General features: G+C 39.8%; 3 protein-coding genes across 7 annotated transcripts; 1 reads left to right on the top strand and 2 right to left on the bottom strand.

Moving 5' to 3' along the window:
- Positions 1–548: 548 nt before the first annotated feature.
- On the top strand, positions 549–13746 carry gipc3 (GIPC PDZ domain containing family, member 3). 2 transcript variants are annotated; one of them, XM_063891752.1, is made up of 6 exons: positions 549–960; positions 3810–3995; positions 4109–4289; positions 9524–9633; positions 10225–10303; positions 11384–13746. In XM_063891752.1, the coding sequence occupies exons 1-6, from the start codon at positions 667–669 to the stop codon at positions 11533–11535; spliced, it is 1002 nt and encodes a 333-aa protein (XP_063747822.1). In that variant the 5' UTR covers positions 549–666; the 3' UTR covers positions 11536–13746. The 2 variants fall into 2 exon arrangements, with proteins under 2 accessions (XP_063747822.1, XP_063747821.1); XM_063891751.1 differs by having other exon boundaries at positions 10222–10303.
- tbxa2r (thromboxane A2 receptor) lies at positions 12973–22190 on the bottom strand. The gene is given in 4 exon segments (XM_063891749.1): positions 12973–14690; positions 17604–17801; positions 17803–18489; positions 21959–22190. Coding segments are annotated over 3 exon segments (1101 nt in total). The 5' UTR covers positions 18400–18489; positions 21959–22190; the 3' UTR covers positions 12973–14384.
- A 13527-nt stretch (positions 22191–35717) lies between these two features.
- Positions 35718–243886, bottom strand: ptprsa (protein tyrosine phosphatase receptor type Sa). Of its 4 annotated transcripts, XM_063890864.1 has the most exons (35): positions 243644–243886; positions 204764–204856; positions 155654–155875; positions 142752–142897; positions 140643–140784; positions 123111–123299; positions 108506–108616; positions 98662–98931; positions 97431–98012; positions 96517–96653; positions 96260–96404; positions 89257–89577; positions 87063–87256; positions 85725–85751; positions 84473–84590; positions 77023–77616; positions 75903–75997; positions 75437–75687; positions 75073–75160; positions 73991–74203; positions 73623–73786; positions 71550–71665; positions 66854–66901; positions 62891–62988; positions 59928–60051; positions 57698–57873; positions 55625–55744; positions 53112–53266; positions 51910–52195; positions 48352–48530; positions 47852–47978; positions 47560–47685; positions 43108–43262; positions 40253–40388; positions 35718–40155 (listed from the first exon to the last, which is right to left on the bottom strand). In XM_063890864.1, the coding sequence occupies exons 3-35, from the start codon at positions 155748–155750 to the stop codon at positions 40087–40089; spliced, it is 5799 nt and encodes a 1932-aa protein (XP_063746934.1). In that variant the 5' UTR covers positions 155751–155875; positions 204764–204856; positions 243644–243886; the 3' UTR covers positions 35718–40086. The 4 variants fall into 4 exon arrangements, with proteins under 4 accessions (XP_063746934.1, XP_063746935.1, XP_063746936.1 ...); XM_063890865.1 differs by lacking the exons at positions 85725–85751; positions 204764–204856; positions 243644–243886 and adding an exon at positions 194422–194837; XM_063890866.1 differs by lacking the exons at positions 77023–77616; positions 84473–84590; positions 85725–85751; ... (2 more) ...; positions 204764–204856; positions 243644–243886 and adding an exon at positions 194422–194836.
- Between the last annotated feature and the right edge of the window lie 34814 nt (positions 243887–278700).

Raw genomic sequence — 278700 nt, 5'->3', positions numbered from 1 at the left:
ACCCACATGAATTAAACATGTGTTTAGCAGCTGTAACTGTCATCCTCTGTATCTGTGGGCTGTTAGTGGGGTCAAAAAGGTCAGAGCACCACCAAGGATTCACCCCAGCGACAGCCAATTTCATTTAAGAGGCCAGCGAAGGGGGGAGGACCTTACTCCAAACCCAATGATATCATCTTACCTGTTACACTGGGACTCTGTCTGATGCCATCTCCAAGCTGCCCACTTTCAAAATTGCTGTGCATATGCTTGGCATTTTCACACTGCAAAGCGATGTTCACATATTCAAGGTCATATAGTCTTGCTTCCAGACAGATATGGGGGATGAGAGTTTTAACTGTGTTGTGTGTATGAAGAAACCTTTACCTAATGTGTTTTGTTTCTGTTCTCTATTTGTGAGCTGCCAGAGGCTCAGGTGTAACACAGGCAGTACTCAACTCAAAGGGAGTCGGGTTTCTGCCCAGCAGGGCTGGCTGTTCTCTTCCAGCTATTGTTACCAGGCTACACTTATCACTTATTCATCTGCGCTCTGCACCCCAAAGCACTGAGTGGCTATTTGGTTAGGTGGTTGGTCTGCTCAGCAGGGGGAAAGGCCAGAGTCTCTCTTTCCCAGAGCAGTGTACCACTGGGGCTCCCAGAGGAGGACCCTACCTGAGCTGTAGCCCGATGCAGAACGGGGAGGCTATGAGCCCTCAGGACTCCAAGGCAGAATTTGCAGAGGCCATGGAGGAGCAGAAGGCCCAGAACCAGAGCCAAAATCAGGGGAGTGTGGAGCCCACAGCCCCTCCACTTCCGCCGCCTTCACCCCCACCACCAGGGCCACCAGAATACCCGAGACCTAGGCTGATTTTCCACACCCAGCTGGCTCATGGGAGTCCCACAGGCCGCATCCATGGATTCACCAACGTAAAAGAGCTCTACGCCAAGATCGCTGAAGTATTCAACATCTCCCCCTCAGAGGTACAAAACCAATTCTGCCGTGTATGTTGTGATTAGGCTAATAAGTGACATTTCCAGTGTTGGAAATCATCAAGATAAAAGTAATGGTGTGTTTGAGGTTGTTATTTCTCTTTATATAACTGGTCTGGTAGGCCATCAGCAAGTAGTTTTAGGTTTCCATTCTAGGGTATTTTCCGTGATGCACTATTGAAGACCTATTGAACTCACTTTTGTTCTGCCAGACTTTGTACTTGACTGCGCATTGACCAAGATCAATAATGGAAACAAATAACAACCCAATAATGTTATGTACAAGATACCACACATACAACATAACAAGTCAATCATATTTCCAAAATGTTATATGACTAAACAGTTATGTCGTAGCAGGATAGGGGATCAAATGTGTGGTTTGCAGTCAGGTTACAGAAGGCAGCTGCTCACAAGGCCAGAACCCTTGAGGAGAGGTCTACTCACTAAACTGTTTGGATGTCAGGGCTGTCGACTAGCCCAAGGCCTTCACAGGAAAATGTCACAGAATAACTTATTAATGGCTTAATTTGTTCGTATTTACTACAGGCATTTTTCCAGACCAAAGGGAAAATATTCTATAGCAAAGTGATCAAAGTGTGCGTAAGAGGAAATTATTAGTTGAAGAAAGACTGTCAAAGCACTTAAAGTGTAGGAAACTGATTGTCTGTCTTGTGCCTTTATATGTGAACTTTATATAATTTTGAAATTGGTTTACTGAACTCAACTGTGGTTGTTTGTGCAGTTCAATTCCAAACTACAAGGATTACATTTGAAGAATGTTACTTTTTTATTAAGGATAATGGTGGCCTGCATGGTTTCCAGTATGTTGTGGTAACAGAACAATAAATACTCAGCATTGGCCTTATCTAATACTTATCAGCAGCGTGTTTGAAGGCCACCATGAAGGTTTAACCTTTCAATGTATCCTTGTCTGTTGGACTTAAATGACTGGAGATAAAGGGAAGTAGACGATGTACATTTCATAGGAGCTAACGTTAAAGATCTTATCAGGCAGCTACCAGCTGTGATCATGTCTTGTGAAGGCTGTTTTCTTTGTGTAACACAAGGTTAATCCCTCCACACTACACGTTAAACCACATCAAACCACATCAAATAATCACACCTACAAAACATAGCTATCACTTTTACTCCTCTTCTGATATTACATGTTCAGTTTAAACACTTTTAACACCAGTTTAGATCATTTTTTGATAGATTATTGTTAGAGCATAACACTGTAACAAATACATAATGATGATGATGATGATGATGATGATGATGATGATGATAATAACAATAATAATAATAATAATAATAATAATAATAATAATAATAAACAGTAACAATAAATCTTGAAACTTGGACATTTTTGTCTGAAAATGTCATTTAAAAAAAAGTTTACACATAAATCAGACATCTAAATGATTAATGTACCCAACTGTTCTGGTCTTGCATGTTTTGTTTTACAATCAACATTGGTTATTTTTAAACCAATGGTGTTTCCGGGCATTATTTAAATATTTGTTGATTTAGCGGCCTGTGTATCTACAAGACCTTGAACTACATACAGAATTCAAGATACAAGACTTTCTATGGGAAATAACAGGCAATTAGTTGGTGATAGTGAGAAGCATAGCAGTTCCCTTGAACTCCGGCACTGAATTGCATACAGCATGAAGTTACAGCACAGTTTGATGGCAAAGGAGACCTTGGACTGCAGTCAGATTGCTCTACCTTGGTAAATACTATTAGCAATACGCTATCTAACATGAACTTAGATAACAGTTCACATAGGTTATCTTGAATTTCCGGGTTGAATTAGAAAGCCAAACTTAAACTCTAACCTCAGGTCTTTGCAAGTTCCTCCAAAGGCAATTATAGTTCTAAACTATAAATTAACTGTAAGAAAATGTTATTTCAAGAGTTTGAAGATGTCATTAGAAAGTTACATGTTCAATTAAGCAATACAAATGTAAAAAGCTGTATTTTAAACCACATTTACTCTCATACATGTTTGGTATTTGATGTTGTGATCTTGAGATTTATTCAGTCATATTTTACAAGAACATTCCTAAGTTTTAATTCCTTTGCTATCATAATGTTGTTGTGAGACACTTAATTTAAGAACAAAACATTTGATTACAACAATGATTTGAGAAAGTTATCTATAGGACTAACATAAATATGTGTGTGTGTGTGTGTGTGTGTGTGTGTGTGTGTGTGTGTGTGTGTGTGTGTGTGTGTGTGTGTGTGTGTGTGTGTGTGTGTGTGTGTGTGTGTGTGTGCTTTGACTGATTTAAACATTAATCTTAAAGCATATGAAAGCTCTTTTTTTTCCACACAGCTCCTAACAAAATGGCCACAATGGCAAATTGTTGTCTGTACTGCCCTCTGCAGCATAATTCTGATACCGCATATTTAAAGAAATTCTGGTGGGCACCATTAACAGGAGGAAGAAAATGAAACCGCAGTGAATGTGACAAGAACACCACAGAAACTATAACCACCACTTGCATTGTAAAATTAAGCACATTTCCCTCACCATTCATTTATAAAAAGTGACTTGCTTGGGAGGATCAATCCATATTTATATCTAAGTTTTCACCAAAAGAAAAAAAGTTGATTCTTTGGGAAATGTCACTGATTTAAAAGGAAAAAAAGTTAAATAGCTTTTATTTATTTATTATTTTGAAGTCATTCATGATTAAGTGGGGCACTTGTGGTTAAAGCTATGTTTTAATGTTATTCATATTTATAAATATTATAAAAACTTGAATGAAAATAATTGTTATAGTTGTACTGGATCAACATATTTTTGTTCTACTTCCTCCCCCTAGATCCTTTTCTGCACCCTCAACTCCCATAAAGTGGACATGCAGAAACTACTGGGAGGCCAGATTGGATTGGAAGACTTCATCTTCGCTCACGTCAGAGGGGAGACCAAGGAGGTGGAGGTGACAAAGACAGAAGACGCTTTGGGTCTCACTATCACAGACAATGGAGCTGGATATGCCTTCATCAAGGTGAACAAGTGGCAGAGCTAAACTGGCTGAGCCGTGCCACAAATGTGTAAAAGGCTTCAAACTGAAAATCTAATGTAAGCCACATGGTAAACGTTTCAATATGTTTCTTTCAGAGGATAAAGGAAGGCAGCACCATAGACCAGCTGAAGACAGTCTGTGTAGGTGACCACATCGAGGCCATCAATGACCAGAGCATTGTAGGCTGTCGACACTACGAGGTGGCTAAGATGCTTAAAGAGCAACCGAGAGGCATACCCTTTACTCTCCGCCTGGTGGGGCCCAAGAAGGCCTTTGGTGAGTGTACCATATTTCCCTTTAGCCAGGCTTTACTGTCATGTGTAGATGAAGATTAGGGTTTATAAACACACCAACATAAATTAGTGGTTGAAAGCAAACCCTTTTATTATTTACAGTTGGGGTTTACATTGTAATACATTTCTGATTCGTTTGCCATGTTATTCTGATATGCAGTACATTTCAAATATAACTAGAGTAAGGCAGTGCTCAGCCGTCTAGCATGTCTGGGTATTGGTGGTACAACATTGGTTGACAAAAGGTCTTCACCGAATGAATACTCAGTAGAAGTGTTGGCACGCATGTATTCAATTTCCCCTGAATCCGGGACCGGGTAATCATTATCATTCCACAGCACGAATCAAGCAAGAAGTTTATGTTCTTCCTATTATTGCTAACCCTAACCCTAACCCTAACCCTAACCCTGCTACTAATCAGTAAGCCCGAGTGGTTTCTGGATTTCAGCCTTCTCCGGTACTTTCCCATATCACATCAGCCATAAAAGAGGAAACGGGAACTTTTTAGAGATTACTGGCTCTCTGCCAATAAGCCAGGACATGTCTTTGATTAATGGCTAAAACAAGTTGTCCAGTGTCATTATTGTTGAGCCTCAGCCTGAAGGGTCTGGTAGGCCTATGTCTGAAGTGTTTCTGCAGGGAAAACTATGGCTGGATAAGGTATAGGATTTTATTTTCAGAACCCTGACCAAAACACAGAAACATAATATATATTGTTTATTGGTCAATTCTGCTCCTATAAAGAGAATTTGAAATATTTTGGAAATAGTGACAAGAAATAATAATGCAGCGTGTCCAAATCAGGTTACTGAAATACGTTTTCACTATCAATCACATTTACACAGACACATTCAAAAAGGCTTGAAAGATTTTTCATCGCATCATTTATACATTATTAGTTATTATCTGTAAAGCGTAGAGTGAGCTAAATTGTATGCACTTTGGACCTGTGACCATTCTTCCTGCATAGTCTCTCTACAACAGGGGTCTCAAACTCGCGGCCCGCGGGCCCACTGCGGCCCTCAGGACGATAGTTTGCGGCCCCCACCTCAATATGAAAGTTTAATGTTAATGCGGCCCGCGAGTTTGATACGAATGGCACTTTTCAGTGTTGTGTGCAGAGCTGAACGAACCTACCAATCACGGTGGGGTATATTGCTCTCGGGGGCGGGACATCGGCCGCGGGCTCAGAAGCGGAGGCGGCCGCGGAAATTGCTGCTCAGTGGGACAGAAAAAGAAGCGGAAAAGACGTATCGGCTAAACACTGAAACTTCAACGCGACAGTGACACCAAGTGGAAATATATATTACACAGCCCCAAACATGTCTTTTTCAAAGCCTGCAGTGAAGAGAACGGTTGGTGATGAGCACAGACAATTTCAGGAAAAGTGGGAAGTGCAATATTTCTTTGTTGAACACAGGGGCATCCCGACGTGTCTTATTTGCACAGAGAAAGTTGCAGTGCACAAAGAATACAATTTGAAACGTCATTACACAACTAGACATGCTGAGGAGTATGCAAAATACCAGGGAGATGCGAGAGCCAACAGGGTTGCTAATCTTAAAACATATCTACTGAGGCAACAAGATTTCTTTAAGAAAGCAACCAGAGAGAATGATGCAGCAGTCGAAGCTAGCTACGTGGTTAGTGAGATGATTGCTAAAGCAGGAAAGCCATTCACAGAAGGTGAATTTGTCAAAAAGTGTATATTACAGGCTGCAAGTATTGTCTGTCCAGAAAATAAAGGTCAGTTTAGCAACATCAGCCTTTCTGCCAACACCGTGGCAGAGAGCATTTCTGACCTGTCAAGTGACATTTATGATCAACTGTGTGAGAAAGCAAAATGTTTCAGTGTATACTCAGTCGCTCTTGATGAGACCACAGACATCACGGACACTGCCCAGCTCGCAATCTATGTCCGTGGTGTTGATGACAATTTTGAAGTCATAGAGGAGTTGCTCACAGTGATTCCAATGCATGGCCAGACCACCACTCAGGAGATATTTCACCAGCTGTGTGATGCCATTGAGAATGCCGGTTTGCCGTGGAAGAGGTTTGTTGGAATAACAACCGATGGAGCGCCATCAATGACAGGGAGGAAAAATGGACTGGTGGAGGAGGCCATTGCTCTGCACTGCATTATCCATCAGCAGGCTCTTTGCAGCAAATGCCTGAAGTTTGACAATGTGATGTCTTTCGTTGTGAAATGCATCAACTAAATCAGATCCAGGGGCTTAAAGCACAGAAGGTTCCGTGCTTTTTTTTAGAGGAAATGGAGTCAGAATATGGGGATGTGCTCTACTTCACCGAGGTACATTGGCTCAGCAGGGGAAACATGTTGAAGAGATTTATTGAGTTGAGAGCGGAAGTGAAAGCCTTCATGGAGAAAGATGGGGTTGCTGTTCCTGTGCTAAGTGATCCCAAATGGCTCATGGACTTAGCTTTTTTTGTTGATATCACACATGAGCTTAATGTACTGAACAAGAAGTTACAAGGCCAGGGGCAACTTGTTAGTGCTGCCTATGACAACGTGAGAGCATTCTCTACAAAACTTATGTTATGGAAAGCTCAGCTTTTTCAGACAAACCTTTGCCATTTTTCAGCATGCAAGGCACTCATGGATGCAGGCACACCATTCAGTGGGGAGGAGTATGTGGATGTCATTTTGAAGCTACAGGAGGAATTTGATCACAGATTTGCAGACTTCAAGACGCACAGAGCCACATTTCAAATTTTTGCGGACTCCTTCTCCTTTGATGTGCAAGATGCCCCTCCTGTGCTTCAAATGGAGCTCATTGACCTGCAGTGCAACTCTGAACTCAAAGCCAAGTTCAGGGAGGTGAGTGGAAAAGCAGACAAGCTCGGGCAATTTTTGAGAGAATTGCCCCCCAGCTTCCCTGAGCTTTCACGAATGTTCAAGCGGACCATGTGTCTTTTTGGGAGCACATGCTTGTGCGAAAAGCTCTTCTCTATGTTGAACTTCAATAAGTCCAAGTACAGGTCCAGACTTACTGATGAGCATCTTCAAGCCCTACTGAGGGTCTCAACTGCTTCATCCCTGCTTAAGCCAAATGTGGCTCGGCTATGCGAGAGGAAGCGCTGCCAGATCTCTAGCAGCAAGAAGTAGGCAGAAGAAACCATGTTCAGAACAGTTTATGTTCAATGTTCCATTCATGTTCAGAAAGTGAAATGTTAAAGAACTGTTAATACAGATGTTTGAATCTGAATAATAATAATTACATTTCTCTAGTCAGCAACTATATGTGGTTTCTTCAGTCTTCTATATCTGCTGTATTATTATTATTATTATTATTATTTTATTTATTTATTACTGATTGATTGGTTTTTTTCTTATGAATTTGTTAATTAATTTTTTCATCTTATTTTGTGTTAAAAAATAAAAATAAAGACATTTGATAACATTGGAATGTTTTTTAGTACTTTTCTTGTGGGAAACCTGATGCGGCCCAGCCTCACCCAGATTCTACCTCTAACGGCCCCCGGGTAAATTGAGTTTGAGACCCCTGCTCTACAATGAGTGGAACCCCTTTCCCTTTACCTTTCCAACAAATGTTTCACCTGTCAAAAGTATAATAAGTTGTCTATTAATTACTAAGGAAGTCCCCTTTCCAGACTGGATGTAGCAGATTAGGTTGGAGTCAAGCTGTCATCAACTTCACTAATTATCCCGCCGGATACTAAATCATTGGACGTATTTCCTGTTAATTGTTATTGTTAATTGTTAAGTGAATTGTTACCATACAAACCATTGTTATAAGAACTGGCTTCAACGGTGGGACAACACCTTTTTTCACCCCAGCAGATTGAGTAGGCTCAATTGTGATAACATCTGGAATTGGGCGGTGGTGGCGAAGTCCATAGGGGCTTGGCCTGGGAACTGGAAGGTCACCAGTTCAAGTCCCCGAAAGACCAAGTGCCACCGTGGTGTCCCTGAGCAAGACACTGGTTACCTACACTGCTCCGCGGGCGCCGTACATAATGGCAGCCCACTGCTCCTAACACTAGGATGGGTCAAATGCAGAGACCGCATTTCGTTGTCCTAGTACTTGTACTCTGTGCAATGACAATAAAGTTGAATCTTAATCTTAATCTTAATCTTAATTGTATGCAAACTCAACCATTTTGACTGAAACGTTTTGTGAGCTCCAGTGTTTGAGTTAAAAAAAAAAGCTCAACACAAACCACGTGTGCCATTTGGTAAACATCTTTAAGTGTGTACTGATTATTATCAAACCACAACTGGTTTTGGGAAGCAACACAAGGGTAAACGGATGAGGAGCAGAGCAGAAACACATCCCCCATTTACCTGTATAAAACTGCCAGGCACAATTTCCATTCCATATACATTTCCTCATAATAGAAATACACACACACAATGTCTGGTTGCTAAATCTGCATACAATGGATTACATTTGATGTGTAAAGTTTATTACACTCCACAGAGCTGGTACTTTCCATCCATTGTCCTTTTATGTAACTTAAAATGCAATTTTCATTTCAATTTCTGATGTAACTATTTTACCCTATTGAGATAATCTGATTAAGGGAAGGTTATATATCATTCCATGTCTGTTTTTTAAGGAAAATCTACGTGCTGAGTATTATTCCCTAAAACTATGAGCGTGTGACATAGAGTAGTTGATGCTGACCCCTGAAATCCCTCAGGAAAGGTTTTTATTCCCTTTTGCCAACTGAAATAAGATGCTGAAAACAGATGTGCATTTTTACTTTCTTTTTTGAGAGAAAGCTAATCATTTAACGTCATAACAAGATTACAGTATAAGCTAGAGGTAGACTTGCGGCTGTTTGAGGGCCGGTGCTATGAACTTAATGCTTATAACTTGCAGTTTATATTGATGGGTATGTGATCAGTATTGCAGGTGTTTGGATACAATTATGACGATGAGGTAACATTTATTTGTAGATCTCAGAATCTGATTCATAGTCACATATGTCATTGTTAACACAGACAAAGTTAGAAATGGAAATAGATGGAAATCCATGATTCACATGTGTACTTCTCAGGAAAAAACAACTATGTTTAGGTTTCTGACAAAACATCAGTTTCTTTGGAAATTGTGGAAAAAGAACACTCAATATAGCAGTGAGAGACACCTGCAGAACCTCAAACTTCATAACAACTGTCATTTTAGTTTGATTGATTTGTTTGCATTCTGTTTTTGTGCGTTTGGTTAGACATGATTGGAATGAGGACAAGAGCTCCAAAATCTACTGAAGGCAAGATGGTGAACGGGAGGGAGACGCTGCGTCTTCGCTCAAAGGGTGCTGCTACAGTTCAGGAAGTAGTGAGTTTCGCACGCTCTGCTCAACCATAACTTTGTTACTTCCTGATGTACTCTGTTAGTGACATGTATATACATGTGACATGTATATACGTACATGTCACTAAGACGCACAGACTCAAAAACACACACAGAAGTATTATAGACCATTTAAAAATATTCCTTAAATTATTCTACAGCTGATCATTCTTTATCTTAAACATTATCTGATTGACATGTTTGGCTAAGCTTTCCATGGGACACTATAGAACTGGAAAGACCTGAGTTGACTGCCCCAGTTGATCCTGGCCACACACACAGTCACGCATTATTCCTAATTTCTCTTTCTTAGCTCGAGGGAAGTGACTTCTATACACACAATTGTTCTTACTTCCTAAACTGCAGGATGCTTCACATTACAATAAATTCTGATGGGAACCCACGAACTATAACACTGGGAGCGTTTTTTATGGGGAAAATGTTTTCAAAAAGAAAAAAATGAACATTTGACCGCAATGAACACTTAAAGGAAGATATGCTTGTCCATATTTGGAGTACGAGCGCTGCTCATTTTCCATTAACACCTCTGTATTTGCCTGTGCCATATGCCAGCAGAATGAGTTTGAAGAATGGGCCACCAAGAGAGTAGATGACCTGCTGGAGAGCTACATGGGCATCAGAGACCTGGAGCTGGGTAAGACCAACCACATAACGCTTGTCTCCTTTAAATAGACATCACCTTTAAATCCATGTTTAGATATAAGGATATGAGCCATTGGATGTCCTGTTTCTGTGGGCTGTCAAAAACTGGCAAACTGGCTAACACAATGTTTCTGAGATAAGATAGACCAGGACCAGAACAGTTCAGGCCAGGGCCATGTGAAAGCCACAACAACAATTAAACTATAATAATTAAGTCTAACACCAGGGAGATGTTGCATTACTATCCTTTTTTGAGTACTTTAGTTTCCCTTAACGTTTTGTACCTTTGATTCCCTGCATTTTACCAGCATTCAGAGTTTTGTGAAGGAGCATCCAATAAAGATAGTTATTTGAGAGTAATATCTGAACTCAGTCAGGTCGGTTTTCCTTGAGAGGTCATGCATATCGTTTCTTCATGATTTAGTTTATGATGAAGAAAAATTACAAAATGTATTTTTAAACTCAATAACAATAAAAAGCACTTTTTTTTTAGCTTCAGTTGTGAGCTATTTACTTTCATTTCTACTGAAAATCACAACAAAAGAAAGTTAATAATTATCTTGTCAGCACATCTCCTTGTGAAGGGTCTTGGAAAGAATCTGGAATTTAAGACGAACACATCTACATTGACATGATACAAGCTTGCCCTTTCTCAGATTTTCAAGGCCAATGGCCTGATTCCAAAATAGACTTTGGCTGACCTATTTTAGAATGGGCTCATCATTTCCTAATCTTCTCTTCTTCCTGTTTTCCTGATCCAATAATTGACCCAATAAAAGAACGTTTGGTTGAATATTTTCATCCAAATATTATGGACATTTCAAGGTTAACTTTAAAATAATGTTGAGAACATTTCTTGAAAAAAAGTGATATATGATCAGGATGTTTGTGAGAGCCAAGACAAAATTGTTTTCAAATGTCTGTTGTTGGTCTAATGCAACAACATTACATTTTATGCATCCATGGGGGATCCAAGCCATCCTTTCACTTGGATATTTCAGGCACAAAGAAACTGGCAATAATACATATCCTCAACTTGAATCAAATCTGTCCTGTCCCTTCTTTTCTGCAGCAACCACCATTGTGGAAGCGGGCAAAGACAAGAATAACCCTGACGATTTTGCGGAGGCCTTGGACTCAGTTCTGGGAGATTTTGCTTTCCCTGATGTGTTTTTGTTTGATGTATGGGGAGCTATCGGAGATGTCAAGAATGGCAAGATGTAGACATTTACTATATTCATTCATGATAGTGGGAGAGGGGCATTAGACCATTACAACCTAAATATGTATGCACAGATAGACAGGGTGAGATAGCGAGCTCTGTTCTGGTACATCCAACTGCCGAAATAATGAGTAGACTCTTTCATTTTTAATCCCTTTCTTTGAAACCGTGTCAGCGACTACAATTTATTCAACCATTTCCCCCTTTTAACAGTAAAATTACTATAATTTGCCCAAAAGCAGATCATCACTATTCATGTTTCTAGGTTTGGAAAGATCTTGCAGTATAGTTTAAATACATTTGTATAGAGTGACTCAATTATTGAAATAACTTTTATGTTGTTGGAATGTAGCTGATGATCTAGTTCAGAAAAGAAGTTGTAAAGTGTAGGTTTACAAAAATACAATCTTATTCTAATTTTGATTAAAGACCAACATTAAAAACATGTTTTGAGGGCTCTGTTTGTCATAGATATATAACACATTTGAAAGAGCAATTCAAGTTCACAACATGTCAGGAAACACAACTACATAACAGAGGCCAATCAGCCAGACATCTAGGAATCAAGGAAGTTGGATAGGGAAGATAGCTATACTAAGTCTTTTTCCTTTAATGAAACCCAATGGGGAAAACATGAGACTAACAAGGACACATTTTTGCGTCTTTAGAAAGTCAGAATGTATTACTACTACTACAATTATTAACAATCAAATCAGATGCATGTGCAGGATTGATCAGTGATAGTATCATTGCACCAGGTTATCATTATATTTATAAGGAATAGTTTCCTTAAAATTAAAATAACACTAAGGTTAAAAAACATATCAAAATTGTGATTTCCAAAAGGAACCGTGCCCATAATCCAAAACAACCCCAAATAAAGTGTACCTGTGCATGTGTCATGCATTTCCATGCATCATTTTTGTGCATAACATAATAAGTCATAATGCTCATGATAAAATAACATTGTATTAAATTGCTTCCCACTTTTGGCATTGGTTCCCAGGAAACTCTTCTGGTTTGTTTCAAGTACAGAATGTAAATATGCATGACAAGTTTGTGACACTTTATAATTTAGTATCACTGTGTTTCAATATGAAGACTTGCAGCACTGAGGCATCAAATTACATCTTAGAGTTTGACAATTATATGTTTTCTGACTCAACAAACAATGTGAAAGTATAATGTAATATATTTTAAATGCAGGTAATTAAGTCAACGCTGAAATGCAGTTGGACTCAACTTTACTTATTTCGGCTACACTATTTGAGCTAAATCTGTATTTGTCTGGTTTTGTTTCATCACTTTGTATATGATTGCATTTTTTTTATTGAGACGTTAAAATGCATGTAAAACTTCACATGTTTAAATTTTAAGAAGATTTAACATGAGTAATCAAGCCTGTGAGGGTTAAAAGAAAAGTTTAAAAAGATTTCAGGTGTTCTGCATCTTACTAATCCTTTATTTATATGTACAACCACATGCCATTTCTGTCAACCACATTCAACATTTACACTTCAATGCACCGGATCACACAAATAAGGAGTTAAAGCAAAACACATTTTAGCTGTTATTGGATATTGGTTTGGTGGGTAAGTGTCTTTTCTGGCCCACTCTGATTGATATAGAAAGTATAAACCAGATCAGTGTGACTAATGTGGTTAAATGAGTAATCACAAAGAAAGAATGTAATCAGTTTCATTATATTAAAATACAAGCATAATACTGTATAATGCATGTAAATATATTACAATACAGCTGCAATGTTTGCAATTTAACTGCCCAAATGATCCATCTGAATTTGGATTCATCCAACAAACTAAACTAAATAAAACCATTCCCTCCTCTGTTCCATGTTGTTGTAATCACACTTATACTGTACAGTTATATTTCACTTTTCTCAAGCAATAAAGATGTTTCTTGCGTTCACAACACATACTTTGCATTTGCTAGTCTTGCATAAATATGATTTTTTTGTTAGGATAATCACATTCTCATCGGCATTGCTTTACTCTGCAGTGTTTCTCTTCTGCAAAACATTAATCTGGCCATGAATGACATGCATGACTGAACCAGAGGATCATATGCAAATGTTTTGAAAAGAAAAAGTATAAAGGTTACAAGTGATCATTTCAAGATCTGTAAGTTCGGTTTAAAAAATGTGAACCATTAAAAGAAGTATCACACAATTATTTTGTAATGTGCTTGGAGGCCTCAGCTACATTTCATTGCAGTCACATTGTCACCTTTAGGCAGCTCGACTAGAATAAAATCAGTGTTAGAAGCTCTGGGGATTAACTGTTCCACCGTCAATGTTCCTTCAACATACCAAGTCTTATCCAAACATTTTGGGGTACACACTTTCAGAAAAGGAACAAAACATAAATATATTACTTAGCATGAACCTTAAATCATAGCTAAAAACCTATTCCTCAAATGAATGTGACACTCAAGAGCATCTGAGCAAAGTACAAACTTAAAATATATAATGTCTGACCTACAGGAACAACAACATAGTTTAAAAATCAAATAACACGATACACATTTGATCGGAAGTACACCTAGAATCAGCAGTGCATCTGGTTACAGAGACCAATTGTATCCATCTATTAAACCCTGAATGTGTTTCCAATCAGACATTGTTGAATTCTTTAAACTCTGGTCATTACTAGTGATAAAGCCTTCAGTGCTAAGCAAAAAACAACAACATGAATGGTTCATATTATTGATGCAATTCTGCTTCTTATTTTGCTCACAGTTAACATTAAAACTCATGAGTGTTTGAAAACACAGTCAAACACTTTCTGTTACCACAATGGTATCACTCACGCAAAAGCCCAAATCCAAACAATCACGGAGAAGGATGTGGGGTCTTTACGTTTGATTTTCGTCTGTCTCCTGCTTCATCGTGGCTCAGGGTGCTCCCTAGTGAGGAGCGTGTAAACCTTCGGACGGTTTCCCCGAATGATGGGTACAAGGACATGACGGAGCCACGAGACCAGTCAAGGCGGGGTGCGATTCTTTTAAAAACGGCTCTTCGGAACAGGATGTATACCCACGGATCCAGGATCTGGTTGAAGGTGGCGAAGCGTAGCCACAGCAGTAGGTATCTGATCTGGAGTGGATGTCCCGACAGAACAGTTTGTGCAATAAAGACCTGGTGGGGAAGGGTTTAAGGGGATATGGATGAAGGAAAAGAGAGGAAAGATATAATGTACAAATGGAGCGAGGAAGGAATGAGATGACATGATATGGTAGGTTTAAAGTGAGGAGGTAAAATAGTTGCAGGACAGAAAATATGTTAATTACAACAGACAGCAAATTATAGTTGAAAAGATTTTGAAGGAGAGATGAAGTAGAGAACAAGAAGCAAAAGATGAAATTGGTTAATATTGCAAATACCCACAGACACATGTGTTAGGTCTACTGAGGGAAACTATTTTTGCCATGGCAGTCCTCAGGCAATGGCTGTTACAAGACAATTATCCCCCTTGCTTCACTAAAACTACAGCATTTGTGAGGCATAGCCTTATTAGCATTAGCCCAAACAGTCTCTTGTGGGGGAAACCATGCTAACAAGCTCCTTAAAGAATGACAAATCACCCTGTTATTATCTCCTTTTCAAAGTCAGCCGATGCCAAAAAAAATGTTCAACTGTGGTTTAAACCCAAGCAGTGAGAGGAAACAGTTATATAAAACCACTTCATCGTACACATGTTGCATGCAAGTGTTGAGATGAAATGCAAACCAGTTTTAGTTAGGCAAAATGTTCTTAGAAGCAGAGTTCCTCCATAGACTGAAACAACCAAAGTCTCTTTACCAAGGTTGTCTTAGTGGCTAACTTTCACATAAGGTGGCTTTTACAGTCTTGCTTACTGGCAAGACACCTTTTTTGAGCTAGATTAGCTACTAAAGCAAGATTGCATTTTCCCGAAACATTACATTTACTGAGCCTGGAAAACATGCTTGATGTTTAATTCTACCAAAACACATCTGCAGCTCTGCTTCAAAGAAATGTTTGAGTAACTAAACAAAACCTGAGTCTTCTGATTTTTAAGCTATCAAGTTATAGATAATAAATCATAAATGTTAGTTTCAGGGAATAACAAGGGCAATAAACAAACTTGACAAAAGGCTGAAACTATTGAACTGTTTATTAACTGACTAGGAATGGAATGAAGTGTACATAGCAGCATCTAAGCCAAGATGAGACATTGGCCTCACTGTGAAGCATGCTCCCCATAAGGAGCTTTTGGGTAATGGTTTGGAAGCTGCATGTAAACTTTGTTGTTCAGTCCATCCGTGACTTTTATTGGCAGATGTTCATGACATGCTGATAGCCGGCCAACCACAGCACAACATTATGATGGGAGTAAGAAGTTACTTTGGGGAAGCTGTGTTATTATATCAACCTATTTTTATCAGGGTGTTTACTTTTTACTCGCCTTAGACGGGACACTTGACACAAGATGTATATCCAGGGGTCACAAATCTGATTGCAGGTGGCCATTCGTATGAAGAACAAAACATTTGAATCTCTTTCAGGATCTGCTGTCATCTCAGTAGTAACGCACCTCAGAATATATATCTGTGCAGGATGTCACACAACTGAAGTAAGAAAGGATTGCAGAACAATATGTGCTCCAGTCAGCTAGCTTTAGCATTTTTGTTGCTTTTTCAGATGTGCTATTTGTTATAAAAGTTGTGAATTGACAACTTCTAGGTGTGATAGATGGTTAAGCTTGTCGGAAAGCAACACATAGGCACATATTATTTTAACCACAGATTAATACCATATGATCTTTGTGGGTAGTAATCAAAGGGCACTCCATAACTCTCTGTCATTTTTTAAAATCAAAGCCCAATACAAGGTGTAACAAACACGAGGGTTTCATGAAAGGAGTTCAAGTAGGTTGGAGTATATTCCTCATGTTGCTTCTAGAGTTATGAACATTATACTTGTCATCCAACAATACAATATTGGACTTGTCTCAGGAAAACAGCAGTTTAAAAAAACTTGGGTTGTATTTTTTGTAGCTTGTGCTATTACTAATGATAACATTGTTTTCAGTATAGCAACATTTAAGATCTTAGATATACACAAATCCATTAACATCTAAACTTTTCTAGATAAGTTATCCCCATATTTTTCTTATAATCTAACTATGGAAATAGCAGTAGGTCAAAGATGAAAAGTCATTTGGGTTATACTTTTCCTACGCCTTTATTTTCCTTTATAATACATGTGTTTATGTGTATTGATGTTGCCATGTTATTAGCAAAGACAGTGTTGATTGCAATATTTTATCTGATAGAACAAATAGCTAGAGATTCAAAAGTAAAATCCAAGTTTTGATAAACTGGAATATTACCTTAAAAGGTATTGACTTCACCCATGATCTGAACCTGAAATGCATTTTCTCAACCAAGGCATTAAGGAGCTCTCAACTAGTTAGGGAGCTGCATAGCTTAGGAGAAGTGACGCATAAAGAGGGAATTTGAGTAAAGGAGCTTAGGACCATTTGATGCCTTATTGGTGTGCTTATATGGTTTCAACATTTAAAGGACAACACAGATAACACCAAGAATAATGGATGACCCCATTACTTAAAGTGATCTGCACAATTATTGCTGGCTACATTTTGATTGCATTCGTCATCTTATAAGTGATGTTATTTCATTGTTACTTTGGTCAAATGTGCAGATCAGAAATCTGTTTCACTTTAAAATCAAAATATGATGATGGTGTCTTGTGGCTTTCTGGTAGAAATGTAAGTACATTGATAGTGAATTTCTAAAAATGTGCAAAATGTAAAGATGCACATCTGTAAACCCAAGGTCTAAGGGAACAGAAATTCCTCTTTTGCCTACAGCCAAAAATGGCCAGTAATAACCAGTACTGTCAACAGGGAGGAGTGTGAAGTTTGTTTTTGGGCCATCTTTATCATTCGCCAAAATACCATTCCTAGCATATTACATGCACACATATAGGGCTAATTTTAAATATTGATTTAATATATATATATATACAGTATATATATTATTATAATAAAAAAATTGACAAACATACCAGAAGGGGGCACCAGCAGATAGAAGCGATGACCATGATGAGGATGAGCTGAACCATCATCTCTATTTCGTGATCTCTGCGCCGCTGGGTCTTATCCTGTCCACAGCACACCTTGATAAGTGTCACAACGCTCACCGTGTTTAGGAAAAATGACACAGCGATGCTCAACAACCCGACCAGGGAGAAGAGCAGGGAGAAAGGCAAAATCATTCCCCTTAGAGCTGATGTTCAAAAAACACCAGGAGCCAGGTATCTGCATGTGATAGCTCCCGATGCCTATTAGGGGCAGCAAAGCTATGCAGCCTGCGATCAACCACACCATCAGCACCATGGAAACTGTCCGGCTCTTGGGCATGCTGGTGGAGTGTGCAAATGGATGGTTGATGCCAATGAAGCGCTCTATGGCCATGGCAGCACCAAGCATCAGTGGGCAAAGTCCATAAAAGACCATGGACATACCCATGAAGTTGCAGAAGTGGCAGTTTGGATCTAAGATGCGCCAATTAAAGTGAGTGATGTGGTATGAAACCACGATGCACCCGGTGACCAGAAGACCCATGAAGTCAGTAACCACCAGGCCACCCAGGAAGATCATGAAAAAGGAGCGCGAGCGGCTGTGTGTCCGCCGGATGGACTTGAGTAGAACTATGAAGGCGATGAAATTGGATGTGAGACCCAAGACGCTGAAGATGGATGAGAAGTAGGCCGAGGCATTCGGTATGGGCTTGAATGGAGGGCTGTTGATGGAGTAGCAAAGTGGGGTATTGTTGGCAAATAATGGGGCTGAGGCATTCATGGTGATCAGCTGGTGTGGGTTCCTCGATTACAGATGACTCAGAGATGGAAGAACCATACCGATGTAAGGATTTTAATTTCCCTGTTCAACCTCAAAAGTTAAAAAAAAGGAGAAAAATGTTAACATTGAGACATTCAAAACACATGAAATAAGTAACTATAACAATGAAAATCTGCTGTGAGAGTTGGGCTTGTTTTGTTGCACTTCAAACTGACGTTTGTCAATGTAATGCCAAATGGTACTTTTCCAACGTTTTATACATGCATACTCCTAGCTTAAGTCATGTATGGCTGGTTTAGTAAGTTCTACTCATTTCTTGCCATCATTTACATTGGTTACTGGAATATTCCATGTACCAAGTATTTGCTAAGATCTGGGATCATGGTTGTTGTATTTTGCTTAAACAATGTCCAACAATGAAACAGGAGTGCAGCCAGATTATCTTAACCACTATTTGTTTGGAGGTAACCCTGAAAGCAAGCTCACTGATGTCGCAGATAAATACTACTTTAAATGCAATACAACAAAAGTTAAAAGAGGTATTTAGGCTGTTAACTATGATAGATGATTACATGGGGCCCTTTCTGTATTCACTATTTTCCTTAGTTTTTCTCTACACTACAAGTCTGTTTGAATCCATAACATTTTGAGAACACATTTTTAGGATGGACATGCAAACCATATAAAGACAGAGCAAAAACACAACACCCACACAAACACACACATACAGACACAGCATGGAGAGAGTGACATAGAGACTGATATAGACAGAGAGTAGGAGAGCTGTCATATCCTGGCAGGAAATGCAGTTATATGAACAGTGCTAATAGAGTTACTCGAAATAAACACATAGTGTCCCAATGGATCTGTAATGCTGTCTCTAGTGGTGTGTCGTCAATATCATATCCGTCATAGTCAGAATCTATGAGACTGGCTACAAGCTAAGTGGAGTTATGCATTAGGTCAGAAGGTGAGGTGAAATCATAAATGGGAAATAAATAATAATCTTTCGTAAGCAAAGTATTAATATAAATGTTAAATGTTTATGAAAGACCAACCATTTTTACCAATTATGTCTTTGCTCATCTTTCAAAGTGATCTCAGTATGTTCTGTATGATGCTTCATTTCCATTTAGTAGGTGGATCAAGATAACACTGAAAACAGCAAACTGTGGGTTTAACTTCCTGTGAGCATCCTAACACTTGTTTTATCAGCCAACAGAAGGTGTAAGGCCATTGTATGTACTGTTATTTAATACTCTTAAAAATGTGATACAAATGTATTGTAGAAGGAAACAGGCTGACCAAAAAAGAGAAAAAAATAAAGCAAACTAGAGGCCATACTTCAGTTAATGAGAAATAAACAAATGAATGGATAGTTTTCGATTAAAAAACCCCTGCAATTTTTGTTCCACGACATAAAATACATTGGCGATCCCCTACTCGTAATTTTTTTCTTTTTCTTTGTGTCTAAAAAAGAATAGTCACATATAAGTAGCCAAATGAGACTAATTACGTCCAACATAGGTCCTACATTGGTTTTGCTATGGTGACATTAATTCCTGCGACAAGGATTTGCATTTACATTTGTTTTACATCCGGCAAATGCATTTAAGCTTCAAAAATCCTAAAAGTAGGTTTTATATGTTAAGATTATCTAGAGTACTTAATAAAAAGTGTAGGTTTCATAAAATGTTGTTTACAAAGCCTATTTTTTCCCCAACAATAATCAAAAGTCGAATGAAAAACACCTACAGACATTTTGTCAAAGGAACCAATGCGATGCTAACTTGCCGGGAAGCTTATAACAAACACATCATCCCTGCAGCACTGTATAGCCCTGATAGCAGTGTAATTTGTCCGCCCAATTTAACATTTTCCTAAAAGGCGACATAAAATAAACATTAGGATCTAAATCTAAAAGTTAAATACACTGCGATCCTTCCATACCTTAGAGAATACTATAAGGAGGCAGACGGTGATTGGCGCCAGCTCTTGTATGACCCTAATAACCCCTTGAGACTGCAATTAGACTAAAAATCCTGTTAGCGTCTCAAATCAATATGTTGTATCCCAACATGCTTTCAGGAGGCAGTTCAGTGGTTTCCTATTCAAACTAATGGCTAACCACAGAAACATTATCATGAGGTGCATGTAATGTATGCAATGGAAAATACTGTGTTGGCAAAATGGGTTAAGTAAGATGTTCCTACACTGAGCATGGGATTTATTACCACAACTTAACAGACCAGCCTCCACAACACTATTCACATTTGTACATTTATATTACACAGTTACAATTTTTTACTACAGCGCACTCGCGGTTGCGAAATATTTTCGAGACATCTGTATGGTAAATGGTGAATGGACTGTACTTAAATAGCACTTTCAGGTCTTTAAGACCCCTCAAAGCTCTTTACATACCCACGCTTCACCCTTTCACACCTCATTCATACAGAGCAGCGTGCTTTTGTAAACTAACATTCGCACACCATGCATTGGCCAGGCCATCGGGAACAACTCAGTGTTAAGTATCTTGCCAAAGGATACAACAACTTGTAATAGTCTGCTGTACACCGAAGTCTGCCCTGTATAACCCATCTTTAAAAAGTTAGGGCTTTTTGTTTTATTTGTTTGTACTGCAAAACTTTAAATGGGATTTTATATAAAAATGTGCCTTTGTTAAAAAGTGTCTTACTCAATACGTTATCAAGACAACAGGGACAAATGCACATAGAAGTGATCAATTAGTATGGGAGATAATAAAAACAAATACCTGGAGCCTGACCAGAAGAGGAGCTGTGAGCCTGTTCTTAGACAAAAGGTGTTTTTTCATAAACTAGAGAGAACAAGGTTGGGTGAAAAAGACTGAAATGAACAAGAACTCTCCCACAGGATCCAAGCTTTGGTTGATTTCAACATCATAAGTGGGAGTTGATTGATCAGGCCTCCAGATGATGACGTCAAGCATCAGTAATTCACCTCTAGTAAATATTTAGTTGAAGAACATTTGAGGTTTGGTAGAGTTTGAATGATCACTCTTTAAAATGGTGAAACAATGTTAAATCAGAACATTATTTTAACTTAAAGGCTGTTTTGGTCTTTTAATCAGTACTGAACTGAGTTTGTGTAGCTCTGTCAATGTGCTAAAAAACTCACTGAAGTATGACTTCTTACATGCGATATTATAACAAATGAAAATCGTTGAATTGTTGAAACTATGCAAATAGATTGAATTTACCTTTGCAAATAGTTAACAACAAAACTAAAGAAGCACATTAAAGTTGACAAATGCAGCTTGTCCTTGTTGCCCTGAGTAATAAGAACCCTACTATAAGACTATTTATTCTGATTAAATGCAACAACATTAATTTTCAATACTGTACAAGGGGTGGGTTGATACAACTATCATAGAGTCCATGTGTAAAACAATTCCTACATTGGTGCTGCCTTTACTTACTTCCCTTATACTTTAGATAATACATTTGAAGTGTCATGCTTCATGCTTCATAGCTGTTCTTTCAAATGTTAGTTTATTAAGAGTTTAGAAGGGTCTTACCAGCACAGACGCACTTCCCAGTTGACTTTCACTTTGGAGGTTTGCTCTGCTCCCTTCAAACCATCTCTCTGCAATTGTAAGATAAATAACAAAAACAATAGTCACAGGAAGAGGAGGGAAACAGGTTGAATATATCAAGTCCCATCGGATGTAAATACTGTATATTAAGTACTACAGATGGCTGTTAGCAGGAACTCTAGATCATCTTCACCCTCTTCCCCCGCAGCTCAGATACTCATCTGTTCCCCCACATTAAGGCTTCCTTTTGCTCAGTTCTCTCCTCCCCGGAAGACAAAAGGGGAAGGGCTCCTGAAAGATACAACATGTTATTTTAGGCAGGAGAATGAGCAACAGAGAAAGAGTCCTCTGCCACAAACTGAATTTGTAGTGCACAATGCTACAGATGGTGAGGCATTTGCCTCAAGTTTGGTAAAATCTTAATTTAATTGTGTGCATATGAGTATTTTTACAAGCTATAAAAATGGGTCACTTAAGATTTCTTAACTTTTACACTGAGCATAGGTTCGAATAGCTGAAATGCTGAAATTTGACATTGAAATGTAAAGACCTAACATTATATAATCTATTGCTTTACTAAAAAAAAACAAAAAAAACACTTAAAACTGTACTTAGAAATGTGCAACAACATGTTTTATAATACATAATGATGTTGGAGAAGAAACTTAAGCAAATTAAGTAATCATTCTCTTTTAAGGACACTGACATAGGATCAAAGACTATTACGGAACATTTGGAAAAAGCTGGACATGCCATCAGCAGATGCTTTTATTTATCTGGTATCAGGATTTCATCTGAATCTGATTCAGAGTTTATATAACTTAACGACTTGTGGACATATGCGATGCAGATGTGGAGCGTAGCCGCCAAACACATTCAGCGAAAAGCGGACCTGTAAATCAGTTTCAAGGAGAATGTAGCAGGACTGAAGGTATAAACAAGTACACAAGTTACAGTCCTTACACTTATATTGAATTTTGGATGTTGGCAACATTTCCATGAGTAAATATCAAGTTAACAGTCTTAAAAGACTAGTTATTAAAACTTGAGAAATCAGCATATTGGCTTTCTCGCATAACTAGATGAGACTATTGACACTGCATCAAGTACAGAGCTACATATACTGGGGTGGTGATTCACTAAGCCTAAATTAGCATGAAGATTGGAAGCTAGCCAGAAGGGGAAAAAACAAAACATCCAATGATGACTTCTTAGCTACCTAGTGTGTTAAAACCAAGCCCAAAGCAACATATAAAAAAAACATTTGTGGTTTTGGGGGTGTTGCGATTGCGATGCATTGATGAAGATCAGCTGGGAAAAGTCACTTCTTGGACATTAAAGAGAGGTTTCCACGCAACTAGGACTATACTTGGAGATGCTCAGTGTAAAGGAGTATGTGGCGGATAAACTACTGTGCATATAATCTAATATCTACTCACAAAAGTCTAACATAAAGATTAAGTTATGGTTTTGTTTCCTTTGGCTGTACTGTACTGTACTCACGCACACACATACACACACTTACGAGAAGTGTTTGAAGCGATTTACCACAGTCTGTTTGGCCAGCCTCACAAGCTCTTAGAGAGAATAAGGCAGCCAAGGGATCAACACTGACCATAAAATCATAATCTGGCTCCTGTCCAATGAAGACACTTGAGAGACTTTACTAATAGAACAAATGTAAACAAGAGGAATGAAAGTGATGGATTATGGTATCATTATCAGTGAGACATTTTTGTATTTTCTCGACCCATTACCAGCACTTTCAGCAATCTCACTTGTTGTTTGGGCAGTTTTTCGCCAATTTGAGGAAACAGAGTCCTGTAATTGTGGTGTGATCTCTCACACAGGCCCATCATGTTATGCTCAAGGAGGAGGAAAAGTGGTGCTATCATTTCCAGGTTAGGCACAAAATGAAGATGAATAGGTTTTGTTTTAATGATAACCTGGAGATATGTTGTGCTTTTATTAATTCCAGAATTAATTACTATAGCTTCCTTTATTTAGGTCTTGGCTGCAGAAATAGAAATTAGCTAAATATTATGGTGCATCACACATGATGATACATGTTGCTGTCATGTTTCCTCTTTTGAGAGGTATGCCAGTACAATCTAATACACAATTAACAAATCTTTTATCATTAAAATGACAAAAATGCAATCAAATTACACTCAAAGCCAAAAACAGGACAACAGGAGAGCTCATTATTAAGATCTGAAGCATTGAAGTGGATCACAGTGGATCACGGACTTTAGCAAGCTTTGGCCTTGCTTTGGGCCCATGTGGATGTGTTTTCTCTTCCGAGAGCGCTACTGATATTCCCTCATCTATTCCCCATGTGGTAGATGAAAGGGTTTGAGATAAGAAACGAAATTGTGGGTGTCCGAATAACTACAATTTATTACACTTGAGCCATCCCTTGGGCTTTATACCGGGGTTATGTGAGGGATGACTTTTGGGAGTAAATAGATACCGTGCTGAGCAGAACCAAGATTAGAGACACATTGAAGCAACCAGCCAACCAAACAACATTTTTTCCCCCGATATCGTAAACATGGATCTGATGCAGCGGGTACCATTTCAAGCGTAGCGTGCTTAGATGACATTTGTTCTGCTGTGGATGTTTGTGTAAATATTATGACCTCTGAGAGCATGTTCACACTGCAGGCTAAATCTAAATGTCACTTCTTTGCTGCGTTTTTACATTCCTTCAACACTAAAGCTGTATTTCTCACACAAAAGGCAGTGTTTTGCAGAGTGGATACATCTGAAAGGAAACAGTTTTCCAAAACAGAATAGATGTAGAAACCGAAGCTCAAGAGAACACATGTGTATAGATAAAACACAAGGAAATTAAGAGTACTATGTCTGAAAACAACAACAAAAAAACAAAACATGTGCAACCCTTTGTGAAAAATACGGTACACATAGAAAACCCAATTACAGGAAACACAACCAAATAAAATACTTGCAGGAGGAAGGAGTCTAGGAAGCCTTTTCAGAGTAAATTAAAGGAAAGAACAATGAAAACAAGACTGAGAAGAATGCCACCATCACCAACAGGGCCATCTACAAATCACCCCTGTTTGTGGAAACCTAGCTATTCCCCCCTGCCTCTGAAATGAAGCATCCAGCTGCTGGGAACAAACTCCAAACTGGTCCATTTGGCAGCTAATTGCATTCAGGGTCAGAGTGCTAATGTCCTCAGGTTGCCACACTAATTCCTCAACTCAAGGCTAAGCAAAATCAATCACACAGTGGAGCTTAAAGGGCATTGATCCATTTTTGATGTGATCATTTCAAGATGGCTTTGTTTGAGACATACATACATACAATACATCACAAGGGCATTATGTATTTGCTGAAAGCTAACGGGCTGTATTAGTTGTTTTCACACAGACCATCAAAGCCTAAGACACAGTAAACAAAGCTACTCAATTATAGAAGACTTGTAGTTGAACCGAATCTACATTAGTCAAGAGAAACTGGCTTCATCTGGGATTTGGACATGAGGGGGAACACAGTTTTTATAGGCTGTGTTTATTCAACCAGTTATTTATTAAACTGATCCCTGTCCGCAGTGGGTTGTTTTAAGTCACATCCACAAATACATCATAGAAGTATTTTATTCTCGACCACACAAAAGAACTTCAAGAATGTTACTGATATTGCTCGAAAAACAAAATGCAAGATCATCAGGGGTTCAGCAGTTGTAAAAATGTATGATGTTGATCCAGAGCTTCTGCATCAACATCATACATTTACGAAGATACTGTATGTTGCAATTGAGAGGGTTGACATTACACAGAAAGAGGAGGACATATTCAAATGGGAGGACTTCTGCTTCATTTCCTTAACACCAAGCCTTATTGCATCAGTGTCATAGTCCATCTGAGACCACTCTTGTAGAATACCAGCTTAAAGGTCTTTTTAAACACAATATCCAACCAACCCAAAGCTACCACATAGCCGCCTTTACACCATTTTCTGGTTCACCATCTGATTAACTGACGGAACACATTTCCTGAATCACAGTGACCCAATAAAATCGTTCCTTGGACTTTCCAGTCATGATTCCCAAATAACTTTTTTCGATGTCTTTATAAAGAGCTTTGGTTTTTTAAAGACAGTCTCGATTTCAGCCCGGAACAGCTCACCAAACTCACTGAACGAAAAACTCAGTCAATTATTACAAAGGAAAACAAGCAGGGAGTGAGATCTGGGGATAGCGCAATCTTTCACAAGTGTTACTCCTTCCCAATGAGGTTCTTTGCTTTAGAGCCAAAAAAAAAATGCTTGGTGACATCATATCAGACAATAAATAACTGCCCAGACCATCTACAGGGACCACAGATGATACAAAGGCCTCTTGGCAAACTATGGCGCATATACAGAAATGTTTATCGATATGGACTTTCCCTGTTAAATATACAAATAAATTAACTTATAATATAATAATTGATATGGTTAGTTCTTCCAAAAAAAATGTCTTTCATCACCAATCACTGTAACTCAACACATTTTTAAGGAATAAAAGGTCCATTTGGGGGATACAGAGAACAGCCACAGACTCATCAGGCACACTTGAAAGCGCAGTGTTCTCTGCTTTTGTGTTTCAAACATTCAATCTCACCCCATACTGATCTCATCAAGTCTAATTCACCATTCTGCCTTTGTCATTGTTAACTGAATATTGGTTCCCTTGTTTGACTACAGACCAGCCTGAAACTCCTATTGACTTCACAATTTAGTCTGCATGCATCAGTTACTGTATCGTTCTGTTCACTGTATAGATTAGCTGCTCAGCTCCTTTGTTCTCTTACCTACTCTGCATGTCTGTAAGCTCAGTGTATCCTGCTAAATTATATTACACTACACTCCTTCTCACACCTTAAAAGGATTCTGAGTGATTTCCTCAACATCATGCACAATGAGAACCAACCATAATAGGACAATTGGCATCCATTTTCATCTTTCTCCAAACACGATGTGCGAACTCCCACACAGCAACAAACACACGTTCACTCTCTCTCAATCTATTATACTATTTGTACACACACACACACACACACACACACACACACACACACACACACACACACACACACACACACACACACACACACACACACACACACACACACACACACACACACACACACACACACACACACACACACACACACACACACACACACACACACAGAGTTAATGCAGTGAATGCTGAACTTTATGGGCCCACTGGTGAGTCTGGACCGTATACTGTAGTTGAAAGAACACAATGAAACACTGGCTTGCTTGTATCAAATCAATACATCCCATACACCATTGGAACGGGAATAATCTCAGCTACAACACTTAGTGTTTGCTTTTATTTTTTTGTATACCCCTTTTCATCCCCCCTCCCCTTTTTTTTCCTACGCTCTTATCTTTTTATGTTATATGTTCTTGTTTATATTTGCACTGTGGGACTGCCAGAAACGGTATTTCAATGTTCTGTATGTATAACAGCTGTGGAAACTTTGACAATAAAGTGGACTTTGACTTTGAAATCTTTTCCATCCCCAGTAAACACAGCCTACATGGCAAGCATTTTTATAACATATAGTAATGTACAGTAAAACACTATATTTGAACTTACTGCAAAATTATAACATGAAATTCACCCATGGTGTCATTCTGTCTGCCACCCCTTGATTCTACTTGCCACTGTGCAAAACACACCGGTATCAGCTGTTGGAGCAAAAAACAGTCCCAGACAAATGTGTGCTGCTCATTAAGTGCAGTGACAGATCTTAAGCTAAACTCAAAGAAGAACAAAGACACCCATATATAATTCAGAGCAACAAACAAACACATGTACATAAATACATACTGTACAAAGGACTGTTCCATCTATCATCAAATTATATATTCTTTATCATCTGCATGCTGCAAAGAGCCAACTCACAACTGGAGAAGCCGCACAGCTCACTAAGAATCCTATTCTTCGACTTCTCCAGAGCCTTCAACACCATCCAGCCACACCTGCTCGCTGAGAAGCTGTCACTGATGCACGTGGATCACAGCTTGGTCGCCTGGATTACTGACTACCTCACTAGCAGACCTCAGTATGTCAGACTGCAGGGCAGCGCGTCTGATGTGGTGGTGAGCAACACTGGTGCCCCTCAAGGAACTGTGCTGTCACCATTCCTGTTCACCCTCTACACCTCTGACTTCCGCTTCAATTCCGGTCCATGCCACCTACAGAAGTTGTCCGATAACTCCTCCATCGTCAGCTGCATCACAGATGACAACGAGGAGGAGTACAGGGCCCTGGTGGAGAACTTCGTAGGCTGGTGTGACAACAACAACCTCCAGCTCAACATCAGCAAGACTAAGGAGCTGGCGGTGGACTTCAGGCGGTGCACGAAGAGGTCTCTAACCCCCATCACCATCAGGAGGAGATGGTGATGCTGAACAGCTACAAGTTCCTGGGAGTGCACTTGAACAATAAACTGGACTGGAGTGATAACAATAATGCTCTCTTCAGGAAGGGACAGAGCAAGCTGTTCCTTCCTGAGGAGGATCAAGTCCTTCAACGTGTGCATGAGGCTGCTGCAGACGTTCTACTAGTCTGTGGTGGCCAGTGTGCTCTTCTTTACCGTGGTGTGCTGGGGGGGGAAACACCAACAAAAGGGATGCTGACAGGCTGTGAGGAAGGCTAGCTCTGTTGTTGGAGTTAAACTGGACAATCTGGAGGAGGTGGCTGAGGGGAAGACGAGGAGGAGACTGGGCAGTATCCTGGATAACCCCTCCCATCCCCTCCATGCAGAGCTAGTGAAAATGAGGAGTACGTTCAGCCACAAACACATCCCACCCCTAAGCGCCTGGGAAACTCCTTTGTGCCTGTAGCCATCAGGCTGCACAACAAGGGGTTAACCATGTAACTCACTGACAATAACCCGGACTGCACATAAAGCCTGCACTCTCCTTCTGCACAACATGTGTATATTTTTAACAATACTTTTGTTACTTATCTTTATGTATAATTTTTTTTGTTTTTAGAATTTCAGAATTTTTTCTTTTTTCTTTTAAATGTGTGTTTCATATCCCTGTGTGAACCGGTACTATTTCTCCTCTTCTCTGTTGATGCATAAACACTCAAATTTCCCAACGGGGATTAATAAAGGTACATCTTATCTTATTTTTTCTTATATGACACACCTTGATGTACCAATACCACTCCATGTATGCTTTTTCCTTTTTACCCTAATAAGGGTAAGAAACAGTGAATCAGAGAAACTAACTAGCTGAACTTCTCCTGAACTCAGCCCGAGGGTCCTACCTGTGGCAAATGTCTCCGTAGATGCAGCGCAGACAAAACAAAAGTTTTGTTTAAGAAAGGCACTAATAAGTTTGACAATGCACTCCTGAGGAATTGCAGAGAAAGTTTTAGATATCTTCTTGGAGAAATGAACACACCTTGATATACATGTGAAAAGAACATTTCCTTTCACTTGATTCTCAACCGCCTGTGCAGGTAAGTTGGAACAAGTTCTCGAAGACAGTTACTTCTTTGCAAGGCATGAGCATTGCATACTGCGGGTGTATGCTGGTTAGGTCCTGTCTCAATAGTTGTAAACTTATTTTCAGTACAATTATGATGAACAGATATTTAACATATAATACATTTCAGTGAGATGCTATTTTTCTGATGCAGGTAGACAGGTCACCTGGCTGAATACTCCGGGTGAATCAAGCCCTACTCCAATTAAGTGTCTTTTATCTCCTACCAGAAGGGAGTAATGTGAAGTGACGGTTCAGTGGCTCTTCAATTCATATCTGAAAAACTTGTTGTGAGAAGATGATTTTGTAGAAAGTGTTTGTGATGCTGGTGAGTTTGTTTGTTGAAGATGGTTATTAGGGTGAAAAAGGGGTTAAACAATACGATGGGTAGGATAATGCTGTTGTAAAGAAACAACAGGAGGTGGGAGGGAAAAGGCAGTGCTCTGAGTTTACGGATGACATGGAGTCATTCAATTATGGCTCCATGAAAACAAACCAAATAGAGTAACTAAACAGTACTTTTCCTTAAAAAAAACAAACTAATACCCAGTGTTAGTTAATATTTCATCCAATCTTTCCCCTCTCAGCTAAACTTGTCTTTAGACCTCTCAGCAAAACCTCTCCCAGAGAAAAAACAATGAGGTTCGTAATTTCTCTGAGGCATTATTGCAGACACGTTTATCCAACAGCTCCGCTTCTCAGCTTCCTAATTTGAATTAATATACACTGATAATGCTTCCTTCATTTAAAAATGACTTTAAAGGCCCACTGGAGAGCTGCTGCTGCTGCTTTCTTAACACCCGAATAATCCCACGCCCTCACAGTGCAGCAGTGACTCAAAGGCCACAATTAAGAAGCCCACATGGTCATTGTACTGTAGGACATTGTGTTCTTTTCTTATTCGTGACACTTGGCTAAGCTTTGCATTCCGTTTTTCAAAGTCTGTTAAAAGACACACTAGTTACTTCTAATTAAAGTGAATCCGCCAACAAAAACAACCAAACACAAAAGGCAGAGTGCAAAGGAGTCTGTGCAAAAAAAGAACAAATTCAATGAATACTCTGAAGGCAAACCTTACAACCCATGGTGTGTATTGTAAAACTCCCATTACAGTTTATATACTTCTTGGTTCAACTGACATACTGGACTGATTCTCATGTGGAAGGGGATATCATGAGTGTTAATGTTCATTTAAATTGTACTCACCAAAGTTATTGTGTTCTGAAATCTCAGCAATTACTGCGGTAAACACAACATCATCTTAAATAAAAGATCCAAAAGTCTGAGCAACAAAAAACATTATCATAGCATTTTTAGACAACAGATTTTCGAAGTATACAACAGCATTCTACAGCCTGTGCATGCACTGGATCAGCTGAGACACTAGGGGGAGAAAGATTTCTTCTCTTTGGATTTGATAATCGTCATGGCCCGGTGTTAGAGGTTAGGCTATGTCTGCAAACAATGTCTCATGCAGGTCTCTAAGTCAGCATGACATTCTGTATATTGAAAGACGAAGGACACATTTACCATTGGTCCTGCAGTTTGGTCTCATATCAATGGTCTATCCAATTCACTCCACTGTATGTTAACAGCACACAACCAGAGAGAGAGTGAAAGGATGCAGGACGGTAAGTCAATAGCATCTCAACATACATACTGACTTTGCCCCTAAACCCATGGTGGCGACATAAAGAACAGAGGGGAATGCCCAATTCATTATGTGGGACGTAGTGGTCAGTGAAAGCTCTTATTTTACTTTACAAGCCTGGATGGCTGACTATACGCAAACTTCAGTGTGTGTCTGCACTCGGATAAGGGGTTGAATATAGAAAACACCTGCTAAAATGATAAAACATTACCACCATTTTTCAGCCTAAATTCAATTTCTCAGCTCCTCTGTTTTCCAGAATGTGATTGTGCTCAAATGGACATGTTTACAGGGAGGCTTTAATGTTCCACTGCTGATGGTTTCATGTATCCTTAGTCATTACTGTAAAATTCACTTGAGAGCATCACAAAGCAGATAGCACTGTGGGGATTTATTCTCTGCCATCATTCTTACACTCTGTTTCCCATTACACAACCATTATCCCTACAGTACTGAACCTGTTTTGTGATGAACTGGGGGTTTTAGCTGACATTTGAGACCCAGGTCCAGATGGGTTCTTTTTTTTATTTTTTATTTTTAACTTCTTAATATACAACTTAAACTCTTTCACTGCTTTTAATGTTTGTGAGCCATGGATTGTAACTGTCTGTAAATCCAAGCCAAGAGAGAGAGTAATGTTTGCCAGATACATTCCTTATCCTTGTATGGACATATGTTGTTAAAACATTAAATAGAAGAAATGTGTTTTTTCTCAGTCAAAAATGACATCCCACTTAGTGGTCTCTGCATCTAAGAATGCAGTATATTGGCTCGTGTCCAATATTTATATATAGGCTGCGGTATTTGGCTTTGCAGCTTTTGCAGCACTTAAACAACTTTACACTCCTTAGGTCCTGAAAAATACACCTGCTGAGTTGTCTCACACACAAATCGCAGTTACTGAGAAATACCAGTGCATAGAAAACACAGACGAAACACACTTAACAGATGTATTCATTTTGACACATATCATTTGCTTTGACACAACCACCATAGGGCGGGAAATATAATAATAATAAGACAAGTAATGAATCAATCCTTCCTTAAAACTAAATAATCATTACAACTCGAAAGACAATATTCAGCTGACAATTAAAGCAGCTGATCATTCTCAAAGAAACACCAACAACAAAACACATGGTTACACTTCCATTCAAAATAATCCATGTGAGCACTTTGCAGATCAGGCAACTTTACCAAACTATGATTAAGGTGAAGATATTGGCCAAGCCATGCATCATTTGATTAGTGAATGTCAGGCAATTTAGTACTGAGCTTCCATAAAGTTATATGAAATGCGAGGGACACATTTTCAATAGTTTTGCGATACAGCCTTTGTAAAACAAATCTGTATTCTTTAAACCTAAACTGATATAACCGTGATAAAAAACCCTGAAAGTATTTCTCTTCTGAGGATCAGGTTCTATGGTCGCCCATCCAATATTTGTAGGCCTGTTTCTCTCTGGAGCAGCATTGGACCGATCAATCAGTAGAGCTGTGCCGAGAACAAGACCACTGGCATGGTTACATGTCGATTGTTAACAGAGGAGCGGGAGGACTAACAGTGCAGAGAGAAGAAGAAATAGAATTGGTGGATGAGGGAAAGACAAAGTGAGTGAAAAGAGCAAGAGCGTGAGGGAAAATGAGAAAGTGTAGCCCTTCTTCCCTCTCCAACAGGAACCTGTTTTAATAGCAGCAATCAGTCAGTGCTAGAGCTTTGTCTGGAAAAACAGAGACAGGAGGATGGAGGGGAACATAGGACAGATTATTGGAAATAACATCACGAGCTAGGGCATAAACACAGGAGTCATGTCACAGTTTACTGGCAGATGCTCAAACAGTGGAGATGGGGGTGGGGGGACGGGCAGGGGTTGGCGCTTAAAAGATACTTCTCAAAACTGTGTATGATGTATACATTGTAGCAAGTCACTTCATTTGTTGGGGTCGAATCCATAAGTATTTGTCCAAATGCAGGTTCGATGGGTTGGTGTACTGTATCAAAATATCACGTGTAAGTTGCTGATAGACAGCATTACTAAGCATATCTCACCCTGATGTAATTAGCACAGAGAAAGCCAAAGCCTCTGGAGAACACAATACATCATCTACATTAATCTCTAATTTAATGTAACGGAAATAGGGCCGCAGTATGTTTAACACCATGATGAAAAGGCATATAATATCCTGCAGAGGGCAGCAAAGACTTTTGAGAAAACAGGTCAGAGTTCTCTTCAGGCAGAGAAAGAATTTATAAAAAAATACTACATTTAGACATTTATGTTAGTTGCTGTATTTTTCTTCTCCTGCATTATCTATCTATCTATCTATCTATCTATCTATCTATCTATCTATCTATCTATCTATCTATCTATCTATCTATCTATCTATCTATCTATCTATCTATCTATCTATCTATCTATCTATCTATCTATCCATCCATCCATCCATCCATCCATCCATCCATCCATCCATCCATCCATCCATCCATCCATCCATCCAGACATTCATATCTATCTATTTATCTTTGTCGATATATGCCATATCATTGTATTTCACATTGCTTCAGTCATGATGGTGACATTCAATGATCATTACTTGACAAGCAGACAGAGTTAATCCATCCCATGTGCTTGGAATACCCTGCGGTGAAAGGAGAACCTGCTGTATCTGCATTTATTTATTTATCATCGTGCCTCGGCTTCTCATTTACATCATCAAGATCTCAATGCAGTGCTGCTCAGTAGGCATGTGGCGCGGTACCTTCACAATTCTGGCTGAAGTTCAAATGTCGGTAAATCTCTTATTATAAAAGGGGGTCATAAACACCTAATGGTCTGGCATGAATATTTTAGAGGCCTGAATATCATACAGAAATGACCTCTGCAAAAATCCCAACCTCAACAATGCACATCTCAGACTGATAACCTCAGGGGCCGGTGCAACTCGAGGCCCTTGTTTCTGGTTCTTTTGGCTTTTTTTGTGGTGTGATTGGATTGATTTGTCATTTGCAACAGAAAGAGCTTGGCCACGGGGCTGTGGATAATCCAATTTATCGCTTTGCCATTTATTACACATTTCTGTGGCTTTTGGGTCCACTGTCACATCGATTCGTTGATTGCTTGCTTAGCTGGGTCCTAATGAGCTGCTGTCTGAATCACTGCATAATCACCGCCCTAATTCACTTCTGCCCTCACACTCGGTCGGCTGGCTCGCCATTAGAAAAGAATGGACTGAAACACAGCTTTCTGAGCAGACAATTAGTGACATCATCCTCCAAACGGGTGTTATACTGCGTATATTAGCCTTTAATAACTGACAATCCTCATGCGACTTAATGTGTTTTCCCACTACTCACTTTTCACAGATTGTGGTTTCAGGTGACAATGAGCTCATTGGCACATCTTTTGCAGCTCGTACATGTGTCAATTTAAACACTCATGAACAGAGAGGAGTTGAAATACTGAGATGTTTTAACAGACTGTCGATTACTACATTTATTTGTCTAAATGTTAAGATCTGAAGCTAGAAAAAAACTTCAGATTACAACAATAATGTAACAGTTTAAAATGTAAAAACATGAATGAAATAATTAATGGGTGTTTACTAGAAGGCACAAGAGAAGACGTAGGTAACATACACAAACACGTGAGCTTAGTGAGTACCAGAAATAGGTTAGACTGTTTGTACTTTTTTCTAATTAAAACCTGCATACGAAGAAGCGTTAACTAAGAAGCTGCTTTATTTAACAGCCTCTATACCCGGGAAATTAATGTGTAAAAAGGGATGGCAAGTAAGCATGCAATCCATGTTACAGCCTGCATAACATCGACTTACACTGTATTATTTACATTTGATCAATGCATTCTCTTAATGTTTTTGTACTTCAATTAGAAAGTACCTCATGCATGCATTCAAAAAATGTGAACATGCAAAACCAAACATGACATAAGACATTTGAAAGTCGTAACCCCCTCACTCTTGATTTTCTTCGCTCCCTGTACTTACATCATATTGCAAGCTGTAATCAAAAGCTAGGCAAACTCAGATATGGAACCAATATCTTCATTTCATTTCAGACATTATACATTGATGTTATCAAACATCTGAAGATGGATGAGAGAGCAAATGCCACCAGGTAAAGGTTTACCTCTACACCAATACCAGCGTGTCTAGGTGACATTTATCAAGCTTAAAGAGGGGCTTAGGGACCCATCGGGACATGCTTGTGAAGAGGCTGGTGGACAAATATAGGAGGAAGATAATCAAGCCATCTATCAACAGAAGTGCGCCATCTGTGTGCTACACAACTTGTCCTGTGAGCTGTTGTAACACAGCTTTTTCAGTTCAGTTTCCAGTGTAATGATTCATGTACAAAGAAAATAAGGGAAACATTTAAATATTGTAGTCAAATAACTGTGACAGCTATTCTCATATTACACACTGATCAGGTAGTAGGTTGGCAAACAGAGATTTGGAGAGATATGTAGAAGAATGGCAACATCACATATCATGCTTGATCAGTCACAAACCACAGCCAAACGATTTTCAGACAACATTTCTTTAATACAAAGTCAACATATCTACATACACAGTGGCTTTAAACCAATTATTGTTTCAGTTAGAAGTAACAGTTTGAAAGTGATAGCTCTTGGCCCTCATAGAAAGGAAAAACTATTTTGCTGAATTTGGGTTCTTTTTCATTTCTCGGTATGTTCTTTATATGTTCTATTCTTTTTGAAGTCATTTTTTGTTAGTGTTGTTTTTTTTGTTAGTCTCCTCCCCCAAATATTCGGTGACATATTCTAGTAAATTTGGCGTCTGTTTTCAAAGGTCTAGCATTTTTACATGAAGTCAAAAGAGTAACACATTGCACAAGCTTCCAAAGATTTCCGGTCCACGGTTTCAGTTTTGGCATTTGGGGCCATTTTAACCAGTCCTTTTGGGTTCCAAAAAGACTTCACTTCAGGTTTTTAGTTCATTATGAAACATCTCAAGGTTCCCACTGTTCAGGAGTGACGTGCTGGAAATCAGAATTTGCAGCAAGTTTTTGGTTGTCTTGGTCTACCCTTAGTTGCATCGCACTGCTCTGTCTCATTGAGTCCTGATTTCTTTCTGCATCCCACAACAAAATATGGCAGAACAAAAACACACATTATGGTCCTATACAATGCTAAAAAATTATCTAGGGTGGAAAAAAAAAATCAACATGTCATGTCGCAACTGAACACAGCCGCATTTGTCCATCAGCCAATGAAATATTCATGGGTAACACCTTGGCATTTTAGGCAGCTGGGAAGTTTTTAGGCAGAAACACCTTTGGGTTCCATTGTTTTTCTTATTAGTGGAAGCTACATCTTTGCGTTCCCTTTTTGTTAGACTTTGAGTCTTTGGAGGTCTAATTACCTAAACAGAATCATTTAAAAACCTCTCCAGTTGCTGTAAGGAAAGAGAAAAAGTCCATCTTATCTCTATTAGACCCTTGCTAATGCCAGGGCAGGAAGAAGTTTATGTTCACATTGAGAATGAGAATGTAACAGGACCTTGAATTGATGGTCAATTAGGATTTGGAATGGCTAGTGAGTGGACTAACTTCCCATCCTCGGCTAAATGATACCAGCAGGTCACTGATGCTGATTGCTTGCCCTCATTGAGGCTATAGGTGTAAGAACTGGAGCTGGCTTGTTTCCTGGTTTAACTGCTTGAATGGAAAATAAAAGGCAGAAATAAAACGAGTGGTAATTAAAGACCAGGGAGCAGGGCTGGAGAAAGAACATATCAGGCTTTACAAACACCAGGGATTCGTATATGAGCAGAACCTCAATCTTTGTGATTCTTATTTCCACTCAAAGTTTGATATTTTGAGGGTCAAATGATACAAATACATATAATCTATATATTTGTTTATTTACAGGTATATTCTAGTTCATAGTGGATATCTAACAAAATGAATGACCCAGTATGTCAGAAAATAATGCAAGTAAAAACAGAAGAAGAACTTAAATAAATGGATTTACTTCAAATCTGTGAGGGTCGTAGTCTGTACACGATCATACAAGGTACAGTACGTCGAATCAGGCTGATATAGCTAACAACAAAAGTTGAATTATGAAACTTTTGATTGATTTGATATTTCGTAGAAGAGGGTATCGCTCAACAGTTAAAAAAAATAATAATAAAGCCTACAAGGTAATGATAATAAAGAATCTCAATAAGGTTTAAAAATGGCATATCCTCATCGGCACAGGATCTACCCGGGGGTAGAAGTTAAACATGGTGAGAGGAAGCAGAGGATTCAGGCAAACAACTGACATCCCCTCCGCTCTCCCTCATCAAACGCACAATGTTTCTGAGATTACAAAAAACTAACACACACACAAAAAGAAAATAATAAAATTCATATTTTGAGCACTAGTATAAAAAAGATGATGAGGAGTAAAATGTAATTAATACTGTAAAGTGTTTGGATATATCTTTATATTCTGCATTTAAATATATATGCATGTGTGAGTGTGCAGTATATATACATACATACATATATGCACACATTCACACAGACATGTTATACTTAACATTCCTACAGTGAAAAAATAGAATGTCTTTTAACGTAATATGAACAAATAAGCTTTTTTTTTCTTGCTAATTCAAACAAATGTGATACAACATCTCTGTTAAAAAACTAAATGAAAAAAAACAAAAAAGAAAATAAAGAGTCAACTATGTAATGTAAAGTAAGTCGTCATAATACAACAGTAATGTTTTCATAATGTTACAATAACAATAAGGCTTTTTGGAAATAAGAAAAGATTACACACAGTTCTGTCCATCGCTCTGGTTTTTGTGCACACCCATCAGAAACCGCCTCAGAATCCATACACCCCTCTGTACCAAAGCACTGATTTCAAAATGATAACCTGGTGATTTCAAAAGCTTGATTTTTTTTTATATCAGACACATATACATTAGTGCGTCATATCCAACAGGGAGTTGTTTTGGGGAGTTCATTTCAAGTTTCTTTTCTTTTCTTTAGGGATGTGCAAGTAACGTGTACCAAAGAATTTCATTATCACATCATGGCATCGAGATCCAACATGGCTACCTGGTCCACAGAGACATCGTCTACAGAGACATCGTCTATAAAACAGGGGACCAAAACCAAAGCGACTACTTTGTTTATCCACCTGTTGCCAAACACTCACACACACACTGGAACTAAAGGCCAATTTTTTTCAACCACATGAACGTACAGCTGTGTAATTGCAACAGGCCTCAGCCACTCTTGAGTGTCTTATACAATGAAATAGATGATTATAGAGGAGGCTGGGGGAAAGAAAAAAGGAGAGGTGGAAAAGACCAGTGGACGATGTTGTCTTGTGGATGCGCTTTCAGGCATGCCTGCCTCGGCGCTAGCAGTTAGCAGAGCTGGCATTGTTTGTTCGTCAGTTTACTCTCCCTTAAGAGTCACACTTACAGCATACACGAGATAAGCAGCATGTTTGGTTCTGACAGGACAATAAAACCAAAAAAGGTAATTCCTCATAAGACAAAAAAGTTTGAAATATTGATGATGAGCATTGGACACCGTACACAAAGAAAGACCCGAATCGGCGGCAATCCTTGTTTTGTTGTTCTGTTTGTTCCAAAGCTTGTCGGCCACCAGATTTATCTCTTGCTCAAAATGGTAGATTTGAACGATGAAGCCCCATGACCATGAATGGTTCCAAAGAGTGGAGTGATTGTAAAAAAACATGGGACACGTTCACCATTTCTCCCGCGGTGACCCAGCCACAGTCTCTAGCAACAGCCGAGTTTTGCCCCCCCTGAGTTCTCTGGAGACTGAGACACGAGCCTCCTGGGGGACTTTTAAATACACTGGAATTCTTTTTAACATCACTACGGTTACCTGGCTTGGGATACTGGTTGTACACAAGTTCACAATTCATGAAACTAAGTGATTTTAAGGTATGTGTTGCTGCTTACTTCCTCATAACCACTGACAGTGCCTACTCTTAGCTGTTAGCACTTGAGAACAGACATATTTGATGTATTCTTTAATAGTTTAGTGTTTTTTAACAGTGTTGATGCTAGATAGGAATGTTCTCATTGCTAGTTACATTTCCACTGTTTAGATTAGTTTGTCCTATTGGAGTTAGGGGAAAATCATTTGTGTTCACAAAGGCAGCCCCAATATGTATTTTCGCTGGATGTCACTCACAAAATGTGTGGATAGAAATACTAACGGGCTGGGGCACCTGCACTGTACGCCGGCAACCCGTGGTCCTTTTCGGATCCCACCCCGACTCTCTCCCATTTTCCTGTCATTCTCCACTGTCCTATCCGATTAAAGGCTAAAAGCCCCCAACAAAATATCTTAAAAAAAAGAGAAATATTATTTTTACACCCAGGTATGTATATATATATATAAAAAAAAAAACGAGAAAGTCACCCCATCTTGGCTACATCCATCTGCCTTTCATTGATTTTTGCTGTTGCCTTCTTCTTCATTAACTGATGCTTGGTACCGTTGAATATTTTTGAGAAAAGAATGTCCACCAATGTTTACAATATCCTCCACATTGAAACACTTGAGGTAAGGTAAGCAGTCTGACACTTTGATCAAATCCCTCCCCACAGCTTGAGCCACAGCACCTGGTTTTTCTCCTGATGTTTCTTTTCTTGATGATTGGCAATTTTTCGTTGATTCTTCACAAAAGGTCTCTCAGTCAAATTGGAATTATTCTCAACTGGTTGGTTGGGCAGCCTCTTCTAAAAATCTACAATAGGATATCAAGTGTATCTGATTTAGTTATCTTGTTATTGTCGTCTGCTGTCATCTTTTCAAATTTCAAAAGTTTCTATGGCTCAGGAGACTGTTGAGTGGGGGCGACAGGATTCTGGGGGGAAGAGATGGCTTTTACGTTGCATAGTGATCAAAGCTTCCTAAGTACTCCAGAGCTGCATGATAGCAGAATTGGTACTCATCCTGCAGGGAAAGAACACACACGTACAAGAAAAATGCATTAGAACAAAATAGTGGTTTAAAGAGTTTGCTATGATAATGAGAGATCAGCAACTCTTACCTCAGTCTGGACCATGGCTGGCCTCTGTGTCCGGAGCATCTTCACTGTCTGGAAGATATCAACCACGCCTTCATAGCGCATTCGCTCCAGGACGATGCTGAGGGTGATGAAGACTCCAGTCCTGCCCACGCCAGCACTAGAAACATAAAAGGCAAAGTGACTTAATAGGCATGTTGTATATGTAAATTGGCAGAATTTTAAACTTAATTACACTCAGGGTACGTTTGACTTTATGCTGCCTTTTTCAAACGTTGCTAGTCAAAAATCCTGCGGCAGGGTAACGCAACCGTGTCAATGGAAAGGAGGCAATCTGCTTGTGTGAATTCACTTTCATGTGCGACCAGATTCTCGCCGAGCACAGAATGAGCCTTCATGGACCCACGTACGCACTCCAAATCGGGTACACAAACAACCAAGCAAACATTTTGTCTCAATAAGCCCCTCCCATGTGTCGAGAAACTCAGCCTGCTGCTGCTCTACAGAAATACTGAGACTTAACTCAGATCCTGAAATACTTGAGAGCTGCCTCTCTAAGCTGCTTTTCTGTGAAATGACTTCCACTTCACCAATGGAACAATAATTGATATGACAACAGATTTATTTGGGCTTCTTCCAGCCTCCGATGCTATTTTGTTGTGTGAAGAATGAAAGTGATGGCTTGTAGCGTGCACTTTTGGTGTGTGTGTTTTTGTACGGTATGTCTGCAAGAGCGTGTCTGTTAGGATACAAGACGCAGGACAAAAGATTAATCATTATTTGAAAATAATCTAAATGATACTGAACACAGCAGTTATTCAGTCTAATCATGCAGAACACAAGACCACCCTTAATACACACACACCCACTTCCAACCCACACACCACAGGAACTCTCATCCCACCCAAAGCCTCTTCCTGGGAGTCGGTCACAGCTTGTCACATGGACTCTTAAACTCACTCAGAGCTCCTCTCTCTCTCTGTGTCTCTCCAGGAAGATCGACTCTCCAAATCTGAAGGCTCGCCGAGCCGCTGCAGACTGAGAGGATTTGGTGTCCCCATTCACAGGAAGTAATCAGGCAATTAATGACAAAAAGCATGTGGGTCTATTAGATAGTGGCTGAGGAGGGGAGAGGAGGAGGTAGAAGAAAAGAGGGTGGGAGCGCAAGAATGGAGTGCCGGGAGAAAGGATAGATGGTGGGGAGGAGAAGAGCCAGAGAGAGGATTAAAAAAAGAAAGAGGGATGACAGACGGGGAAGACCAGTGACAGAAGACGAAAGTAAGAGAAAAAGAAGACATAAGCTCCGAAGATGAAAAGCTTCAAGGAGGAGGGAGTGAGGAAGAGGAGGAGGATATTAGGGTGGAGCAGGAGGTGGCTATGGCAGTAACAGACAAAGAAACTAGAAACAACTAAAGCGTAGTTTTTTTTCCCATCACTCATCAAGAGAAACTTATTTTCAAAATTCAATGAGAAAGTGACACCTACTTAAAATACATGTAAAAAAGTACAAAATTACCACAAAGTATTTTAAATGACTGCAGGTGACTTAAGAACCTGATTAACACCATACCATTCGAATGATTTACTCCACTGTGGGCTGTGGACATTTTGTGTTAATCCTCTTATAGTGCTCCAAAAATTGAACAGAGTTCACCGAGATGTGTGAAGGATGCCATAACCGTGCATTCGGAAGATGAATAAAACCGAGTCATGTGACTCTTGCAGTCATTTTATTCCTCCAGTCCCGCAATTCCTCCTGCAATAACAGACCCTTTCTGCTTGGAAACAAGCTCTCTCCCCCCCCAGTAACTGTTAGGATTCACAGAAGGGAGGAATAACTCAGACTTATTGGAGCTTCCCTGTCACACCTCACAACTCCCAGGGGGCCTATTCATAGCTGGTGACATCAGTGCTTTTGAAAACAGGGGAGGTGAGGTTATACTTGATGATGTCATGGCATATTTGTGATACAATACTAAGAGACATAGTGACACCTGATCAGCCATCAAAGTACACCATGTTTATGAGCCAGCAAAGATATTGTTCAGTTTGTTAACACCTCTGTCAACACGATCACATAAAAAGAAACTGTTGTATCCTAAAAGCTTTTCTTGAATGCCAGACGATGAAAAACCACTGTATAATGGATCCAATACAGGTACCTGCTTTTGTTCAAGCAATTATAGACACTTTCTTTTTTTGGTAACATTCTTGCAAAGCATACAAAAACAAGTCTATCAAAGATTTCAAACTTTGGGGAACAAAATGTAAAAAAACATCTGCATGGATCCTACTAAAGGTCTAACGATGAATGAGAAAGCCTCGGTTTTGACCACTTCCAAATATGGGTTTGTACTTGAGTCAAGCATGGGAAGTTAATAATAAAGGTTACCTTGGAAGCCAATATGATAAACATGCATCACGGAGCTTTCGTAAAAATCAAACAGAATGGCTGTATCACTTCATGTGCCTTCTTTTTGCAAATGCCAAGCCGCATTCAGCCTTATCAATTATGGAGGAGTGGAGCCTGTGGAGCTGCAGAGATAGTGTACTGTGGTGGCAAAAAGGTGAGGAGGATGTGATGATGCTGTTAGAGCTGCACCCCAGGAGGTGCTACGTTGCTAAAACAATAACCATCTTAAGAATTGATTTAATCTCGTCTTGACACTTGAGCCCTTATATATCTTTCAAGAAGGAAAGTGTAGTGTAGTGTTTTGTTTGAAGCATACTTGTTGCAGTACCTGGAGAAATGGTATGTGATGCCCCTGTTTTTAAGAAGTCTAACTATGATGTTTTAAAAAAAGTGTTATTCTTTTTGTGTCTCATATCTTTAATAAAAAGCTGAGAAATAAAGTGCCACATGGCAGTTAGTTTGTTACCTGCAGTGAACAGAGATTGGTCCATCCTGTCCAAACTGCTCCTTGGTTTTATGCACCTGGCCAATAAAATCAATGAATCCCTCTCCGGATTTGGGCACGCCTTGTTCCGGCCAATCAGTAAACTGGAACTGCCTTACTGTCCTGGACTGACCATCCTGCAAAAATAAAGAAAACAATGTGAGAATAGAATACGTAGCTAGACGTGCATAGAAGCAAGAGGAAGCATAGAAGCGAGGACAATAGATGTAAAGAAAGCTGCTTGGGGTTAGAGAGGATCTTTGTTCATGTTTTTGTTACACTCTACAGTCTGACAGTAATGCAGATTGATAATTGAATCATTTAGGTGATACAGTCTTTACTCAATGTCCCCTTAAAAGTGTATATTGTAGATTATTTTCTCTATAACAGTAACAGCTCCAATGGATACATGTAAAGAAAAACTCCCTACAAGGGGACAGTGTGTCCTCTACTCTCCCACCCTGCTCCTCTACCTCCAACCCAATTGTCTCTATATTCTCCCCCTACCAATGTTTTAAGGTGTGTGTGTGTGTGTGTGAGTGTGCCTGTTTGTGTGCATGTGTGTGTGTGTGGCACAAGTAGGTCCTAGTTAAAGCTAATCAATAGTGTATCTGCCATGACAAGCGTCTTCTCCCAGACATCATGTTGAATAGGATAATCCTGCGATGCGATCGATGCAGCGACCTGATTGATGGAGGTAAGAAGAACGGAGGACTACCGGAGCAGGAGGTGGGATTGGATGTTCAAAATTGAAAATAAAAACCCTGACATGCTGACAAACCCGCTAGACAAAATGTCAATCTTAACAATTTAATCTAATATTGATTCTTATAATCTTGTGTTGGCAGTGCACTTGCATTTGCTTCAAATGCAAACAAACACCCAAAGATACATTTTTACAATGAGGTGGCATCACAATAGGACAAGTGAATTGATCTGCTTTATTTTGAGAGAGCTGATCTTTGAATTTGAGAATGCAAAGTCGATACTTGTGTCCTTGTGAAGAAAGTTGTTTTAGAAGTTGATTGGAGTGAATACATTTGCTACAAAAGTAAGCAAAGAGAAGCAATTTCAACATCCCGGTTGAAGCCACCAGCAATTAATACAACCAGGTGTTCATAGCTCCCTTTTCTCTCACTTCCCTGTGCAACAGCCTATGATTGTGTTTAGACAGGCTGTGTCATTCTCACACATTTGCTTCTCATGTGTTCACTTTGCGAAAGGCTTAATTTGATCAATACTCATTTGATGAATAAACAGCTATATGTATGTCGTTTATCAATTTGTTATCCTGCAAATAGAATTATACAATCTAAAAAATTAGCTTTAGTGGGAATTTGTTTGTGAATCAATGACCTATGCAAGAATGTGAACTGTGTGAAACAGGTATATCTTTGTTTGGGAAAACCAAAATATGTTTTCCCTAAAGCAAATTATCAGCACTTGTTTAAGTGGCGTGATAATGATTAACAAATTACATTTATTCACAGAGCCAGTGAATTGAGGAATGTACCAATCAATGTGTATCTAATTCGCTACAACCTTATAATAGCCGAAAGCTAAGCAGTGTGTAAGGGGCTAACATCTCCACACTACCTCTGATGCTGGACATAAAAACACCCAAGAAAGAACCCTTTAATATTTATAGTTATATTACAAGCTTCTGATTAAATGTAGATATAGGGTATACAGCAGTTTTTTTGTCTGCAAATAGACGTTTTGTCAGGTAAATAATTCAAAAACAGAGTGGTGTTCTTCTATTCAACTAAAGACCACTGACTGCCCACTGTCTGCTAGATGAAAATAGCTAGAAAACGAATTTTCTCAGGTTTCACAAGGTATCATTCCATCTAGCTGGCTCAATGGATAATAGAGGATACAGATAACCCCATGTCAGCATAGTATATGCAGAGAAGACTAACATTTGGCAGTAAAAGAAGGTTAAAACAATGATTCATTATTATAACCTTGTAAAACTAACAATGGCCTACCGAAAGAGTTTTCTTGATCTATATTTCTGTGTCAAAAATGATATATATCATGTTGGGTGAAAAGTAGGTGTTGATGTAAGTACGTTAAGTCATCATGCATGTTGTCATGGTGCCTGTGCTACGTTCAAATTCATTCATTTTTGCCATGGGCTAACGATCCCCCCTCTAATGTAAGCATACTCTCTGCAGATGTCTAACTAATCTGTCTTTTGAGTCTTTGTGCTTACAGTGGGAAGTCCTGCTGTCCCACGCTGCATGCTATTTAGGCTGTTGGTGTGCATTGATGCAGCCAAGATGATTTCTTGTACATTTATTGCACTCTATACAGCGATTTGGATTCTCATAAATTAATCTCCGCGTGCAGACTCTCTTTGTACTACGTCTCGTGTCTTTCCCTGTTTTATGACGCATCGCATGTTTCTTCTCTTTCGTTGCCTTTGTTTTTCATCTCATAAACATTTTGCCTCGGCAGGGGGATTAAAAGTGAAAAAGGGGAAAAGACAACAACACAATAAAGCAAGCATGCCCAAGAAAGAGAGAAGAGAAAAAAGAAGAGAGGAAAATTTAACACACAACCTGAGGGCCCACGCGGCGTGTCAAATTGTGTGATTAAATACGTGACTGGCTCGCAAGATGTGAGTGTTGAAGCGTGGAGTCTATGCTATTACTGCAAAGAGCATTGCACATACATGCAAAAACGCACACACACGGGGAAACACACTCTTAAACATATACAAACTCATGGCATGCACATTGCTGAGATCTTGTGGGGTTGAACCCAGTTTACTCATACATATATAATCAATAATATTGGGTTAATAACCTACAACACAAAGTTCCACAAACAGTGTTTCTTAACATTTTACATAGACCTAACGCCCCTTATACCATACCTCTGCTATCTTTGCTTTGTTTCCTTAACTCTGATGATAAGCTTTGACTGTCTGGTGGCTTCTTTGATAATTTATCTTCCTATAAGAATCCTCTGAAGACTTCAGCACTGGGCAGGGCATTAGGCCAAAGGTGTGCATTTGTCAGAGTTTTAAAACATACATGCTGTTAAAACCTCTGAGCTCAATGAATTTGTCCTTGAGGTGTTAACAAATCAAGCAAATATATAGAAAATACAAGGGTGTGTTTATATGTGTGAATGCATGATTGTGTGTATTTATTCTGAGAATAGCAAATCAGTATGGAAGTATGTGGTGAAAAGTAAGCCTGTGTAAGTGTCCAAATGTGTGTGTGTGTGTGTGTGTGTGTGTGTGTGTGTGTGTGTATCTGTGTGTGTGTTTGTGCATGAGCCTGTTAAGAGAGATACTTTGCACACTGCATGAAGTGTAAAGCAAAATGAGTGTGTGTGTTACTTTATATAGGGGTGACGGCATACCAGCTTATACAGTACTTCTGTCTGATTTTAAAAAGTGTGTGTTGTTTGTCTTCAAGTGTATGGTGTGTGTGTGTGTGTGTGTGTGTGTGTGTGTGTGTGTGTGTGTGTGTGTGTGTGTGTGTGTGTGTGTGTGTGTGTGTGTGTGTGTGTGTATGATATAATATATTTCACTTTTAATAACAACAGGATGACTGCTAACTAGCTGCCACAACGCACGGAAAATCATTGAATATGTCAGCCTGTTGGCACAAGGAGAGGAAGCAGGGTTTTTTCCCCCCGCTTCACTTCTGCTGCTGCTGCTGCTGCTTCAAACTGTCTGTCCTAATTGGACCGAAAAAAAAAAAAAATCCTGACGTAAAAAGATAACGGCAGTAGGTTATTAGCAGTTCAGATCAGGGAAAGTCAGGATGTTACGAACTCTCATTATTTTGTGAATGAAGTTACTTTCAACATTAAGTTATCGTGATATCTTGCTTTGTTTGGGAACCCATCTAACTACAGGGGGAAATCATAATATCTGAGCCATTTTAGGGAATTTTATGGAAATAAATATTATCTACTTGTGATATTTATGTGACCTACTTTCCCTCAACCTGCTTTGTCTCCTAAATTTCTCACACTTCAGTGAAGGGTGGGTCGCCAGTGCAATTGTGGAAATTATAGCATCATTTTGTGCTGCATTGCATTTTAAACTTTTGAGCCTGCTGATAAAGTTTGCCAGTGTTATTTTTAACCACACAGTGGTCCTGTATCAAATGTCAGCCTTAGATGGAGAATCCTAAAAAGTTCCTTGGTCTTTGAATCTGAGGGACTTATATCAGGAGCTTAACATTTACAAAGGATGATTATGTTTGCAGACAACAATTCAGTTAAGTGTGTTACTGTTTCTGTCTATAAAACCAAACAATAGACCTTTTCAAATGTTAAATACTGTAATTACTATGATTGTTATAATTGTCTTTAATTGTGGATTTTCATAATTTGTTGCTTGTTTCCAAATCGCAACCTACTGAATACACACTCTTTCAAAATCCAACACTGTAAGCTATGACTTACCCTTGCGTCTGTGACCTTGAACTCCCGGAGGATGTACTGGGGCATGTTGTACTCCGCCATGGGATCAACCACAAAGTACTGGTACCTGGCAGAGCGCTCTGCGGGCCAGTACTGGTGGCACTTTTCCTGTTTGAGCAATTGGTAAGAAAGACTCTTTGTTCATTTATATTTCAACAATTAATTGTTGCATTTGTAACATTTCCTTTTTGTTATGACTCCTTGAAACCTGCCTTGAAAAAATGTTGAGAAATAACATAAAGAATGTTTGAAATGATGTGTGTTTATGTCTTACCCGTCCCATCTCTCTCAGTTTGGTCAACATGACTACAATAGTAGAGTTGTTCTCCCAGAGCATTCTCCAGAAGTCTTCTGTAGTTTCTGCCAGAGGGCCCTGCGTGGCGATGTATGCCTTCTGTTGCCTGTATTCAGCAAACGCATATCAAAATCATTTATGTTTGGCTTGTATAATTACTTAGTACCAATTTCTGGGAACAAAACTGGTACTTTAATTTGTGAGTGATAGCTATTAACGGAGTAATACTTTATATTGGGGATCTTAAAGACAACTAAAGCAATGCATATACATTTGCAGTTTTAAATAGGTAACTTCCTTTCAAATCTTAATCATATCCCGATTTCCCTTATGTACAGTACCTTCTCTTCACAAATGTATCTTTAAGTTAAACCTGAGAGGAACATTTAAAATGTATGTCTTGCATTATTAAAGATGTTCCTGGCAATGGATAAAAAACATTGCGGGCATGTTTCCCGCCATCCCACCCCTTTTCCTACCTGTATCCATCGATGAAGCTGGAATTGATGTAGTCAGATCCTTCCAGGCCTCTGATAGGCTGAAGGCAGACGCGCGTGGTCTCATAGGGCATGATGTTCACCAGCCGATTCTTGAACTTGTTACAGGGAAGGTTAGCACTGATGAAGCGCGACGTGTGGGCTTTGGAGTTGGCCAAACGCTGGAGAGGAAAGATGGAGGAATAGATGAATAACTGGTGGAAAGGAATGCACAGAAATAAGTGAGGTACAAAAATACAGAAGGAAAAAAAGTGTTACATTGAAAGTGTGTTATAAAAGTTATGGAGTAGGAAGAAGATGAAAAGAAAGGTATGGAGGAGGTAGAAGATGAAAAGACGATGAAAAGAAAGTACAGTGGTGAGGGAATGCATTGGCAAAAGCCAGAGCAGTTACAAAGAGCGAAGAAGAGACATGAAAGGAGTTGAAAGAGTAAGGAAGAGTAGGAGAAGATGATAAAAAGTGGAGAGATAAGGGAGATATGGGAGGTCAGGTGCGAGACAGTATATCAATGACAGAAAGTAATGAAGCGAACCCAATCTAATCTGCTTGGCCTATAATGACACCGCTTCAAAGGAACATTGTTTATTAAGTATATATTTAAGCAATTCAAAAACGTTTGGTAACTTATGGGGTCCTGCAGGGTGAAATGCAACGATGAAATATATACCACATACCCAGACTAACAAGCCGCTGGATCAAGCCTGTATGAAACTCAAAACGCTTATAAAAGTGGGTCACCAGTGCCTTTGATAATGGCAGTGTGATATGTGTGCATAAAAAAAGGGATCTTCAGAAACACAAACTCTGCATAATGATCAAAAACAAGCCATGTGAAACTACATCGTCGTCGTCGCATGGACCTTAGCGGGTGTTGCTGTTCAGGGGGAATAAGATCTCCACCTTTTGGCTTCAATGTCTCAATGAAGCATGCATGTGTGTATGGGTGTGTGTTCTTGCTTGTTAGTATTCGCCTGAAAATGGAAGACCCTAATAAGATTGTCTAGAGGCCTTTTTAGACAGTGAAAAGCTTGGAGCATTGAAGGCACCAGCGGCATCAGATGGGAGAGGAAAGATGGGTAAATCTGACCCTAATAAAAAGGTAGGCAGAATGGAGATTTACTTTCTGGACTCCTTGTCTCTAAATTGTCGTCAAAAGTAAAAGAGTTTCTCCACAATTCTCAGTTTGAACACAGCCGAATTGACCAATTTGCTATTTCTCCCATTAGAACATTGTCCTCTCTTTCGCTCTAAATCCCATATAGCACCAGTATATCCGTGTCAGTGGCCACTTGGAGTCCGTCCAGTCCCTTTTACTCCCTGCTTCCCTTCATCCCTTGCTGCCGTCATCCCTTTGATCTGTGTTTCACAAAGGCACCTGGAAAGGCTCGAGGTGGCCTGGCAGCTCTAAAGAGGCTCTCGACTACACCACCAAACACCAGAGGGTGCAGGGAACAGAGCCAAACCTGGCAACCTGTCATCTAACAGGCCCGAGAAGCACCTACTGACTGGTACCTCTGGTCACGGTTGCCAGTTCCTCTTTTAAAGTACAATATATCTGCAATTACATGGTAAGGAAGCAAAAGCGAGATTTACTGTTTGGGTTTTACGTAACAACAAAGGGGCTTAGAAAGTTGTGTTTTCCCTAATCCCAACCTTCCCTAGCTGTAACCGTAACAAACAATTGAACAATCAATATTAATCATTCTTATGATGTAGTTACAATACCTAGGAAAAGATCTTTGAAAAATGTCGCTTCACAATATTAAAAAAACAACTGAACAGTTTCTCTTCTCTTGTCTTCTTGTTAGCATTTCCATCCCAATTAAACCTATGCTGCGGAATTTCAAATAATGCCTATGCTAGGATTTTTAATAGAATCCAGTAGCCCACTTATAGCTTTAACATTGGTGTCGTAATTAGTATGTTGCTGTATACTTTGCCTACATGTGGGTTATGTTCACTACATTCTCCTGTGCAAAAATCCTTCCCCGAAAAAGCCCGTTATTTACACACATATGCCACAAATCACCAGTCTGACAACTTTAAAGCAAGTCCCTCTCCCCGGTTTATTCCCGGTGCTGAACTCCTGTGAATCCCTCCAGTCGTAGCTTAACTCAGCGCGACACCGTTTCCCACCTGAGAATGACAATGCTCTGCCACCCATCCCCATAGAGCAGCATTTTGTTGTATCACTTCCTAGGTGCCAAGTTAGCATACACTCGTTCCTTTGTTCATTAGCCAAACGTTCCTCCCTCCACTTGCCCTGCCATCTCCCTCCATTTGTCATCATCAAGTATTAATTACAAAGCTTCTTCACCAGACCTATCTTCTGTATCCTGAATGTAGCATGGATGCTATTAATAACCAGTTGACTCTGAACGCCAGCTCAGCATTATCCTTGCTACAGATGGCAAAGAAGATTCCATCAGCGAATAAAAAGAAAGGTAGTAACCCACCAGTACTGTTATTGTTTCTTCGGGGGATGGTGTTGGTGAATGGCAATGGGAAGATGATGGATGATTTCAGAGTGAGCAGTGTGCAATTGAAGGTCAGCAGATACTGAATGAAACGCCCAAGCTGGTGTGAGTTTATATGCTGATAATGGAGATCTTTAATGGAGATCTATGTAAACACTGTACCTGGCTGTTTCTCCACACCTACGGCTCTGTCATGTATTTCTCGAAGGAAGCGCACATGCTTTCTTTCTCAAAACTAAACTCAAATCCATGTTGGTTCCAGCCAAATGCTTTGTCTTGTGTCTGATAGATTAAACCCAATTTCTTTGCTTAAGCATATTATTCAAAATCCTCTAAAATGAACATTGAGACCAAACATTGAAGGGCTTATATATAATAATTCAAATGGTGTGTATCCAAGTGATTAAGTCATTGAAGTGAGGCTCAAGAAAATAAAAGAGATTTGCTTTCCATACCATCTGAGATCCTATTACATTGGCAGCATGTACAGCATAAATTGACAAGTAACTGCCATATAAATAAGGCTGCTTAATCTATATTCTACACACCTGGTGCTGACAGGTATTACATCTTCAGGAGACGTGTCTTTATCTAATGTTGTTTTACTCTTTACGCTTTCTGTTTTGAACAAATTGTTCACTTGTGTTTTATTTGTCTTTGTAAGCAACAAGCGGAAAGAAACATCTAACCTGCCTCTTATGTTACTCATTACTAAGTTTATGCGAGATGAACACATTTGTTGTAAACTACATCTTCACTCATCTAAAAGGCTATATTTTGTATCTTTTCTTCACTCTCTCCCCCTTTTCAGATTCAGTTTCTTGCCAGAAAAAACCCAACCCCTATATTTTTTGTGGAAGTATACAAAATACAGACACTGATCCAACATGTCTGCTATTTCTGATCTGATTTGCTGTAATTTACATGTCAGACCCTAATAATAGTTCAAATAAATAAATACATTTAATACTGAAAAAGTAATAAAACCATGTTATTTCACTTATAGAAATGTGCTTAAAAAATAGGCATAATTTTATAAAGGAAGTTGCTACATTTCCTGTACCTTGAACTCAAGCTCCATGCCAGTGACGTGCTCGCCACTCTCCACCTGGGCCAGCTTCTGGATGTAGGAATAAAGGCTCCGGGCAGCAACTTCAGTGTTGCCGCAGGCCACTGCCTCCAGCAGAGCATCGTGAATGAAGCTGTACTGATCCTCCGTCTGCACCATGTAGTTTCGCTGCGAGCGCATCAGCGTCACATGGCCGTAAATGTCGACCGTTTTTTCATGCTTGATACGTTCAAGCATGGCATCGATAACAATAAAGCAACCTGTCCGGCCAACACCCGCACTACAAGAGGAGGGAAAGAACAGAGAAGAAAAATTAATTATTGATTTTTAGGGGTTTGTTTCATAGAACTTCACCCCTGCTCTTAGGTCCAGTCATCTGAGGTGCTGTGCCTGTATAGCTATTCTCAGTGCTTAGATATAAACAGGATTGAAACAATTAAAATAATATGTATGTCCATTAATGCTTGTAGAAAAATGACTGGGAGAAGATATAGTGAAAGCAAGAGCGGGAATACTGAAAAAACTAAAAATGACACACAGAACAACAAGAGGATAGGAAAGGAGACTGAGTATAGCAAGCTGTCATATTTCAGTTCTATTGGGTAGTGCTTTGGACTCACTGAAGTCTTCTTATCTTGACAAAGAGAAGGTTTCAATTTGAATAAGCCATTTGAGAAATATCACTTGTAAAGGGAGGCTGGGCTAAGGAACAAAAAAGGGAAAAGCACGAAAGATGGAAAGGGATTACTGTGAGGCTTTTCATAGAGAGGAAAAAAAAGAGGACAAAGATAGAGAGAATAAAAGCAGTGAAAAAAGGGAGGCCTTAAAAGGAAAGATGATGTGACCGAGAGGATGTGACCAATGGAGAGAAGAAAGGATGGGGGATCTGCTAAGAAAGAGAGCATGTGTTTGTATAATGTGTGTTATGTAATTTATAATAGCAGTCATGGAGGAGTTCTGCATTCTGTTTGCTCATGGACATACAAGCACGCATATCATGGGCAGGGCTAAACGGAAGAAAAAAAACCTTCCATGTGTAGGGTTAGACTTTATTTTTATTTTAGTGGCATTCAGCTCACCACAGGGGCACATTGAACTGTCCCAGTTAGCCACAAAAATTCCAGTTACATAAACATTTAAAAACATGTTGGATCCCAGAGCATAAAAACTGTATCCAATGAAACGTTGCTACTGACCTGCAGTGGGCGATGATGGGTCCTGCATCAGGCGGGTTGCAGGTCTTCACTCTACGGAGGAATGCAAGGAAGGGGGTCGGGTACTCTGGTACTCCGTGGTCGGGCCACGCCGTGAACTGGAACTGGCGAACCTCCCGCTTCTCACTCGAGCCATTCTGGAAAGAACAAAGCGAGGCGGGGTTGGATTTGGTGGTGGAGTTTTGTTCGGAGTCATTGACCGACTCATTTTCTTTTTGTCACAACAAAAACAAATTTAAATGAAGTGTTTATTTTGTAACATGGGCGTTATACTGTAGGCATGGATCACTTTTCAGGGCCTTTTAAGGGTTATTGTACAGTGGGAGCTGTAATTAACTTTATAGGTACAACCACTCGCCTTCAATCCAGCTCGTCTACCAGATGTCAGTATCGTCTGCCCCCACAGAGCCCATTTAACTATTCACTGCGGTAGTCAGACTCAAAACATGAATTCAGTCTGGTTCAGTAAAAACGCTGCCTTGAAAAAAAAATCTCTTCAAGCCTAATTATCGCCCACATGGAAAAAAGTGCTTTTATCATGTGAGACCAGACAGATGTCTTGGTTTGCACAAGCTTTTTTAGTATTGGGTTGTGCACCTGCCAACTGAGAAGCTTGACAGGTGTTGGGTAGGTCTGAAATGAAAATTGTGCACTAAGCAATACATTTCACAAAATCTTTTGTTTGGTTTAGAGAAAGAAACTGCTAAATCTCTAACCTATATAGAGGAACCATGTCTTATATGCTCTCTATACGTCTGCCTTTAAAAGGGATTACAGTTTCAAAATGTAAAAATATCTTTGGTGCACTTTCAGACATATGGAGCTGATCGGATGGAGCCATCATAGTATAATTAATACGATCAGTTATATACCTAACAGTACAGGTATAATACCTTCTTCCTCTCACATTGCTGCTCTGAACATCTACAGATACATGCAGCAACCCCCACATAACACAGCCGTCTGTCAGCTCCCGCCTCAAACTCAGTGCTCGATGCATCAAAGATACAAGCTTGGATCCACAGGAAGGTTTTTAAGAAGGATGAGAAGAGAGAAAAAATCTCCCTTGCATCTTTCTGTCCTCCTCTCCTCTCTTTCCTCTCAGAAGCTCCTCTAATGGAGGTACTGTTTGCATTTCAATGCGGTGTTTTCTGCTTCCCTGACAGAGGGAATTTTTTCCCTTGCTGAATAAATGAATAAATGAGAGTGGTAATTAAAAGCAAACTGGCCTAAATATTTTTTTCCATTATTTTCTTTTGGACATTCCCCGTTACTGGAGTTCAGACAGGATGCATGGATGTGCCTGGTGCTTGGCTGCTGATTTTATTTAAATGTAATTATTTTGTTAAGGATTTATCAGTGAACACAATTCGGAATCACTGCAGGAGACACATACATATGGATAGCTACCATGGTGACTGCTATGTAAATACAGTGTGAGTTTATTTGTGTGTGTACTGCCCATTTCTGCTACCTTATACTTATACACAGATTCAGCAGAGCCTTTTTTCTCAGACATATAAAGTGTAAACAGCTCAGTAAAAAATCACAGCAATTGCTACAGTTATAAGGAGGAGGGAGACACTGGATAGAAAAATAATCCTATCCTAAAGTTTGATAGAGGCTGAGAGCAGCAGAATGTAAATGGTCCTGAATGTCAACTAGCAAGCTTTACAGCACAGTGGCTACTGAAATGCTGCTATATTTATGTCACTGGTTTGTCGTGGTGTTTGTTCTGTTTGCACTCCTACGAGGTAAGAATCTCAGCTGTGACATTAGGCGGGCGCTATCTTCTGGAAATGTCTAATCTGTCCTATGGCAGGTTTTAAGCTTTGTGTCCTCTCACAGGTCTTTTTATAACACTTGTGTTTGAACATAAGGTGTGTGAATCTGTAAGAGTGAGTTTGCACGTAACTGGGCTGTTTTTTTTTTGTGTGTCTAAGTGTGAGTGTCTGTTTTTAAATTCCTGTGTGTTTAAGTGTTAAAACGTGTGTTTGTGTGAGTGCGTGTGGGCATAGGAGCATGAAAGCAGTCTGCCAATTATGTATATTGGGTTTATCTTCTGCTCACTTTACCTAAGTGCTTCAATTTGGCAGACACACATAAACAGATGATCTATTGTAGGGGAGAGAGAGCTGAACAAGGTAAAAGGAGTGGGTTGGAAGGGCAATGCGAAAAAAGTATGTACCTAGACATTCAATGTAAAAAAATTTACAATGCGTTTCCAATCAATAACCCCCTGTTTACTGGATAGTCACTGAATAAGGATATTGTTATTCATGGTCATTCATAAGAAACCGTTCACTGTAGAATTATCTGCATGTCCTTGCTAGTTTGTTACAGTTTGCTGAACAAGAGGTTGTGTATAGAATGTTGTACTGTATGTGGGAGAGAGAGGGAGAGAGAGAGAGAGAGAGAGAGAGAGAGAGAGAGAGAGAGAGAGAGAGAGAGAGAGAGAGAGAGAGAGAGAGAAAGAGAGAGAGAAATAATCTTACCTTGTGCAAGGAGAAAGTGCGGACACAGAAAGTTGCCAACTCTATGGTGTCCAACAGGGTGACTTGGGTCATACCATAGGTCTCTGTGCCACGACTAGGCCAGTACTGGTCACATTTAATCTGGAAGTGAGAGGGAAAGAAAGAGGTATGTTACATTCCAATAAATGGTGTTAAGAAGATCACACACACAAATGGAGAATTAAAGAAAAATTCTAAACATGCTCGCTCTTACATAATAGCATTCACACACGCACCACTCATTAAGACAGCCCTCCTGGGGATTTAAACTCAAGGCGGTGTTGACAGAAACATCACGGTAGCTCTCTTTTTCAAAGCTGAGAAATAACGCTTTGCAGACTGAACAGATGGAACCAGACTGTCACAGTAACTCAACTATAATAGCTTAAATTCACCCATCTTATACAAATCATGCATGCATCTTTCCCTACGTCTTAGAACTAAAATGTTCACCAGTAATGCAACACATTGGCTTACAGGCACTTATTTAACATTTAGGACACATTATACCTTAACAATTCCATTTGGATTTAGTATTTGTCGAAAAAAAAGAAAAGATAAAGGGTTATCATTTCAGAACTTGACGTAAAATAATTTATTCTTGTAAATGCTTTAGTAGGAGTTAAATATTTACTCAAATTCTGGATGGGGGTCTCAAATTTACTTTTGAGTTTTTCTGAGCCTTTATTCCCACTGGTTCTACAGTATAGCTTAAAACCCAGCACCTGCTTCTTCCATCCCTCCCCTGTCAGGTCACTTAATCAAGATTCGTTCAATATGGGGTGTGACGAGCCAGCGGACTTCAGATGAGATTTGACAGCTAGCGAGGGAGATGCACTTGCTGCTCTCCGTCTTTCTCTCCCATTTCCTGCTCAAGCTGACACTCAAGTTCTACCGCCCACTAATCCTGATCACGTTTGACAGGAGTGGAACGCGCATGTCAGGTTGGAGGATAGGTAAACAATTGAAAAGGGAAAGAGAGAGGTAAATTAGTGGAGACACTTGGGGTGAGTGAGCCCGATGTTGACACATGTTTGAATTGACAGAACGAATCATCACAGCTGGCTTTTTGACATTTAGACAAGTTCACTCCTTGATAGCAAATGTCAAATACGAAGGAGACTTCCTTAACAGTGCCATCTAGCTTTTTACTGATTCACTATGCCAGGCGACAATTTTCCTAAACAATTTCCAAGTGCTGTTGTTGCCCTCTTACTATATTTGTATTTGTTAGATACAGTTTTCTAAAAAAATAAATGTACAGTTTAGTCACAACTCAAACATTTGGACTAATGGTATCTTTGGAAAACGTCTTTGCAAGCTCAAGGATATCAGGCTACGTCTGGAATGTCTGTAGGTAGAGAGTTCCATATAGTTGGAGCCACGACTTGAAAGGCACGGTCACCTTTAGTTTTTAAGACACAGTACTCTTAATGCACTTTTTCTCTAGATTCCACTATCAACAGATGGTTTTGGGAAACAATGATTCAAGATTCAAGAAGCTTTATTTATCCCGAGGGAAATTGCTGTGCAACAGTTGCAGGACAAAGTGGTCATAGGTTCTGTAATAACTCTGTGGCACTCTTTTGCTTTAAATTTAAATTTTAGCATCCTGCTTTGTGCACTCAGTGCACAAAACTTGCTCAGCTCTGAGCACTGAAGGGAACATGTTACAGCTTATTGTTTTTCACTACAAATAAAGAGAGAAATGAGAGGCAAGATACTCCAGTGGATACGCAGCCTAGCTTATCAGATGTGAACAGGTAGTCCGTCTTTGAATTAACTCTATTTTAAACCCTCGCCAGCTGTTTTCACCACTTCAAATTTCTACATTTGTCTGAAAGAAATCCATCTCAAGAAACATAAATCTGTTTACCTACCAATGATGTTGTGTGTGAAACTGGGAAATCTCTGTAAAGCTGGGCCCTTCTCTGCAGCTGATTCATATCCTTGGCAAGTGATTTCAATTGGTGGTTTTATTTGATATATACAATTTTGGAGGCCAGTGCAGAAGAGATTTTAAAATAAAGCAGCCAAAATCCACCAGTTACTTACCCGTGACTTCTCCTCTAGTCTGGTCATCATGACCACAGTGGCGGCTCTCTGCTCCCACACCATCCTCCAGAAGTCCCCGAACGTCTCTGGCAATGGACCCTGGGTGGCGATGTAGGCGTTCTGCTTCCTGTAGCCATCAATGTAGTTGGCATTGATATAGTCGCTACCTGTGATACCTAGATAAAGACAACAGAAAAAAACGTATATATTAAGAGATAGAACAATCTGTTTTGTAGGCTTTTTCCCTTTTTATCCACACCTTGCTTTAATCTCACAGATTTTTTTTATTGTTTTACTTTCCTCGTTATTCGCACCCCTTTGTTTTGTGCCATCTGCCTTGATAATTCACAGTTATCACACACTAACCCTGTGTCCCAATCAATGAAGGTGTAAAGATTGCAGAAAGGAAAACAAAGGGAAGAAGTTAATTGCTTATATAATGAGTTCTAACACCTCTATTGTTAAATGAAGTGGATTTAAATGCAGCAACTGCCTCAACTTCCTGTACTGCTCTTTTCTTATTTTCTTATTCTACCCCTGTGGTTCTGCCTCAGTTTCTGTACAGCCTACATGTGATTTACTGCCACCACAGAGAGTATGCTTGTAGATGGAGGATAGCAAGGAGTAAATCAGACTCTCAGCCACCACAGCCAGGAGGTAGATCGAGCTACCATCCTTCTCATCCCGCCACCATGCTCTGTTGCACACCGGTCTACTAAATCTAGCCCTAAGGAGGAAACGCCTCCACGTTTTGGGGTAGACAGATGTGTACTGAAAACATAGTGACGAGGATGGTGTGTATAGCACTTTCGCTCTATCGTAAAAAGCCTGATTCCGTAATCTGCAATTAGAGTATGTCTAACACTGAGCATCTGACAGTGATAAAACAGAACATCACAACTTTTCACCAACACCTGAGAAGAGACTCTGGAGAAAAGACTCCGGTGTGGAGGCATCCGTGTTGGAGAGTCACGTCCTTTTTGACTGACGTCTCCTCACTCAAGCGACAAACAATGAAACACTTGACTGGGCTAATTTAAGAGAGAAGACGCTGTGTGGACAACAACCAGGGTGGAGAGGAAGAATGACATAGAGAGAGAGGGAAAGATAGAGAGAGAATATATATACATATACGGACAGCGAGAGACATTGAGGACAAAGAATACAGAAGGAAGAATGGAGATGAGGAAAAAAAGAAAGAAAGCTAAAGAAAGGCAAATGTCATTAAAACGGATACCACGTCTGTAGTGCCTTGGCTTTAGTCATAGCTAAATGAACAGAGAATGGCAGCGTGCATGAATTGTTCTACTGCTGCGACTAATGGCAAAATCACTGCAGTGTAAAATAGAAATTTCAGACTTGATTAATTTATGTATTTATGGACGAGGCATTTTTTCCCTGGGATAATTTTGTTATGCATGTTGTTGCACCCTCAAATTGGTCTGACTATTTTGAGATGTCGAAATGTAGTCCGAGCAGTCATCTTGCACAAAATGAAAGTACTGGAGTAGGGAGTTTGGCACTCCTCTGAGGAGTCTCTTTTGGTGATGCAATGCCAGAACAATGTCAGCGGTGAAGGGTGACTACCTCTGACAATGTCCCATGAGATTTAAGAGTCAGAGGAGGAGTTTTTCTGGCTCCCAGATACTCAGCACTGTGTCTGTGGGCAGTGAGAAGGAAGTCATGAGAGAGGGGCAGATCTAAAGAGACAAATGGGATTGGGAAAACACTGGTTGAATTCCTTGCTCACTCTGTTCTGACAGGATGCTGGGTCCATAGATGAGCTAAAACAAGTCCTTACCAACCCTTCAAAAAATAAAACCATTCGCTGAAAATACAGTTTTGTTCTGTAAATTCAATTGGTTTCCACGGAACTAAATCTAAACCTCACATACTATGAATGACTAAATCCTATTTGAAATGTCTTATTCTGTTTCGTTTCATGTTACTGCATTGACTTAAGAAAATATATGTGTAATACTGTCCAGTCAAGATTTTTTTTCTCCTATTTGAAGGACTTCATTGTATTTAATGTATTCTGTTCTGCACTGCTTCTGTATGCACTGTTCCAGTTTAGTCTTCTCTGTCTAGCCCCATCCGGTCTATCCAGTATAAATTCCTAATTACTCAAACTGACTCTGTAATTATGAGGATTTCCCAAAAGATCTGCAATGAGCTGAGCTCATCTTCAGTGGTGTAGATGCAGTGTGAGAGGATGGGTTTGCCTTACCATCGATGGGGGCCAGGATGACTCGGGAGTGGTCGTAGGCGATGACGTTGGCGTAACGATTTTTGGGCTTGTTCACCTCCAGGTTGGAATGTTCCCAGGTGAACTGCTGGCCTGGATCGATAGACTGACGGGCGGGAAGAGACAGGCAAAACAAGCACACACAAAGAAGAAAATCAGAGGGGCTATGGGAGGAGCTGAGTAATAACAATAAAACCTGAATGTTATCAAAGAAATAAGAGAGGGGGGGTGAGAAGGAGAGAGATTAAGAGTGTGATTTCCCCAAAGGAAAAAATTACTTGGTATCATGAAAATCTGCTCATTGCCAGCATCTGCACACGGTACTTTATCAAGATCATTAATGTAGCGTGTGCATAATGACAAACAACAATATTGATGAAGGCGGCGGATTTCCCCCTCGAGGCGAGGGCTTAAAACAAGGCCTGGCACTCGGGTAAAAGATATATTCAGCCGCCTCTTTAAAATACAAGAACTCCAGTTAAATATTCAGCTTCTTTGTCAGGATAATTAAGTATTCCATTACAATCTGATGTTTGCTCATTGGCGCCTGCTGCTCTGTTGGTGTGGGGACGGAGGCTTGAAGGTTATTTGCAGTTAGTACTTCCGCATGTAGGGTGGGGGGCTGTGGAGAGAGACTGAATTAAGTCCAACTGGAAACCTGATCTAACAATTTCCATGCAATCGTTACAGCAATCAGAGCTTCCCTCTGTTTTAGCCTCACTCCATCTGTTTCTGTCTTTATTTCTGCCCCCTCATCTCTATCTCTCTTTCTTTGTCCCTGTTTTCCTTATCTTCGTCTCTCAATCTTCAAAGTGTTCTCTCTTACTTTCTCTTTATCTCTTTTCTCCATCTCCTGTCTCCCCTCTGATGTTTAAACTTTTTCTATAGCAGCCCCCTCCAGCTATTTTTCCTTTCTGTACAGATTACCTTAAGGCAGGCTATGTGTGCATACGTGTGTTTATATAAAGATTGGGGTCACTTCCCTTAAACATCGATCAACTCAAACATTTTAAAACCACATCTGTGTCGACCAAACTTTAATCATAAATTCCATTTAGGACTTGTGTATTGCAAATGTCCAGAAAAAAATTGTGCAACAGCTAGAACTTCTCTTTCTTATGTTTGATGACCTTGGGTTTTTGTAGATGAGTGACGGCTCCTTGTTAAGAAGGCAAGCTTTGCAGGACATCGCTGCTTACTGCCTGACAGAAGATAGATAATACACTCCATGGCTTCAGTATCGTCAGTAAAACCGTGGCTGCCTTTTCATTGCCGTTTCTATGTCAGATTATCTCCTCTTCATCTCCATTCTCCAGCTGAGATGCCCTGCTCTCTCTCTCTCTCTCGCTCTCTCTCTCTCTCTCTTTTCCCTCACTGAATCCTCATCATTAACCAAGCCTCCCCACCTCATCTCTCTCCCCTCTTCCCTCCATTTTCCCTCCTCCCTCACATCCCGCCTGGCTAAAAACCAATCAGTCAAAGCCCAGTAGAGCTGCGCTTGGCAAGCCAGGGCGCCCGGACGAGCAGCCATTCATCAAGAAAATAACAAAATTAAAATTACACTTCTCTATTTAATTTGGTCATTTATTTTTCCTGGGGGGTGGTTTTGTAAAGGGAAAGCAGGACAGAGAGAGTGAAAAAGAGGGAGTGGGAGAAAAGAAGAACGGGCGGTTTAATGTTCCCTCAAAGCCAAGTAATTAGAAGTTGTAGTTGTAGCAAAGCGTCAACTTTGGCATCACGTCTCTCTTTCTGCGGAATGGAACAAGCTTGTCCACTTGGTACATAGCCCGGATGTGGATTAATGAATAATAGATACCTAAGAAATACTGGATTGCTATGAGAAGTCATTATCCACCAACATTCCCCAGCAGGCATGATGACAGCAATCTATGCCTGGGTACCTGCTCCCTACCTTAGCCTGGCGCGCAGCGAGGTGACAGGCACAGTGATTTAGGAATGGCGGAGAGGGGATATTGCTAGTATGCAAACGAGAGCTGATTCAGCACTCCTGATTTCTAATCAACTCTGGTGTCATTTATAACGACTGTGCTCTCAGAGCTAAGACAGCTCAGTTATCCCTCCACACACACACACACACACACACACACACACACACACACACACACACACACACACACACACACACACACACACACACACACACACACACACACACACACACACACACACACACACACACACACACACAAAAAAGTACTATGTTCAAGCCTGACAACCATATTGCTTTTCACCAAAAAACACATGGAGTTGTGCATACACCACACTCTACCCACATTTTAAAAGAAACAACATCTTTGCTTAGTCCCCTTATAGAGCCAATACATGATCACGTTTTCTTAAGTAACTGTTTAAAATATTTAAGATTTAATTCATCAAAAATATATTATGTTTTAAGCGCCGGATTTCTCAGTCGTTCTAATGCTCCTGAACGTAGTTTCAAAATGAGCTTGTAAGCACATACATTTTGAATGTCACAAGAAGACTTTTTCCTTTTGCAGCAGAAATATTTACCTTCTTTTTTTCCACCTGTTTCATAAGTGAATGCATGACATTATGATTTTTATTATTTGACAAATACATTTGTTTTAGTTTTAGTTTTGTACCTATCAAATAAAGTAATAGAAGAAACAGAACATAGCTTAAGGAGTTCAGGAATTGCAACAACGCACCAAAGGGAATTTAGTATAATTGAAAGTGACAAAATACATTGCTTTGCCATGTTGAGGCTGCAAATATATCTGAGGAAATAGGTGGCTGACAACAACTGATAGTTCATTATTACAGCATTGTCGACAAGCGGTAAAAAAACAACAAAACAGCCATTTCCCTGGAGGAAAGAAAGTACTATAGTGTCCCCTTCCAATCAAAACACAATCACGCAGAAATCAATACTCAGAAGAAACTTTGACCTTTGGTTCACTTACCTCATATTCCTGGGAGAGCTTGAGGTTGTCGTTGGCCTTGAGAAGCTCTGTGTGCTCAGCCAGCTCTGAGATAGGGATGGGAGGATGACTCATCATACCTGCTCGCCAAAAAATGGAGAGACAAATTGCACATTGGGTAAGAGAGGACAGAAGGTTCATTAGTAAAGCAGACAGGACACAAGTTCAAAATGTAAAAGTCACACAATACAGCATTTATGGGTGAGAAACTGTTGCTTACATAACAATGGAAGTTGTGTTATAGTGGTGAGGAAGCTTGTGCAAAACATGGTGAATGTCACACACACAAAGATGTATTGACTGGTGATGTTATAGGCACATGATCGGACCAGGCCAGAGCTCAGAAACAGCTAGGTTTGTGGAGCAGGGCTGACTGATTTACTATAGCAGCCTGTAGCATACACCCACACAAACTTTATGAATTATTGGTCATGATGCTGATAGGTAGACAGCCCAATAGGACCAATGCTGTTGAGTGAAGCCACAGAAAAAAAAACATTTTTAGGCATCAATTATTCTCAATAGCTAGTTAAATCAGTTGAAAGATGAAAGTACACATGTTTGATGATGAAAGACAGCACAAGAAACACAACTGCCTTTTTTAGTTTTGGAATCAACGAAATGCCTGAAATGTTGGAAAACTGCCTTTTACTCCTCATTGAAGATAATCAAAAGTAAATTTGCTTTCAGCTGTTACCAACCAGAAGAATTGGAGAATGTGATCCTGGATCATTCGTTGGTGGGAAAATAAATCTTTGAAAGGAAGTATTCCTTTGAGGAAAGTTATTTCTCATTACATACACATCATGACGATACATTCTTTTTAAAAACATTTTTATTGTTGATTTTTATTACCTTGATTAAAAATATTGATGAGAGAAAAGCTATGAAAATGTGTTTTGATCTTGATCAGATCTAAAATATTGCACACAAATACTGCACTACTGTATCCTTAATCTTAATTCTCCTGTTGTGCTGTGTCATTAGGTGAACATTTGGACTGATGCCGCTCTTAAAAAGGCAATTATACAAGAGCAGAGCCCTGACCTGGGGACTCTTGGAAAGGGAGGTGTGAGAGGGACAAGGGTGTTTAGGAGTGTGAGTGATGGGAAGTGACACAGTGAGCTGCTCCATTCCAGCCATTGCAAAGCAAGCAAGCTGCTGTTTCAACACTTCCCTTCATGTGCTGGTTCCCGCAACTTAGTGAATATTGGCTCTAGGATGAACACCCCTCACCTCCCAAATCCTTCTGCTATTTATCTCAAGGAATTCACAGAAATAAGTGACTTTTAGTTGGGTGGGGTAATTGTGAGACTTTTTGCGTTTTTGGTTCACTCCAATTTCCACTTCATATTGTGCCGCCGATGCTACAATATTATCAGCACTGCTGTGCACCCCAGTCGCTAATCCATTTAGGAGCATAATGCTGTGGCCATGTAATGGAATATGGAACAGCCATAGATTGTGACTCTTTCCTTGCATGGAGACTGGCACTACTTAACGCCGTTATATTTGGAGTAAGAGGTCTCTCTTCTTGCAGAGTGATGAGGTCAAAAGTCAAAATGCTAAAATCTCTTCACAAAAAAAGTAATTGGGCGTGCTAATCTGCATAATCACATTAACCCATCCTAATTTCCCCCTTTTCACAATGCTTACTATCACCCTCAATGTCAAGGGGGTCACTGATGCTTTGGCTGCCTTTGTTGCACTTAAGAAAGGGAGCCCAACTCCCTGCACTGAAGGTCTTCATTAGTAATGGTAATTCATTTTACACTGACAGAACAATGCAGCAGCATCAATTACATGAAGATTAACAAAGATTACAATGCATATGAGACAAATGGAGATGACACTGGAAGCCGTGACATCCCCCGGAAAATGAATGGACACACTGCATTAGCAGCCTACTTGACAAACAGCCGGGCCCATAATGATCACCATCATTTAAATAATGTTTACTGAATTTATAGTTTCCCTCTGTCGATTTTCATTTTCCCTTCAATATCTTAAAATAAACTTAAACAAAACCTTTGAAGGTAATCAAATTATATAAATGCATTTTGACAAAAGTGTGTGTTTGTTTATTACGTTTCTCAATGAGCTGACAAAGCACGTAGACTGGCACTCTTTGAAAGAAAGTTATTAATCAACTTCTGGTGTGGGTATTTATTAAAATGAGAATAAAGAAAAAGAGGGAATACTGCAAATTCAATTTAGTTGTCAGTTTACTTGCATCAAATTCAAAGGGAAAAGGTATCAAAAAATATGAGGGAAATAAGTAAGCGTGTATGCAAATGAGAGGCCCTCACTTCTCCTTGAAAGAACAAGACCGGGATGTTTGAGGGAAGATCAAAGAATATTTGTGTGTGAGTGTGTGGTTTAATCTGTGAGTCTCTATGTGTATTTGTAGATGTGTGTGAGTTACTGATATAGTCAAACTCAATCAATTCCTTTCAGTTTGTGTTTACTGCCCACATTACTGTCTGCTTGTGTAAGTGCCTGGTACAGTTGGAGAGATATATCAGGCTAAAGTGTATAAAAATGCATCCAAATAAAACATAATGCCTTGCCAGTGGGATATGCTAAAGATAACGACTGTTTGTTTATTCCATTCATTTTAAGGTAGAATAATTTAGGAAACTAGGCTTAAAAAAATAATTTTACCATATTCCACTTTGCCCTTTACTAGCATGATTTCTTGTAAGTAGCGACTTGTCATTAGGGGCAGGTGGGGCACAGCCCCAAATATGATCAGCACAAATGAATTAAAATAAAAATTCTCCAAATATGTTGTTCATGCCCCACCAGTTTTGTACGTACAAACGTTTTCATGTTTTCACAAATTAATCTCATCGCATCCTTTTCTCTCTTAGGGTAAACCAATACGTTTGGTTGGAAATGCATCAATAACGCCAGATTTTTTATCCGATTCATTTAATTTAACGCACTCCAGGTACATTGCGGTGTTTATCCAAGAGAATATTTTCATTGAAAACAGGGCTTTGATGTGACCCGTACTCGAGCAAAGTCACCCAAGGACAAATTGTTGTTTTTCCCTACCCCCACTCCAAAGCTCTCATCCTTTCCTTTAACACAACCCCCTTGTGCACGGCTTTTGACTATGTACGTACACACTCTTATTTCACTGCAATCAACAGCGTGATCAATGAACACAGAAAAACAAACTAGCGTCTAATTACACGTTTCCAATCTCCCGATCCGCAGTCGATGCGCCTGAGAAATATAATGATTCTTTTTGATAAGCCAAAGCAGTCCCTCTCGAAAAGCCTATTTATGATGTTGCATATTAACACATAAAAGGGAAGAAGTCTGTCTGTGGGTAATCACAGAACATAAAGGGGGAAAAGGGGGGAAGAAGAAAAAAACAGAAACTCTTTTTCTCCAGGATGATCATTTGGCAGCGCGCAGGGAGAGGGGGTGATCAAATGTCGAGCCATTGTTTGCCACCGCTTTAATTAATTCTGCTCGTTATCTCTGAGCACAGAAAAAGACCCCGTTACTTCAGAGTGGAAATGGAGCAGTGGTGGTGAAAGAGAAAAAGAAAGAAGGGAGAACAACAATAAGGAGGTGAGGAAGGGGAGGTAGAAAAAAAGGGATAACAGAGGTTGTACTCCTGGAAAAAAACAAAATCTCTTTTAAACCACTTTTACATAAGCGGGAGTGATCGTACAGGTTATTTATGCATGGTGGATTAATGCACAGCCAACAGCCCAAGTGAATATCGTGACTGACATCCAATTACAGAAAAGAAAAAGCCCGGTATACCAATAGAAACCAACATCAAATTAATTAGTGCTGATATTCTGCTGCATAATGTGAAAAAACAAACAAATGCAAATTATGTATTTGTAAATGGAGGCAAGCGTGCATAAAAACAAAGATAAAGAAAGCTGGTACGCAATTGCTAAAAGCATAGAGACTAACTTTCATAGTCAAAATCTGCTTCACTGTGAGGACTGCTTAGACCAGAATCTGTAGAGAACAGCAAACATAAGGGAACATGGGTTCAAAAGGCTGTAATGCAACAGAAAATGCTTTGTAAAAACATAAAAAAATGCAAAATGATTAAAGGCCAAGAAATAAATAAATAACACTTTTTTTTCTTTACCAGTACTTTACTATCAGTAAACTCATGCCCTTCTCGGGTGGCCGGAATGACCGACTTGGGGCCACTCTACCACGCGGAAATGGAAAAGTAGGGCAAACATTTTCAAATCACATTGGCAATAATCCTTTTGAGGAGCACACTGGTTAGCCATAGGCCTCCACCTCTGATTCCTGCTGAGGCGACCCTTCTGCCAAGCCCCATATCAACGGTCATAGAGATCAGGGATAAGAAAATTGATTTGCTATCTCTGAGCCTTCGTGAACACCAGCTGGAAAGGCCCATTGACAGCAATGAGAAAGAGACAGAGAGGGGAAAAACCAGCTTATGTTTCCTGGTGAAAACAAACTGTGAAAGGTCCTTTGTTAGCAGCTTGGTGCTGAGGCATTGAGAGTGAAAGGTGTGGAAATGTGTCCACATTCTTGGCTGACAGCTGTGGAGCCACAGCTGATAGGAGTCACAGCTTTAAAAGAAGCAGTGATGGTTCAAAGTCTCATTTGCTTTAGAGGAGAAGTCCTCTGAGGCCGCAGCCACGATGCTATGTTCGGGTATTCTCAGATCCTCTTGCTTGGAGGTGTAGATGATTGGATGATGCCAATCTGTCCATCAATTGAGGGAAATACATTGTGCCATGGCTAAAAACTGCAATCATATCACTGGGGGTGCACAGTGACAGGATCACATCACCCCAAGATGGCAACTTGATCCAAAGAAAACTGATCATTTGTTCCAGAGCATATACAGTATACAAATTGAAAAAAAGGAATATGGAAAAGAAATCTGGATTCTGAGCAAAATGAAAATGAAAGTTTGTTTTTCTAAAATAAACCCAGTTTTCCTGAAAAGTCTGTTCCCAAAAACACCTCACACCTCTTCAAACAAAAAGGCAGGAATACTATCATCATTCCTAGTCGTGAGCCAAAATCAATGACTATCAAGACTATGTGTGTAAGCCTCAAAACAATGTTCAATTCTCAAATCTTTTTTTGCTGAACTGAGTTTTGCTAGATTAACCATTCACTGATGTCTTAGCAAGAGGACGTCAGGCCAGTGGCACCAAATGAGAGATGAAGACATCGAACATCCCCCTCTCCCTAATTGATTTGTGACATTGACTAATTACACCTAGCAGGGGGTTCTCTGATCCACTGTCTCCGAATGCCATTCATCACAGCAGGAGGGAGGTAGAGGCGTGTCTGATTATGTTTTTGTGTGAGCAAGTGCTGTGTGTGTGTGTGTTTCAATAAAATTGTTTGTGAGGAGGAGGGCATGGTTGTTCCAGTCGTAGCTGTAATCTGGAGGAACAAATGGGTTGCTAACGCATGCCAGTGATTGGCTGCTATCCGTGGGTTCCGCAAGTTTCTGAGGCTGTCTGCAAGAAAATGTTTGATATTTACATGCTCGAAGGCACTGAATTATGGAGGCGTGAAGTGCCATATGCTATGTTTTATTTGAGGGGGGAGATATAGATACAGATGAAGACGGCGTAAATAGAATGCATATCAGAGATATGTTGAAGAGTAAACCCAGAGTTAAACTCAGTTCGCCTGTCTTGTATTTGTGCCTGCACAGGTATGATGTAAATTCATATTATACTATCACACCAATAATATGAAGGTAGGGTGTTGATATAACATACCGATATATGTCTAAAAAATGTATATAAAAAATGTTAGGCGATACAAGGAAAAGAAAGATAGAGGGATACAAAAGCACCCATGACTAAAGGGGGGGCTTGGTTGGAGACAGACGTACTCATGACTAAAGGGGGGCTTGGTTGGAGACAGACAGCAGATATCCAGTCCTGCTGCTTCATTACTTTGGCCCCATTTGACAATCAAACCCCAGGCACCAATGAAGATAATGACAAAACGAGCCACTCTGTACCCCAAGGGGTTATTGGATGGCACTGTGTGTCTGTCACACGACCTACAGGCTTTACAGCATAAGTGCACAAGGACACACACACCCTCTCTGAAACGCATCAGTGAAGCCTAGCTCACTGGAAGCCTAATCAAAAACATATTTTTTGTTTTCCAGCACTAGTGGTCAGTGAGCACACATTGCCGATGTGGCATATGCTCTGTTGGATAGGAGAAGCCTTGGATATGTGCAATGCGAGTATGCTCATTTGAACAATTGTCTCTATTAGCTGATGGGGATGTTCACAAATGCTCACCGGCCCACTTAATTGGGCTAAAATGTCCATTCAAATTAAATTCCCCGGGTGCGGAGATAACAACATTGCCCCAATTCTGCCGAACAATGACATTGCTGTCGAATGAGGATGCTTGTCATATATAAAGAGAACTCTCAGCATGTATTGAGGAATGTAATGTAAAAATGGCTGTAACAAGAGTTTCTATTATTTAAAGAACGGAGGAGGACAGTTGAGGGCACAGGGGAAAGTGCTGGAAGTCAAATAGACAAATGGCAGGAATAGCCATTATAACCGTGTCATTACAGAACCACTGATATGGCTCTGAATACAAGGCAAGAAAAAGACGAGGAGAGGTAAATTAACTTCCATATTTCTATGTATAAGCGGGTTTGTGCATCTCCTTTCATTCGCTCTTCTCTGATGTAAAGAAGTCCACTTTTTCTCCCAAGATAAAAATTCAGGCGGCATGACTGGTCTCCCAGAGAAGATGAAAAGAAAGTGCTACATTTTGAAATCTGAGCCTTTTGATGGAGCAGAGACTGGCAGGGGATGACAGATGGAGGGCTGAGAGACAACTAGGCCAGGAGACAGCAAGGCGGGAAGCAAAAAAAGAGGGAAAGAACATAAGGCAAAAAGGGTGTTAATTCCACCTCTGGATGATTTAATCCATTTCTGCCATTAGCCTGGGCAGGTGAGAACAATGTATTTCAAATAATGTAATTTCCTCAACATGCAGGCCTCATTTTTCTATCAAATAAACCACTTAAAAGAGCCAACAAAATGTAAACCATGTGGTGGAAAACTCACGACAATCCATGATGCTTAATTTAGCTAGAGGTGAATAATGTGAATGCACTCAGATTTAATGTAACAAAAAAGATCACTTCATTCAAACTAATGACAACAAAATGTAGATCGATCATAGCTTAAATGAACAAAACTAAGTAACAGAAAGAAAGGTGCTAGATAATGGGCCTGAAAGATGGAGAAGCCTTAGAGAAAGAGTTTGGGATCAAAAGTGCTCTGTTGTTAACACCAGGGTTTAGCTCTGATGAACACCAGACCCGAAGTGAGACAAAAAACAAGACAGGTAAAAACCCAGCAGAATTTCAGAACAGGATTTGTTTCCAACATAAACATATCAAGTCGAACAACAGGCATACTTTTCTAATGATTTGTTATTCATAAATGGCTAATTGTTAAATGGGGACAAACATATAAATATGGCTTGCACATAGTTATGGAGGCACATAATGTCAAACAGAATGATGTGGGAGCACTTCACGGACATCATCTATGTTGCAGCAGAAATGTAACTTTGAGTTGCATCATTTGTGAATCGTTAATCTCGTGTAGGCTGTCTGCAAGTGTTTGCCAATGTTTCAACCTGCTTTCACTTTTAAGTAAGTCAACCTGTCAGTTATGTATGAGTTAAAAAATACTACTGCATTTTCCTTTCACGGATAATAACGTTTTCACTGTAATTAATAGTTTGCTGTAAAGAAGGAAGGTCTTCTGCAAGTGTTATTTTGCACCAGTAATATAGTGTAGCAGTTGGCCAAGAGGAGCTTTTGACACCAATACGGGTATTTTGGATTAGAGCTGGTACTAATTAAAATGTTCTGCCAAATTTTAAAATTTGTTTTCCTTTTCAGTAGGTTTCAAAATGAGGATATGAAATTCCTGCAAAACTTGTTACTAACACTAATAGTTTAGAGCAAAAGCTTTTGCATTTAGTTTGTTCAAGCAACTGAACCTGTGGCATCCATACAATTGTATGTAGTTTCTTAAACTTCAGTTCTATTTCTACAGCTTTCGTCTCTTTCCAAATAAAAACAATGAATTGGAGAGATAACAGGCATGAGCACTCCACTAAAAAACAGTTTTAGAAAAGGAAATCCAATTAAGCCTAGGAAATCCAAGCCTTAGATGGCTATTTAACAGGCCCACTTTCATCTAACAATCAAAAGTAATGATTTGGATGTCTAAAAATAGAACATAAACTGAAGCTATCTCAGTTACCCATGAAGTATTTTGCAATCCAGTAACTTACGTTCTCTTTTTTTTGTTTTCAAAATTGACATTTCAAAATTTCTGGTAAGTTATTGATGAGCAAAATGTTTTATTAACCTGAGCGAGACCCCAGTGGGACATTACTCTGAAGTTTTAGATGTTGTCACAGCTGAAGCAGCATGACTAAACTTCCTTCTTCACATCTTTCATATTGTCAGTGAAAATGAAAATATGTCATTTACCGAAAGATCATTGTTGCATTCAGAATAAATCAGTTTTAGCAATCCCTATACTATATGTTGTCAAATCTTGAATGTACATGTTGTGTGTCTTTTCTGTACCTGGAGTTTGGAAGTTGATGCGTCTCATCTCCACAGGGTCTGTAGGGTGGTGGGGTGTAATGTCCGCGTTGTTAAGGAGACATTTTGTGCGTGGCTCCGACTCTTTTCTTTTGCGGCTGGAAAGTATGACAAACAAAGAGTAGAAAAGGGGGAAGATGTACAACAAAAACCACAGAAATTCTTTTAATGAGCACTTGATCCAGCAGTATAACAGTCACCACTCTCACTAATGATGTCACCTAAACAACTTAGCAACTCCTACTGACAGGTAACTCAGCGGGTCAAGAGCACTCGAGTGAAACCAAATCAACAAAAGAGGAGCTGAGAGCATTTGTCAAGTACGCAAAATTCGCTTTCACCTTCACTAATTAAAGGCATCTTTTTTTTTTTGCTGAGGCAGGCTATTTTGTCTTCCCCTGTACAATGCAATATAAAGTACAGCCAAACCTTACCTGTCAGGCTTGCTGTTTCCAGAGAAAGCAATAGGAGTCAAATAAATATATAAAGATGGTGAAAACACAACACACAAGGAGAAAGGGAGAGGGGGGAGGCAAGAAGAGAGATAAATCAATAGAGAGCAGTTTAAAATTCACAGGGGTCGCTGCTGGGCTCGCAAAATACGAGATAAAGCTCATCAGCATTTGAGGCATGCGTGTGCATGTGTGCTCATGTATCAGTGTGTGAGAACAAGTGAGTAGTCAATGAAATGTGCAGGTTAGTGCATACATTCTTGAGCTTGTGTATGTGTGTCTATGTATGTGTATGCACGGGGGTGCAGATACAGATGGGAAAGGGGAATGTCAGAGCCAAGGGCAGACCCGGGAAATACTATTCACCAGGGAGAGATTGAGGGGGAGATGGGAGAGTGAGGGGCACAGAAAGAGAAGAGAGAAAAAAGAGAGATCCAAGGAGAGATGTTACTCTCCCTAACCACAAAGACTGAGGTAAGGCAAGGTCAGACAGTCAAGGATCATCTGACAGTAGCAAGCTGTATGTTTGTGGCCTACACCAACCCCCTTCAAAATCATTCAGGGATCTTCCCTGGTACTGTATTTACCGTGTAGGGAGACCCTTACACTACTGATCATTTGGAACTTGCAGTCACTGAGACATAAGCTACAACTCACTGCAAAACAAGGGAGGGGGGGTGTTGACTATACACCTGTGTTCAAAAGCCCAAGCTGAGGAATAGTATTTATCTAGACTTGTGTGGATAACTTTCTCAAAATCTTTTAACAAAAATGTGGTACATCATTATAAGAATTTTCAGCACTCTTTAAGATTGTCAAAGGTATTGTGGACTTTTTTTTGTCTTATCGTTCATAACGTTTTTTGGAGCATTACATGCCTAATTAAAAGCATACATTTGAACAAAAGTAACAAAGGTTAAACAGACTATTAAGTTATTCTGACAACATTTGAATAACACCTTTACGGAGTATTCCAGAATTATAAGTTATTTTTTGTGAGAGTGTAACATTTTTTGAACACCATCTCAAGGAATCTTCTCCTGTCTCCTTTCTCCAACCCCCTCACTTCCCACAACCATCTTTTTCATAAGAAAAGCACCTTTGTATTTACATGCAAAAATGTTGTTGGGTTTTTTCAATATCCTGTTGCTATGAATATAAAATAGGACCTTCTTTCAACATGCTCCCTAACATGCAATTATTTCCCCACAGCCCAATTCTCTTGTTACACTGAAAATAACTGGTTCAACATCAAATGACAAGAAACTGCTCATTGTGTGTTGTGGGAAAAGCAGAATTTGAACCATGTGAAACATATTTCAGTACAACATGGATAACAGTTATACTGCTTGTGTAAAACCGTGGTTCGAGCTAGGCACTTAATATGCAAATTTAAATTGTTTAATTCCTTTGTATCTTCATGTTAAGAGGATGCTTATACTGTAAATGTTGTCGTAAAAAAACCCATTTAATATTAGCCTTGTATCGATGAGTGTTCTTTTCTATCATTAGATGTTGAACAACGTTATTTTTACACTATCATGCCAAAAATGTAGGTCCAACTGCAGTTGCCACAACAACTACAATTACCAGACCAACTCACTTTTTATACAGGAGAATGGCAATGACGATGCAGATGATGAAGACCACAGCGAGGACTGGGCCCACCACCCATATAAGTCCATCCCCAGTCTCTATCGTCAGGGGATCCACCACCAGCGCAGGAGTCATCACTGTGTCAGTATAAGGGCTGGTGGCAAACATTTTCTGAACAGAGAAATCCGGTAGAACTTTATAACACATGAAACTGTACTTAAACTAAGTAGCACAAATGAATTGTTAGTTTCAGATGTGCAACACTAAAGTGAGCCCCGATTAAAGGAAAATAGGTAAATTATTAAATCCACTCATGCAATTAATCAAAATTAAGTCTACTTAAGTGAGATGAACTAAGTTTAACTAGTTACTCACCCCAACGGTGGCATTGAGTTCTGCCAGCAGGAAGAAGACATACTCCTGGCCAGGTTCAAGAGGCTTGTTCTCACAGCTGCTGTGGCGGTAGTCAGATCCCACCGTGAAGCTGGGAGGCAGCTGCCTGAAGCAGGCTGTGATGTAGGGTTTCCTCTGGTCCAGCTGAGGCAGCTGACGCCGCGAGCGACGCTTTGGGGTCACCTCCCGCAACAGCTGATTGATGCGAAAGGGCATTAGTGTATGACTGCTTCTTTATAATTTCCGTTTAGTATCATCTTGTGTTTTTAGACATCAGTCCCATATTTATTGAAAAAAATGTCTTTGATATGTTCAGATTTTTCAAATGTTTGTTCATATCTCCATTAATTATAAACACAAAAATAACTTGGCAAGATTACAGGTCATGAAATGTTTTAAATGATTAAATTATCTCTTTTGATTCAGGTGTAAAATCACTGGATCCCTTTTAGTGTGCTGACTGAGACCAAAGAAAAACCACTGTAGGTGTAACTGTACCTTTAGATAAAAATAGCTGCAAACTCTTTGGCAATGATCCATGTAACCCCCCCCCCCCCCCAACATGCAGCTTCTCTCATTCATTTCAAACAGCAGACAGAGGCAGGCTGTAAGGAGAGGGAATGTGTCTAATCCCAAATCCAATACGGATGGTTGCTGTTGATGCAGCGCTCAAGGTGACCTCAAGCTATGGTAAGAGTGGGAGACGACTGTGTAATTCTCTCTGCTGCATGCTTGGGGGGGATGAATTAGCATAGCTGAGATGTACTCAAGTTTGTGTTGTGTGTGCCAATGTCTGGTACATAGTGTGTACTATACAATTTGTTCAGCACATGCAACTGTTATTTAACAAACGAGTGTCTCTGGAATCCCTCCCGTAAAACATACCATTTGGCCAGTGGAGAGAAAATATTACAGTCTCTTTTTTTAAAAAGTGTTACTGAAGTTGGAAGATGCCTCTTCCTTTTACATATGCTGCATTTTGCTTAAAACTATGCACCCAGTCAACCTTATCATTTATGTTGTTGCAGAATCACCTCACATTGTTTACTTAAAAAAAACTCTACCTCATCCATGTCCATCTCATCAGGGTTCTTCAGGTTTTTGACAGTTCCTGAGGTCCTCTTAAGTGGCACCACAACAACATAGAAGGTCCTGCAAATAAATTATTGATAATGTAAGGCAAACATTTGGTACAAGATTGACAGGAAATTGAAGCTACAATTCAATACTTGCAGGATTGAGCAAAATCCAGAAAGTCTCAGGTATCCATCCCCTAATCTCACATTTCAACATCTAAAGACACTTTAAGATCTCAATCTATACCATATCAGATTTCAAGCATCTCCAGACTTAAACCTCAAATCCCCAACCCTCAAAGATAATTTAAACAGTGCCTGCAGAACCCATCGTAAGTGAAGGTATACTCACTTGACATCCTTGGTTTCAACTGGTGGGAAGGACATGGTGAGCATGTTGTCAGGCTCAGCGTAGATGTCCAGCTTGGGTTTTTTGACCAGTATGAGTGGCGCAGTCTTGGCATACACACGGTGTTTTTGCCCACCATCCGCACTTTCTTGGCAGGTCACCCTGAACTCATAAGTGGTGTTGTGCTTTAGCCCAGTGACGAGAACCCTCATCTGCCTGGCATCAACATCCATCTTCTGTCGGTTGTACTCAATCTAAAGTTAAATAAATGATCCAGAAGTTTTATTTGGTCATTTGTAAGAGCGATAGTCTGATGTAGTGTATGATCATGTCGGTAGTAACTATGAAGGTAAGAAGGCATATTCATTGTTATAATAAACGGAACATTTAGGAAATGGGCATGATGCAAATTATCAAACGTATCTCAGCTGAGAGTTTAAATGATCTTTTGGCCCTATATTAAACTCACCGTGCATTTGTATGGAGACCTGCTTTCAGAAAACTTCCATGCAATGACCACTGTAGTCTTGGTGGCCCACTTTACAGTGAAATTCTGCGGAACGTCTGTTGAATGGACAAATGCAAAAAAAAAAACTTTAATAAAGGGAACAATTTGAGAAAGCAAGGAAAGAAAAACTAAAGAAGAACCTTTGGTTAAAAAAAAATGCAGTTGTTCCTCTGCAACGTTCTTCTGGGTTGGAGAGTGAGTGTAACGGTGAGCTGTGATTGGCTGTGAGAAGGGCAACGCCATTGGTTAAGACACACAGCACATAAGACTCATGGATGACAGACCCATGAAGCACAAAGGTGTGCCCGCTGGCTAGCCATCGTAAGCAGTGCCAACCCATCTCAACATTGTCTTTGAACCCATGACCTGAGGATTAACAACTGACCAATTTGGTCCCAACAGTACTTACGCCTCTTTTGAATCTGGGTTGGCACTGCCAACATGCTGCCAGCCGGGCATTGAGACAGACTCAAAACACAGCATGCCAACAGTCCTTAGCAGTGCATCAGGGGGATGCCATGCCACAAACTGTCCCAATGAGGGACAGGGGAAGGGGAGAGGAGGAATTAGATGAGGAAGGGGGTTAGGAAGGGGGGAATATCTTAAAACAAACCCAAAACCCAAAAATAAATAAATAAAGAACCAAAATCCGCTTTCTGACACCTTAGAATAGTCCAAACATACTCTTTAAGTGACTGGGTTTGACTGACGTCCTACCTTCTTTGCAAACTGGGGTTGTGAGATGGCATTAGCTGTGTGAGTGTGCTTGGCAAAGGGGCTGCAAGGATGACTGACAGGAGTGTCTGACCAAACAGCACTTACCTTGAAACTCTAGGCTGCTCTCCTCTTTCTCTACATGACTGACTTTAACTTACTGACTTACGTTTTACCTTTTTTGTGTTAGTGAAGTGAGTATCCAACGGCAAACAATTTTAATATCAATCTTTTCTCTTTCTTGAGGAGAAGTGGAGGTGGTTGAAGGAGGGGGTGGGGCAGTTTTCATTTTTGTGTTGTTGCAGATTGTTAGCCAATTTCCAACCCCCTGCCAACCGGGTTGGAAAAGATAACAGGCAAACCCTACCTGTTGCATCAAAGGCCACTGTCCGATACTGGATAGGCGGGCTGTAGGGCCCTGGGCCTACACTGGTGTGTGCACGTATTTTCACATCGTATGCTGAGTTCGGTTTGAGGCTGTTGAGAACATAGCTGGACTGGCTGGGGGGCAAGTGGAGCTCCTGTTGCGCTCCTCCGGTACCGGTTTCCTTAAAAGCCAAAGTGTACTCAGTGATAACCCCATTTCTTTCCGCCAGCACAGGGGGAGACCAGGACAGCTGCACTGAGCAGCATGTCACATTGGAGCTCTCTTCAATTTGAGGGTATCCCCCTGGCGTATTCTCAGGCACATTAAGTTCTACCAAGGCCTCGTCTCCGAAGCCCCCCCTGCTCTTAGCTGAGACTTTAAAGAGATAGATGGCCCCCCGGTGAATGTTGCCCACAGAGTACTGTCGTTCTTGGGGATCAAATTCCAGTGTGGCCAAAGGAGTGACATCTTTCCGACCAAACTGGAGGCGGTAACCCTGCAGGTCCATGCCATTAGTGAGATCTGGAGGGTCCCAGCGAACCACAGCTGATGTCTCGGAGTCCTGAGCCACTGACAGATAGGGCAGACCAGGCACTGCACAGATAAAGAAATACAAAAAATCTTAATTTCTGTGCCTTCAAGAACCATGAAGATGATTGTTTTTCAAGTGACAGGTTTTAATACTATACATGTAGAAGTTTATCACAAATTGAACATATACCAGGAATACTACGGTAGCTGTGTTAATGTTTTAAAGTATTAAGAACACTGATATTGTGAGATGAACACCCCTTTTGCTAGCTTATTCATATATAAAATCACAAATTCATTCATTACATTTCAAAAAACAAAACAATGATGAAATACAGTTTTTGTTACTTTTTATTAAGAAAGCAATATTCAACATTGCTATAGTGTATTTATTTTAAGCACATTATTTCTATGCTTTCAAGCTAAGTCATACAGCTTAAGAGCTCCATCACTGTCACTATTTGTACCTACAGAATACCACTGGAGCATTATTTAGCATGTCAAAATACTGCACCTGGCCTGTCCAATTATACTGTTTGACATAAAAGTATCTGCACTTTCAGTAATCATCTTACATTCACCCACTTACCACATAACATCCTACTAAATGGAGGCAGGTTGAGTTGGATAGGGACCTAGAAGATCCTAAGAGCCGCTAAACTCTTGAGTGAAAGCTGTACTTATTACCATTTCATGATACATGTAAGCTCTTGCCAGTGTGTACTGCCAAGCATCACTAAAACTTTAACACAGAACAGTGCCTCAGCTGTAATAGTCATCTCTTGTTGTAAAATGGATGATCTACACTTGGGGTCTAGGCACCATTCTTCAGAGTGGCCCAGTTCTGCTGCTCTTATGGATGACACACGTCTCATCTTAACTCTCTTTTTAAGGGCCCATCAGTGTGATAGAGGCAGCAGCAGTTGTGGGAAGCCTTCAGTTCTCAAGTTGCCATTGAAGCTTTGTGAAAGATAAGTGAGGCTGATCGCAATTGAGCCTTATCTCTCAGTAAATAGATTCCATCTTCACTTACACAACTATATCCCTCCTTTGTCAGAAATTCAAGGCAGTAGCAGGACAAATAACTGGCAAATATAAGTTAAGACATAACTGCAGACATACACCCTAAATCACAGAATATCACCAGAGCCAACTCTTTGGAGTATTTCCCTGATTTGGAGAAGGTTGTTCAAGTTTTTATCTAATTTCTCAAGAATTGCAACTTCCTGTAGACATTTCTCCCAAAAATTGTTCCTTTGCCTAAAACTCCAAAATGCTGCAGGTCGGCTCTTGACAAGTTATAACAGGAGTCCATGTAACAACAATTTAAGTTCCTTTACATTTGCTTGTCTTTTAGAATATATTTTCAAATATGTTTTATCACTTTTAAGGCCCTGTCTAATATTCAAGGTCTAATAATATTTAATGTATGGTTTTTCCACATTTCCCAAACTTTAATGCTGTATGTCTTTGAATCCCCAGCAACACACTCACCAAGTGTGAAGTAGATTGGATAAACAGTTCTCAAGACATGCAAACATACACACAGACAGACAGATTTGTATTGCCCTTAAAGATGCCTCTACATGAGATAACGAGACCAGTGATGAGAAGACCGGGTATCTCTATATATTTCTGATTCAGTAGCTGCCAACTGGGTCGGCAAACTGGGTCGGAAGCACATTTGTTGGTCCTGGCAGTGAGAGCTTTCTCAGCATAAATTTAAAAAACGCTGAATAAACTGAATTTAAATTTGAATAACTCTAGTTCAATGTGTTACATACATTTCATCATTATCTTAAGCAGCTACAATTACAGATACATTTGCCCCTTCATCACTTACATCCAGCGTTCGTTTTATTACGCTACATGAATTTATATTGTAGCGTCTATTTGAGCCTCTTTTCTCTGTGTTATTTACGTCATCTGCGCTTGTGTATCTTCATACATAATGGACAGTGTGCTGAACTGAGGTATTTGGCTTTTTGCCCAGTAAGGACTTAAAGTAATTTGGAGGAGCCAACATTAGTCTGAGGCAAATGTACTCCCTCTCAGTGGTATAGTGTCATTGTGCGTGCGTGTCTATGTGCCTACATATAGTATGTTCCTGCACCAAGTAAAAAACACACAAAGCAATCCAATCATCTACAAAGTCCACTTCCTCTGCTCGTATTATTCATTTCCGTTTGCTAATGGTCTTCTTTCTGAGGGCTGTTGGAAGAGGAAGACGGGAGTTGGTGGGTGGATGGTGGCTAGTCAGCTGAGCCTTTGCCAGTAATGGAAAGGCGGGGGCGCCGAATGTTGGGTGAGACGAATGCTCCTAATACTCACCGGAAACATTCCATAGCTCAGCATGGTGTCATTTAAAAGCCCACTCTGCCTCATACTCACCACCAATCAAGGAAATAAGATTCAGAAATAATGGTCCTGTAAATGTGTGTTTTGCATTTTATATGCAATTGCTTTGACTCTAGCCTCGACATGCTCCCAAATGTATCCGTTACAACCTTTGTAGCCCCACAACTATTTTAAAATAAGTGTTCATTTAAAACAGTGGCCTATTGCTCATCGGGGAGAAGAATCACGGGTAGTGAGCCAGCGGATTGGTTTGGGGAGGAGGTGTGGATGTGGTGTGTACTATGTATGTGTTTAAGAGTGTGGGGTGCTACAGGGTGATGAGAGAGAGAACAAGGGCAGGGAGAGGGGGTGAAAAATGAATGAATGAGGGATGATGAAGGTGACAGGGGACAAGGAGCAATCTGCTCCAAAGAGGGCCCAAAAGGGGTATTAGGGAGCAGAAGTGTGTTTGTGTGTGTGTGTGTGTGTGTGTGTGTGTGTGTGTGTGTGTGTGTGTGTGTGTGTGTGTGTGTGTGTGTGTGTGTGTGTGTGTGTGTGTGTGTGTGTGTGTGTGTGTACAAGTGATTCCAGGGTTAGGACACTTTGATTGTCCCTCTCCTCTGTGTTCATCTTTCTCCCCCCGAACACTCGCCCTTATTCTTTCCCCATCTCCCCACTTCTCCCCTTTCACACTGCCCAATCCCCCATTTCATTTTCTAACCTCTTCCCCCAACCCCCTATCCCTCTCTCTCTCCGTCCATTTCAGGGTCGACCCTGCTTGAATCCCTCCTTCTGGGCCTTCAAGCACGTTTCCCCATCAGGCAACTGTATTAACAGCCTGCTGTTGATGCACACTGAGGCTGATTGAGAAAGGGTCGATCAGGTTTCCTTCTCATTTCCACTCTTTCTTGAGCACACCAACATAAACAACAAACATATTATATATTGCCTTTGTGCAAATGACATGTTGCCCATCATGTAAGGTTGCTTTGATCTGCACTCCTTCGCAATAGAAAAACATATTGTGATGACAAATACATCACTCTCATGTCTTTGTTTCCCTCTGCTCCTATTTTATACTGCCTACTGAAGAAATGCATGTGTGTGTTTGTGGCAGGAGCTCATGGAGGGGAGTAATTGGTAGGGTAGAAAATGGAGTCGAATTTGCGACACATTTCCCATGGTCCATTTGGAGTGAAAGAGCTTTTAAGGAAGCAAGCGATAAAGAAAGAGAGAGAGAGAAGAGAACGAGACAGGCCAATTACATTGATTATTTCTCACTGGACCAAAATAACAATCAGGAAGTAAATAAACATGTAATGAGGTGCTCTGATTTTCAAGTAAGCTGTCTGCATTCAGCATTGGAATAACAATAAACACACTTTTTAACAGACATTTGCATCTGTAGGCATCCTTTCACAGGGTGCAACATTCAAAATGATGTAAGGTTGGAGGGTAGAGCATAGAGAGTTGTAAAATGACAAGAAACCACAAGGGCAGCAAACTCTACTTATACTGTATCTTCAGTGCCTTTGTAACAAAAGTTTGTCTGAGTCTACATCCACTCTGACCAGCAATATAATTAATAAATAATGGAAACCACTTCACATAATTACAAACACACAAATATAAATTCCTAAGTGGTAAAGAGTAAAATGTAAATGCTTCCTGTCTGCATTCATACAGTTCTGGTATCTGTACCACAATAACAACTATACAACTGAAATGATTTATCAGCCTATGACTTAGGGTTTTAATATCTTTAACATTCAGGAACATTTTGCTGCCATCAGGGGGCCACCTATACTGTGTGTAAAGTTTCTAAATGCAGCTTTGAATTGCTACAGATTACTAGAGACTAATGGCACTTTCCTTTTCATTTGTTTTTATTATAAGACTCTATTTATGTTTATAGTGCCAGTCCCTGACTTTGCATTCCCTCATGATTTCATTTGCGAAACATTTTCTAACCCTTTGCTTGTACTTTGGGCTCAGAGGTATTGTGGCTTAATGGTGCTAGGCAACCCAATTCATACATTTGGTTACTTTAAATGTTATGCTTTGTAACATGCAGTTTCATTTTGTTTTGAGTTTGTTGTTGCTAAGTTTGACATAGTTTATTTTTTTCCAATACTTTCCTCATATAGAGGACAATGTATATTTTCCATTTAAACCTGAGAAGAAGATGGTTATATTGATTGATGCTGCTTTCAACCCAGTGAAATACTCTAAAACGTGCAGATAGGATGCCAGAATAACATTTCCAGACACAAACATTTTAATCTTTTGTCAATAAAGTCTGATTCAGGCCCCCCTCTAAAACTTTGTCTCACATTGGTCATAGGAAGTTGTTTTTTAAAGTCCACGGAAAGTATGAATCATGAAAAGGCACTTTTCAAACCTGGCTCTCATTCTGAAAAACAAGGACAGCACTGCAGCAGCCACAGATTGAATGTTGTTTTTCTGTGTCCACAAATAGGTGCACAGTTATACTTGTTGTTCTGTCCTAAAAAGAAATCCTGGGGTTGATTCTTTTTTACCAGAGAGGTTTTTTGGAATGTTTTGAAGATGAAAAGACTTTGACATTGATTTGAATCAGGTTTGAAGGCTGTACTTTCGTCATAATGTTTTGTATTGATGTTGCTTTTTAGGCCTTTGTGAATAAAAGATGATGTCATGCTTGTCTTCAAATAGATAGTTTAACAGCTGTTGCATAAGTTCTTTGTGTTTGTGTGTTTTAAAAGTACAAACATGCAGAGAATTGATGTGATAGAATATTTCATTTATTTGCATCACACTTTTAAAGTGTGCCTGCTTAGTTGAACAACGGTAAACCACATGAAAGAGTAACTCTGCAAGGCGTTTAAATAATATATTTAAATGATAGTCCTAAGAACAGCTTGTTTGTCTACAATGACACTGGTCTTTGTAATCATCAAGCCTTCTTTATAATTCAATCATATTGTCATATTAGTTCCTTTTGTTTGTTCCAGCTGTTTTTAGATCATAAATAATCCAAAACTGTCCACTAAGTTTGAGGTCGTTTTTGAAAAAAGTTATCAGGTAAAGAGAAACTCTCTGCACACTCTGGCACAAACTGGACCTTTCCTACATTTGGAGCACTGTTAGAAAGTACCATTGGGTTATTCAAAGCAACACGCACTCAGAGAGGCTGAGCACACTCCTGGCACTGTCAGAGGAGATGGAGAAGCGTGAATGTGTGATGAACAGCCGAAAATGCAAAAAAGTAAGCAAGAAACACCACTTTACAACCGAGAAAAACGCTTCTCCTAACCTCTCACCCCTTCCCCTATTCCATTTATCTTGGCCCCCTGGCATAAACCTTGTCTTTACACTTCAATGATAAAAAGACAAGGCTTTCCCTCCGAGGGACAGACAGAGTGCACTAGACTGACATATCAGTCAGCTGGCCCTGACAGGAGGATGGAGAGTGACACCACTCACTTCAGCCCCTTTGGCAGCGTTGAATACCCTGACAACTGTAACACACACACACCTGCCAGGATCTGGGAAATGTGCCTTGTTTGTGTGTGTTGGTTTGGGAGGATGCTTTATGTCTGTGTATCTATTGCTGTGTTTGGTTTCATGATTGTGCAGTATGGGTCTGCACATAATGTACTGTATGTGTGATCAATGATGGACAAGTGCTCATGAGGATGTGTGAGTCAGTAGGTAAGTATGCAGTGTGTGTATGTTTATAAGTATGTATGCAGTTGTGCACATCTTTGATCTCTGAAGCCTTCCATAGACGATTGGCACAGACGCTTGCACAAAGGAAGCTCCTATCTTGGCACCTTAAATTCTGTGAAGCAAGGTTTTCACACTCTCAGGCAGCCAGCCTCACAGGTTTAGATCATGTTCATGGAATCTAAGCTGCTAGCTTCCAAACAGGCTCAAGCAGTCCAGTTAAACTGGTGTGCCTACCTGTGGTAACAAGGGGAAAAAGTGAAGAAGATAAGGCTTTGTAGTGTGCAGGCATTAGCCTCCAGTATTTCATCCTTAAAGCTCAAACCAAAGACCCTACAGGGGCTTTCAAGCTGTCATAATATGTCTGAAAAATCTACCACGTACCTCATACCAACTCCTTGATCTCTAAAAATCGTTTGATAGTCTTCTGAACATGATTCAAATAATAAATGCTAACCTGGTAGGAGCAAACAACTCAACTGACTGAAATGTTTGTGAATCCAGATATAGCTCAGGATGGTTCTTTGGGAAAAATTACTTAGATACATTTCGGAAATAGAAAATGAATGTTAATTTAAAATCATGTATTTCAAAAGCAATAATCTTGACTGAGACATGCCTTTGATATGGATGCCTAAGGCACTTAATTGCATATGAGAAACTCGTGCAACTGTCCATGTCTTCTTTTCCATGTTCAGATCAGTTAAACCACAATTTGGCTGTACATGTTGTTAATTAAATACAAAAGTGGTAGCCTAGCATTAACAGCTGGATGTGAACGATGACTAACCTCTGCACCCTGTAACTTTTATTGCTCTATGTTCAAAACTATTGTTGAAATGCCAACAAAAAAAGAGTATGTTCTAGTACTAACCGGCCCCTTTGGTCACCACCAGTTTTGGTTTGCTCCGGGCTCCATCCCCCTTGGTGGTGTAAGCTGCCACCGTGATGGAGTAAGTGGTGTCTGGCTTGAGTCCTCCAATGACCATTTCCTAAGGGAGACAGGAACAGGAACATGTAAAAATGCCACTTGACTGTGTTAATATTTGACCGCCTTCATGCAAATCAAACTGCCTTATGCAGATTGTTAATCTAAGTGTATGTGAAGTGTCTCCCAGTCCTCTTTATTCAATTCCACTGGGCATGCATTAAATGTAAGGTATTCCTTCTGTGTATAGAAGATCATGCCATTAAGTAAACCCTTAGAGTTTCCACTGGTGGTGTTGGGACATTAGGTATGTAAATGGAGAATATCCCTTCTCCTTCCTTTAGCAATATTCCAATCAACAACTTAACTTTGTGATAAATGCATGCTGAATACATCCTGCCCAATTGCTGGCAGTTTTTACCTCAGCCATTAAGTTTCCTTGAGTCCTCTTCAAAGAGAGGCTTCCGATCAATTCTAATGAATCTTTCAGTCGAGCAGGTTTGAACGCATGCAGAATGAGGTTTTTAACAGGCTGGTTGGCAGAGGGATGGGAGAGGTCAATAAAGGTAAATGAGCTATAAGTACTGTCTTGCACTTGAGATGGTGTTCACGTAATGCAGATGGACTGGGGGTTTCAAATGCAGGTTCAAAATGAGGGTAAATTTTTTTGAGAAACCTGCAGTTGTGAACAACCTTCAGAGATGCAATGGAGATTTCAAGTAGGTTTTAAGGAGCATACATACATGGCCTCAATGTACAAGGGTCTGAACAAAGAGACACAAAAACGTGTAATTCTACGGCACAACATAGACAAATAAAATCATATTGTTTTAACACACACAAAAGAAAAAAAAACATCACCAGAGCACAAGACCAAACACACTGTATCGACACACAGCATGACACTAGTAGTATTAGCATTCCAGGCACAGTGGGCAGTGGATATTGCATCAGTCAAAATTTCAAAAACTAGCTGGCAATAGAAGTAATTTTTTACCTCAAGCAGCATAAAGAGATATTGAGAAAGGATGGCAGGCCAGACAGCTGAGGTGAAACCTCTGAGCTACTTTACTATCTAAACTTGTTAAATAAAGATTTGAGTGGTTGTGTAAACCATGTATTCAACTGGGTAGATGCAATACCCACTGTTTATACCCTTTCAGCTACACAGAGCACTCAGGCGAAACTTCGTACTCACATATTCAGCTGTATCGTCCGTTTCCCACTAACCCCCCCGCCAAAGAGGAGAGCGCAGGAAAGAAAGTAATATTTTTTTTTAAAGAAAGACAGAGAAAAGAAAGGGAAGAAATAGGATTGTAAGAGATGGGGGCATTAGAGGTTTGGGAGCAGAGGGTTGGTATCAGAAATAGGTCACTGGCTTTGGGAAAGCAGGAGAGAGAGAAGCTGTTTGAAGGTTGTGTCACAAGAAGCAGCCGCAACAAGGCTGAGAGTTGTAAAGTTCTGCCTGTGAGGCCTGGAGTCGTGTGAAACTAAAAATAAAGAACCTCAGTGATACTGTTAATCATTGATAGCTACAGCCGCTAGTGGCAATAAGATGTTGCTTTAAAATGCCTAAATGATGAAGTCATTTTTTAATTTACTGACAAAAATATGCAACTTAGAAGATATGTTTTCCATGCATTCTTTGTTGACTGCTGGGTGTGTGCACCTCTTGGGTCTTATAATTAAAGTTATTTAAGCTCATTCTACTCTTGGATTCGTGGTCCATGCCAAAACTGGTGGCATTTGGCCTAAATAGAACATAGAAAAATAGATTTTGATTGATTCATTCCAAAAATATGTAGAATTGCATACAAGTTTCTTTTTCTGTGTTGTTTACCCTATTGCTTTAGGGCTATGATTTCCATTTGGATGATTGCTACTGTGCACAAAAGTATCATTTCGGCTGGATTCCTCATTCAAGTTTTGTAAAATGAAAAAAATGCCCATTATCGAGGTCTCCATCACAATTTTAGCTGTCAGTGCAGGCTGATTTTGGTTGAAATGTTTTCATGCCCCCCCCCTGAAGGCACAGAATACTATAATCAGCATTTTCTTTGAGTCTTTGCATTTGATACAAGCACATAATCAGACATTCATGGCAGATGTTGCCATAAAGCAGGGGTCTAGACATTGCTAATAAAAGCCATGGAGGCAAAAGAGGGAGGACAAGATGAGTGAAGCTTTGATTACAGTTCTTGTTGTTGGCTGAGGGGAGAAGAATATTACAGCAATATGAAATGAAATCCAAGAGGGAAGAGCACCCGTATTGCTTCCCATTCTCCAGCAATATTTGCAAAGCCACAACAATGAGTATAAAGTAAAGAATTTGGGAGAAAAAAAAGTCGGGAAAGTTTGTTGTCTTTTGTTTTGACCTGTTTTGTGTCTTTGTATCATTATTGATTGATTTAAAGGCAAACCACATTTCTTATTTCATTTGAGCAAATACTGCATGAATGCATGGTCTAGGATGCTTTGAAGTTTGATTCAAAATAGTTTGATGATTTGTAAAAAAGAATTTGAGAGATGGTCATACCTGGGCATCGGCCAGCATGACATCCTTGATGAGGGGCAGCCCCCGTGACTCGCCATTTTCCACACGGACATAGTGAACCTGGTAGCCACGGATCTGACCGTGCTGCTTGCCTGGCGTCAGGGAGCGCCACATCACCTTTAGTGCTGTGGAGTTGAGGACCTCAACCTCCACTCGCCTTGGAGGAGCCCCAGGAACTGTTTAAAACAAAACGTAAGATGAAATATTAATTGCTGCAAAATTGTAGCATGACAAACTCATTTAAGACATAATTAGAGCAGGAGATGTGATTATTATTCTTCATTAATCAAATGCAAATATACAGTGAGCTAGCTTCAAATCCTTTCACTATTTCTAAGAGCAATGCAGGATGAGGCTGGCAAATTCAACAATGTCAAGACATAAATAACCTCCTGACTTATACATGGACATACAATACCCATGAAACATACCATCAATGAGCTTGAATGATAATAAAAACAACAAAGACCAACACTCCAAGGTCAATCTTACGCAATAGGCACCACCACTTTATCCTCCAACTTTTCAATATGTGTCTGCTGTCTCAGTCATAATGACAGGCCTTTATGGAAGGCCTTGCTTCTAGGCCTTTCCATATGCCACATACTGACCCTTTGTGAGATGGATGTGCCATTAATAGAACTCTTCCACTCCAAACTGCATTCCATTTGATCCTCTTTTGCCCGTTAAATCACCACCCCATTTCCTGCATCTTCCCCAGGATCATGCACCGATCTTGTTTATTACCAAAATCTTCTCTACCTTCTAGCCCTGACACTTATTTTTTTTTTCCTGGAACCTCTCTGTAACACGTTATTATCTTAACTACACCAGCAAATGTGTTATAGCTATTGTCAGTGCGCTGTGGCTTTCAATGCTGCAAGTCCAGATGCTGGAGTCTTCAAAAAGCTACGGTTACAATTTGAGCTTGTCTCTGCTGTTGCGCTCATTGTACGTCAGTGTCAGAAAAGTGCTTAAAACGCTGTGGTAATGGATGTGAAATGGATCGTGGAGAATAGAAGGCAATGTCAGCCATCCATCAATGATTTAGATGTGCTGTGACATGCCCACATCTTTGCTTGTCAGTTAACGTGTTTCATTCCTCAACTGCTTTTCCCCTTTGTAATTTATTTCTGCTATTTCACTTAGCTGTATTATGTTAGTTTTGTATTTCTTTAGAGCTTGACATTTTTTTAACAGGTATCTTGGCTTTTGTGTATTTTTAAAGCAGTTGTTTGTCATGTTGAGGAAAGTGTATATTAAATGCATGTAGTTTTCCTTTTTATTTATCTATTGTTTGCATCCTGAAGTACATTTTCAAGTAAGTGGATCTGATTTGCAACCTTTGACACACACCTGCTGGTTTAACCTCCAACCTACTGTTGCTACTGTAAATGCAAAGTTCAATTTGGCCTTGCAGTGTACAGCCCTCATAAATGCTTATGACTCTCAGCTGAGCAATAGGATACAGTTAAAAGCCTACAGATAGAGGCAGGATATAGGATGTGGCAGCTATTATGAATTGTTTTTGGTTGGTTATGTTTTAATAGCAAGACACTTGATTTCCCAAGTGTGTTATCTCTTCAGTGTGTATTTTCCTTTTATACGGTTTGGTTTACACCGCTGTATGTGGTCCTTTTACTTGTAAACAAGTATTTGAGTATGCTTTTGTAACCATTCTACCAAAAAAAGGTTTACAAAAGCATGCAAAACAATCTTCTTATAGAACTGTATACTTATAGTTATAAGCACACCCATGTATTCATAATGCTATACAAATGAAAAAATGAATCAAAATGAATAATGAACTGATAAACACATTATTAAAGGGATAATTATTCATTATAAAAGGATTATTATGTAAAACACTAACATGGAAATTATGTCATGATCCTTGCAAAGAAATCTGATAATTATATTTATAATGAATTATAGACATGGGCATAAATGGTCGTAAATGGTCATAAATGATTGTCGCTTTCTAATGTACGCTTGTAAGTTGAACATGCACTGCATACATGTTGCAAAAATAAAAATTTAAACAAACCTTAAACAAATACATACACAAATAAACATCCACCTCCAAGGGCACACTCACTTTTTAACTAAAAAACAAACCTCCATTTCTACATTAGCCTTTAAATATCAGATATTATGTAATTAAATATTTATATACCATCTTCGTCAGTGCGGCAGATCAGGGGCTCGCTCTCAGGGCCTGGGCCAATCTCAGTGAAGGCAGACACAGTGATGCGGTATGGGGTCCACTTCTCCAATCGATTCAGCAGCACCACCTCTTTCATGGGAGGGATTCTGGGCTCCTCCAGGGGCTCCCCATCCTCACTGCCACCTTCTGACAAGCCCACCATCTGGTAGCGCACCCTATACCCCGCCAGGTCACCGTTCTGACTCTTCAAAGGCGGGGGGCGCCAACCTACCAGCAGGCTGGTGGAGCTGGTTCTGCTGCACTTAATTTCTTGAGGGGGGGCTGAGGGCTCTGGTGAGGTGGAAAGGACAGGAAGGAAGGGGGTCGAGGACGAGGAGGACGGGGAAAGGAGGAAGGAAGGGGTGAAAAACAAAAAAAATAAAAAGATGGGAGAGATAAAGAAAATGATAGAAGGATAAAAAAAAATAATAAGACTAATTCAAAGTAAAATATTGCAAAAACAAAGGCTGAGGCAAAATATGTTTAAATGAAAGAAAATCTTCAAGCAAATGTCAACAGAAGAGGCTTATATGGACAATGGCACATGATTTTGTAATAATGAATCAAGATGGCTACCCTTTTGAAATAACTAGGGACAAGTGCAGTAAACTGTCATAGTTGGTTCTGGTATTGGCATTAAGAAATATCAAAAGCTTCATGGTGTTTACTTTTTGCTCAAGCAGTGTTGTTTGACAACCACTGAGGAAATCAACCTAACAATGTGAGAATTATTAAAAAAAATAAGTTAAATAAACCGTAGAAATAGTTTATCCTTCTTCAACAATATTGTGATCTGAAGCCATACTTAGAACAGAATCATGTGTTTGTTCTCCTTTGTTTAACAATACATCACCTTTCCACCCTTGTTAAAGCCTTTACTATGCCTGGTGTTTCCCAGTTCAGTTCCAGATGAACTAGAGTGTATTTTATTCACTATTAGCTTAATCCTCTCTGAAACTAAAACATATTAACTCATTTTCTCCCTCAGGGTCTCTGTAATTATTGCAACCACTAAACCACTTGATTATCCACATGAGGATAAATAACATACTGTCATAAAAGGACACAAATAAGTGCATTGTTAGTCCAATTTATAAATGCCATTGTCTTGTCCATCTTTCTTTAAATTAGCATGATTGAGCAATCCATTTAAAATTGTTTTTTGTACCAGAAGTTAGAACAAATTGGCATTAACTAAAACAATATGTTCCTATAAGCTAGCAGGGAGGTAGTGTCCTTTATAATTTCTTACAGTTTAAAAGCTTTCCAACACTCAGGATTTTACTTGTGTCTGAAGTGCTCTTCCAAAACATATTAAAACCTGCACATCTGTGAACTTTCTAAATCAAATTCAATGCCTCTCACTTCTAATCTGTGCCAAGCTCTTACACAGCTTGTGCTCGACCACAGTGTGCTGTGCAGGGAGCGATAAACTGTTTCACTTCTCATCCAGAGTTTGGTATTATGCGGATAAAAGGACATGTATGAAAATATTTCTAACCAAGTCGGGTTTCCTTTATCCTTCTCATATTCCCTCCATCTTGGTGTGACAACCCCAGTTCATTATTACGTTTTTACTCTGTTATGCAAGGTTACAAATAGCAAAATAAACAACAACAAAATGAAGCACCATCAGAAAAAAAGCATTCCACACATATAAGAGAACGGAAACTCATATAAAACCCATGGAAACAAGCAGCATATTGTCATTCCAAAGCAAAAGCTACAAAAATAAATGATGAACTAAAGGAGGGTACTTGGAAATGAAATTCTCTGTAACCCAGGTGACTCAAAGGAAAGAACCACAACAACAGTTAAGGTTCAAAATGACAACTCATGAAAAAAACATGAAAAAACAAGATACTCAGCGTAAACTAAAAATAAAGACATTATACTTAAAAAACAACAGCCAACAAACAAAAATAAATTACAGAAATTGTTTGCATTATACGTACCTGACTCCCACAAATACTACATTTTTAAGACTTTCTTACCACCAGCACCTGACTACAGAGCGTGCTTACTCTATAGCCAGTGAACTGCAACACTCTCCCTCTCAGAAATCAAGCCAGAAATGTTGAAAATCATCCCGGGTTTAAGTCAGTCGATAAGACCTTTCATTTTGTCTAAGTAGTTTTGGACATATTTTGGGTTTATTGAGAGGGAGAGAGCTGGCTCTGTGCTGTAGCTTGGGCTGTTTAATACTCATGTCTCTTTGGGCCGGAGTGTCCACAAGACTGTGAGAGGGGAAGCCATACGAGAAAACTCACTCCCGAGATTTTTCTTTTCTTCTGCATTTTGTAACCTTCCATGTTAAAAATGTGTTTCAAATAAATCCCATTTCATAGCCCTGTGCCTATGTACCTTCATAAATCTTACGGCCATTGGAAGAATGCCAACACACAAGAATAGAGGAAGAAAGATGGTTAGCGTGTATTTCTGACTTCATAAAAGTTTAACTATAGTGCTTTGACTGCAGTGTAATTTTAGGTAGAACAGCTAAAAAATGAAAATAACAAACAAGGGATCTGACTATCATAAAGGACTCCTCCCAGTGAAGACTGAATGTTCCAGCACACAACAAATAGGGCAGGACCTCAGCCACAGTTCCCAAACCCTTCTCTGTGTCCAATGGGCTTATTTACTTACGGTCTTACTGGATTCTGAGCCTTTCAGCTTCTTTCCTCGCTCATATTGTATTTGCAAACTCTCCACGTCAAGAATGATTGCTCAGTTCTCAATCTTTGTGGTGCGAAAAAGGCTGGGAATCTTACAGGGACCAGGCTATCACAGTGCACAGGCATCCTCATGCCTGATAAGGGTTTAAGACTAGCTGAGGCAAAGCTTTAATAAAGTGCATATCCCATGAAGGCCAGTGTTGGGATTATGGAAGAACTATACAACCACAAAAGAAGAAACTCACTTGAGGTTCTTTTGAAGTTTCCCTGAAACAGTTTCCAAAATGCTATTTGACAAATAATAAGTCTTGTCTGCATTCATTTTCCTCACTTCGATGTTAGTCTGTTGTGATTTGACTAAGAGCTCTTGGTATAAAATCTGTAATGTCAAGTACTGGTGTCATACGTAATCATGATGACATCCTTAGAATAAAAAAAAATCAACATACTTAGTGGATGTGTATAACAAACATTGCTTATAGTTTAGCTATCAGGCCAATACTTAATGTCCGTTGTCAACTTTTAAATGACACAGCATGCTAATACTTTATGCTATCGTAGTATAAACACATTTGTGCATTAGAATTGTTTTTTCATTAGAAGCCTTGGATGACAGGATGTTCATAGATCATTATGGAATTAATCCCCCCGATGCCAAATGGCCGTGCTGTGGCTCACACAAATATTCCAATATTTCTAAAAACCTCCTGCAATTACAGTAAGTGGGCGGGCTAAACTGCTTGTTTGGCTAAATACAGAGGATTAAGAATCTGCCACTTTAATTTGAGAGATAGCTGACTGGTTACTGGCAGGTTCTAGGTATAACCTAAATGTGTAACAAAGCCTGAAAATCCAGGGGCCTGGTTCATAGCTCATCGCAAAGCATGAAATTAATTCTGACGCTATGAAATGGGATTCTTATCTGACACTCTAGGGCCATGCAGTCCCCTAACACCAACTCCCAGGGTCCATCCTACGTCCTATATGACTTGCAACTGGGTTACAGCGAGAAGAATGGTGGGAGCCCTCCCAGCTCTCGGATTGTGGACTCACTCCGGCCACGTCTGAACAGTTTCACCAATTTGTTTTCTCAACCTGGTCTTATTATGGCAGTATACCTTAAGAGGCCTTGCTTCTGAATGAGGGCTACTGTTGCCAGTAAAAAAACGTGTGAATTGGTTTCAGCCAGCTGGATTACCGATCGAAAAGCCTATAGAATAGTTGTGGAGATTTTCAATTTGAGAAGATACTTGGTGCACTCTCGTTGGAGCAAATAAGCATGAAAATGTTTTTTTTTGGCAGTAACCTTTTACGAGTTTATGACAGAGTAGTCCCCATGACAAATGCCCCTGGTAATGCTGCTTGGACTGAGCACGAACTTCAACCATCTGCCAACATTTTGTACCACAAATAATGGACAATAAAGCAAACATAAAGCAAATCATGTTGTCTGTCTTACTTTTTACTTTGTGGAAAAGGGTTGCAGTCTGCTTAATAAGCACTGGGTTCAAATCAGCTTGGGGCAGCGAGTAGAAAATGGCCCCAACAAAGCAAAAAGCTAAATAAACAATGTCAAAGTTGTGTTCAGTCATTTCTTTGTTGTGTGATTTGATTAAAATATTCCAACTGTCAATTTTATGTATGCCGTGTGTTTTACTTGCGTGTATTTTGTTGGCCTATGGTACCCCAGGCACTATAGTTTATTTACAGCCCTAAGGTCATTGGGTTTCTGTGCACTTGTGAGTCCATGTGGGGCCTACAGGCTCCTTTTTTATTAAAATGTGATATTTTTTTCTGGTGTCTTGCTAACAGGCTGACAGTTTAAAGTGCACTGTAGACACTCCATTTAAGATATATTTGTAACAACATTTTCATTGACTTGGATAAATAGACATTTTGCTATTCCTGACCTGTACGACAAGCCAAACAGCAGACACGTCAGTTTAATATTTAACCGTGTCATTAGGAATGCGTACTCAATGCATCCAATTATATATCAGTGTTTCAGAAAAAAAAAGAAGAAAAAAAACAACTGTTGGATGAATTAATACGTAAAGGTCTTTGAAGTTATGGCAGACTGAATCCCTTAACCACACAATCACTTACCTCAAAGGATCCAACAGATCAAGTAATTTTTTGTGTTGTGGGAAATATTTCACTTCGTCTTACTTTGTATGGGACTTTTCTGACCTCAGCAATGACAAACCAATGGATGTGTATCCCACTTGCAAAAGAAACTTGTGATATATTTTGAACAGAACAGACCCTTGTCTCGAGACTTGAAAAAAGCCACCAGCTATTTTGTGTTGAAAGAGCAAAAGTATTGTTGTGTCTGCTCTGCCTTCAGTGCAGTGGCCTGTGTCTGTTGTGGACTTGGGTTCATGCAAGAACCCAACTTGGGCATAAAAATAGCAGCAAGCTATAGTTTGGAATGATGTCAAACCGCTATTATTTTGAATAACCCAGAAAGTAATAGAAATTAAAAAAAAAGATCCAACCCAAAACTTGTCTTTGAAAAGAATCAACATAAAAGGAGGAGGACACAAAGTGAGCAAGGAGATGTCAAGCCATTCCAAGGAGAGCTTTTGTTCCATTGTACAGGGGAACAGGTGGTAAATAGAGAAAAACAGCTGGAATAGTGTGATGTGAAAGGAAGAGAGGAGTGTATCCAATCCAATCAGCCTGCGGTTTACCAGTCAAGAACAAATGCAGAAACAGAGGTAAGGAAATCACAAACACACATCGACAGGTGAAAATGGGCACACACACTCGAGAGACGCCAAGACAAAATGGTACTGAATGAACAGAAAATTATTCTCATGCTTGGAATGATCAAACATCAACAGTGCAGTGATAGTTTCTCAACAGGAGCAAATGTCACATGCAACTGGCGCTCTCCTCATTGACTCTGCACTGTCTGTGTAGCTCTGCTGCCCAGCAGTACCAAAAAGAACTGTGAAGTGGTTGTTCCAAAGCCCCCACAGCCGGATGTGGGGGTACATCCAACAAGTTGCACTGGTAGAAACAGAAAATGTGTTAAAAGAGGTCTACTCCCACCGCCATGGCTCTCCTATGTCCCAGTTGTCTTTGCCAATTTATCTACAATAAAGACAATGATGTATGCATTTATCTTTATCTGTGCCTTTATATATTTTGTATCTGCAGGGTCCACATTAACAAACTCAGTGCAGCAACTAATCCCCTAAACCTGGCTGCATGGTTCTGAACCATTAATGCATTAATTGTTAATACACAATGTCATTGTTAATCTTTGTTTGCTGTGTAAACCCAAAAGACATGAATTTCATACCTGGTCATCCCTACATTTCTTTGGCTACTATTGGATATTTGATTGGATAAGCTGTGTGTATTTTCTTTCCCAACAGCTTGTACTACTGCAAGTTATTATATCACTAATGTTATTTTTAGCAGGGTAGTTTTAAATAATTCAGTTGTGTTCCTGCCATCTGTAAAATTAACTAATCAGGGCAGAACTGATATACTGGAATAAATTCAGGCAGCTGGCCTGCGAGAATTTCGGTGACTTCTGATTTGGTTTTTTTCTTTTACTTTAATGACTAAACTCAACATTCTCTCAAATTCCCCATCTCCAATTTGAATACAGTTCATATGAGAGCCTTGGCGGTCACAGAGGAGAGCTGACATTTTTTGTGTCTCTGTCACACGGAAGAAAGTGCACTTGCTGTTGACAAAGGAAAAGCAAATATGAATAAATGTGAAAGGGGAAAAAATAAACTGCCACAATTTTAAGTGTACGTAGACTTGATTTACACACACATGCATTGTTGGCACCAGAGTCACCTTATTAAATAAGGTCATTCTAAAATCAAAAGGTTGTAAAACACTAAAAAAGTGAACTAATTTTAACCTTAAATCTCCACAAAACGTAAATGTTGGTCTACATAAGTTATAATTTATCATACTAATATTGTTACACTTAAGTTAACATAATCAAGATCAAATGCAAAAGCAACATGTTTTAGAATGAATTCAATGGCACACTGGTTAAGTCTGCTTGTTATGTAGTTTCTGAATCAGCTTTGAACCCAGATCATTTCCAAGATAACACAGTCATAGTTCAAAGGCGATGGTGCCGTTAACATCACAGGAAATGCAATTTACAATCTCTAGTAAAAGAACATGAGCACATAACCTCATTAGAATTCACTTCAATAAAAGGCATAAAATTATTTTACTGCTTCCCTGGAGAAAATGCTTTTGTTAGCCAACCCACAAAGAGAAGATGAGAGAAAACTAAATAAAGGGCTACATACTGGCTTGCAACGTCTTCTGTGATATGTCATTGGTGAAGGCTCCAATGCCTTTGTTAGAGATGGCTGCCATGGAGAAGTGGTACTCTGTGTTTGGGCGGAGATTTTCCACAACATATGATGATGCGGGCCCAAATGTTTTCTTCATCTATTGATCGAGAGCGATGTTATTGACAATGTTAGATCATTAAAGGTTGATTTACATCTGTCAGTGCAAAAGGTATTGAGAAAAAAAAATAAAAGGAAAAGGACATTCTTACCTGGGTCCCAAAGCGGCCTTCCCTGTAGCGAAGTTCATAATTTATAATTCCTTCTTTCTCATAGGCGGCTTCCCAGGTCAGTTCAATGCTGGTATCGGACACAGCACCAACCTGAAATTTTGATGGTTGACCTGGAACTGAAGAACATAGCAGGATGTTGAAGGATGTATTACTAGAAATTGATAAGGACATAGGAATGAATTATACACTTAAAACTACCATTAAAAAAGTGTTAGGAATGTGTAAATTAAGTACTTTTTCCTGTTCATTGATTTGTTAATAAATGAGCATATTTTCTAATTTCACACTAACACGATGAATATTATGAGAGTTGGCATGAAATGGCAGAAGATTAGATTGAGGAAAAAAGATTATAAATGAGTACAATAATGTGCTCACAGAGCGCTCTGCTTATGGTGGAGTCTCTGGAATGGACGTGCATCCTTGCCCTAGCATGGATGGAGTGATTTTGCTCAGCTCTTAAATGGTTCCTGGTGAGTTCTCAGATTTACTCATTGCTGAAATGCGGCTGTTTTTTTTCAGACTGCCATGATCAAACATACTTTTGTCATCATTTGCAGAGGCCGCAGATGTGTTGCAGCAGGGGAGAAAACTTGTCTCTTTGGCAGCAGGCACATTCTGTCTAAAGTTTCAGAAAATGTGCTGCTGATGCAAAAAAACAGCTGAAGATGTTCTTCATTGTCTGTTAAAGTCTTCTCCTCCAGCAGAAGGCTGGAGAACAGATGCAGCATTCACTAGGTTCTATTTAACTTATTTCAAACATACTTGACAACTATTTTTGTACATCTTACAGGTGACTATTTTATGCAATATTGCCGCATATGAAATTCACAGACAGAAATTAAAGTAAACCTTGCCAAGTTTAATCTCAAATTCAGTTTTCCTATTTTTACCTCCTTGTAGTACTTTGACATGGATGGGCTCTGAGAAGGGTCCGTCTCCTACCGAGGTGAACGCTAGGACTTTAATTGTGTATGTCTCTTGAGGAACAAGACTCTGGATGGTGGTGAGAACGCTGTCCTGGACATTATGGATCTGCCAGAGGCTCATGGGTTGGGAGTCGTCCATGGTGTAATAAACGCGATAGCCCTTGATCTGCCCATTGGGCTCCTCAGGCTCTTCCCAGCGAACCATCATTGTGTTTTGGGATATAATCTGTGCCTGTATGTTCCGTGGGGGACTTGCAGGGGCCTGTTCACCAGTTCTTGTTTCTACTGGCTCACTGGGAGGACCTTGGCCGATTGTGTTGACGGCTGAGACACGGATTTCATACTCTGTGTTGGGGTAGAGGCCCCCAATGCTGTAACGTGTAGTGGTGATGTCGTCCACAGTCTCAAACTTGCTCTCTGGGGACTTGGCTCTATACTGGATGATATAGTAAGTCACTGGGTCTGGGTTGCCTGAGTCCCAGGTGATGGTCACACTTGTGGCAGTGGTTTCAGTAACCACAGGGGTGCCTGGAGGCTTGGGAAGAGCTGTTATGGTGATAAAACAGGAAGGAAAGAGAAAACAGTTATTTATCAAGATATTAACTGGTCAAAGAACTTTATAGCAAAAACAGAAATACTGCCTACACAATGTACCAATGATGTAATACCAATAAATATTTCAACGTAGATACAGTCGGCTATTGTACTGCCACTATTTAGCCGCTAGGGGCAATAGCCAATCATTTTGGGTTGGGATTCCGATGATGCCAGCGCATAACCAGATCGAGATAACCACAACGTTAACAGTTCGAATTGTAACCTTAGATGCGGGATTGCACTTGGAGTAAAAAAAAGCTCTACGGCTAATCTCTATAAACACATATCTGAATATGTGTATAAATAAGGGAAAGAAATAAGTATGTTTTGCTCTTCACACATATTGTTTGAATGCAACAACCAAAGTCCACTCAAATGTGATGAGTCAATAATACTTGGATTACAAACAGGCTGCAGATTGAAACCAGAATACTTCAGATAAAACACATCATTTTTCTCCCCGTCTACAGATCCTGAATTCATATGCAAACGTTTCATTCTAGTGTTCACATTGTAACTGAACATTTGCCTACATTTTTAGACTTAACTGAAGATAATCTTTTTTTAAGCAACTCTTCATAGCACAGTTATCTCTTACATTTGACTGTGATCTGCGCCACAGCTTCAATGATGCCAAGGCTGCTCATAGCCACGCAGGTGTAGTTGGCTGACTCACGGACGCTGCTCAGTTCGAGAACATTCCTGCCTACTGGCATCTCATCCTCCGGTGTCAAATCCTCTGCGTTCAGCATCCACTTGACGTAAGGCATGGGCGACCCTACCGCCACACACGTTATGTTCACACTGCCACCTGGCATAATTTCCTGACTCGTCGGTGGAATGGAGAAGCGAGGAGGCACCCGCCGGACTGGGAGAAGGCATGAGGAAGGGGAGAGGATGACAAAAAAAGGGCAAGGGAGTCAAAAAAAAGAGAGAGGTAACAAGAGAGGCCGTTGAAAATGGACCCTTCTCAAGGAAATACTTAACACAAAAGGTTCAACATGATACATGTGAACTGAAACACAAATTAAAAGAAGTAGACTTTTCAAACATAAAAAATATACAAATGAGAAAGAACTAAACTAACAGAACTGCTTCAACAACAAAGTAGATTAACAGTTAAGCAACGATTCATAGCAACAAGGTTCCATTGACCAATATTTGACCCATCACAGCACAATTAAAGTCACAAAAATCTATTATGAGTTTCTCATCTTTGAAACTGAACTGCTAATATATACAACTACAGCATAACCTGATCACGAAGTATGAAGGTGTGTAGTTAAGGCCATGTGATAATGCTATCACATGAAGCCACCATGGCAACCTGGAACTTCCTGTCCTCTCAGGCACACATGCCAAACAGGATTAAGGCCATCACAGGCTTCTCCCGTAGCACAGGAAGTGTAGGGTTACTGGGCTATGACCATCTCTACAAGACCTCTAAAAACATTCCAGCATAAGTTTGCACTTGACACCTGTCTTTCTACCTAGATATCTTAAAGATGAGAAACTTTAATCAGATTTTTGTGGTTTAGGGTAGATCCACTGGACAAAGCCTTATTAAGATCTGACACGGTTCCATTGATAGATGCAGCTATCAGTTTCACAGACAGCATGCATAAATAGACCGAGGTAAATTAAGAAGTAAATGATAACAAAATCAGATATAAAAATTGAGGTAAAATGCATAGAGGAATATAACTGAAGGGTCGCTAGCATGCCCAGACAAAAGACGATTGGAGAGGAAAGAAGAAATACAAGACAGAGGATAAAGTTTCTGAGGAGAGGAGAGAAAGAAAGGGAAGAAAGGAGCAAAGAGTGTCAGAGGAAGAAAAAGAGAGGGGAAGGTTTGGAGGAGGGTGAAGGGTGGGTAACCCACTTCAATGTGTAAACTTTGTTTTTCTTCAGCAAATGTGACAAAATGTGATGGTGGCACATTGTCACATCGCAGTCCCAGTTAACACAAAATACGTATTGCGGAACAAGGTATGTGCCTAGAAATACATAGAAAAGAACTGGTAGTTGTAGCTAGAGAATCTACAATCACAGAGTGTTGAAGTCAAGAAACAGAACTGGATCCACACGATGTAGAAATCCAGAGGACAAGAAAGAGAGTTCGAGGGAAAGGGAAATAGAAAGGTAAATGTATAGGGGCAGAATGGCAGCTAAGAGAGGGACAGGGAGTACCTCAAAACTCATGATTAGGTGTTGAGTGGAGGAGGTTGAAAATGAGTCTGAGACACATTGGAAGGGCGTGAAAGGTACTGTGTCATTAAATGTGTGTATGTGTGTATATACATAGATGTATATATTTTCTGCGTTGGTATGAGTGCGTGTGTACAGTATGCAAGAGTTAGAAAGTGAAAGAGTATGAGTTAGCAAAAACACTGTGTTCATGAGAGGCATCCCAGCAAGCACTTGACAAATATATCATGCAAGAGTTGGCTATGTTCAACACTGACTGACTAAACATAGTGTTATATAATGAAGGATTTTCTGTGCCTATAAAGATTGTAGGTGAGCAATCTTATTGTTTGTTTTGCCTAAGCCACTATGTGTTGGATACTTGCCCCTTTTGATATTCAGTCTAATGCAAAAGACTTGACATGTATAATCAAAGGAAAATAAAACATGCATGTAAGTTAGGTAAAACTGTTTTAAGGGAAAATCTTTTTTGGTACAATACAAAATATATATATATATATAAATATAAAAGACGATCATGACTAAAAAGAAAACATTAATTAATATTTAAGTTATAAATTCAAGGAAAAAAGATACAGACAACAACTCTAGACTAACTAAATCTGAAACCAAAGTAACTACATCTATTTAATGTCAAAATGTTTGTTGGGATGCAAAGAAGATCAAAGAGAGAGAAGCAAAGTAGTGCCGATGTAGGAGTCAAAAATGATCAACTAAATGGAAGAGCTGACTAAGAGACAGACAGATAGACAAGACAGGAAAGACAGGACACGAGAGACAGGACACGAGGCTGAACAAAACAGACTCAAGCAGCAAGACAGCAGACAAGAAGACAGAGGGAGACGGGCAGACAGACAGTGACGGATGGGCACGCAGACATACTGTACAGTACGCAAAGGGGAAGGGGTTTGGGTTTGGTTGTCGTAGAAAGGGAAGGAGGAAGAGGGCATAAGTGAAGGATAGAATAGGGAGACTGTGATTTTAAAACAAATCAAAACAAAACAAAAGACCATGGCTCAAAGTGGGTTTTTGAGGTCTCACACACTGGGGCTTAAAACCAAGAATAAAGTACACCTCCCCTCCATCCCACCTTAAACATTGCAGCTCATTGCAAATGTATCCTGGGAAATATTTGGGTGGGGGATGTGAGGAGTGAGTGGGGATTAAGGGGGAGATTCGAGGGGAGACTGAGAGGTAGGATAGGTAGCATTCCAAAATACACCGTGTCGATCCAAATGGGATTCATATGATCGTTGCATGGGACTCTTTTAGTTTTTTCAACAAACTTAGGGGACACATATCACCAACAAACACTAAGGGGACTTTTACCAGAGAACTGCCATTTTCTGACCTGAGCACTGAGAAAATAATCAATCAAATGTATATACAGTATAGCATTGTCAAATAGGTTGGTAATCTAATGCAAGCTAACAATATTTGCAATATCCAAATGGACAAAATGTATCTACTGTTGCTGAATTTTAACAGCCATATCCATAGTATACATGAATAGTTATAGTTTTAGAGTGAATCATAAATGGATGGAGACCTTCTGCAGCCACTGTTAGGCTTTTGATTTGTCCTTCTCTCTACTACTTTACATTCATTATCTGAGTCCTGTAATTCACTGTTAATGTTAATTGTGTTTCTACCTTGGGCAAGACATGACCTAAACTACAGAGCAAAAACTTCATCGTTGACCTTTGAGAAAATGCTCTTTTGTGGCACACAAACTCCCACACTGAAAAATGTACCAAGAAAAAATGGTTGAATGATTGAGTATTCTGTCCTTAATGTCAAATTTCCAAATATCAGAATCAAACACAGCTACAAAACTTCCATATAGAAAGTAACTAACAATCTGACCTGTTCTTCCCTGATCTTACCATAAAAATAATGTAATTAAACAAAGGGTTGCATGACATTTTGGTTAATATATCATGCTTTGTGTCTTCATGACAACCATAATAACGTAAATAGGGGGTCTAAATTGGAGATATTCCAAAACATGTTGAAGTGGAAAAAAGGCCCAAAAAATTGCCTTACGAAACAACAAAGGTGAAAAGGCAGCCCATTCCTCACACAGACATGCATGGGCGTGGCTATGGCATGAGTGACATATACAGGTCCACTTAGGCAGAACCAATACAATCCAAAAAAAGTCACCCAAGCCCATCCAAGCATGCCATTCATTCCCAAGTGTAGCATTGTTCTAGACACACACGCATAAAATCAAATACAAAGGGAATAAATCAAATCGAACAAGTCGACGAAAAAATAACTAAGTTCGAAGCACAGACATTACAGCGTGCTGAGTGCAGCTGTGTTGGACAAAAAGTTATGCATCCATACTATTAGATGTTTTATGATTTGTCTCTGCTTGAAATTTGGTTCCAATTCAAAATAATGGCGAAAACTAAATAGGGAAGAAGAAATAGGGAATGCACTTCTCTCCCATGGGCTCAGGTCAGCCAGTGACCCGCAAGCTAAAGTAACTCAGTGAATGGGGTTTCCCCACAGGAAGCTCGTTTTGTTCACCTTTGTGTACCTACATTGTCAGGGCAAAGAGGGGACTAACACTAACCTCCTGAGCCAATACACAAAAAAAAACAAAAAACAAAACCCTTTCTTAAATGGTTCATGACACTGCGGCATTCGCCAATTATGGAGAATTGGGGGGAATCCACCTTTCAACAGCACGCAAAGCGTGTCTGACACAAATACATATGGTCTGATAACAACAGAAGATCAAGCGCTCAAGGTCAGTTGATGCTACAGTAAATTACACTCTTGGAAGAGACAACGATAGACGTTAAAACCCTGTAGGAACTGGGGGAACAACATAATCTGTGTTTAAATGTCAGTATCACATGCTATGAATAATTGCTCTCGAGTGGCACCACTGCTATCCTACCCTTAACATGGAGTGCAAGTGAAACAAAGACAATAAAGAATCCCAATTGCATAGACAGGCTCCTATTTCATAGAGACCAGGAGCCCAGTCGGACCATTTGGAATGGAGAGATACTAAAACAAACATATACCTTTCATTTGGACTACTTAAAATCTTGTTTCAAGCCCCAATGTGGAGAAAAAGACAAGAAGCCTTACATTGGACGAGGTGAAAAGCAGTCGAGAGAGAACGCCAGAGTACTGCACTAACTCTTATAGTGGGCGGTGTTGTGGAGGGATTTGTGCCAAAAAACAGAGGTCAGAAGGTGGACATTATCGGCCATTTTGGTGAGGCAGTTTTTGCTGCCCCAAAATGAAGGGGGAAGCCAAAATAATGTGCAGCCTTTAGTGTCACCTTGAAGCTGAGATTACACCCTCTTGCTGCCTGAGGATACAGGCGCAGTATGGAGATCCTTTAGTCACACTTGCTGGGTGAGGCCGGCAGCATTTACATATAAGCCGCAGGGGGTCGGCCCGCATTAACATACCTCGGCTGCGCCAATGTTAAAAAGTCACTATTGGTGGCTCATCAAAATGGAAATTATTACCTAAAGGAAACGGACGGGAATCTTTGCAGGGGTAGCTAATGATAGCAAGCAGTGGATTTAGGGGATTTTAGAGTATATAACATTTTCTATTGTCTTACATGTAGATGCCATGTCTACTCACTGTAGTGATCCCTTCAGTGATTATTATCAGTCAGATTGAGAAAGGGGGTGCATTCATATATTTGTATTATAATAACAGGGGAGGAAACCTTTGTTTTGTTTGAAAACTAAATACACTTCTGATAGCAACGAGAAACTTTTTGAAGGTGACTATTAAATTGAGGACTCCTTGAGACAAACATCTAATAGAGATAGCAGGATTTTGCTTTGGCCCGTGAGAACATAAGGTGTAATCTAGCTTTCTTTCCCAACGTTACACACAAATGCAGAGCAGGACATGCAAGCACATTCAAAATCAGGCAGATACCATTGAAGGAGGGCAAACATGCACATGCGTACATCACAGCACAGTCTTTCTGCATCAGTGTTATTCTTAGAACTTATAATTTAAATATAGACATTGTCAGGCTTTCAATTATTCTGTTTCCTAAAATGGGATTGTGCCGTTTTTTGTGGACATTATTATGTAGAGGGCTGCAATGACAGATATTGTTTAGCGTGTTTTTACAGACTCATCTGCTACAATTATTGATAGAAAATCTTTTGCTAACCATTTGGTGCTTACAGGGGTTGGAATTAAAACCCGCATTGGTGTCTGAGATAACTGCTATTTCAGAAGGGATGATTATATATATATATTTTCAATTACTTTCTTGATAGATGAGTGGTGTGGCTGGAGCAAGTGAAAGAAATCTATGATGGGATCTCATTTTGGTTAGTGTGACGGCTCAGGAACTATGGGTACTGTTTTTGTATTTTTGCCGTTGGAAAAGTAATCATTACCAATAAAGCTATTAGATATCAGATACGGAGATCGAAAGAGACTGATCAAACGATGCACTGATAAACACACTCCCACTATCAGAGGAGAATTATAGGGATAACAATGTCTAATCTCTATACCTAAATGTATGATATGCCTGATATGTGCAGAGTTGTTGACCCATGTGTGTAATAGCCAAAAACAATTTCTTTTTAAGATGCATTCATGAAAATACTAGAGCCATAATATTTACCAGCAAGCACTGCAGGTGGTGACATGATATTCAGTATAGATATGATTCAGTTGGATAGGCCTTACAAAACCTGGTGCACATATTTATGCTAACATTTAACGTAGGTAAAATGCCTTGAGATGGTCAAAGACAACTGCAATATAAATTGTAATATAATATATAATCTTGTTTACCTAACAATCAATTGTATTCAAAGTTTGTATGTTTAAGAGAAAGAGGGGTCTCAAATAATATTGGACTGAGTGTCATAACTGCAAGGAATCCCAAACAGCAGTCACTACACAAAATCATATCTAGCTACAGCTATTTAAAAATAAAAATATCTCTGAGCATCGGCTAAGCATCAACAAATGTGATGTCAAAGTGATTATATTGTTATTGATCCACACGACACTGTAAATAGCATCCCTTAATGGCTGCCTGAAATCACCATGGAACCCAATCAGGCCCAATCAGGTCAAATTTTTTCAGCAAGGATTGCTATAAACAAGATGACAGGAACACTTGCTGTATACACACTTATTATTTCATTCGGCATTTGCATTTGCACTCCGAGAATCAAGAAGCAGAGCAGCATCATTGTGAAAAAGAAACACAACTCACATACAAATTAACTACAAAAAGACAAACACTTTGTGACAGAAAAGTAAGATCAGGAAAAGAACTGAAACAAAGGAAAACTCACAAACACAACACTGTAATCACAACACAAAAAATACTAAATAAAGGAAAGCCAAAATATCAGGTTGTATCAGGGAAAACACTTGTTGAGAAACCAAGGGAAGAGAAGAAATCAATTGAACAAAACACAAGGAATGCAGAAAGAAAAAGACCAACACGGCCAAAGGGATTTTGTACAGGCATGCGAGCGCAGTTACATTCTCCCATCATGCAACAAGTTCTGTTATTTCAACGTGCTGGGTGTCCATGACAACACGTGCAAGAAAGCCTTTAGGTGCAGAAGCAATACCAAAGGATGCAAAACGAGAAAAGGCCCCACAATGCAAACATAAAGGTAATTTAACAAGACCCGAGCTAATCAGGTTTGCTTTCATCATTTCTTCCTTGGATATTAAGAAACATTTCTTTCATAATCATTTAGCAGTTTTGATAAACTGATTAGTATTTCTTCAAATTAGTAATAAATCGAGCTCTGCAATAGGCAAATACAGCTAAAATTTTTCAACATGTTGAATTTTTTTTCAAATGTGGGTTAAAAAAAGTAAAAAAGAAAAAACACACCAACCTTCTCGAAGCTCTGAGGGATGTAAAGGGGTTGATGCAGAACACAATGACATGAGGAGAAGAGAAAAATAGGGGAAACACAGAGAGAGTAAAAAAAGCCACCTCAAGGTGTTTAGCTGCAGCTACATTTCCCTCTTCTTTAACTCTTTTTTCCTCCCTTTCCCTTGACCCTGCTATCAGTGACACCCATCTAGAAAGTACACTTGCCTGACCCCCCCCCCCTCCCCCTTAAATAAACTTTGAACCAAAACAATCAGATACACTCCAGTGGCTGCACTGTCGCCTGGTTAGAAAAAAATTGTGAGGCGCCACTGGAGTCAAATCAAGCGTACCATACTCATAATTCAAAATTCACAAGCTCCTTATAGCCACAAGGAGAGAGTCCTGTGGTGGCTGTATTTGCTTTGTTAGAGAAGGAAATCAAATAAAGAAAAAATAAAGAAAAACTAATGAGAGATAGAAAAGAAAAAAGACACAGTTTGGGCTGAAATTAGCAGCTGCAGTTTAAGACAGTAACTGTGAATTTGGTTGGAAGCCAATCAGTAGCAATGGCATTATGATTTCGGTTTGAGAAGAAGGGTCAATTTTTCCCTGATGAAGCATGCCCCAGATACAATTCAGGATTGTTATGTTGTTTCTGAAAATTGATCCCTACCACAGCTGCTAATCTCAAGTGCATTTCGCTTTGTGAACAAAACATAGTCAACATCAAGTATCAGAATTGATTGACAAAAGTTAACTGAAAACAGACAAAGGTTGACACCATCAAGGCATAACAAGTGTGTTACATACTGTGGAAGTACCTGACTAATTATGACCATTGTGTAGTTTTTATAAAGCATGCTGATGGAGCCAGTGTTCATGGAGTTTGCATGAATTGTTGGATATGATATCAGGGAATAGCTGTGTGTTTTTGAAAAAAAAAGAACTACTAAATAACCCAATGCTGTGCCAACCAGTTCCCATTATTGCTTTTAAATGATTCCTGTGCTCTAATTTTCCATGAACCTTCTAACTTCTGCAATGCTGTACGTGAAAAAGTGTATAGCTACTTCATGTTAAGTGTCAATGCCTTTCAGTGGTGGCAGCATGAGCCTCAAGGATGAATGCTGGCAAGGAGAGACGCAAATTTTGATGAACCGTTTTTTAACTTCCACTGCTCAACGTTTTTTTTTTTTTTATGCTGCTACTTCACTGGGTATGATAATAGCAATAATAATGAAAAAGCAGCTCCCTGACCCATTTTATAATGTCAGGGTAGTGAATTATTTATCGGGAACAAAGTTATTTAGTACACAGCAGAGGGAACAAACTGAGTAGATACCGAGGCATCTTTATTTAATATGCACAATATAAATAAAACATGTCAAAAATGCATCTGCTTCAATTTATCAGAGCTCCCTCAACAGGGATTCATTGTCATTTAGCATTAGTGGTAGGGGATAGGCTTTTGTCTTCATTGCATGGTTCCAATGAAACTCAATGTTCCCTGTGACTGATTGTTGTTCATATCTTCACTTTGCTGGAACATGCCAGCAAAAATTACTTCTGACTGTAAAATGATTTAAACATAATACCCCAAAGCAGAAACAGGGGAATACTATGGATTTATGCTCCAGAACCACCATGAATAAAAAAAGAGGATGTGCACTATTTATAATCTATGCAATCGAGCATTTTTTTTGTAATACAGAGCAGCTGACTGTGTTAGGAGTCCGTTTCCATTAATTCAACACAAGAGAATCCTTTTTTCCTCTAAATCTTGAGGAGAAGGGGGTTGAGATTTTGATTGGTGGCCATTAATACCTTGCCACACAATCAAAATCAAGACTTACCGTTATGCTCCTGTACCTGAAAAAAGCTAATCAAAAAGAAGTCTTTTCCGACTCTTTTTGGATACCGTTACTTTGACGGAGGGGGAGACATTTGATCGAGCACACATTAAGAGGTAAAAGGCGTTGTCACAACGGATAGAGTAAAGACATACGGCTTGTTGTGCTACACATTTCCTTCCGAGCGAGTAGGGGAGGGCATTCAAAGACAAAATGGAGCATAACATCATAACAGAGAAGAACATTAGTTGGTCAATTATAGTCTTGCATTAGGAAGTTTCAGTGCATATGGAAATTACATTTGTGGGCAGGCAATACTAGCAATATTAAAAGATTTATATTACTCGGGTAATGCTATTTTGCAAAATACATTTTGTGCAAATACAGCTGGGCTAGAATGGAAGCAATTATCATTTGTTAAGCTCAACAGTAATGCCCCTTAAAGCTGAGCTGCACTGTTAGTAACAATGGGTGGATCTTTTTGTTTTTTGGCCTGTATTCGGGGCCGAGTTGCTCCCTACCTCGCACATAAAGGTTAGCAGGGGCCGAGTAGCGCACGCCTTCCATATTAGACGCCACGCACTCGTACTTTCCCTGGTCGGTCTCCTCGCTGTTCTCGATCTGCAAGGCACCTGTACAAAAAAACAAGCAAAACAAGAGGGGAGGGGGGAAAGATAGAACAAGAGAGAAAGAAAGAAAGAAAGAAAGCAGGAAAATTAGATTAGTCAATTTGTCAGTGACAGGGCATGAAGTTGCAGACAAATCTTCCTAATACAAGGTATTCTCAGGACCATTTTGTCGACAACTCTTTTCTCTCTGCAATGCTAATGCGGAGTGCCAGGACAAACAATGTTCCTCTCCAGCCTCAGCCATCCACACATAAAAATAAGGGGAATTAAATAAATAAAAATGTGGACCGCATCAGTCACACTAAATTCATAGCTCTGTTAGTGTATGTAACTCATGAGACATGAGCAAATGCTATAAAGACCAAGTAATGATGAAAGTGTGATGAAATGTAATAGGAAAGGGTGTTGAGATGGTTCTGTAAACTGAGCAATACTAACCAATTTCCCTTTGCATAGCACTCAACTAGGGAGAGTCTGTGTGTGTTGGAGAAAGAGGGGTCATGGGAAAAAATCCAGACATATAGTTCATGTTTCAATGAACACTAGCATGGTGCATAATGCAGCAGCTCATCTCTTTGGTAAACATGCTAACAGAAATTCAAACTGTGAGGAGGCATTAAATCTTACATTATATATAACAAACATATAGGGAGTGGTAAAATATTATTGGCATGAACTGATATACGAGCATTGTGATTGTGTTCTCTTTAATAATTGATAGTCTTTTTTAACTTTTGCCATGTTTTTTCAATTTTTATACTTTGTTAATTTATTTAATTTTATTGCTGCATAAAAGTATGTAAGGGTATACAGCTTTATATGAACCCCTCGGAGCTTAAGTGTTTAAAATTAACTGTATATATCATAAAGTTAGTTTTTGTATCTATAGTATGTGCAATAAACTCAACATAAAGGCTTGGCAACAACACTGGAGAGGGGCGTGGGGGACAAAGGAGGGAGGTGAAACAATGGGCGTCAGATCATTCCTCGTTAGAGCACTGTTGACGGCACTTCCTGATGATATCATTAGGGCTTCTGGCTGGCTCAGCAGACAGATTGCAGCCCAGGCCTCCCTGACAAACACAGCGCCATCGCTCGTTAGCGTTTAGCCAGGAAGCATCTATACGCCAGCCGCTGCCCAGGATGCTTTGTAATATACCATAACCTACTCCATCACATCAGCAAGCGGAGTTAAGACAATGTTGTACAAAGCAACTATTCTGGAACATTGGTCTAATAACGTCTTTCAGCTTGGCCACAAATGAGATCATCGATTGTGTTTAATTATAAAGATACAGTAAGTCAAGCTTCCTCCTTGGCCACAGTCGAATATGGTATTTTACACATTGGAGTCAGAACAAAGATATCTACTCATAGAAAAAAGTAAACCGACCTGAAGCTACAACAATCTATACTCCTCTATGTTTTGCCCTTCTCTTCATTTCCCTCTACAGCTCAGATCATCCTCAACCCCCAGAGGGAGCTGTTCTTGGCACATAGCTCATGAACAAAATAAAAATGTGTACCTGCAGAGTGCAGGTGGTGGAGTCCTTGCTCTGCGTTTGTGCAGGAATCTGACTTGGATGAGTTTGATGTGCGCTTGGAACAGCAAATGCCAGCCTGGTGGCAGGTGGCTTGGAATGTGCTCAGAAGCCTACTGCTCAACACAGCGGAGAGCACAAAGTAAGGACCGTGTGAAGTTCAACTCCAGGTGGACGGTTCCAGAAAGCTCTGCCAGAGGCTCGTATGCCTCAGTCCTTATACTAAGTAATAACATCTTTGGTAGGCGGAAGTTGTAGTTGCTATTTTTTTCATAGCTTCATGAATAATAACGTTAAAGGGCTTGTTGTGAGCCACAGCTTGTTTTTTTTGCCAAGCAGTTACCTAACAGCTAATCAGAGGACATTTCATATCTCATCTGTGTGTATGTCAACTGTTCAAGGTCTACAGTGCTAAACGCTTCCAACATGTATTTTACTTTAAACAATATTTAACAAATGTCAACTGAAGGTCATCATTACTCAACCACAGATATGCAGAGGGTGACAGATATTGAGCCAAGCAACATTAATTGAAAGCCAATTAAGACAAACAGTGGCTGCTGTGAAGTGTACCTCCTGGTTAAAGAAAGAGCGAGGAGAGAAATAAGAGAGTGTTTTAGGGGAATTTAGGGAGTTTCGTCTGCTCTTCTAATTCTTTGGTGGAGTTTTCTCATTAGGGGGTATTATTTATTGTCTCCAAGCCCCTACTGGCTTCATTACGTATTATTGCTATTATTTAGGAGGGTTGTGAGGAACACATAAGACTCTAAACTCTGCTAGCTGAATACAGGAGAAGCAAGAAGGAGAGAGTGAAAAGGAGTAATGGAGATGTATTCTTTTTCATTTATATTTCTTACTTTCTAAACTTAATTTGCTTTCTTTAATTCTGTCGCAAAAATGTAAAATAGAAAAGAGGGATAGGACATTTTTCGAACCCTCTTGTAAATCAAGGTGATATTGACAAATTTAATTGCACAGACTGAATACATTAAAACTGCGTGAACAAATGTTTGATGAAAGAAGGCCAGAAGGAGAGGGACATAAAAGGTAAGAGATTGAGAAAGAGGGGAGAGCAACAGAGAAATCACAACTTTATTCTATTTTAAGATGCTTTATGCTCCTCTCTCCGTCAGATTCACACATAGCAGCGATGCAATATCCCGCAGTTATTACATGTGTTGTGCCACACAGTGGGAGCATATCTCTTCTGCCCACTTCATCATTTCCATTCTCATATGTTTTCCTCCAGTACAAGCTTTGTCTTTTTAAAATCTTAAAGAGGTTAATTTATTGTATTTCCATTTATGTCATTTATGATCTCCTTACATAAACAACATTTCTTTCTATTTTGTGACCAGGCCAGGTCATTTGTAAAGTCCAAACATGTTTGAATTTAAAGACAAAAGACCTCTAGGATGTCCCAACTCAAGCAGCATCATGCACAACAAATGACCCCCTTTTCACAAGCATATGTTTTCTACCAATTTCTTGTGTCTTGTGAATATAACTGCACTCTCTGTTTCGCATAATTATGCTCAGACTACCCTGCCAGCCTGTGGCCCACCAGACTCTGAGTGGCCAATGCCATTTATTTTCATTTCATCAGGAAAGGAAAAAAAAACAACCAATTAAATGAATGTCAAAATTATCTTTCACAAGCGCCAAAAAACAAAAAAAAACAGGTACCACGTCTGTTTACACAATGGGTGTTTACTGATTAAGATTTGTTTTGTTATTCCTGTATGAGGCTTAATAGCATGTTTTCAGCTATGAAGTCTTTTTACAATCACAACCACCAAATACGTGTTTTGCCTGATTTCATATAAATCATTAATACAGCTTATGACACAGATACTGCTTTCCGAGAGAGATGGCATGGTCAACAAAAGCATGGCTCATTTAACTTTAAATAATAACTATTTTGACTTACTGTTTCATATACATATTTATATATATATATATATATATATATATATATATATATATATAAATATATGGTAATGTGCTGCAGTACTTGAGTTTTTATTTCTTTACATTGTAAGAATTCTTCTTAAATTGTGAGATTGACCTGCAATTACTGACTACTATGTCATCTTGCACAAGGACACCTAAAAAGGACATTATTTGAGCTGATGTTTATTTAGCCTGAGACCACCACTTCCAGGCCACACCAACCATCCATAAACCCCAACAAGTACTGCTCCTACTGAGTAATAATTCATGGTTTCTGGGTCAGAGGAGCAAAGATCAGTGGCATTTTTTTCTGGCTGTGTTATTCCATGATGTATGCTGTATCATTAAGATTTAAAAGAAGAAAAGAGAGAGCTGGGAAAATAAAGTCCCTGATAATAATGACCACACTTCCATGTGGACCAATTAGTCTCCATCTCAGTCAAAATGACCCTCCCAGCTCACCAACACACACAACCTTCCAATCTCCACCGCTACCCTGACTGTCTTGCAGCATGTTCGCTGCCTTCATCCATTCCATAAAGAAGGCAGTAATGGGCAGTGGGGTCTGGAACATTTGTCCCAGCTGTGGCAGCTGCCCTGGTTAACAGCGCTGCAGGCCTCAGGCTGATCTGATGGGGAGCACTGAGGTGCCAAGGTGTGATAACAAAGAGGACTACCTGGGCATAGTTCAACAAATACATGTATTTGAAGGCCAACTCAGATTCTGGAAAAGGCATTCATGTATTGAGGCATTTAAGAGCAGATCCTCTGTAAACAGGTCATGTTGACTTTAGTCAAAGTTAGCATTCCATGGTTCTTTTAGGAACATTGAGCTGTTTCACTACTTCCAATCCATAACAGTTCTTTGCAAAGTGTCAAAGCCCTTTCTGATGCAGTACATTAACAGGAAATATTTAAGAAAATGTATAATTTTCAACTAAAAATTAATATTAAAAATCACCATGTCAATCTTGTTTTTGAGAGAAAACAAGGGGTGGAAAGAGAGACTTATTTATAAGAGGGAGAGAGAAAGAACAAAACAATTTGAGAAGAGTGGAAAAAGGACTTGAAGAGACAGACAAGCACAGAGAAACAGAAGGACAGATGAGGGTTTAAAAGAAAGGCAAGGAGGGGCAATGATGGATGATTAATTTCAGAAAGTGCCTGAAGCAGTGGTCTACCCACCCCCGTTGTTGCTTTGTAGCAGCTTCACTATGTGTACCCCCCTCCGGTACCATTTGTGTAATTCAATTAGTGTGCTCCAGCGGGTCTTGATTGATTTGTTTAGGCGATCAACAAAATGGCTGGCCAAGTCTCACTCTTTCTTTCCCTCCGTTTTGCTTCTTTAGCAGCCCACTCAGGCTGCAGTGGAACACTGTTCTTCATCATTTTAACTCTCATTTTCGGTTTCACCTTTCTCATAACTCTCTTATCTCTTATCACCTCTCTTCCTTTGCGATCCTCACCATCCTCACATCCCTACACTGCTCACTAAAGCTCAACTGTGCAATTAAAACCCCAAATTAGCACCTTTCTGTATAACCGGTTACACAGTCAAAATGATAACCTTTCCAGCCCATAACTTTAACTCACAGACTTGCTCAGAAGTAAGTATGATACTATACTTTAACCTCACTCAATGATTAACGAACTGTTTCAAATATATTTCTACTAAAACATTGCAAAAATAAATAATCACTACCATACACTAATTATAATACAATTTTTAGGCAATTGAGAAATGTTTCAGGCAAAATCTGTCATGTTAAAACTTCAACAGAGGTTGAACATAGCAAGCAAACTATAATGACCAAGTTCAACACTGTATTTTCACAGCACCATTATCACATCATGTATAAACTTTAGGAACTAAGTATTTTTGTTGAGAATCTTCAGTTTTAACAACGACAATAAGAGATGACATCCACTTTGGATACACGACAGCAAAGTATGTAAATGCCCTTATCTCTCTGTCTCCCTTTCATACTGTCTGTATCCTGTCAGTCGGGCACGCTCTGCCACCACCCCAAGGTCATTACACTGTGATCGCACCAGCATGGGGCCCCACGTGTGACGCCATTGTTGTCAGTGCCCATCTGGTGGCTTGTAACGCTCCCATGAAATCAGTAATGAAGCAGGTAGGGAGTCCAGCAACCTTTCTACCTATCACTTACCTCTAGGCCAGCACCTGGGTGGCTTTGTAAGTAAGAAAAATAATGTATATTTCTTATGTTGGGAATAAGCTTTGATGCTGCTTTGCAAGATGCACTTTATGAATCCTTGAGATAAACAAGCGCCTTCTAATCTTTATTTCTCCTAAATTTTTATTTTATGTATCTTCTTCAAATGTTTAGGCATATTTTTGAAAACATGCTTGTGTTTTGAGATTTGTTACATGTGGCTTGTATGAAATGGTTGACGATGGGGAACCTTAACTGTACTGTAGGAGCTTTATCTTCAAATCAATAACCTCCTTTGCTGCACAAAACTGAAACATTAAACTAAGAGTATTTATCTTGTCCCCATGAAAACAGGGCAAACTGAGTTATTCACTTACCTGCTCAACCTGTAGAACAAAAGCATTTTACAACAAACACATAAATCCGCTATCACACTGAAGTGGGAGAGAGTGCTTCAGCAGCAAAGCCTGGTGGATGATTACAAGTGAAGTTAAACCGTCCGGGGAAATGTAAAAAAATAGAGGTGGAAAGGAAGAAGTATTGGACAAATCTATCATATGATTCATCGGAGCCACGCTCACGCTCTTTTATTGCATTTTCACCTTGACATCCTCCTGTTCATCCTTCATTAATTTAAGAAATAGTTTAAGTATGGTAAGAGGATGTTTTCTCTTTTGAAAATGCAACCACTGCACACAGCATCCTCCATAGTTTTGATTTTATACATTGTTGCTCCGCATAGTAAAAGGGAGAAAAAGGGCATATATGAGAGGCAGTTTTTTTCCGACACACAGTGAGGGCCTCATGGAAGTGATTGGAGAGCATTCACTTACACAATGTGGCTTTTGCTCTGGTAGTGAATGGAAGGATAAGGAGGATATCAAAGCAGAAAAGAAGACATATTGTTGCTATAGTTGCAAGTATTCAATAGCCAGGCCCTGTCAACAAAAACACCACCATTTCCCACCCAACAATTTCCTATTACCTTTCCCCTACCCATCAGCTCCATGTCCATGACCAAACTATTTAAATGTTTGAGGCATAAAGCAGACCATCCCTCCCTCCTGCTTCAACCTTCTAAATCCTTTATCCAAACAATCCGGCAACCCAATTTAAATTGCACATCAGTTTCGTGACACTGACGATGTGGAGGAGATAGATACATACACAGAATCCTCACAGGGGTGGAAAACTTACACATCAATGATGACATGTGGCATGAGAAAGTGAAACACATGTGATCACGCTCACAAAACAGTGTACAGAGAACACAGAACACAAACACAGACGACATATTAATGTTAGTGGACATAGAGAAGTATGTATTTTTTAAAGAGGAAAAGCCCATATGACACTGTTTAGTTAGTTAGGTGTAGTTAGGAGTGATTATGTCTGGTTTAATGCACTTTAAAGTTTATTTTTCCCTTTCTTTTTATTGTGTTAAACAGCTTACCTCGAATCGGGGTACCCTCTGGAGGAGACACAAAAACGAAGACACAACATCAGTTTAGTTCAGCGTTAATGTTAGTAGTGGTTAGGAGTTATTTGGGTTGGAAGGTGGATCTTTGGAATTAGATTATCAAACCATTAGGTAATCTCTTACAGGGTTTTGAGAGATTTTTATTTTTAAATGACCAACAACACCTCCAATTGCTGGTATCACAAAGGAATGAAAAGCTCGAGAATATGCTGGCACACTAAAGGGCCTTATAGTTTTTTTATTTTATTCTACAACTTGCCTTGGAGATATGAAGTCAGCGGCAAAGCTGAAGAAGCTCAAAGTCTTTGCGTGCATTTCAAAATGGCTCCAACTCCAGGTAAAATAATCAAGAGAGGTTTGACCTGAAGCTCCAGTGACTTTTACCAACTAACCATCAGTAAAACAAGTTAGGGTGCTTCTATTCTTTATCTGGTGTCTACATTACTATGAATCAAACTTGCTAAGGGAAGAAATCTCTGGTGATTTCAGGCTGTACCTTCAGGCAACCACAAGTCAAATCAAACAGAATTTAGTTCTTATTTATCCTACAGGTCGTAAACCTGCTAAACTGTGACAGAGAAACTCTTCAACCCAAGCTTCCTCCCTCCCCTAGTCATTCAATCCCATGGCCCTTTACATTTTTTCACTTCACTGAGAGTTGTATGTTTCCCTATTCTTTGTTTATTGTGAGCTGTGTTGTGTTACATGCCTGACTGCAAGCCAAATGTCCCATTAGGACAATAAAATATTGAGCTTGTCCAGAAAGTGGCTGGTGGGCTTTTAAAAGTAGCCTGAGTTGTTGCTGTGATTTAAAAAGCATCCCTTATAGGCAGTGCTTTGGGTGTAGGTAGGGAAGCCAGCTTAACTGCAACCCCCTCTCTGCCAAGAATTAAACTGTCCTTCCTCTCTTCGCTTTTTCTTTCCCTCATTGTTTTCTAAGTGTCTTTCCTAAATCTTCTTTTTCTTTTCTTAGTTTATCTTTGCCTCCATTCATGTCTCTTTATACCCATTTCTTTTTTTGCATGAGTTTTTGTATGTCTCCGTCTTTCCCACAGTTTCCTCCCTCTTGCCTTTCTCTTAGTCGCCCTCTCTAAGTCTAAGGATGACTCAATGGCTACAACGTGCCCATGGCCATCCCTTGAGAGTGCCAGCAGGGCACCACCAAGGCAAAGAGCTGAGGGTAAGGTTACGCACTGCCCGTTGAACCTGACATTTCATGCTTGGCCCTTGTGTGTACAGGCATTCATGCAAGTTGAATACAGCGAACTGGAATTATACCAACTAGCTGAACCAACAAATGGTTTAATTTGTAAAGTGGCGCCATCAATTGTCCTACACAGTACATTTAGGGGTGTGTGTGGCTGGGCAGTGGGATGTCGATTTCAATACCTTCTAATCGGATTATTGTTTCAGCTCTACATAGAGAGGAGTCTGTTGTGATACCAGCAAGTAGGAGGATATCACTCAAGCTCTGCCTGGTTTGCAATGTACCCAAGTGGATTTAATTTGTTTCTTTAAAGTTGCTTTACACTTTGTTACACAGTGTTTAAGTGCACTTTATTAAAAATGTCAATCATAGTATACCGTTATAATATTAAACAAATCAGTTCAGTGCTTTGTTATACTTTATGTTTATAAGGTGAGCATTTCCTGTGATTAGCCATACTGACTTTTCATTCAGAAATATAATCACATTTTACAATTTAATTATTAATCCCACATTGTGTGATATAAGTCAAAAATATATTTTGCATTGCTCTTTATTTAGTCTTAAATATTTATCACTTACAAAGTCTTGTTATTCTGTTTAGCCACACTAAAATATATTAAATGCATACATTTGCAACAGAGCTAGCTTAGCTTCATTGAAAAACCAGGCAAAACAACGTGACATTTGAATCATTTCTGCATGATTTTAGAGACCACATAATCATAGATAATCACAAGACAAAGGACAGGGCTCTGGGAAGGTTAAACTGTTATTGAGTTAGAGTTTCATTAAAGGCCGCATTAGCTGTTGGTATATTTTGCTTTAGCTGTGGTGAATTTTTAGTTTTGGGTTAAGGGGTTACTAGTTAAAGGTTAGGTGAGGTTAAGGTCAAAGTTAGGTTGAGGTTAGGATAAGGTTAATGTTAATAAGCGGGTTTGTAAAGGAAAAGGCCATCACATCTGGACCTTTGGAGGACTGCGCGACAAAAGAGGGACAGAAAAAAAGAGAGGAAAGTAATAAGGGAAGATGAGGGATAAAAGATGGAGATTTTTAATTTCAAAGGAATTGGTTCAACCCAAAAATATTTTAAAAAAAATACAAGGATATGAATGACACAGGACATTGGAACTTCTGATATTTGAATAGTAAAGCAGCATGAAAAGATATAATTGAAACTTAACCATGGATCTGACCAGGCAGGCTAGGTAGCCGGTATTCAATTATATTGGCAAATCCACCTGTACTACAGGCACATAACCTAATGGCCATAAGCTCCACTTCTAAGCTATGGACAACCAGGGGTTGATCTGCTTAGGGTGACAATGACCTAAATATATCTCAATGGGCTGTCGACCTCCTCGTGTTATCTAATGCGGCATTATTTGCTCCACCGTACACCCCAGCTGTTTTGTTAAACCACCCTCTGAATATATTAAAATATTATTGAGGCATGTAGTCTGTCCAGAGGCAATCTGGCCAGAGATGTTGCCCATCTGCATCTGAGTCGGATGGGGTTTGCGTGATTGGCCAAGTGTCAAAGTCTGACCACCCTCCAGAGGGCGTCTGGCTGACCTTCTCATCAACACAGACACCCGCCTGCAATCTTAGTGCAGTCACAGCAGGTCTCAACAAAAACCTGGCTGTTGTTAGCAAATCTGCAGAGCTGCTAGCCACTCCCTGCAGAGCAGCTTTGATGTCAACAAATGTGATCATTCTCTTGCAAATGTTAGATTAAGTACAATTGAACTGTGCAAGATACACAGTGGGATGTACATGAAGCTGTGTGTCTGTCAGGGGAGCCATCCAATGTCGGGTCAAGTTTTTAAACCTTTATATTAAAAAAGAGAACCTTAATCTTTATAATTATGCACTCCTCACAATCCTCTCACTGTCTCTCTGGTTAATCTGCTCTGGCTGACAAGGCCAGCGAGGGCCTGGGGTCTGCAGCCACAGGGACTTGGGGAGAAATGTCAAGCTCCCTCCACATCTCTAGAGGAGCTCCTCAGGGGTCCCTGATGCAAATATCACTGCCCCGCCAGCACAGCATGGTTTGACTCATAAAGAACGGGTCGGCCAACTAGGCAGCAATCTAAAAAACAAATATTGCTCTATCGTCCTGGACAACAAAACTATTATAATTGTTTTATTCATATATACATTTTTTTTAATGATTACGTTTGATACAACTATTTGATTGTTGATTTGGTTTTCAAAATAAGATGAGGTGAAAGTCACATGACACAGGTGGGGGATTTATTTGCAGTACCTGGAGTATGTTCTGATAACTCGTGTTTTCGAACCCACTTCCCATGTTCCCCTCATTTTTACTATACCATCTTTGGGAGAGCATATATCAGAGTCACCCATATTGACTTGAGAGTGTGCCTGAAGTAAAAGAGTAGAGAGGACTATTTTTTAACAACATTCTGATCAACAGAATAATCAGAAGACAGCCCTTCAAAGCCTGTCAAAAGTAATGTTCCTTTTCATTCTGTATTTGGATTTCTATGAGTGAGATCCAAAATGGCTACTCAAAGTGCTGAGGACATGAAAAGACGGCAGTCTACTGTATGGGGCTTGAGCACGCCGGCCTTTTTCTCATTAGCATAAATCCTGCATGGCTGCTGAATGAGCATTAAACCAAAAGGGCTGCAGAAAAAAGGAAACCTCCCAGAGATAACTTAAAGAGTCTTGGTATTGAAACAAAAGGAAAGTACTTTACTTTTAAGAAATTGTCAAATAATAAAAACATTAAGCACTAAGAAAAAACAAATACATTTGGCAAAACTATTGAATTAATAAAAACATAAAATATTCCTAAATTCATCTAACATAATTTTGCTGGATATAAAAAAGTGTTTTCTTCATAAAAGTACTTTCCTTTTCTGCCCTCCTACAAACACACATAGTTTGACCTGTAAGCAAAAAAACCCCAGCTTAAAGTGGCTGGGTATATTTTTACAAGTAGTTCAAGAAGTCAGAAGGAGTACAAAATGTCGCCAACTGTAACTATCACTTGAGCCCTCATCATTTAGCATTGGCAATAAAGCCTGAAGTTGAGATTTGTAGGCCAGTGCAGATGTGTGCCAATTTGGCAAGAAAAGAAAGTTCTCTCCTGGGAAAATATTTGGCCAAAACCAGAGTTTTGACCCAGCCCAACTGTGGGAATGGAGAGTTCAGCCATACAGCAATCCTGCAGAGACATTTACCTGGAATGAACTCAAGATTCTTTCAGACCCTCTCAGTTTTTGATTCACTTTTCAAGGGTATTTTTGTACAGCAAAACTGCTATTGCATTGTAAAGTTTGATTGTTCACCCTTGAATATAAACAACAGTGCATTTTCGGAGGATTGTGTTTGCTATATGTCCCAGCACGAAGCCCAAAAATATACTGTAGATTACGACTGCACGAAATAATTGTCTTGAATTCAAGCAGAGTTCAATTATTTCCCCAAAGCCTGCTGTCTTGCAACACAGCAGAGAGAAAGAGCGTAATGTTAAATTTGGAGAAAATGGTTGCGTAACCTTGCACAAGGTACTTATGACCACAGGTGGTCCAGTAAAGTTGCTAGAATATTGTAGAAAAGGTGGTTGGACCAGGCAGTACAGTTACTATGCAGATGAGCATTAATGTGAAGCAGGATGTTGTCTTAAAAGACATGCTCAGCAGGTTTTCCCCATATAAATAAAAACTGTGCTGCTTAAAGGTGGGATGTTATACCTAACCAGGGTCCACCCTTGTGCTGCTGCTTGTGCTTGATTTGCCTTTCTAAGTTCCAGTGTGGGGGTGAAAGAGGATAAAGTTGGCATAAGGATTGTGGGTGAAACAAAAGTAAAGGTTGAGCATAAATGGAAACAGAACATAGGGAACAAGTGGTAAAAGAGGACAAGGGTGAGGGGAGCGCAGAGGATGCATGCATTTTGGAAAGTAGTATGCCATCTGCTTCAAGGAGAGTGGGTGGGCTTTTTCTGCTTTGCAAGACACTTACCAAAGGATTCTGAAAATGACAATGCAAGAGGAAAGTAAATAGAAAAGGGGAAGAACAACATAGTTCATTTTAGGTTTAGGTTGAAATTGAATGTCATGCAAGAATTTAAGGGACCACAGTTTAGTTGGGTCTTTTTTCCCATCTCATTTTAGCAGTTTTATCATGAGTTACGATGAAAGGAGCATTGCATTTTCAAGTCATGTAACATGAATTATATTTGCAATTTATAAAGTTAATAAAAGGCAGATATTGTACCCATTTTGCTGTCAATTGTAATTAAAAAATCTTTAATCCTATTTTTTTGTTTATTTTATTGGCTGGTAAACTTTTGGGAAATGTTTTATTTTTATCGAGTAATGGCTCACAGCCAAATGAAACGTGTTGAAGACTATGCAATGTGAAACACATCTGAGTTTCATACACAAATACAGACAAAATACATATAGATAGAGACAACCAAACATCAGTGTGTTTCGGTTAGACAGGACATACAAAGACAATTGACAAAGTCATGAAACAGAAAAAGACAGATGATAGAGAGGTTAGAACACAGAAGATACATTCATTTGTCATATCATCCCCTGAGGCGTAACAAAGCACAACCTCATCTATAAATGGTTAACAGGTAACAAGCCGACCAAAGATGACTATTTAAAACCTAAAGAAAGTAACTTGATGTGCAGTCTCAAAATTAAACACCTATTTATCTACAATGAAATAATTCTCCAAAAATCTAAATGTAAAATATTCACTGCTATTCTTTTACATGGTATTCGACTAACACTTGGTCTTAGAATTTGTAGGGTAAAATTGTGTATTATTACAACCTAATTACGATTAACTTAACTTTGGTTAGTTTACAAGAAAACCCCTTTGCACCATCAATTCCGAAGACCTTAATTGTTTTAGAGAAGTATTGCAGTGCACAAAGAAAAGATTAAGGGGACAACATTTACATTAGAACTCTCTTCCAAAGAGTCCCTTGTGCAGGCTCTTTATCCTCAAGCTAAAGTATACAGCACTAGCTGATAGCATTCTCCAAAGTACCTTAGGGAAGAGCTTACATCCCCAGAGGAGATCATCAGGCCAATATGAACCGAGAAACAACGTTTTTAGAGACAGAAAATACCCTAAACCTTTGCACTAAATATAAAACACTTCTAAAATAAAAACATCTTAGGGAGCTCTAGACTGGGCAAGACATAAATAATGAGATGACAAAGTAATTATTGTGAGTGTACAGCTCATGGGGGCCACAACTGGGGCAGGGACTCATTGGCAATAGACTCTTTATTTAATGCTGTCTACACTGATTTACGTTTGCAGCAGCAAATCAAATAGGAGTCATTGGATTTTTCAAATGGTAACAAATCATCGACCTAAAATATCTACCCCTTATTGCCCACGGCTACTCCAGGGCTTGCATTTAATTAGCAATATAATTAGGCCTTGCTTTACTGGGCCTCTCAGCGGGGTTAAATCAATGGGAACCAGACAACATGTACACCACTGAGTTTCAGTGTCAGTAGAATGTTGGCTTTGCTCTCATTGTCTTCTATGACACAATTCTGGCTTATTGGGAAGTATTTGACCCAAATCAGTGATATTCTGTGATGATATTTTTAACCTCAATTGAAATTTTCAACAACATATTTTCTGCACTATGATTCATGGTGAGAGTATAATGGCTATAATCAATTAAATGTACACTGCTGCATGCTTCTCAGGTTGTCCTCTACAAAATATAGCTTGCCCCCATGAACTGCTTTGTAAATGCTTTAAATATAGTTGAACACCTTTTTTTTCAACTTGATCAGAGTTCTTCACTTTTGGTAAATTCAGGTTTTCATATGAGGATTCTCAGATGTACTGCAACCTTAAAGTTAAAATCAGGTCCACCTCAAAATTATATGGTTTCCAGTTGTGCAATAAATAAGTACTTGTGCCAAAAAATTCCAAGTACTTTCAGTGACACTTCTCTAATTATCCAATTAGGTTTGGTCAAAAACACTGGGCACTGGAGTCACATTAGCTGCAAGTACAAAACAACAACTACTGTTACAAAATGTCCTGTGTAATCAAAGAAAAGCTCAAATTTGTTAAAGGGAAAAACAACATTAACATAATGCTCCGGATTCCATACCTGATCGCAGCTGTTTGATTCGCCCATTACTCGCACTTGGGTCAATGGGTAGGAAGTCTTTATACCAGGTGATTTCTGGGTCAGGGTTGCCACTGGCAGCACAGAGCATGGTGGCTGTTCGAGTGCGCTCCACCACTTTGAGTTGAGGACCCATGTCAATGTTGGGGAAGCCTGGTGGGAGTAGGTCCTCTGTAAAAAGAACAATAAAAAGGAGAAGCATTAGTCATCTGACTTGCAAATCCAGGTTTTTACGATTAAAACGCAGTTCTCATTCAAAGTATTTGTAATTTTTGTACATACAGTACATTTTCATTACTCAAATAAGACCCAATAAATTATAAAACCACAATGAAACTCTTTTCACCTGTGGGAAGGAGATCTTTGGAATTGTATATTTTGACCAATGAGACAAATGCAACTCAGAAATGTAAGATTATAGCCAGCCATGTACAGTAGCCTGATATATTAATAAACCAATTGAGATAAGACTTAGATGAATATATTTTTGATTCATTATTTTCATTATGACTCTGGATATACCAGAGGGCTGCACTGGGGCATCGAAGAGGTTAAAGAACAAAGACCAGGATAAGGTTTGAGTTCTTTTTATATTCCTCTTTCTCAGAAATTTAATGAGCATTTTAATGGTTAGAGAAATCATGCTGTAGCCATTATCTACTAACCACTGCATTTCTAGTGGTCTTGTCTATCCTCTCAATTAATACCCATGTGTCTTGATCAAATGTCCTAGAGGACACTGACTTCCTGCACATATTCCCATTACAACAAGTAGTAAATACATGTCTTAAAATGCAACTCAGATCAGAGGAAGAGAAAAGAAATGAAAAGAAATACCAGAAGCAAAGCTTGGTAATCCGGCAATTTCTTCATCATGTTTCCCCATGTTCAGGGAAATACAGGACCGCCAGATCACCAAAAGCCTAGGACTGAGTACCAATCGGGTAAAATTCACTCTGCATTAAATGCGGAAGGCTTCGGCCTCTTTGAATTTAGTTATTGCTACACTCATTCAAGAACCATCACACTGGCAAATATACTGATATCACTGCAGCTAATACTCATGCATGATTGAGCAATTATTTCACTGTTAAGAGATGACAGTGTATTTTGCTTTGTGGTCATTGTTCTTCTAACGTAGACTCCCCACTTTCTTGGGGCAATTAGTCCCATGGGTCAGATCGCTTGACATATACTCTGAGTCGAGCCAGAACAGTGAATCATAGTTAGATGATGAGAGACAGGAGGGGGGGACACACCCAGAGCTGTATGCATCAGAGGCCCAAGGCCACATCACAACTTGGAGAAGATTGACTGACTATGATGCTGGCCAATGGCACAGCAGAGGTCACTGTTCATCGTGAGAGCCATTGAGCTCATGTCCACTCAGAAGACATCATGGTGGTGTCATCGACAGCTGGGGAAAGCCAAATAAAGGGACATTGGTACACACTAAATTTAGTCGCATAATCTTTAAAGCATGGTTATTCTGTCGGCCTTTCATGAACACAGAAAGCTATTCCTGTTTTCAGTTAGCACTTTATACAACAATGCAGTAAAGATGGACATCATGATGGTTATTTAATCCATCAATACTTGATGAACAATGTTTTATTTTGAATGATGGCAGCAATGCATTTCATATTCAAAGCATGGAAAAGGAAACTATGGTAAACAGTATATATATATATATATATATATATATACTGTTTACCATAGTTTCCTATGTATATATATATATATATATATACTGTATAATGACATTACATTATTATTGTGACGTTCAAATTAAAGGAATTGCCCATAAGGCTTTCATCTTTTATTTTTTTGTCACCATAACAAAAAGCTTTTTTTTAAAAGCAAATACATTGCACATTACGACAGTTGTTCGAAAGTGTAGAGAGAGAGGTGAGTTCATTCGAGTTTACATTTTGAAATGCTGAATCTTTTAAAATAATTTTCCTAGGGGACAACAGAAGGAGCCAGAGGGTCTCAAAACAAAGTCCAAACAGGTTACTAACTTAGGCTGACAACAGCAGAGCACAATGAATATTTCAAGGCTAAGTTCACAGAGGCACAGGCATTTACACTGTTTTAGGCTCAGTGCTATATCCTCTTCATAGATTATTAATAGTCATCCCTGTATCATCTCTATATACCAAGTTACCCTGAAGCCTAAAAAGCACTGGCATGCCACCACTTCCCTTAAGAAATTTCAGAACAAGAAAGAGCAATATGTACTCACAGATTCTTATTCATGTCATCAATGATCTATGTACAAGATGCCATAAAAGGTGCCGCACTCCTGTACCCCTTTAGCTAGATCTGTCTGTTAAAAGGGATTCTTGCCTGCTCTCTTGGCGTTAAATTTGATGTATTCTATGTCAGAGAGGCCTATCTGTAAATCGCATGACATATCTCTGCCTCTTTGGTATGAAAACGGTAGACAGAGGCCAACATAGACTACAGTAATGAAGCTGGAAAACCTTAACAGAGTAAGTGGATTTGAGACTAATGAAATGAGTCAATTGACAGAGGGAATCTGCCTGAAGGAATAAGGGAGGGCAGAAAAAAGGTGGGCGAACAAACAAACCAACCAAAACAGCAGTAAACAAGAAGCAGGGATGGTGGATTCATGGAGAGATGATGCTATCATTACAGCTGCTCTAACCTGATACAGCACCAGCAGCCATTCCTGAATAAATTGCATGTATGCTGGTTGCTTACATCCCCAGGAATAGAAATTGATACCATCTTTCCCCCTGAAGCTTACAGGCTATGTCGATAAAGGCGGCCATGCAAAAATAAATAGATCACTCATCGAGGGAGTGTTACTTCAGGGTTAGCCAGCCTGAATGTGAAGGGGAGAAGGCAACCAATGACATGGGCTGATAGTATCCTAGAATCCCCAAAGGGCCAGTCACCCATAAAGGCTTAGCAATTGCATTTCTATGATGTGTAATGGGGGTTCTCTGCATTGACAAATCTTCACAGGCCAAATATAATTGACACGTGTAAACTATTGGTCAATGACAACGTCGCTGTTTAATTTGCCTGAAGCAGCCTTTGTCACTTAGGCCAATAATCGTCCTAAGTACCACAACGACTTTGATGTACTTTGTTTAATCTTAGACATCCTGAATCACATTTAATTGTCTTTATCAAAGTATAAACGCAAAAGTGTTTATACAACAATAAAATAAAACTATTATTTTGATCACTTTCCTGATCGAAATTATCTGAAGATAAGACTCGCCAATTAGGTTACAATATACGAAAACGTTTGTTTTTGCCACAAAGCCTTTCTGATCCATCCTATTAATATGAAATCCGTCAGTTGTATCAATGTGTGTCAATCATTGCTCAGTTTGGAACTCTATCCTACTACCATGTACAACACTTATGCAGCAGTGACAAATGCCTTGTAAAGACAACAAAAAAAAAAATTGTGTAGTAAATCAGATGGAAGCTTATTTATCTGCACAGAACAATGTGCCAACATTAAAGAATGAATATTTTCTTACAATACATTTTCAATAGGATTTAAACAGGTTTTAAAGATCACAACTAATCAAATGCAGATCTTACTTATAGTCATTAAAGAGGAAAACAAACGTCACCCTAGTGATGGCAAAAGGTAGGATATGGTCTACTCCACGCAACAGCTGGCTTGCTCCAGGCTGTAGTTGATGTGATCTAGATTTTGACTTTTGTCATTCCCTTTGTATTTTTTTTGGTTGGCTTGAGTGCCATCATTATCCATAATTGTCTTTAATTTCGCCATTTAATACCATTACACAAGTGACAGGTGCAAAGCCTTTAATCAGCCTCTGGTTAGCTTAGCGACTGCCAGGCTGTTAATCTGCACACTCATGCCTGCTGTTGCATTCTGCTTTTTATCAGGCTAAGTGTGGCCCTAAAAGGTCTGTCCTAAAAACTCCTTTAACTCTGCTGACCAATCCCAGTTGATTCACTGCTACTTAACCAAAAATCACTTTTAAGTAAATCTATGTCAAGGACACTCATAACTGTCCAGAGTTGTACATCTCTATACAAAAGTGCATTGAGAATAATGTGTCATCTAGTGCCTTTCTCTAGCTCCTGATGAATTGGTAGTCCTGAGTGCTGGTATATATATTATACTGTATATGGATTTTTATATATTGCACTTGTCATCCATTTTCATCTAATGTCAAAATCTCTGACAGAATTACTTCAAATGTGATTGTTCTGAGCCATCAATTACCTCATGGTGAGAGCTATAGTAAGAGAAAGGGAGGGAGGGAGGGAGAGAGAGAGAGAGAGAGAGAGGTAAAACCCGACTGGCTGGGACTGAAGCAAATGCTGTGGGGTTCTCCACCATCCCCCGCACCCATTACTCATATTATTATTTTCACTTACTGAAATGATTTAATTTCATCAGCAGTGTAATCAGGTTAACTGATTATCCAGCGCAACAGCATAGAGACACAGGCTTTAAGCAGGCCTGTGCATTAATACCACAGAGGGACTGGGGGGTGGGATAAGGGAAAAGAGAAAGAGAGAGAGAGGAAGAGAAACAGTGGTCTACTGTAGAAAAGAATGACAAATATAGTGAAAGAGGTTGAAGAATACGAATGGCATGCTCTTTTTTTCACAAATCACTAGATGTTTAACTAATGGGCAGACCCAGCTGCTGGGATACCAGACAACACAGTTTCATTTGCTCTGTGCCTATAACACAGCCAGAACTGTTCCCATCAAACAGGCAGGGAAAAGAGAAGTATCTGTTTTTATTAGGGAGGCTCTGTACTACACCTGGGTTTCAACTGTATGGTGGGAAGACAACTTTCTAGAATGAATGTCTGCATGAATGATCAATGCTGTTTAAGGCCCCAATCCGCAGTCATCCTAGGGCACTATAGCCCCCACCATTTTCACCATTATAGTTTGAAGGTGGAGACCGGATTTTTTTTTGTGTAAATGGCTTGCGTTACAATGACTATACAGGCTTGACTTATAAGAAGTAAACATGACTTAATTCCGAGAAAGCTTAAGATGTGTCTATCAGTTGTGAACAAAATCAATCTATTTGTGTGCACTTGGTTGTGCTGTAAAGTAAAGTCGATAAAAGCCACCAGCTTTTGAACAGAATGTGTGAAATCAGGTGACGCATCCTGGTCTGTTATTCCATACAAATAGCTCTTGTCTGTGTTTAATACTTGGAAAATGGTATACAGCCAAATGTTTATCTTCCAACCGAAACATATTAAAGTTAAGAACACTCTGTATCTTCAATGCATTGCATTCCCCAAGCTCTATAACCAATGGGATACTGTTGAATTGTTTGAGAAATACACTGTATAAAGGGAGTCAGGGGAACAGTTATATAGAAAGATCCAGGGACAGAGAAGAATAGCAACACAGGGGAAATCTAATCACAGTGTCTCTGGCCCCAGCACCGATAGCCCTCTCTGGATAGCCATCTCAGCTGAATAATGGTTATTATACAGCAAGCACTCAACCTCTACCCCCCTGTTCTGTTCCCGGAAAGATGTCTGATGTCCCATTGGTATTCTCCACACCTAGCAAATCTAGCCACCAAGGGCAACATTTACATCCAAATCTCTGAAATACATCCTGCGGAAAATAGCCTGAAAGATGAGAGAAAGGAAGAGGGGCAGAGGAGTGACAAAGAAAGAGAAAGTGACACACAGATTGGATAAGGTGGAGGGGACCTCTGAAAGTAAACTAGAAGTTTGCCATATTGCTTATTTTAACTACAAGAAGTTTGTGGGGAAAATGTCTGACTATATGAGCGTTTATATAGACTACATCTTGGTTGAGTATGAAACCTGTAGGTCTAAGGCAGAGTATAAGGGACATCTGGCTATATGTGTCCTGTTTACATTTGTATGATGTATGTGTGCTGTATATGCAGAAGACACACGTCCAGTAAAGAGAGAGTCACAGGCTTGACTTCCACAGCAGCTTGGTGTTCTATTATATTTCTGTAGGTTTAACCCTACATTTGACATGGCTAAATGGCAAAAAAAATAGTGGAGTCAGAAGTTAGTCTGGCGTACAAACTGACAGCTATGGCTGTTGGCGGTTTGCAAACACTTTCCCCACCACCTCCAGTTTCTGTACAGAGTCCATATTAGGACACATCCATAAAGCTATCATTACCCCTGAGCAAAGCAGCAAGTAGACAGCTTGTTTGCCAAAGAAAGACAGTGATAGCAGCCAAGAGGGGAATATTTTGGAAAACAAATGGCAGCAACAACCACAGGTGGCAGCTAGCGCCACCGTTTTGTCAGATGTGAAAGCCAAAAGATGAAAGTAGAAAGAAACTGATGTCAAATACCAAGAAAAGCACATTTATAGATAGCACTAGGCACCTTTTACCCACAGGCTGAGCAAGGTTATAGTAGGGCATAGTTCCCTGTCCATTAAAGGTTAAAAACTCCTTGTTCATAAGAGGCTTCAATATTTTAATAACATAAGGCATTCTTTTTTATCTATAATCAATATCTAGGTTTTATTACAAACATTGTCACCCATGTAATGTAGAAACATGCAAGATCATTTTCATCATTATTTTGTTACAGGGATTTCTTTAACTGTATTTAAACACATACGTTTCAGTTGAGGAGTAGGCCTTTGACAAGTTTTTGACAAGTAAGTTTCATCCCGTCTTTGCACTATTATTTATTTAAAATTCTGAATGGCAGGGTCCAGTCTTCCATAGTGAAAACAAACAAAAAAACAGGCTGTTAACCGGGTGCGGTTAGCCACAATGATAGACTCATCACAGACAGGAGAGGGGAGTAATTGTCTAAGACAGCTCCAAATATCCCCTGTCTGCAAAAAGGGGGAAAAAAACTAAAAGGAAAGACGATTCAGTTTATCTATCTCCACCAGTGGAAGTTTATCAAGTGCCCTCCCTCTCTGTACTACTCTTTTTCTCCCTCTCTGCTGTCTTGTCAGGCTTCTTGGGCGTCTAGGGAAAGACAGGCAAACTGCAATGGGGACAAGGGATGAGGCCAGGGCCATTAAAGGAAATGCCTCACCGTAGACAAACGCCAACCAGTCAGGTCTGGTTTAGAAGTGGGTGGCTTTGTGTGTATGTGTGAGTGTGTGTTTTTGTACGTATTTGCTCGTATGTGTTTAGGAGGAAGGGCTGTGTGTAGACTTAATGGGCACCTTGAAACCTTACGTCACTTAACCACACAGAGTGGGTGGCAAAGTTGCCTTGGAAAATCCTCACAAGGAATTTCTATTGTTTATTTGTTGGATATATGAGCCTTCTGCAAAATGTAATGTATACAATATCATTCAATCATAAACTGCAGAGCTTTACTTTCCTTACCTCGACATTTCAACCAAGGTAGGTTGTAACATGCTGTAAGTGACATAGGGCCTTTTATGCATGTGCCACCCTTACAATTATATGACCAAGGGTAGTTTTTGTTATCAAAGTCTCTATGTCTTTTAAAGCAACCATATGAACAGATACAGCCTTGTTAATACTAAGGTGTGCTCAGACATATCTGAAAAAATGGTTTCATACAAACTATTCATATGGTATAGTAGTGGTATAATACATTTCCATTTAATTATGGCTTCCCATTCACAAGAAAATAAAAAGGGTTGATAATGAAACTGCTATGACTATGTCTTGTGCTAGACATGTTTTCTCAACTGATTTCAACCTGAAGTGTGTTACCTGAGGGCCTAAACCTAAAACTCACTTCTTTTTAAAAACTAAAGTGGCTTGAATCCTTTCAGACGATGTAACTAGGCAGCATAACTTTATGTCAAACCTAATCAACACTGACACTGATGAGAAAGCATACTGGGGAGTACTTTGACGGCTCAATGAGGCGCAGCTATAGCTTCACCAATGAAGTTGAAGTCTTAGCAGTCTTTCAGCTGCAAAATAAGTTTTAGAATTTGTCATTTAAACAGCCTCCGTAATAACTAATAGTGCTTCTCTTCCTTTTTGTAAATATTGTTCAACTCATCCCCTTGGCAGATCTATTAAGAACAGTGTTGTCATGTGTGAAATAATTGGACATGGACCATATGGAAGACATAATGCTAAAAATGACAGCTTTATGGGGGATAATAGGGCGTATATGTGTATAGGGATCAAGAATTGGTGAAACTCCTGACAAGTAGAGCCACAGCCTCTCTAAGCTTCCCAAACAACAATCAGCCAAAACAACAACGGTTTAAAGGACCTGAGTTGATTATATAATAATTAATATCTGACAAAAATGTAATAAGTTAACCCAAACACACACCAAAACCTGAAACCAAAGACTCCCAGTAAAGGGTTTGGACGGAGGTGGATGGTTGATAGAGGATGTGGGCCAACAACAGGTGGGTACAAATAGGGCTGTGGACAGCGGAGGATCTCTGCTGCAATTTCACCACAATTGTCTACTGTGATGCAGCATTTGACAGAGAAATTGTTAAATGGCCAAACTTTCTACTCTGTCAGTAAAAGTATCTACGAAAAAATACAAAAAGGGAAAAACACATAGTACATAGTGTACCAAAGCGAAAAACAATTTCCCCTTCATCTTAAACAACTCAACGATGCCCCCATTCACACTGAGATGTAATGTCTAAATGGACCTTGTTCATTTTAATGGAATGATTTGATAGAAAATGTTGGTGTGTGAGTTTGTAAGAAAAATGAAGAGACAAAAGCTACAGCAACACATATTGGAAGGGGCGTTGTACTTTACGGGCCAAGGAGCACTATGTTCTTTAAATTTAAACTGTTGTGAATCCAGTAGGATCTGGGCTGCACTCCAGAACATATGCTTTGTAATCAGGTAGAGTCCTGGCCTTTCTGTTATTTCCTTCACAAACATGTTCTCTATTTGTCACCCTAAATGAAACACCAATAATCACACGGTTAATGTTGCCATCAAACTTTATCCAGAGGAAGCCTAGTTATAGCGCTTGTGAAGCATGCAGAACTTTAAGTCTTATCAACTCTGCCAATCCTGCAGGGCCCAATGCCTGACCTCAGCGTTGTACGTCTTCAGCCACCTGGGCTGCTGGCTCATGTATATGCATAAAGCTGGTGGTCTAGGCCATTTCCCTTTGCTCTTCTTTATGCATGACTAGGGCCACTCCAAAAGTCGTCACTCACACGTTTCCACAGGAACCACTTCTTTTTGTGTGGAGTACTACACCTGTCATTTTAATGGATTGTTAAATGTGTTCTTGCACAACATTATTTCTTTGATTTGGATGTGTTATTAGACTCCACATGGTCATCTTATATGCCAAAATGATATTCTTATTATTAGTATTTTTCTTTTCTTTTTTTGTCTTTTCAGATAATTAGAAACAGTTCTGGGCAAGCAAGTCCCATGTCCAGCTGCACTGATCTTGCAATTGCGTAGTAATGTGAGTATATGTACACATATTCAGTATGCAGTTTTAGAGAACGGATTAACATTATTTCAGTCATCCAACAAAATCATATGGGACCAATATTGTAGCACACATTAATGAAAAATAAGAAAAATAGGATGGACAGTAGGAACCAAATTTAATTATATGTAGTTATTCATATATTTGGAAAACTATATTTGAAAACATTTTGATAACATTAAACTGATGCAAGTTTAATAAATACAATGTAAAGGTAACTTTATATATATATTTATATACTGTATGTATATACAACATTTTTTGTAGCCATCAGATGTGTACAGTATAAGAGCTTGGTTTAGTTTGGGGCTCTATACATGTTATTGTGGCTCTTTTGTAGAAAAAAAAAGACAAAACAAGTCTGCTGTTTTACTATCGGCTATTGAGAAGACAATAAGGATATACTGCAACAGGTTGAAACAGCAGGATAATAGCCAAGTAAGTGCTTATCATTGCAAAAAGTGTCCCGAAGACTGGGATCTTTCAATTGATTCTCTTCGACAACTTATAGCTGCTGCGAAGGATCCATTTATCTAAACTTTCTATCCAGAAGTTAACCAATCAGCCTGACCCTTACTGCCCTTCTGCTTGTCCGTCGCTCTTTCCCTCTCATTGCTTCTTCATCTTTTTCTCCTTTTCATTCTACCCCAGCATCTTATATTTGCTGTGACCAGATGTCTAGGGTGGCTAGGGTCGCTATACTTGAGCAGGAATTATATGAAATTGATGGCGAAGGTTCAGGAGCCAGCCAACCCTGGCTAGAGGCAAGCACCGTCCACTTATTCCTCTCCATCAGCACCCTGTCTTTACTCACTCCCTCTTTCACCTTTATCTTTTTGGCTACCACTCAGCTTGTGTCCCCCTTATTCATCCCTCAATCACAGATGATTACTGCCTTACAAGTTCCAAAGATCAAAGGATTCAGAGGCCATAAACTCTAATTTGAGTGAATTTCCTCTGTATGGATTTTTTTCTTAAAGAAAGAAAGATAGAGTCAGAGAGACAGAAGGCTGGCAATATTCCGTAAGACATACAAATGTCAATATGGAGGAATGAAGTGTGGCAGGGGAAGGAGAAAGTGGAAGGAGAAGAGGGAGAGTGGAAAGGAAGCACCTGGTGAAGGAAAGTAAAATAAATATTTTTTGAAGAAAAAACACAAAACCACTTCAATGAGAGATTGGGGGCTCGAGGGTCACCAAGGGTGTCTACATCCGACTATTGATTTCTTATTTTTGCCAAACCTGCCCTTTCCTATACAACGGAATCACCAACTTCACCCACAGAATCCAAACAATAAGGTAGCACACATAATCCTCCTCTAATGTAAAAGCCAAACAAACCCAATAAAAACCTGAGATGTTTGTAGTTGTGATGCATTCATCTTGAAAGCCAAATAAAAAATTAGAACTGATTGGCTGATAACACATTCCTCATGTAAGAATGGGATTAAAGTGAGCAGGTAAACTGCACTATAGGATGCACTAAACCAATGTATTATCTGGTAATATATCTTATACTGGTAGTGTTCTGCTTTGGAATAACAATTGACTAGTTTGCCAAACAAAACAAACAAACAAGAGAGAGGCAGTGGGAGAAAAAAAACACTGAGAGGCAACAAAGTACTAGGTCAGCTTGGACTTGGTTATATGAAGTAAGTCAGGGTCTAAGAATTTGTTAATTCATGCCTTCTTTTTTTTACTATTTTATTCAGGCATTTGCGTGTCATATTGTACACACTTTCACCCAATTGGCATAGCAGTACAAACATTTTCAGCAAGATGTCCTGGCTAGAAGACAAACATTTACACTTAAGGAGGTATGCCAGCAGAACACATGCAGTCCACATGATTTGTGAAAAGCCAACATTTTAGCAAAAATATTTTGAATGTGCACCTTGTCTAAGTTACAGGTCTAATTGTCTTTAACGCGCAAATTCAAGTACAACTCAGAAAAATAAGATAAAGGAATTGTATTTATTTCTTCATCTCTTCCCCCCATCTTTCTTACTCTCGAAAATGGCAAAGGTCACCTCAGAGGCAGGCGGTAAAGAAGAGGAAGAACAGCAAGATCTGTTGCTGATACTGCCAAGCTTATTCTTCACTGTCTCATTACAGGGCAGCCACTGCCTGTCTGCATACTGGCTCCCTCCACTTCTCTACCTCTGCCTTGTTCTCTCTATCTTTCTCTTACTTTGTGTTCCTCTTTGTCAAACACACGCACATGCAGGGCAGACAAACAAACACACTTAAATAAACCACAAGCACACAACAGGAAACTAACTCTGACTCTCATACACATACCTGCTCATGTTTCACTATGTGTCTTATTAATTTTTCATCCAGGCTGTCTGATGCCCTGAACTCACCTCTTTCTTTGAAATAAACACAAGAAGCATGTAAGCATTCAATCCTTCAACACCAAAACAGCACGGCATTAGCACTACAAAGAGAAAAGCCAGAAGAAAAACTGACCACGGACAAATCAATGCAAAAGAAAATGTAAATGTGAAAGTAAAGAACTTGCATCTGCAAAAAGTTTTAGTAGAGTGAGAGTTTTTTCGTTATATATTGTGAGAAAAAATGTAGTTTAAAGAGGTTACAAAAACCCAAGGGGTCATGAACAGACTCAAGGGGAATATTTTACAAACCTAAATGTGTATTTGTGCAGAAGCTTGTTTTACGTACAGGGAATACTGATGAAATGAATAGCAAGGAGGAGAAATATTCTCTATATTTCTGTCTTCTAACCACTCTCAGTTCTAAAACTGTTTCTTCTCTTCGTCTTAGCCTGGGCTAAAATAAATCCAAAACAATTTTGAAATTGCATTGCATCACACAAACAGATAAATTATGCTTTTTCTTAACTCTGATTGCAAACATCCACAAACTAAAGTAATGTGTGACGATCAGAACGTAATGGGAGTCTTACCTTCCAGAACACCGTTTTCTTGCCCAATTCCTCTCTTATCTTATCCTTAGCATCCAAATGTTTCAAAGCTAAATTCAACACTTGTTTCTAAGAACAGCAAACATATTACTAATTTTATTATAATATTACTTAATACTGCGAGTAAATATATGTGTCTATAAAAGGAGCTAAATTAGGGAAAATAAACATCTACCCACTATGTAGGATCTAAACCTTATGTGTTCAAGTCTGCCCCGAAGAATGTATCTGAAATGGTAAATCTATTGCCTGCTGTTTGTTTAAAATCCACTTGTTAAATGGTTTGATCACACACCTACACACTAAAACATAATGGTGGAGATATTGTGAGAGAGAGTCAGAAAAGGGTAGGTGGAGAACATAAAGAAAAGGTGAAGACATGAAATAGAAAGTCTTAAGGCTCAGCCAGAAGCTACAACTGGTTGAAAGAATGATTGGTCTCAATCCCTTTAGCTTTCACTTCTTCCTCTTGCTAGTGGTCACCTTTTTCCCTTTCATCATTGCACGTCAGTCAGCCTCACTCCCCCATTCCATCCTTCTATCCGAACCCTTGTCCCATAAAAAGGTACCTAGAATTCACTGGGCTTGATCTATGCACAGATTGTGCATGTAGCAGAATCCAGAAGCCCATTAAAATTCATCATCACCTGCTCCTTCACAAGTGAGCGGCCAATTAGCAGACAGACTGATCAAACAGTAGGCAGGCTACGCCCCAACTCCCCTCTGAGTAATAGTGGGTGGGTTCCCAAACCTGACCATCACAGTGTGGCAGATTGTTGGAGTTTCCAGGCAATTTAAAACCACCAAATGAAACGGCACATGCAGCGTGTGATCTGAATCCCGTGTAGCAAAACAACAAAACCTCACTTGTGCAAACAACGTAAAACAATTAAACCGGTAAAAATATTTCCTGTTTGCATGGTTGGACATGGCTGAATCCAAATAGAAATGGTTATGCTTTTTCTCTGCCAACAATTGTAAACTGAAATCCAAGATCCAAGTCTGCCCTTAGTGACATTTATACAGACTGCTTTTACCATGGCAGACATTAGTTTCTGTTTTCTTTACATTGGAACAAATGATTCGCAAAAATAAGATACACCAGAGAAACCAGGGGAAGAGGAGATGGAGGCAAAACTAAAAAGAAAATAAACTAAAATATACATGTCAGTGATGTGGACGCAAACCAGACTTGCAACTTGGCATACACAAAGAGAAAGCAAGACGATTGGAAAGGTTTTGGAGAGTGTAGGAGTGATGAAAAGGTTGTGTTTGATTAGTTCCACCTGTTTGGTAGTGGCAAAGGAAAATAAGCAGGATGTGAGCGTGACTGTGTGGTTTTGTGCACAGACCTTGCCATTACCTTCATTCTCAAAATGAAGTTAAAGGGTAGGTCTGGTATCTATATAGTCAAACCAGAGAACTGCACTGTGTGTTTTCTCGTGTGTGAGTTTCTGCCGATTTAAACAGCCCAGAACATACTTAGATACTTCATGAGAAAACTGCAGCTTCATGGCTTTACTACTGAGGCGTGTGAAGTTTTTTTTTTCTGCTTTTAGAACAACTCAGCCTTCTTGTGATCTGAATGTTTTGTTTTTTCCATAATTGCTTCTCAAAAGAAAGTGAGTATCATAACAAAATCTCATCAATCACCTTTGCTCATTGGAATGCCACAGGGGAGATTTGTTACAGTAGTCATAGGTCTTAAGACTGCAGCTGTGTAAAATACAAGCACACAAAGCAGGATAGCTCCCCATGATATCCCCACAACAGCATGAGCTGACAGAATCCCAGTGGCAACTTTGCCTTTCTTTCGACACTCTACAACACTGAAAAAAAACTGGCGAATTCTTGAGAAAAAAATGTTCTCATGAAGAAAAAACGCAGAGCAGGCTGCAAGTTGAGTCTGATCTCAAGAGTGTGCTTCATACGCTTGTCAGTCCCTCTCCAAGGACTCCCAGAGGACTGTGTGCAAGTCTTAGTGGAGCCAGATGGCCCCCATCTTAGGTATTCAGCTGAGGCAGTGTAGCAACAGCCAAGAAGGTGTCATAGTCACTGCTAAACGGACCCTGCCATCGCCACCAACACACGCACTCATGCACACACAAACATAGAGACCACAGATGAGAAGGTGGGGTTTTGTCATTCTAAATATGGTTTAAGTTTAGCCTGTCTGTAATGTATTTTCTTATGAATAAAAGTCTGTGGAATTTAAAGTATTTGATTGATTCAGAATGCCTGCATCCTGTTAAGGCAGATGAGTTTTCCCTATGACATAAAAAGGTGGTGGACAAAAAGCTTGTGTTTGTATGCGTGTGATCAACAGTGACTTCGCAATTATTCATAAGCCTGTTTATGTGGAATGCTGCTATTCTGAGTGAAGACTCTATTTGTACACAAGTAAAAATAGTTTATGATCATGTATGTGTTAATGGAGCTTCATGACCCTTTGTTAGTAAGTGTGTACCCAGGTAAGTATTACATTGATGTACAAGCCATTCAGATTTGTTTGAATATATCTTATTCTATTTCAGAGTGGCAACAATGCTGTAATTGAGTCTGTATTTTCCCACAAATGAGATCAACAGCTTTCCAGCCAAGTCACCCATCGTGGGGACCCATTTTCTGCCTCTCCAGATCCCATACCACAACCACTCTGTTTAGTCTGGATGTATCTCTTGTGCCTTGTCCTATATCCTATAATCCTTTGCCCCTGTTCCAAGAACCCAGGTTCAGCTATTGTCCTCCTCACCTGTTCTATACTGCCAACAGTGAGCTACACCCCCTGTTGTCTCCCTTCATCTTTGGCCAACCTCTCTCCTTTTTTTCCCTTATTTATTCCTCTGGTTTGCTCCACTTCCATGTCTACATTCATTCCTTTCCTACATTCAATCATTATCCATTTCACTTTGCCCTTAACACCTTTTTAAATACAATCATTTTTTATTTTACTTGGATTAAATGAAATCTCTCATACTTTCTCTCTATATTATTTCCTATCTTCTTCCTAATGCATTATTGCCTTAATGCAGGGGAACCCGACCTCATTAAAGATAAAAACAGAGAGAATGTACTGCTCTACTCATCTGCTGCTCGTCTTGCACCTTTACCCCACATCATTACTACTTTCATCCCTCCTTCATTGTCGGGTATTGCATGGTCGGGAGAGCTGCTGTCTTCCTCTAGGCTCAGGAGGAACCCTTGTTGAGCTGATTCCAATAACTTTTCATTTTCCCTCTGCTCCTGTGGACTGCCTGGCTTTGCCCTGTTCTCTTTCACACTCCCTCACACACTGATGTGCACATGCCTGGGCTTGTAGTGTTAAAACCTGGTCTGCTTGTTCCCAGTTTTTATTTTTGTTGCAATCTGTTTGTCAACCGTTTCTTTGCAAAGGATGGTTTTCACAGCAACCCTTAAATTCATTTGGCACTAACTATATATAACATATGTTAAAATAACATAATTTGAAGTTGGTGCTTAAAACTAAAATCTGGTGATGCAGAGTGAAAGTTTGATTCATAATTGGTTGTGTCCTCAAATGTAAGCTAACTGCTTACACAAAGTACATCAGTCTAGGCTACAGTATAGGTATAAACTGATACATTACATAAAGTTTTTAACGGAACCTGAGGCACTCACCCACACCCTAGCACCCACTAGCAAGCTTCCAGGATGGTGGATGTTGCTAACAATAACTAACCCAGGATGCTGGGCCAGGCTTCCAAACCCTGGTCCAACAACCCAGCTCCCAGCACCCTGCCTGTGGATCTGACAGCCAGGAAGGCCTGGCTTGTGTACTGCCAGCCAGCCAGCAATAGCTCAGCTTCATCCAGCCTTGGAAACATGGCAGATGGCGGCAGGAGAGAACAGAAGAGACGGCAGTGTGTGTGTGTGTGTGTGTGTGTGTGTGTGTGTGTGTGTGCGTGCGTGCGTGCGTGCGTGTGTGCGTGCGTGCGTGCTGTGTGTGTGTGTATCTGAAGCATACAGAGACAGGTATAACGAAAGAGAAGAGTGGCAGTGTGTGACCACAAGCTTGCCTATAATACCATCATCCATGCCCTCTAGTTTAAGCTACAGTAAAAATAAAGAAAAAATAAAAATAATATATATATATATATAAATACATACAAGGAAAGAACCCTTTTATGCCTATTGCTGAATCTAAACTAGCACCTATAGGAACAAATAAATAAAAGGGCCACAGAGTTCAGCTGTTTAGTTATTTTACATCTGCTTATGTGTGAGTGTGTCTGCAGACACATCTGTCCACCACTGTGCCCTGACTATGTGTGTGTGATGACCAATCAATCTTTTTCATTTCGGGATCCTATAGGTTTCCATCACGAGTAAATAGATGTTCAGCTCGTTCATGAATAGACAGCTGATTAGTTTCATCAAATTGATGGATCCTTGATATATAGCTTTCATACTGTCCATCTGCTGCAGTGAATATGGGTTATTTAAGCTGAGTCGTGCAGCTGCACAAAAGCTTTAACAGGTTATCTAACATGTTTGCACATACAGCTCTGGAAAAAATGAAGAGACCACTCAACATTTTTCTTAAATCTTTATCTCTACATGTATGGCAACCATTCCAGTGTCTGTTGAATTCCACCACAGAGAAAAATTGGCGTTTGTAGAAGACAATAAAAAAAAGGATTTAACTCAAGACATACCGGTACCAATAAATAATATAACAAGAGAAAATGATAATGTTGAAGAGGTTTTTTCCGGGCTGTATATTAATATGGCTTATTTAGAAATAATTAATGTAATTATTGTATCATATAATGAAGAGCTCAGGAAATGAATGCTTTACTAACGTCAGGTACAGATGTATATGTTTGGATACTTTTAAAAATCCATCATCTAATAAAATCAGTAAGTTGTAAGGGAACATCTTGATGATGGTGAAAATGCTTTAGAGTTGAAGCCAAAATGGCTTTCCAGACAAATAGAAGAACCCCCCTTGCTTATGCAAAGCACAGCCCTTTCTCACTGGCAAGTGCAATACGAAAACTCCAAGGCAAGATGTCCTCACAAAAAACCTGAGGAGCTTGCGGACATCCACTTTAAAGATTTATATTGTAGTTACGCCCTCTGCACACTTTTTCATAATGCAGGACTCACCTCGGATGATGGACAGCTTGGCATTGACAGTTATCTCGCCCTCGCTGTTCTCAGCAACGCATTCATAGATGTTTTCATCACGCGGCGCTCTGAGAGGCTGGATTCTGAGTACTGCGCCGGCACCCTCGTCAAACTCAATGGTCTGTGGAATAAAGTACATAAAAGGTTAGGTTAGAACGATGTGGGATACCCATAACAATACTGAAAGATGAGTTTTGGTGTTATTGTATTTATTTATTTTTATTTGTAACCGGGAAAATGAAGTAGTCAGTTTTATAAGAGATATAGAAGTGAGTATGTGGCCCTTATATATAATGAACTGGAAGGAAACACACACAGACACATACAATCACAGCCTGATATCTCTGCGTGTGCTGTGCTCCTTTTTCATGTTTTCATTTCTTGTTTCATCTGCAATTATGCCCTTTGTTCTCTTTCAAGCCGTTGTTTTGAACCTTGTTGAAAGCGCTTTTCAAAAACAATTTCAGACTACACTCAGATCGCGGCTAAGAACACTGAGTGGAAGAAAACTGTAGTCATAACAAAACTCTCTTTTAAAAACGATCATATTATAGAAGAGATACATAAATTATGAACATCCTTTATGTTTGATTGATAGAGATATAATGTGTCAAAATCTAAAATGTTAAATGCCAATCACAGTGACAACACAAGGCATATTATCTTTACTCAAACCTAATTTTAAATTAGGAATAAAGTACTATATCATTTTTTTGTCAACGCATAGTAATTAATAAAACTGAAAACAAGTTTGATCTTCCTGGAAACCATATCAACAGCCACAAGTCCTGCAGCAACGGAGCAGGACCATAAGACTTAAGTGATCAACCAACTAGAATTTAAATGGTGGTAATTCTGAACCAATTAGCCCTTCCTATTAATACATATAGCCAGTCATTTGCCTAATCTGTTCTGCTCTAATTTTAAATGGATGACTTGTTTTCGATGATGGTCATCCTGTCAGACAGCCTCAAAGCAAACCTTCTTTCCAACATCTATCATTCTTCACAGGAGCTTACATCATCCCGACGAAGGCTTCACTACTGAGATCTCTGAGCAAAGCATGACTTTGAGATACAAGTACAAATCTTCAGCCGCCCTGCTGCTCCACTGCTGCACATCTCGGGGCTGAGCCACTAATTAGGCTAAAAACACTGCAGAGCATGGCATCATGATCGATATCAAAGCAGCTGTCGACAGGGCAGAGCAGGGGGAAAAAATCAAAACTACTTCAAAACCCCTTTACACATTTTTAATTTCATGCTAAACGAAGGAAGAGAAGCGTCCGTTCTGGCAGGCTCCATCACGCCCTTGGTTTTGTTTCCCACTTAGCATGCAGAAGCAGAGAACGAACAAACACAATGAGTCTTTTTATTTTGTCCTCCATTGAGATTCTGCTTCTCCCACTGTTGATGTTGTCATTTTTTGCTTTTTAGCCCCCTCCCATGTGGTTGTCTCTATGCTTCAGCATGTGCATGTCTATCTCTGTGCACCGCAGTCGTTAACGAAAGCAACTTCTTAATTAAGAGACACTGAGTATCAATCAAGACTTTTAGATATGCCATCTGGGAAGCCTGCCGAGAACTGAACAACAAACATCATGAATAACGCACAGACAGACGCATTCACACAGACAGGGCACTATGCAGAAAAATAACCAGTCCTGTATAAAATGTGACAACGAAGACAGAGTCAGTGAATCGCAAAGAGGACAGAGAGGGATGAATGAGAGGGCTCTTCATTGCCATACTGAGCGACTGTAACCATTGGTGAACCTGCACATCGCTCAGAGGTTAGGGAATTATGTCCATGGAAAATTGGCAGTTCTTGTCTAAAACTCTATGTGATAACTATAAAGAAAGCCCTTTAAAAAAACACCCTTTTATATGAATTCTAAGACAACTCAATGTGTGGGAACCTTAACCGAAACAGAAGACTGTGCCTGTGTGAAAGTGGTAGAGGGCAGCTTTCGAAAATCATGTGCTAATAAGGGTTTAAAATAGTGAGAAATAAAATCTTCATTGTATACACTTGTGTAGCATTGCATGTGACTCCACTGATGTAGTGCAACAGGGGTCCTTGACTCACCTCTATACGCTGGGAGTTGACCTTCTTGCCTTTCTTGTTCCAGCTAACCCTTGGTTTGGGGTCCCCCGTTGCCTGGCACACAAAGGAGACCACGCCCCCTGAGACGCCAATCTGGTCTACGGGAACTTTAGTGAACCGTGGCGATACTGGAGGTGACAAGGCAAAGAGAGACAGTGGAAGGGAGAAAGAGAAAAATACATTAGCACATAAGAGAAATTAATTGGGATTACATTTCTGAAACGACACACAACAAATGCCTATTTTCAACACACTCATGTCTCTATAACGCCACAACCCCTTTTTTACCTTATTCACACTCTGTACCACACACCCACACACACTGAATTGAAGCAGAGCAAAGTCTTGGAATACAATAAATACTGGGAGATACCCAGTTTGAGTTTTGAAGAGACACAATATAAATACCTAGATAGACAGTTGGAATAGATAGACAAACAGTCAGATTGCTCCCTATCCTTCAACAGCAAATCAGAGTCCTAACTGTGGGATACTAGGGATTTGGCCATTGAACATGTCTCTGTGTCTGTGAGAGCAGTGGTTTTAAACTTTTGGCCACGTTGTCATCCTCAATCATCCCCAGCAATGCACACTTGGTTTGAATTGAAGAAGTGTGCTTTCCCTCTTTCAGAACCTTGATTTCAGTGCGGTGTTAGTCTGTGTGTAAATCAATCACAGCACTGTGAATTGATATGCTAATGTTGTGCTAAGATGCTGATGATTAGGAACTCAAAGATCTCTCCATAGGGAAAATCGAATCTGGATAAGACCAGTACAATAAACCCTTAAAGAAGGGGCATTAGAAAGAACAGGCAGTGAAAGAGGGGTTTTGCTCTAATTTGACATTTGACAGTGTTCAAAAGTGATTTTGCTAGTTAATAGAGTATGTCATTGACACAATCCGTTTTTCCAACCATATTTTTGAGAGAACTTGCGGTGCTTAGAATTTCAACCCATGTCTTGGTTGCAGAAGGTTAAAAACAAAAAAGCCTGATAGAAAAAGAGAGAAAGAAAACAGAGTCTCCAGAGGAACTCGTTAAATCTGAATCATACAGATATGTGGAGATGATCAAACGGCCAGCGCATAACGTCAAATTAATAATTAAGGGACCAGGGGCAGACACCAGTCTCCAGGCACTGGTAAACACATATGAAGGAGAGTTCATGCATTCATTATCGGGTGAGGAGAGAGAGTCACTATTTTAAAGAGAGCAAGAAAAAGAAAACCTTTGAATAAAAGAAAAAAAAACAGTGAGTGTAATGCTAAAGTGTATCGCCCTAAAATGACAACCAAAATATCTTCTGACGCAAATAAAGACGCCATGTCAGATACATTAACTGGTTTCACCGGTTGTTGGTATGTTTTCACACTTTCCTCAAACTGCTAGATTTTTTTCCAGAACAGGCTCTCTAAAGGATGAGTGCACATTACAACAAACAACAACATGTGTTCCTGCCCTGCTTACAAGTATGTGCCAGTGTGAGACACACTTTACCTTGAGTTGAACAAGCTTAAATGTCTGCAAATGCAATAGAATCGCAGAAAACAGGAATATGCTCACTATGCTGTCCATGGTCAAATGATTCAAACTAAAAACTATAGTGAGCAGCCAGCGTTGCTCACCTGTTGATGAGCAGATCTACTCATATCTTACTCTGATTATTGCCTCTTTTTTGGTCTTTTTCCTTGATAATTTGGGGCATATGTAGCTAACAGCAGCAGAGCCTTATACAATAAACTGCCAGGATCAAAGTTGTAATTCCGACAGTGAACACAGTATTGTAAGGCTTGAGAATTAAAGTGTTAATTTGATTATATGGTTAATAAATTACCATGATGATAAAAACATCATTCTGACAGGCTGTGACTGTTGGACATTGACAGATAACATGCTGAGCTGAATATATCAGCCACGGGGCAAGGATGAAACCCTTCGACTTTAAAAGAAGTATTAAGGACGATGTTGCGAGAAATCATTTTAATGTTGAAAATATTGATTCCTGGCCTTCTGATGGTCAAATGAAAGTGTATTGATTGTTAAATCCTTGAAAAATGTTGAATCCCTCATCAAATCTTACTCTTACTCTCGCAACCTTACACTCTTCTGTTATTATTATAACATATTGAAATCTCATGATAACTAGCCAATTATTAGCCAATTAAGGAAAATATTTAGGAGAGGCCAGTTGATGATGGTTTGTAGTGCCAATAGGAGAAGCTGCTCTTTCCAGTTGTTTTCTCTAAACTTAACTCAAATTTTGCCCAGTCCAAAATGGAATGAACACACAAGAAAAAAGAAATAACACATAAGAAATGATCAACCTGCAAAACAAGTCTATAATTGAAGCATTGAAAGTTCTCCACCTGTTGAAATTGCAATCATAAACATGACTCATCTACTCAAAGAAAGAAAGGCCTAAATAAATCACATTAAACTTCACAGAAGTAGATATTTTGAAGGTTGTGGGAGGATATGAGCAGTGCAGCTTCCATTAGCATGAAGTAGTAGATCGTTATTTTTCTGCTACATACAATAATCCCTTTTGGCTTTTTACAATCTCAATTTCCATTCTGAAACCCAATAACACAGCTTTACACAACACAGTTCCTCTGCATTTGACCTCCTCTTACAATGTGCCTTCTGTCGAGACAGAGGAGGGATTTACAAAGAGCAGGCCTGTGGCAGTGGTTCTGCACAAGGCCAGCGCACTTTTATTAGTTTTACCCTGGACCATTCCACATTTCCACCCAGTCGCCTTCTTCCTCTACTGTTTCTTGCTTCACAGGATGAAAGAGATGTACAGTACAATACATGTTCCAGTCTACATGTCAGTCTGTGTATAACTCTAGACAGACTCAGGTTTTCCTCATAATGTATTGAATATATAGTTTACGTTTGAATTTTTTTTTTCAAAAAGCTAGTGAGCTAGAAGGATGGTTGAAATGAAACCTCTTGACAAAGTAGGGGTTGTTAGAAAGGGGTGTGCAGGAGGAGGTGATGAGGTGGGTGGGGAGGAGAAAGCTAGGGCAGGAGAGGAAGTGACAGGAGGTTTAAGGACAAGGCAAGGCATTGTGAAGGCGGGCCGGACAATAATATACAAATCAACAAATAAACAATAAAAATGGTTCCTGGTTTGTATTCTTTCTTCTGCATCAATTTCCTCCCTCTCCTAATAGTGAAGGATTCTTACATGCCACTGTCACATTGAATTAGAAATTGTTATCCTCTTCACAAAATATTTATTTTACAGTATACTATGCACTTATCACCACATAAAAACATGCTGTGAGGCAACAGACAAAATCAGAGGAAATGCTGCTGTAGAATGTAGTTGTGTGTATTTTTAAAATAAACATCATCAGAACGATTTTACTTCCAATGAACCCAGGTGTGGTAAAGGGTAGAGACAATGGCTTTGGGCCAATGAATTTCTTCTATAGAGCAATCACTACAGGTATGCAGTGTGTGATTGTGTGAACTCTAATGAGCATAATTAACCTTCTTTTCAATTTTCCTCAGCTGTGTGCCTCTGGGCTTCTGCTGCCAGTCACCATTGACTTTAAGCCTTTCTTTCTTATGGAATTTGAACCTTGGATCTGAAGCCAGTAACAGTAATTGCAGGGTAGAAAAGGTTGAGTGATGTTGAGGATTAAACAGCCTCAAATTCCAATGAAGGATGGCATAGACCACACTACATTATTGAAAGATAATATGCTTATTCAGAATCTACATCATAGACACCAAATGTTGACAAAATCTCTCCTTTTGTGAGGGGTCAAACATGTGGCTTTCCTGTAATAAGGACTCACCCTTGATAGGTGCTTTGTGCAGCATCTTTAAACATATTATAACAAATCTATTTCATCTTAAATGTCATTTCCTGCTATCTCCTATTCTGAGCTTCACCGTATAGCAGGGTAGCCCCTTTATCTTAGTGCAGTGGTGGAAAGTGCTGTTGTACTAAAATGATAGAACTACATTCCTAATGAAACCTGATGCTTCCTTTTTGAGAGCTTCATCTAGTAAACCACTCCCTCCCTAGACATTTGGTGTTGTAAAGCCACTTTGTGACAGCACTGTAGTTTATATTCTGTTAAGTAAGGCTTGCTTGCACTTTTTTTTAAGGATTCATTGGCATTACATTTAAGTCTGCTAAGTTACAGTAGCCTGTTGGACAACTTTTTTGTATAGTAATTCAAGGACATTCATTTAATGTGGAAAAACGATTAGAATGCACTCTGATTTCTATGCACATATATCCGAGTTACCCAAGGCCCAGAGCTTTTGAGGTTTGATTCCTGTAGACACCTATTCTACAAATGTATTCACTTTCTTTTGCTGTAAGGTACCGTATATAAAAGTCTCCAAAGGCTGCGTGTACTGTTACCAGAGATGACATTGAAAGGACATTGCACCCGCAGTGGCCATTTGTCCCTTCCACCGAAGTCTCTCTCTATTCGCTGAGCTTCCCTCAAACAGACCGAGGTACGGCACTGCCCAGATAAGCACACAAGACCCGTCTTTATCTGCCTGGCAGGGGGGGCATGGCCTGAGCTAAAATAGCCAGCAATGGGGGCCAGCTATCTTCACAAGGCCCTGAGAATAGAACAGATCAACACAAACGCGACCATCTAGCAGGAGGGGAAACAAACTCACACTGTGCACACAGACGTTTTTTTAGCTAGTACAGCTAACACCTGCTACTGGCCGCTGCTGCTGTTGGACCCGATAAGAAAGGATACACCAGCACTGTGATTATAGAGTGGCAGAGAGTGGGAGGTGGGTATGTGAATATGAGACGGTTCCATTTACACTTATTTTCTGTTTTCATTTGGAGGGGGTGTAAGAGGGGGGAGGGCCCAGGCTTTATGACTAATACAATAATTGATGGAGAAAAAGCTTCTTGGGTCATAAATTGTAGCCATTATCCGCTGAATTAGCAAAGTGGGAGACAAAATGACGCACATCCATTCAGTGATTTGCAGAGAAAGGCTGAGAATTGGGGAAAAGGGCACTATCTATCTTGCTACAAATAGGTATCTTTACAGCACATAGAAAACATTTTTTCCCGCAATGTCTGAAAAGTAAAATTGGTACTATAAGTGATACTCCTAAGAGCAAACTCATTTCAATTTCTCCTGCCACTCATGTGGCAAAATAGAAAGAGGGTGCAGCAGGGTAAGTATGCAGATGAAAATGACATAAATGTACTTTATATTTGACTGTCATACTCGTAGCTGCTCTGGATAAGAGCATCTTGTTTAAAGTGTATAACCTATTGTTTTTTTCTATATTTTTGTCCCACTACTTTATCTCTAGTATAGACCTCTTCCTTTGCCAACTAACTAATAGAATTTTCTGTCTTTTTTTAGTATGGAGAACAACATGAACGACTGTGTGTTACTGATTTAAAATTAATTTACTACTTAATCCTTGCTGAGATTAAATTTAATTTTCATATTACAAACAGCAGACACATGACACACACGGGTTCTGTCATGTCTGACTGCTAGGGTAAGGAAAACAGCCAACAACTAGGAATAGATATATTGCTAACAAGGGAGCACACATTTATATTTCATGTTAAGTCTAATCATTTTTTTATAGTTAATAATGCTTTTAATATGATATATTTTGGGACAATTCTAAAGTTTTTAAGGCAATACACCAGGTCACAAGTAAAACAGCAAGTCAAATAGACTAACAGTGCAGACAGATGTTGCTGATCTACACCCACAAGGACCTCTAAGGTGAGGAGATTGAACCAGCTTGCAGTATCTGCCTAACAGCTATCCAAAAAGACTCAGTATGCTGCTAAACTGCCTGTCAGTCCATTCTGAACCTGATAAAAAACCCTACCAGCCATTATTGACACACACACAAATGCACACACGCACGCATGCACGCACGCACACACACACACACACACGTACAAACAAACAGGCACACTCTCCCAATCACACACACCCTCCAGCCCTCAGCAAACCAAGCCCCATCAATCAAGACCAATTCTAACAGGCTGCCTGGGCAAGTGCCATCTCTATGGAAACCAAGCCTTTACTCTAAAGCGTCTTGCTTTGTCTCGTCTGGAGGTTTTCACACGCAATCACTGCCAACAAAGACTGCAAAAACTTGAACCAGGCGCAAAAGAGAGAAAGGAGTGAGAAGAAAGGTTGGTCAATCTGTCACCAATTTCTGATGGACAATTGTGAGTAAAGATGGATAATTGAGCAGTATAAACATATGCCAACTTGGAAAATGAACAACAGGGCTAGCAACACAGTCAACAATGTGGTATCTTATATGTTATCATATTTACCTCTTTTTGTAAGAGGGCAGTCCATTTGCATGTATTAGCTAATATAGCACTAACTATGGACAGATGTGCAGCATCTACTATAAAACAACCATCAAAAATAGCACAACACATAACTTGTAATACTGTGTTTGTGCTGATTTCCTGGTACAGCTTAAATGCATGATTGAAAAAAGTTTTTAAAAAAGCAGTCAAGTACTGTCTACACTAATCTAAGCTGTACCCATATTCCACAGAGCGTGTTTGAGTCAGTATCCCTTACCTTGGCTTAGTGAGGGTAAGGGTTAATGAAACAGTTGCTTTCCAATTAAAATAAAAGGAAGAAAGGCTAATTGTGATTTGCTCTTGGGGCATCTGAGGTGCCATGCAGTTGTCGTAGTAAAGATTCATAAAGTGACTCTGTGCCGCCTGGACTGTACAGGCAGTTCCCACAGTAGAAAATGTTTCATATTGTAACGTTAAAAAATGTCCTAAAATGATCATTTTCCTTGCAACAATTTAATAAAAAGGCAGGATTATTTTTGGCTGTTGAAATATAATTCAACTTTATTGAAGAAATTGCATTTTATTACTGCGTGTCAAAAGGGCCCATTTTCAATTATTATCACATCTTTCAAGACAATTCTCAAAGAAATTGATTTTCACAGCCAAGAAATGAAATTATGTTACACCTCTTGAAAATGATTTTAACTTGTTTTGAGAAAACAGAGATTGAGGGGCTCAGTGGTACATGCAATGAGTAAAGATGTGACGTTTTTGTGCAAACCATTCCCCATTGCATCATGTAGTGTGCCATCTATGTCGACTTCACTCCAAGCAAACTCGCAGGGCTCAGGCTTCTCAGTCCATTAGGGACTTGTGGCAGGATGTGGAAACCCAGTATAAAATAAGTTCTGCTGTGTTTGTACCCAGAGGTGAAAAACTTTGCCGAGCTACACTGCTGTCACAGCGAAGCTGCATTTCTAAAAAGAGTGGCAAACTTGTAATATGCACAAATTGGTCCCATTGAAACCTTTGTTGAAGGCTAAAGAAAAAAGTAATACACACTAAATATCCTTCCGCCAACAGGAAATAAATAGGCTCAATTCCTCAGCGAGAGGGAAGGGAAATTAAATTTAAGTGTGTCTGATTTCAAATCACAGAGCACACTCCGAGGAGGTGGAATTGGAACAATTCTGTGTCATTTAGAGACTAACGTGAGGCAATTGACACTTGTTCATTCATTAAATGAAGAGGGAAGCCCCAATTGCTTGAATTGTTATAGGTTGGAAACAAAGGACAAGACAAAACAAATAGAGATCAGACAGTCTTCTTGCGCTCCACTAAGAATAAAATAAACAAAAACAAATATTGCTTTTTTTTAACCTACATTCTCCAAGCCAAGTGAATTAAGGACACCTGTGCAGTCTGAGAAAAGAGGAATGAAAAATGATTGGACCAACACCAACATAATGAATATCTTTCTTTTGTGGTCTTCAGAAACCTTTGAAGATATGAATTGTTCATCAAAGCATTGAAGGCATTACAGTGTTGAAAGCCACCTTGGTGATGTGTTGAATACCTCTATGTTGAAGGTAAAAAAAACTGATGGATAGTGTCTTCGCGCACTTCAATCACTCCTATTGTTCTGTCAAACTGAGTTCATATAACATCGCTCAAACTACTGGAGCATGTTGCTGAAAAGAAACTGAGAAAGCGCGAAGAAGGCAAAAAAGAAGAGATATAAGTACCACAAACGCTGCAGCAGCACATTAGAAGGACAGCTATTTGATCCATTCTGCTGACCAAACCGTTGCTTTTAAAAAGGTACATTTTAATAACTTACAATGCCCATTTCTTTCCTGATACTATCGCCATTCTATGTTATCTTTCGGAACCAATTTGAGTATATGGTGTCCTTATACTCTTTGTATAGAGTCATATGGACTACTGTACAGCTGCGTTGTTATTTAGGGTTTTGTAAATTCTTGGGAATGTTTAAAATTATAAATGCTCATACATGGAACTATTTTATTCAATTAAAAGCACACTGTTTACTTCATGGCGAATGAATACCCAATTGTTTAGGTCTTTCCAAAGCACTACTCAAGCAAATTGTTTCCCTCTGCCATCTGTAAGTGTACAGCTCTGAGAATTCAACCTAAAACAACTCTCAGAAAGTAGACACTGCCAACAGTCTACTTGAGGCAGGGATTTTGCCTGTAACTTAATTAAAAATTAACTTGTTTTCTTCTCATTTCAGAGAAAAACAGTGTATAGAGATAGCATGGGGCCAAGCATGCAACAACAGGGTGCACATAAAATTGAATTTGACAGAATTAACTTGATAGTGTTGGCTCAAATATAATTTGACGGGAAAAGATAAGGAGTGAGGGAGGGAGAAGGAAAGACAGAGAGCAATAGAGAAAAACAAGGAGAGAGAAACAGAGACACAGAGACGTAGGGAACAAGAACAAGAAAATAACGGCTTTTCATTTTTATTTTTTTTTCAATTGCCAACTTCAAAGGAATATAAATAATTGAACACCCTAACCCCATCGCTGTGAGTTCTGGCCAATTACTATTAGGAGTAGTTTGCCAAGAATCTTTCTGTTGAGGACTCAAAAAGGCCAAAAGAAATGAGAAGTCAGAAGTGAGGAGGAGGTGATAAGCAAGAAAGAATGCTGACAAATAACTTTGGTTTCACTTCCAAAAACAAACAACTATTTTAAGATAGAACCACTTATACTAGATATTGAACAAATGTAAGCCTAATCAAGTTTAAACTGACTTGATGACTGGCTTATCAAAACATCAGGCATTAGGGGTAAAATCAGGGAAAGACATTGGACTTTCATCCATTGACTCCCTTTTGTTTAAGCGCAGTGAACTGTACTCATAACTCAAACAATGAATATTACAAAATGGTATACATACATCTAACAACTTGAGTAATCATCTGCACTTTGAATATTTGCCAAGAAATTATAATCAGCCCCCCTAAAAACATATAAAGACAAATAAGTTAGGTGTCTGAAATTGAAAACAAAATAGATCTTTTCAGAGCTGTGTTTGTTTCAGTTATTTTAAACAGTATTATCTAATATGCTGGTTAATAGATTTTACTCTTAGAACTTTCAGTGTTATGTTTTGATCTGTTTGTCCCCTTTAATCTTGATTAAAAAGCACCCTGGGTTGTGATTTTGCATAAATTCTTTAAATATGATGAAAATAAAAGCTATTTAGTTCAATGACAGTACAATTCTTTGATCATGTTTTATTCAAAAACAAAAGATACTTGTTTGCCTACAAATTCTTTGGTGCAAAAGAAAAAAACATGGATGCCACATATGTTGATAGCTTGCTTGTTTGTTCCTTATCTTTATTGTTTATTTAAATGACTGTCATGTATGGAGTCTTAGTTGACAGGCCTATAAGCTAAAAGATCCAAACACACAATAAAAAAAGATATGAATTGTACATGTTCACATTTAATTTAGATTTGTTCACTTAAAATGAATGCACTACACTGCCATCTAGTTTTATAGCGGTGCTACAACAAAGATAATCATCCTGCTCAATCTGCTATAGACACCTATGAAAAAAGCTCAGGTGACACCCTACACATTAGTGTTATGCGCCAGCATACAAATGCTATCCAAACATAAGCATACACACATAAACAGGGAGCCAAGCATTATTACGGTTGGGGTGGCAGAATTTATTGGACTATCTTTCTTTCTATTTTGATTAAAAATGTCTCCTTCTCACTGTGATTTATGAGTTTAAATAGAAGGGATGGAAGGCAGGGAGAGAGAGGGTGAGAGAAGGAGATGACATCATGCTTTCAGCTGGTCTTTTCTACAAAAGTGCGCGTGTGTGTGTGTGTGTGTGTGTGTGTGTGTGTGTGTGTGTGTGTGTGTGTGTGTGTGTGTGTGTGTGTGTGTGTGTGGGTTTGTGTAAGTGAGAAAGAGAACTTGTTTAAAAAAGGTGGGGGATGGTGTCTTTGACCCCCCTCCCTATCCTCTCAGTCCACCAGGTGGGAGTGAATATAATTGGACAACTGCACCACTGTGTGTGTGTGTGTGTGTGTGTGTGTGTGTGTGTGTGTGTGTGTGTGTGTGTGTGTGTGTGTGTGTGTGTGTGTGTGTGTGTGTGTGTGTGTGTGTGTGTGTGTGTGTGTGTGTGTGTGTGAAAGACAATCAGAAGGAGCAAAAACTAAAGTAGTCTCTGAGTGTGTGCATATTTCCAGATATAATTGTAGGGCTATGTTGTAAGGCCCCGAAAAGAGAAGAAGCGAAAAATGAAATAGACAAAAACAAAAACATGTGTGAACATGAGTAAGAGACAGAGACACAGATTGGGAGAGCTCGACAAAAGCAGCGATCATATCCACAGGCAGGACAGACAAAGACTGGCAGATACTGACAGATGGGGAGGGAGCCCTGCTGTTGTGTATTTGTTTGTCAGAGAGAGAGAGAAAGAAAGAGAGAGAGAGAGAGAGAGAGAGAGAGAGAGAGAGAGAGAAAGAGAGAGAGAAAAGTAAAGCTAATCTCCACAAAAGATGAAGCAGACTGCACTTAATGTTATTTAAACCAGGGTGAGCAAACAGAGGCTGTGAATAAGTTGAAGAAGACGAAAAAACCTGCATCCTTTTACAGTGGCAAATGAATGGAAAATATGGACTTTAATTAGAACTGCAAAAAAAAAAAAAAAACATCTTCATAGACAACATGTTGAGAGAAGGAGCTTTTGCACCTCTGCTTTCATCTTACTCTGAAAATGAGTGTGTGACCCTGATGTGAGAGGCATACAAGACAAAAAGGAAGAAGACAAAGACATCTGTTTGACATCTGTCTGAGTGCAATTTCAGATGTTTTCAGCCAGCTGAGCTGAAAGACACTCAAATTATACTACCAAACACTCAAACCACCATCCAATCAAGAGCAGACAGCTCTGTTGCAACATGATAGAAATCAAGTCCCCCTCATGTTATCTTGAACCTCAAGAACACACTCGCTGAGTTCTCGGAACTCAGACAAATAAAAGACAGAGTGAGGAAACAAGGTGAAGAAAAGCTTTTTATCTCACAGGTTTCCAAAGAAATACAGAAAATTAGGCAGGACTAATTTCCGAGCAGATTATTAATCTTTCCCTCTGTATTTCTTTGGAATCTCTCTCCATGTGTTAGGGGTGTACCAAAGAGTTGAACCTCTAATTTTGTATTTGAAATTCAAATTCTGAATTGATATTTAAATGCTGTGCTGATGTTTTATTGTATTAAATAATCTAGTATTTCTGTATGTTTGCTTACGCTACACTTAATTTTTTTTTTTTTAAATCTAGTTTTGCCTTCTTTTTAAGTCTGTATATCTGCTTATCTTGTGAAAGGTCAAAACATATTTTTTAAAGAAGATTTTTTGGGCTGTTTTCCTTTTAATTGAACATCCTCGAAGATAAAGGATTAGAGAAAGGTGATGACTTATAGCCTTACTTTGTAAGGAGGCTTTACCAGGTGAGCCAGTGCTGCACTGTTTATTATCGTTTAAGATGATATTTTATATTTATTGAGTGCTTTAATCTTATTTTCCCTTAAATATTGTTGTACTGAGAGAGACACACAGTAAGATAAAGACAAAAGATTAGATCCAATCAAAATAAAACAATTTCATAGTCCCACCATTCCATAGGCACATACAATACAAAGCCAACAATCGATTTACATGTTGCATAAACATGTCGCTGACACACTTCAACACACAGGCTCAAACTGATCTACAGCAGACAATTCACAACGTCATACATACATATTTCATCCCACTTACCCAGGCACACAGGGCTTACAAACAATGAAACCTAAGGGAGGCAATCGCCATCACTCTTGTGCCGTTTCTCTACAGCGCCTCCTCTTTGTTTTGTCTCTTTAATGCTGCTCTAAGCCTATCTTAACGGGGAAATGGTGCAGAACAAATCCTAAGCAGGAGTTGACAGGGTGGGATAAGAGACTACTGACGTTCCTCTGGTATTAACATGGGGAGATATGGAGGACAATTTATACAGACAGGCAAAGTGTCTAAATGGCAAATATTGTTGAGAAACCAGTGATGTAAAAAAAAAGAAAAGCCAAATTGGGGCTGATTAGTATCGCAGAAACACCTGTTAGCTAGAAATCTCATGTGGAGTCTTTTTGAAAGTGTCACGTAATCATTTCCTGTCCTTTCAGCAAACTCATAAAGGCCCTACATGCTCAAAAGTGCGATACAAATACTAATTTAGATGTAAATAGGCACTTACTATTACAAGTCAAAATTAGATCTTGAGCTTGTGGTGACATTCTTATTTTGTTTGACTGAGGCATAAGAAGATCTCCTACACAAAAACATGCCTGTTGAATATGAAAACAGCCTTTCCGAGATGAGATACAATTTCGGATAGTAATAAAATACAAGCCTTTACATGCTGACCTAAAGCTAACTCGAAAGAACAGTAACAAAAACGCAGAAATTGTTCATCAATGTTTGGTTTGCCATATTCGCCAATGACAGGTTATCAGTAGTAGTATGGCTCCTCAGTGTCATGGTACTTACATGAGGCGTGGGAGCCGGTGAGCAGCAGTGATAGCAGCAGAGTGGTGACAGGCAGCAGGAGTGGCAAGGAGAGGCGAGGGGCACCGCTTGTGGCCATCTTGGCTCCAGTAGGGAAAGGGGTGGGGGGGCAGGGAGGGGTGGGATGGGACTGATCTTTGATCTGGCTGGAGAGCCGAGCTGCGCAGGGAAGGTTGGGGTCTTCACGCAGTACGGTTTGGCACTCTGTAAAAAGGAGACAAGAGATGATAAACATTAGACCCGATTGAAATGGAAATGTTTTACCCAAGTTGGTTAACATTTACACCAATATCTTTGATCATAATTCAAAACACAGACATACAGTTATACATTGTGTTCACAAATCAGGAACATGCTGTCCCAGGAAGGTGCTGCAATAAAATAATTGGATCGTCCCATTGGGGAAACAATATAATGGTGCAAAAATATGAATGTTACAATTGAGCATTTGACAGGATGCTTTTAACTGGAGCCCCTTGCAGTGAAAATGTGAAGGTTCCACCCACATTCACATGACATGTGTCTTTTGATAAAACAGAATAGGCAATTCTGCTGCGCTTTCCACAACATCTCACTGCTGCTGACGACACATAAATGGAAGGAAGGCAATAGGGGCTCTTTCACACAACTGTTCGAGGTTGGACTGTTGCGTCGTTATTTCACCTTGCTGGAGGGAGAGAGTTGCACAGTTGCCGTGAAGGTAGTGACAGAACCAATGTCTGTTTTAAAGAGTAATTATGGAACTCATGGTGTTTTTGAAGGATCTCTGTGTAAAAAGGGTTGAAGTCTCACATACCCCACACCCTGAAATCAATTAATCTCTCAAACAGGGTCCTTTGAAACTCCTAAATTAGCAGGGGAGTCAATGTTTTCTAGTTTTTTTTTCTTAATCACAGGATCTTGACGTTATTCGCTTATCTCTTCCCTTGTAATTGCACAGGCACCCAATGATATTCCAGGCATCGTCTCTTTGTTTTAGTCAAATTGCCATTAATCCCCCAAGCTAAACAGAAGGACTGGGTACGCTTTCCACCAAACACACGCACACACGCTACTTTTCTCTCATTTATATGTCTGGTGCAGCACAAAGACACCACCAAGAGGTTCCATACTCTTTAATTAAAAGATATGAATAAAGAGACAAAGAAAGAGAGAAGTGAGCGGGATCCATGACATGAATTTAATGAGTCTGTCAATGTCTTGACTAAAGCAAAGTCTGTGTCAGCAATCAATCGGTAAACTGTTCCTTCTTAGAGGACCCAGATGACAGTTCACCGGTTAAGGCCCCTGTGACAGCATTTGATCTGTTTTAGTGTCCTTGTGCAAGACACTGAACTCCTCTCAGCTACAGTGATGCTGCTACTCTCCACACGAATGGTGAGGGTGACTCTCTAGAAGTGAGATTAATTACCTTCACACTGGGTGGTGAATAGGCTACTACTGTACAGTGGTACAAACTGTGCAGAAAGTACACGGTCAACAACCGTGTGGGAAAATCTCAACAAAAAGACAAAAAAGGTTAATCAACTTATTAAAACGAATGAGTGGATTTGTCAACCAAGTCAAGAGCTAAATTGTCAGAGGTTTGTAAAGTTAACTATATTCAGCTGCTCAACTGGGCTACATTTGTGACTGTGGCCTTGTGTGAGAGGCAGACCACCACAGCTAATTGCAGTGTAACCAAGCACCTCAGACAGCAGGCATATACAAGCGTCCCACCCTTCACAGAAACAGCACCAGCCTCTTCAACGGGCAAAGAGGAACAGACTGACACATGCAGCAGCAGGCGCACTTAAAATAAAACCACAAAGCCATGCAGCAAAAACCCACGCACACATACACTGTAAATCTACCATTTTTTTCACACAAAATACAAACAGAGAAATTCGATAACACGTGACACACGCGCACTTACAAGAACACAAAGGGATAGATCAACAATAGGTATTTTGTGGTGACGCCATGCCAGAAGAGAGTGGGAGTAGTTCTGCTCTTCTTTCAACACAATATTATACACACACGACCAACATGTGGGTCTTTGTTTTTTTCCCCTTTCTTTTTTTACTGGCCTGGGGGCAGGTATAATGTCATTGGTGGGAACTGAGGGAAATACAGAAACATGAATAGAGAGACTGGGGGAGTATCAAATTATCTAGGAGACCTCTGAATGATAACCCTTTTGTTCAGACTGTAAACATTGGTGGAGGTAAGGGGAATCTTGCCATGCCTGTAGGGAATTATTCTATCTCTGCTCACAAAGTGCCTAGGTTATGATTTATGACCATACCCTTAGGGCATGGCTTTCTATCTCCTCCTCTGGTTGCTGTACAAACTTCACAACACAATTACAACAGCTATTGATGTTGAACGGCCTCCCAAAACATAACCCAAGGCCAAGTGTGGGCTCCAGTTTAACCATAGACACTGTTCAAACAGCTCAGTGCTTCCTTTTCTGAACTGTTGAAAAAACAAGGACAGACCAGATAAAGAAGTTTAAAATAAAAGGTGCACATATGTTTGATTATTCCCTGAGGGATTGAGAAACATTTTTCATTCATATTTTAAACCGAAAACACTTTCTAAACAGAGAAGCAAATACGTCGCTAAAGCAGTCCTTCAGTCAAAAGAAAACATGATATGGAGGGCACAACATACTATATTCGTCCTGTCAAATTGGAAAATCTGTCATCTTTTGCTTAAAGCATGCATTACTGTCCTCCAGAAGGATGGGGCAGAGGAAAGATAGAGTATTTAGAATTCTGGCCTTGCTAGCAGAGAGGCCGATCGATTGATAAACCATTTACCTCAGCTGCTTCCACAGTAAAGGCTATAGCCATGAGGAAACTGTTAATGGTCATGTTTTGCGGGTTCAATGTGACAAAATGACTAGCACTGCAGCAATTCACTAAATTCTTGGGGAAATCTAGTAAATGACTTTCACTGCATGCATCTCAAATGGGAAGCTAGAGTTCAGTATTTGCTTAAATTCATACATATGAACAAGACAGAATTATCACTAGCCTTTCTGACATTGGGTTGAATTAAAGCATTTAACCATTTATTTAACAGTTTTAAGCATGTTTTTTGGAATGGAAAGGAATAGCTGCTGCTCATTTTCTGTTTCAGACTAACAGCCTAGACAAAGTCTATCCATTAATGCCAGGTTATTCCCATTGATGGGCAATGAATATATTTTGAACCTCGAACTTCCTTTTAATATCTGGCAATCACTCCAGGTATTAAACAGTCACCAGGCTTCAGTAATTACATCCAAAATGGCAGCACAATTTCCACTGAGTGGTTGCAGTCACTGGCTATCAGGGACTCTCACTTTGACATGGTCAAGCTTTAAATTCAGCTCATTTCCCCATGCAATATTGAAACTAATGCATTTGATTACTGAGATTGAGAACGGCAGTGAAGGGAATGGGAGATGGGATTTAGCGCCACAAGCATGAAATGAGAGAACGACCAATAGATATGAAACTGTGCACATGTACACCTACACACATGCCACAATGGGACAAGAAAAAATAAAAGAGTGAAAAGGTAAGTATCAAAGAGATGTGACTTTAAGATGCAAAGCTATTTCCATCAACTCCTACACACTTCACTATAGAAACAGCCCCACCCCCAACCACACACCCCCCCACACACACACACACACACACACACACACACACACACACACACACACACACACACACACACACACACACACACACACACACACACACACACACACACACACACACACACACACACACACACTGCAAAGATGTTAAGTTGTATATTCAAGGAGAAAAACAACAACTTATCACCTGAGGGACCACATTAATAATCCCTTTTATGAGGTGAACAGTAAGAACACTTCGCAATGGCGTGCACATATACACACACGAACACATAAAAACACCCTCTAGTTAGGTTGAGTTTGATGATCAAAACGGTGTGTTTGATGTCTAAAACTTCAAAAAGAATAACATTTCCTGTTTGTCAAGCCCCCAAAAAGTTGGTCTTTCTGTATTATGTTTTCATGCATTGTTTGGACAACATCTACATCTTGACTTTGTGCAGCAGCCTAGTAGGGATGTTGATAAATCCCCCTCTGATGCATATACCCATGGCTTGTGTGGAGGAAGTCATGGCAAATATGTCCATAAATTGCAAAAAATAAATTAAGGGTATTCTATCAGAAAAATCCTATTTCCAACATATTAGTTCCTAGATACCAAAATGAACATGACACCTAATATGTTTGTGAAAAATGATGTAGGGTTGTTTTGGTTCAAACAGTGTTGATACACAATTGCAGCGCCAAGCTTTTCGAGGATGGGGTTTAAGACATAAAGAAGGTAAGCAGTGATCATATACGTTCTGCACCAGTACAGAACTTTGTATAAATATTCATTAGACATGCAATTTTCTTTTAGGAATCATGGTATACAACTGAATATTCTGTGCATGTAGATAATGTCTATTTATTTGTTACACATCTCTGAGCACTGCAGTTGTTCTGATTCCAAATGACTGGAAAGCATCAGGGTAAGAACATGGATCCCAGTCCGAACTGCACTTAAAGGAAACACATGTATTCTTCAGAGGAAGTACTGTGTATATTTTCCCCAAAAAATCTACAGATCAATCAGAATCAATCTGAATATATTTTGTAAAACAAAGACGCAGCAGCTAATTGTCTTGTTACGCTGATTGTCATGATAACAAGCTAGTTCCAGTCAATTGTCATTGCTGTGCTGTTTTCAGGTGAAGGTTGATAGAAACATACTTATTTTAAAGCGAATACTGCCTTTTTCATGGCCCTCTCTAAACTCTGCTATCTGCTGGCTGCTGTTTATGTTCAGCCTTCAACTGATGAAGTTTTTATGCGCCATCCCCGAGTAACAGGCTTTTACCTCGGACAGTTTACTGCCTTTTATTGATTCATACCCTACAGAAGGCCAACAACACACAGATGTATGATGCATTACCTTTTAGTGTGTCACAGTGTGTCCATATGTGATATGTTATTTGCATGTGTTTACATTATTGTTTGTGCTTCTTTATTTCAGCCTCTTTGAATAATTCAGTCCATGTGTTTTTTGTGTTCATAAATATGTATAGTTCTTTTTATGTGTAGCAGTTTTGATTTGCATGTGAACAATTGATACCATGTTTTTATCGCATTTATGTGTGCATTATGCATTTCAATGATAAATAATATAGAGTAAACTTATTTATGTGTGTAAATGGTGTGTCTGTGAGAAGCAGCGATTTACAGACAAACAAAAAACAGACACAAAAAAACTTCCCCGCCTCGGCTATAAAACAAGTCTATAACAACCATCTGTTTTTCACCATGCTGAAACCCTAACAGTATTGATTCCATGTGTCATTGGTAAGGTTTCACTCAGTCTCTCTATCCCAACCTCTCTATCTCTCAGTCATTCCACCCTTTTAGCTTTCTGTTTCAGGATATTGGCTACATCTTGGTGAAAAATAGACCATGAGAGATAAAAAAAAAAGGGAAAACCCAACTCGGTCCTGTGGTGCCTTAAAGCTATGTAAATTGTGAGAAATATATGGGCAGTATTTGATAAAGGGTGTGTGTGTGTGTGTGTGTGTGTGTGTGTGTGTGTGTGTGTGTGTGTGTGTGTGTGTGTGTGTGTGTGTGTGTGTGTGTGTGTGTGTATGTGTAAGTGTATCTGGGTGTGTTTAGTTTCTAAATATATCCTCCTGATCAAACTAGTCGTCCTTCAAATCTTCCATCTATGTTTTCTTTTACGCAATCCAACCCTCTCCCCTCCCTCATTTCCTCTCGCTCCTTCCCTTCCCCCCTCGAACTCATGCATACTAAACTATGCTAGCATTGCAGATGTTTGGTAGGGAATCACATGAATTTGCATGGAACTGCAGGACTATTATGTAAATGCTCCAGTGTGTGTCTACCTCGTAGCTTTACTCTTTCGTTGCCATCCACTTCTTCCGTGTCAAAGGAATTCGAAACAAGGCACACCTGTCACTAACTACCCTTTGTATGGGAAACCCCAGTGGAAGGAGGGGAGCTTACCCGAGGTAAACATATTCATACGTGTTGCAAGATAGTGTCTGTAATATTTACAGCAGTAAATGCAACTGGTAGTGTAAGTCTGCATGGGTCAGAGTCAAACAGATGTGACCATTTCCTTGCCCTTGCATATTTGACATATTTGGAACAGAAATCAGATCCCGGGGAAAGGCTAGATCTAATTTAGAGTCTCCATTCTCACGCATTTGGTCTTTCGAAGAAAATGATCAGAGAACAATGGAATCAAACAACTGATATTCAAACGTTTGTACCGACAGAATAAACTTCAGAGCACATTTAATAAGAAATATACTTTCAGTTAGGCAACGCATGAGCAACCTTTTTTTGCCTGAAGTGGAAGTTGTTTGCATAGGTACAGAGAACTGCGCCAGTGTGACCTCATTAAGAGATTGCAGAACACCCTGCCCTAGCAACCTTTCCTTGGAGTAGCTTTCCCATGGGCCTTTGCCCTCAACTGTTCCCAAAGTTCGAGGCCCAGAAATGGTGCTTGACACCTCAGAGACACCGTGAGTTGGCCATCTGCTATCCCCCTGGGAGTACCATAACCTTCTCAGGGATTTTATGAGCCTTTCAAGTTCCCGTTTTTTTGCATTTTAAAAAGAGATTTTGCTTTAAAGAACTTTGAATCACCAGTGTGATAAGTTGCCAACCTTTCTTGCCTGATTGTTGGCATTAAAGTATAGCATTCTAAGGGTCGCTCTAATGAGTGAGTCCAAAACTCAAAATTGTGTTTTCAAAGGTTCTGAATCATCAGTGTTTTTTTATGTTGTCTGATCAATGTTCAGGCAGCCTTCATAGCTTTTGGAAAAATGATAGCCTGTCTGACTACAGCCTAAAAGGAACTAGAGGTTTACAAAAACATTTGAGACCAAATTACCCGAAGCCCATTGAATCCTCCACCTATTGTTTATCTCCAGGTGTTGCCCAGAGTTCGATCGGCGGGAAATGGGTTTACTCTCAGCGTTATGAGCCTGCACTGTCCTTCCAATAAACTCCTAGGGCTGTGAGGCTTTTAGCTGAAATCCACCTCGACTGAGGTTGACTGCACAGCAGCGAGCATCAGGGTCGTGTAGCGGGGGCAAACGGATTGGCAGCTGGGAGGTTTGGACGGCAAGCTGACCTCCTAAATGCGGACTTTATTGAACAGCCATTTTGTTTACCACAGTGGGGTACCACACTATCTGTCTCCTGTGCAACCTCGCCATACTGTGACTCCACAAGTTGGCAGGCTGAATCCCACACACACACAGACACACAAAGAGGGCACTTGTTTTTATTTTCTGCCCCTCCTTGTCTGTAGGACTGGCTGCCAGGGATCGTACTGGCCAAAGGTTACAGGTGGCACTGTCTATGATAGCAATCACCTTGTCTTAGAAGGGTCTGCATATCATATATGGAGAGGCATTTAATTATAGGACACAGAACAGGTCACTGTTGAAAGCTGGAGGAAGGGAGGTGAGCCAGGGGATGTGAGACAGTCATTTACAATAAAGGGACAGTTGGTGGGGGATGTGGTGTGTATATGTGTGTGTCAGATTGTGATGGTGGAGAGACTTTAAGGATGGGTAAAAGGGGTGACATCAGTTTATGGCCTTCTGCCAATAGTGTCTGACAAGCATTGAACTGACTGGCCAGAGGCTTGAACGCCCTTTAAATATTACCACAGGAGTGGGGGGGAAATACGTTTTTGAAGGACGGCTGGGAGAGTTGTGGAAGAGCGTTTTATATTCATCCTGGAAGTGGGATGCGGTTGGGGGGAATGAGATTATTCTAAGTGATCGAGGAGGAGGCGGAGGAGGGAAAGACTGGCAGACCAGGGTGTTAGAAAAAGGCTCCAAAACTCCTCCGTGTAATTGGCAGGGTTCACTGTGAAACATTTGCTGTGTGGTTTGAGAAGTCTCATTTCCAAAAATTAGATAGTATATACCATTTAAAAAACACCTACACAACAACATAACTGCTGCCATTTGAGAAACTTCACAACTGAGTGATAATTGAGCTATCTTGGGCCCTTTCAAAAGTTTAAAAGTAAAACATGAGAGCTTATTTTAAGGATTTGTGTTTTGAAGGAACGTGTGTGCTGAACAATAGTATTTACACTATACATTCAGCATGATAGAAAGTTGGTAAAGCGGGTCGTCCTTTAATCACAAACTTGATCCCCTACTCCTATTGTTTGCATCAGGAAGTGTCTTTGAGCAAACACTGAACCCCAAACTGCCTCCGACCGGTAGGCCAGCACCTTGCATGGCAGCTCCACCACCATCAGTCTATCAATGTGGGTGTGCTTGTGTGAATTTAAGACCAATTACAAAAAGCTTTGTCCAGTAAAGTAAAAAGGCACTTTATAAATGCAGTCCATTTACAAATCTCAATTTTATTATTTTCTTTTTGAACTCAGACAAGACTCTCAGCCAGCAGCAGGCAAGATAAATTAGTTCCATTTTGTGCCCTTTCAGGTTTCCGAATATAATTCTTACTTGCTTTGGTACTGATCATTCAGTATCATATAATACGAGCCTGCAACCTTTGCTTTTTCAAGGCCACTTTTTCAAGGCTCCTATCTAAGGTCCCTTTTGTCCTGGCAGCTTTTTGATTAATCCTGTATGTGTGTCTGGGAAAGAGAAAGAGCCAAGCCAGAACTGGTGCATTGACATACAAAGACTCACTGACAGAGGAGCTCACACACTTGAACACACAGGGGAAAACTCTGTTGGCACTGTTGATAACAAACCCTCTCTTCATCAAGGGTGGTCATCTTTGTCAGGCTTCTTTTTTCAGGGAATTAATTGAAAATGGAGTAAATCCTTGTAATTTGCCTCTGAAAGTGGGTCAAAGCTCATCAGCTGGCAGTATCAAGTTACTTTGCTGAACTACCCAGAGTTTCTAAGATTTTAATTGTTCCATGTTTGAGTGGGGAAGGTTTATTTTAATGTGTAGATATTTGTGCTAGTATCTTACTATTGACCTCAAGAAGGAATAGACATGGACATTATTGATGTAGTGATGCTATATGTACACCACTTGGCATTTTTCTCTAATACATAATGTTTCGGTTGGTAGCATTCTGCACTCATTCTAAAATGGCATGTCATTTCTGCATTTCCAATATGCTTGTTTGAAGTGACAAAATCTGATTATATGGTTCAATGTACAAGAAAGAATATAAACATGCTACCATGGCAATTAGTGTTGTGCAACTTCTTGTGAAGCAGACTGTGGTTAGATTGTGCTTGGGCTGGAGGTTAGGGGAGTATCTGTACCCCTGTCAATCACACAGCTTTGTAAAGAGCAGGGACAGATGGCGAGGTTGACCCGCACTCTGTCTTACTGCCTGTCAGTCCAGCCATCACAGTCCCACCACCAGCACTACCACGGAAAGCCTGGGAAGGACAACTGCTTTTTACAACTACTTTGAAAAAGGCATAGGGAACAGACAGCAGCAAATGCAACACTTTGACTCAGCACTTTCTACCTAAAAAAACAAGCCCTGTTTCCAATATGATGTGGTATACCAAACTACACAAAAAAAGAACAGAAGACAGGAAGAAAGAACAAACAATGACTTGGCACAAAAGTAAATAAAACACATTGTTACAAGCAAAACTCTATGAAACCCATTATAGGGTGGAATCAAAATGTTGCACCTACATTGCATTTTAATGTTTAAATAATAGAATGATTTTGAAACTTTGAACAGAAACAACAGTACAAAAAGGACATGACTGTAAAATTTCCACAAAAATCCGCCCCCCTTGTTTTTTGATAACCATCAGCTGTCAAAGTGTATGAAGTCTCGTGTCCTTTGGCCAACCATTCAGGCTCAAGCCCTCATGTGACCTGTGGAGCATTTAGCCAGAGGTTGGCAGATGCTGTACGGGTGGGGGGGATTCAGTGGGAGGTAATAACATGGCATGATCCATATTAATGTATTCCTCCACAATGAATTATTGAAACACAGAGCCTGTGTTCTAAACTGGTGCTAGTTTTCTCTTGCCAAGCAGAATAAAGAGTTTGTTTGTGCCACAGACAGAAGGTAATTGTGGACGACGGGTATGCGCGTGGGCAAAAGCCAGAAGAGCGCGTTGATGATGAACAGGCTGGAGTTTCCATGAAACCTTAGTACATAAGAAAAATCACAGTTGCCACACATGTATGGCTTCTCAGCTGTGTGTTAAGTGTCTTGTGCATTATCTTTAGAGTGTCTACAAAGTCAGCAATCACTCCTTTGAACCCCCCCTACTCTGACCCTTTCACTTCAACCAATGACCTTCCAACACAATTCCTTTAATCCCCCACAACACCCCGCCACTATGTATGGCTTTGACTTGAGAGGGCCCAGGGAGGGATAGGAGGTAAGGGGTTGGCGTTGAGTTCAAAGTTGAGAGGTCAGACAGCTGGTAAACCTCTTTAAAATCCTTTTTTATTTTCTACAGCACAAATTCCTTCACAGCAGGGTACCGCTGTAGCCATCCATCTTTGCCTGATTTAACTCTGAGCATATGCATGAGAAGTTTTTGCACACCTGTGTGTGTGAGTCACACTTTGGTGTGCATAGAAAATGTCATATTTTTAGGAGACTTCAGAACAAAAAAGTAAATTTATGCTGCAGAATTCAAAACAGCAATACCCCGGTAGAGAAGGGCTGAGTGGGGGGTACTGGGTTTGTTTGTTTGTCTGCTGGCAGTATCCACGCTGATTTTAAGTGGCGGTAGAGTGGAAGGGGGTGCTTTTAAGTCCTACAACTAATGCATAAACAAGATCCCTTTCTCTCTGTCGCGCGGCCTTTTATCTCCTCTGTATGTTTGTCATTTCACCACTTTGGACACCCATGCTGTGTATTGTTGTGCTGCGTGCCACACTGCATGGAGTGAGTGGGAGAAAAGGAAATAAAGAAAGAGAAGCGGGGGGTTGCTCTACCCTCCTGCTTTATCTTAAAAGGAATGTGACATGCTTACGCAGGAAGACACATATTTACACATGCAAACATACACATATGTGCACTGTATGGTGAATACAGAAAAAATGTGTTTACAAACAATAAAAAAGTAATTACAAAAAGAAAAAACCCACAAAACACAAGTGGAGAAACCACATCACACATCTGAGACAGACTGCGGGTGAAGCCAAGGGAAGGACTGGTTGGAGATGGTGCAGGTCTGAGATGGGGGGGAGGTTTACAGACCTAATGGAGACAGATTAATGTATCATTAGGCCCCAGACAACGCTGCGGAGCAACTGCCAGTGACAGTGATCTAAAGAATGTATGCTCAGAGAGGCTTTGAGAGAAGTCTTGCTAAAGCTCACACTGCAGAGTCACTGCTTCATGTAGCAGTTCAGGCATTGAGCACTTAGCTCAAGAGCACTTAGGCACTGATGGTGAGTGCTGTAATTCCTGCTCCCCTCGAATCAGCAGCTTGCCGCAGAAACAGAACCTCCTTTCTCAGAATTACACTAGAAGCCTCTCAGTTTCAGTGATTTACACTACGCAAGCCAGAGGCAACGGAGAGAATCTTGGCCTCTGACTTTGCATGGGATGGTATAAGCTCCTAAACACTATACATGTTTTACTGTTGTAATCCAGTTATGGATTAACATGTGTTTTACTATGTAATCCATGAACAGGCCTAAGCTTGGCATGAGTTTAAAGTCACAAGACACATATTTGTTTTTTTGAACTGGACTGATAGGTTTTTGACTCGGTTTTGGCCACTGGTGATTCCATTATGTTCTTAGCTCTCTTTTTTTCCACAGCCTGCATTCTCATCTTGTGATTCTCCCTTAAGAGGCTATCAGGAGGTAAACACTAAACTCTGGAAGATGCAAAGCCACAGCTGGTTCCCTAGTGAGGGATCAAAAGGATTCTTCTTCTTGTAATACATTTTTCATATTCAATGGTGGGTCATCACCCTGGCCAAGTATCCTATTTAATGGCAGTCTTATGCAGAAAGTGCAAAAAAAAAAAGGTAGTACTTTTTAAAGTATTACATCTCCTGAATCCTTAATGTAGACGATTCTTTCTACATCGGCTCAGCTTTCCAAAACTTGTGTCAAAATGTTTCATCGATAACTGCACTTGAACTTGTTTAACACATCTCTCACTCAGGTCAGGAACACAGCAAATCAGCAAGAATCTAATAGGTGGATTGAAAACAACCGTCTTCTTATATGAATGATGGAGGCTCTATGAAGTGAAAACTTGCCTATATTAACAGCACCAAACGTAAAGATCAAGGTGGTAGATTTAAAGAAAACTGTTGACAAAAAATAAAGAGGCAAAGGCAATAAATCGTAGGATAAGAGTGACAGAGAGAGAGAAAAAAAATTGAGAAGGAGCATAAAAAGATGATATCCATGCCAGGCTGCCGTACCACCACCAAGCTGCTCATCTTCTTGGCGCCAGTCATAGTGCTGGCTTTCATTCAACTACGAGGCCAATTCTTTTTTCTTGCTTTTTATGTTTCTTTTTGTTTTGGTTATTCACCGTAAGAGTTGTGTACAACTTGTCTGCTTGTTCGCGTCGCACATTTGGATCACCCTCACTCGACGTTCTTCATTGGACTGAAAAAGACGGCTGGTTTTTCCATAGCCTTCGGGCCTTGAAATGCATGCGGGCTGCAATCCAAAGCCCCTAATCACAGCTAAGGGAATAGGCTGAGTGGAGAGTCACGATTTGTGGCAAGGGAGGAACAGAAAAGGAGAGAAAGGAAGAAGGGAGAAAAGCTAAAAAAGGGAGAGCGGGATGATGGGAGGGAAGGTAGCAAGCCAAAAAGCCATTACTAGACAATATAACTCAATATAGCTGGACCTGATTGCAGGCCTTGTATGATGGAATGGTATTGAGCATGTAGCATGACTACATTTGTGCTTGTGTTTGTGTGAGCATCACTTTCCATGTGTGTGTAACTCCATGACAAGTCTTCATGAGTGTGTGAGGCAGTAGTGTATTAATGTATTGGTACGTACAGTATATGCGTGTTGTGTATGATATGTGACAGTGTGTGTGTGTGTGTGTGTGTGTGTGTGTGTGTGTGTTTTTGCGGCCTGCCACTCCGGTACACCTCAAGCTGTTCAGCTGTCGTCAAGCTCGCTCAGCAAGAAGCGAGCTACTCCATCTGGTCAACCCACCCCTCCCCTGTCTTCTCTAGAGACTCTGTGTGTATAAGCCCATGTTGTGTGTGTTTGTGTGTGTGTGTGTGTGTGTGTGTGTGTGTGTGTGTGTGTGTGTGTGTGTGTGTGTGTGTGTGTTTGTGTGCTTACAATGATATGCACCAATGTGAATACACACACATGCTCACGTTTGTCCCATTCTCTATATTATGCAATGTTCCGTATAGTAAACAAATGGAGTATAATCTACCTATTCACTTATCCCTTGGTTGCAGCCATACGCACACACCACACACACACACACCACCACACACACACACACACACAGCAGCTTAAACCGATACGATAAAATTAATCAGTATTCTATTACCCTTTCATCCCTCATTTTAGGCCTGTGTTTGCCTGCATGATAGCAGGAAAGCCTCTGAGGTAAATTAGTGAAAATGACTCAAAATGAGCGGCTGGAGAATCAACAGGAAAAAGCCCAAAACCCGCCCAGGACCCCAGGCCACTATTTATTTGACTTTGTGGCTAATTGTTAGCAGAGTAATGCATATTTCTGGTCGGAGCAAATAATTGATAAAGATCAAATCAAACATAATTACTATTTTAGAACAACTATTTTTGAAACTTCAATTTTCCAATAAAGTAACAAGCCATGAGAATTGAGGTTCCCAGCCAAAGAGATGAATTACAACGCAATGTAACCTGCTCTTTCAAATATCCATAACCATGGGCTTTTATACTGTATAAACAGGATCAAAACTTTATCACCTGAAAATAGCTGATCGGGACACATAAATGACAATTCTGTGAACTCCCTGGACTTGCGTGAGATGCAGCCTAACATGACGACTCTGACTGTTCTCACTAACGGCGCTATGACTGTGGGTATGAGCAAGGCTGAAGAAAAAACATGTGAGAGCAATACTAAGGAGACAGGCAGGCATGGTGAGACAAACATTTTAAACAATGTCGATCACATCTTCCTTTTATACTATGATGATAATGATGATGACATTTGTTTATTATCTATTATGTTACATTATTACTATATATTATGTAAAAAGGTATTTTGGTAGCTACTTTATCCACCCAAAACCAAGCACTTCATAACTTTCCATCAGAAAGAATCCTGTATAAACAAACAAATAAATAATTGTTAGAGTTTTGACCAAAATGTGCCCTAGATATCAAATGTGGGATGAATTGAGTGTATGACGAGTGGGTGTGTGTTTGTCACTAACAAGATCCCACGGGGCTGCATCAGTCACCTGGGCATTACAGCAGAACTCGTAGCCAGGTTGACACATGAATGAACCCAGAGCAACAACAGCAATACCCAGCATTTTCAACAGATTGACTGTTTGTGTGTGTGTGTGTGTGTGTGTGTGTGTGTGTGTGTGTGTGTGTGTGTGTGTGTGTGTGTGTGTGTGTGTGTGTGTGTGTGTGTGTGTGTGTGTGTGTGTGTGTGTGTGTGTGTGTTCGTAAGGAAGGCTACTTCAGAGCTGTAGTGCAGCTGGCTGCCATCTCCCTGCACCATGGAAAAGTGAACCAGCTGCCCCCTCTCCCCTCATCATCCTCAGCAGATAACACAGAGGCCATTGTGCCCCCCCCCCAAACACACACACACACACACACACACGCACACACACACGCACACACACACACACACACACACACACACACACACACACACACACACACACACACACACACACACACACACACACACACACACACACACACACACAGTTCTGGTCCCCCCTTTAGCCTTGTTATCTTCCTTCCATCACTCACTGTTTTCACCACTCTTTCTTTCGCCCCACATCCACTGTCTCATTCAGTCCATGCTTCGAAATGTCAGCATTGCTGTCAGTCTTAGGTAGTTAGTATTTTCTAGTATTTCTCCACACTGGAAATGAATCTGTTTTGCTACTACCAATTTTCAAACATATCACCTCCTTGCTGTCCAACACCTCTCTTTGTTGGAAGTTATCTGATGCACAGGATGTAATGCTTCTGATATCTCTATTCTGTTTCCGTAGTGATCAAATTGATAACTTCTAATCTTGGCTTAACAGATAAGTAAAAGCTACTGAAGATCAACAAAAGAAACGTTACACTGACACTGACATAACAAATGAAAATGAAAACAATCTAAACAAGAATAAGTGCATTTCACTTTGTGATTACTTGCTGCTGCTTTGAATCACAATGAGAAGAGGTAAATACATCACTAAGGAATGTAATGATTACCAATTTGAGCAGTCAGGTTTCTCTAATTTTGTCCATTGCTGTAGTTTACTTAGCTTCATGTGGCCTTCAAAGAATATTAGTGAGAGAGATATATGAACATGCAGCGGCCTCGGATTAAAATAACAGAGGCTCGATTGCAAAAAGCAGCTGGGAAAGCCACCAATCATGTGGTGTTTTAAATGAATTATATTTTATTCATAGTTTAATCAGGCCCTGGCGGTAATGTGCTTGATTCTCTCCATAAACATGTTGTTTTGTTTGATGCAGTAATGCAGCGAGTACACCTCAGGCATTCCTGTTTCATGTTTACATGTTTATTTTTCTTGAAATGTCATTCAATCTCCCCCGCTGCTCTGCATGCCCTCCCTTAATTCCTTTGACAATCACTTGTTTTCTTTAGTTTTTCCAAACTTGCCCTGCTGCTTTCAATCCTTAACTTTCTCTCCCTTCTTCTCATCTAAGCATCACTCATCCGCCTGCTTTTTTTCCCCTTGTTTGATCTATTTCTCTCCCTCCGTCCATCCCCTGTCTGCCAGGCTTCCTTTACTTTACTTCGTGTGCAGAGGAAGAGAGGAAAATAACAACATAGAGACTGGTCTTCACACAGTAATGCTAACAGCATCTGGGTCAGAAAAGACACACACTGTCATTTAGTTTAGGTTCTATAAAGGCACACACTTACGCAATCAAACTTAGTGAAGAGAAAAACACACAGGTAGCAGACAATTGTGAGACACACAGATCAGTGCTAAAACCAAACAGCTATTTTTTCAATAAACTTGTTTTGGTGACAGGGAGGCACCCTCCTCTTCATCATCATTAAAGGGAGGGAAGCCTGTTTGATCCCACAGACAGGAGTAATGAGGAGGCGGGCAGGCCGGTAGAGTGGTGGGTGAAGGGGGGGGGGGGGGGAAGCTATCAAATGACACCCTGACATTTGAGCCTGAAACAAACGAATCGATTGTGATTAAATTATTCATCTGTCTGTTTACAATGGAAATGGAGGGTTAGGGGGAAATGGGATGGAGAGGGAGGAAAGATGGAGACAAGACAAAGTGGAAGTCTGACAACAGCTCTGATTAGAAGCTGCTCTGCTAACCTTATAAGACTGCTCTGCTCTACTGGTGAGTTTACAGCAGTTGTATCTGCTTTACGGTTTCGCTTGTATGCCATGGTTTCAAAATAATGTTCCTAATGCAGTCCTAAAAGTTTGTTTAATTCATATGCGATGATTAATTTGTGCTTTGCAGGTTGTCTCTACTTACACTAAGATGGATTTTCAATATGTCTTTATCCGGTTATTTTAAAAAACACTTTAAGATATTCTAGGGTCACAGGCGGCCCTCAGGCTTGTTGTTTTATTGCATCATTACGGCAACAATAAACTTTTTTTTAAATATTAGTCTTCCCCCCAAAAAAAATCTAAATGCTTGTTTACCACGCCTATTATTTCAGAAGTTGGAAAACTGTTTTTAAAAATGTTTAGGTGATGAGTACTTCAATGATAAACCAATTGTCCAAAATGTTTGTCAATTAATGTGATGATCAATTATTGGATTGGCGGTTAATAAAATGTTTTATGGAAATAGTTTAATATATTTATCACTATGAATTAATTTATTTCTTGGAAAGTAAGCATATACAAACACAGCACAGGTCTATATGCACAATACCAAGTTAATAAACAGGACTATTCACACACACACACACACACACACACACACACACACACACGCCCTTACAGCCCCTCCGTTTTTTCCAGAAATGCAATATGGCTGCCGCATCACTCCCCCCAGCCTACTGCATTCCACAGATAGAATAGATGGCCCTGCTTAGGATGACATTTTAATGGGTGTGTGTGGGAGAGAGGCTCTGAGAGGGTGACGATAGAAGGCTGCACACACGCACCGGCGCATGGATGCACAAAAACACTACTACACACTGTTACAAAGAGCTACTGTGCACAAGTGTCACTCACATGCACACACACACACATGGATACATGCAGACAAACCCACATGAATACAAAGTGCTATTATGAACATAAAAAATGCACATTAGCAGACACACACAGTCATGAAGCCCACTATCACGTAATGCCAAACCGCGACAATGACGGAAGGGTTTTATCCTCAACGACAAAAGTCAGTGCCAAATAATGATCATTTATTAATAACCGACACAAAAAACTCACCAGTCTTACAAACTCAATGCAGCATCTTTATGCTAACATGCCAACAGTTAAAATGCAGCAGTGCCAGAAAAACCATAACTGCTGTGTTTTGACACCTGAGTATGTTGCCGTCGCCCCGGTAAGTTTTCTTCTCCTGCCAACAGGAAGACTGTGTGTCTATAGAAGATTTAATAATGAGATGGTTATCTTGTTTTGATGCTTACAGGAATGTATCCATTTCCACTCCACAGGGAGGTCATAGGTCAGCTACGGAGAAGCCCCACTGGAGACTATTGGAAATTCTTGGAAAAACTTTGGCAGGGAGGAAGTGTTTCCAAGTTCTCAGATTTAACAAGCTTCATCACACATCATCCATTTGAGGCAAAGTTTTAACATCAGCTAGCACACCGAAATAGAGAAATACAAGAGGCTTCATTCAGTATCAGCACTAGTTGACATTAATTCACTTTTGCTATCCTTAACCTTTATCATTTAGAGAATTGTGTGAGTCAGATATCTATCAATCCATTTAATACAAAGCAAGAACAGTAGTAGAATATGTATTTTAAATTAATAGATTCTTGGACAGATACAAAGCAGAGAGATGTGTTGACACATCATTTCCTAGAGTGTATCCACAGATAGTTAACCTCAGCAGCTGCAGATTATATTAACCTTTTAGAGGAATCATTTGCATAAGTGAAAAGGGTGGGGTGCAGGGCTAGCACTGCAGTATAGCCGATGGGTTGAATTAATGAGATTGTAGGTAACTGCATGGCTGCACATTTTAACTGGGCTTTGGATGAGGAGTGAGAAAAAAATGGGGAAGAAATGGGGAGTGGGGAGGTCAGGGCAAGCAAAGGGGGTAAAACACACACTCACAGACACACACAAGCACACACGAGCGCTGAAAGCCTCTCGTCTTCAGCTCCTGTAATATAACCTTCAATTAACCTTCCTCCTGAATACAGGAGTGTGCGAGTAGTCTGGCTGAGTATAAGTGTGTGTGATTTCGCATACGTGCCGGCATATTCTTGCTGACGTGTGTGTGTGTGTGTGTGTGTGTGTGTGTGTGCCTTGCCTGCTCATTCCCTCTGATGCATCTGCTTTTACTCAGCCGAAAATCAATTTTACCTAACCCTCACTGCTCCCACCCCCTCCGATCAGTACGCATCAGAGCCTCATTGAAATTCAAAACACTGAAAACACACATTTCTTTATTAGTTTACTGCTGCTAAGCTCTGGACATTCAGCTTAATAACTGGACACAGGTGTAGAAACGAGGACACTGGCAACATGACCAAAGTAAATCATCTAATATGTTTTCATTTGTGAACACGTTTCAGTTCCTGCTCAGTCTGTGCAGTAAGGTATACCTGTAAGAGGAGTTCTCTTCACATTATCCAATACAGTATTCTAGATATTTTCAAGACCTAAGATTCAATGATTTTGGCTTCTGTTGAGTGTGATGCCGGCCTACAATTAACACATATACTCTCTCATATGGCTGAAAATGATGCTACACTTCAGCTGATTTTCCACTATGACTATCAACTAGTGACTGCCTCTGCATTTTGGACTCACTCTATAAAGCTGCAGTTTGTCCCAAGCCACATTTTACTCTTGCAAACAAATATAATATTTTTTATAATATAATATAATAATACGGGTGCATAGAAAACAGACACTTTCGGGCTTATCCGTGTGCTGATGTTATTCTTGCAGTCAGCTTGTACCATTCACTTCTAGGGTTCGATTCTAGTCCAACATGCTGATGCAATAAAATGCAAAGCTGCACGAATATCATTCTATTACTGAGAGTTTTAGCATCTCAGGGAAATGTTTTGGCATCAACCATTTCATAGGGGCAACAAAACATCGGCAGAATTCTCAATCAAAGGCGCTGCTATTGGCATCAGCATTTAAAATATAAACATATTAGCTCCTGCGCTCCGACTGTCACTGTCAACTGTTCTCAAGCAGAAGTAAAAAGTCAGTGTCAGACAGAGTGTGGTGCAAGAGAATGCTGATTTGAACGTTATTTTTCTTCTCTCGACTGTGTTATCCAAACCAGGTGAGGAATGGCCTGGGCCTCATTTTGGAACTCCTTCCCCTATTAGCTTATGGGATGCATATTATATCCAGTCAGGCAGGATGAAGGAATGGGAGGAAAGGTGTTAGATGAACAGAGAAAACTGCAAATTAGTTTTTTTTAAAGAAAAGACTGTATTCTGCCTGTTGCCGCACTCTTAGATTCTTCACCGTCCAAGGCTGTAACTAAAAATAGCATGTTCCTGCCTGTTAGTATACGTGTGTGTGTGCATGTGTGTGTAGGTGTGTGTGCTTGGCGCAGCTGCTCAGAAGGAAGGTTAAATCAGAGCTGATGAGGGCCATATAAACAGTGAACATCTGTGAGAGCCTATTCATACTGTAATAAGTAGGCTGCACAGTGTGTGTGTGTGTGTGTGTGTGTGTGTGTGTGTGTGTGTGTGTGTGTGTGTGTGTGTGTGTGTGTGTGTGTGTGTGTGTGTGTGTGTGTGTGTGTGTGTGTGTCTGTGTGTGTCTGTGTGTGTGTGTGTGTGTGTCCCTCCATCTTGGAGAACCACACCCCACTCAAAGTCTCTCTCACTCTCCCTCAGTCAGTTGAAACCTCGCTCACCCATCCCCCTCGATCTGCATTCCACCACACTTGAGGGGCCCTCAATAACTTCCTGGCTGCCTTTTTCTCACTCTATCTCTCTTCATCTCTCTCTGCCACACACACATATTACACACACACACATGTCGGGCTAGATATGCAGTAGTAGTTTGAGTATGCACATGGGCTCATAAGACCGTGTGTGTATACTGTGTATCCATGCATGCTGTTGTAAGCATGTCTTATATATGTTAATACGCTCAGCGACATTACATAACACATGCGCTGACATTCAGAGGCTTGAGAGTGTGCTTGGAAGAGGGAATAGACGACAGTTTATACATAAACCTATTTGCAAACTAACTTTAGATTGTCCAGAGGCCGTTAACATGGAAATGGAACTTTGAGATGCATGAGCTATCCTGTGTGTAAGAAGAAATCTGTGTTAACATCCCCGTGTCATGTCATCACACAAGAGTGGGGATTTAGTGTGTGTGTTTGTGTGTGCTTGCCAGAAGGTGTGTTTATATCAGTCTGTCAATGTTGCCGCTTTATTATGAATGGGTCAACGCATGTCACCCGCTTGAACTTCAAGTGGTTTAGAGGTAATGCCATTTTTTTAATATTTCCATGTTTATTCAGAATTTTCTAAACGCCATGCTTTAGCGGTGTAGCCAGGAATGAACGTGTGACAGAAGTCTGATTATAATGGAGTAAAACACTCATCTCCTTTTTGTTTAAACAAGTATTAAAGACAGACATAAGTTATATCATTTGGTGTAAAAGGCTGGGGATAATTGGCCATATGCATGTGAGTGTCTGAGGGGGGAACAGGGGGAGAAAGCAGCCTCTCTGTTACATTGTTTGGAGGGTTATCCAGGCAGGAGGTCTTGAATAGAAGCCAGATTAGAAGCTAAGGAGGCAGCGCAGAACACACACACGCGTATGGGGGAGAACAGAAGAAAGGGAAGACGTTCGGTGTTTTTTTAGTCTAACATGTCTTATTCACTGATATGTTGGTTGGTTTTGAATTTCTACATTTCTCAGAATCATTGTGATAGACTTTCTGTGTTTTACAAATGTTGAAAACCAAGTTTCAAGTTAAAATGATTGAAAACAAACAATTACTATTGATATTCTAGGTATACAGAGATTTATCTTTTGATAGTTGGTCGATACGGTATAGGGTAGCCGAGATAAAAGACTGAAAAAACGCTAGACGGAGGCTACTGTTACAGATCTTTTGACATATTTGCAAATGTTATTTGACATGTTTGCCCAATAAGACAGATTGAATTCAATTCATACATTGCACAGTAGTGCAAAGAGAGAAATATGAAAATGGACACAGGGATACCATGAAAGACCAAAGCATGCGCACAGGCCCTGTACACAGTCATTTCATATCCACAAACATCCGCTCTCTTTGCCTCAATCCTGCTCTCTGAGTGAATAAAAAATTCATGAGAAGCTGACGAAAAGACTACAACCAATACCCGACCTCCACTGGCACCACTCAACGACCACTTTACATCCAAGAGTCAAGACAACGTTAGGTGCACTATGGAAATCAGTAAGAAGGGCAGACACACTCACATATCCTTTCCTTCAGCACTGATGGACTGGAATCAGTTTATTTTAAACCTTGAAAATCAAAAGAGCGCCAGACACGCCCACCGGCAAGCGTCAACGCAACGGAACCGTGTGTATGCTGCTTTCCTCTGTGGCTGTGAACTAAAATTCCCTGAAAAGAATATTCCTTTCTGTCATTTGAATAACACTACAATTGTTTTAAACAAAGGTGCAAAGGGAATAAAACTGGTTATTAAGCGCATCCCTATATATTTCTCACCCAAGAGAGAAACCTTGAATAAGAGCTTCAGAAAGACTTGAGAAGAGACATGGATGGTAATGACAACTGAGCTTCCCCTGTTTGATCCGTGTAAAGCTGTCAGGGATGTTCTGGACTGGTCCTTTGCTTGTTAATTAAAGAGGGGGAACATTTAGGAATGATAGTACGGTGAGATATCAGCTGGTGAGCTGGGGGTTATGGGACGGGGGTGATGGACCTGCCTGCTGGATAAGAGGAAACATGGCAAGTTTAATACTTTTAGCAAGTGCATCCACTTTGAAATGTGCAAATAAATACATTACTGAATGTCCTCATCAACATACTGTGCATCTAAAGTGTATACGGGCAAATAGAATGAACATTTGGAAGTATGTGTATGCAAGTCTGTGTGAGTCATGCACAGTAGGACACTTAACAGCTCAGCTGCACTCGTCTCCAATTTCAAAGAGGAAGCCGTCTGCAGGATTCCTCCCACATGCTGCAGAGCTGCTATTGTGTCCTTTAACAAATCAACACGATAAATCACAGCTACAAGTGTTCTTTTTAGCATGATCTTCTCTTTGCTTCCTGAACTGAGAACAGCACTAGATATAGCACCTGCTACTTCAACATTTAACTGAGAGATCGGTCGGTTTGTCAGTCAGACTGTGTCATTAAGGTGAACATTATTTTGGCTACTGTAATCGAATTGCATTCTTGTTGCTATTTTTCCACATGAGTGACGTGCACGAAAGCGAGAGCTAGTGATGGGGGAGGGCAGGGGACATGGAGAGAGAGTGTTCTCAAGCAAGTGACCAAGGAATGCAAAAGGGGAAAAAAGCTGAGCAGAAGAAAAACAAAGAGCGAAGCCGGAGAGAGACAGAGGGATAGAGAAAATCAATACCTTGCCTTGAAGAGACGCCTACAGCAAAGGTGCAATTATGCTAAATGTGTTTTGTTTACACGACAGCAGGCCACAGAAATTTCACAACAGGGGGGGGCAGGAGCCATTAAAACATTATGACTGCAGGGAATAAAAACGTAGACATATTTATACTGAATTCAGCATCACGCCACACTTTATTTTGGCATTTTTATAGGAACACAAGATGACATTAAGGGCAACATAGGCCTCTACAGTAAAGTTGTTTCTTTCTCTGACCCTTGGTGTTTTTGGTCCAAAAATATAGCGTAGGGCAGAAAGCATAGATTATACAGAAAATAGCCCTCCTGCTAGTCATCAGGTTTCAGCGTTTCTGATCAGGGACCTTAAAACCCAAGGCCTATTCCCTGCTCTTCTGCCTCAAACAATGTGGGCATATATCAGGGTTTCCCACACATAGACTTTACTTGGGCGGGTCGCCCAGGTATATTAACGGCCGCCAAAGTGTATTTCGCGACCCTTTTAGTTTAGTTTAGTTTTTTTTTTTATCCGTCTGCGAGCACGACGCCATCCGCGATCGATTAACTAGTGACAATGATCTCCTTGCTCTACGCCTCCTGTACCTGTTCGCTCTACTATCGTGTGAAGGGTCTGCTAACAAGCAACAAAACAGAAAGGGAGACCTTACGAGAAAAAGAGAAGAGGACGTTGGAATTACCTCAGAAGACGTGGACACTTAAAAAGGTAAAGCACGATCCCCCCCCCCCACCCCCACCCCCGTGCCCGGTCATCTGCACCCCACCCCCCAAGTATATTTCAGATCTGTGGGAAACACTTTATATGCTGTATTTCACATCTTAGTTTGGATGCTTAATGTAACTGAGTAGGATTTTAGATAGGGTGGGGTATGTTTGGGATGGCAGTTCCTAGAGCTGCATCATGTTGGTCTGCAGTGAATTGTGATTGTTTTTTTTCATAATATTATGACTGTTCTTTGGTGTCCCCATGTGAAGGCTATGAAAATATGTTTTCTTATCTGTGTATCTAACAGGCAGTTCCCATGAGGCAATGTGTGGAGCAGGATAAATGTGAAGTCAGACGGTGCTTAAAACAGTCTGTATTCTCTGCAACTCTTTCTAGCTTAATAAAAGTAATGGAGACAAGTCTTTCACAACTTTGGAAAGATACCACAGACCATGGGGACTTAGTTTAGTGTCAGACTGTACGCAACTGGGACACCACTATAAACAGAATGCGTTACACCGGGTGAGATTTGAAAGACCCCGGTTTAAACACCCACAGGTCTGAATAGAAAAACATATCTCGCTTCAGTCTGGTCACTGCTTACAGCCCGAAAAAAATGTTTTGCTTCCAAGACCTACATATGAACAACATGTGATGGTGGTTAAAGCCTTGTCGTGACATCTGGGATACCAAAACCAAATAACAACATGGCCACATCAAGGGCTATGGTGACAAAAGAGGACGATTCTTTTTTGGATGCCATGCAACAATGCTGCGGAGTGCCACAGGCCTTTTGAGACGTGGCAAGTTGAAAGGGGCAAGTTTGTGAATATAGCAAGGTTAGCATAAGAAAACGCCGCCACACCATAGCAACATTCTTGTCACAAGCAACCCTGAAATTGTCAACAGCTGTTTGCACTGGCCGTCTTCAAAGGGGTTCCATCCTCTTCCCAAAGACATCAAAAGCAATGTCACGATGCTAATCCAATCAGCGGCCTTTTTTCAGGGACTGACTTGTTTGACAGTGTAAAGTCCCTGTTTCTCAAAACTGCGGCCCGCTGTGAAATTTGAGCTGACATATGAAGGACAAGATGACTGTCAGGTGACAGTCTCTGCCAGTGTGCCGTTATGGATCTTCAATACTGGGAGTGATATGCCTAGTGACGAAATACAAACTACATTACCCGTCATGCATAACTTGCAGGTTACCATCACAGGCCAATTTGAAAGAGGAACGAGAGCGGGGGGATGGAGCTCGGTGGCAGCACATCATGTCGAATGAAAGCTTGGCTGACATTAGCTGGCAGGAGTGAAGAAACCAAAGTTAACATCAAGCGGTTTCATCAGATTTACTTTTTTTGTGAAGTGCCAGGTGATGAATATGGTGCTGTTTAAACATGAAAGCATAGGGGAAGATAATTCATCCGGTGTCAACAACACTACAACCTCACATGACATTACCCCAGAAAAAGGATAAAAACACATCCTCAAAGGCACCGTGACACTGCACCATGATTACTTGATGAGCTCAACGGAATTTAACAGGCTGCTAAGGCAACCTGCATGGACTGCCTACAGCCCGGTAGATCACCTGTTGTCTTCATCGGCTCATACTATTTCTCTGGCCTATTTTCACCACCACAGAGCTCAACAAAGGCAGCAACTGCAAATGAGGCACAGAAACCAGTAATGGGGTTACTAAAATAAAAAAGGTTGGATGTAATACATTAGGCCTGAAATGAGGGGGAAAGACTTTGTCATTGAACAGGCCATAAGGGAAGATTACAGCTGCATAGCTTTTTGCTCACATTGTTTCATCCCTCAATGGTGAGGCAGGGAAAGGGACGGGATAACAAAGAGAAAAAAAAGTGTTGAGAGTGAGGCAGCTTCACTTGGTGGGGTATCAGGACATGTCCTTTCAAAGCCTTCACTCCCCTACCCTGCAATGCACTGACATGCTAATCTGAGACTGGTACACAATTGTCCACCAGCAAAGTGGAGCATCATTAAAATCAGATGAGGCCAACATCAAACGATGAGGTCAAAACATTAGGACCGTCAAACTAACAACTGCTAACTGCTCACTATAACTGTTATAAAGATTCCTTGTCAATTTTTCCTATTCTCCTGCATTCTTTCCAATTTGCTTTATCTCCCCTCTTGTTTTTATACACTCTCTCCCTCCCTCACCAGTATTCCTTTGACAAGCCTTGGTCTCAGAAGGATCCTTGCATCTACCCCTCCTCCTTTTCCCGCCTCTTCCTCCTACTCCCTACTTCCATATCTCTCCTTCATTCCACGCAGAAAAATAACCTTCTAGTATAGCACACGCACACACATACACACACATCTATGAGCCTTCTTCTCCCTCCCTCCCTCTTCTTCCAGCATCCAGTGTTGTGTGCCCACGCCACCCGCGCCAACAGGTCAAGTGCATAAAATCGCCTCAGCTGACAACCTGCACCGACTCAGATCAAGCAAGATCATGGGCTCAGGGTAAAAATATCACACACATTTGTCAGCTATTCAAAGCCGAAGACAAATTGGCATAGTGAGGAAGAGGGGGGGGGGGGGTTCGTTTGAGCTCATTCAACGCCAAAGGGCAAGTATTTGAACTCTTGTGAACATCTTAAGCACATCATATCCAATCTTCATTTTCAAAAATGAACAAAAGAAGATGTGGAATTGTGTGGTTGTTGAAGGGCAAAGTGTCCTACTTGTTATTCAAGAGTCAATTACAGTGTTGTTTGTCCACCAGATAAATTGAAGCTGAGAGGACTAGCGGCCAAAGTCACCTTCGGATCAAGACTTGTGTGTGGCGGTGCAGCCGGCTGTGCTTGTTGGTGGTTAGATGAATATGGGGGAAGGTGATGGGCTGTCGGGAATCACATGTGAGATTGTGCAGGAACCTGATGGATAGCTTGCCCCACACTGGTCCACTCTCTGACCCCTACAGATGAATGGGACACAATTCTCCATTGTTCACCGCTCATGTTTGGAAAGGGAAAGCACCTCACTGCCAACCAAACACTCTCACACACAGGCATGCAGCTGTGAGTGGTACACACAGTTTTTCATGCACGAATGGTTTCTGTTACAAATTACGTGACAATCACTAGCTAATACAGACACACAAGGACAGTTGAGTATGCTTGATATGTGTGAGCACACACACACACACACACACACACACACACGCACTGCTGTGGTTACTCGAGAGGATACCCTCATTTGTTTACAAGCTTGTCGGATGGCGCTGGCTTCAGTTACTTAAGTGGGAAGTTACAAAAATAGAGGCTCCAATTACAATCATGGCAAAAAAAAATTAAAGGTGCTTCAACAGGCTAATAACCACTAAAACCCCTCTGTACAAACATAACTGAACTCTGCGCACACACGCAGGAGCTCATTTTCCATGCTATGCTAGGCGCTTTCTACCATGCATGCCTTTAATCTCCTGACGTCAAAGTCATTAGCACATGGTAAATTGTTAAACGCAAGTATTTGTTTTTCCGACTTAGAATGTGAATTTGAAGTAGATACAGGGGCTTTTCAGGCAAGGCTCACAAACCACATTCAAATCCCCCTCTTTAACCATAAACCACAGGGGTCAAACATATCCAACCACGTCTCCACACGTGGCTGACGCTCTCTGGATTCCATCTCGTTAACAAAAGCAAAGCCTCGGACCACCACCAAGCATCATCTGCAGGTCTTTCAGTGCATGTGCACAAGATCCAGCGCTATGAAGCCCCCCGATAGCTGGGACAAAAATACACTCACACACATATACATAGACGGAGTCATCTTAGGTTACAGATACCTTCTGACAAAGTATACCCAGACTGGCTTTAAATGCTATAAATTCAATACAAAAGAGAGGGGGGGGTGCATTTTGTGTGAAATTCCTGCTTTGAAGTGAGTGACGCACACGAAGTGAAAGAAAATAGCTAACTTCAAAGAACGGCCCAGGTTCCTCAAGGTTCCTCGCTTTTTATTATTATTTTTTAAACATACTATGTTCAACTGCACTCTGCCTTGAGGCTTAAGGTTGGATGTCAGTTGTTGCAAGAAGAATTGTAGCAAAATCGTTACCCTTGAAATTAACTTCAAATAGGTTGAAGTAACTGCTTAATGCATTGAGAGAAAAAAATCCCTCAACCCTACCGCCCCCGCCAGTGCCTATTTCCTTCCCTTCCCATCCGTTTACAAAAATAAATACCTTAATAGTCAAGCAAATATATAATAAAAATAAAAAAACTACTATGAGATATCTTAAGTCACAATCTTTAGTGGTATAACAATAGTTTTCTTCTGAGAATTTCCATGCATATCAGCTAAATGCCCAGCATTTAAAATAAATAAGGTAACAACATCTCACAGGTCAGTTCTTTTCTTTGTTGTCTTCCCAACCAGCTTCACAAAGTGCAAAAGCATGTCTTAGGAGCAAAAGAAAAAAACATAACAAAGTGTCTTTGACTGGACAGAAATATGACACCCCAGCTTGTGCCTCATCTCCTAAGTTCCCTTTTATTATTCAGATCCCATACAATTAAACAACTGAGGAAAAGGCCACCATCCATCATGTGCAAAGCTGCCTTCCTTCTTTCTGTGAGTGTCTATGTGCACTTAAGCTGTCCTTGGTAACACATGCTATTCCCATGCAAGTCTCCCAAAGGCGACAGCAAAACAAGACCCCTCTGTGATTTACAATGGAGGGGCCCACTTCATTATTAACTCACAGGCTCACGGCTTGGGGGTGAGACCATTACCTCCACATGGGGGTGGATGCCATAGGCAGTGGTCGGTCTCTCCGTGTTGTAAAACAACACATTGTAAAAAATGATAGATAAGGTATGCAAGTACAGGCTCTGGGCCAACTCAGAGTCCTTGGTGTTCCAAAATCTTCGCTGAACATTAGCTTTGTGGTTGAACAAGGCCTTAATCTTTGTATAAAGAAAAATGGATAGTTTAAGGTTTTTTGGGGGGAGAGCTGCATACATATTATAAAATGTAATCTTGTGGAGACCTATCCTAAGCATTTTATACTACCTAAAATCTATCATCTTTTTTAGAATGGGACCCTTGGAACCCATGTGGTAGTCTATGCTAGAGAAAAAAACCTCAACTACCATTGTTTTAAGTATTTTGCACAATTAAGTCATAATGACTTTAGTGCAATAAACCTCGTACTACTGAACTGAACTGATATCATCACACCCAGTGCTGTGCAAATGAGGTAAGTAAAACTGAGTAAGATGGGCAGATAAATGATCACGTTGGCTGGAATAGTATTTCTAGCCTGGCCAGTTAGGCATATCTCCTCTGGCATCAAACCCTCTCTAGTCCCTGGCACAGGCATCACCCATGGCAGTTGGCAAGCGGTGCGACAGCCATCTTAGTGATTGCAGAATTGGGAGCACCCCTGTGTGTTTAAAAGACAGTTTGGCTGTAGTTTAAAAAACCACTAAACCCCAATCTGCTCTTTCCTATTTCTGCCCTTATGGTATATCCCTGGAGGGCACTGGTTCAAATTCATTAGTGCTCCTTTATCCCCATCAAAAAGGGAGACCCTCTGCTTTTCATCTACCTCCTGTTTTTAAGCTGCAAGCCCCGAATCCTGCACCCCAGCCCCCGCCCGCTCTTCTTCTTCTCCCTCTGTCTCTCTCACCTCTTCAAATTGTTTCTGTCTCTCCCTTGTTTTCCCCTACACAACCCAAGGGCAAAAATGCTGGGGCTGTAAACAGCAACGCCCAATTCAATGCCAAACCTGCTTTGTCTTCCCGTCTGTCCCTGTGTTTTAGCCTTACCTCCACCCTGTTGAGAGTACAGATTGGGGGTCTTTTAGATGACAAATGTTATTGGGCATGCCTTGGGGGGAGGTGAATTTATCTCCAGCAACCTTACCCATCACATTGGCTATGAGACTGAGTCACATCAGAAGACAGGCAGCATCCTTGACTGGCTTAAAGTCTTCTCTCACGTTTTAGCTTTTTAGCTAACATTTTAACTTAGAATAACTTACAAATGAGCAAAGAATAAACACTGTAGATTGGGCTTTTTGCTAAATGTAAATCACTGGGCATACCGGGCAATGCTGGGATCCCACATTCTGATATGAAGATTTATAATTTGATCATTTTGTGCATTCTGAACTGTGTTTGGTTTTGTCAAGTTATATTCTCACTTCTTGGCACCCTCCTCTATCTAGATATATGTTGTCTGATGTGCATTATTCTTTTAGTTCCTTCTTGGTAGCATCAGGCTGCAAGCATAATCACGATAGCGCTGGCTCCTGCTTTCCTCTGTGTCAACTCTATCCCCCTGTATCAGCGACAAATACAGCAGAAAGAATCTGATAACAACCTTATTTACTTTGTTTGCTTACCCAATTCCCTCTTTCACTGGATAGACTAACAGGTCATTGCTTACATTTACACTTCATACTGGAAGGATTCACAAACTCTAATGTCCACACGACTTGTGATTATTGATGATAACTGACTTTATAGTTACAAGACCATCTCTTAACCATCTGACCGTGACTCTTAAATTCAGGTATAAACTGAACTGTGACTCTCGTGTTCAGTTACACCCCCATAAGTCATTTGGGACATGTTTCACACACGAGGCCAGTAACATGTTATGCTCATGATCATGGTAACAGTGACCCTTTCACAGCAGGAGGTTGATCAGACTCAGTAATAACCCGGTTGACCTGCCATTTCTGAAAAAGATGCCAAATCAGCTGCCCCATTTTTATAGTGACCACCCGGTCCACACATCTCTAGAGCCAAAACCACAGACAGAGACGCAATAAATAACTTTTGCAAAAACTCTGCTCACTTTGGTTACAAACCACTAGAGACATCGACAAAAAAACACAACAATAAAACGTGGTTTAGTGGCAAAGACTATCTTCCCATTTCTATAAAAAACAGATTATATAATTTTCTGCCATTGATTTGGTCCATAAACAAAGGGTGACAGCCGCGAGGGGGAAGGCCCCCACCCTTGGGTAGTGCTAATCTCCCAAAACGTGGCTGGTGTCTCTGATTGCTATGTTGTCGATCTTACCCCAGCCTCCATCACTTTTTAATCAGGATTATCTTCCCTGACACAGAGTTTCGAGAGTTAATTAGGGGTCCAGCCATTGTAGGTGATGCGAGCCCTTTTGGAATAGCAAGGATTATTCATATTCTTCTTCTGCTTTTATTTGTTTTCAGTCTGTTCAGGCAACACTTCAGAGAAAACTGAATCAAAAAACGTCATGGTAGCACACGGACAACCAATTTGATGCGTTGCTCAAAATGTCCGTAAAGCAAAGCATACATACCTAGTGTGTGAACTTGGTGTGTATTGAGCATATCCACATTCACAACCACCTCACATTTATTTTCCTCCGAATCACCAAATGTCAGGGAAACAACTAAATCTTTAACTTCTCACAAAAGAAAAGGAAACGGCAGGTTGCCCCCTCTGTTTCCTGTCACCAGGAATACAGTGGAGAGTGCCTGTCTCCATTTACATACAAATGTCACCTTCTATCTTCCCAGGGGCTGGGGAAGGTTTTACTCTCTCCACCGTGATGCGCTTCACAAACCTTTTCTTCCCCATCTGGGAGACAGGCCTGTGATGCACAGTGAGAAAGTGAGAAGAAACTCAATGCAATTTGCCTCTGGTGCCTGTCCCCTTTTTATTTTACGCGCCACTGGTACGCTATAATTTGTGTATCCAGACCCAAATACATAGGCTTTGTTTCCATTTCACTGAAACATGAGGCTCCATGCCATTTGAAAATGAAGCCCAGCCTGCCGGTGCTGTATTAACTACGGAGGCATTATGATTGGACCTTTCTTATGCTGGGGAAATTATTAACACAAAATGAATGATTACAGTGAGCCAGACTGCTAATGAGGAGGGAACAGTAAAAATGAGAACAACACCTACAAACATTCTGACAACGAGCATCTTGTAGTTAGGGAGATGATGGTGTCATCTGCATACAAAGTAACCATCAGAGAGCCCAACATAGCAGCGTTGCTTGTATTCCCAGAGATGCAGAGGCAGCCATTTTCTGTGGTTTAGTGGCCCACATAGTGATTCCACGCCATCACTCATAAACCAGCACGTGTATCCCCTGATGCATAGGGATGCACAATCAGCCTGACAGGCAGGTAGTTACTCCTTTTTAACCCCGACTAGTGCTGAGTGATGCAACAGAACAGCAGGGCCCTCCCTTTCCTCCTCCTCCTCCTCTGCTTCCCTCCCTCTGTCTCCTCTTTTTTCTGTACCCTTCTTCGCTCACTCCTCATTTCTCTCTTTCTCCCTAGCCTACTATTTCTTGCACACTCCCTCTCTGCATTATTCTCTACCCTCACTTTATCCCCCCCCCTCCTTTCACTAGTCCTATTCACTGGCTCCCTCTCCATCTCGCTACCTCCCAGAGGCCCATGTTTCCTTGCTTGCATTACACACAATTACTTCCATCCATCAATTATCTGCCTACTCCTCTTTAGCTAGCCCACTTCCCTTTCTCCTCTCTATGACAACAACCCCCGCTATCCTGCATACACATGTTTCTTTGCGACCCCCATCTCTCACCTCCCACCCCTCTGGGCAGCTGAGTGTACCTCCCCACACACTTGTCCCCCTTCCCCTTTTCCTCCTTTCTCTTCCCCCAGTGCCCACCCTTCTGTAGCCCCCCTCATACCAGATGTCCCTAAAGTTTTGTTGAGGGTCCACATGGGAGGAGAAGGCAGTAACAAAAGGAGAGGGAGGCGGATTAGAGAGGGTGATAGGAAGGGTGGGTTTGTGCTTTTCTTTGAATGGGCCAAGCCATCTTGCCCTTGGCTTTCTGTGTGCGCACAATGAAGGCAATCAGATTAACTGACATAACCACATCTCTTATAACAATTTCTCAGTGAAACAGCAAACTGGGAAAAGCTCATGTTTGACTTATTTGTCCCACCATGCTAATGGACTTTTGTCTTTGAGTCTTATAATAAAGAGTTTGTTATATAAGTCAGACATCACTCAGCTTATGGAAAGGCAATTCTACCTTTTCATTCTTAAATTCTGTTTTTGAAAAGCTGGAACAGCAAAGTGCAGCCTATGTCTTATTAACTTAGTTACTGAATAAATCAAAACTGTTATTAAAGATGTGTTTGGAACATTTGAAATTAAAGCCAAGCTGCTATCAAATACAACACTACAAGCACACCATATTCAAAGTACCACTTGTTTGTTAAGTGTCTGCAGTTGGACGACATAGTGAGTTATGGTGGGTAGAAAAATGTTGAAAGTAATAATACAACATTATAGACATTGTAGAATAATCAAAGGCAATAGTGTGGCATTGTTAGGTTACCTTCATTTTATACTCACTGTGCACTTAACTAGGAAGCAATCATAATGTTAATTCCGGATGCTTAGTTTAGTATCAAACCGAAACCAATATTACAGTGCATGAGCAAGAAAAGATGTTTGACCTTTCTCAGACAAAATGTTCAAAATTGTATCACCTAACACAACCCTTACAGGCTCAAATAATGCCCAAATTCAAAATGTATCTAGGAATATTTATGTAAATATAAATACAAATGCATACTACTTCACAAATACGCACTTCATACAGATGGCTCAACAGGCTGGTGAGGTCCATCTAACGGCCTGCATGAGCAGCATTTAAATGAGCTAAATGCAACCTGTTTGACCCCTTTGGGAATGGGGGCTGCTTAGCCCCCACTACCACGTGTCTAAAACCTCAGAGGGGTCAAACTACCAGGGCATAGGCCAGCCCCTCCTGCCAGACCTAGTTTGCAAGGGGAGGAGGAAGCAGACGCCCCAGGGGGAACCTCTGTTCATCAATCTGGGGGAGGCCAGCTGGTATTCGCACAAAACATAGGAACAGCCCAACAGCAAGCATCAGCAGACAGGCTCAGACACATGCATTTGAGGCCAAGCCCAGACCTTGTGTTAATTACTTCTCACCATGAAACACCAGATCACATTAACTCCAGAACCATAAAGAGGATGGGATCACGGCCAGAAGGAAAGGCGCGTGGATGGGTGTTTGTCTGAGTAGAGCAGTGTTTGGTATGGTTTCTTCTCAGGCTTTAACAGACTGTGCACTATGTTTGATCAAGTGTGTTGTATCATGAGGGAGGCAGATTCAAGTGAACAAGAGAGTAGCAAGCTTCAACAGACGGTCTGCTACTGCTCGTCGTCAAAAGCAGATTACTGTCACTTCATCAGAAGGTGCTGGAGCGAATCATTTTTGTAAAACCTGAAGGTAGCGGGGGAACGGGCAGGAGGCTGGGGAGGTGACAGTGTGTCGATGTATTCCCAAAGGCTTTACCAGATATTCTGGCAGGGATTAGTGGAGTCTGTGTGTACGAGGGGCTACCTTCCCTTCTGCACACAATAACTTGACAAGCGAAAATACTCTATTTAAGACTGCTTTTCCACCTGGCAAATCTGAGGTGATAAAGGCACTGAAATGCAGTAAAGATGTATGAATGTCTCTTACATTCACAACGTTAGAAATGCAATATCTACAATCCATATAGGATTTAAAAAAGGAGTTTAGATTGACAAAACCAATCTTGCATAAGGACCCAATCTGGGTTCATACACAGGAATATAGAGAAAGTGCTGGATAGACCTAGGACTCATTCTGCAATAGATGAGTCCTGCTGAGTTTAGACACCTTATCCTAGCTTATCTTATATGGCCTGTGCCTCTCAACGTGAGTCATCTCTACCCAAAACCATTCCTGTGTTGTTTTGCAGAACTGACCTTTTGAGTTCAGGACAGTTGGTGTGTAAATATGACTTTTAGGTATTGCCAGGAGGACCGTGGCCATTTCTCACCTCCAACAAGGTCTACTGAGGACAGAGCTACCAGTTTTAGAACCATGGCAACTAGCAGGGGTGTCTGACTGACTGGTTAATAATTCCTCTGCATGGCTCCCAGCTCATGTTTCTACCCCTATGGCCAGGGTAAAAATGTAGGCCTATGAAGTGAAAAGGTTACACAAGCCTCCCGAGGTTTAGCCTTGAGGATTTTTTAAATTGTCTTGACTTCAATGTTCTGGTTTTCCTCTTCCACTGCTTGGCTATTAGATCTGCAAAGATAAATAAGGCTACCCCAGGTGTAAACATTCTGAAATGTTTTCCAATGTGCATTACAGTGCATATTCAAATTCGAAGGCTCCAGGGACTTTACGGGATCCTAATGCACGTGATGGTTAGTGACGTGCATCTCCCATTGCATCAGCCTACAAAAAAATGTTGACCTTCTCTGTCAGTTGTTATTATTTACTTGCTTTATCTAATTTAAAGTTATCAGACGGAGCACAAGATGTGTTTTGGCGCAGTGAGATAAAGCTTTTCTGAGAGACTCCAGCTTGCCGAGGCTTGTACAGACAAAGGTAAGGCTGACGTGTTTCTAAATTCAAAAACTCCTGGTATGGTTTTTATACTGAACTAAACATTAAGCCAACGCAAAAGCATAGTGATGAGTAGTTTGCTATCACACAGTTTAAAAATGGTATACATTTTACACTTTATTTTGTTTCTCTGGTCTTAGTATAGACTCAAAAGGAAGTCAGGCTACATAGCCACAATAATTGCTCTCATGAAAGGAAAACTCCACAGCTCATATAAGCTACAGTTCAATTCTGAAAAAGGTCAACTCCTTTTATTAATATTGCCAAAAGTTGTTACTGGAAATGCAGGAACTGAAAAGTTGACCTAACCATCCACATTGTGTTGTTAAACCAAATGAATTTGAGAGTACAGTGGGATATATTGCATAACAAAAAGGCATTGATAGTATTGTAGCGAAGCATTATATATATCTAATTATTGTATAACTGCAGTATTCAGAGACAGTTTACTTTTTACTGTACCTTTTTATTCATGTGAAACAAAGTTGTAATTTGTATGATCTTTCAATAATTATCATCTTTGCTTTAATGCTGTAAAGTTATTACATGTTACTTTAATAGAGTATTTAACCACACCCTGGTGTGGCAATAAAAGAAACGTGGATGACAGGGGATGGCTAATCCACAAATCAGAGAGGAGAGGAAGGGCACACTTTACAAGACACCCTGCCTCCGGTTTTCACAGCCAGAATAATTGCACCTTGTGTCGCCAGAAGAGCACTGATTTAGCACTCAGAGCATATTAAAAAGAATAAACACAATTAGCTGTGAGTGCAACAGCACCTCTGCACAGCGCACATTTCTCTCTGCAACGACACTCTCTTCAGAGCAGCTGTTATTAACTGGGATGTTGCGTCAAGTGCAATGTGACTAATTGCAAAGCACTTGACGCCACCAAAATGTTACTAATTTGAAGTTGAATAAAATGAACGGGAATAAATGGGTGGGCAAAGAAATAATTAGGTGAACAAAGGGCTAGGCAGTAAATGTGTAGTGTTGGCTGATTAATGTTTTTTCTCTCATTAGAAAGATTAAACATTTTATAACCAAACCATGGTGCTAATTCAAGGAAAACCAAGGCACTTTAATTGAAGAGATAAACGTTATTAATAAGACTTAATCCTCTAATTCATTAGTACATTTGTTTTCGGATGTGTGACTTTTGAAATAGGTCGATCTATTTTTGACATTTGAAAACGTTTACTGGTTGTGAGTTTCAGTTTCAGTGAAGCATCTGGAACATCTCTAATGATAAAAGGCTCTTAAAGTATCTAGAGCTATGCTTGCTTTTCCTCTATAAACATCTAATAGTTTAAGTTGGTTGCATGTCAAACTGTCAAGAATGCACTTTATGATAAGAACCCCAAAGAACAGGAACTATATACAACAGTGAAAAACATAACAACATCTGAACTCTTCTGAAGCAAAATACATGACGTTAAATAGCTTCCAGTCAGCCTGTGAGGCTATCTAGAATCTCCTTCTCCTCTCCACCCTTTGATCCCGTTAAAAATGAGAAAGAGAATTCACCCTACTGTCGAGGTAGGGGAAATAAAAGAAAACAGCTCAGAATGTAATAATTGCAAAGGAAATGAATTTTCAAAACCCTGAGGAGGACTCTTCTTTAAGGCCTCCATTCTTGGGGGAAAAAAACATCATATCCGGGGCACAATTCAATTAGCTTCTCTTCAAACTGTGGGGAAAGAAGCTCCGGGGAGAAATCTAAAGTTTTGTCCAATGAAATAAGTTTTCAAGGATGAAACACTCTCACTGCCCCCTCCTTCCCCACTATTCATTACAACTGCTTACAAGCTTGCCACTCACAAATGCATCGATCTGCAATTTCCACAGACAAAAGAGAAAAAAAAAAGTAAAATTAAATAAAACAGCACCTTGCTGATGCAGCTCTGACAGACATGCCGGTCACGCTCAGTCGACTGTGCCTGGCAGCTTTTACTTGGCATTTTCATTGCCTTTTGTCTTTCTTGCCCAGTTATTTGACAGTGATCAGGGGTGATAAATTGTTCAATTAAAGCCACATTAAGAATCCAGCGCTAACTTGATGCACAGCCTCTTGGTATTCATGTTGTCCAATTACTCCAAAGGACAAGACTCCTTCTTGCTACTGACAACAAACATGTGACACTCATTTTAAGACGAATGGGTTTATTTATACAGTCTAGCAGGCTGATTGAATACTGAATTGCAAGACTGATGATCTGGATTACAACATAGGTAAATCCCTGAATTACCATTACAAATGGAAATGTGGTATGATTGATGTTGATTTAAAAAAAAATAGAGGAGATTCCCCATTAGGGAATTGTCTAAAGTTCACTTAGGCTAGATGTATAATATGCTCAAAAATATAAAAGCAAATAGTATGTATAGCTGAATTAATTGTCTTAGGTGCAATTTCCAGCTTAATTCCCTGGTTTTGAACCCGACATCTGAACATTCTATATTTCAAGATTGGGATAAAAACAACATTGTTGGTTCTTGTCTGTTCAAAAAGCTTCCGTGAATGAAATGCATTACTAGTCTTTTTTTGGCTTGCAGTTGTTGTCGGGGTGGGAGGTGAGGAGGAGGGAAGTTTTCTGACAAAATTAAGATCCACTGCAATTCAAATTGGGCTCAATTGTCTTACTGTAGCTTGCTGTAAATAAAATTTAAAAAATACGAAAAAAAAGTCAAAGCTTGTAGCTGTATCTTTCTAAACACTTTCAAACAGAGTCCGAAAAAAGTAATTTCTTAAGCAAACCGATTACCCTAAAGAACAAAGAAAGCTAATGGTGAAAAATAAAATGAAAAGGGTATTGATTGTACAAACAACATATAAATAACTTGAAAGTGACGAACTTATACAAGGATAACAAAAAAGCCAAAATCATTAACAATAAAATCCACAAAAAGCGATCCAGACACTCAAAACACATTACAAGTAAATGCATTACTTCTACACCATTGATATCGTGTCACACAGTATGGAAACATGTTTGTATAGAAAATTGTATAGTGATTTAGTAAATCATATCCCCTTATCAATAGTCACATTAGTAGTTAGAGATCTCTAGGCTTTTGCTTAGCCCTGATCCAAGTCATGAAGGTTCAACCTGCTTCACATTAGCAGAACTATGCACACTAGCGGCTAAAAAATGCTTGCTTCGACGTTTTCAAATGGAATGTTATGGGGCATTTTGTTCAAAATCTTATCAGAATGCAGGCTCGGTGTTACCTGTGGATTGGGAGGGGGGGGGGGACCTTTGAGTTAAATCACTGACTCACATACATTTATTGAAAAAACCAGAACTTCTTTTGCAACAACGTTTCGTTTACAACACATTCAGCCGAGAGAACAGAAATGCATCATTCTTTATTTGTTCCTAGCAGACTGGGAAAAAAGGATGGAAATAGACACCCGGTAGATAAAACGGTCGAGCATTATGGCACAGTTGAATAAGAGTTAAAGAGTAGTAACCTTTTCCTTATTCTTATCACATAATATATTGAGCCACTCTTCAGGCGCATGTTAATCATTTTGAGAGTTCGGAAGGAGAAAAGTTGCGAGCACTTACTTTTACGGTGTGAGAAAAGTATTTCTGAGATTACCCCCTTGTTGGTTTACGGGGGCAGATTTTAAAATCCAAATCGTTGTGGATGAGAGGTCGTATTCCCAGAGAAAAACAGTTACTTCACATTCCCGACGTGAAAAAACCGTTATATTCCACTTTGTTGAGCAGTCACTTGTTATCGGAGGGAGCGAGTATAAAATACCCCTATTATTCCCTGTGCGTTTGTATTCCTTTCCCCAAGATCAGACGCTCCGAGCTAGAATCTCGGCTAGTCAGTGAAAGAAAAAGTAAATATAATAATCCGTGCGCGACACCGCCGCGCGCGGATCTCCAAATGTATCTCTCTTTATTGGTGTCTCTCGTTATCTCTGCGTCCCAGGTTTTGGTTCCTTTCTTCCTAAATCCACCTCATACGGACTGGGGGTGGGGAGACAGGAGTCAAATACCCCCCTTCACCCTCCCCTCGATTGCAGTGAAAAAATACGGAGCCGTGTGCTGCGTTCAATGCCACCTCATAAACTTCGGGTCTTGACTTCTCGAGAATCGTAAATCCTACCACTTGGTGCGTTCAAGCACGTAAAGTAGAAAATCCCAACACAATAGCGACAGTAACGAAACAACTTGATCTGATTTTGTAGTTAATAAAGGTCTGTAGCGACGGTAGAATGACTACGAGACAAATGCAGAGCAATGGTGCATTGACAGAAAAGCACTTAAAAGAGAAAAGCCTTGGTAGAGATAGTTAACATTTTCTTACAGGAAGTATTAAAGAAGCATGTGTTCATACTCCTAACTAATATAATATGTATTTAATTAGAGAGGTGAGAGAGATGCAAGAAGTCATTGGGACAAGAAGGTGGGTACTCAATGCAACATTTCAAGTTAATTAATTAACGTTAATTGTCCAAATAAACTACACAGCAATGTTTACTGTAGATTAAGCAAGACAATTTCCAGTAATAATTATCACTATTCAATCTGCAATCTGTGATGAAATATCCATGTTTTATCGGTTACGTCTTTTCCCATTCAAATGTTAATAATAACCAAGTTACGCTTGAATTGCATTAATATTCAGTAAATATACAAATAACCTATTTGAATTACAATGTGCTAAACAACAACAAAACAATAAACTGCAATAAAAAGAGGTATTGATGTAAAAAATAGAGATATATAATATAATAGCACGTTGATTAAAAAACATTTGTGCTATTTTTTCCCTTTTTCACGCTATTCTTTTCATTTTAATGGGGAGGGAATTGGACTTGATTTTACCCATTCACATTTGCGTTCAGGGGAAAACAAAAACTCTGATTGGATGAAAGAATACAAATGTGAATAGTCGCAGCTGGACTCCACTCTGTCCAGTAGGAGGCGAGACATAAACTGGACTGACATCAGTCCACTGGTCCACTGTCATTTACCACCAGCCAGCATGCAGCCAAATGTTACTTCAAAGGCTAATGTTACTTCAAAGGCTAAACTCTGTCAAGTTTTCTCGACCCTTGTTTAAGATTATTTTCGAAATTCAAAATATCTTCTGGCTCATAAGTTCCCTTTGTTCCTTAGTCCAGCTACAACAGCTCAGATAAATAATTCCAGGAGTTTGCTACTACAAATTACGTTGCTGCAGTATTTAGAACCAGTGTGTATGATTGATAATTGATGGAAATTAGATTGAATTGGGCAGTCTTTGGATAGGGACTACAATTTTTGAGGCACAGTGTATCAAGTGAAAGGCCTTTCCTGCCCTACTGGGAGGAGAGCAGCAATATATTTTGTGTGAACCTTTCAAGTTATGCAGGCAGTAATGGATAGCAACAACACCCATCTTGGTTGTCTGTTGGCTAAAAGCCAATCTGAGCTACAAGCAATCCTCCACTGCCCTCTCTCTGCTCTTTGTTTAAAACCCAGTGTGACATGTAACACACCATAAAGAGGTTTAAAGAGTTGTGAGGGGGGTATAATCAATTTAACTGTTGAGTAAAAATCATGCATTTATGTTACGTAGATTTCTCCGTTGGCCTCTTAGTCACACTACAGACCCTTATTTAATCATGCCGGTAAATCTTAGTGGCAACCCAGGGCTCTCACCCCCATTCCCCTGGTAGTGTGAGCCTTAACATGGTAAATTTCACCCGGGTAGGGAAATGCGCTCAGTGGTCGAGGCTAGTGCTTTAGATGGATAAAAAGAGCACTTACTGCCTGACAAGTGCAATCCATAACGGAATAATGAGACTCCTCCACACTAGGAGCTCCCTTCCACGGGTCCCCCTATCCTATTTTTGTTTTCCTTGTGAGTGTTCATAAACGCCATGTAAATTCAAGGAGCGGAAGATGTTGCAAGTGCTTGAGGGATAGCACTTAATTGTTTGCGTCTTGTTAGCCAATCGTGTAACAACATTTACTATGTGAAGATGCTCCAAACGACCAGTGAACCTTGTGGAAAGTGCCAGCCTTCTTCACTCACTGTTAGTTTTAAAGTGAAGTTGATCTTCCCAACAATGTCTGCTTATCAATGACTTCCAACAGAAAACACTAGCGTGCAAGAAAACGCTTTTCAGAGAACTATGCTTCTCAAATTGTACATAAATACTTCTACATTATGTATGCAATATAGCAGCATATTACATTACTCAACGTCTACATGATCTGGATGACCACAGCACAGAAAACGCAATTCCATTGCAGATTGCAAAATGCAAAATTACTGGACATTTCTTTAAAACAAAATATCTACCAATTTGGGAAGAAAAACACATTTGTTTTGTTCTTATCCCCATCAAAGCTTAAAACATAATCCAAGCTTTTTCTTATTCCACGCACAAACTAAATATCACCATCATCCAAAGGTCAGAATACTGTTTTTCTAAGGCAAGTTTTCTTTGTGAATTATATTTCTGCTTATATTTGTTGTTAGTGGCACTCAACTCAAAATCCAAAAATGTAGTGAAGTGTTACAAACTTGTCAATGCCAAAGTTTAGCCTATTCATATTTGCATGCAGACCTACAATTATTTCTTGCTTGCTGTCTTGTTTTTAACTCAATGTGAGATTGTTAAAAAAAAATTGAATGTTGTCTCTTTCCTTATTGTCTCTCTGCTCCCCTCTGCTCATCTGTCACCCCTAGGGGTTGAGGCACAATCACCTCCGACAGCAGTGGGCCATCGCTCACTCTGTCCCTGAAGGCGACAGCCTACTTACTGCCAACTCACACTCAAATGGAGGACATTTCATCACCCCACCAAAAACGCAATTAAAAACGTGAAAGCAGCAGTTGGCGGCCCTCAAGAGCCACCCCCAGTTGTGAGTTTAGTTACTCTGAGCCTGCCTCACCCTCTCAGATATTTACTCTCAATGTGGTTGAGTGTTTGTCAGCTAAGTTGAAACGCCACGTAGCACTCGTGGCATCTCAGGGTGAACGAGACACTGGAAGAACGAGAGAAAGTGGCCCGGCGCCCAGTGATTACCCATCTCAGAGAGCAGAGTGGTAAGCCGGTCCGCCTTTGGTATATATTTATATGTAGCTTCAATAATTAGCTGATAAGTGACTGCGCTGTGGGCTAGAATCTTTTCCCCCTAGAAGCAAATAATGGAGGATCGTGTGATAGGGTATGTGGTGATGGGTAATCCGCATAACACAAACACACACACACACACACACACACACACACACACACACACACACACACACACACACACACACACACACACACACACACACACATAGAAAGCAGGAACACAGGCAGACTGACGGCTATTAGAGTGCAACGATGCTCCTGCTTATCTCCCAACATGATAGAGATCTACAAAGAGCTTGACAGAGATTATGAATTCATTACCTTGATACACAAGTGAGCACTGCGATAGACAGGAGTTTGAGAATGGAGATGGGTGCATGGTAGGTGTACTGCGAGGGGCAGGGATGGGAATGCAGTGAATTACACGCTGCTGAGAAGAAATCTTTTCACTCTAGTGGAATTTTTTGGCATTTTTGTGATCTATAAATTCAATGTTACACTAGTTACCTTCTCTTCCTATCTAGACTTTGGCTACGGTACAATTTTATTACAGTTTTGGCTCAAATATTAAATGTCTTTCATTTTACAAGACGTTTAAATCTCTTTAAAGTTTTTTTCTTCACAGCGTTTTTCAATTGATCAATTCATTAAAGTAGATTTTATGTTAAAAATGTAATTTTCCGAGAACAAAAAATGCAGTTTTTTATAAGAGGTCGTGTTTTATGGTGCCCACTTAAGTGCCACTTCATGGTATTTTTAATTCTGTTTAAATTACGTAACAATTAAGTAAATCAAAGTAGTCTAGCTTATGTGACTTGTGTTAACTTCTTGATTTTGTTGACATCTTTAAAGCTGTTGCTCATTGGTGTTGTGTTGAATTGCTCACTCAAAGCAATGTGAGCAAAATCATATTTTTTGAGTTTAGATCTTCAATTACATGCAATCTCGCATGATTGGGTGATGATTTGACAGGCCGTTGATGGCCTTTTGTGAAGACGACATCAGCTAAATGCCTAAATTATAGACTGTTATCTGTTAGTATGATGTATATGAGTCAGTATAACCCTCTTGGAGGACGTTTATGTCACCGCACACTCACTTACTCGTTGATTCCTCTCTTACTCCTTTAAGCCTCCTGCAATTCTTTTACCCGCCTCACTCTCAATATGGCTTTTTCTGAGTGTTTTGCCTCCAGCTCTGTTGAACTCAGCTGACATTTGGACGCAGGTGAAAGACTGCAGTTAAATAATCCATATTATTTTAGAAGAACGGGTGAGGACAGAGGAAGACAAAAACCAAAACAGAGAGGGAATGTTTTGTATGACTGTGTTTTACTGTGTGTCATGTGAATACTGTTAAACTGACACATTCTATTTTATGAATCCCTTAAATGTTTAGTAAATCATTTTATTATTACATTTTTCGAACAATATATCACAGAATTTAGGGGGTATGAAAGCAAAGCATGTTTTGGGTAAAACTGAGTAAATGTATAGTATAATAGTAAGATTGTTGATGTAAAAAACAAGATTTCTGCTAACAGACCTATGAAAGTCCTACTGCTTTTTCTTGCTCAATGTTGTCTGTGCTGGCTCGTTTTTAGTGTTGTAATAAGCACTTTTACTGAGCAATAACTACCTGTAATGGTATATCACCATATGAATCCATCTTTCAGCATATTTAGAAACACATCTTTGATTGTTAGGCTGGAAAAACCCAGGGTATAATTTATGCTGTGAGTAGGGGTGTTTTTATGCAGTAATATATCATTACTCTGTGTATATGTTTGTATTCAGTGTCCTGTGAATATGTCTTTTGTAAGTGTGTGTGCCTCTGAGGGACTTTTTATGTACTGTGTGTGCATATGTGTCCTTCACCCTGTGTATGTTCAAGCATATGTGCCTTTCAATGTGTGTGATTGTATACAGTGTGCTGTATGCATGTGCATTTGAGTGCCTTTAACGCTTTCGGGTCACTGTGCGCGTGGTGCTGTGTGAAGATGTAAGTGTGCCTTTCAGCGAGTGTTTGTGAACATGGCATAAGTGTGTGTGTCATGCATTCCTACACCGTGAAGAGGAGGGTGAGGCCAGGAGTGATGAGTGATGCCAGAGGTGGTTTTTCTACCTACCCCTCTGCTGGCTTGCTGGCGCACTAATGGCCTCCTCAGTGGATTGGCTGACCGACTTGCTGGCTCTCAGTGGCTCCTTCTTCCTTATTTGGTTGTGGGGGATGGTGGCGGTGGGGGAGTGGATGGGGGAGTAGTGGTGCTCTGTTTACACGCAGGGTCAGGAGGTCAGAGCGCCAGAGTGCCATGGAGCAAACACAGATCACTTCAAGACAGTAAAAGAGTGAACGAGTCATTGCTCCATGCCCGTCAACTGGATAGATCGGGGCAAATTCGCCGTGAACAAGTGTGATGGAGTGTGTGTAAGTGTATTTGTGTGTATGTGATAGAGAAGGGTGGATAACAGTACATACTTTGGTGAAGCCCTGTGAAAAAAGATAGCCTCTACAGGTAATTTCCACACACATACACACTGTGTTCTCCCTTTCCCTTGTCTTGCTCTCAGGCCCCGGACAGTTGAGGGGAGTTGGTGGGAAGGAAATTAAAGGCAACCATCCTTATAGTTTTGGTCTTGTCCGCTTGAATGCCTGCATGCCTGCCTGCTTGCCTGCCTGCGTTCCCTGGGCAATGTTTATGCTGTGCCCTGCCCAGGACAGAATAGATTCGCCCACACAGCACTGTGCTCTCAACCAGAACCTAAGTAGGTCTGGCAAGCCCGAGCCACAGTCCCATTCACTCTCACTCCTCTGGATTAGGCCCTAAGGCCTGGGGCATCATAGCAGTGAATGCATTAATAGACCTAAGATAGCATCTCTCCACCCCACCCTAAAAATATCTCTGCAAGTTTTTCATATTAGGACACATCAGCAGGTTGTTTATTTTCATCCATCAGCTTCCCTAATGTTTAGCAGGATAGTTTGTGAACCACTTGAAATGTAAGTGTTAAGTTATTTGTGTTTGCAGGGTCAGCCAAAGCCCTGCAGCTGGTAAAAAGTGCAGTGCAAACATGAGTTCTAACTCAAGACTTGTAACAGGTTGTCAGAATTGATGGTTGAGCTGCACTGAACAAGTAAAGACATACAGTAAATTAAGCTTGGATGCTTTCCACTTTCACGAGAAATAAAATGGAAAATTCAACATGTATCCAGTCATGAAACAGAAAGAGGCAATGCATCACACTGTTCAGCCCGTCATCACTGTTAAGTAAGCACAGTAAGTAAAACATTGATAATTTCCAAATGCCATGAAATGACATGCGTTGGCATAATCAGATTCATTACTTCCAAACTTGACTTCAATTTACATTTCTTTAAATGCCACCACAAATAAGTGGAGCGTATATAATTCAATAATGCTAATTCATAGCTGTGTTTTCTGTCTTCTCGATGTATATTAGGGTTGTTGTATGTTCAGTATATGTTTGCAGTGAAGGCACTGCTGTGAGTAGGGTGGTGGCAGCTCACAGGGCACATTATCCAGCCTGTCAGCCTGTCAGCCTCCCAGTGCCATGCTACGGGTAACAGCGCTCTGCGAGAACACAGTGCCTCTTGATGCCAGCTGTAAAGATTAGCAGAGCTTTGTTTAATTGTGCTGCTAACATCCTAGGAGCCACTTAAAAGCTGCTGCTCTTGCTGCTCTCTTTTTGTTAGAAACCGTCTTTAAAGCTCAGCCAACAGTTGCCACTAACTGTGCTTTAAGGTGCAAAGGCGTAAGGGATTTGGCCAAGTCATGTACGCTCAGACAACTGCGACATTGCACAGGTAAGCATAAAAGCAAGACCAAATGCAAGGTAGAATTTTCACACCACCTACAGACGGATGAATAACAAATCTTGGTGGGCGGATGAATAAAGGGTTTGTTTTATAAATGTTTGTATTCGAGTGCCAAATGTTGATTATGCAATTTTAAACCAAGGAAGCATCCACAGGGCCCACTAGCAGCTCCTAGAGGCCATGTTTTCACTCAATCAGACTGAAAGGTTTTCAAACTGAATCAGTGATAATTCTACCAACTGACTTGAATTGCAAATATTTAAACCCAACAATCTTTTCACAAGTTGGAATAAATTACATCAAACACTAGACTTAATGATATTTCCTCACATTGGATGTTTTTTTCCATTCTCCAAAAAGATATTTTAACTCCAAACAAATTACATCTACTGGCAAAATGCAACTTTATTAGTGTACCACACTAGGTATCCTCACAGGAGGCTTAATGGGGGTCTGTAATAAAATCTGAAGCAGAATTACCAAATAGTTATCCTTCTTTCTAGAATTATACCCAAGATGACGTCTTTTAGAGACATGTTTTTATCTTCAGTCAATTAAACTCAGCCATATGTAAGGTAAGCAAGAATGTAAGGTACCAGTCCTATTTAAATGTGCACAGTGGGTGTAATTTCATTGTTGATAGAAGATATTTTTGTAAAGTCAAATGAATTTTTGTTTAACTGTTTAAATGAATATTTTTTTAATAAAAGCAGAACAACTTGTGCCACAGAATAATGTGGTGCTTTCTGTGTTTAAGGAAACAGGGATATATGTGAACAATTAATTAATAAATTAATCAAGTTCACAGAGAATAGCTTTATTAAATTTGAAAATCCTCTAAAATCCCTTCGCTGATGTGTAAATGACACACAGTCATGCAGTAAAAGCTATCTCTGTCCTTTTCAGTTTCCAGCTTGCCCATGGTAGGGGGTCCAGATGTGCTATCTCGCCTCTCCAGCATTTCTGTAGTCAAATGTTGCAGGTCACCAGGGCCTCACTATCATTGCAGACCAATATGCAAAATACAGCTGTTAATATCAGGCTGTGGGCCTCCGGCGGCGAGGTGACGAGCAGGAGGCCCCCCTGCACATCGAGAGGGGATGTCTGGGCCTGCATCTGCTCTGACACCCATTAGCTCACACTCATCCGCAGTTTCTGCATGTCTGCCGCTCTGCCAGCAGCACTAATAATCAAGTTATGATATGGAAATGAGAATGGGATGTGCAGAGTATGTAATGAGAGACAACTACAGTACATATTTCAGAAACAAATTAAACTATCTATTGAACTGAAGCTTGGGAAATGAGGACATTTTGCCAGACAACTGAGAGATTACATTTTGACCTGATGGTGTAATATCTGGATGAGTCAGAATCATCCACATGGTCATACAGCGCACAGATATAAAATATCATGGTGGGGTTTGATTTGAAAGTTGATAAAGTCATTAGAAAAACCCAATCAGAAGTGAGTTGGTTATTATAGAAACTAAAATATTCTGTAAAAGGTTGCCAGATTGCAAGAATAGGTTATCTTTTCGTGTGCGTTTATGCTTTACAGCATTTGATCTTGAGATGATATCTCTTTATGCGTGATGTGCGTTATAGATGGGTGATAGATTAAGTACTTTTTGATAAGTCTTCCTTTAATGTTGCTTTTTAACTTCTTACTTATCTGCCCCTTTCTTTGTGTATGTTGGGTTGTCATGTTGTCAACGAATTCCATAAATGACAGATTTTATTCTCAAGACACTGTTCCAGTACAATAAAGGTAAAATAAATAAACAATTGAAACAAGTGCAATTAAAATCAGGACGCGATTTAAATTAAGGGAAGCCTAGGATGTTATTTTACAAGGCTACTAATCTCAAGAGGAAGCCTAAAGTGCAAAAATAATTAGGTAATCAATTTCAAAGGGAGTATGTGGGGAAAGCCTTTTAAAAAGAATTCTGCACTTAGTGGTAGGCACCAACGTGGAGAGGGCTGAATAAGAATGAACCTGAAAAAAAAAGTCATTGCGAACATTACACTTCTAAAGTAATGGGCGATAGTTTCCAGGTCTGAAAAGCCCCAATGCGGTTTTGTTGAATGACAGAGGTACAGTAGGAGCTCCTCAGTGCCTGCTCGCTGTGACAGGTAGACGATGGCTCTCTCTCTGTCTCTCAGCTGTCAATATGGATGGATGGGTTTAGCACCGGGAGAAAGGAAATACGTGGACGACGATGAAAGTGTCATTTTCTGGTGATCATGAGAAGGGGAAATAAGGACACTGGTCCTGCAGTGTAACTTTTCAGTAAAACTGAAATAAACTTTATGTAAGTATTTCCCGAAAAGTGTTTACAACAGTGCACCATTTTACAGCATGTAGGGTATGGATTCAATGCAGAAACGTTGGTGACTCAGCAGAGAAATCTATTGTTGAAGATATCCAGCGTTCTCCATATTTATCTCCACTGTTTTGAATAATTACTTCTCGTACACTGTGTGAGAGTCCATTAGTGACAGCTACAAATGATTTATTAGACAAATACGAATTATCTGCGGCTTCTCAATTAAGGGGGAATAGAGGGTGTGGGGTGGTGCAGGGGCTCCTGGGGTGAGATAAGATGCTCTGTCAAAGCCAGACTTTGTAAATTACAAAGGAGACTTTGCATGCTGCTTATTTGAATAAAAATGGCCATTGGAAAAGCAAAGCAACAATGTAGAAGTATAGGGTTGCTTCTTACAATTATTTCAAAAAGGAAAAATATAGCAAATGATATTCACATTATGCCACACAAATATGTAACAAAAGGCAGAGATATAAATATGGGTACGGGAGGAACACATGAATAAAGGATACAGCAATATGGATACGGAAATTCAGACAGACCTCTAGAATATTTTTTAGCATATATTTGTGCCCCACCATGTATGTAACACAAAATGACTCTCCTAATATGGCGGTGCAGTGTGCAAAAATAAAATAAAATGGGACCCACTTACCACTGGGTTGTTTTCAAAACCTTTTTAGCTTCATATCTTCAGCTGCTCCAGCGGCTTCTTCTCTTTTTCGTCTCGTTACTTGCTCACTTGTACCTTTAAAGTACAGGGGAAAAGGGGGAGAGGGAGAAAAAGAGAAAGAGGGGAAAATGAAAGAGAAACATTAATGAAAGGGACTACAAAATGAACTGCCTCCTCAAGTAGTAGGGTGGGGGAATTCAACAAACACTGAGATGAGTTTCTCCCCCTCTCTCTCTCCTTCGTCCTTGCCCTTTGTGACCGCAGGACGACATTTCTCGGCCGATGAGGAGGCTTGCCGCTGATTGCCTGAGAGCGGTGGAGTGCGAATCTGCATGAAATCCCACTTGGATTTTTTTGATCATTTTCTCCTTCACATCTATAATGAGCCTGGTCAAAATCTGTGGGTTTGTGTGGGTGTGCTCATGAGCGTGGTCGATGCATGGTTGGATATTCAGCCATTTACTTCATGTACAGTTCTATACGTTTATGTTTTTTATATCATTGTGTGTATACGGAGGGATGTACAGTATACATGTTTGAATGTGCATTTAAGTTAGTTTGTAGTTATTCTGTAATACGAACAAGAAGTATGAGGCATACTGTATATCGACTTACATTTCATGTTTGTACAGGTAATGGTAAATCCGCTTGTGTGAGTTTCCATGTGTACTGCACCGGATCCTCACTCGATATTCAGTCAATACTCTCGGTCAGGTTTGTAGCTGTGGGCAGTCATGAGTCCACCCTAAGGAGCTTCCACTTAGCAGCAGAGGAAGGTTATCTCCAGTGAAAGGTCAAAGGAGCTCATCATTACCCTGCGCCTAGAGTCTCCTTCTAGATAACGATATGAATATCATTGCTTGAATGCACGACAGGGGCATGATCAATTAATATGGATACTGAGGCTTCTACAGGAGAGCACTACATTGCCCATTGTGGTAGATTTATGAAAATACAGAGTTTTATGTAAGTGTATGTTGAAAAAAAGGCAGTTTGAAATACAATATTTATGCAAAGGTATGCATACCAACATCACATCAGTATGCAGAGAGAGCGCAAGTAATGAGAACACATAATTCATAACAAGTGCAAATGCAATGCCGATGTTGTGATATCATTATCCACCAGGCATAACGTGGGCTCACTCTATGTTTTCGTGTTATTGAATATGCTTAAAATTCTTAAAAAGTGCTTTAATTATTTGACCAATTGAAACCAATCTAATTCATTTTGGAATGTAACTTCCACTTGCAGATCAAACTTAACAATCAAGTATTAACCCTCTGTGAAATTCAATTACTACTTTCTCAACTGGTCCTATTTTGATAAGACAATTTTATGCTGTGTTGGAGGATGAAAAATTGAAAACTTTGGCAGCAGAAAAGACAACTTCTACTGACTCCTATGTTTCCTCAGCCTGACGTTATTGGCTTCTCTCCTCCACTCGCTCAGTCTTTGGCTTATGAACTGCCCGCTGCTTGTAGACAGTCTCCCAGCATCCTCTATGGGCATTATTACCTTGACGGTGGAGGGTCAACATGATCCTTTATTCTGGCAGGCCACTGGGGTCAGGTTGGCCCATGCTGTCCATTCAGTGTCAGCTAACAGGCTGGCTGCAGAAGGATCTCTAGATACACCAACTGCAGCAGGGGTTGAGTAGGTAGTTTATGTGTATGTATGTGTGTTAATACAAGAGTTTGTGAACATGTTATAGGGCACATGAGGACAAATGCACCTCTCATGTACCTAAAAAATATCTATAAAATGAATGCACATGTGCCTGAATACACATGAGCTGGCATGCATATGTATCAGTCGAAGAACGAGGGAAAAAAGTAAGGCCGATTCTGCAATACTTCCAACTCCCACACGCCTGGCTGTGAAGACGAGCGCAGGGGAATTTGTTTAATGTACAGCATTTATTCACTGTACACACGCTGTTGCACTACCGCTTCCTGCGTCGCATGAGACACTCCCTTGGCTGGGCGAGTCGCCATCAATAAGCCGGAATGAAGGGTAGGGCAAACAGCACGGCAAATAAAACTTGTCTCAAATCAACAAGATAATAAAAATATTGCCTGATATCCTCACAATAGCATGCAGATCGGAGCAGGATGCATTGTCTATTTTGCCGCAGATCGGGGGGGTTAAGTTATGCCTCGTCCACTCATGTGGAAAGCAGCTCCGGTTTGTTTTCTCATGACCCTGCAACATATTGGCATAGAGTTTAGTAACCGTGCTAAGACAGATGGCCGAGCATCATGGTGCATGGCAAAATTGGAAATGAAAACATGCATGCTCAGAAATGTGTCCACGTCTTTTCTCTCCAGCAACGTGACCACATAGGGTACATTCAGGACAGAACAAGGAACTTTCTCTCACTGAACAAACACGAACAAATAAAAGCCGAAAGAAAACACAAGGCTGACCTACTCTGTGCAAATGTCAACGGGTCTGCAACTGGAGAAGTAGAAAAAAACATCAGATGATGAAATGAAACACAGTTTCTGGTTTAATGTGACAAAAATAAAATGACTTCATTCTCTTTAAATGAGAATGTTGCCATGGCACCAACTGTCTTTCTGTCCTATCCTCACCTCACCCAGTTACCTCCTTGCTCTCCATTGTTCTATAAAAGGACTGATGCCCTAAAGCAATTAAAAACCCATCTTCATTGGAGAAAGGGGAAGAGAAGAGTACAGAGCGGATGACGAGAATAAGGGGAAAAATGAGAAAAGTTGGGTGGAATGGAAAGAGGGAAATGTAAAGTTGAGGAAATCAATAGGAAGGTATGTCAGAGAGAAAAACGAGAGGAGAAGCTGGAGGAGGACGAGTTCAGCGAGAGGAGAGTGGACAGTGACAGGAAAGGAAAGATAAGTCAAGAGGAGAAAAGAGGAGTCAGGAAGGGACAAGTTGAACAAGAGGAAAGCAGTGAGGAAACGACAGGTGAACACAAGCCAAGGGAAAAGACGGAAGAAAAGACAGGCGGGGAGAAGAGAAACTGGGAGAATGTTAAGGATGAGCAGAGAGGAAAAGACAAGAGAGGAGATAATGGGAGTGGTGACGAGAGAATGAGCCAAGACGAAGAGAATGGAATAGAAAGGAAATGACAAGTCGAGATATACGATCAGGAAACAGAAGAGAGGAAGGAAGTCGAGGGAAATGAGGAAACAATAAAGATCAGATACTGTTTCTGTATGTGTGACTAATAGAGATTTTAAGCTCTTGGCAGCTTGGTACACACTTGTAAATCCATATACAATAAAATGTTGACTCCAACTATAATCCTTGTGCTTTTAAAAATGCCTAAAAATTAAGTTGTGTTATTTTCTTAAAGGAAAGGTTCATTAAAGCCTTGGCAGAATAAACCACTAAAGTGGTTTTCTATGAAACTGATACAGTACGAACATGCGATGTTTTCATTCCAGCAAAAACATCAGGGAGGAAGAGATGATACAATAACATCTCTTTGACACTATTTGCCTCGAAATGATTACATAATTATATGCCAATTCCTGAAAGTCTTTCATCATTCAATTCAGAAACAAAGTCTGAGAAAGAAATATTAAATTATTTAAAACATCTTTGCTCCGATCAAAGATTAAATAGCATACATTCATTTCAGTGTAATTCATACAACAGAACAAATTGGCACATTTTTCTTCTGGCCCAAGCATTCCTTTCTCGACGATAAGGGTGCAAAGAGAGATGCACTTCAATACAATCACCTTACCCTTACAGTGCATTGCATTGGGTTATGCTGCGTTTTCTTTGATAGCATACAATCTTTCAATTTATGCATTTTTGTATGACCTTTTGCATTCTTATTCATTCAGTGGTCACACTGTGCAGCTGCCTACATCCGTTTCTCCTGTATGTCCTTGAACAAGCCTCTACCTGATCTTTAACTTTAAGCTGCTCTGGTTAAGTGCATCGGCTTAATGCGGAAAAATGCAAATGTGAAAAAGCAAAATCGACTTCATGGAAATTACTGTTTCAATTCAAAGCTATTTAGCAAGGCACTGAGGCACCAGCCGAGGCCCCTTTGGAGCTGACAAAGAAATAATGAGACATTCATTGAATAATAACCTCCTTTAGTCATTCCAATGCATTCCAATGTACTCCAGGCAACATTCTGACCCATAAAGACCTGCAAATGAAGAAATGCCTGCATGTCTTGTTTGTACTTTTCCTTTGTTTTATATCATTATGTATACACTGAGCCAGCATGATAAAAGGTCTATGTAATGGATGTATTAAGGATTGTTCAATTGGGGAAAGTGTTTTGTTATTGTCGCTATAAATACAAGGCCTTCACTAAAGCCCTTTAACGTTAATCTGACCTTAGTTTAAAGTGTTGGTCTTGTGTTTGGATGAGCACTTTGGTCACTTTACCAATAGCAAAGCAGCTAAAGGGAGTAAATGCTGCTTTGGCACTGGGTTAAACATGCAAAGAGGGAGTTCAATGCACATTTTGTATGCCATCTAAGATCACTGTAATAACTATTATTTCAGTCATCATCTTTTCTGCAAAACAATTGTTTAATATTGGCTGTGAGCCAATTTTAGGTTTCTAAGAGATTGATCTAATTCCTCATGATTGTTTTCATACATCAGTAAAAAAGATTTTTGCCTTGAAGTGCAAGCTGGGTTGAAAGGTTATTAAACCTTTTTTTTATTTATTCAAAATGTGCTAATGAACGCATGAATGTCCAGTAAAAGTCGTGTGAGATTGCAAAATTAAAACTCGAGTGGTGGGTTCCAGTCCCATTTTTCCTTTCAGTCTGCTGTCCTTGAACCGAAAAACACATGATTCAGCTGTAACACTGCTAGAATATGCACAAAAAACTGTTTAAACTCCATTGTATTGTCATGGATTATAAAAACAGGGTTAATGACTTCTCACCAATGAAATGTTTGTCATTTTATGTGAAACTGTTGTATCCTGCTGTCTTCAGACTTCCCTTGCAATATGAATCTCAGTGGGAATAAAAATGGTAAAACAAATGTGAAATAGAAAGGTCAAAATATAAAACTAGTGAAATATTTTGTTAAATGCCTTTGTGTAACAAAATAAGTGACATTGGCAAGAGTAGCTTTCCAAAAAACTCAAACTCCACAAGAGAGCCTTTGTCCTGCAACCTCATTATTCTCTACGACTGCAAACTAATCCTGTACTTCAGTGCTCTGTCGGAGAACCTCCACGCATACCACTATTCTCAGATGAAACACTCCAGCAATGAGCCACTCTGACTGAAGTTTCATTAGTGGGGCCTGGTTTGTGCAGATAAGTGAAAATGTGCCCATTACTGTACAAACATCCACTCCACAGAACCCCAGTCATAATTGGAATAACTGCCATGGTTAGAAGTCAATATGGTGACCTGCCTGACAAACACCTGCACATGCAATGTATTGCTTGCTTAGTTTGGTGTGAGGTCATGTGTGTAAGTTATTTTGCGTGTATGGATTGGACATTTCTGTGTGTGTTCTTATTCAATGGTGAGTAAGTGTCTATCGGCATGCTGTATGCGGTGACTGATATTCAATTAGTCCACCTGCCACCCCTACATGGCCTGGCATTCCAGCGCTCAGTAAATCAGCCTGCCTGACAGCACACAGGTCGATATTAATATTAACGCCTCCATAAATAATGTTATTGTAGGCCCTCATGTTAATGGTTCATGATATGGTGGCCATGATGAAGTACAGTGCGTGTTCTATTGTGGAGGAACAGGGATATAACAGGGAGAGAGAGCGAGAGAGATAGACGGACTAAATCCCCTTCCATGTCCTTCGATAGGGACGTTGGTGACTTTGGTTTGGAAAGGCGCCGAGCTGGTCACAGCTGTGTTCCCAAGCCTGGCTGGCTAGGGGGTGGGGACGCTGTGTCTGTGTGTGTGTGTGTGTGTGTGTGTGTGTGTGTGTGTGTGTGTGTGTGTGTGTGTGTGTGTGTGTGTGTGTGTGTGTGTGTGTGTGTGTGTGTGTGTGTGTGTGTGTGTGTGTGTGTGTGTGTGTGTGTGTGTGGTGGATTGGTTGGGGGTTAGAGTGGGAGGCTGTTGGTACTGGACACAGCAGATTAATTATTATAAATCATCTCCCAGGCCACATGTTTATGGCTGCCTCTCAAACTGTTGCCTGACTATGCGATTTCCATCTCGTACACTGCATTGTGTTCAACTAAAGAGGGCTAGAGTTGAGTAGAAGAAAGGCTTTGCTGTGTTGTGACAATTGCCACTATTTCATTCTGACCGCAAACATATCATTGTTAAATCTTTATTCAGCTGCTGCAAATCACCAGATTAGCAACTAGCTAGAAGTGATTACTGTTGAGACTCAGCTTTTTTGCTTCCGCTCAGTGTCAAAACTAGGGTGTAGGGTTTTTAGAGGCCAAAGTTTCAGTACTTCTGTGAAATTGCAATTTATTTTTCATTTTAACTTCCTGCTTGGAATATTGCAATAAGAAGTTTTCGTTTCACTCTGCCCTGCTTCATTGCCACAGTTGCGCATGATTCTTCCAAGCTACTTCCCAGTACACACACTCCTCTGGCCTTTGAACAGCTTCACTGGTTAAATTGCAGATATGAAGAGAAATTCATTAAGAGTTGCTTAGAAAGCAGGTTTACTCATTGACATGCTCCTCCACACAGATGTTGACTGAACTTGCAGCATGCAAATACGAACTAATGATATGACAGTTACAAGTAACAAGCGTCTGCAATCCATGTGTTAGATCATTTGTGCCCTAAGCACACATGGACATTCATGCCTTTAGAGGTAAGCATCATCAACAAATGATAAAAAACAACAATCAAAAAATCCTAATATTTTAATTTCATATGCCATGTCTAGATGCTCCTTTCTTATACAATGTTGAGACGCTCGCAAATAATTAAATGAATGAATAAATCACCGAAAAGAAATATTAATCAGCTCTCATGCTCATCTGCGAGGGAGGCGGCTCATGCATTGCATGGTGATTGGCGGGGAGAGAGTGACTGACACACACACACACACACTAATCTAAATCATCCAATGTATTATTACAGTCATTGTGGATAATTCTGGGAAAAAATTCAAAACTGACTTTGGCTTGAGCCATGATGTCACCTCCTATCACTACATAAAATTGTTGTGCACACACACACACACACACACACACACACACACACACACACACACACACACACACACACACACACACACACACACACACACACACACACACACACACACACACACACACACACACACACACACACACACACACACACACACACACACACACACACACACACACACACACACACACACACACAGATACACAACCTCCACCAGCCCTGGACCAGGGGTTTTGCAAAGCCCGGATCATCCCCACTAATCCACACTCATTAAGGATGAACTGCATGATAGCGTGCCACCAGCAGCAGACTCCATTCCCCCCCTCTTTACCCCACTTTCACTCATGTTCACACTCACCCCACCACCGTGGATAAGTGGCAGCTCTGATGGTGAATTTAATAAATTACTGCAGATTGTTGCATGCATGTTTGTTGCCACTGTTTGTGTGAACAGAACACCTGCCACACCTGTCAGCAGTAATCAGGCGCGTCTTAATTAAAAACGACAAAGCTTTTATTTCAGGTGACGTGCGTTTGACCGAGTGAAGTGGAGCACTCTTCACTCCACTCAGAGAAGCGTGTCTTCAAACGGACAATGAATTCAAGATGAAACATGCTGCGCGGTGAGAGAGCTGGTGAATCCCCTTTCTCTGGTAAAATGTAAAAGGATTCAGAGTTTTAGCAAAACTTCAAATCAATTATTTAATCACTTGTATTGTTCCTCGGGAAAAAGAAGAAATATTTTCTGCTCGCAACAGTTTTTACCCGAGGATTGCAACATAAATATAATGTTCTTCCTCAGCGCTCTTCGGAATCGCCGAGAAGGTCACTGCTGAGTAGAGTCTACCTACAAGCCCCTTGGGCCAAACAAAAATGCCACACGGATACTTCCTTTCCAGCCCGCTGCCTCCAAAATAACTGTCCCTGTGTGGTGTTCTTAACTAAATTACAGATATGCTATCCTCCCAAGATGTGATCTCTGTTCTCCAGCGCAAATTAAAAATTTAGACCCATTTAGGTTGGTGCTCAGTGTAACTTGAAGCACTGTGGTTGCGAGGGGCGATATCCAACCAGAGTTATGTCGCAGCAGTACTTAGAAGTGATGCTTGTTGCTCTGGGGCCCTGCATCCGGAGAGGAAGCAGGGTGGCCTTGATGCGATAGAGAATATCTCATGTAACTAAAAGGTCAGAAGCCTGATCTCACAGCACAACAGTGTTTCTACCCGAAGCTACGTATCGTGCCAAAGTGTCAAGGCAGTATATTCAGATATGCTCTCGCCGTTTGACTGCCTCCAATTAAACATAACTTCAAAGGCTCCTCTTGGAGGATGATTGAACAATGTGCCAGTTTTATTTTCAACCATCCTGCCCTTTTTCACACACATACGTATTAAGTTGAAACAATGACCTTGGTCCCATAGAAAAGAGACGTAATATGGGTGTTCAGAATGTAGAAGTACATGCAAGTATACATCTTACATTTATTTTCTGAGCTCCATTTGTCATGTTCGAGAATGACAAGATTTATATAAATCAGGAGAAATAATACCAAATAATTACAACAATTATAATCACTCGAATCAATGCATAATCTAAATTAATTAATTTGTCCTTCCAAAGATAATGGCAGCGTGACAAAAGAAACGGGATTACCAACAATCTGTAACGCTTGATTATTAAAAACAAATAGCCTACACTGTTAAATACACCATAGGATTGCTTTAGATTTTGCACATCCGATTTATCTTGTGTTTTAGGGGTGGTGCAGGACCTTAAAGGCTATTTAGGTGGGAACTCTTTACAAAAACCTTATCCAGTAGAAAAGGAGACACTGTGTGAAGTCAATGTCCTCTGATCATTAAGCAGCAGAGGGCTAAATGAATTAGTTTGGGGGTGTGTGCATTCTTGGAGGGAAGGGGATGGAGCATTTAATAGACCCAACCTCACTATGAACCCAGAGAAAGCGTTTTGTCATTTGACCTTCATTAACATCTTCTATTCATTGCCCCAACTCTGGTGATAAATCAGGAAATGGCTCCTATTGTATCTTCCAGTGGCATGCAGTAAAGCATATTCCCGTGCCTGACTTTCATTAGCTTTTGTCTCTTTAAACAATAAGCAGAGCCTTGATTGAACACAGGTTTTCGCAGGTATTTGTCTTTGGAGGACCCAACTAACAGAAATCAAACTGAAATTGAATTGCCGATTTAGCAAAGACTGAGAAAAGAAAAAAACAACCTGGTGTTGTCAGGTGAGGTATGTGAAAAAGAGAAACATCTCTAACAAAAATAATAATGGAAAGAGAAAAAGAGGGGAAACATAAAGTCTCTTTTGGAGAAGAAGACTTTCCAGAGGGGGTTGTCTTCCCACCATTGAAGAATTGCTGGATTAACCTAATCAGAGAATTAATCAGACTTGAAACATTGGTGGCCCCTTTATCCGGCAGTGCCGGGCAGCAGAATTAGGATCCAGAGTACTGAGGCGGCATTCCCACAACCTCTCTGAGAAAACTCTCTGCTTGCCAAAAGACCTTAGAGGCAGAAAGGGAATTAGTAGCTTGCAGCTTACCCCAACTGACTTTTTGAAACTGGGTCCCTCTTGCAAACGTCTCATTATCATTAAGACAAGAGCTAAAGTTCTGAATTTCTGCTCTACTGGCGGTGTATCATGCAAGCCGAAGGGAAATCTATGTTCGGTTGATAAAATGGACTTCATCTTGAAAAGATTGTAACGTCACCATTCAGTAAACAAGTTGGACATTATCCAATAACAACATTTTGATTCAGCTTATAGCAATATTATTTGTGTTTTAAATGTTTAATAAGGTGACAACTTAACACTTCTACAGTAAATAATACCACTATTGTCAACATAATTACAGACCCATTCAGCATCTTTAAATATTATCTGAGGAGCAGGTTTGACCCAGCAGATCCCTTTCAACAATGTCTTACATGCATGCTAACTCTCATAGGTCAGCACGCAGCTGTGATTTTAGCATCTTCAACACAACAGGCATCAGATTATCAGCCACCATTAAGTGCAATCCTCCTTTCTTGAAGGGATTTAAAGACGTGGTGAGCCGATTGCCCTCGAAACCAGCAGAAATTAGCTCTTGCTGTGCCATGTTTGCCTAACCCTATAATAAAGGATCAAATCTGTGAGAAGGCCAGACGCTTTCTTTTTTAAGCCTGTGACCACATGTTCACGAGCAGCCCTTAAAAATTTGGCTGACAGAAAAAAGGTATTTGCAGTCCATCTGCATTGAATAAATAAATGAATAAAACTGAATACTTATCCGTCTCCATCTGTCTGCCTTAAATTATGCTGCAACTAATCCCACTACCTAGGCTCAGCGAAGAAAAAATAGGACTGTCGCCCATGAGAAGAGATGCCTGCAGTGTAAACAGGGAGGCCATCATTGATCCCAGCTCTCTGGTAGCCAGGTCATCGATTGCAGGATGCAGCTGTGATACTTGGCACACCTTGCTGACTCCAACCACAACTTTGAATCTACTGCTAACAGCAAGCATTTTTCTCCTTCCTTTTGTCAGCTGACCAACAAATGCAGAGAGGAGGGAAGGGGGAGGGAACCTACACCATCCTCTTATAATTGTGTGGGAACATCATTTTTCAACCGCAGCTTTGCTTCCCCATCCCCAGAAGACACTTTTCTCAAACAGCAATCATTATGTTATGGAAGCGGCTGCCGGGCATGGTTGAAAATGCAACAGGAGCCAATGAGCATAGGCTTACAATCCTTGGGGTTTTACAGGAGCACATATGGGAGCGCCATTGGGGGACTCGGAAAACGAACAAAAAAAGTAGAAGTGAGCGAAAGCACAGGCCCATATTAGATCTTTTGTTCTCCCTGGAGCTTTATCGATCCTGGAATCTTGTCAAGGCTTCTTTTGCAGGGTTAAGTAAAGCATAGACATCAAAGATCAACTTGTTTTTCTTCGCAGCCCTCCTTCACAAGTGCCCTTCCTACACACACTGTTCTATTTAAAGATTTGTATCTCCCAACATTCAATATGAATACAGTTAAAAGAGCATGTGAGAGGAGAGGAGAGGGGAGTGAAAAAGCACTTTAAACAAGTAGCATCAGGATGCAACTAATAGCCGTCTGATCAGCCACTGTTTCATCTTCTCCACATTATCTCCAAATTCAATAATGGTTCTTCAAACACTCTGTTGTGTCTAAACTCTCCTGCAATTTATGCATCCGGGCTCCACTTAGTTGGTATTCCACTCCTGTTGCCGGTGTCCCCTCTGTGTCTCCTTAATACTTGCCAAAAGGAAGCCATAATATATTTAGAAGTGATGCACATTGATGTCTGGTGGAGAACTTACAGATTCACTGTACATTAGAGGCTTGTCTGTCAATGCACAGCCAGTCTTGTTATTGACTCTGACATATTCTGGGATGCTACTGATAACAACTTGACAAATGGGCCCCACTCTTCCTCCTCCAAATAACACTTTATGTCTTTATGTCCCTCCATCGCCCACCTCTTTCAGATTCTTTTCTGTGATAGGATATTACACTCTGGCTGAGCACAACCAGGAAGTGCTGGTGAGGATAGAAGGTATTTAGGGTATGGTGCGAAGATCCTGTGCTACGGTAAGGAGAATAGAGATCCAAAATCTCAACAACAAATGGGAGGTAGACGTCATTCCTGTCACTTTGAATAACATTTTATTGCTTAGAAATTGAGACCCAGAGACCTGATGAACACACATTTACAACAGAGTCTGATGGGGATAGGATTAGAAGTGATCACATAGTCAAATAACAGTGGAATCATTTAGTTACACATTTTTTGGAATATGGCAGTTAACACCAAGATTGGTCCAAGATGGAACAGGAAGTACGCAAACGCCATTGGATGCTTACAATAGACAATTTACCTAATAACATAAATCACAAGCTTTATTTGCATTTGCAGTAAGTTAGTTTAAATTACATTGTTAAACCTTTTTCAAATCAATGTTAAAAGGACTCTATTGGTAAATCTATGAAAAAATCTCCACTTGTCCAACATTTTCTTCCTACACACACACATATTATTTCTGATCATTACATTTATTTTAACATGATGAATAACTGAACAGGTTTTATTCTTTCAAAATGCCATTTTAAGGGTTAAGCATATTGCCTTTGCAGGCTCCATTATTATTGCTCAGGTAAAAATCCAGTTCATAATTCTATTGTCGAATTAAAAATTCCCCATTTTCAAATGTGTGTTCATCATAACATAATTACTCAGCATCTGTCAGAGGCAGCTGAATTCACCGTTAAGGAAGACCTCTGAGAGATTCCTTTTCTTAGCGAGTTTTCACACACTTAGAACTTACAGATGGAAAAATGCTAATCTGGTGTTGCCATTAGCTTGAAAGTTATCAACACAAGCATAGTTTTCTTTACAACCCATCATCACAGTGAGGTAATATTTACAACATGTTTACACCAAGAAAAAATAGTTCATACCATATTTATTTAACTGTCAGCTGGCTAACAAGGATATTTATTCAACACATTTTGGTTGAACAGGAGAGGAGAATGGAAAGTATGAGCAGCTGAAACTAATAGCTACATACATGGGGAGAATAATTGTACTTGGACAACACCTTTTCAGCACAGGAAAATTATGTAAAGTACAATAAATAACTTAGATTTAACGATCACCTATACTATGAAATCCCTGCTCAGGTTAAAAGGACATTTAAATGTAAACTCATGCCTGAACAGTATTAAGTCATCTAGTAGTCCATTAAAAAGGCCGGATACAACATTGGATATTTTGGTGTCAATTATTGCTGAAAACGGACATTTACACTAAATTGACCTTCCCAGAAAAAGAAAAAAAACTAAAAAAAGATGAAAGTAAAATCCTATGCATCAGCTATTAAGATTTGGATATGTACCCATGGGTCCTACATGACCTTTCAGTGGTTGCAGACGGGTGGCCCAAAGGTATGACAGCTTTAGAAAGGAGCATGCTAATGTTAGGTGTGGTTTGTGCCCAATGGTGCTATTTAGCACAGTGTGATAAGAGTTCATCTCCTTCACATCCTGCTTGTCTCTCTATCCGAGAGCGAGTACAGAAATAGTCTTTGTCACTAACTACACAGCAGGGCACCTTTCACACACTCTGTCCAACACACAGCCAATGTGCGTGCCAATGTGTGTAGCTTTGCAGGACATGGTGTAAGCTACTACTAAGTGTACGTATGTTTGTGTGTGCCAGTGATTTTCTGTAATGATAATTATTAAGAATTGTTGTATGTTATCAACCATACAATCACCTTTTTTCCATACAGGAAAAGGGAGAAAATGTTTCTCTGTTTAAATTAAATAAACCTAATTTTGCACTTCATTCAATTAAATTGTATTTACTTGGAGGGGTAGCCCTTCTGCTCTTGGTATGGTAGAGTAATACTATAATCTGACTTTTCTTTGAAAATGGTTGCATAAATTCTCATTTTCAAAGAATTTTTCGATTGTAATCTGAACTCAGTCAAACTCTGCACAAAAGTCAAATGGGAAAACATTCAGTACTGTGCCAGCTCAGTATGGAATGATACACTAGAGCAGAAGAAAAATGATCTGTGAGGGTGAGGGAAGCAGCAACAGATAAGAGGATTACTCCATTATTATCTACCCCAGGGGCTGTTACCCAGGAGTAGAGGAACATGGTTAAAAAGGGCAAGACCTTGATTTTTTCCTCAACATGCTCCCATCGCTTGCACAAGGCGCTACATGACATACTATCCCACTCTGCACAGGGCAAAGAGATGTTTTTAGCCCAAGTTGCCAAGCAACATTATTAGTCGTGACCTTGCTCTCCTGTCCAGCCTCCGTCTAACCTTCCTCCAGAGACACCAGATGGATGGACCTGATATCTGGTTTGAAATTTGGGGTTAAGTGTGTTTCAAACGATATGGGGATTTTTTTACTCATCTTTTTGGGTCGAAAAGGTTTTGTTCTATAAATCAGAACATCAAAAAAACATAGTTGAAAAGTGTCTGACATGGATACCTCAGAAGTTAAATCCTGCTTCCTAAAGGCTTGACGGTTATGCAATACTTGTCTGACAGAATGATGTCAGTGTAAAAAGGTTATACTCAGTATATAGAAATATTTGGAAAGTCAGTGTCAGACTCACACACTGGTAGGCTATATCTCTATCCATATATTTTATTAGATAACACCTTTAAATGATCTCTCATTAATGTTGAGTTTACACAAATACACTATGAAAGGCACATCTAGCATGACAAGTGTGTTGTGCAGTGTAACGTTTGTGTGGGCGATTGAGAAAGGCCTCTCACTTCAGTTTCAACAAAGACATCAAGAGTGTTGGTGTCTCCACGTCAAGACTGAAGTGATAATTACTGTCATTCAAGCAGAAAGCTCATAGCACTGGTGGGGATTAATGTGTGTTAGCTAGTGACTGTGTCTTTGTAAGATAAACTAACACCAGCTGTCTGAGGCTTGATTCAAGCAAATACAACTGTTTTTCCACTCCAATTCAACCGTATATGCCTCATGGCTACTTCCATGCCCCAGCCGTGAGCCCCATGTGTATCCTAACCGCTCCTTTGAGTTTCACTGTTTTCGCAATGTGCTGATGTTCTTGACCTGATAAATGTACACTGAACAAGCAGGTAGATCATCATACTATGGATTGAGGAGCAGTTGTGTAGGTTTAAATATCCCATGAACCATAAATAAAATATTAAGTGTGGATTTAAAAGCATTTTCCTGTTATTTGAAGATGCAGGGGCTTTGGTGTCTTTCATCCAACATAGTTTAACAATTATGAGACCCTGTTCCCACATACTATACTTTAGAAAGTATGAACGATTATTTGGAGAAAACTAAACAAAGATGGTATTGCCTTTCAAAATGACCAGTGTTTTGATGCAAATCAACAAGATCAACAGCGGTTTCCCTGCCAAGTAACTTGCTTTTTGACCGAGGCGCACTATTAGTTTTTCCCCCCCTGAATACAACCTGCACAGCTCCTAGAACTCAAGATCTCAATAAGTATCAAAACCTTTTGTAATTCAATGCTCGCACTATCAACCAGTTTAAAACATATGAATGTACAAACTACAGTACCATGTTGCTGTATTGTTGCAAACCAAGAAACCTGGTCATTAGACAAACAGGGGATCTATTTGTTCCTGCATTACCCCAACCTTAACCTGACGATAGATTAACCCTTGACACTCCTCATCTTACTGTCACTTGATATTCAGTTCAGTATCAGCATGGGACTGTGCATGACATGTTTGACCTATAAAGGTAGTCAAAAGGTTCATATCCCACTAGGCATACTTCTGGAAGAAGGATCGCTTTTGGGTGACAGAGCATAACCTTTCACCATGTTGGAAATGTCTTTGAGGGAAATATTTCAGTCCCAGTGGTGCTGTTTTAATATATTTGGTAACAGGCATATTAAAACTACTCAATGCACTTTATCTTGCACATTACCATTTTAAGACATAAACAGCAGGCAAGAGCATAAACATTTACCCTGGAGACGTAATGCTTTGTTTTGTGAGAGTTCCCCTCAATCAAAACTGTCAAAGAAAATGGTGGATGCGAACAAGGATGAGACCTGTTTTAAAATGTGGTTCAGTTCCAACCTTCCTATGACAATGTAAAGGTAGTTCCCATGAATGAGGCCTGTTAAAAGGATAGGAAAGGGCTGTCTGGTCGGTAAGACAGACATTTGCTGAAGGACAAGAATGCGGCAGTTGAGCTGTAACTCTTTGAAAGCTTGGGAGCTCCTTACATATTTCTTAGTGTAAGCTATCAACAGTGAGGGAAAACAGACTGGAGAGCGGGTGCATTTGGGAGCAATATCTCCCTTTCACAAGACAACTGACCTTTGCCCTCTGCATGGCTCTGTCCTCCTATTTCTCCATTAGTACATGGAGACAGACAAGCACAACACACACATACACGCACACACAAAGGCATTTGCAATTTCTCTCTAAAGCAGCCTGTCCTAAAACACACAGGCGCTCACTGTCCAACAGTCAATATTTTCTGAAGGATGGCCTCCCTCGAGAACTAGCAGGCAATCCAAGGGGGGCCCCTTCAATGAAAGGGCCCGTGATTGCATTCGACCGTAGCCCTTACAAAGATGTCGTACATCAAATGACAACAGATAAAAAGCCATCTGAGAAGAGTTAATCAGCAGAGTAGCTTTCATGGCCACGACGCAATTTGTCTCAATATCATGAAAAGAAGACAGGATCTTATTAAAAAAAAGCACCAATATAAATAAATACATAGCTAAATACATAGCTGCATTTGGGTTTCATGCAGTGCTCAAGGTGATGTTATCTCACACTACTCCATGGCTGCCAGAGCTGCTTTTATCTTACCATTTGCCAATACTGCCTGACCTTGAGGGTGAGATAGGTGTGTGTGTGTGTGTGTGTGTGTGTGTGTGTGTGTGTGTGTGTGTGTGTGTGTGTGTGTGTGTGTGTACACCACTTTTGTACACTTGTATGTGTCAATGCTTGAGTTCCCCTCCCCTCTCATTCCGCTGATACAGTTGGGTGTGAGAGCCTGACTCAGAGTGGAAATGCCTGAATGAGAGGCTGTTTGAACATTTTGCATACTTGTCACCTCATACCTGGTGGGATACGCTTGTGTGATACTTATGGAGTGGCACGCTGGGTGAGAAGGAGGCTTACTCACAATAGCTGTTAACCCTTGTTTCTGACCTTTTGTACCAGTCACCACATTTCAATCAAGTTAATTTGTGGGCCCCACCAATGCCAGTGAAACATGAAAAAAAGATCAATGGAGGAAGAAGGTATTTAACCCCAGCAAGAAGCTTGCCAAATACTCCAAAATGCACACAGAGCCACTTGAAAGATTTTCGCTTGAATTGCTGTTTCAGGGATTATCCAGAGTGCAAACTACTGAACAACTATGTCATCTAATCATGTAGTTATGGTATAGATTGTGATACACTGGCATTCAAGTGGGATAATGGGATCTCGACATTTTGTATCACATTCATTATTTGATCGAACAAGACAAGTATTGGTATACCCGCTTATATTGATGAGTTACCATTTAGAAAAGTTCTTACCATAACAAAATACGATATGATATTTAGAAATATTTACAGAAAAATAATTAACTCTTTGTCAACTGTTTTCTTGAAACTATTGAGGCAATAACAACAGTTGATACGACGTCATTATTACTGGAAGTATACTACTCCTTGCATACAGTACATTTTACAATTGGTATGCTTGCCACATTCTAACCTTTATTCTGCTCTCTTTGGAGCAGTCCATCTACCTTGGCAGTAGACAGGCTCGATTATGTTCAAGGCTGAGACATCCCGGGGGTAAAATTCTTCATCTCCTCCTGGAAATCTAGACGGTTGTTCCTTTGCTCACAGGACACGTCGACTCAGACACAGTCAATTGTGTCAGCATGCATTGACACGAGCGTCTGTCACCATCCATTTACCTGTACAATGAAGGCAGGACACAGTAATAATGTAAATATTGGAGTTCTCTATGTAGTTATGACCATAAAGACTAAGGCCATAACCTTTGAGTTATGTCTAATGCTCTTTTGGGTCACAGTGAGCTGCATATACTTATATTGCAGGCACCGATCATTTTCGTGATAGCAATAGTAAATATACAGAAGAGAAAACAAGGCTACTTATGACTTTTACCTTTTTATAAAAAACATTATTACTACTGAAAGTGCATAAAATAATATTACGTGAAAAGACTAAGCCCATTTTGTTGCATTTAGGGTTTCAAGGATCAAAACCAACTTTTTTTCAAACGATCCAGCCAGAACAGTCCCGAAAAGTAAATAAAGTCAAATAAAGTCAGAGCAGTCAAAAATGGTAGATGTTGTCCTTTTACTTTATCTAGAGTTATTATTTCTGCATAACTGTACAAACTTCAATTTCGCCCAATAATACTCTTCCAACAACTGGAGGGCAGGACTGTGCTGACCACAAGCTGCTAAAAGCTAGCGTTAAGTAGTTTGCCTCCAGCTGATTTCAACACATATTTGTTGCTCCGTTTCATCAGCGCACAGTTGATTAACTGCACCACAAATCCGCGCATTAGGGTTAATGCGGACGGGGGGGGGGGGAATAAACCGATCCTCAGTGCAAAGAGTTTGGCTCGCTGATTTTTATTTATGAAGTTACACAAGTGATTTGATTCAGCCCTAAAACAAACTGATATAAATGCTGGCTTTGATGACTTTGTATAAATGTTAGCATGTTACATGTCCTGTTGTGTGTCAGATTGCACCGTACTTCTGTTTACTGCAAGTTACATTGTTGTCTCTCTGCACTGGGGCCATGAAGCCAAATATCTTTTAAATTCTAATATATGGTTCAATAATTTGAAATCACATTTTTGTCACACATACATGCACATCCCATCGCAGATCCCACAGGTACTGTGTCCTTGGGATATCAAAGTTTCCTCGAGCTGTTCTTCAGACATCTGCTAAGCGCCTCATCATGAAAGCGTTGAGGCTCATTCCCTTGCGTTGCCGTGCCAAGAACAACTGGCAGGCGCAAAGAAACCTTCCTCTCTGCCACCAAGGTTAGTCGAATGACAACGCTGAGTTACTGAGACACGGTAGAAAGGAGCAGACAGCCATAGAGGGAATGAAAACAGGGAAGGTAGGCTTCAGTCACGTCTGACTGTATATTTGCTTTCTTTTTCCATGCCATTATTTACTTCAATTTTTTCTAGAAATCCTAGCCAAATACTTTGCTTCTGCACTTTTCCCTTAGGTTTTCCTTTTCTCTGTCTTATAATATTTTTCTCATTGTGATTCTTAGAACACTCCCAAAACAAAAACAATGCTCATCTTCCAACTCTACTATGCTTTCTTCTCCCCATCTCTTTCTTACACTTAACTAAAAGGAGGTGAACTAATGCTGTCCCTGCATTATAAATCATCAGACAACAACAAGCAACCGGCGCTGCAGAATTCCAAACGAAGGTCAAACAGGAGTATTGGTCAGCACAGAAATCCACCTCAGCTGCCCTCTTTTTTAAAAGAGAGACGAAGAGAAACGATGGTGGAATGATGGACAATATATACATACATACTGAGCAATACTGCTGTAAAATCCTTGAGAAATCACAACAGAGACATCTTGATTAGTACTTTGCTGATGTTGAAATGAGCAAAAGTTCACATTTTCATCAAACATCAAAAGTAATTTACACGTAGTCACTCATGCGTCTTTCAAAATGCAGCAGTTTCAAGGGGACCACAGCTAGAAAAGACATATTTAATATGTATTAAGATATATAATGGTTGTAATTGATTGCAGGGCAGAGCAAACAGTGATAGAGGACATCAGCATCATAGATCATCTGTTTTGTCTTTGAGAGCCCAAGACATTTGCATTCAAGAAAACTAGTCAATGTTCTTTTCCCGATTGATTGAAAAAAATGTCTGTAGGTGCTTGAAGTTCCTACAACATCAACTCCTATTCCAAACAATGTAAACATGGCCAGTGGCCATGTAAAATGTATGGTCTATGTGAGGACTGACTGGGAAAGTAGAATGTATCCACTATTGTTGATATTTTCCACGTTTTCCATTTAAACAAACAAGAGGATTTTTACATAAAAAAAGTACAATGAAATATTATTAAGAAAAAGAGGAAAGTGACAGAGTGAAAGACAAAATGAGTTTCTTGAAGACACAAACCTTCAAGGTTACTACAAAAGAATAGATGTTACATGATGGCGTATCTGGGTTAGTTATTCAAGAGGGAATTATGGCAAGCTAATTGTGCTGTTAAATACTGCAAACCCACAAAACCTGCTTTTCAAACTGGTTTAAAACAAATGTGATGTTCCTTTATATTCCTTTTGTATTAATATAAATACAATGCATGAAATACAAATGATATCTTATGTTAAAGCTAAAACATATTTTGTGTTATCCTACAAGTCATATTATAATTTTAACTGCAAAAGATAATGAAAAGCATGAAGTTTTAGACCAGTTGTTTTTTAACTTTTGTAATACAGACATTGGTCATTGCCCCATCACTTGTGACAGAAAAATGTGTGGTATGGAGTCAGGTAGGTGGTCTAGAAGCTCATACCAAATACATAAAAGCTAGCATAAACCTAAGCAAACTAAAAAGAATAAAAATCAATGAGCAATTTACATTGTTTTCTAAACAGCAGTGATCAGAGAAATCAGATAGTATGAGAACCTCAATATCATGCATAGCTTATTCCTTAAATAAATTATTCCCAGAAAAAGAACATGCTGCTCTTTTGGACTGTGGATACATGTTCTCCAACTGCAGCTTTAAGAAATGGGACAGTGTATCCATCATCTAAGGAATAAATAAGCAAGAGCCACAGTCAGTGTCCAGAGACGTATGGGGATAAACTGGGGATTCCCCAAGGGTTCTCTGTCTTGGCGATAGGCTACAGCATTTCTGTTGGAAATCAAAGCTGAGACACGAGCCATCAATCAGGCCTCAACTCACACTACATGAGGCAGAGGGAGGAAAAAACCCAGGATGATTAATGTGCCTTCTGTGTGGTCACTCTCTTTCTCCAGCACATACACACCTAAGAGGCTCAGATGTGTATACTCTCACACAGCAATGGTACACGTACACCAACCTACGCAGGTGTTTGCACATAAGCTGAAGTAAGCATATGGACACACACATATCAGAGGATAGTAGATGAAAATTGCCTAAGCTCAACTCCTTCCTTGTCTAACCTCAGTGGTGAATGAAGGAATATTGACAAAAGAAAGAGACAGACATCTTTTATTAATAAATGCCCCTGCTGAGCCAACAGAAAGCCTCACAGCACGGTGAGCACACACTGCCATCTGAAAACACTCAACTCACTATAACCTCCGTCACCACAGCTAACCATAACTCATCAGCAGGTGGAAATCATTTGATTGTCTCACTGAGTAGAAACATGAACAAGTGAAGGGCTTTCAAAATGGTTCTTGGAAGTTAATTGCTAAAGTGAAAGAGGATTTTAGAAAACCTTATTTAATATTAAAAAGCTGAACGGTGAAAGTATTATTTTCAAGAGAGAGAAACACATCACATCGCAAGGTTATTTATAAAGGATCAACCATTTTTAAAAGAAATAAGAGGAATCCAAAAAATAATCCAGAAAGAAGATTGTGATACAGGATTTCAGATCATTTACAGCACATTATCTCCACTCTCCCACAACTCCTCTACTTTCTTTTTACATTTGTGAGGGTCCAGGCGCCTGTGATTATTGCTTAATGGTCCTTTTCCAAGCTTTTCTATTCTGTACAACTGCATGAATACAATAGGGGTCTGTTCCATTGTGAAAGAACAGGGTAGTTAGGCCATTAAAAGCTCCACACTCAAGTGGATTCATTTTTGTCTGGCCACAAAGGATGCTGGCGAGCTCATAAGCCACACATTAATATGACCACAGATCAATGACGCTCTGAGCAGTCTGAAGGTATTGCTGATGTATTGGCTGGATTTACGGCGCTGCAGAGATTTATACTGGTGAGCGTTGACTGGAAGACCTCTAAACCTCTGGTAGTGCTAACTAGCAGGAAGAATTTATGGAAGAAAGAAAGACATAGCGTGGATTGAAGGCTCTCATTTTAGACATAAATACACCAGAGTTGAATTATCTGAGAAGGGATGATCACACTGATGTTATAGGACCTGTTTTACGTTATTTCAAATATGTATTTCTGCAAATCCAACTACATCTGAAATCAACAATGAAAAGAAAAAGACAATATGAGAAAAAATGGTAATGGCACACGCTGTGTTTTAATGATGTCATGGAAAATGCCAATTTAATTCGATTTAATTAAATGTATTTACAAATGTATTATAAGTCTACAGTGCGGAGGAGATTCGTTGTTTTTTTCAATCATGCTTTACTGATGCGGAACATCGCATCATCTGTGTAACAGAATATAAACACAATTAAATTAAAACCATTCTGTTTACAGCTAATTATTTTTGTCCAACTGTGATGTAATAGTTGTAATGCTGCTTTTCATGCTATGTTTATTCCTGACATTTGTACAGAAGAGTTACCCATTTGCGTGATGTGTTGACTTGAGCTGTAAGACTGAATTGTTGATTAGATTTGCCTCTCTTGGTTTAGAGATATTGTTTAAATAACCTTGAAAGTTTCAAAATCAGAATCCATTCAAATCATTATGACCATATTGCAAGGCTCTCGTGATCAAAAGCTTGTTTAAACAAGATTCATTTTTGTGATTCATTTTATAAAACGAACTATTGATCACATTTACAAAACCTTTGCATAAGACATTTACTTTTGCATGAAGAATAATGTTATGTTAAGACTAAATGGCAAATTTAATGACTTCCTTTTTGTTTCCATACTTGGTGCTAAGTACTCCTTATCTATTATGTAAACCACTTTCCAGAGATCATCTGTCAATCAAATAATGCAAGTGCTACTTTTCCTTTGGATTTTCTCTTCTTCCTTTGTTCAGCCACAGTTAAAATGTATCTAAAAGGAACTGTCTAAGATTTTTTCTTCCAGGAAACCGAAGGTTGGGGAGTGGTTTGAACAGGTATTGAGTTTGACATATCAGAACGGGTGATAAAAAAAATATCCAGTGGTTCCCGAGTTGGAGTGGTTTTAAGGACCGTTCTGTCTGATACTCTGTCCCCTTCTGGGCGTGGCTCCGTTGGCCCCGGGCCCTGGACTATCACTCAGGCTGATGTATAGGTCCACAGGGTACAAATGAAACCTGTCACAACAAGGGTAATGATGTCAGAGTCACTATAGCTCACTGTTGGGGAGCAGAGGAAGGGAGATGAGGTGAGAGGAAGATGTGTGATGGGGAAGTGAACAGGGTTTAGGAGAGAGAACTGATCAGGGAGGAAGGGAGGAGTGGCACTGGAGGACAGAAGAGGAGGCGAGCGAGGGAAAGAATAGGAAGAGTAATAAGGAAGAAAATAAGAGATGGACTTGGATTAGCAGAGATAGAAAAAAAAGAAACGTGTGAATAAAACAATCCAAGTGCATAGTGTGAAAGTTATTTTCTTGACCTTGAAAACAATAACAAGGAGTTGTTGGAGGAGCACGCGACATAAGATTTTCATTGCCAACATATACGTTGTATCTGCTGTGCATATGACAAATAAAACCTTGAAACCTTGAAACCTTGAAAATATTCTTAACTCAAGGTCCATTGTCATTTTTTTTTTTATGGAAAAAGTTTTTTGTAATTCAGTGCTTATTTAAACAATCACCATAAAAAAGTAAATCCCCTATCAACCCCTCATCTACTATTAATCCCCTTCTTCCCTCAAGAGACATAAAAGTACTGGATGTAACAAAATGAGAGCATAAAAAAGAAAAGGACAAAGAGTAACTTGGTGAGTATTTGAAGTTATTCACATAGCCTATCTTCCAACCAAACCATTTGCGGTAGAAGTGCTAACATTTATCCTAGCAGCTCAAACCTCTCTCTCTCTCACTGATACCTCTGTGTTGTTTCAACCGTTCTGTCCCTTCTTTTATTCTCTCTCTCTGTCCTCATCCTCCATTATCATTGACATCATCCTTTCTGTCGCGCTCTCTCGGCCGTCCCATCCCACCCGCAGCACACACACACACACACACACACACACACACACACACACACACACACACACACATACATGCTGCCTGCATCCTCCCTGCCTTCTCCTTTATGGCAATCTCTCTCCATCTCAAGATGTGGCCACTAATGGATTGAAAGTCTTGGGGAAGAAGCAACAGTCATTTAAAGATTAATGTCAGTCCTGGTATTCTGAAGGGCAGTCAGCCCAGCCTCTGCGTGCGCGTGTGCGTGCTTGTGTAAGTGAGTGCACGTCTAAATGTGTATGTGTGTGAGTGTGTGTGCCCAGTGGAGGACATGCACATGTCATCTCTGCAAAGATGCCCTCTTCATTATCAGCCATTAGGCACAGACTCAGAGAGTGAGGAAGCAGGAGAGGGTTAGCTGGCTGGCCCATACAAGCACATATCATAGCTTGTCACTTTCTTCTCTATACCCACTGCTAGATGGCCATTAAAACCAAGGACTTTCATCAATTAGCATAGCTCACTTGTGCATAAGTATGAATATGTTCTTCACTGTCTTTGAAATTAGTCTCTTCCTTGATACAAATGTCAGCCTGTGATTTAGTCTTCTACTGAGACTTAAAGCTACACTAGATATATGTTATCATTTATCCGGCTTCAGTTGGGGCAGTTGAGTTTTTGTGTCAAAACCGTCTAAGACCATGCAGAAAACAAACTGCTCTGAGTATTTACTGGTAAGAAACCTTATCATGCAGGAAGTGACACAAGCAATATAAGGGAACTCCAAACCAGAGAGGACAGACAAGGCCTCATCTGTCTCCACCACAGCAACCACTAAGAGGGGGGAAATTAACATATTCTGAGTTCAGTTATGACTTCATCTGTTCATGAAGCCTCTTAAAGATGAGATGCATATCGTCTAAACAGTAGAGTCAATGATCCATTGGAAACTATAACAACCAGTGCCTTGAACGTGGATATCTTAAAGCTAAACATCAAGTGAGGAAATAACCAGAAATGGTGAATACGTTTCCAGTAAAACTTACATTTATTCCATCCATTTGTTGCATGAACTACAGGAGCCTATCACATCACAAAATGGGCCAAAGGCAGGGAACATCCAGGTCACCAGTTTCTCAGGGCAAAAATGTTTAAAGCCAGACAAAAGCATTTCATAATTCAGACTGTCAGATCACAGAAAAGCCAATACCTCAAAACCACATTTGTCTACGTTCAAGTGACCCGTAGAGCCCTTTAAAATCATGACCAGATTTGGTTGTTTGGATTCAGCTTGAAAGTAGTTAATAACAGTATGATCTGGCAGGGTGGACCTTTGGTTGGAAGACACACAACTGGCCAATTATGTTCCATTATTAAAATAGCCAAAACATCCTTGAGCAAGACACCGGACCCTTGGCCGCTAACGCTGTTCAAATCATTCTGAATAATAACAGCTGATACAACAAAGCTCTGCTCTGCAAGGACAGGATGAGATCAACAACAAATCCCACATCTTTTTTTCAAACTGTACATTTTATTTTACTGGATCCCTTGATGAAAATGTAAGACCTTGAACATACGTTGAAAACACTAAGTTGAAATAATGTTAATCAAAAAAGAATAAAACATACTTAACAGGAAGGGAAAAGCAGCAACAATTGATTTTGGAAGAATAATAAAGTGCTGCATGAAATGCAATCCCTTAGATTACAACTTAGTTCTTAAGTGTAGCCATGAAAGGAGATATACTCTGTGAAGCTATTGTCCCACAGTGTCGGTAGATGAGTCAATACAAAAAGGAGATTACTTATTGTTCTCCCAAGCAACTGATCATTCCTATTCTAACTGCAGTGGAAATGGAGGATTGACGTGTAATTTGTGTTCTTAAATTGGAGAGTAAACTAAGAAATAGCCACTGAATAATACACACACACAGCATGAATAATTATAGCCACACAGACCACACAAAGAGATATAAACCCAATGCACATACTCGCACAAAAACACAGAGCTGTGTATGTCAGTTTCTAAAGGACAAAGGAACACACATGCATAATCATTGCCCTTCAAATACACATACTGAGTCCAGTGTCAAATGTTGGCTTTTATGTAATTGAGCGACTGCCCCTCGAAATATCTATGTACATCCTCACTGTATGGAAAGACACTTTGAACATCTGTGGTGTGTGTTCCTGTGAAGCCAGCAAATGCAGCAGCTAAATATTTAATGGGCCTGTCTGATGGTCATAATTGCTTTTAAGAACAATAGATGAAAACAAAGGGCGTCAGTGAAAAACTGCACCAGAGGTTAAAGCCACATCTCAGTGTGACAGAACAGGCTGCCTAGCGGGAGGACAGGAGAGGGAGGCAGGGAGGGGGTGAATGAGGGAAAAAAAGCAGAGGGACATTTAAAAAAATACACATCGGGTGACTATCAATTTTAAGTGGTACTGTACTTTGTACTGTATTGGTCCCTTGATGACAGGATGTGCACTTATGAGCTTTTTTCTGAATGTGACATACAGTACGAAATATATAAGTAGAATGAACAGTATGGTAAATATGAAAAGTTAAGCTACAAAATGTGATGTATTGTAAATCTTTTAACATTTTAAATGAAAAGTATTTAACTCAGACAGATTTTTAGCCAGTTTAAACAGTTGCCGTTTTTGGTCTTATGACAACTGGCAGAAGATACTAATAAAAGATGTCAGTATCGAAAACAACATTTTGCGATCATCCCCAGTGGGACCTACGTATATCAAAATAACAATTTGTAAAGATTTGTGGGTGACAGGCATACCGTGAATGTGTCTGAACCAATTAAACTCAAGGACATTTGGTTTGTGGCCTGGAAAAAAAACATACATATGTTATCTATCTGTCTTCTGTCAGTCCTGCGTCGTATCGCAGGGTAAAATATGCCTGTAGTCATGGGTGAGATTCACCAGCTCATCAGCAACCTGAAATGCATAAAAATCCCACTGTATGGAGGCAGAGAGGTGTGTTTCAGGTAGATATCCTAACCGGTCTATGTGTGAACATGCATTACTTTCATTTTCAGCCGAAGGGCCTGAACATGGGAGGCACATACAGAAGTCTCTGTCAAATAAAACTCTTCATGCACGGCAGTGCAGAGGAGGAGAGGAGAGGAGAGATTTCCAGAGCCAACTACACCTCTGTGATGTCAGATGGATGGTAGGGAGCTAAAGCTGGGCAGGTACAGTTGTTTTTACTGATTTGAAGGCATTCAGAAAGTCACGCGGCACTGATGTTGCCGATGCAGTGTAATGTGGTGTGATCAATTGTTAGTTATCTATTAAACATTGTGTAATTAATAATTCAAGATTATGTATATAGACTTGTGCATAATTTAAAATATGATGTTGAGCTTTCATTAATATCGTTGTAAGTAATTTCTAAACCATTACACATTCTTTGTTAGTAATTATTATGAGTTATGTTAAACAGATTGCACAAATAATTAAAAAATGTAAAGTTTACTGTAAATACTATCAATAAACTATGAGACGCAATTAATGGGATCATGTGTTTCTGCATTTTTAAATGAGTAAATTGTACTTATTATTATGTACCTAAAATTATTTGATGACCAAGATATTTTTTAATATTCAACTAATGAATTATGAACATGGATCACACACTCAATAGTTTCTGTACAAAATGTAAATTATTCAACATGAAAAATGTATTTTTTCTTTTTTCTGGAGAAATGTGCAAGTCTTTTGATGAACTCTCACTGTTTTGTTTTCCAAACCGAGACACTATTGTTAAGTTGAGATCTTCATTTCATAATTTAGCAAACGTCTAAAACTTTTAAAGTCTGAGCCGGGGAGAGAGCAGCGCAGGGGAGACAAGAGGAAGATGTAAATAACTAGACATGGAGAGAAGAGGAAAGGAGAAACAACACAAGCAATCAGTGGGGAACGGGCTGGTTTTTGAGCTGAAGGAGAGGCAGGGAAATAGCTTCAGGAAAGAGAACGAAAGAGGCAGAGAGACACAAGCCCAGAGAGCATAGTGGAGAATTAAAAGTCATAGACATAGAGAAGAGGGATGACGGACAAGGAACAAGAGGGGAAGAATGAACATAATTGACATGAAACAAGAGCAAGCAGCCTCTTTGTGCCAAATAAAACAGTACTTTACAAAGGTGCACAGGAGGAGGAGGAGGAAAAGGCAGAGGATGTGGTTGAGCTGAGGTGGCGGAGAGTTTGCCATTTCTGCCCACCCTGTCCTCCTGCTGTCCATCTTTCTGAATGTTTTGGAGCTTGGCCACTGGTGCTGCACTGAACTGCTTTTCTTTTCAAACACTGAAGACTGAAAGCAGTGACCTAGCCTTTTCCTCTAACTCACTGACCGTAAACGAAGAAGGGGATAAAAAGATGACATGGGAAAAAAACAGGCCTTCCATCGCTAGGAAGATGAATCAAACTGATGAACGGGGCAGCTTTGAAAAATCGGCAGTCCTATTTGGGGTTTGTCAAAGGTCTGACTGATTTATTTTGCGTGAAGTGATGGACGGGAGGCTTCTCCGATCCTGTGTTTCCATTTCAGACAAGCAGGGCAAGCTAAGGGGGATTGAAGGGAGATGCTGTGTACACTTCCTGCTTTTCTGACTTCGGACTCTTGTAAAAAAAAGAAAGGGATTGATGGGGGATGGATGGGGAAGGAGAGTGGGAGGTAAAACAGGTCAGAAGAGGGTTGAAGTAAAGGAAAATGAGCGGGACAGGGGCAAAAAGTAGGAGAAAGCAGGGAGCAGATGGAGAATAAGAAGCAGATAGGTTCACCTCTCATTAGCTCTCCTGCCACACACTATGCCACGAAGCAATGCACCTCCCAAGGACATGAATTAAACAGAGAGCCAACTCCCTCAGAGGAAAGCAGCCCTGCCAGCACTTAGCCAGCCCTCATAAACAACCAGCTCGCGTTTGTCACTTCCTCTTCACCCAACAAAGCGACAGCAGAAATAAATTACCTTTAAGTAGACCTCGCTCCTCCTCTCCCTCAGCATCCTGTAGCTGACGGTGCAAACTGATGGACGCCGAAAAGGTAAAAGTCAGGTAGCAGATTAACGCCCTAAGGTAGTTGTCACAATGGCAGCTGAAAGAAAATCCCCCTCCCTGTTTAATCCTGCGTCATTGCTTCTTTTAGAATGGTATTTAGCCATATAGACCTTATAGGAAGACTTTCAAAGAGCAGAGGGATTTGCTTGATTTTCTTACATCGACAAACAAGCAAGCAGTGGCCTGACAATAAACATCTGTGGCTATAAAATGATCAAAACGTGTAAGGGCAAAGAAAAAAGCTACAAGGGGAAACGAATGGAGTGAGGTTTATAACGAGAATACTTTGACAAGGTGTTGTACTTCTTGGCAAGATGTTCTCAAGCTGAAAGCAAAAGCAGGAATGAATCACCAATGAAGACAAAAGTAAAGTTAGCTGAAGGTAGGCAACATCCTTCTGAGAACATGGCACAATGAGGATGGCTCTGTGTTATATAAAAAATAACTTTCATGCAGGATCTTTCTGGGTGAACATTAAACACTTTCTTAGTATTAACAAAATGTTCTCACTGTTCCAGGAACTAGAGCCTTGCTTGTAATGACAGCTAAAGAGAAAAACATGATTTTTCCAAACGTTTTCTTTTGGGATGAGAGTCAGAGTTCAGACAGGGTGTCGTGGGAGAGGGGATGGAATGCTAGGTTCTCAGCACTACATCTGTGAAAGGCACCTTATGAAAGGTTATGTTCTGACTTGAGTCAGGGCTTATGAAAGGAGATGTATGAGTAACACACAAGTACGCTTACATCCCACCCCCTATCCCCTCACTTCCTCCAAACCCCCGAGCTCCAAAGCATGACCTGAAGTTGCTCCAAAAGCTCTCCATCATCCCTCCTACTCCTCCTCCTCCTCCTCCTCATTATTAGGTCTACTCCTCCACAGCTGTGATACACTCTAGTATTCGCGAAAGAAAAAAAGAACAAGAGGACAGCTATGCAAATTCCTAACATGCCGGTAATGCCACACATCTATCATCAATCATCCTGCTCACTGCTGGACAGGAATCACAAAGCACAGTGCACCTGGATGCATGAGCAGAGGGGCCACCCATACACTGATCTGTGGAACCATTCGCTAAGCTTTGGCACCTTTGGATAATGAACTGTCTAGTTGGTGTGAAACAATTCTGCCCCCAAAAATGAGAGAGTGAATGTGCACCGCAACTGTAGCGAGCACCCTGTTAGCGTTTGGAGCTTGGCTGCCTTTAAAGGCTGCTATTGAACTGTCCTTTGGTGAAACACAGGTTTGTTAATCAAGCGAAGACAAAACAATTACTGGAATCCTATAATCAATGTCGGTGGACAAACAATAAATCCTTGGTGGCTGCTTCAGACAACGACAAGTGGTGGGAAATGGCTTCTTCTAATTAAACATAGACCTGCTGGTGTGCTATCGTTAGCTATTAGCTATGCCGCTACACCGTTTAGCCCATCTGATTAGGCAGTTTGACACATCCACTGTAATAGCCTTTGCAAAGTATCCTTTTTTCACTGCTTGCTTGCTGTTCTACCACTGCTTAATACTGCTGTATGAATCAAAATAGCATTCAAAAATGAACCATCTTTAAAGGGTTTCTGTAATGTAACTGAAAAATAACAACTACTGGATAAAATATGCAAAATTGTACTTATGAATTATGGAGTTATTTGTACAATCAATATAACTGCATGAGTTTTTTTTAAAAGCACATGTAAAAATTGTGACTCTTGACTAAAATCTCCTGTTGTTTCAGCAAATGATGAAAAGAGGTAAAAATAGTTATAACCCCGGTGGAATATGAGTAGCTATACACGCTCAAAATTTGACAGATACAATCACTCAATCTAACCGATGGAAGATTAAATTCCAGTTGTCTCCGGCTGGATTAGGAATCAGGATTCTGAGGCGATTTGTGGAAAGTCTCATGTGCAGGGAATTGCAGCATAGCAGAAGAGCTTGATGGAGAATGCCGGGGGGAATCAGGTAAGAGAAATCTGCCTTGATTTAGGAGAGCTGAGTGTGAGCTGCTAATGGCAGACTATAGACCAAGCAAACAGAGGAGAGTTTTTGATATGCATGTAGCTCTGAGCATACAGTTTATAAAACAAAAACAAATTCTGCCAGGGGGATGAAATTATCTTGTCAAATCATATTGTTTTCTTGTGTCCTCTTGAAACAGGCCCGGTGACTTGCTTTGTAGATGATATTCCCAGTTTTTGGAAAAGAAAAATGGGTGAAGCAGAAATAATTGTCAACTACACATGCAGTCGAGCTGACATATTTCCATCTACACTTACCAAAATATAGCAGCAACTATGTCAAGATCAATAGATGTTCATGACTTGCTTTAAAAAGGTCCCATTCTCCACAGCCTTCCTCCATTACTACCTAATTACCAGTCATCTCTTCTCATCTATAATTCCACTTTGTTTCCTCTCATGCTTCCTGACCTCGTCTAGCTAATCTCTCCTTCTCTGCCGACCTTTCCTTCTTCACCTACTTTAATTATACGTTCATACATATGTTCCTCATATACAGTGGTATCTCTTTCTTCTTCCATTTCTGATTTTCTCCAACTTTCGTTCTCAATTTCAATTTAATCTATTTATTCTATTGGTTCCTTTCTCCCTGTTACCTCTCCTACTTTTTCCTAAACACTCCCCTCTGTAACTCTCGGTTTAATTTACCTGCCCTCCACCTTTCCTCCCTCTCCCTTGTCCCTCTTCACATCCCTCTCAAACCAGCCCTCAACTTCCATATCCCATTTCTCCTTTTCCACATTCTGTGTCTTCCTTGCCCTCCTGCAGTTCACAGGTTTCCCAGGGCACATTGTTGCATCCCAATGGAAGCTTGCACAGCATTCTGCCATAAATAATTGAAGAAGCCCCACATGGCCAGGCACGCTCAGTCTAAATGGATTATTCTGGGAGAGATCAATGCCGGCCTGTGAGGGTTTTATTAAGGCCTGCAGATGAAACGAACAAGGCCACCATCAATGCTCTCCTCTCTCTGTCTTAATTCTGCCCCACTCTAGCGTGACTACCAACACACCTCCTTTTTTGCTTCGTCTGCAATACCCACCCACTCCTGTCAACGATCCCGTCCCGCCACATGAAGACTGTGGCCGACCCCTTACAGTACTTTACTGAATTAAACATAAATGTCTATCCAAGACGGTGTATGAATCATTCATTCTTTATGATGCCTTTGACTATGATGCAGGCTAGTAGTAAACGGGCAAGACAGGGTTTTGTTATTCCATTGTCGAGACGCATCATCCTCATAGACACCCACCACCTCCAGCATCCGCTCACCAGCATGGCGGGAAACATCCGGCGATATCCACTGGAGTTGACATGGGCAAGAAAAAAGGGGGGAGGGGGGTAAAATGCTACCGTGACCTTCAGAGTTATGACCCTCGGGGGCGAGTGGTGGCTGCAGTGGTGAATAACCCTCTGTAAGCTTCTCTCCCTGAGGAGATTTACATCTGCCTCATCCAGTGAGAGCTTTCCTAATTGTCTGCTTACCGGAAAACATCCTGCCAAGCTGGCAAACACAGACAGCTTGTTAGTTATTCAGATCTACTTGCTACACGTGGTAAATGAAGACAAGGATATCATACTACGGGTACTTCCTCATCCTCATCATTTTCAATGCCACAACAAAAAATATTAATAATTTTAGCTTCAAAGCATACCAAAAATACCAAGTTACCAAGCCATTTAGTGTAGGTGTAGGACATGGGACTTTTCTGGCATATTTAAAGAGCGGCAGCAATGCAACTGCATCATTCATTCACCTCCTTGGCTTCCTGCTATTTTAAAGGCACAAGTACAGCTCAAGCTCTATAGAGTTACACAATTATCTTCAGTCACATTTGAAGTTATATCATTGTAGACTAGAGGTTTTCAAACTGTGAGGCAAGCGGTTGAGGAACTCATATTAAGGCAAAGATACTGCATGAGGTGAAATGCAATTTCAAAAATACAACTGTGGATTAAAATTGTCGCAATTTGTGGCTGATAATATCTAACCTCACTTTAATATTTCTTTAGAAAACAGCAATGTTTGGATTGACATATTATGAAAAATATATTTCCGCAGCTCTATTGTATGACAATGCATATTCTGTATATTTATTTAATTCAAAACGTTTTTTTTTTTCACTGTCCATTAAAAAAATGGGTTTTTTCCTCTATAGGCTATCTGAAAAGAAAACATTAATGAAACATGTTGGTATTTATTTAAGTTTTTGTTTGAGTTTTTATGTGTTAAAGGTCCCCTATTATGCAAAATGCACTTTTTTATGTCTTTTATACATAAATATGTGCCCTGGTGTGCAAGTAGACTCACAAAGTGTCAGAAAATACAACCCTCTCTCTTTTCCTCCTTACTCACAGGAGGTACAAACGAGCTAATCCAGATTTGCTTCCATTATGACGTCATAAGCGTAATGTGGGCTGGCTTACATTGAACTTCTGGCAACGTCCCGCCCAAGTGACACGTCCCAACCTATCGTCCCAATATACAGTCAGCGAGCTAAATCTCCTCCACAGCACCTCTGTGTGTCTGTGTATTCAGCAGGATGTCTGCAGGAGGGACTTAGAGTTGTTGTATATATAATACATATAATGTCACTGTTCTAGTGGTAAACACTGAGAAGTGTTTCAGAAATAATGCTTGATGTGGATTTGAACATAATATGGCTTTAATCACGGCAGCATTTAGCTGAGTATCTTCTCCCGTAGAAAACTTTCACAGAGGAGAGACAGCTGCATGACGCTCCAAAGGGGCGTGGCCAGCTTCAGCTCAGCTCAAATTTAAAGCGACAGTCACAGAATCAGCACTTTAGGAACAGGGCTGAAATAGAGGGGTATGAGGCATGCTACAATGAGTGATCTGTTTGGTATTTTGAACAAAACCCTTCACAGAGAAGTTTTGTATAGATATTGCCCTACAATATATTGTTCAAATGTAGCACAATAGGAGACCTTTAAGGTAATTTTTGCTGAGGTAACCCTTAATGACCGAATGCTTCAATTTGCACCAAAATTCACAATGTTACTTGTTGGTGTAGTGATAAGTAACACTTATTTTTAAACATCGTTCTAAACGTTTATTCAGTATCAATGTATTCCGGTGATACATGACTGTACTTCCACATAATATCTGCAAAACAGGACAGCTGATACATAATTCGGCATTGTTTGAATGCAGCAAATTTGCCGAAGTCTAATCAAATACAGCTTTAAAAAAACAAGGCTCAAGATCGTTCACCTAACTAAACTGTGTGTCTGTACTTCCTGTGTTTATTTCCCAAAGCATGTGGGTTTGCAAATAGAGAGTGAAAAGTAAACTAGTATTCTCTTATTATTCACTATTTTCCTTTTGTAAACAATATGTTTGTCGTTTAAGTGTGCTGGGTGAGTGCAGAGCAACGTTGGTAACATTTTAAAATAGGTTATAGTTTGAATAGATGGGAAATAATGTATTGTTTTAACCACAGCTCCTTTACTAATATGTCCCCTTTCACTGTGTAATTTGACTACATGTGGACAAATGACTTGTTATATGGTTTTTTTTATATTCTCAGGTTGTCTAAACACGTCAGATTATCCCTGAGTAAAGAGCCTTTGAATGTGTAACATGCTGCTTTAACCTGAACAAAGTCCCCATTCGTGAATATGATGTGTTCATCACACCAATGAAATTAAACACTGACAAGGTTACAGTTTCTCTTAAATTACACACTTTACTGTTACTGTTAAAACAACATAATCAAACCTTCCACCCAAACTCTGCTACCCCCTGCTACTTCAACCCTTTCACTTTGTTTTGATTGGGATTGTGGCTGGCAGACATGAATAGACATTGCTTTATGAAATGGTATTTTGAAATGAAGCTTAACATATTTGACAGGGAGAGAGAGGCCCTGAGGCTTTTACCCCATCCCTTACATGTGAGTGGTCCTCCTCTCCTTCCTTGCAATGGAGGAAAAATCTTCCATTTCTCCAGGACCGCCCATCTTCTCCCTTCCTGACATCTTGGCGTGTACCAGGAAAATGTGTACATATCAAAGCCATTAAAGTGTCAAACTCCACAGTTGGCTTAAAACAGGTCAGAATGTTCATGAAAACTTGTGAATAGTGCTTTTTTTGCCCTCATTCTGGCAGTCAAGACTTTCTCTAAGGAGCGTATATCTTACTCATTTGAAAAGACAAGCCAGTGGTAAAAAGATGCAAGGACATTTTTTTTTCTCTGCTGTTAGAATATTCCAGCTCTTCCAGCATTTGCATATGGATTTGAGGACCATATGTTTCCTGACAAGATTTACTGTACAATATGGAACCGTTAGACAGAAGGATGAACAATTCTCTTTCACATCAAACAACCTCTCTTTAACTTTTATTTAATGATTTACTTAATGTTAATTACCACTGTATTCCCAAAAATGGGGTTATGGTTGTACATTTATATACTTCAACAATTAACTGGTTTTTGTTATCCTGACTGTTGATATGAACAAAATATGACTTTGGTGCTTGTCGATCAAGCAGTGGAGGTAAGGACAGGATGAGATGGGATACTCAGAAATTGACACTGTGCTACTTAGAATTTCAAATTCTGCTACAGGCTGGGGGAAAAACATGAGAGAAAAAAATAGCCTGCTGTTTATCTGGAGGTGACAACTAACAAGCACTATCCTGGCAATTAGACTGCCGCAGTGCACATGGGCGAAGCTTACCATAAAGTGTGCTTATGATTAAATATTTTCTTTTTCACTCTCCTTCCAGTCTCCTCCCACTTTACATTTTGGGTCCCCTTAAACAGCTCTGCCAGCCAACTGCATCTGTTTTCATTTTGACTGCATTAATGACATGGCCACAAGCGTAGGATTGGTGGCTTGTAATGAGACTGCAGATTGTGACTTAAAGCTCCTCTTGTAAATATAATAAAAGTGTATTTGCATTTGTAGGTGTATGTGTGTAAGCAGGTGGCTATCTGTCACTCTGTGCATATGCAATGTGTGTCAATCCTCTCTCACATGCCTGATTTTTTTCTGCATGATTGAAGTGCATTTCTGCAGCAGAAAACAACGCATGCTTGGCCATGCCATCCAATCACCCATCTCATACATACAAAGAGGCTGGTTGATTGATGTCAGGTTAAGACGTGTACATAGTGGAAAACTAACCTGCCACGCTGCCATTTCTAAGAGTCATGTCACTAAAAGGTAACCTATGAAACTTCCTAAAAGATGAAAAAGGCTTCTCATGAAGGTTTTTATTTTTATTTTAGTTCATCAATATGTATTTCAAGGTTGTTCTTCATAAATGCCTTACTTTGAATGCCTTTAAATCTACACTGGTTATGTTAAGATCTTATAAAACCTACAATGAACCACCACTTTTTACAGTGTGTGGCCTAGATGTCCAACGTGGGTATTTGATTGCTCCATGAGCAAACGCTGGGCGAGGAGACGCTTCATAAAGTGTGTCCAGCCCATTAAGTCTGAGGGAGAATCAAGAAAGAGCTTTCCTTCCGCAGGCCTGTCCTTTAAGACAGCAGAGAGTGAACGACTCTCTGCTGTCATAGTGATCATTGGGTGGCACCACATCTTAATATCGAGAGGCAGACTGGAGCATACACAGTGCTAAATTGGGATACACATTATAATTTAAACCATAATAATAACATCTTACTTACATTCCATGGGTACTATAAAAATATGTGACATTACAAAGACAAGCAGAGAGTGCATGCAAATCTGTGTGCGTGTCGTTGTGTTACACTATACACCAACTGACACATTACATCATTTGTTTCATCACTGTGGTTCAGCTCCACATATTCTAATGTCTTTTTGCATGGGGCCAAACTTCGTACTGTTTTTTTTAAAAGAACGTGCATGAAATATGGAGAGGCACAATTCAGTAAGCATGATTGGTTGCCAGAATAATTCTGTGGTAGCATACCTCTGACTATTATTCCAAAAGGACTGTAGACTGTTTTCAGAGAGGTTGGGTGCAAGTGAGTGGTGTGTGCTCCCTCGCATACAAATCCAGGAGAGGATTTTACATTTTACCTGCCTTGCTCATGTGCTCATGGGCATGTGTGTGTGTGTGTGTGTGTGTGTGTGTGTGTGTGTGTGTGTGTGTGTGTGTGTGTGTGTGTGTGTGTGTGTGTGTGTGTGTGTGTGTGTGTGTGTGTGTGTGTGTGTGTTTAGAGGAGGAGGAGCAAAGGGTCGTCAGTCCAAATTCCCTACGTGATGGAACATAACAGGGAATTGTAACACACAGCAACATAATACATTTGATTACATTATATTGTACAGCAAGCCCGTAAGCAATTTCCAGGAACCATAAAAAAGCTATAACTAAGTTACCACGGGTACAAAGAAAAATGAATAAAGCCATTTTCTTTTAACAACCAGGGCGCTGGCGAGATATCGTTCTCTCCTCTGGCTTTTATGAGCTTTGTAGACTCGAGATGCGCTCGTTTCGATCGAAACAGGAGACGGAACAACATGGAAAATGCACAACTTAAGAGGAGAAAAAAATAACTCAATTGTTTTGTGGTTAACGTTTCAACACGGAGCTGAACATTAAATGGTCGTTCGGTTTCAGAAATCATCTTTATGGTTTTGAATCCGAATTATATAGAATGCAAACAAAGATAAGTGCCTGCACTGGTTTTATAGAAATAATGGACGCACTGAGGCTCTTCCTTAATTAAGTTGCAGCATATATGTAATTTCGAGGTAGCAGGGTAAACGAAAAATAAAGACATCAAAAGCATTTTTTTTTTTTTTACCAAAATAAAAGTTTGAAACTGAGCATTTTTTATATAATTGTTATATTCCTCACTGGACAAAACATCTTCAACAATTTCACACAATATTATTGTAATTCAAATCATAGCGTCCTGCATTCAACAAGGGCATCACTTATAAAAAGTCAGTGTCACTGCTGTGCTGACTCCACCTCGGTGTGGCTTTGGAAAGCTAGAGCTGCGCACCTCGAAATAAGCCCAACTCATTTACACGCCATTGGATCAACGTGGTGCGCAGAGGCAAATCCGGTACAGGGGTGTAGATCAACACTACAGTACTCTCAAAAGTCCAACATGTGTAGGCTACCTTAAGATTGATATTACAAACAACCCATGCACACAAGAGAGATATAGCTAGATAGAGAGAGATAGAGAGCGAGATAAAGAGAGAGAGAGAGGAAGAGAGAAAGAGTAGCTATCAAAAATTGCATTTCCGATGGATGCCTGAATGCAAGCCTGAGTTTCTCATAATCTAGGCTACTGGCATGTCCGTATGAGTGGATTTAAAGGTAAAGCACCTCACGGTCGACTTTGCTAATGAAGAACCCCCCTGTGGAGATGCACTTGTTTGATGGAGCCCCCCCCCCTCAATCCCCCCTGCATACACCCTCTCTCACACACACCTCCGCCCGAAAAAAAGATGATTCAGAAATATGCGTTTTGCTCCAGAGCTTTACAAGTGTACGAGCCATTCTTGAGAATTTTCTTTCGTCTGCCTGTCTAGAGTACCACCCGGGTTTCTGTTATTTGGCAGATTAAGATTGTAATTAACTCTCAGTGGGGGAATGAAAGGGAAGTCGTGCCTGTTACGGCCGTCGTTCAGAATGATGGATATCCTTCGTACTCAGGCAGCAGATACGCTCCGCTCACAGCAGCAGCTATGCGGTGGCTGAGTCGGGTCTCCCGCAGAGTCTGGGACTACACCGAGCATCTCTCTCCGTCGCACAGCTCTGTTGCAGCTTGAAAAGCTTCTTTGCAGTATTTTTGAAATGATGCTCCTCTTTGGGCACTTGCCTCTGTGCGGGTGTTAATACAGTAGAATAACGCACAGCTCGCGCGCTCCCACACGAAATGCCCACATGACTATTGTGTTCAAGCGTTTAAAACATGACAAAGCCGTAATTTAGATTGCAGATTTTGTATTAGAAATCCCCGGTAGATAAAAGTGTCAGGATAGAGTCAGGAAAAAGAGACAGCGAAGTCTACATACCTTTTTTTCAGCCTCGGAGTTCCTCTTTCTTTCTTTCTTCTCAGCTTATAAACCCTCACATCTTCATCATTAAATCAACAATAATCCCCGGGTTTTGTTAAATGTGTGCGTTCCTTCGGCAGATCCAATGAGGAGCGGTTCAAGGGTTCCTCTGCCGGGTTAAATTATGTTTTTAATATCCACCCCAAGAGCGCAGGTTGCTCAGGACGCGTCTGGGTACGGCAGGAGGAGTCGCTCCCTCAGCAGCAGCCACCGTGCGCATTTGGAGAAACCAGAGCTGTGTCCGCGCAGGGAAGCTGAGGGAATGATGTCATGCGTCCGGCCCTCCCTTTCCAGCCACCCCTCAACTCACGGCTTTCTCCATCTACAATGCCCCCTCATCGGCTCCTTCTTTCCAACAGAAACAAAGAAAATGCAACATACATTTAGTCAAGCACTGAATATTTAAATCTTGTTTTGAAGAAATGTTATTAAAATAATGCTAACGTCTTGTTGAATATTTCCAGAATTGAAATAAACATGTGTTACATTATCACAAACATCTGGCATTTGTTTGTCGAGCAGTTTAAACACTTTTTCCATACGTTTATGAGGTTTGAAGCTGAAATACAAGGCTGCGCATCTTGATTTTGCAGATATTTTTTACAGTGCTGCACTTGACGTGATGCCGCCCCCCCACGCCTCAGTGAAGGTATCGCCCAGTAGCATCGCCAGCCTGCTTTACGCGGGATGAGAGGGGAGGTAAAGCAGGATGAAAAACACCAATGCACGCCGTGCACTGGGTCAAAGCAGCCTCCCCCTCCCCGGTACAGCCATCGCATCTTAAAGATGGAGCTTCATATCTTGTCATCTGAGTTGTAGGCGAGGATTCTCGTGTGTATTATGAACTACACTGCAAATAAATAACACCCCTTTAACATACAATTGATCTTGTTTTGAGTCTAAATAATTTAGGAAATGTTGTTGTCAATAGGATTACGGTTGAATTTAATGTTCCAAAGGAAAAACTTGCAAGTTTTGTCATGATAATTGTTTTATTGTAGCTACGAGCAGCAAGTGAAGATACGTTATCTCCCTGCCTTGACATTTTTTCTTTCCAAAGGAATATGAAACAGGACTTAAAAAAAAAAAAATCTAAATCTAAATCTTAATGTAAAACTACTGAAGATGTCTCTTAACACAATGGGTCAGTAAAAACTGAGACTAACTGCCTATTTTAAACTGGCGCATCTTCAAACACATTTAAATTCCTCACAATGGTTGAGCAAGCTATAAGGTATTTTCTGCATCCCGACTTTGCAGCTGGCTGCTTGCTGAAAGAAACTGAAGGAAAAAGACTGAGGGCGTTTAATCAATCAATCAACTTCAGCTGCAGGTTTTACTTAATCAAATCTTTAAAGTGGCAGGGCTGCTTTCCTACACTATATATTGGTGCACTGATGCTCTGCAAGGACACGCTGAAATGTTGCCCTGTGCCCAAATTATACTTTTTCTGTAAGCATGCACTTGTTTCTTAAGGGGTGGCTAATTGTGGGAACTGGAAAACACAGGTTATGTGGTTCAATGTTCAATACATCAATGTCATCCATCAGAATGTCTTTCCATCCATAAAGTTTACTGTATATTTTATATTCCCACTTATCTGTATTCATGATATGGGGAGGGGGATATAAACAGAAGACAGATCAAGAGGACAGGTCATTGACATGCCAATACATCACAGGGATAACACACAAACACATTTACACCTGAGGGCACCAGTGAGTCTTCAGGTCAATAGATCTGCATGATTTTCAAGTGGAGGACCAACAGGACCAAACCACTGTGAGACCCTGTTTCCTTTTTCTTAAGAGTTATATTCATTTCCAAACATGAAAGGTGGTTGTTAAGTATTGAGTCTGACTCAATGGCTGTAGTCAGGGGGGCCAAGGCCTGCCAATTGCATCTTTTTTGTAAGGGTACGTTTGAGCAACCTGTGGATTAAGTCTCCCACTTCATGGCCCCAAGACAATTGTAATTGGTTGAAAAAAGCACAAACAAGACCATCAACTTGAAGCATCAACATGGCCACAAACAATTCAAAATGAAAGAAAAATAAATCCTAAATATGCAAAAGGATGCAAAGGTATGACAAGAAAGACACAAAGATACAGTATTTTGAAGATGGCAGACCAAAATCGTTCCCATATCATAAGGTGGTGCAACAAAGAGACAAGGATGCGTGAATTAAGAACCGGAAAGCACCCAACCAAACTTAACAATTTCATCATTTGTGGCCCTAGCAGAGTTCAGACTTGTAACCTTGGAAGTGTTAAAGCCATTCTCTACCCCCCTGAGCTTGACAGAACCATGTGTGACCTTTAAGCCCAACTAAAGCATCCATGTCCCCTGGACTGATCATTTGATTGTCCTTTGCCTGTCTGCCTTTACTTTAGATAATTGGACATGTCTTTGATAATGTGTGGTACCCACGTCAGGGGCAAAAAGTTGACGGTTACTGTAATATTTGTTTTGTTCTGTAAAATCAATTAAACAGTTGATTCATATTCGTACATATTTTTATAAGCCAGCAGTTTGTCTCAGCTGCATTGATAATTTCAAGGTTAAATTAACTGTAAAAAAGGCTATGGCATGAAATCCACTGGCCTGTAATACAAATCTTTCCCAGTTAATCTCCAAGTGAGCGGTTTTGTGCCTTGAGTCAATTAACTTATCAATATCAAAAGCGTACTAGAGGGCCATCACATACCTTCCACTACAACATGTGTGTGTATTCCTGCTATTGTCCAACCCCACTTGGCATTGAATTGAATGTAATAGATCTATGAGAGACAAAAAAAAGAACAATACGATCAAAATAAAATAGCTCCCTGATATTGGCATTTGTTATGATAAAGTATGACACCATTGAGGCTGATACAGCACCCTGTTTCCTGATTCAAAATTACTCCTGTTTGTGTCCTTCTCTGCTGCCTCAGTGTTTAAACGAAGATAAGTGAGCAGGTCCATTTATTTTCTTTAAAGCAAAGAGACCGTGCCTTGTCTTTGATTTTATCACATGTCTCCCCCTTTCTTTTTCATTCCTTATTTTTTCCATCATCCCAATGATCTCCCCTTCTTGTTCTCCTCCAACCTTGACCTCCTCAGTTCACCTGTATTTCTCTAACTCCTCTTTTTCCTCCCTTAATAGTTTCATCTGTGTGTGGGAAACACATGCCAGTCAGAGTGGCTGGATGAGTGGTTTAATTAGAGAAAAAGTCGCCTCATACTGAGCATGGGCAATCAAGGGCCACTGGCTTGAAGAAAAGTCGGACAAGGCCATTCGGTGATTGGTGATTGCAGAAGTGTTATTTAATCTACATGATAGGCTTAAAGAGCTTTGAGTCAGATTAGGGATAAAGATAATGCAGTACAGTGGAATTAATTGTACCAAAGTAGAGCCAAGTTCCGGGCCAATTGTATATACAGTATTTTGTATCTGCTGATCCCTGTCAGATGAATGTGTGCAAAATTATCAGCTTAACAGTAAAGGTTTCCATAAATGTACTATTGAATTATATTATATCTGGTATGCATTGTCTGCAATATAACATTGTATGTCTCATATTTTACAATGAAAAAATATATCACAAAGTTTTTGGATGTTTCAACAAACGTTTTTTTTATTTATCTGTAAAGATAGAATGTGAATGTTTTATGATTCAATAAAAATGCAAAATGAAGAAAAGATGACTTTTTCTATCTGTGTTCAGTGTCTTCTTTTCTATTTTACACATCATTGAACAGAAACATGTTGATGTATTTACAATCTGAAGATAATAAATATTACAAAAAAGAAAGATGTTGTTTTTAGTAAAATGTCAACATGACAGCTGCATACAGTTCTGTTTCGGATATGCATGTTTTCCACAGTAAGTAATCAGCCTTCGGTGCAGCTTAGCGATTACTTACAAAGAGTTAGAAGCTCAATTCCCCACAGGTCAACACTCTGAAGAGGCACTCCTCTTACTGCGCGTTGCTTTGGATAAAGTGTCCCCCAAATGGCATCTGCACATTCCAGCTGTCTGAATGGCCCTGTCAGAATAGCCCTTGATTACACAACCAGATTAACACAAATTAGTAAGGCATACATAAAAAATACTAACAAAGAATGAATGAATCTAATGCAAATTAATGTATCATTTCCTTACCTTTCTACAGTACTTGATACTTGAATCTGTGTCGCATTTATGAAGGTTTGTTTCGCATTTATCAAGGTTTCTTTTTTCCTACTCTAAAGTTCTAGACTGTATCATGGTTGGTAATGATGTCAACAGCTAAAATGTAAAAGAAACTAAGAGTATCTTTGTTGCAGACATTTGAAAAATACAGCCTTGCAGCTGTTAAGATCATTTGAACTTTGGAGAACTTTGCATCGTTGAGTTAAAGATAACACTGCTGAATTCTGCTGAACAGAAGCTTAGACGTTGCATAATAAACATGAGCCAATGAGTGACAGAGCACATAATGAGACTGAGCATATTGTTAAAACCATTTTCACTAAATCCATCATTACTATGGTTCTGCTAGGCAGCGCAAGTGTTGGATCTTTGATGCAAACCAGTCGTAAACAAGAGTGTTTTGAAAGGAGAGGATATTTCAGCATCCAGAGAGAGATGGAGGGCTGAAAATATGACGGGATTCGAAACAGCATTGAAGTCGCCTTTTCAAAACTCTGGGCAAAATTCGATTTATTATTCATATTGTCTTTATTTATTGTGTTTACCATTTCATTTACCTGTAGTAAAAATGGAACCCTTAGGAACAGAGGGTCAAACTTGTACCTGTATACTAGATTATTCTCAGTGATGAGAGTAGACGCATAGCAAAGAAAACTTGTACTAGTTAAAACATTTTAATTGAAGATCATTAATATTTCCAGTAGCTCTTGACCCAGATAGACTAAGCTTTGCTATCCAACAAACTATCAGGCTAATTTAGCAATTGAAAAGGAATAACAAAAAACGATAATGAGAATTTCACAGTTTCTTGCACAAGGTGTTAGATTATTAGAGAGGCCAAGATCTTTCTTCCTGTAATATCTGAAATTATAATAATTTTTTCTCCAGTTCATTTGAAAGATATTGGTTATGAGTAGGAAGGAAAAATAGGTCCTTTGGATTGACAGTGCAACCTGGTCTCACTAGGGCTTCATATACTAATGCTTGGTTAGTCGGTTTTCGGGTTCTTGATATCAATGCAGTTAGCGGGTTGTATGGTATCTCCAAGGTAAATCCAACCCATCAATATTAGATAGTGAGGGCAACAGATTCAGTGTTAGTAATTCTGCAAAAGTCTGTAGATAGAGTGATGGTGTACTGGTCAAACAAGCACACTTTTTATGTTACCTAAACTGAACCAGCATGATCAGTTGCACACTGCAGAAAATATTAAACACTCTCTGGAACTTAATGCATTTAGTGAGAGCAAGGTCTTTATATATCCTTAATTTCAGTAGTGTTTAAATAAGACTAGAATTGAATAAAAAATAAATAAATAACACATCACATACATACAAAACACTTTCTTGTTTGGTTTCTTTAAACTATTTTAATTTGGTGACAAATATGACATCTGCAGAACCACATTGATCTGAGCAGTGTTCTTTTTTCAAACAATTTTTGACAAGCTCGCAGCGCATACATAACTATTGAAGGCAGGTTTATATTGATCCTGTGAAACACAAAGATTCAAAAGGGTTACGTTATCTGCATAAAGAACACATCCTCATACAGGTGAATGCAACGGGAAAGCATTGGAATTTTCAATTGCTTTGGTAGGTACAGACACAAAAAATGATGCTGTAATTATTCAATGCATGACACACATGTCACTTAGAGATTCTTTTAACAAGCTAAGGGGTTACAGCTCCCTTTTAAACTACCCATCTATTCAAGTGTGGTCACTCTTATAAATGTTGGATGGAATGGATAGAAACCACTCATCCAATATCATATGCTGTGGGATGAGTAAAGATTTGTCCATGGGGAAAGTCAGTGAGTTGGTAACATGACAGTGTGAAGGATGCAGGCTGTGACAACAGCGAATGGAAATAGAAGCAGTGATGTACGGGGCGATAAATTGTCTGTAACACAGCCTTATAATGGCTGTGTGAGGGTGCTAGTGTATACAGCAGCCATTGAGCGGCACTTGGCTCATTAGGTTGAGGCATTGAGGTGATGAGTGGGTGTGTGAGCGGTGAGTATATGACATGACAAGGCTTTGATGCACTTGCAGGTAGGGAGCTCATTTCCCTTGCTCTTCCCCTGTCATCATTCCCTCTTTTCACTTCTCATGCACATTCTCTCACTCTTGATAAACTCACTAGCAGCTGGATTATTGTTCCACATTTGGTGTCTTCACTGTTTCACTCTCTCTAAGCTCTCTCTGCTTCCTGAACCTGTCTCTTTTCTGCTGCATCTCCTCCTCATTTTCTTATTCCTAACACTTGTTCTGAGTCGTTGCCTTCTCCTCCTCGCTGTGGATATCTATAGCAGCCGCCTGACAGGACATTCAGGTGGGCGAGAGTGTGAACGTACCTCAGAAAAAATACCCAACAATCCAATGATAGATCATGTCTGCGTAAAAACAGGATCTTCACAAGGCTTGGTTATCATGATAGCAATTAGATAGTAGATATTTACAGTAAAGCCTGGTTAAAATAATTCTGGGTGGGCTCAGTAGATTCATAATGTTGCCTACTAACAAGTGGAAAATAGTGCGAATGAGCAATCTGCTCCCACACCTCCTGGTCATGTCTACCAGTTAGGCATGATTTAAAAAAAATGCTGTTTTATTAACTTCTGCTTATATTTTCACAATCATGTTTGTCACATTCACTCTTCCTCAGTCACGCATGGACACATCGGCACAAATAGATTTGTGATAGAAAATCCATCTTTTGTATACTACTAGCTCGAGAAATATCCACAATGATGACATGATTATTTTTAACAGGTTGGGGCAGAATAATTTCCAACAGAAAACCTTGTTACTGCTGTTGTGTAATATTTAAAACCTTGTTGCGAAAGACAAAACCGATTGTGTCAAATTAAACCCAAACTCTTTAAGTGCACACATTGCTTCTGGAACAACACAGGTAAGCATTATCACATAAAAACAAACAAGGGAAATTCTAATTACACTGTGTTGAAAAGAGAGCCTCACATAAGTCATATTGCAGCCCTTGGTTCAGCTCAACATCAAAAAGATTCATACTTTTGGTGTAATTAACAAGCACATGCTATTAAGTATTGTTGTTCACATGCTCACACAGTTAACCTAATGTTATACAGCAACTACAAGCCATGCATCAATTAACGTTCCCAAAAGGCTTGTTTTATTGAAGACTATTACATGTCAGTGGCCTTTTTTGTTAGAGGTAAATGTCGCAGATAATAGTGATATCGGCATTCTTTATAACATTCCTTATAGTTCCATAGCTGCAAACACTGACAATGTAACCTTTACCCATGACAGATGTTTTACCATGCTCCCCTGACCCCCAAAAAACATGAGCCACCCTGAGCTAGTTCAACATTAAACACAAACACCTTATATATATTTATACAGGAGCACATAAAAGAGAAAAAGCCGGCAGTGAGTCGAGCTGCAGGTCATCAGTGCATTATCCCCCAACCTTTGCCTACCGTCTTTGCTTTACTCCAACTGCCTGCAAAACAGTATCACTCTCGCACCAGCATTGTGATAAGATCTGACTTAACCTTGGTGAGGTGCATCACCTCAACAACACCACTAGCTTGTCACTACTACAGAACATCACCTTCAGGGGATAAGGGTACCATTAAGAGAGGAAATAGGCTTAACAGATAAGGGCAGATTTTAGTTTTAGGCTTTCATGTGGCATGCAGTGTTTAGTTCAGCATCATTTCATTCTCATGGGGTCTTTTTGAATTTTAAAGCAATACACAAGTCAGTCTCAGCTTGGATTAGGTCATATGTATGAAATGAGAGAAAAGTGTTAAAATTCAGAACTATACATGACAATACCTATGCATCTTTAGCGAAATTGGTGAAAGGAAGTTAGTCTGTTCAACTTTTTGTCCAAACTGAGATGTCTCAACAACATTTTAAGGGATTGCCATGAAATATTGTACATGGTTCAAACTAGTGCGAAGTTGACATGGTCTAAATGTTTTGATAACTTTGGAGTGATTACCATGCAGTTTTGTAGAGATATCCATAAAGCCCACAAATGACATAATATATCAACTAAACGACAGTACCATGAGCTACATTTGTGCTTATGCGTTTAGCTCATAGCACATCGTCACAGGGCCTCTAGCACAATTGCACACTCCTATCCTAATGTGCTACTCCAAACATCTACACTTTTATTGCAAGGTGTAAAGTAACACCACATTTTGATTTACTTTGAGGGTCATAAAAGCAGCACTTCTTTGCACTTACTAAGTAATTTAAGTACTTACGTAGATATGGGAGCATTGGACTAAATTTCAAGGTGTTGAATATATTTTTTATCATCACACATTCTTTATCATATATGTGGACCCTGCAGTGCCTTGGTATCTGAGCGGTTACAGCACGTCACATATGACATCCTTGGGACCTTGAGACCTTGGGACCTTTGTTTCATGTCAAACCTTTCTCTCCCCCCATCTTAATCTTTCTTCGTAAAAACTCCCACCTCTTTAACTTTCACTAACAATTCCCAGTACTGTATTCCTGGATCTGGAATGATGATGAAGGGGGGGAGACTATTATTCAAGGCTTTAATAACAGATGAAATCCTGAGAAATTGAAAATTAAATGAATCCCCTTTAGCAGTTACGGTAATTAAAAGTTAATGGAAAAATTGTGGGACCACAGATACAGCAGCAGATGGAATACATTACAACACATAATAATTCACTTTGGAACACTAGAGGTCACAGTACAGCCTGCTGCAGGTGTTTGGGGTCGCAATCACCTATCTGGGATGGGGGGTGCCCACTTTATGACCCAGTAATATACCATGGCAACCTTTTTTGTTACGTTTTTCACTTACAACTTTCAGTAGGTCCAAAATAATACATTTACTTTAGTGTACGTTTTTCAGAAGCTATTGCAGCTCCGTTTCTCTAAACAAGCCAAGACAGTTCAGTTTTCAATGCTTTGCCAGCGGCCGCTTGCTTTGCTGTTGGCTGAGAGGTTGTGACTGAGGTTAGGATGACTACTGACAAAGAGATATATGTACTTTTTAAAAGAATGGGAACTGACGCCTGTGTATGCTGTGATAGCACAAGATAAAGCGCCCAGGCTGCTGATAACATCTGCGGATGGAAATAGCTTTCGTCCTCTCTTGTTGTCTTAAAAGATTGTGGAGTAAATGGTGAGTGTATACGATAGACAATTTGCAAGTTACATTAAAAAATAAATTGGCCGCCATTATAATAAAAGGAAATTGATTGTTAAAAAGATATTGTGTGCCGTGAAAGACCTCACGGACATTGAAAGGTATACATTAATTGACTTCAATTCATATCAATCACACAAAGCAGCATGATGCCAGTCACACAGACTGTGTTCAATAGGCATTGTTAGCCAGAACAGGTGCAACTCTATCACCATATCAAAATAATAAAAAAATAGTGATGGACAGTGTTTCCAATCAAAGAAATTAGCCAGGTCACTTAAACATACATAGAGGAGAGGTAATGCAGGCTTTGGGTTTGTCCAAACAGAAAAGAAGGTTCTTATCAGGGGAAACATGCTGAAATGTTTAAACAAGATCCCAACCTGTGTAATGCAAACTGCTGTCCGGCAGCTTACCCACCTTTTCACGGAGTGCAGTCTGTATTGACTCGGCCTGGTAGGATATCCCTCTGCAGATAATCCGATGGAAGACACCCCCCGTCGTCCTTTACTGGCACTCCTCAAACTGATGCCTGAACTCTCTTAACCTGCATGTAGCTGTCAACTCTTATCTGACTGACAAACATGCACAATGGTGTACTACATTTCAAGCATTTCAGGGAAAAGAAAACACAAAGAAGGACTTAAAAATAAAGGAGTGGATCTATTTGTGTAGTTCATAAGCATGTGTGGCAGTCAAAAGTACTACATATAACGCAGTTCTTTGCATATCTGACAAGGTATCAATCAAAAACATGATGGAGCAAAGTCAAATTCCAAGACCTAATGAACCAAAGTGACAGCTGGAAGCTAACCAATCTTTGACATGGGTAGACAAATGTGTGAATGTGGACTGAACAACCTTACCTACAGATATGCTCCTTCAATTCACCGAAGTTCTTTCCTTTCTGTCTCTCTTATTCAGACTGTTCTCTTGCAGCCCTTTAGGGAGGTAGTTGTGGTGAAAAAGAAGAGCCTTTAGAGGCCTATTAGCCACAGCGTCTGCAATGTTGATATGGGGGTATTTAACTTGAGCCTCTCCCGCTGCCTCTATCTGTCTTCATCTGTCTCACTCTGTCTGTGCTTCCCGGTGTTTGTGTTTGAGTCAACAATCATTAATCATGTGCAGCCGGAACAAAAAATGCTCTGGGACACTTTCAGTTAGGTACAGCTTTGACAAGCACACACCAGGATATATATTTCATCAAACACACACATTTTACTGCAACACAGAGACACACCAGAACACACCTTACCTACGTAGCCAAGTCTACACCAATATGCCTGAGCTAGACTGACTTCACTTTTCTTTGAATACAGTACGACACACACACAGACACACACCTTTACATTTCTCACCACGTGATACAGACTGCAGTTGCCATGTAAACATAATTGCTGCCCTTTACTGCAACATTTCTCAAGCAAACTGTTGCATATAACGTGATAACATATGTAGCTCAACTCAAAGATATGCAAATACATGTTCTACTTTATTGTCGAAACAGCAAACAGGAACTTAAAAAATACACACAAGTAAATAAGAACGGCACAGGCAGTTATCCCATTTATACAGTATTCTTAAACAGTGCTGCTACTTTCATTTTTAGTGTTCGAACCTGTCTGACATGCTTTCTGGTGTAAGAATCATCATCCTTTTGCGCTCTGTACCATTGGCATTGTTTTATAAATATAAGTCAAATTCCTTGGATGTGTTTACAAACTATAAAGCTCATTTATATGTTGTGCGATATTGTAAGCATCTAAAGCAGAATCAAAATATAATCACTAGAAATCCAAATAGTTTATTCTGGGCTACAAAATACAGGATATATGGTAATTCCTCTTCCAATGCAAATGAAATAAAGAAAGCCACATAAATAATGCAAATGACTTCAAGATGTCAAATAAGAGCAAATGGCTGTCCGTTGCTAGGCGACAGCGGCTGTTTAGCAATGGCACACATGAAGAAGAAAACATACTTGAGGTTTAGGAATAGCTTTATTGTGAAAAACAAGTTCATTGAAACAAATGGCTCCGAGCCATACACCGTAAGCCTATAGTTAGCCAGAGAACAGAACACCTGTGCACAGCAAGTAACCGCTAGCTGATCATTTTGTCTACTGTAATTTAGACGAATGCTAACGGAGCACAGATTCAAATCAGCCATGATGATTGTCTGTATGCTCTCATGCTCCTTGAAACTTTACAGTGCATTCAAAGTTTACTGAATGAACAGCAAAATATGTCAGGAAATGTTACCTTTCTTCTTTCTTCTTTCTAAAGCTTTTGCACTTTGTCCATTATTTCTCTCCATCACAGTGAGCTTGTCAATCGGTTTTCAATTCTAAGCAAGTGGCTTAATGGTTTGTCATAATGATTGTTTTAGACTTCGTCTTGTCGAGGAAAAGAAGATTTCCTCTTTGTGTGTGTGACGGTTGTCTAGCTAATGCTTGCTGAGAGCTATATCACTTATGCGTATGTCTGTTGGTTCACTAGTTACTCTATTATGATGAATTGGCTGAACAGTGTATCATCGCTTTTGAAGAGAAAGAAAAGCATTGAGAAAAAGAAAGGGAGGGACATTATTGTATTGTTTTGGAATAAGTTTGGGCTAAAACATGGATTGGTGATGAATATATAATGCGCAGATAAATTGGTAAACATTGTTTCCAGAACTTCAAAGCCCTGCAACATTGCCAACGATGTTGAAATGCTGTGTCATAACTTGTGTGTTTGTTTTTAAATTCAATCTGTTTATACATAATAACATTATCTACCTCCCGATAGGTTTCTGATCTTCTTTGTATTTATTGGCCAGCGTGTAGTGAATGTAATGTGTGGATATCCCAAGTTGTCGAGTAGAGTTTAATGAGGATCCACCTCTGAGGCTGTTCAACATTGTTTTGATCTATTTTCTTATTCCTAAGACCCGCTTTCATTAAAAGCCTTTTTTTAAATCCTGACCATGTCTTTGTTTACCATTCCTATGTTTGTTTTCTACCTTATATTTTAATCCTCTCTTGATAACTCACTTTTTGATAGCCTTTTAGATTGTATATCCTTTCCCCTGTTAACCTTCTAGTGGTTTCTTTTGCTCTCATCATTCAATAATGGTTTTACTTCCTCGGATAACCTTACCTGTATTGCATTTTCATTGAAATCCCTCCTAATAGCATCACCCCTCTAAAGTAACCTCTTAGAGATGGTGTTTTTTGCGTTGTAATGTGGTGTATTGTAATGTTTTATTCAATCTGTTTTTATTCCTATAATGCATTTTACTTATTGCCAAGAAACATGTTTTGAACATTACATCTACTCAGACAGCTAACATCAGATTTCTATTGCAAAAACTGTTAAAGCAATCTACATTTTATGACCAAGTAAAATGTTGATGCATGCTTCGCTTTTCATTTCATCCTGAGTATGAACAAATGTTGCACCAGGTGAGCAAAATGGATTGTTTGTTTAAAGACAAACCATTGCTGCACCTGCTGCAGTCATTTGATTTGGTTTGAGTGACACTATACTTCATAATACATGAAGAATCAACTACTACTGACCTAGGAAATAACCCCTGAATGCAGAGGTTTGTTCTGATAATGGAGATCCTGGTCTTGTTTTCAGCAGAATTTTAATACATTGCTTTCAGCTGCGGACCATAACATATCCAGTTACTTCTACAAATATACCCAACATTTGTCGTACTTGTTCCCTTCAAACTTTGCAATCCAGTCTGACTCTCACTCTGGTGAAGCCTGCTGAACCCGGGGGCCAAACGTCTGACACCCCTTCAGATGGCTGATTTGACCTCATGTCCCACCACTGACCCAACAGACCTGCCTTACTACACGACTGCCATGTTAGTGCCAATTGAAAGTGGCAGCAGAGCCTGTCGCCGAATCCTAATCACAATGCATAATTGGCGACAGGTTCAGTGTGAGAGTGTGTGTGTGTGTGTGTGTGTGTGTGTGTGTGTGTGTGTGTGTGTGTGTGTGTGTGTGTGTGTGTGTGTGATACAGATAGTGTGCATGGCACTGAGTTCACAGCTAAGGGGAATTTCGGGAAGTATTGGTCCGATAGAGAAGTGAGCTAGGAAATATATTTACTTAACACAGAGCTTAGAGACTGGCTAAATGAATTCACTTTTATCTACATTCCTCAAATATAGCATATTTTGAAATGAAGTCATTTCTGCACCTGTATATGGGTTGGGTTTATCACATAAAATGATATGCAAGCAGCAGTGGTGAAGATGCAGTGCTTGTAGTAAGCATTGTGGCAGCAGCAGCGTAGCAAAGCGGAATATTTAGCAGTGCTTGAAAGTTTAGGTAGACACATTGAATATATGTGAAGCGCAAAGCATGTCATATGTGAGTGTGGTATAGCGGAGCCGAGCTATCTGCCGGTACTGGTGCTTAGGCAAGGTGGAGAGAGAGAGAGAGATTTGAAAATTAGCCATCATGTGATTTGATCTTAGAGTCTCGTTTGCACCCTACAATTAAAACCTAATGGACCATAAGTCTGAAAACTACAAAGGGGTTTTTAAAACAGATAAAGCAGGGAGCGCAGTTTTGACAATGCTTAAACTAAAATATGACTTTATTTCTGAGTCATGATTGATAGCAAAGCTCACTGGCCATGTGCCTTGGCCCAAAGAAAGATATGGATTTTGGAGTTGGCAATTTATTAGTATTCATTGCAAGTAAAAGATCTGCCTCTAAAATATAACGTAGACCATGACTTAAGGAGATATTGATATTTTTAAGCAAAGTTAAATATTTACAGGTTTAGAGGAGGGACTCTTCGACCAGTTATCCCATGCCAAGTTCCTTTACATAAACTCTCTCAAGTGGAGAAATCATAAGGTGACTCAAAAGTCAAAGATAATTTAGAATGAATATACGATGAAACCACACAACACAACATGCAACAGTTGAACATGTTTTACAAATAACTGCACTGCAAAATATGATCAATACAAAGCATGCTGGTGAGTAGTGAACATTTTTTATTTTTTCATTACAAGCAAATAATAAGCATAACAAGAAAACAGGTAGCAAAGTAGATTATATCTTCTGCCTCTCACCTGATTGGGTGAGGATGGAGGTAAATGTACCTTGTTCTTGACCAACTATACTCACTCAGCAGCATTCATGAGTCAGGGGCCTCTTATCTATGATATCCAGTCAGCTCCATTGTGGTTCTAACTTCTGGGTAAAGAAAAGATACATAGGATAAGGATTATGTTGCATCGGGTTGGAGCAAAAGATAAGCAGAAGGGCAATGGGGATTGATAAGTCATATATATATACATAAACAGTATATATACTAATCTATTCTACTACAGGTCCTTATCCTATTCCATATTTGCAACAAGAAAGAGTCGATGTTTCAAAGAGGAAAGAAAAAAAAGAGTGGAAGAGAGTGGTGTGAATGAATAATCACAAAAAAACGAAAGAACTGTGAGTACCATGTTGCCACATTTACATTTTAGAAATCTTTCTGATGCTGTCATACAGTGGGACTCGTGAAAAGCTTGACTAACTAAATCGCATCACCAGCAGAGCTTATAATAAAGCACAGGATTGTCCATTAGGTTTAACATACAGCAAGAGCTCAGCATATACATTTCAAACGTTTAGGATGGCAGGATGACAACACAGACGTTAGAAGGATATTCTAAACAACTTCCTTCCTTGTTTTTAAAGGTTAAGGGAAATGATCCAAACAGCCTTTTTTTTTAATGTATACGTATTTGTTTACATTCTTGTGAATTGTACCCATCAGACAACTTAAATGTTTATATTGCAATTTTGAATACAAATTGTTATTTATAGCAAACCATTTTTTGGCACATTGTGTATCAGGTTGCTATGGCTTTCTGTGCATCTCCACAACTCATGGTTATCCCTGAATAGGATTTCAGGGCCTAGTGGAGACACATTGGCCACAAGTGAGTGTGTTTGGGCTATCGCCACAGTCTATTTTACACCTCACTAGCTTTGGATGAACCCATACAATTACTGTGTCGGGGCCTGGCCCTGGTAAACCTGCAATCCTCTCTGGTGCTTTATTGCTGTTTTACCTCATATACATTCATCACTTCTTCTCCCCTGTCTGTGTCTTGATAAAACAGGAGACTCTCTATTGCCTTATCAAAGACATAACCTGCATATCTTGGTTAACCTAACTGAAGCAGAGCCATAGCAATTCAGAGTAAATATAAACTGTGTTTTGATGACCACTATGTATCGTACAATCGTACTATGTATCCAACAAGCGTATTGTCAAATCAAAAAGGATCGGTAAGACTGGACAGCAGGATGGATGAAAATATTTTGGAAAGAGGATTTGCTAATAGTGTTGACGACAATTTCATGGACATGCTCAAAGGGGGTGGAGAGGATGAGAGGGAGACGTAGTTTGGAATATCACAAACAGTTGATTTATGCATGCAATGCTAATTAGCTGTTCTATTTTCCCTCATTTACTCGCCACCTGAGATGTCCTTGGGCATGAAAATAAACAATTACGCACACATACACACCAATCCTAAACCTCCAACTGGAATTTGTTATTCCATTGGGAGGCTAAGGTGACAAACCTGTAAGCTGTTTTGCTTTTAACTCTTGATAGACCTAATCTTTTCTGGTCCTATAATACTGCAGACTACAGTCACTCAATGGGATCTTGTTGGACATTTCCACCACAGGAACTTTCCCAATTGTACCTTATTCTGCTGCATCAGTATAAGGTTGAAAGTTTGACAAATGTGTTGTTGGCTTCTTGTGTTTAAAAGGAAGAGTAACAGTAAGAAAGAGGGTGCTAACAAGTAAATAAAAAATATTGAGATAAAAGAGGGGAGGGATTGAAAGGAATTATGAGAAATAAATGATACTTTCAATACGTTTCATTGTGGTTACATTCTGCACTTAGCTACTAGATACTGTGGAGCATGTGCTGTTGAGTTTGAGTCTCCATTTTGACATCTTGTCATTATATCCAACATTAGAGTCATGCAACAGTAGATACATTCAATCAAAGAAGACATTATGACTCTTTGGGTTTTATAGCTCTGAATATACCAACTTACCAATTTCTCCGAAGTGTTGAAAACACAAATAGAAAAGAACATTAGGTTAAGTTTATCATTTAGATGCTAAGTTTTGTTCGTGATAACTAATATTTCCTCGATCTGTCTAATACAAGGGATTATTGTGAACGAATCCCAGTGGGCACTGTTAGCTTTCTTGGCCAGTTGGAAAGTGTGATCTTCGTCATACAGGAAGCTGCGAGTTGTAGTGTGGACTTCTTAAAGTCTACACATAAAAATGCATGAAAGTTTGCCAAAAGTGTCTTTTTCAGAGGGCCAAACATCATTACCTGGAAATACTTTTCCTTTTTTTTTTCAACTGCAGATAACTCGTTTGTTTTGGTGCACATTCTCTCAGCTGTTTAATTAAGGTTGATTCAAATGTCAAATTATTTTCGTAAGATATCTCTAGTGAGATATCTCAGTCCGGCCCAGAAGAACATACAGTGCCCTAGATTGAAAAGGAATAGCTAGTGTAGAAACAATTTCAATCACATGCACAGTGGCAGTTAATAATCTCTCTTGATAAATTACCAAAGTCAAAACAGCCTAAAATGAACAGCGAATAAAATGTGTAAATATTAGAGTGTGAGATCGGCCATTTGAGGGTTTATTATTGAATTAACTAGTCCTGATGTGCCAGTTCAATGAAAAAACAATTATTGGTGATTTTTGTGCAACCATAGTCAAAATGTAGTCAATGGTGACATAAATCACTATGCATCCCACACATTATGTTACCTATCAATTAACCTATCCAATCATTACTTTGAAAGGGGCAGGGGGGTTCAATGCTTTGGAAATGTAGACATAGTTCCAATATGCCATTACTGTGTTTATGACCTCCAATTCATTGGTTCATAAACAGCGTTATGGTGGCCATCAATCCTCTTGGCCTTTTTACCCCCTTCTCTAAAAAGGAAATGGTGACCACTTTTAAATCTGTAAACCGACCCTCACATTTTTGCTCCATAAAATTGCATTTTCCTTTGGTTAGAAGAAAGAATAAAGTGACATGACAGACAGGTGGTCTGCACGTTATACAGCTACCCTTCTGAATTTTTCCTAGTGGCGCATGAGTGAGGGGTGAAGCATTGTCTCAATGCGAATGGCTTGTAATTACAGCACCCGCACTTCTCGGCTGCACTGCTCAGACAGCCTTCTAATGGATTCTGCACCGGTGCTTCGGCAAACACCTGTCGGCCCCCGGATAGAGAGAGCACGGCCTGCCTTGTCCTTTCATATTTCAGTCATTATTTCATTACTCATGCTGTGCTTACATTCTGTCTCGCCTCAGGCGCCCCCTAAGCACCCCACTACCACCACCACCCACACTTACATGCTCTATCTCTATCTTTCGATTAAAGAATGAGTAGAGTATGAAAATAAATAAAGGATCAGTGGTTTGTTGCTTTTTATGAGATTTTATATTACGCAAAGAGAGGAAGAGTGTGTAGCAGAAAAACTAACCAAAAGGACAAGAGAGGATGACAAGACAAATGTGTTTAAGCAAATGTGTGAGACAGGACACATTAATATGAAACCATTTCTAGCCTATATGCCTAGTTAGCCTGGTTGATCTCAAACCACAGGCAAACAGCAAGTAAATGCAATTGATAGTTTCCAACATTTTTGAAACTTTAGAGATCCCCTTACCTAATAGTATTAAAAAGTCAATGCTAAAGGTATGTCCATGGCCATTTTAATGAAAAAACTGAGAAATAATCTTTTTTCAGACATAAATGTTAAACTCAGAGATGTAAAACACTGATATTAGGAAATTCAAAAGCTAGCAAGTTTGCCCCAACACAAAAATAAAAAGAATATGCATTGTTCTTGTGTTCTTATTCTTGGGCACTGTCAGGTTAATGGCTCAAAAATGCCAGATTCAGTGTTCAATAAATTATTTAATGCTTTTCCAGTGGACAAATTGCAGTGTTACCCCCATGAGGCCACAGTGACCGTGAAGTGAGTGGAGTTTAGAGACACAAACAAATACACTGGCTATCTCAATAGAAGAGAAAATAGAAGCAGTGAAATGTTCTTTCATTCATTACTTTTTTCTCTTGAAACGGGTGAGGACACATCCTCCCCCCTCGCCAAGATAATGCACTGGACATACACAAACACACACACTGAGTCTGTTGCAGTGGTTTTCTGTGCTGTTTCTAGCTTTTAATGGTACACTTGGTAGTAACAACGACACGTAGTGTTGAAATAAGTCATATTTTGTACTCACACTTTCACTACGATGACATTCGTACTGCTTCAGCCAATTAGGATGGACCCACTGATTCCTCTAGAAATGGGCATTCGTACTGACCTGGCATCTGATTTCTTTCAGACACTGAAACTGCAACACAACAAATGAGACAATTTAGTTCAATAAAAGGTTGGCTGTGTCTCCTTTCGATCAATGCAATGATCTCCCAGATTCAAATTAGGTTCAGATTTAGTGAAATTGACAACACCAACCAAAAGAGCAACTGTGTGGCGTTTTGGCCAGTCCAGGACATTACAATGTGGGCATGCCTGCAGAGTCTCTACTGTACCTGTGCTCCCAAGGGTAGAGTGTTACAGTCAGGTCACATAAAAAACTATTTTAAACTATTGTATATAGTGCCAAATCATAACAGGGTTATCTCAAGATACTTTTCATGGCACTTTTATCTAAGGAAAATATTTATTTGATTACTTATGTTTTCCAGTTATATTGTGTAAGCTTTATTCTGGAAAAACACCAACAAGTTAGCAGTTAAATGTTACCTTCTGCTCTTAAACTTTGACATGTTTGAAGATGATGCATTTTATTGAAACTCACCGTGATAAATTACAAGTAAAAAAATGTTTTTCTCGCAGCCTTTTTTCGTAATGACACAATTCAAATACCACTGTATTGGCAATGGAATCATTGGCATTCCAGTCACAGGTAGTGAGTACTTTGATGAAAATGCAGAAAAAGAGAGGCAAAACGTGTCAGTGTGAATGAAACTCATTAAAGTCTCTCATGCAAACAACAAAAGTTTACATAAAGCAACATAGGCATGCTGTAGGTGGTGACTGGTGTCTAAGGTAGCCAGATATATGGAACTCCTATATTGTCCTTTAACAGTAACAGTTTATACTTCCTCATTCACTAAAAATACACTGCTAGAAATGTAAGCTGTGGTCATCAGTGATCTAGGCAAACATCCTGTAATTATATTAATCTAGTTTACCAAACTAGAGACGTTTTCACAATGCTTGGCAGAACCACCTTTAAAACCACAGTTATGCCATGAATAAAGTACATTGTGATTAAACTTCATTTAGACCTGAGTGTTAGGAGGTGTAGAAGTGTTCAGAGAGTCATTATGGCCGAAGCAGTCAGATGCCAGGACAACTTTTAAAATAAAACCCTCCAGTAGAATCTGCGACTATCATTCATAAACTTTACCCTTATACTGGTTTCCCCTTAATTATGACCTGCCTAAACACTGCTTTACCACCACACTTCTTCTACTGATCTGTCCTACTTCAATATACAATATTATACTGTACCTTCTATCTTAGTAATAGTAAGGTCTTGTTATGTGTCAGACTAATGACCAATGACTGTAATGCAAAGGTGGTGAAGAAGAAGAATCTTGTGTTTGATGTAAGAAAACATGAGTGTAGGTTACAAAATATTCAGAACAAACATCTTTGCAAATGTTTTATGACATAGGAAATCCATTGATCACTTTGTCAGACCACAAAGATTCACATGGATGTAAACCTAAACTTAACGTTGGTAAAGCAATACCCACTGTAACCGAGGACCAAGCAACCTCATACGACGTTAAGGAATTGAGCAGGAAACTGCACACATCATGATGTTGGGTTAATGTCCGATATATGAAAAGGGTCACATAAATAGCTACATTCCCAGAGACCTGATCCTATACTTGTGCATGTTTTTCACTGAACTGGTTTATACAGAAGGCTTTAAGACCATATTCATACACATGCAAGTGCACAAAAGTTGGTGCCAAAATACAAAAACACTCACTTTCTTATTAAAACATTTCCTTCATAATATTTGTTCTTACAATAAATCTGCAATGAAGTCAGCAAATAACATTTTAAACATGTTCTTTTAAAACAAGTTCCTTCCAAATCCCTACTTGTACTGGAGCATGTGAATCCCAGGAGCACTCTCTTCTTTATCTTTGAGGAACCATATTTTGTAATGAAACATGTAATGAGATATTCTTCAATTGCTTTTTTTGGGTTACACTTAGAGTGCACATCCCCTCAGGCATCATTTAAGCATGTCAGTGGCAGCCAGGCATTTGCTGATAATTCATTCTTGGCAACTATTATTTGCGGTTAATGGATTGCTTAAATGAGCTCTCTATAAATCTCTTCAAAGCAATGTTCATTTATGTTGGGTATGTAGCAAACACTTCCAAAGTGCAATTAGATGCAAATACATTATGTGATTTTCTGCATGAAGTTCACATTTATATTGTATGTTTGCACATACTACAACAATGTTGAATACATCTTTAGTTCTGGGTTGTTTTGAATAAACCAACCCCCTTTAACATCAGTTATGTCTAAAATAACTTAGAGTGCTATCAAAAATAATAGCGTCATTACAGTGATGATTTACTGAAAATACAGTAAACAAACATCAGTCAATATACTGGTACCCTTTCCTAGCCACTACATGACATTTTCATTGTATACCACCAAGATGGATCTGGCAGGAATTACTGTATGTTGTTTTTGATTTATGACATGATTCTTCCAGTACGACGAGCACAAACGAAGCTAAAGCTTTCAGAGTTTTTACAATGGCAGATTGTGAGCAGGGAAAAGGCCAGTAAAAAAGTCAGTTCTTACACATTTATCTTTTTCAGTAAAGGCAAAGACAGCAACAGCACAATTTGAACCGATGGTTAGAGGGTAATGTGATCTTTCTGTAGGTTTGAGATACATAATCAAAAAATGGTTACTGTAACACTAGAAGAGCAAAACAGGCTTGTTTATGGTCTTTCTGTTTATGGTAATAATACAGATAAAAATTGAGTAACACATCTCTATGGTACATCCATACAATGTAATTTGATTTAATCATACAGCTCTGCCTAAAGCCAATATTTGTGAACCTTACCAAGTTTAGTTATAGCGATATTAATATTGTCATTTTTATTAAATTCTATATTGTAGATAATGGCGTTATATATGGTGTTTTCTAAAATAGATTCAGCATGCAATGTGGAATAAATACATTTGTGAACACAAGCTCACAAATAGGTTTACAAACATATACAGTACATAATGTGTGACAGTGTACAAAACCCACCATGTCCTTAAGCATTCAAATGCCTAGAAAAAGGCACACACACAGAGACCTACAAACAAACACGTGCATGCACTCACACTAGATATGCATGAACACAGACAAATCCACTCTTGCTTGCTCCCGCTTTTCTTTTCTTTCACTTTGTTCTACTCTCACCTCCCAGGCATAATCAGCCTCTCTAATCCATTCCCTTACATTAAGTGATGCTTCCTCCTCCGTTTGGCCTCTAGCGCTCACTGCACTAGCTGTTGACAGCACTGTTGTTTTCCACAGAAAACCCCCTCCCGGTCACGGTAGGGAGATGGAAAGGAAAGAGAGACGGATCCCTCTGGCACCTCTTGGAAGATATCCTCATTTTTTGTTTCCCCCCTTAAAGAAGACAGGCTTCTTTTTCAGCTTTTGTTTGGAGAATGTCATTGAACAAAACAAGCAAGCTCTGCCGGCATCCCTGCCTTTGGAGCTGAGCTATTCCAAGTGTCGGATCAGATGAGAGAGCTTTTTTTAGGTTCTTAGAATTTTTAGTGGGGTTTGTTAAAAGCAGAGTATTGCACAATTCACTTAAGTAAGAAAATTCAACATTCATCTATGGATTGGATATAAATTGCATATATAAAGCATTGCACCTGTCCGCTGCATTGGGATTGTGATATTTATTAAGTAGTATAAAGTGTGAACATGTCACTTGGAGTAAACAAACCATAGTGATCTATCCCATAAAATCTGATCATTAATTGTGAAATGTGACCAAATAATTAGACACATTTTAAGTGTACAAACGAGGTGGCCTTTTAGAAATGGTTTTACATTTTTGGAACACTCATACTGTATGGGTTATTGGAAGCAGTCAGCATGATCACCACAGGATGTTATTATTGGACATAACCATGCATGTGCTGCATTGTCATTGCATCTGCCAATAACCAAATTGTTTTGCAAATATGGTTACAGTTATGTTGTGGCCAAGTTAAATCAATTCATTTAATAAATCCATAAATCCAGATGTAGTATGTAAAAAAAATACTTGTTTTGTGTGATGTTCCTGCCATGTGCTTGTCTGTGGATGTCAGTGCCAGGTTTGTTAAATTAAACCACAATTGCATTCAGGTTTGTAGTAGTTTTAGAAGTGTAATATTTTGAGTTCTAGTTTAAAGTAATTTTCCAGTCAACATGAATCTCACCTGTGATGCTAACACAATGTCCATTAGAATTATTACTTTATTGAGGGGTTCCGACCAAACAGGCCTTGGGGATGTGTAAATGTAATACGTACCATGAAAACAATTGCTTTCAGTGTTCTGATATGAGCTACTTGTACACATTTAAAAGTAGATGCAGCTTGTGTGATTCATTTAAAGTTTCATAGTGTGTGTGACGAAATAGTTTAGTAGATTGTGTATCTTTCTTTGACATTATCTAAAAAAAATCCCATACTAAAGCCAGCAAAGTAAGGTGGGAAGTATAGGCTGTTACATGCCTTTGACTGGGCTTTGAAAGTTCCTCTGCAATTCACCATTAAGTCAATCCTGGTGTAACCTTCTAAGGAAGGAAAAAGTTGTCAAGAACAATTGGTAATGGTGATTTGTCTTAATTTAGACTCCTGCTAAGATCATCTTTAATCTAGCTGCATCCCCACTAAATCAAGGAAAAGCTCCTAGCTAAGCCAATGACAGGAATAGACCATTTGCTCAAGACCTTTTAACATTGTTAAGTAGCAGACCTGAAATGGAGCATGGATTATTTATTGTAACTGAACTTTAACTAAGTGCAATCAGAGGAAGTATTTATTGCACACCATATGCACATACTGATGAACTTCCCAGTTTACCAGTCTACCTTAGTAGTTTTTCATTGCTTATATTTGTGCCATAAGTAACATGAGCAAGCTTCTTAAATATTGTGTGGACACAAACACATTATTATGTATGTAGGTTTTAGATTAAAAAAAGGAATGAATAATTGAGTAATTACATCAATCATGATAGATGACACTAAATCCTAAATACTGGACCTTTGTCTAATGTTGTCTAACAACATGTTCTCATTGTTCAAGCCTTAAGTCACCAAACCAACATAATTGTGTGAGACATAGGAGTATTGTGTGCTGCTATGTTATACTTTATACAAGTAAATGCAAGGCCTGCATATTTCAATGACTGTGACACCATTAGTGTTTAATAAGTTGCTTTTTTTTGGCCTTGACTTGTGTCTGTTTTTTTGTCACCTTATCCTTAAGTATTCCCTTTTTTGTTGGCACTGTCATTGTGTTTTGCTAACATGTGTGTTTCATCATCCACCACATCCTCAGAAGTTTAACAAAAGTGTTCGGAGATGGGAAATTTGTTCCCCTCACTGTTTTTGTTTCGTAGACTAAAAGATTGCCTCTTTTTTATCTTTGAAAATCGGCTGCAAGTCACCCATTTCACCTCTGTTTCAGTTGCCATTTGCCTTCTCAACTAAAAGGTATACCCTCAATAAGATGCTGATTGAGGATTGGGTAGCTTTGTAGGGCTACAATTAGCAACAGAAAACTTACTTTATGTTTTTCTTCGTATTGCTGGTGTGTTGCTCAACTTCCTGAAGACAATTCTTTGAACTTTTTTTCTTGACAGTTTTATAGACACATAAAAGAGGTGATAAAAAAAAGCATTGCGAAGAGGGATGACATGTTACAGTTGTCCCATGTAGCTATTATGCTCAATATGATGAAAGTTATTCAGCAATGCAATACTGACTCAGGGAATCTGTAATAGCTCCCACTATATCATCAGATTGTTGGATAACTTCTACATCAGTCCAATTCCATTCCATTGACATTCTGGGGGGATTGGGGGTTGACTGAGGGTTGAAATAATTGTCCTTGAAAGGAGGCGAATGTTCTTCATTTGAATCGAGAGTGTGCTGTTCACTGAACCATTAAAGATGCTGCCACCTCCTAGAACTGCCACACTAATAATTACATTCTTCTTTCATCAAGATCTCTCACATTTGGGGACTGTTGCGACATGAGGCAGAGTCAACAAAAGAAAGCTAGTGCCTGCAGAGGGAGAAATAGCTGTGCTTAGACAGATTGCAGCTGTAGAAAGTTCATGCACCGCTAGACTCAATTATAAACTACCGCAGCAAATCCTGCTTGCTGAGAAAAAAGGATGTAAATTGTGTTTACTTTAACCTTGTCGAGTAAACAGCATTTAAAGGTATGCCATGTTTGTTATTCATCATTCTGCCTGCAGACTATCACACACAAGCTGGTAATTTCATAATTAAATTTGAATTATGTTAACCATTGTTTGATTGATTTGATACATTTCCTTCCTGAGAATTAATAATGTTTGTATAACAGATAATGGGTAGTCAAGCACTTCTCAAAAGAACATTAGGTCACAACATGTTTTTTTTTATTTTATGTTCAGGACATCTTAGTGTATTTTGCATTAAGCCTTTGGGGATCAAGTGTTCAAATTACTTCTGACCTTCCCTCAGTTAACCCTGCATCACAGGGAATAATAGGATATGAACACAGAGCTGTGCACAACACCATTCATCGTGGATTCTTTAAGACATATTTCAAATCAACTTAAACAAAGAGAGAAAGAGAATGATGATTTATAACAATTGATGATTATTCCATTGGTAAGGAAACAGAATGGGTAAACCATTTATTTATTAACTCCCCCCCCCCGCCAACAAATTGCCTCATTCCAATTGTTCAAATGAAGTCATGTTTGACATATTTTGTATATACTATTCATTATACATACTTAGTTTTGGCTATTTATCATACATAAGTTATAACTAAGTAAGAAGTTGGGATTGTGACAAACTGTAGATAAGAATCAGTTTTAACTAACCCTAACCCTAAGGAGGAAAAGGGGGTCCATCTCCAGGAGAGTTTGAAGTTGTGTTCCATGGTGTATAAAAGGCACTACTCTCTATTTTACTTAAACCTCATCGGCTTCCTTGCCTATACCCTGAATGAGAGTTATTAAGACAATATATGCAGATTGATATTGCAGGTCTTGTCACCTAGTTCACAATTAACTGTGTAAACTGTGGGTTCAATATCTTATTCAAGATCATTTTCCCAGGATGTATACAATAGCTGTTGCTGGGAAACATATGATGTTGCAGAGATTGAACCTTCTGGTTAATAAAACATTTCTCTTACTACTTGGCCAGCCTGCAGCCAAGGAAACGACCTGCTGTAACAAGATTTCTAGAGATGAAGGGAATGTGTGCCTGAGAAACAGATGAAAGGAGGGTTAATGGCTATATGAGAGAAGGAGAGATACAGGGAAGAAATGTAGAAGATGAAAAGAGTCTGGTAAATAAGGGCAGTATAGTGGATGTATGTGTATAGGGGCATCTAGATTAGACAAAAGAACTAGACGGTCTTTTCAGAGACAGTTAGGGACTAAAAGATTAGACTCAGGACCCTATGCCAGTTTCGGGGACAGAATCCCAGTAATATGAATCTGTTCATCCTAAGTCATTAAGTGCATCTTCAGGTTTCTCACTTCCTGCCCTTAGTTTGGGTCTCCACTGTTGCACCTGTCATTGCTCTTGCTGCACTCATCTATGAAGCTAAGTAACTGCCATCCTCCACCTTTACAAGTGTGGAAGAAGCAGATGGGGATTGCAACCAATTTGTAAGAGAAAAGGCAACACCTTCAAACAGTTTTCAAGGTTTGGCACAGGTTTTTTCTTCTGCACGCTACATCTAAACTTACACTTAATGCAGCTTTCTGGCTGAAAGTAAGCTTTTGTTCTTCTATGGAAAAGCATGCGTGTTTCGGTTTAAGGAGTGACTGTGACTTTCAGACAAATATTTTATTGGTTGCTTATAGTATCATCTAATGTACAGTATATAATGTACGTATTGGTTGCTATGTAGTTTAGTAACACCCGCTAAAGCTAAAAGCAGGACAGCAGTCAAGTTTAAGTATAATGCATATATGTATTTCAACCTCGATGTTTGTTTTACTTAAGTATATTTGCTCAGTTTTAATTTCTTCATTTGAGCAAAGCCATTTGGCAGGTGGCATACAGTACTACTACATACTGTATGTGGCCATAGTCAAATGAATGAAGGAACAGGGGAAGAAGCAGGTACTGTAAGTTCTATTATGTATTTTCATCCAACTATCATTTGTATGCAGGTGGCAGATTATAAAAAAAATAATAATTCAGGTAAATTCATAGCTTTAAAATATGGTTTGTTATGTGCTGAATTATTCAATAAGTTGGGAGTGTGGGATGAAAGTTCTGGGATGGGTAATTGTCCATATTCTGTATTTTTAAAAAAAATATAAATAATTTTTGGTGGGAAAAAAATACTGACTGTTATCAATACTTGAAGATAACATTGATAACATAACTTTGTCACTAAATTGCCAATGTTAATGTTACCTCCCTCATCAGTAATCGATTCCATGCATAGTTCTTTTACATCCACAGTGTAGTAGAAATACCAGTTGTATAGTAATGTAGACAAAAAAAACAACTATTGCAGCAACATTTTATTAGTGACAACACAGTGAACACACAGTTTGTGAGTTCCTGTTGCCATCACAGCAGTACGTTCCAGCTGCCATTAATTCTCGCATTACTGCCTCCACTAATTATCCATATTTCCTCCCACAGTACGAGTCATCTGCATTCTGCCTCCTGCTTCATTCTGAGCCATCTACTCTAAGTGTGACAACTAAAGATGTGTTAATGTGCTGCAATTAAAAAAAAAATGTCAAAAACAATTAGAGTACTCTAAGAAAGTCAAACCATGACAATCTTAAGAGTAGTAATTATCCCTCGCTGAAGACACAACTATGTTTTGCGGGCCATAAATCCTTTCAGCATATTACTCATTAAAATAAAGAGAGAAAGCACAAATAAACAAATAAATGTAGACAAAGAATTGGAAGATATATCGATGGAGGGTCTTACTTGGCAATGAACCACATAATAGTAATAGATGAATGTCACTGATCTGCACTTGAGCAAAGTCATCTTTACACCAATTGCCTGTGTGGTCATTCTGTGATTCATTGTCACGCTCAACGTTGTGAGAACTGAACCCCTAACCCTTGCAAATGCAATGGGTTTGATTTGTTGGAAATTGGCTTAGAAATATGTGTGGAAATAAAAAAAGGTACATTGTAATTATTAGAGAGGTGAGCATAGAATTGCGGAGGTATTCTTGGTTGGTACTGCCTTTAGGGACTGGTAATTATATACATATTTCACTAGCTTTGTTTAAAAAGGAGGTACAGTGTGCTCGTGAAGTAAAATGGTTAGCATATAATCCATTTCTTCTTATCATTTTATTGGATTTGTGCTATAAAAAAATAGTTTTTATATTTATTTATTTTAACCACACAAAATATTTGCAAAAATAATCTCCCATTGTTTGCTGTAGAAAAAGATTATGTTATCTGAATTCTAAAATGTATGTTAGCTGTTGACACACACTTTTTTGGCACAGATGTATTTAGTAGGCATGGAAGACAGAGTGGCGTGTTTCATCTTCTGAACATCAAAGGCAAATAAGGTACATTTCAAACTAAAAACTACATGCATAAAAACAACGCAATGATGAAATGAAATGATATGATAAGTGCATGATGAATTGTGGACGCATCATGCCATCTGAGATAAATGAGGCACGTTTTGACCAATCGAGGGATATTAGCAGTCTGAACAACGCCTAACACACTGAGAATCTGGAGGCCTCCACATAGTAGCTGATTGCATTATGGGCTGGCTATGCAGCTGGCAGCTGCTTCCTGACAATATGATGATGGAAAACTCTTGTTGCTCTACTTCAAAACAGTCAATTAACGGAAATGAAATTGTGTGATGTTGGTTGCGGCACAGATGCTAAAGGCGAAGATGACAAACTGGGACCGCAGCAAAAATGATTCTCTACTAGTTATAATGTACCACTTTTTTGGCGGATAAGTTTTCATTTCACCTTTTGATACACATGCAAAGCATGATTATACTCTGGAAGTGTATGTGGTTAATGTAAATGAAAAGACTAATTATATTCATTTGCATATTTATGCATGTATTTGAATGCAAAAACAATTACTGTATCAGGTTATTTGAAATTGAATTCAGCTCTGGTAATTAGTACTTCTCAGTGATGGTCCGACACATGAAACAGAACACTTTCAAATGATATGAGGCTGGAGCATCCATGCAGTTATTTTGGCAATGCACCATGTTGTCACAGAGTTGCTTCCTCCCGAACTATTTGAATGACAGTTGTACTTCAGGCATTTTTGCATTTATGCTTCTCTTCAATTGTTTTCTGTGTTTGGAGTTTAGTATAGTGACACACTGTGCATATGTTCATTGTAGCTTAGTGCAATATGGTGAGTAAATAAAAGAAATCATTATTTTGTCAGGGATGTGTTATACTGATGTGGTAATGTATGAACAGACAAAGCCAGAAACAAAGACACAAACGTATCTTCTTATTAATCGGACCTGCCATGGTTGCTTCTAATGCATCAGTGCACATTCACAGTTTATATTTACCATGTCAACCAAGTTATTTATAATGGTTTTTTTTTTCGTCTTTGGAACCTGCCTTTTTACATGCATGTTTTTCATCTGGGCATATACTCTATAGATAAATTTGGCTTGGTTCCCTTTCTGTCTAGCGTGGAACGTATCAGTCAGAAGTACCACGATCCCTTGCGTGCACATGCAGGCACACATGCTCTCACAAAGAGACACACAGTCTTGGACCTTGTCTGTATCCTTCCACTATTGAAGGGAACTGAAAGAGGTCTAATTGGCTGCATTGCTTGCTCCCACATTTTCATGGTCATTCAAGCGATCCTGTTCCATGGAGGATAGGGGTATAGAGCTGCAGTAGATGTGCAGAGAGACAGATAGGAAAGTAGAGGGACAAATAGACCTAAAGTTTGGTCCATGCGGGATTGTGTTTGGCATGACGGAATTGGCACAGTGGGAAGCTGAGCTACACATTCATGTCGTCTCTTTCACTAGGCTTCAACCACAAAAATTCAAACAAAAGTATAACAAGCTTTCTTTGGTTGAACCAATCTGTGGTCAAATAATGATGCTACGATGTTTTTCTAATGAACCATAACTGAAGATCAGAATACATTTTGTTAATGTAAAAAAGATTAGTCATTATTTGCCAAGCAACAACAATTTAAATGCAGGTGCCAACATCCCTTTAGAAAACTCCTGAGAGGTCCAAAAGGTCCGAACTGTTTTTCTGTCCCTGTAAACAGCTTAACCTGAATTAGACTAAGACCTGTGTAATGACCAAAAGCTATTCCCCCTGTCATTTCTTTTCATAGCTGCGTTGGTCTGAAGTGATTTTAGACTTAGCTCCATTAAACTAATTGCTGACTAAAACACAGAGTGCTCATGTCTGCCAAAGGCCCTGTGGATCCCAGGGGCTCTCTCTCGAGCAGTGCAGCTGACATCAAGTGCTGCTCAGTCCGTTTGGGGCTCCATCTGTGCCAGCTTCTCCCACTGGGTGCCTTGTACCTAGCCAACCCCCCAACCACACCACACCCCCAGCCCCCCAAAACTGGAGCACTATGAAACATATGATGGCGTGCTTTTGAACTCTGCCAAAAATGTACATGCTTACTTACATGCATTCTATAGACTGATGTGAAAGAGGATTTATTTACTCTGGCTCCACAGTCAACTTGAACCCAGTTTCACTGACTGAGAAGGCTTGTGAATATGGGTGTTATTCAGTCACACAATACTAGTCTGACATTGGTTATATTATTATGTAGGCTTTAAAAGAAAAATAAATACTTTTGTTCGATCCCCACAGGAGCCTTAGCTTGCGTCACTTTTTATGATTTACTGTTTTTATGTTATTTGGAGAAAAGCAGCCCATGGTTATTGCAAAATGTACTTTTACTACTTCTACTTCTGCTATAAAATAAGGTTTTGGACTATGTGGCTCACACAAAAAACATTGCTTGAATTGTATACTGATGACGGTTGCAGATTTCCTGGACAAATGTTCGGCCAAAGTTGTACAAAAACAGTTTAACAATTAGCACACACACAGCGTTAAGCTCATTTGGTAAAGCAGTAAATGTGGCAGGTTTTCTGCAACCTATGCAAGTACATCACAAAGTCTACACTGCACTCTGAAACCCTTGGATATTTAAAATGATAATGATTGTAATTAATTTGCAGACTCATGGTATCACAGGTATTCACACACACTCAACTGTCTTCCTTGGCTCATTTTCCCAGACAGATAAATCCTTGGAGTCACTCAGATATTAAATTACACACCTACTGTGCATGTGCTTGTGCATGTCTGCTACTGTAAGACTCAGCAAACACACATGCAGCCTGTAAGATTTTGCAACTATGCCACAAGAGTCTCTGATTAAATTTGGCATAAATGTGCTGACTCCTTGGGAGTTAATTGGTATTTCCCAATCTTATTATGACTGCATCCAATCTGTTTCTCATACAGGTGTTTCATAACCAAAACCTGCAAAGCGTTTTAAATACACATTTTAAATGTGTAGCCTCGAGACAGCTCAAGACAGTCTCTTTTTCTTTTTTCTTTAATAAGTGAGTCATCTCTACAGAGATGAAACAATGGTTTGTGCCAAGTGAGCCAGATGTTCATGTTTAAATAAGGAGTTACATAAGAGGCCCCCCTCAATGACAGCCAGGGAATGCAGAGATAGCAACGCTGAACATACTGTGTAACAGAGATGGCTTTCCTTTAAAAAATGTTGTACTTTTTTAGTCATTTAGTAAATCAATATGGTTTGCAAATAGTTTCAGTCTCAGTGATTTTCAGCTTTTCTTCATTGGGCTATGGAAAGTAACTGATTGACTTTCGTTTTTTTCTGTGAACTTAAAACTGAATGTACAAAAACAAGTTTTTCTTTCAACAACTTGTTTGATTAAATGTATTACAGGTGCTGTGATTATTCCATCTTATTCAGTTTGTTTCAGTCAAGCACAAATGACACCTGTCAGAGAATTGCACAAACCAATGAGACACATTAAAGAGATAAATGCTAAATATTTAAGTAAATGAGTGAGGTTGTATTTAACCTAGAACCGGGCTATAAACGAGTTACCACTCATAATAAATCTGGAACCTTAATGTGTGTAAACATGTATGCAAATCAATCACATTATCAAGTTTGACCCCAGCTTCCTCCCGTAATTCCAGGGCAGATATTTACCATGAACTGCATGGCAGAGAAAAGGTAGAGAGAACACAAAAATGGGCTAAAGCTGCATCTATTGCACTGACAGGAGACCATTTGACATCAGTAAGCAGTAAGCAACGGCACATCTAATCCATGACAAACGGTGACTCCACTTATTGCTTTAGGTGTGGTGAAAATGAAGGAAAGGCATTTTGCTGGAGCATGTTAGCAAGTTTCTTGAACTGCGTAGCGCACATTATACAGAGGGGAGTCAAAGTTGCTCTCCATGACAGCGGGTTTGTCAATAGTCAAGTGTTGGAAAATTGTCGGACTTCATGCAAATAAATCGGACATTATGTAACAGTAAAGTAAAAAACCTTTAGATTTGTGTTACCAGTTCATAGATGTTTACCAGTTAAACTGTCTGTTTATTTAATTTCCCCCCAAAATACAAGTAAATACTACTATTTTAAACCCATCATGAGGGGGCGGTGGTGGCGAAATCCCAGATAGACTAAGAGCTACAGAGGTGACCCTGAGCAAGGCGCTGTTCTCTACACTGCTGCCCGGGCGACGTACACATGGCAGCCCACTGCTCTTAACACTAGAATGGGTCCAATGTAGAATGTAAATTTCCCCTCTGTGGTGCGATTAAGGGTTCCTTCTTCTTTCTTTCTCTTATTGTGATTAATAAGGTTTCATATTTTGCATCAATTGACAACCCTCCTTAAAACAGTACCACTAGTAAATTAGTAGTTAACCAGGACCATTGAGATTAAAAATCAGTTTACAAGACACTCTTGTCCCAAGATAGACAGTCCGTGACTCCTGTCACAGTCATGGACAACTTAAACCACAGTCATAACTTGAACAGCAAAAGCCTTTACAGCCACAGCGGCCTGCTTCAAAGCCATTTAGAGTCGCTTTGAGTTCTCACTTGATTGTCCATCCTGACTCCTGTTTAAAATAAGACTTAACATTTCTATGAATGTCAGATTATGATTTGTCAGTAGGGATGATAAATCATCTGTCAGTGACGGTTTAAAGCAATCAATAAAATGTGTTTTTCTAAAATTCTGAATCATTGCAGCAATAAGAGGACCTTGGGCATAAAGTTATAAATGTGCACAGAAAATAATATGTGGATCCAGGAGTATCGAGATTAGCTGAGGACACACGGAGTCTTATGCCTGCCAATAGTTAAACACTATTACTATCAAGGCCGTGATTTGGACCAACACTGACAGAGCTGAGATTCCTGCAACTTCAATCCTTCAAAACACATTGAGACATCAGGGCAAAATGAGGCAAACAAGTCATTAGAGGCCACGTAGATCCAGCTCCAGACCTGGGGAGCAGCAAAGTCATTCCCATGGTTCTCTCTTTGGCACAGTGAAGGTCGGCAGAGCAGCTGGGAAACTATAACAGCTGGGAACCTCCTCAGTCTCCAGCACACCCCAGATGTTCCTCTCTCCCCCTCTCTCCCCAGTTCCTTCCCTTGCCTATTTTCTAGTTCACCGTCCCTATCTCTCTCCCTAGTGTGGAAAGAAACTTGGAAAGAAGCGTTCCAGTTGTGAAATGATTGTTTTTTGCCAATTACTTCTCTCCACTTCGCCCCCTTATCACAGATTTTGCCAATCTTGTATGAAGATGTCATAGTTATTCAAATGATATTAGTAAGGCTGTTAAATTTGATAAAGGCGATCTATGTTTGGCAATATTTAGAAATGATTTCTATTTCATTTGGCTGCATGGTAACAGAAGATTTGTAACTTTGAAGCGGATACATTGATAATATTAAAGTTGTACTGGATTAATTTCGAAACATTGAGGGGGATTTTCATTGATCTGACCTTGGTTTCCTGAAAAGACTTCTTTGGGACTCAACAATAAAGATGATTTATCACACGGTTCATTGTAATGACATCAAGGCTACACTCCAATTACAACTGATACCCAGTTATTGCATGACAGCGAACATACAGTACATACAGTTAATACTATTTTATTCAATAAAAAAAGAAACCCAAATAAATCCTTTGATTACATTAATGCAAATACTAATCATAACTACTACTGTTCATACCGTATACCACAGAGAACAGAACATTGGGTGATCAACTCAATATTACAATTATTTATTTGTAGACATGTTTATTATTATATTTGATAGTTCATGAAATTAACAAACCATGATTCAACTGTACTTTGTGCCTGTTATCAGTTGCTCAAGGGATCAGTCAGGCGATGTGATTACATTTGAAAGGTAATCCATGAAAGGGCCAGGTGTCAGACGGGCCAAAGTGGGGTGCCGTCTGACCATGTAGAAACAGGACTCAATCCAAACTGGAGAACATTACATCATGTTTATCCATCACAAAACCTGTTTAGAGTGTCCTTCTTCGCTTTCTGTTGCATGCATCAACAACTAAAATCTGCAGAGTATTTTTCGTTTTGTTTTGGCACCACATTTAGTCAGTTGTTTTTCAGGTGCTTTTTTTGGTTGAATACAATCGACAGCTGTATCCTATTAGCTGAGAGTTTCTAACTTGGTAGTGGACTAGAGGTTAAGTTCTTCTTCAGATCCTCATAAAAAACACACAGTTGAGTACAAATACATGTGTAATGATTCTTTAAGCTAAATCATGGCAACAACGACGACAAACTACGATGTTGTTCTCACGTACAAATCTAAGTGCTTGTGGGCGCTTTGGTGCATGGACCTTCATTTCCTCCTTATTCTTCAATTCGTATTGCCACTGCATCCATTATGCAGCATTACACAGTACAAGTGTCACTGCATTTTTTTATGTTTACAGCAATCACACTGATTGCTTCATAACTTGCCAAAATGATCGTGACAATCAGTGGTGTCCCCCGCCATGGGACATCATTTGAAAATTGGAAGTGGTGCACACACTCTGTTTAAGTTTTGTTATTGTGAGCTTGTCCTGCATTAAAATTAGGAGTCATAATGAGTTGATGGAGTGTTTTGATTGTGCAAGCGCTGCCATTGTGTTTATTT

Source organism: Eleginops maclovinus, chromosome 9, assembly GCF_036324505.1.
Source record: "Eleginops maclovinus isolate JMC-PN-2008 ecotype Puerto Natales chromosome 9, JC_Emac_rtc_rv5, whole genome shotgun sequence".
Classification (NCBI taxonomy): Eukaryota; Metazoa; Chordata; class Actinopteri; order Perciformes; family Eleginopidae; genus Eleginops; species Eleginops maclovinus.
The sequence above is the reverse complement of the archived record's forward strand: the minus strand, read 5'-3'. Positions and strand labels throughout refer to the sequence as shown.

Excerpts from the sequence above, each read along its gene's own strand:
- gipc3 (XM_063891751.1), top strand. The coding sequence starts at position 667 with ATGCAGAACGGGGAGGCTATGAGCCCTCAGGACTCCAAGGCAGAATTT. Across the intron at positions 961-3,809 it reads TCAACATCTCCCCCTCAGAG|ATCCTTTTCTGCACCCTCAA; the intron begins GTACAAAACCAA and ends TCCTCCCCCTAG. Across the intron at positions 3,996-4,108 it reads CTGGATATGCCTTCATCAAG|AGGATAAAGGAAGGCAGCAC; the intron begins GTGAACAAGTGG and ends TGTTTCTTTCAG.
- ptprsa (XM_063890864.1), bottom strand. The coding sequence starts at position 155,750 with ATGGCCACAAGCGGTGCCCCTCGCCTCTCCTTGCCACTCCTGCTGCCT. Across the intron at positions 98,013-98,661 it reads GGCGCAGATCACAGTCAAAT|CTCTTCCCAAGCCTCCAGGC; the intron begins GTAAGAGATAAC and ends TCACCATAACAG. Across the intron at positions 96,405-96,516 it reads AAGGCCGCTTTGGGACCCAG|ATGAAGAAAACATTTGGGCC; the intron begins GTAAGAATGTCC and ends CTCGATCAATAG.